Genomic DNA, 256,193 nt, shown 5'->3' with positions numbered 1-256,193 from the left:
TCCTAGGTCAGACTTCTTCCCCCTAAGCCTAAGCAACTTAAATACAGCTGTTTGCTCTACACAGTAGTGGGTCTCCTTTGAATGCTTTAAATCAAAATGTCTAAAAGGAAATTCACACTGTCATTGTTCCCCATCTTCAAATTTCACCTTGTTTCAAATTTCATCTTCTTACATAAATCCCATGTTCGGTAAGCGGTACCTTCAACCACCAAGCAACCCCATGTTTAGTCAAATTCTAGGTCCTGCCCATTCTACCTTAAAGTATTTCTAGAATCTGGATCTTCTTTCCACTCACACTAACAACCACAGACTTAGAACAGGCTCCCATTTGAACTGTATAAAAACTTCCTACCTTGCTTCTCTTTCACTCTTTTCTTTAGTGTTCCCCTTAAGTCCATTCTCCATGCTGAAAGCAAATAATCTATCTAAATGCAAATCTGACCTACTTAAAATCTGCAGTGACTCTACATTTGCCTCTTGCAGTGAGGGGAGCACGCCAAGGCCTGCCAGGTGCTGTGAATGCTTAAGTAAGCAAGGAGTAATACACTGGGTGCCTATATTACAAGGAACCTTAACACCTGCCCAGTTCTATGAATTGCCTTTTCAATATTACACATACAAACACAAAAATCACACAATAAACCACTACCTGGGCCAAACAAAATCAGAGGATCAAAGAATGTCAAGGGAGCATAGTGGAAGAAAATTGTAAAGGGGAAGTGTTGGGGGACAAATCATGAAGAGTTTTGTCTGCAGGTGTAAGGACTCTGGCTCTCATTCCAAAATAAGTGAAATGTGAGCCCTCGGAGTTCTGAAGGAAGAAGTAGCGGGTTTTTTTCATTTATTGGAAACGCAGCACTATAGGTGCTGTACAGACCATAGCTGGGCACAAATAGAAGCAGGCAAGGGTTGATGGTGGCTCAGACCTGCACGGCAGCAATAGCAGGTTTGAGAAGGACTCAGATTCTGCATATAGTTTAAAGGTAGAGCAGAGAAGATTTCCTCACATGTTGTGTGAATGAAAGTTGAGAATAGCATGAAAGGTTTTGGCATGAGCATCCAAAAGAATGGAGTTACGTCATTGACCATGGAGAAAGCTGTGAGTGAATTACATTGTAGGGAAGAGTTTAAGAAGTCTATTAGCCATCCAATGAAGGATTTGAGTTTGCAGTGTGCAGAAGAGACTGGAACTAAGGAGATGTAAATTTAAGAGTTGATATGTAAATCATATTGGGTATTTGCTCCAGTGGTTTTGACCATGGGGAAGCCCTCTTGCCTTTATCAGGCTAAATCATTCTTCAGTCCTCTACTTGAGTGCTGTCTTCTCTAGTACTCCATCTAATAAATTCCTTTCACTGACCTCTCCTCTTGTTCTATATATATTTGGTATTTTGGTAAAATTAAATCTTAAAACCATATTAATATTAAAATCATCTCTACAAAGAGGTTTAGCCTCTACCCTCAGTGCCATTCATCATATGAAACTTCTGGGGTGAAGAAGATATATCTTGATCATAGTGTCTCCCCTGCCAGACAAGTATGAAGGAGATATCTTTTTTTAATTTATCCCTGGCCCTACCCCTACACACACTCCTCAATGCCTCCCACTCAGTAAATATTTGTTGAAATACCTTTCTCCACTGCTCTGTTTCATGCTCACAGACAAAATTAGTTAATCCCTGACATTATTATTCTCAACAATTTAGGAAGGTGATTTACAGAGGTGAGGTAATTTTCTCAGTGACAAACTGCTTGAAAGTGTTGAGGCCACAAGGTGATCCAGCTCTGTCTTATCCAAAGCCTTTGCACTTTAACAACCATGCTATGCAGCCTTTCGCTCTAAAAACAATCTCATGAAATTTTAAAATAGCACAAGACCCCAACAACAGTATTAGTTTTTCTCCCGAATTGTTTTACATAGCATAAGCCTCTCCAGTCCCTTCCATGTTGTCACAAATAGCAACATTTCAACTCTTTTTATAACTAAGTACTATTCCATTATGTATATATACCACATGTTCTTTAATCCATCTGTCATTGGGCACTTATATTGTTTCCATAACTTGGCTATTGTAAGTAGTGCTGCAGTGAACACAGAAGTGCACATATCCCTTTGAGTTAGCAGTTTTGTGTACTCTGAAAAAATACCAAGGAATGGAATTGCTGGATCATATGGTAAATCTATTTTTAATATTTTGAGGAACTTCTATACTGTTTTCCCAAAGGAACTGGACCATTCTATGTTCCCACCAACAGTGCATAAATGTTCCTTTTTCTCTATATCCTCACCAACATTTGATTTTTTTGATATGGACTTGTTTCATAAGAGTGAGGTGGTATCTCATTGTGTTTTTGCTTTGCATTCCCTAACAATAAGTGAGGGTTCTTGATTCTATCCCATTGTGTAGTCAATGTTTTTGTATTTCTCTGAGGAATTCCACTGAAATTTTGGTAAGAATTGCTTTAACTCTGATGTTGCTTTGGGCAAGATGACTGTTTTAACAATGCGCTTCTTCTATTCCATGAGCATGGGATTGTTTTCTTGATTTATTTCTCTTCCAGCTCGTTAGTTGCAAAAAAAGGAATGCAACACACTTTTGTATGTGTTATTTTGTAGCCTGACACTTTATTGTACTGATTTTTTGTTTCTATAGATTTTCAGTAGAGTCTTTAGGGTTTTCAGTGAATATTATGTCATTTAAAAGTAGTGATAATTTTACTTCTTTTCCAATTTGGATTCATTTTGTATCTTTCTCTTATCTAATTGTTTTAGCTAGGTGTTCCAATACTATGTTGAATAGCAGTGATAAGAGTGGACATCATCATGCACCTAATCTTAGAGAAAAAGCTTTTCACCATTGAGTATGGTGTTAGCTGTGGGTTTGGCATATATGGCTTTATTATGTTGAGATATGTTCCTTCTATCCCAGTTTTACTGTTTTTTTATCATAAAGGGATTCTGGAAATTGTCAAATGTTGTCTCCTCTGCATTTATTAATATGGCCCATATGTTGCTTTTATGTGACTTTTTTTCTTAGCATGTTTTCTAATTGCATTCATGTTGAAGCATAAATACTTAATTTCCTTTATTGCTGAATAATATTCCAACAGTATAGATACACCATAATTTTTCCATTCACCATTTGATAGACATTTGGGTTGTTTCTACATGTTGGTTATTATGAATAATGCTGCTAAGAATATTTGTGTCCAGGTTTTTTTGTGGGGATTTGTTTTCATTTCTCTTGGATATGTAATTAGGACTGAAACTGCTAGGTCAAATGTAATCTTATGTTTTTCTGGCAACCCTATGTTTAACTTTTTGAGGCATTGCCAGACTGTTTTCCAAATTAACTGTACCAATATTACCACCAGCAGTGAGTGAGGGTTCCAATTCCACTGTTTTCTCATACACTTATCATCTGACTTTTTGATTACAGACATTCTACTGGGTGTGAGGTGATTCTCTGTAGTTTTAATTTGCACTGCCCTCATCATTAAATTTTATTTACTCTTAACACATTTTATTCTCTGTGTGCCAAACTAGCTCGTTTTTCCAAAAAGGTCTTTTTCTACAGCTACTCATTGTTGAAGACTGATAGTTCAAAGCCAAGAGTTTATAATGGCAAATATATCTACATAAATTTTCTGTTTATTATCTTTTGATTTGGGGCATGTTAGGAAATTTGAAGGTCCTGTTTGGCGTGGCCTTTCTTAAATATAAACTTTGTAGTACACTTGCATTTCAGATCTCAGATAGTCTCCCTGAGAAAAGCTAAAACTGTGAAATGAGAAGCCAAAATAACCACAGACCAGAAGTGCTATGCTAAGTTGCTCTGGGCAAAGAAAAATGATCAGCTTTTAAATATGAATCCCAAACCAAATGTCATAAGGGTTGACCTGAATTGCATGGGTTAATTTGCATTATGGCTACTCTGTAAGAAGCTGCAAGATTTTATTGAATGACTCTTCCAAGTACTACTATAGAGACTGACTAGCATGTCTGTGTATATTTGTATATATATCTCTTAAACAATCCAATGCAAAATTTCAGGCATCCTACATGTTTAAACATTTAAAATCACCAGTCCTTCATTGGGTTGGTGTGGTAGGGTTCAATTTAAATCCATCTATAAACCTTTCTGGGTGTGAACCCAAATCTTTCCAATGGTATAAATTCATATTCTCTTTGTAATTTTAATTTTTGATATTTCTTATGACTATGAATATAAAAATGAACAACAGTCACATCAGATATGACACTAGAACTCTTAACTCATAACCTCTGCAGCAACTGGTGTTGGAAGCCAAACCACAACTTCTGCAGGCCCAGAATGGTCAGGATTTGGTAACAGCCATTGCCCAAATTTTTGTCCCCACTTCCAATTCATGACAAAGCAGAGAAAGTCAAATATCCTTCCCAAATCAATCACATAGCATGCCTGCTAGATTCCAGTTAGCCTGCTTCCAGCTGCCTTGTGCCAACAACCTAAAATCAAAATATCAAATCAATGTCATCCCCCCTTTCTGTAACCATATGCTTTTCCACTGTCTTGTTTGTCGGTGAGTTTCCGCCTAATGCAAGTGATGGTGGCTGGCTCCCTTGTTATAACAAGTTCTGAATAAATAGCCTTTTCTAGTTCTCATTTGGGTTTTCATTTATTTCCACATAACTATATCTTTTATTTTTACACATAAATGAATCAGAATGATAGGACAGCACAATAATTGTCCCAAGAGGCTGGATGGTAACGCAACATCTAATAACATATGATACCATCTTCACTCTAATCCCTAAAGTAATTGCAATTGTGGCAGGAGAGAATGTTTATATTTCCACTCTTTTCTGATAATCACAATCTTTCCCTTTTGTGAAATTACATATCTATATTGGATAACAACTACACACATCCGTATCACATTTAACTGGAAAACAGCATTTTTTTCTATTTCCTAACTTAACAGTTCATAATTTTTTGAAGAAGGAACATAATTAGTTTAATACATTCATTAGGCAATTTCTTAACTTATCCAAGATAACTACCATCTGGACCTGCTGGTTTAGATTTATTCTAATTGTCAATATATTCCATTACAGTACTTTGTTTTTTGGACAAACTGATGAGATAATTCAGTTTTTAACCCTTCCCTAGTTAAAGTTTTAAAATTCTAATATTTCTCTAATATTACAAATAGAAAATACATTCTTATATTATGGTATTTTTTACAAATGGAAAACACATTTTCCCCTTCCTTCTCATTTTTCTTCTTCCCTTCCCCCTGCCCTTTTTAAAAAATGAATTTGAGCCTAAGGGATTTTTTGGCCTATGTTAAATCTCTCCTGTAGCCCCAACAACTAGAACAAACCTGGCAAGATACAGAAAATGCTCAATATAGCTATTAAATGCAAGAACATGGAGAAATCAATATACTATCAAAACATTAAATATTAGATACCATTATATATCTTTTCAAATGGCCAAAATCTGGAACATTGACAAGGATGTGAAGCAAGAAGAACTCATTATTTGTGGGGAGCAAAATGGTGCAACCACTTAAGTGGCTTCTTATAGAACTAAATATACTGTTAGCATATGATCCACTGGTCATGTTCCCAAAAGAACTGAAAACATACCCATCCAAAAACCTATCCACAGATGTTTATAGAAGCTTAATTCATAATTGCCCAAACTTAAAAGCAACTAAGAAATCCTTCAGTGGATGGATAAACTGTGGTACATCTAGACAATGGAATATTATCAGCACAAAAAACAAATTAGCTATGGATCCGTGAAGGCATGGAGGAACTTTAAAATGGAGATCTCCAATCTCCTTACCTGAAGCTGAACGGCCAGAAGAGATTCTCCAACAATGTAGCAAAACTAAAACTTCACCATCTTGGGAGCAGTACAACTCAGGTTAGTATGAGCAGGCAACAGCTAAGACTAAATATCTGGAATCAAACAGCCATCATTTTAATCCCAGGCCTAAATTCACTAGTGTGGGGCAAACACATTTTAAAGCTCTTCTAAGTCTTATCTGAAAACAAAGACCAAATACTAATGATACCGCCCTCACAGCATTGCTCTAAATAATGTCTATAGGACACAAAGCTCACTTCTTGGTCAAATTCAAAATTTGCCACCAATAGTAAAGATCTATACATAACTTATGATGAAGGATTAGTGGAATGTGTGTATATGGAAGAGCAAAAATGTAATCCCAAAATTAAAATAAAAATATATTTGGGGTCACCATCTCAGAATTCCACAGCCCATTTAGCCAATATTTACCATGTCTCTGTATGGTTATAGTAGTAGCAGACAATAGAGCACTAGAAAGATCAGTCCTTATCTTATGGACATTTATACTCCTCATGAAATAATTCAAGGGCACTTACAAAGTAACTTGAAAATGAGTGCAAATTATCTTGTTTCAGTAAACATAAAGTATACATTTCTCTGGAAGCAGAAAGGAAAAAAGAGGTCTTTCATGTCAGCAGCCACAACATCTCTCATTTTTAACAATGACACAGAAGAATAGTTTGACTTAGCGCTCCCTCTCTCTGCTCCCACAGTACCTTGTAGGAGCCTGACCCAGGCTGTGTGTAGGAGAGGCGGCTGGGGCAGTCTTCTGTCAAACAGGGAACTTTTGTTCAGTGCTTCAGCACTAGATTTAGTCCTGGGGACACAGATACAGGCCAGAGGAATTCACTGTCACATGAATTCTAAAAACTACAAAGAAGCTCTGCAGAATGACATAACCAGGCCGGAGGTGGAGGGAGGTGGTCAGCCCCAGTGTCTACTAACCAGGGGCTTACAAAGAAAGTAGGAGTGAAGCAGTGTGGGAGGGAGAAAGCAGCATAGCAAACTCAAGTAGTTGAAGGGCTGGAGCAAAGGGAGTATATGAAGTCGGTGGTGTCTCAATTATAGCTCTCTAAAGTAAATCTCTATATTTGAAGTTTCCTATGATTGCAGTTGAAAGAGTAGAGAGATTTGATTCAAATTTGTTATATGATAACCAATTATTATTAATTCATCAATTCAATTAAGATTTTAAAATGAAACTCTTAGATTTGTACTTTAATAAGCTCACCCAAATCATACATTATTTTTATTCTTTTCCACTTCACTCCTACATTATTTATTCTTAACCTGATTTTATTATTATGAAAATATTTTTTAAAGATTTATTTTTATTTATTTATTAATATAAGAACTGCAGTATTGGCCAGAGGTGTGGGGGTGAAAGGTTTCACCAGAGACAGAGTGGGAAGCAGAACATGTGGCTCTACTGAAATACACTGCTGAGGGGAGCAGCAAGAGAGACAGGAGAGGTCTGCTGCACCAAAAGGGTTAGCTCCCTGGCCAGGGATTGAACTCATGGGCGGAGGATTGAATTCCTGCCGCAATGGCTGGTGATGGCTTGAGAGCACTGATACTTTAACCCCTGCACCATCAGGAAAGCCCTATTATGAAAATATTTTAAGTGTATGACTATTCAGCTTTTTTCAGTGACACTAAAGATGCTTCAAGTCCTTAACATTTACTAGAAGGTATGAAAACATTCAAGAAGTGACAATACATTCAGTTATAAAATTAACAAATTCTGGGACTCTAATGTACAGCTTGGTGATTAGAGCTAATAAAACTGTATTATCTGGGCCTCCCCGGTGGCGCAGCGGTTGAGCGCTGGGTTGCGAAACTGCGCGCGGCCTCTGCGGCGCCGGTTCGATCCCCGGCTGCTCCCCGGCCACCAGAGGAGGGTCCCACATGGCGTGCAGACCTCTCCTGCCGCCCGCTGCTCCCCTCAGCAGTGTACTTCGGTCCTTCTGCTTGCTCTGCTCCCCGCTCTGGCTCTGGTGAATTCTCTCACCCTCCCGCGCTTCTGACTGTACCCAGTGCATGTATAAACAAAACAAACAAACAAACCAGCAAACAAATAAATAAAGCATGCCTCTATTAAAAAAAAAACAAAAACTGTATTATCTACTTGAAAGTTGCTCAGAGTAGATCTTAAATGTTCTCACTCCTCTCCCACCCCACCCCCCAAAAAAGAAAAGAAACAGTAATTGTATGATGGGATGGAGGTGGTAGTTAATACTATGTGATTATTTTACAATATATAAAAATAAATATGTTGTATATCTTAAACTTACACAATGTTATCTATCAATTATTTCTCAATAAAACTGGAGGAAAATAAAATTTTCTCCTTTTAACTTCTAAGTTCTGTCTTGAGAACACATTTCCCTCATTTAAATATCATGTTGTTTATTTTCTGGCTGGTAGCTATTTGCCACTTAATCATAAAGGGATACATATTTCATCTCTAAAGGTCAAAATCTTTTGCCCTTAAATACCTAATGTGTGTAAATACATAAACATACACATTTTAATTTTTATTCATATCATTATCAAGGCACTCATCATATCATTATCATGATTCAATATCATAGCATGTGCCAATCATTAATTTAATAATTCATCATCTATCATACACAAGATACTGTGTATGACAGGAGGTAGAGAGAATTGAGCAAATTGGTTCTGGTCTTACGGAAATTGCTAATGCTGGAAGACAAATAAAGAATTTAATACAAATAAGACATGCCAGAAATACCACTAGAACAGTATAAATAAACATGATATTCAAAGATGGTAACAATTTCATCTTGTTGGAGAGGTCGGAAAGTGATTCATGGAAAGAAACTAAGGATTAGCTGGATTTGATGGGGTTTAGCATGGCAAGAGAGAAAAGTTGGAGAAAGCATAGGGGAAGTTTAGAAAACAGTTAGGTTTGCCTGTGCACAAAATGGAGTGGTGGGAAAGATTGCTAGAAAGTTAGGACCATTAGGAGATCCTAGTTCTACTACATTTTAAAGGAAATAACATAATAAGGGGCACATTTTAGTACAACTAATGGATATTAGTTGTTAATGGATATTTAGGACAGATTCAGTTGAGGGAGAAGGTATAAGAAAAAGACATGTTGGAAGTCATTTATAAAATACAGCAAAGATGTGATTAGACTAAACACCACCTAACAGCCTTTTAACAGAAATGAGAATTGGGAGAGAAATAACTGGTAGGACACTGCCACCAAACATAACCAGCACTCACCTCCATGATTTTGCTTATACTTCCACTCCTCTGACTCCACAGTTAGTGATCAGGGAGCCAGGAGGGCAAAGCCCTTGGGCAAGTAAACACAGATGGCGGAGACATAAACCCAGCTGCCAACAAGTTGTCTGTTAAACAGTACACTCTTGCAAGCCAGCTAAAATATTTTAATTACCAACTCTAATAACTATTACAAGGATTTATTCTATACACATTAAAAAATTAATTCAAGGAACATTTCCCCTATGTGGCAATGTCATAGCACATCCACATCAAACATATAAAAGCTAAATTTACTTTTTTGGAGAGGCACCAAAATCACCATAAATGAGTCTTTGGTGCCCTCTTGTGGAATATTTAGTGTATTATTTCCCTTCCACGCAGAAACAACAACTAGTTATTTCTATCATTTGAAACATCTAAAGGACTTTTCTGTATATGTTACACTATTTTTAAGAGACACAATTTAAAATAAATACATAAATAACTTATTGCAAACCAGCAATCAAATGATGAATATTTTCAGTGAATTTATGTGTCATAAATTTATGTTGATTTTGCTTTGTGTCATAAATTAAAGCAAGAGTAATGGAATAACTAAACTTACACAGTGCTAAGCACCAAACATATTTTCTCAACAGTACTTTTAAATTATTTACAAATTAACAACACCTTAAATTTTGCAAAGAAAGCCATATTATGACTTTAAGTCTTTACATAGGTGTAAGAAATTTAAACAACATATTTGTGCCAATAGAAATGCTAGTATAAAATGATAGCTCTTACAGCGTTGTTTTTCTTTAACTTATCACAACTGACTTTTTTTCCCAAAATAGGGGTTTAGAAATAGGAAATACCTGTCCTTTCTGGAAAGGAGTAGAAGTCAAATAAAATATTCTTGCCCATTAACTGGCAAGACCGGCAAGGGAGATGGAGAGATTGTTAACCTAAATCAGTAGAAGATAAAGTATTTATTGATTTCCCCAAAAAATCCATACTCAATTCATTTCCTTAAGTCCTTATTAAGAAATAACACAAAATAGAGAAATAAATGTCTATTAGAACCATCCTTTTATTTTGGAATTTACTTGGAAACACAGAGTAGGCCCATCAATAAATAACTCATTAAATATATATATTTGGTGAACTTTTTCTTCTTACTTTCTCATTCAATGATCAAAGTCTCTAAGAATGTAGTAATTACTAGAATGTGGTAAAACTTATTCTTGCTTTCATGCCTTCTGTCTTCAGATTACAAAGACCATGGGACTGGAACAGTGGGTTTTCACTTGAACTGAACTCTCAGATAATGGTATATTCATGCAATTCATTTAACTCTTCAAATTATAAAGTTGTTTAAGTAACAATGAACTAAGGAACTACTCTATTTGGGCAGAGTTGTTCTAAATTAGATTTTTTTCCTGGTACACCAATAGATTTTTTTTTTTTTAATTTTTTTTTTTTTTAATTTTCTAGAGGCATGTCTTATTTATTTATTATTTGTTTGTTTGTTTGGTTTATACATGCACTGGGTACAGTCAGAAGCGCGGAGGGTGAGAGAATTCACCAGAGCCAGAGCAGGGAGCAGAGCAGGCAGAAGGACCGAAGTACACTGCTGAGGGGAGCAGCGGGCGGCAGGAGAGGTCTGCACACCATGTGGGACCCTCCTCCGGTGGCCGGGGAGCAGCCGGGGATCGAACCGGCGCCGCAGAGGCCGCAGGTAGCTTCGCAACCCAGCGCTCAACCGCTGCGCCACCGGGGAGGCCCCACCAATAGATTTTTCTTCTTAAATATCAAAACAATCTTCCATTTAAAACATGGTAATTATTTGCATATTGAATTTATTAAGAGGTGTTCTGTAAAGAGTTTTGTCATGTACAGTGGCAGATTAGCCCTTGTAGAATCCTGGCTCCTCACACTTGCTGTATTTTGATATTAGATTATTTAATATGATTTTTGGTTTCCTGATATATCAAAGGAATAAGACAGAAACTGCTCTACAGAGTGGCTGTTAGGAATCAATGAGTTAGCACATGTAAAAGATTTAGAATAATATATGTATACAAAGTAAATAATTCATGGTTTGTTGAAGCTTTTCAATTAGAATTTTTTTTTGCAAGAAAGTTAGAGTTTTACTTTGTAGTGTCATGTGTTTCATTCCCACAAAAGCTACTTTGTTTTTTCCATTCATTTTCAGTCAAATGTGTAATACCCCAGATTAGTGTAACACTAAAGGTTTTAAGAGTAATTTTATACTACATCGTCTCAGTTTCCTTTACTCTAGATAAAGGAAATAAGCTCAGAATAAATAAGTGGTTGCATAAGGACACAGCTAGTAAGTGGTTCAGGAGCTTCTTCTATTTCACTCTACCTAGTTATAAGCTAGTTAAAAGGACGAGTACACCAAATTCACCAATTACATCTTTAAAAGCTATTTAAGAAATCTTTAGATCCCACTTTTTTTGGTATGGAATAAAGCATTAATTAATGAAATTAAACATTAAGAGATTAGCAAATTATTAAGTTAGAATTGTAATAGCTTACCTGGATAAAAATTACTAGTAGAATTGGTAGGAGTGTAGACTGGTCTAGCTTCTATGGAAAACAAAATAGGTTTCTTAAAATAGTAAAAACAGACCTACTATATAATCCAGCAACTCCACTCCTCAAAGAATGCAAAAACACGAATTCAAACAGATATGTGTTCATTGCAACACTACTTACAATAGCCAACTTATGGGAAAAAACAATTGTCCAACAACAGATAAATGGATAACGATGTGGTATATATGTACAATGGAATATTACTCAGCTATTTTTTAAAAAGATAAAAATGTGCTATTAGTGACAACATGGATAACATGAATGGAAATAGAAGGGACTGTGCTATATGCATTAAGTCAGAAGGAAGGAGACAAAGATTAGATGATTTTACATATGTGGAATATAAAGAAAGCAAAGGAACAGACTTAACTACACCAAAACAAATCCAAGAAATCTGACTGCAGAATTGAGGCCACCAGAAGGGGAGGTGAGGATAGAGAACAAAGATGGAAGAGACCCAATGGACTATGATGGAGGATCATTGGTATTGTGGTGGTTTAGGTGTAGTGTAACAGACATCTGAAGAGATGGAAATTTATATCCTTAAATCATATACAGTGTTATAAAATAATGTTTATATTAAATAATATTAAAAATAATTTAATATCTAAAAAATTACTAGTATCCCCCTCCCAAATCTATTCATTCAATACATACTTATTGAGTACCTTCTACTTACCTGCCACTAGGCTAGGTGCTAGAGATACAATTGTGTTTAAATCAAATATGATACAGTACAGGTCTTCAAAGAGCTTATGGTCTTATGGGGAAATAAAAGTAAACAAGCAATTTCAATAACATGAACTAAGTGGCCCAAACTAAGGAAGTATAGGATGCTATGAGAGCATACAACTAGGGTAGCTGTTCCAATATATTATAAGAATATATAATAATTTATAATAATTAGAATAATATTGACTATTTTCTGGATAGCTGGAGTCTTCATTTAATAAAGTTCTTCATGAATTCCATTTGATTTACTTCTAGTAAACTTACCTACTTCTTGGCCTCATTATACATATAAAACTTACCAATGAGAAACTTACTTTGTGAATTTCTACTCTGATCTTTTTTCAGAAAGCTTTATGATAAAATCACTAAAATATGTGGAATTAAGTCCTTATACTATGTCATTCATACCATTAGTTCATAATATTCAAATCCTAATTAAAACCAGAAATATAAAAAATCTGAACTTCCATTGTTAACAGTACCTGCAATAGAGAAGAACACATATATATTGTTGATTTCTAAAACTAAGCATGGTAAAATCTAGTTCTTCAACACCAGAGTGAAAGACATATACACATTTGAGTCACCTAAACATAAGCAGAGAAAATATAGAATTATCTTCAAATTTCCCCCTGGTTTTGCTAACCTGTTCAACAACAGAAATTCCACCTTTCTTGCTGCTATTTTACAAATGGAACGTGCAACGGCAAGTCATTATTTGAAAGAGAGACATTATAAACAATTTATTTTTCTTATTACAAAAACACATCTTTCCAACCATCCCAAATTTGTCACAGTGTTGGTGCCCAGGAAATATTAAACAAATGAAACCAGCAATTGTAGCCCTGGAAATTTAAAAGTACTTATATGAAATGTGTAATTTAAAAGGGGGGTTTATTAACTGACTTAGACTTCCATTGTGAATAACCACAGACATTTAATAACTTACTTTTATGTCTTCTTAATTATCAAAATTAGGTAAGTTCTATTTAACCATAAGTCTGTCCAAATATTACACTTATAAATTAAGAGAAAGTGTTAAATAGGAGAGTAAATTTTGAAAGAATTTTATTTATATTTCATTTCAGTCAAATGTTCTTTTCCAAATCTATAAGACCATCTGTCTCAGTTTCAAAGTTTTAAATATTATTTGGAAAACTGTTATTAAAAAGAGACTGAAAAACATTTCAACATAGTGATAAAGTGGACAATTTTAAAATGTTACATAAAACAGTTAAATACATATATATAACAACAAAAATTCTTTATTTAAAAATACAAGGTTATTAAAAAGGGTAAAAATGACAGTAAAATCTTTTCAAAACTCACTTTAAAGAAAACATACAATGACATGAATTATCATATGCACAAAGTAGGAAATAATCATCATCTGTCATTAATGGGAATATTTGCATGCTCTCACAATATTCATAATTTTAAGTTAGACAAAGTAAATATTGGAGGGGAATGCTTCTTTTATATTTAAAGTCTCTTTAGAGGCGTTTTAAATTCTGCTTACTCTGGGCACTTCCTGGAAGAGCATCTTTTCTATTTCTTGGCTTTGCTGCTCCTCTACTACATTCTTCAGACCCATGGTAAGCACACAAACATAACACACAAAAGTCAAAACCACAGGCTGTCCGGCTACACAGTCCCCTTTTCTTATATGGCTGGTATTTAGCAGGGGATTGGCACCGTGGGCAAGGTTTTAATGCTTCATCAATAAAAAGTGTTTTGGCAACCTGCAGTGAAAGCATACACATATCTTGCAGTTTCATATAGAGAATCACTTTATTTCAAACTCTGCAAATATTTACTTCTAATAACTTATGATAAATACTCACCTTAACATATTCTTCCTGTTTACTATTTAAGTGGGTCACAGAAGAGCTTGCTATAGGTGTCAAGACTTCCCCCCAAGGAGAAAATGTTGAAACTTGTTCTTTCTGAGAACCCGGAGTCCTAGCCTGAGCTTGCACAGATCTTAAAGCTGATCGATTTAAAAGATGGAGCCGAGTAGCAGCATCCGCAACATTTAATATAGTTCCCTGTGATGAAAGATAAGAAGGTCACCAGTACATATCGTTCTAGGACAGTTTTCTGATGCTCAGGTATTTAAATGTGTGGAAATGTGTGTACACTCCTAGAATTTTTTTCCTAAAACATTCTGCGTTAGAAATGTTTTCCTCATCTCACATTTAAAAATCAAATATAAAAAAAATTAAAAAAACACATGCCAGCTTTTAAAAAAAAGTTTGTATGATTAGTTATTTTTCCTTATATAGGATGGGTCAGTAAACAGTTCCTGAAAAGAGTCAAACAATAACTATTTTATACTTTGTGGGCCAGATAGTTAGAGCTATTCAAATGCCATTTTAGCAAAAGCAGCTGTAGAGAACATGTGAATGAAAAAGCAGGTCTATGTTCCACTAAAACCTATTTTAAAAGCATAGGTAACAGACTGGGATTGGAATAGCCTGGAGCAGCCAACACATTTTAATTGAAGGTCTATGAAGAGGTGTATTTTTTTTTTAAGTGTTATACGATACCATAGAATTCTCTGAAGGTTTCTACCTTAGCCACATGTCAGAAGAAGAATAGGCCTGAGCAGGCCATAAAACACAATTAATTTGGCTGGTTTTTGCAAACAACAAATACATGCCATATTTGGAAATACTTGGATTATTTTGACACCTAAGCTTTAAACAACTTGACATTTTAAAAGGAGGAAAAAAAATCTCTCATCTGAACTGGATTTCTACACTATTTAAATATCTAGCCAAGAAGTATGAATAATCCATATAGTCCTCTATTTTGTTCAGTTTAGTAGTAGGGAAAAACAGTAAGTTGTCTGTTTTTGTTTTTTTTTTTACAAATTGGTATTCTTATCACTCATCAAAATGAAATATACTGTGGGTGAATTTCCTTATGTGTACAACTGTAATTATGTTTCCTCTCCCTAGGTAGTCCCCCTTTGCCACAACTGGCCCCTAATAATGGGGAGAATTAAAACATGAGAAATTATAATAGGGCAAGTATAGGAAATGAAATAGGCAAATTGGTCATGAAAAATTATGTCATTAACATTTTAAGAACATGCAAAAGTGTAATGGATGAATACTGATTTTCAGAAATAGAATGAATAAAGTTGAAATTACTCAAGGACTCTTTTTATATTACATTTCTATAAATGATTTGCATCCTAGACCATAAGCTCATGACTCAAAAGCACAATGAGAGAAAATACCCACTGGATTTGGATGCAGTTGGTAAACACAATGATTGTTCATGCACCAAAAAAAGATTTTGTTGAAGCAAATTCCAGCGACAGAAGAAACATTCATCATTTAACAGATACTAATAGAATACCTGAAAGTGCCAAGTGAATAAAGCAGTCTAATTTCTGTATTCCTAAAGCTACTCTCTCTGAATAATACAAGGCAAAGATTCAACAAAGGTACATGTCCACAAGTGTGAATATCTTTCACAACACAGTCATCATCACTAGAAAATATTTCAAGGTGAGATTGGGGTCATTTCATGGTTGTTCATTTCTATGGTGAACAGTGAAGAATACAGTATATTAAGAAATTCAATGTAAAGGTTGTGGTATTGCAGTTAAATGTTCATCTCACTGCTGCAAAGAAAAACAGAAAAAATTGAAATCCTACTATACATAGTTGGTCTGTCCCATCTAAGTTTTACACACATAGAGCTTTCATTGTAAGCCTATACACGTGTGAAGAAACTATCAAACAAGTTTGTTTTATAATTTTTCTGTTTGCTTGATGATACATTAGAATAGTTTGGGTAGAGATCAATTCACATTGGAATAGGAGGGCAAAGGGTACCAGGAAGGATGTCTCTGAGGGAAAAAAAGGAGCAGATAGAATACCTGATTTGTTTGGACTTACACGGGGGAGGTTTTCAATTCTGGTGGACAATAGGAGATGAATCAGGGATCTATATAGAGGAACACTAAGCCAAAAATAAATAAATAAATACATAAATAATAAACAAACAAATAAAAGAAAAAAGCTGGGCAATTATTACCTATGAGGGGTGGGGAGGGGATTATACCTTATATTAAACAAGGTATAATCATAGTGTACTGCAATACAGCTATCAAAAAGTCAAAATAATAAAGTTATCAAACTAATAATATCAATACACTCTGAATATGTCAGCACCTATTTCTTCTGATTCACTCCCATATGATGATATATAGTTTAAAGGCATTCAGAGGGAAATGGGTAGATTGGTAGTGGTCGCAGTGGTAAGAGGTTAGAGAACTAACCTAGCCGTTCTGTAGAAAAACACGAAATAATAAATTCATGGTATTTAGAAATATGGAGTAAAGACTAGAAGAGACCACGGCAGAGCTGAAAGTGATAGTCTGATGGCAAGAATCAAGAGTAGGAAGAGGTAGAGCAGGAGAATGTTTATTTTATTATAATCCTCATAGTCCAATTAAATTTTTTAAATCATATACTTTCGTTGCTTTGAAAAAACTTTAAAAGCATGTCAAAATAAGAAAAAAGTTAAAGTACGTTCCTTAAGAAACAAGGTTTTTGGAAAGCGGTGCTTAGGAAATGGGCACAGATTATTTTATCTGGAATTACCTGAAAGATTGCTAGCACAGCCATATTTCTGCCTTACAGGATATATGTAGTAAAGTACATAAAGCTAGAAAGTTTAATTAATTGGTGCTTGCTAAGAACAATTGTTTTTAAGTTTGTCTTTTGTATGTAGGGTAACATTCTTAAAAGATAAGAAGGCAATTGAATCTTTGCTATTATAAGCTCCCAGAATCAGCAGCTGCAGCATTAAGTAGTGACTGGGAACTGTGAAGTTTTGTAAAAAAGTAAAACTTTTTTTCTAAGTAAACTAGAAAGTCAACATTTCATTGACAGCAGTCCTTAATATTTAATTTTAATGAGAAACCCATCAATCTTTTCATCTGGGTACTCATATTTGTTTATGCCAGGCTTCATCTCAATTACTACATTTAGTCAAGTGAGCAATTTACTTATAATGTTATAAAATAATTTCTACTAGACAAGAATAAGGGAAGAATCAGGGTTGGTAATGGCAACTAAGGAAGGTCTAAAAGTTGAATATACAATCAAATACGGGTGCCAGTGTCATCAGATGTTAAAGCAGTGTCGCTGGGAAGAATAATCAGCTTCTGTAGGACTTTTCTTGTAATTTCAAAGCTAGATCTCAAATATTCAAGAAAGTACAAGTTTAAAAAGTTTTACCAGTGTTAACCTGAGATATTCTCTCACCTCTAGACCTTCACATATACTGTGGCCTCTGCTGAAACACTTCCCTGGCTAACTACTAATTCCATGCAGGTCTCAAGTTGAGAAGCTTTTTTCTGAGAAGCCTCCTATTGATTCTCACGTATCACACATTCCTTTAAATGTTCCAAGGGAACTTACTCTGGGTTTCACCTAACATACCTGTATTGCAATTAATTGATTGTCTGTTATTACCCACAAAGTATGAGCTCCAAGAGAGCAGGGACCAATTTTAACATGTTCACCATTGTAATGAGTTGCATGCAATATCCACTCAAAAGACTGGCTAGAAAATGCTATAAGAATATCTTGTTATGAATAAGATCCAGCATATCATTGGTATTCAAATGCTTCTAACATAACAAAATACTTAAAAACAACAAGATCCAACAAGATGTTCTTGATGTTAGTTTATTCTATTTATGGACTAGGTAGAAAAGGAGTTTGGGAAAAATGAAGAATGAATATTATTAAATGGAAATAGTTAAAATTAGCAGGAAAACCAAATTAGCTTGGCCAGAAATACGAAATTGTTTGGTATTTATGCAAGTCCATCTTAGAAAAGTATTGTATACATTACCTCAGAATCTGTTTTCAGCTGTGTCATATATAATTTCCTCTTCTTATTTGCTTTTTTATCTTGAACAATAATTTCACGCCAATTTCTACTCACTTTCCAAACACTACAACAAAAAGATCAGTTCTTGTGTTGTACATATTCCACAAGATTAATATTTTTGCATATGGTAATTAATAAGAAAAACTTGTTTTGAAAGATCTTGGACAATAAAGTTAATCTAAAAGTTTACATTAAAATATGACTTGATCTATCCATTTCATGTTGTTTTACTATATGAAAGAATTCCTATTAAAATAGTAAATATATGCCAGTATTTAATGATTGACTAATACCTTATAAATGGTTAAGGAAAACAATTTCATGTAAAGAAAATGAATCCACTAGGAAATTAAGAGAATTTATCTTCAATTGTGACACTAAGATAAAAATTTGGAACACTATATTCATTCAGTAAATGATTATCAGCTATAGTGCAAGAGATTTTTTTTATTAATTTCTCCTATTTCTGTATTTAACAAATCTCAGTCATTTCAATTAGATAAACATAAGAACAGTCAATCCTTCATTGGAACTACTAAGTGATAAATAATAAACATAATTGGGTAGCAACAAAGCTCCTATTTTACACACCAAAGTTAATGAGAATGCAGCGGCTAAAGAAAAAGCACAATTTGTTTTCAGGGATTACTTATCAGTAAATTTTGACTACATTAGTTATTAAAGAAAAGGTAGTTGTTTGTTAATCTAGCTATTTTTAATTACTCTAAGTTTAACAAATCATACATGGGGAAAAAAGTCAAAGGTTGAAAACAAAAAGTTATTTGTTATGAGGGCCCCAGGTAATAATTGACTTGTCAACACTACCATTCTTACAGCTTCCATGGCCACTTCACTTGCCACTGCCTATGCAAAAACTGATATATTCCTTATATCAGGAAGATGGAGAGTAATAAAGTCACCCAGTAAAGGGGATGAATAATATAATGTAGTACTTGTCACAGCTATTGCAACTGACCATAATCTCTCACATTATCAGGAATAAGCACTACTGACATTATACATAGATTCTGCAACACAAATACCATAAATCTTTAGGGGTAGGTAGGAAAGGTAATTACTGAAATATAATTGAATATCAACTGTGCCACTAATGAGCACCCAAAAGTATCATCGAAGTTTTAACTGATCCATATCCAAATGCTCCAGCATATAAAAATAAAGTTCCTATATCTGTTAGGTCCTTAATTTTTTATACAAATATTTTATCTTATGTAAACATTTTTTTAAAGGCAAATACAGGTAGCTGTACTAATATTTTATTATCATACTTGGATTACCCTAAATATAGTCCCAATTAAGTCTATTCTGAAAGACTTAAAACTTAATAAAAGTCTGTGGGGAGACATTGGATAGTCAGAGATCTGAACTGCAGACCTGTCCCTAGAATGTCTTCCTATTTCCTAGAGCAACTTTTGGCAGGTCATTTACTAACTCTGTAGCTCAGTTTCCTCATCTGCAAAATACATGAAGGGATTAGATATCTCAGAAAGCTTTCAGTTATGAAATTCTAGAATTCTGTGCAATTAATTTGTGGGGGAGAGGTGAAAAAAGACTTTAGCTGAAGTAGTGGCCATACAAACAGCAAGGACTTTTGAGTCAAACTCTTGACACATATTTATCAAAAACAACAACAAAGAAGAAGTTCTCTAACTCTCTGGCAAGTCCTCTCCTAATATCCCCTTGCAAAAATCCTGTTCCATGTGGTTTCCCTCCATCCTGCTCATGGCATCCCCAGGAGTCTTATCTTCTGATAGTTCTGAAACTACCCCAAATTGCCAAAATGAACAGTTTCAATTTAGTCTTTGTAACCCCTGTTCCCACCTCAATCTCAATGTCTTAACTTCTCTTTAATTATGTAGCAATTCTCAATATTCTGAAATTTCTATGACCATAAATTCTTCAGTTTTTAATTCCTTGAAATATCCCAAAGTAATTAATTCCACTGTTGTGTTATCAATGAAAATAAAACAAGCTACAGCCTTTTGATCTCTGGAAGGACAAACTATAAAATTAAAGCTAACAATTGTTCTTGGATTCTAGAATTTAAATAACGAAATGGTATCCTTTGTATTGTCATTTCTTAGCACCGTAATGATTTACATTATTTCTGGCCAGGTAGTAAATTAATAAAATTTGAAGTCTGACAGCACGATATAAACTATTTATTACATCATTAAATCATAAAAAAAAATTTCCATGGAACATGAACTTCAGTCTTGAAAATTTTTTAAGTTCAACTTTTAGAAACTCTCTTCCCAAATGATGGTGACATGAACTTTATCTAAAAGATGACTATATTGTTGCTTCTACAACAGGTTTTTAAGTAGAAGGTACTATACTAGTAGTCCCTATTTGGAAGCTCACAAAGCCACTTTTGATAAAGTCTAAGATAATCAAAGATATAGGTAATATAACAAAAAAGGATGACTATTCAACTCATAGAAAAGCTTTACAACTTAAAAAAAAGTGACAAAAGGTGCTTTTATTTCAGTTAAAAAATTATTTCTTACCTGCATAAGCTTTCTGCAGTCAAGGAATCTAAAACCATAGCAAGAACATGCTTTAAGTTTCTATATTTTAATTCTGTTAAGATGTCCAGTTTTTCTATACCCATTTTCTTGCCAATCAGTCCTGCAAGTACACACTGCAATATGGCTATTTCCCCCCCATCCCTTTCTTCTAGGAATTCATGTGCACCATTTTGCTGTAATCTTTTCCTTTTGCTTTTCATAAAGAGCTCATGCACTAATTGCAAGGCTGGAGTTTTTGATAAATTCTTAAAGCTTAAAATCAAATCCCCACTCTTATCACTGCTCAGTTGACTCTCTGAGATGTCTGAAGAAGCTGCTGGTGTTGCTTCAAGGTCAGAGTGGATGGCCTGCTTTTCCTCCTCTGTCTCGGATTGTGAGCCTTGCTCCCGAAGAGTGGACAGTCTTCTCCACCTTCCAAGACGCCTTGACTTTTTTATGGTGTTCCCCACTTTGAGAGTGCCCTTCTGTTTCTGAAATAGTTCTTGAAAAGAACCCTCATGGTCAGAGAGGAAATCTGATTTATCCAAGAAAAGTGAGTTAAAACCACTGTCTTCAGGTGTTGAAATACCAGTTCTCACTTCACTTGAAGAAGACAAACCTTCACTAGCATTAAATTTAATGTTTGCTACAAGATTATTTATTGGAGTCACAAATATGTCCTCATCTGTTCCACAAGTAGTTTCACTAACAGAGGAGTCCAGGAGTTCAGGATATGTATTCTCATTGTTAACACACAGACTGCTATCACTAAATTCATGTGTGATAGAGTCTTTAAAACTATTGCCCTGAATAGGAGAAATACATTCAACTTCAAAAAGGCTACAGTCATCTTTGGGATCATCAACTGTGGAAGTCTTCTGCTGAGAAAAATTAAGTCTCAATTTTCGACTGCTGGAAGTTGCTGCTTCTGTTTTCAAAGTGCCAGTAACTAAAGGACTAAAATTACTTTGCCTTGGAGAACCTGAAGTATGGCTTGGAGTAATTTTTTCTAAGTGGAGTACATGACTCACACTACTTGCTGGAGAACTATTTCGTGATTCAAAGTCCCCAGTTAGAAGAGGGAAAGATATGTCCAATCTTCTGCGCAATAAACATTTTTTCCTACTGACTTTAGGAGTTTCACAAAGTTCTGGGGATTTGCCTCTTTCCTTCCTCAGGAAGACAAATCTGTTTTTTTGAGTGGATAACTCTAAAGGATGTGTTAAGTCCAGACTGGAAGTTTCAGAATGTTCATAAATTAATGTTGGGTCTCTTTCCTTCTTTCCCAAAATTTCTGTATTTGTATTATCAAAACTGTAAGATTTCAACAACTCACTGTAGTCATTCTCTTGAAATGAAGATGTGGAACAAAAATCTCTGGAGTACTTGAAATTGACAGCAGAAAAGTCCAAGTCATTTCCTTCTCCAGTGCAAGCTTGACCTGAACACCTTTCTGACATCTTCAAAAGCTGTTTTTACAAAGCAAAAACAAACTTTATTCTTTCTTTGAAATGAGTAGCCTGGAAACTTAACAAAATACATCATCTTCTATGAGTATAGATAATAATGGAAAATTTTATGGCAATAAAAAAGTTACTTAAAACAAATCTCTACAATATATTCAATGGGTACCTTGCTTCAAACAACTTTGACATCATAAAAATAAATTTCAGATTATAAAAATTCACAGATAACTAGGCATAGTTCTAAGCAGCATACACAAACATTTTCTTAAACTAGATTGAGGAAAAAATCTGGCAGCATTATTTTTAGATGATTTTATTACCTTTTGATTTTAACAGCATAAGGTACAAAATTGCAGTTTTAACATTCAAGCTTATTTGTACTGGCCTATATCTAGTCAAATGGGTGCTTCCTTTCAAAGTTCTGGGATGTAAATAAAGTTGCTTACAAAAAAATCCTATATGCTTATTTTTGAACAGGCTTTTAGGAAATGTGCCAAATGAATGCTGTCACTTACTTTAAACAAAATTTGACTAAGCAACTCCAAGATAATGTTATTTATATTTATAACACAGGCCTGTCTCAGAAATTAAGTTCCCAAGACTACTCACAAGATTTAAAGTCCTGGGCTTATACCCTTGCAAAGACTCTTTAGCTTATTGATAAATTACTAATACATTCTTCTTGAGCTATCCAAAATGAACACTATTCAGTAAATACAGGGCTATTTCAAACCTAGTAAATTATACTCATCCATGCCTCATTTTGTAAATATTTTGAGACAAAAGGTCCAGTTGGAGGATTGAACTGACAAATAACAGGCAATTATTTGTAGGATACCCACATTTTGTAATAGTCTTACAACTGCAAATTCATATCAGTTACTTAAACATGTTACTCAATAATTACATTTGCCAGGAATGACACCAGGAAAGTAGTTTACTTCTTAACTTTTCAACAGTATCATCATATTACTTCTATTTAGAAACTTGAATTAAACACGAACACAAAGGAAACTAAAGTTATAGTTTCTGATTTTTCTTCAAAAGCCACAATTATTCAAAAGCCACTAAGAAAACTGCCCTTCTTTCAAACTTACTAAATATGTGATTTTTACTCTAGTTATAAAGATCTGGGGAAGACAAATTTTTGTGGCTATAAAGGGAAAGTAATTTAGTTATGCTTGATTACATCAGTTAAATATATGAGTGAATGACCTTTTTTAAAATAACAAACAGCTGCTACTCCAACCACAAAACAATATAAATTCTTTCTGGTATAATAAATGGTCATTAGAAAATTATTACTCCTGGACGAAGTAAGAGCTTTTCAACTCTTTAAATCTATATACATTTTTGGTGAATTTCACAGTTCCGTTCAGATGTGGAGCCTATCAAATGTGGGAATTATTGCTCTATTCTGTACGTGCTCACCAAAATAATCAAAATCAAAGTTTGGTAATTTGTATATTTTAAAACAATTTTAATTTCAAAATATTAGGTTATTTAGAATGCATTTTCAAATTATACTGTCACTCAGGAATGTCATCGTCCCCTTCTCCCTCCACATTTGTATTAAGTAACAATTTTCACTCGTCATTTGGTAAAAATTTGTCAAGGGAGTCCTTTAAAAAGTTTAAAAAAATAAAACTATTCTGCTACTTCGCCATTAGGTGTCCCACTCTCCTAGAACACGGGAAACTGAGAGGCAAAATATTGGAAACAAAACGAGGAATGCATTCATTCTCTCCCCCTAAAAACTATAGACCACTTGTTATTAACAGAAATACCCCCCAAAAAAAAACAAACAAAAAACCTTTCTAATTCCTTTTGGTAAATGTACACATTTGAAACCGCCTCCAACATGCCTTCTCGGCTGTCATCACTTTCATCTTTCTACTATCCCAAGATGTTGGTCTCGAATAACATTTGTTACTTCAAAACTTAATTTTAAAATGATTTCTGCAAAACATGAAATGCTTACTGAATTATTAATTTAGTGACTCTACAGCTTACTGATGACTCAAACAAAAGCCTCCATATTCACTTTTGAAAACCAGTCGCCTAACAAAGGCATGCAAACACTTATCTCTACAGTGCTCTTAAAAAAGAACACGCACACGTCTCAAGTCAGAGAATGAAATACTAACTACATTAAAGTCAAATTCCCATCACTGGTTAAAGAGGGAAATCTTAGCATCAGTAAATCTTGAGCTTTTAGATGTCAAAGTTGCCTAAGCTTCTAACCGAGAATCTCACGCTGTGTTTCAAATTCATGCCAAAGGAATACCACTTACAGAGAAAACTTGAGTTGGAACAGTTAGCTGCAACGTGCAGTAGCAAGATGACTGCTAACATTTGAAGGGGACCAAAGTACAAGTGTCAGGGCTTTTAACACGTGAAAGCTTCAGACCTAAAACATTTTGGAGTTCCCTCAGCTTTCAAGACAACAGTAATTTTAATGTCTTTTTTTTTTTTTTTGCCCCCAGCTACTCTTGGGCTTGAGAAAACTTGCCAAATTTGGATTTTTGAAAATGCAGCGTAAACTGCAGCGCTGTCATTGACGCCCGCGAGGCTTTCCCAGCCGAAGGGGGTTTAACGGTCCCACCTGGGCGTCCACAGCCCGCCCGCCCCAGCCCCGACGGCCCCAAGGCCAGGCCGGGGGTGGGGGGGTCGGGGGGGTGGGGAGGCTCGACTGGGCCTCCAGGACCCAGAGCCACGACCCAGGTGGGTGAGTGTCACCTGGAGCGGAGCGAGAGAAGTGAATGGCTTCGGGGTACCTCTCCAGGCCCAGCACCTGAAAAAAAAAAAAAGTGGGACGCCGGCTGGGGGATGCCCGGAGGCCCGCTATCGCGCACACACTTGGGGGGCCCGCTCCCGCCCACCTGGAGACCCAGGCGACGCCGCACCGACGTCGAGGTGAAGCCGGGCGGGTCTCCCAGGTCGCGGTTCGGGAGGAGAGACAGACAGCAGCCGCCGGGCGAGCCGGCGAGGAGCCACGCCTCGCCCCCTGGGAGGCCCGGCTATGGCAACTCCCACGCCAGGTTCGCGTGGGGCCGCGGCGTTTGGCTCCTTCGGTTTGAACCGCCCGCCCTCAGTAACCGCTAGGCCCCGCCCCCCGGCCCGGCCCGCCCCTCCCGCCGGCTGCGCAGCGCCCCCACCGGTCACCTCACGACCTGCAGCCCCCAGCCGGAGAGATCGCGCTCTTTCCCGCCCTTGCACACGAAATGATTGTGATAGTCTCCCTGGTGGCGCAGGGGTTAAGAAGCAACCTATGAAGCTTACCTCAGCCACTTCAATATGAGTTCGATCCCCGGTGAGGGAGAAACCCACATGGCTCAGCAGACCTCTCTTGACTTGCCCGCTGCTCCCCTCAGCAGTGTATTTCAGTCAGTCTGCCTGTTCTGTTCCCCGCTCTGTCTCTGGTGGAGGCCTGTACTCCCATTCTTGTATGCATAAGTAAATCTTTAAAAAAAAAAAATCAAAATGATAGGCTTTTGCTCGCCTCAGTCTCACCTTGTATAGAAAGACGAGTATGCCCTACAGCGGGATGCCACGAAAAATAATAGAGAGGAATATTCACTTTAAAATGTTTCCCGAGCTTTGTGTAAAAAGCAAGTTACAAATCGAATGATGCATTCTAGGTTAGCAGTACAGATATATATACACAGAATAAAGTCTGAAAGGTATGAATAACTTGATTACACTTGATTCTTCAGTGTTTTTTTAATCTGTATTTTCATTTTTCTACAAGAATATATAGGGATTTTGTAATAAGGAAAAATTACTAACAACAAAAAGTGAAATGTGGCAATTGTTTACAAAGGTCCCTTTCTAGAAATCTAAAATAGAGGTTACTGGGCACCTATTATCTGCCAGGCACCTCTGCTACTTGCATCTTCTTCCTAATCTCTTTTTTTCTGGCTTCTTTTCCTCTCTCAATTCCCTCAATGAAGTGTCCTACCTCAGCATTTTTCTCACTTTACCATCTGTGCATTAGAAGCTTCAACCATTACTTTTATTTTTTTTATTTTTTTTTTATTTTTTAAATTTTTTTAATTGTTTTGTTTTTTTTTATTTTAATATTTTTTTTTATAAATTTTATTGTTATATTCCCCATACAATTGCAGCCCCCCATTCTGACCCCAATCCCTCCCCTCCCGCCCCCGCCCCCCTAAAAGTGTCTCTGGTTCATAGTTTTTTGTTGATTTTGATTTTCACTTTCTTATAGTTATTCATTTTCCTGGTCCCTTATTTAAGTTTTCTAGATTCCTGCTATGAGTGAGACCATCCGGTATTTTTCTTTTTCTTTTTGGCTTATTTCGCTGAGCATGATCCCTTCCAGCGCCATCCATGTTGCTGCAAATTGCATGTGTTTATCTTTTTTGAATGCTGAGTAATATTCCATGGTATATATGTACCACATCTTCTTGATCCAGTCATCTATTTTTGGGCATTTGGGCTGTTTCCAAAGCTTAGCTATTGTAAACAGTGCTGCTATAAACATAGGGGTGCAGGTGTTCTTTGGAATTGATGTTTCTGTGTCCTTTGGGTAAATACCTAGGAGTGGAATTGCTGGATCATATGGAAGCTCTATGTTTAGTAGGTCCAGAAATCTCCACACAGCTTTCCACAGTGGTTGGACCAGTTTGCACTCCCACCAACAGTGCAGAAGAGTTCCTTTTTCTCCACACCCTCGCCAACATTTGTTGTTGCTAGTTTTTTTAATATGTGCCATTCTCACTGGTGTAAGATGGTATCTCATGGTAGTTTTGATTTGCATTTCCCTGATGACAAGTGATGTTGAACATTTTTTCATATGCCTGTTGGCCATTTGCATTTCCTCTTCAGAGAAGTTTCTTTTTAGCTCTTCTGCCCATTTTTTGACTGGATTATTTTCTTTGTTGTTGTTGAGTCTCATCAGCTCTTTGCAGATTTTTGTGATCAGTCCTTTATCATTAGTGTTGGGTGCAAAAATGTTCTCCCAGTTGGTGGGGTTTCTCTTTGTTTTTGTTATTGTCTCTTTTGCTGTGCAAAAGCTCTTTAATTTGATGTAGTCCCAGCTGTTTATCTTTGCCTTCACTCTCATTGCTTTGGGTGATGTGTCTGTAAAGATGTCTTTGATGTGCAAATCACGTAGTGTTTCGCCTATATTTCCTTCTATATATTTTATGGTTTCAGGTCTTATGTCTAGTTCTTTAATCCATTTTGAGTTGATTTTTGTGTATGGTGTGAGGTGGTGGTCAAGCTTCATTCTTTTGCATGTAGCGACCCAGTTTTCCCAGCACCATTTATTGAACAAACTTTCTTTGCTCCAATGCATATTCTTTGCTCCTTTGTCAAAGATTAGTTGACCATAAATCTGTGGGTTTATTTCTGGATTTTCTATTCGATTCCATTGGTCTGTATGTCTGTTCTTGTTCCAATACCATGCAGTTTTGATGATTATGGCTTTGTAGTATAGTTTGAAGTCTGGGAGTCTGATGCCTCCATTCCCTTCTTTTTTTTTCAGGAGAGCTTTGGCTATTCGGGGTTTTTTGTGATTCCATATGAATTTCATCAATAATTGTTCTATTTCTTTGAAGAATGACATTGAAATTTTGATTGGAATAGCATTGAATCTGTATATTGCTTTTGGAAGGATGGCCATTTTAATAATGTTTATTCTTCCAATCCATGAGCAGGGGATGTCTCTCCATTTCTTTGTGTCTTCTTCTATTTCTTTTAACAGTGTTTTATAGTTTTCTTTGTATAGGTCCTTTACCTCTTTTGTTAGATTTATTCCCAAATATTTGATTTTTTTTGTTTCAATAACAAAAGGGATGGTCTTTTTGATTTCCTCTTCTTCAGATTTATTGTTTGTGTATAGGAAGGCTACTGACTTTTGCGTGTTGATTTTGTATCCTGCCACTTTACTGAACTGATTGATGAGTTGAATTAGCTTTTCTGTGGAGTTTTTGGGGTTCTCTATGTTTAATATCATATCGTCTGCAAATAGTGATAGTTTGACTTCTTCTTTTCCTATTTGGATTCCTTGGATGTCTTTCTCTTGTCTTATTGCCCTGGCTAGGACTTCCAGCATTATATTGAAAAGCAATGGTGAGAGTGGACATCCTTGTCTTGTTCCAGATCTTAATGGAATTGCTTTCAGCTTTTCACCATTGAGAATGATACTGGCTGTTGGCTTGTCATAGATGGCCTTTATGATGTTGAGGTATGTTCCTTGTATCCCAAGAATTTCAAGGGCTTTTATCATGAATGGGTGTTGCACTTTGTCGAAAGCTTTCTCAGCATCTATTGATATTATCATATGGTTTTTATATTTCTTTTTGTTGATGTTCAACCATTACTTTTAAACCACTAACAGTTGCTACCACAACTCTCTTCTGACTAAACATTTCTCCACTGGATGCCCCTCAATCAAAATGTGATATACACAAAGTCAAAGTCACCAAGAATTAAGCCCTGACTATGTTCCAATTACCAGCTAGGTCCTGGGAATACGAAGGTGAGTAAGGCAGTTTCTGCCCTTAAGGGACTCACTGATAAGTGATCCATAAGTGCTGTAATAACATTAGTAACACAAAGGAAAGAGGGATCAATTTACCTTAATGAAGAAGAGGGAGCTGAGCTAACTTTTTATAAAGACCATGATGTGAGGGGGAATTTGAAGGGAAACTGGACATTTCAAAGACAAAGAGCAACTGATTTCAATCTCAGAACAAAATGTGCAAGAGCAGGAAAGAATGAAATGGCACATTGGAGACTAAATAATTTGCTGGGAACTAAGACTTGCTTGAGGAAAGGGCAAAGAAAAGTCTTGAAAAGGTGAAGAAGTCAATTCATGGAGAGTTCTGCATACATGTTATGAAGCTGACATCTCTAGCCAATGCAAGTAGAATGGAGGACAGAACAAAGAGAGGTGAGAAAGTTACTGCATTACTCTGGGAGACAGTGAAGGTGGAGAAGAATCTACTGGCCATATTCCATTACCAGAATAAACACAAGGAAGAGGGGTTGCGAGAGCAAAGAGTACAGGTTTGGGAGAAAATAAGATGAATTTAGTGTGATTGTTACATTTGAGGTACACCTCTAGGACTTTAGGTAAAGACTTGGTGAATAACAATGTTCAAGACAACATCTCTCTGCAGCTTCCCCTATATTTCCAGGTAGAGTTAGCAGTAGCCCTTCAAACTCTAGGAATCTGTTTGCCACCATTTGCCTTTCCCTGCCACACATTTGCAATTCTCTTTTACTGGCTTTTCTCTATGTAATTTATCACCTTCTAAAATATATTATTTACTTATTTTGTTTAATGCCCACTCATCCTAATGGAACAGGGCAGTGAAATTTGCCTTGTTAAATAGAAGCCACACAACCTGAATCCCATTTAAACATTGCCCCTTTCTCTTTCTCTGATTTTTTTTTTTTTTTTTTTTATGTTACCGCAACTCAAGAGTGAAAGAGCATACCCTTCTTCTAGCATTCAGGGACGAATAACTTTCATTGCCCCCCACCCACCCAAGGACAAAAAGACACGTAGTCATATGTAGCTTGCTTTGAGCTTTACTATATGGTCCAACTTTAAATGATCAAGCTATATTTTCCTATTCTTTACCCATCAGTTTTCGATCTTTTAGTCTCTTTCTGGATTGGGTCTCATCCCACCGTTGATCTTAGAATTCTAAAACCCAGCTATTTCCCACGGAGGGATACACGGGATGGAAAGAAGGTCAGTGGCTGACTGCAGCTATCAAAATCCCGTAGCCTTAAAGTGGGAGTAACAGTTAGTTAACCCCAGGCCCACTTTTGCTGGATCGGGTGAGGGAAAATTACAGGAAATAAAGGGCAGAAAAGCAAAAACGAAATGATGCAAAGGATAGGAAGAAGCTGCACCACTGCCCCAGCACAGATATTTAACTATTTAAAAAAATATAAGCTGCAAAGTCTTTTCTACGTGAAAATCGTTAGTGGATTCGAGTCTTCTATGTTCCTCCGAGTAATGTCTAACCTAGGATTCCCAGGGCACTCGTCATTTCGGTTTCTCTTCTAACCCTCTGCCTTCCTGGAAGCAGAGCTTTCTAGGGACTTCCTCAATTAAACAAACAGACGCCTTTCCACATCCAATAGCTGTTAGAACGCTTTACATTCCAGAAAAATGAAAATAGCTGCGGGGCAAACAAGCACCAGCAACTACAACTTCTGGGGTGTACGCCTGCGCACAACCCGGTTTCCACGGAAATGCCCGGCGCGGAAGAGGCGGCGGCCCAGGTACGTCATATGCCGGCGCCGGAACTTGCTTGAGACCCTGTGAGGAGTCACTTGGTCTGGATTAGCGGACCGCGAGGTTTCCCGGTGCTGCGTAGGAGGGGAATTGGTAGGTTGGTAGGTTGCGATTTGAGCGTAAGTATTTGGGACAAACTGGAAAGACTCTCCAGCTTAAAAAGCTCCGTTGTGGGGTTCGGATTGGGAGAGACTGGGAATAGAGTCTGTGTTGTTAGTCTTTCGCCTAGTTTCTTGGAGTTTAGTTGTTGGGAGCTTTTGTATTATTCGTCCCCTATCTTGGGTTAGCACGTCTCCCTGTTCAGGGATATAATGTTTTGGTTATCTCCTAGAGTTCTGCAGTCAGATCGAAATCCCTTTGCCTTTCAATATCTGAATAATCCTGCGCAGATTTTCTTTAAAGCTTGTAAAATAAGGGTGATACCTTTTAGGATTGTCGTTAAGATTATAATGAAATCGCATGTATAGAGTACTTATTATGTCCAGTTTAGGGCTAAGTGGCAATATGTTATTTGTTTCCCCATTAGAACTACCAATAGCTTTTGGAAAAGTAGAAATTAGAAATTAGGACCTTTTTTAGCTTTCCCTGAGGAAAAACAGGAGGGCCTGGTTGGATTTGTGAGGAGCCCCGTAGAAATATTGAATTTGAGTCTGTGATTTCAGGAACAATGGACACACAAAAGGAAGTTCAGCCTCCAAAGCAGCAGCCAATGATATATATCTGTGGAGGTAAGTGAAGCACTTATATCAAGAATGTAAACCCTTTTTAAATTATTACATTTATCTTTGACCTAACTTTATTATTTGTCTTACAAAGTTGAACATTTTAACAACTGTAAAAAGGAATCCTTTCATTGAGATTTTCTGTCCTGGAAAAATGAGCATTGCTGACAATCCTTTTTTCCTGTCTCCCCCCCCCCCCATATGTATGGTAATAGCAACATACCCTTGAGATTGAATATGTTTTAGTGCTTTGGAGGAAAAATACAGTTAATTTGCTTGTCTGAAATACTTTCCTTCTAGACACTGAATGAATGTGTTTTCTTTTCTAGAATGTCACACAGAGAATGAAATAAAATCCAGGGATCCAATCAGATGCAGAGAATGTGGATACAGAATAATGTACAAGAAAAGGACTAAAAGATGTATCCTTTTAACTATGGTTTCTAAGTATGAGGTTGGAGGAAATGAAGAATGCTGGGATTGAAAAATCAAAGACTAATTTCTGGTAAACATAGTACTTACTTGGATTACTTTTAAAAAAAAAGCATGATTAATATTTTCATGGACCAATATGAGCTTATAGGCTGTAAATATTAGTTGATTTTTATTTTCATTAATTTATTTTTCAGGGATTCTGTATTTCAGTCCTCGTTCTTAGCGTGAGTTTATGGGCAAACTAAGTTACACAAGGAGAAATAATAAATATTGTGTATGTTAGCTAATAAAAAAAGCGAGACCTACCAGTGAACCCAAATGCTGAGTGTAAATTGTTATGTACGATAGCAACCAACATTTATTAACAAATTGTCACCTTTAACATCACCTCATTGTTTTTGGTGTATTGATCTTTTATGTCATGGAAAGGGAATTATTAAAAATTGAAATTGGTTTTAGTTCATTTCCAATTGTTATTATAAATAGTGAATTTCATTCTCTTGTGCATTTTAAATAACTAACATTACGAAGAGAAGGTAACTTGAAAGTGTTAAATCTTTCATAGAGCTTTCAAATAGATTTTTTTTCCTTAACTCACCTTAATACAGTGGTAGTTTTTGATGCTCGATGAAATGTGGAATTCAGAGGAATATCTTCTTTTGGATTTGGATTTGCTGTTTCTCATTGTGTATAGCTTTTCTTAGCATATTTTAGGAATATAACTTTATACAATTTATTTTACTTTAAAAACTTGTATTTAGATGTCAATAGTTTGTATAAAGAAATTATTTTTTGTTCAGTTACATGAGTCATAATTTAATTTTAAAGCATATGTAATCTACCCCAGTATGAAGATTGAAATTGCTTCCCCAAATACACTTCTTAGAAAAACCTAGCATCATTTGGAGCCCTTATGAAAAATGGAGTTTTCTCCAGCCCTCTAAAGATCTGAGTAACACTTGGAAGACCCTGTTTTACATCATCAACTGTTGTAAACTCTAGCATTATTTTGTATGGAGTACACTAGTGTATTTACTGTCTGTGCATACATGTCTTTGGGTTATATATTTCATTTGTTACTTGGCATAGGTATTTCTGTGTGTATTTTGTTTCACTAATTTTGGCAAAAACAAATTTTAATGGTTGCTTTCTGTAAGACAAAATAAAACCAATGATGGGGCAGACAATTACGGCAGGTATTCTCAGGTTTTAGCATTTGTTAAGGTAAAATATTCTTTCAGAATATAAAAATAAAGATTGGTTAACGTTGAATTACTGGATAAAGTTTAAAACTTTTGCCTTGATTTTAGAAATAAAGAATTTATGGCCCTGCCTGTATTCTTGTTGCTGGATTCCATCACTGTGGAATTTCATGTTTACTTACTAATAACCATTTTGAAGACTGAATCTATTCCAACTTTGTTAATATCTACATGTGTCTCTGACATTTGAGAAATTTGCCATTTTATTCATTTTTTTCTACAAGTACACCACCTTTATTTGCATGATCTATGGGATACTCTGAATCTCTGTTACTGAGATACAAACAAATTCAAATCAGATTTACACATGCTGACTGATTTTGGTAGCTGTTTCAGTCAGGATCATCAGGGAAATGCCTGTACCAGATAGGCAGTGTAGTTGCACCACTCTAGAAAATTTGACTTTATGCTTCTTCTGTTCCCCATAGAAGCTGCAAATCCTTCCTTTTGGCCAGAGCAACCAGAGATTTAAAAGTCATTGGTAGTTGGCAAGGTCTGCAAGCACTCTTCTGTTGAGCTCTACTTTGTACTTAGATTGCCAGTGAGTGCTGGGTACTTCAGGCCATGTACCTGGAAGTCAGGTTAGACAGTTAACCAGAGGGTACTCACGTTCATTTTATTCAGTGAATCCTCTTACACCCCTACCTCTGGGGTACCCCTATACCCCAGTTCTTCTATGTATAAATAAGTAAAAAATAAATTTTAAAGTTAAAAAATGTAATGTTAAGAATCATTGACGGGCCTCCGTGGGGGCGCAGCAGTTGAGAGCTGGGTTGTGAAGCTGCCCGCAGCCTCTGCAGCGCCGGTTCGATCCCCGGCTGCTCCCAGCCACCGGAGGAGGGTCCCACATGGCGCGCAGACCTCTCCTGCCGCCTGCTGCTTCCCTCAGCAGTGTACTTCGGTCCTTCTGCCTGCTCTGCACCCCACTCTGGCTCTGGTGAATTCTCTCACCCTCCCTTGCTTCTGACTGTACCCAGTGCGTGTATAAATAAACAAACAAATAAATAAATCTTTAAAAAAAAAAAGTATCATTGGCAAAGCTTTCCTGCTTACCATCTTTATTTTTTCCTCTTTCTCTGCTCTATAAAAGATTTCTCCAACTATACTTCCTAACCTATTTTGGGAGTTTTTATTTTCTGGTATAATTTTAATTTTTAAAAATTTCTTTGTTTCTTGAACTCAATGTCTTTATGAAGATGATCATTTTCATTTGCTTAGTATGCTTCCTTCAAATTGCCTTTTACCATGCTTGTTTATACATAAGTATATATGTATAGGATGAAAGAGAAAGTGCACGTGAAGAGAAAATTGAAGAGCAGGTGGAATTACAACCATTCCCCCAAATTTTTAAAGGATTCCTTCCTATGCTGGAAATAAAATGATGTCCTTACAGTGAGCAGAGTGTTTTAGTCTTGGAGGACATGGTTTTGTTTTGTTTTTAGAGGTGTAAGTAAATTTTTATTAGAAGTTGTCAAACAATAGCAAATGAAGAGTGAATAAGGAAACGCCCTATTGTCACAGATACACAAGACGTCTCCATCATACATAACACAAGAGACATCTCAAATTGTGACCCACAACTCAGAAGTGCAGATGCTTTTTCATCCAATCTATTACTTCCTGCATGACTTTAGATGAAACTTGCTGAAGGAGAGGAGAAATGAAGTGACTTTATATACCCTGGGACATGTGATCCTGCTTCCCATGATAAATTAGTAAAGCAGCCTACAGATTATGCTAAAGTTTGAATCTGTCCTTAAACATGCTAATTTAACATTCTCCAACAATGGCAGTGAAAATACATAACATTAGAATTTTTACCACGATGATAGTGTCAGCTAATAGACTGTAAACCTGCAATTTAAGTGCAAAACTTAAATTGGGAAGGTGCTGGATGTTTAGTATCTATTTTAACTCATCTGAAGTTATAAAGCTGAAATACGACTATCTCACAAATGATCTCTACTGTTTTATTTATCCGAATTGTGTTGTCTTGCTGCCTTTTTATCCCAGCGCCCAGTATTGCAGTATCTGATTAATAACTAGTCCTCACAAAATGTTAGATGCATGAAAAAGACAAGGCAATAAAAGGAAGGAGGCAAATGATTTTGGTTGCAATGTAGAAATCCTGAAAGTTTAATTATGTTTCTATAGTTAGGCAAACATAGATACAAACTTATCTTGCAGGTAGTATAACTGTCCAGAGTAATAACAGCTTTTATCTAAAACGAACTGAGATAGTAAAGGGGACGCTCTCACCGAGACTCACTTCTCCGATTGGGTGGCTTGTTTGGGTGCCATCCGGGCCTGCAAAGCCAATCAGTAAGATCACAGGTCCAGAACCAGCCAATCATCCCTCAGAGAGCTTAATCCCCGCCCAGGGCCGGCAGCCTCTCGCGGGGGGGTCCTTAGGCGACACACCCCTCGCCCCGCAGCTGCTGGTCCAGTCGTCTACTCCGCCTGGCTCGGGGCGTGAGACCCGGTGAGTACCTGCGACCCCGGCTGAATTAGACCTTTTGGTTACAGTCCCTCCTACAGAGAACCGGCCTGAAAGCGTAACTGCAGGAGCTAATGCATCCTCGAAATAGAATGAGGGAGTGCGTTGTGAGAGGGTCATACTTCGCGGTCGAGGGTCACAAACTTGGGGCCTTTTGTTTCTCGGGCTGACTATGGCGGACCTTGAGGCTCGGTGGCATCACGGGGATCCTTGGGGTCCACCAGCGGCGACCAGTCCTTACGATCAAGTGGGGAGCGAATTTAAAGGGTTCTAAGGTGCCCCCCCCCCCGACCGTTTTTGGGTTGCTGTAATGCTCCCATGGATCTTCGCCAGTACCTGACCGCTCTGTACTCTCAGGCTGTGGTGTACATAGAAACCGTTGCTAGGCTGGAGGATGCCATTTACTATGGGTCTCGCTGCAGGGGGCGCTCGACTCTAGGTGCTAGAAGGCTGCCTGCTTGGAAGGTGCCCAGATTTTCTCTGAGCATAAACTTAATCAGCTGACTAATTAGAAAACAGGGGGGACTGAATGTGGATGAGGATGATGGAGAAAAAAAGAAATCCAACTAGTAGCAAAGGTTTTCCTAATCAAAGACATTGAAACCAAATTTGTGAAAAAGTTGTAAAGTGAGCTAATAGAGTATTGTATAACTTGTATTTTGGAACTTGAGAATTAATATTTAGTGGTCTTGAGAATGTGTATTTCACAAACAACAACAAAAAAACATGGTAATTTTCAAGAAAGATTCTCAGAGGAATGTTGAAAGTGTTCAGAATAAAATTCCTCATATTAGGTAAGAGATGGCTTTATCATTAAAATGTTTTTCAGTATTTTAATTCAAATCATAAAACCTCAGCAACTGCAAGATACCTTCAATTCGAGGTGATTTATTTTATCCCACTCGATGCTTAAATCTCTCCCATCAGAGATCTTCCAGCTCTTTGGGTTACCTTCGGAGAATTTTCCCAGTCTATTCTGGGCAGCATCAATATTTTAAAAGTTCTTCATCTTGCTGTCTGTCCTGTTATTTCCACCCTTAAGGATATGGTTGTGATTGGAGACCTTCATCGTGCTGAGCTCTGCTGGTGTGCTGTGAAAACCACAATCTCATTTCTCAGCTGGATTGCATTCAAAAGTTGACCAACTGTCATTTATAGTCTGTATCCAAATTAAAGGCAGCAGGAATATGGAGGAGAAAGTTGGCAGTGTTCTCATCTCTATTTCTGCAGCGGTCTCATATCTGACCAGGCAGGAGGCAGGCATGGTGAAGGAAATACATGAAATAGACCCACTGCTGCTGCTTGTTTTAAAATTGATCACCCAATGTGTTTTAGTGCTGTGGCTTTTAAAAAGCATTGACATTGAGAAATATATTTTTACTTTGCAACATGTATATTTATACACACAGTATAATTTCTGTTTATATGGATATGAAATAAAACTGTTTATGAGACAATGTTAGTGTGGGAGGTGTCAGGTAATCTAATTTGTCTTTAATCTCATTATAAAGCATTGCTAATTACAATTCACTAAATCAATATCATGCAGTGCAGTCCTGTAATTTAAAAAGCATAGTTATGATGGTTAAGTGTGTGGATTTTATAGGTACCTACCGAGATTCAAATCTTCAGTTCACTTCTTGGTATTTACATGACCTGGAGCAGTTTACTTACTTGAAATGCCAACTTCCTCATCTGCAAAGTGGGAATAAATATTAGTATCTTTTCTGAGAGTGTTTTGAAGATTAAGTGAGATAATCCATGTCACAGTAATTTAACTCCATCAATGTTAACTATTATTATTGCTCTCTACTTAAAGCCTACCTGATACAGTAGTTGATGGATTGAATGAGGTAACATGTATATAAAGGTAACATATATATGAAGGGTGCACAGCACACATTAAGAACATATAAGTATTTGTGGCTGTTACTATCATCATCACTAGCAGCAGTATCATTGACGTTAGACTGCCCCAAACCTCCTTATTTCCAATTGAGTTTAGCAAGTGTTATAGGGTTTAAGGCACCTTTTTTTAAAAAAAAGATTTATTTATTTATGCATATAAGAACAGGGGTGTAAGTTAGAGGTGCATGGCGGGTGAGAGGACTCACCAGAGAGAGTGGGGAGCAGAACAGGCAGATATACTGAAATACACTGCTGAGAGGAGCAGCCAGCAAGACAGGAGAGGTCTGCTGCACCATGTGGGTTAGCTTCCTGGCCAGCCAGAGATAGAACTCATGCTGTAGTATCTGGCAGTACTGTCTTTAACCCCTGCACCACCAGGGAGGCCCCTATGAGGCACTTTTTATGTTTGTCCTGAAACTATGAAGATGAATAAAATAAGATATCTCACAATCTAGATGGGAAGACAAAGAAATATACTTAGAAGATGTGCTGTGTGTTATGAGAGAGGTATGTTCAGAGTGCCACTAGAACACAGACCTGGGAGTGGTTCATTGATGGGAGTCGGGAGTCGGCGGCAAAAAATGGGGAAGAAGGTGATGTTAAGGAAAGCTACAGAAAGATGTTATTTATGTTTGTGCTGAATCACAAAGGAAATCTGAGTGTTAACAAAGTGCTAAAATAGAAAGTTAGTCAAATCAATGTTAAAAGATGTCTTAAAAGGGGGATAAGAACGGTACCCCCAAATAGGCCACTTTGACCTAAGATTACAGTGAGATTACAGTGAGCTGAAGACAAACAGCAGACACAGGGTGAATTCTCTGCCCTCTCCCTTTCTGCACTTAAAGTAGTACATAGATTTCCCTTTGTGAAGGTGTCCTCACCACCCCTCTCCCACACCAGGAAAAGAACAACCCTTATCACAGTAGCTGGAGAGTCAGCACCAAGATGAGTCTGTATAAACCAACCTCATTAAAATAATCCTTATCTGCTATTAGTTTTTCCCTTCTCCTAGAAGCCCAAACTCCCTTTGTCTCATCACCCTTTGTTACAATGGCTTGTGGGCTCCCAGGTCAAAAGGTTCCTTTAGATTTTCACTTCTTTTCTATGAAGCCCCCATGTGCTTATATTAATAAAATAAAACTTTTCTCCTGTTAGTCTGGGGCTTTTTTTTTTCCAGTTTAATTTTTAAATCCCAGGTACTGGACATAAATGAGGACCAGAATCTGTTTTGTCATTGTACTTGAACCTAATTGAAGGTTAAGTAAGGTAATCCGTGCATGGGACATAGTGATTTAGCTCCATGAACAGTATATATCATCAGGGAGAGAATTAAAAAAAAAAATAACCTTTTCCTTGGAAAAAAACTTTACGTCCTCTTCTATATGTGAAAAATAAATATTTCAGGAGTATTTAAGTGATTACCATTATCCAAATGGAATATTACTATATATATATTATTAGACTCACAAACGTTTTCTTCTTACATTTCAGCCATGGCTTCCAAAGATTATCCATCATTGTGGGGTTTTGGGACAACAAAAACATTTAAAATCCCTGTTGAACATTTGGATTTCAAGTATATTGAAAAATGTTCAGATGTTAAACACTTGGAAAAAATTCTTTGTGTGCTCAGGTAACATTTAAAAATCATTTCATAAGCCAATTTTAATTGTTTGGTTGTTGTCTTTTTTAAAAGATTTATTTATTTATGCATACAAGAACTGGGGTTCAGGCCATGGGTGTAGGGGGGGGTGAGAGGATTCACCAGAGACAGAGCCGGGAACAGAACAGGCTGACATACACTGCTGAGGGGAGGAGTGGGGAGACAAAAGACATGTGGGTTAAATCCCTGGCCAGGGATCTAACTTGTGCTTCAGTGGCAATGGCTGCAGCTTTTTCGATAGTGCTGAGACTTAACCCCTTGTGGCATCAGGGAGGCCCCCTTGCTGTTGTCTTCTAGATGTTGAAGCTCCACTAGAATTAGTGGAGCAGATTTTCAAATATTGAGTTTGTTTATTATTTTTGCCCATATTAGTTTCCAATATAGTGGTTTTGATCCTGTGGTTAGTTTGGAAGGTTGTAGTTAAATCTACTTGAGTATGAAACTTAGACTAATTCATACCCAAGAGGCATTTTTCTTGCTTCCTCCACATTTTTTTTTGAAAAGATAAAGTAGTTGTGAATGTGTGTATTAAAAAGAGAAAATATAATTTATTCAACTTTTAAAATGTGTGATACAAAGATCTACAAAGAGTGATGAAACTCAACAAAAACAAAGTAAACAACCCAGTCAAAAAATGGGCAGAGGAGCTAAAAAGACACTTCTCTAAAGAGAAAATGTAAATGGCCAATAGGCATATGAAAAAATGTTCAATATAACTCATAATCAGGGAAATGCAAATCAAAACCACAATGAGATATCATCTCACACCAGTGAGAATGGCACATATTAAAAAAAACTGGCAACAATAATTGTTGGCCAGGATGTGGAGAATAAAGAACTTTCCTACACTGCTGGTGGGAATGCAAACTGGTCCAACCACTATGAAAAGCTGTTTGGAGTTTCCTCAAATTGCTAAAAATGGAGCTTCTATATGATCCAGCAGTTCTACTCCTCGGTATCTACCCAAAGGACACAAAAACATTAATTCAGAAGGACACCTGTGCCCCTATGTTTATTGCAGCGCTATTTACAATTGGCAAGCTATGGAAACAACCCAGATGCCCAAAAATAGATGACTGAATCAAGAAGATGTGGTACATATACACAGTGGAATATTACTCAGAAATCAAAAAGATAAACTCATGCCATTCGCAGCAACGTGGATGGAGCTGGAAGGGATCATGCTCAGTGAAATAAGCCAGAAATACCAGATGGTTTCACTTTTAGGAGGAACGTAGAGGATCCAAATAAGGGATCAGGGAAAGAAAATAATTATAATAAAGTAAATATCAAATCAACAGGCAACTATAAACCAAAGACATTCCTGGGGGGTAGGGGAGTAGGATCAAAGCAGGGGTGTGAAGAGCACAAGGGACTATGGTGATGGTACATGGGTGAATTGGTGGGAATTTCATTTAACTGAGATGAGAAAGCATACATTGTACAAAGATGAAGAATGATGTAAAAAAATTAAATTAAAAAAATAAAATGTGTGATAGGAATTGATATTTTGAAACACTTTTCCTTCATTGCATTGATTCATATATAGGTTAGCAGATAAAAATAGACGTTGTGCTTCTTGAGGAAGATGAGTGGGCAGCAGCAGCCCACCCTTCATCCTTGTGCATAGGTAGTCCTTGAGATTTCTGCAGAACCCTTGGACTCTGTATAATCCAATTTTCAAACCACTGGTCTTAGTGATCTCTCAATAAAGTGAAATTCTGAATTTTTTTAAAGGTCTGGAGAGGAAGGATATTATCCTGAACTTACAGAATTTTGTGAAAATCGTCTTAAAGGATTGGCTCCTCAAAGTCGAGCTTTAAGGAAAGATAAACCTGCAGCAACAGCATCCAGTTTTACAGCAGAAGAATGGGAAAAAATCGACGGTGATATAAAGGTATGGAGTAACACCAGTTTTTGTGACATTGTCCTTTTGTGGGACCCTCGCCGGTGGCCGGGGATCGAACTGGTGCTGCAGAGGCTGCGGGCAGCCTCGCAACCCAGCGCTCAACCGCTGTGCCACCAGGGAGGCCCGTGACATTGTCCTTTTGTATATGTTTCTGCTTTACTTACCTGAAATCCTAGCCTCCTTAGTTGCCAGCAAAGGGCTCTTGGTGACATTGAATTTAAGTGATATTGCGCATATGTCTACTTCATTTATTCGAAACCCTAGTCTTTTTTGTCTGTAAAATGTTATTAGTGATAGTTACAAGGTAGTGTTAGTTGTTTCTTAACATCTAGAATATAGTGTGTGTCATATACCTGTTTATATTTTAAATGACTGAATAATACTCCATCCTATAAAAGAACCTTAATTCCATCAGCTTCTATAAGTAGTGCTATACAAACTTATTTGTTAATTTTTGGTACTGCTAGTGTTATTTTCCTTGGAATAAATAGAATACAACTTGCTTTATCAAAAGATTTGAATAATTTTAAGACTTTTGAAACATATGTTCTCAGAAGAATTGAGCTAAAAACCTTCCTACTAGCTGTGTAAAAGAATGCCTATTTTCAGGTAATCTTCCCTGTAATAATTCTTAACATTTTTAGTCAAGTAAGTAGTTGAAAAATGCAAGTAGTGGGTTTTTTGATTATTAGCAATGTTAAATTTTTTCATTTATCTGTCATTTGAATTTCTTATTTTGTTAATGATTTGTATCTTTACACTTTTCTTACTCAGCTTTATTGAGCTATAATTTATATCCAATAAAATTTAGCAATCTTATTGTACATATTTCACTTTATTTTGATAAATACATGCCACAGAAAATTTCTGCTGTGCCCCTAAAATTTCCTTGTTTCCCTTTGCAGTTCCCTGGCCAACCACTGAACTGCTTTCAATCACTGTAGATTTGTTTTCCTTCTTTCAAGGGTCATTGTTCTGTGCTAGCTATTGTTCAATGTCTAGAAACCATTGTATCATATATTTTATCTAATTCTGTAGATTTTAGTAAGGAAGGTAAATCCAGTCTCTGTTCCACCAGTAGCGCCTGGAGAAAAAGTCCCTTTGTGGATTTTTCTATTGACATGTTTTTTTATTTGTAAAAGTCCTGTCTTATAAGTTGTAAGTTTTCCATCAATACTATATATGCCTCTTTAATTTTGTCTATGGTGTTTTTCATGTATATTCATTTAAAATTTTTAAAATGTAATCACACCTCTTGCTTTTATTTTTTATGATCTTTTCATTTGCTTTTATACTTGGGAAATTATTTTCTCCACCAGATGCATATATCCCTATATATTTCTCAGAGTTCCTTTGTGGTTTCATTTTGCGTAAGAACTAATTTTTAAATGGATTTTGGAAAAGCAGAGTTTTTTGGTTTTGCTCCTTTTTATTCAGTATATTTTTCCTGGGTGAATAATAAATTTGAAAACAATATGAGGAAAAGGTATTTTCTTACTTAGGATGCTAAGTTCTTAATACAGTTCAGCTTTTTCATTTTTAGACTTGGTTTAAAAATGTGGTAGCTAATCTACATGTCAAAATAGCAATTTATAGCCATATTCATTTGGCATTATTTTCAGCATGTAAAACAGCTTAGTTTTAGTTGCAGAGTCACTTTCCTCCCAGTTGTTTTGTTTTCTTCTTGTCACTTTTTGAATTAGTCCCTCTCTCACCTCCTTTTCTGTCATACATTCCCCGCCACTTCTCCCTCATTCCCCATTATCTCTTACTCCCTGTCCTCTATAATTCCTCTTCTCCCTCTTACCTTCCTTGTCTGCCTGCTTTTCTTTTTTCCTCTCTTTGCCCCTTTCATCCTTCCTGTGTTCTATGCAGATAAACAGATAACATAGTTTACTGCTGTATCCCAGTGCTTACCTTAAGTGTATCTAACCAATATTAGACCCTTACTATCGATGTATTTGCCAAATACTAAGTGGTAGAATTTCACAGATGAGAAAGGAATTTCTTACTCAGTTTTTTCCTGGCACCTGTGACAATTCAATTTTTATAAACATTATTGTGAATCTATTATATGCCATAAACTGTTTGATTCTTGAATCACAAAGACGAGACTAAGATAGAGACTCAGCCCTCAAGAAACTTACAGTATGATGTACAGAAAAGGAGCTGATACACAGAAGAGGAACACTTGTAGCCAACCAGGGAGCTCAGGAAAAGCTTGCTGGAAGGGTGATGAATAAAATATTGCAAGATAAATACAAGTTAAAAAGGCAATAGTAATATGAATATACTTACCTTATAATTAAAAAAGTTATGATGAAAAGATTTATATTGTCTGTATTATCTGACAATTGGGGGAAAAAAAAAAGAGTAGGAAGGGCATTCCAGGTAGAGAGAAAAACTAAAAACTAAAGCTATAATGACATCTAGTCCTTTCAAATGCCTGGTTAGTAATTTTAAACTGTCTTTCTTTTTCTACCTTCTTTTCAGAGTTGGGTATCAGAAATTACGAAAGAAGAAAATAAAATACATGCTTCTGAAACCAAGACTTTCCCAGCTGAAGATAACTTGCCTCCAGTACGTAGTTCCAACAGCCGACTTCACACTAGCAAGGTAGGTTGATTTGGTGTGGGGTGCGGGATGTGGGCTGTAGGAAACATTTGCAGTGGTTGCTGCTTTATTAAGAGTGTTGTTGTGCTTAGTCAAAGTTGCCGAAGTATCATGTTCTGAGTTGAGCTGGGACGGTCTTCAGCGGGCTGTGTGCTATAACCTTCTGGAGTAGGCTGTTTTTATTCCTGGGTGATCAAAATGTATCAGCTTTTTCCTTGAAGACTTGTGTCTTGGGTTTACTGTCTTCCCTTATTTTGTTGTTGTGCTCTCTCTTCTACTCTGGCCAGTTTTGATGAGCATGTACAATTGAATTGAGTGTGTGTGAATTTCAGGGAATAATTCACTGTATCTAGTAGAGGTAGAGAGGAACTATTTTATTACATCTAGCAGTTTCAAGTGTTAGTCGTCTGTTTAGCTCATGTCTTTCTTTATCCCTAGCCCCTTATGAGTACTTTTGATGGTTGGTCCCTATTTTATCCTGTAGAGCTTTCCTTTTTAACCCAGGTTCCACAGAGAAGGGCCTGTTGGGGTTTCCAGATTCATTCTATTTTACTTCAAGTTGAAACTGAGTTTCTGACCCAGCTCATGCTCTGGGCCCTGGGAGTCTTTGGGCTTTCATTTGGATTACACATTCCTTTCCCCCTGCCCTACGTTTTTTTTCTTTCATTCTCATAATTTTTAACAGGATGTAAATTTGTAAATTTGTAACAAGTCTTTTCATTCTAGATTAACGCATCCTTGTTGTTCTCAACTCTTCTTTGAATCTTCCATTTTATTTAAAAGACATCCATAGGGCCTCCCTGGTGGCACAGCGGTTGAGCGCTGGTTTGCGAAGCTGCCTGCAGCCTCTGCAGTGCTGGTTCGATCCCTGGCCACTGGGCGAGGGTCCCACATGGCGCGCAGACCTCTCCTGCCGCCCGCTGCTCCCCTCAGCAGTGTACTTCGGTCCTTCTGCCTGCTCTGCTCCCCGCTCTGGCTCTGGTGGATTCTCTCACCTTCCCGCGCTTCTGACTGTACCCAGTGCTTGTATAAATAAATAAATAAATCTTTAAAAAAAAAATTGGTAAACCAATGTTAATGTTACCTTAAAAATAAATAAATAAAAAAAATAAAAGACATCCATAGCTCTGTGACTGTGCTCCCAGATAATTTACTTTGCTAGATCTTTTTACTCCCCATAAGGAATTATTCAGGTAATGAGGTGAGGTGCACTGTAGTGTGTCACACTATCTGTAAGCAATGAACTTGTATTTCTTAGATATCGATTATGTGCTAAGTCCTAAAACATAACAATGAATAAAAGTTGATCTCTGCCCCCAAGGAATTTATAGTTCAGTGTGAGTGGGAGAGTGGGGGTGGGGATGGGTATACAGGCTGGTAACAGTGGTTCTCAAAGTATGGTCCATGGACCCTTAGAGTACCAGAGATCCTCCCAAAAGATCCAGAAAGTTAATTCTATTTTAAAAAATGATGGCTTTTTGTTTCACTGGGTGATGTTGCACTGAGGGTAAAGCTGCCGTTGCGTTAGTACACACGAAGGCTCTTTGCTAGTGTTTCCTCCACTGGTAGGCACTGGCAGCAAAAAAATTCTAACAACCTAAAAATGTCCTTGATGAAACAATAAAACTTATTGTGTAAAATCTTGAATTTTGAGGTCACATTTTTAAATATTTTATGGGACTAACACTTCACTGTGAAGTGAAATATGATCATTATTATCTGCAGAAAAGCACTTGTGTGAGTTGCCAACTGAAGTGGCCACTTTTTCCTGAAACAGTTTTTATTCCAAAGAGTGATTGACAGACAAACTATGGTTATTCAGACTTGGGTTTAGTCAAACATTGTATTGAAAATGAGTGAAGTGAACCTGTCATTTCTAGGAAACCAACTGACAGTGTTTTTTTGCCACTGAGAAAATATGAGCTTTCAAATGCAATTTAGACTAGTTCGTGTTTTTATATGGTTCTTGGTTAAAGACATTTCTGATGTGCTCCATGAAGGTATTAACAGATAAGATTTTTTTGGCTATATCGTGAAATGTATAAATATCTGAAATATCTGCATAACTCCGAAAGACCAATGTACAAAGTTACAAAACTGTCTGGGTAAAGAAACCCATTCAAATTATTTCAAATTATGACTTTTAAGAAACTATTTGTGGGCCTCCCTGGTGGCGCAGCGGTTGAGCGCTGGGTTGCGAAGCTGCCCGCAGCCTCTGCAGCGCCGGTTCGATCCCCGGCTGCTCCCTGGCCACCGGAGGAGGGTCCCACTTGGCGCGCAGACCTCTCCTGCCGCCCGCTGCTCCCCTCAGCAGTGTCCTTCGGTCCCTCTGCCTGCTCTGCTCCCCGCTCTGGCTCTGGTGAATTCTCTCACCCTCCCGCGCTTCTGACTGTACCCAGTGCTTGTATAAACAAAAAACAAACAAACAAATAAAAATAATAAATAAAACATGCCTCTATAAAAAAAAAAAAAGAAACTATTTGTAAGCTTAATCACTTATTGTTTGCCCTCCTTCCTTCTGGAGCTGGCAGGGGGCATATGACTTAGGTTGGGTCACTTAATAGCACCAAGTTAGTGCTTGGTCAGGGATAGGCACATGACCCAGGCTAGCCAGAGTCACTTTCCTTTTTCATTCTGATCAGAGACCTGTGAGGTAATAATTCCAGACTGCCTGTGGCCACATTTCCTATCACATGAAGAAAGCAAGTAGCCAGCAAGGATAACAAAATCAGTAGGCAGGTACTAGGGACAGGGGGAGTGAGGTCATATGAATTCTTTTATCTAGCAACAAATCTACTCTTTCATAAGTTTGGTTGCATAAGTTTGCATAAGCCAATAACTTATTTTTTGTTAATAGAATTAACCCAAATTGGATATCTGTAATTATAAATAAAATATTTTTAATAAAGCAAAGCAGTTATTATTTCCCTAGTGCCTAGGTTTTGAAAGAAAAAATGATAGTCTAGTGCTTTTTGGATAATCAAAAATCAGTAACAGTCACATTTCAAACATGTGTTTTTAAACTTGGCATCTGTACTTCAAGTACTGTAGATTGTTCTCAAAGTAGCTACAAATTTTCAATACTTTTTAAACATGCTAAATATTATTATGTCAGTAATTATTTTATAGTTGTGATAGCTTTCTAATTCACCAAATTTAAGTATTTAATAATTCACATTTTATTCATTTATAGTAAAATTTGATCTTGTATTAAATATGTATCATAAAATATGATTTATTCTTTCAGGAAAAAAATTCTAAAAATAGACCAGCTAAAAAGAAAATTCCAAGGGATTATGCAGAGTGGGATAAGTATGTTTTATATATCTTTATATAAAATTTGTCACTGAAAATTTTTCTATGATAAAATATAATTTCTTATTATAAATATGTTAAACATATCAAAAATACCAGATTACATCAACAGAATACTAAGAGTATCTGGTTAAAGCACTTTTAATCCTTTTATCAGTTAATAAAGAATTACTGCCTCCTTTGGTTTATAAAAGTGACCATAAAGAACTAATGTAACCCATCTACCTACCCATAGAAAAGTGTGAAAGTTTTAAATTGATAGAAATTGGTCAGAGTTTTAATTACAAGGTTCTTAATAGTTTATGTCTGATTAATATTTAAGTTGTCACTAATTTGCTTGCTTTCAAAGAGAGAATACAGATGACTTGTAATATTTTTTGGAACATGTATTTAAAGGCACAGTGATACAAATGCAAGAATATCAATAAAAATTTTTATTTCTTTGCTCATATTATATTTTTTTCAATTTTTATTGTTCTTTCATTTAAGATTTGATGTCGAAAAGGAATGTTCAAAAATTGATGATGATTACAAAGAAAAGACTGTGGTAAACAACAAGTCACATTTGTCTAAAATTGAGACAAGAATAGATATAGCAGGTAACTAGAGAAAAATAAGCGTATTTAGTAGTATTTAAATTTCTTGATTAAAATTATGTAAAACATACGAGTTATAATAAAAGCTGTCAGTATGAAGACATTCGCTTATAAATGCTCCAGATTTTCATTAAAAGTTTAGATTACCCCCTAGAAACTTGCACATTTCTAATAAATTTAGTTATATTATTTAACTTATTATTTATTAACTTTAATTTTACATGAGTAATGCTTATAATTAAACTTAATAACATGTAAAGATATAAATCTAATTTTTATCATGGTTAATTTGTTTAGTGTTTGTTTCTCTGAATCCTCCAACTTTTTTTCCTCCTTAATTGTTTTCCCTTTTGTCTCAAAACAAAAAAATGGAGCAGGTTTTTTTTTTTTTAAGTCCGTGGGTGCATAGAACCATTTAAATGAAACAAAACCAATCATAAAAAATCTAAACCCTCAAAAATTGCAAATAATTAAGGAGAAGAAATATCCTAAGCTTAGGGCACTTTTCATTTTATTTTACAATTTCCTGTTTCTGTTAAAATGAGCATTTTTGTATTCAAAGTTTTTAGAAATATTTACAAGTATATTTTTACTTATAGCAGATGACATTTATTTCTAGGTTTAACTGAGAAGGAAATCGCTTCTCTTGCTGTTCGTGAAAAAGAAAAAGGAAATGAAGCTTTTAATTCAGGAGATTTTGAAGAGGCTGTGATGTATTATACAAGGTGATTATAGTTTTGTTGTGGTTTTAATTTCCTATTTAAAAATGGATATTGTTCAAATGTGATTGTTGAAATTGTTATGGAGCAGCCCTGATATAAAACGGGTTGCCTGGCTGTGGGTCCTCACCCGCGCGTTTAAAAAGGGACTTATTAATACTCCATTATAGGCACACACAAAAGGTTAATAAAAGGTTTATTTACAAGGGAAAGGGAAATGAGGAAAATGTACAACTCAGGGAGAAAATAGGGAAATAAAGTCTTTAATGCATCCTACCCAATCCGCCGACCTGGAAACCCAATGGCACTCTGAGAGGTGGCTGAGGCTGCGAGCTGGCGGAGAGTCAGAAAGGGCAACCCCCCCCCCCCACCTCCCCGCCAAAGCCCACGTGTCTGGTTTTATACCAAACCTGGCTGCTTAACCCCACCCTCAGTTTCCAGCCACCTTCCCTTTGGTGGTGATGGGATTTGTCTTTCCCAATGTCCTGATGGCTTTGGTCTGGAGTGGGGGTGGAGTCCACAAAGCCTGTATGGAATTAGCTTTAGGACATCCTTTTCCCCCTAACAAAATGATATAATAAACCCAAATAGCATGTGTTACTCAAGACACACTCAAAACACACAGAATCACTCAAGACATTGTACTTATTGTTTATCATGCATTCATTGTATTTACCTTGTTTTTTCCAATACTTTTCTCAAACTTCCAACCTCCCATCTGATCCCCATGTCCTAATTTCCCTAATCTTACAGAGAAAATAAAAACCTTCTGAATGGACAGAAAATTCATATGGTATTGAGATTAGGAACTGGAACTGGATTCCACAGTCAGACTGCCTGGGTCTCATCCTTGCACTTATGTTGCTTCCTCCATCACAGGGTCGTTTCATATTCTAGGTCTCTGTAATACTCTTTTTCTCATTATCGCGTTAATTCTAACTTATCTTTCGGATGTCAGCCCACATCTCATTTTTTTCTCCTTAGAGTTAAATCTACATGTAAACAAACTATTTTGTGTATTAAAACAGTAACACTGTGAAAAATAATACTAATTATGATTAATTGCTGCATTTTTTTTGTACTAGGAAATTATCTCCAAAGTCTCAAAAAATGTGTTTGATATTTGCTATTAACTAAACTGTTTTTATAAGTTCCGTGGGTATTTAAATCCCCATCTCACCTCTAAAGCCTGAGTCAACTTTAAACCTCTTAACTGGATATTAAAACATCTGTCTAAATAATGTTTTAGTGTGTTTATAGAATTGTATTTTGATGATGCAGATTAACTGAAATATCAGATTTTGATCAGCTTATAGCAACTGATTATTGCCTGAGTGTTAGAGCTTGAATGTCACAGCAGAAGTGTTATAGCTCTTATAGCAAAGGTTCAGGGGCTTCAGGACTACATTTGGTGCAGGGGGAGGAGAATCTAGGTATACAGAACACTTAAGCTGAATGCCCAAGGTGCTCTGTGGGAAGCATACTTATATAGGCAAGGGGTGAGAGTAGGTCTACTTTAGCCAAATAAGGGTTTCAGCTATTTCAGTTTTGATTGGCGAAAAGTGTGTCGTGCTGTGATTGGTTGACTTTCCATGCTGGACAAAGCTTGCCTGAGGAGTTTCATTTTCTTCTCTGCTGTGGACTTCTCTGCACATACGCCAACATGGTAAAGCCTGGACATGCCTGGAACCAGACTCTCAACAGCCTTCTTATTCCGGTTGTTATCCAGTCTTGGCAGGGTTCCATATTTGTTTTTCAAGACTATATTAGTTTGCTAGGGCTACCCTGACTAAATATCACAGACTGTGTGGCTTAAACAACAGAACTTTATTTTCTGGAGATCAAAATTGGCTTCTTTTGAGGTCTTTCTCCTTGGCTTATAGATGGCTGTCTTCTCCCCAGGTCTTCATGTGTGTGTCTGTGTTCCAGTGTCCTCTTCCTGTAAGGACACCAGTGATATTTGATTATTTGATGACCTCATTTTAATTTAATCACATCTTGAAAAATTCTATCTCTAAATATAGTTATATTCTGGAGATTAGGACATCCACATATGGATATTGGGATGGGACATAATTCTTCTCATAACATAGCCTGTAATTGTTTTATTTACAACTTTAGCTGAGCCTCTGTATCTTCTTATGTTTACCTCTCATCTGCTTGTTGCCAGTAAGTGTCTCTTTTATAGAAGCATCTCAGTGCTTCCCACCGTAGTGGCTTACAACAATCGTGCTCAAGCAGAACTCAAACTACAGAACTGGAACAGTGCTTTTCAAGATTGTGAAAAGGTCTTGGAACTGGAACCTGGAAACTTAAAGGGTAAAAAATATTCACAGTATGCTTGAAAATTTACAGCAGGATCTATAAAGATCATTTGTAGATACATAATAAAACTATTTCAGATGAGCTTGAATTTCTATGTGAATAATGCATTACCTCCATATAAATTACTTTAAATTTCAAGTTTAACTTGCACTATAAGTCCTTGATTTTTTTCATTAAAATAGCTAGTTTTCAAAAAATTGACTAAAACATATATGCATTTTCAAAGAAATACCTCAAAATGGCTTTTAAACTATAGATGTTTTTTCTTTCAATTTTTTAAACTTTTGGTAAGATACTTGTAACATAAAATTTACCATTGTAGTTATTTCAGTGGCACTAGTACATTTATTCTGAGCTAAATTTGAATAAAAGGTTTCTAAGTTTTCACAAAGCAATGAAATAATACTAGATTATAAGGAGGAAAGCATCATTGTTTAGTAAGAACTCTCCATTATTGGGCCTCCCCGGTGCCGCAGTGGGTTGAGCGCAGCCTCTGCAGTGCGGGTGCAATTCCTGGCTGGCCAGGGAGATTCCCACATGGTGTGGCAGACCTCTCCGGTCTCGCCCGCTGCACCTCTCAGCAGTGCTTTGGGTCCATCTTCCTGTTCTGCTCTCTGCTCTGTCTCTGGTGAATCCTCTCACCCTCCCGTGCCTCTGGCCTATACCCCAACTCTTATGTAAATAAAATAAATCTTAAAAAAAAAAAAAGAACTCTCCAATATTGTGGCACAGCATGGTACATCTGAAGGATTGAGGTGTGTTGTCTCTGAGGCCTTGGTAGCTATTGGGGCATGGGGCTGCCAGAGAGCCTGGTTGTTGGAGAGGACAGTTGCGTGATGCAACCTCTTCTCTCTGCCTTGGTGTTATTTTCTATATGTGTAGTACCAGCAAATGGGTGTAGTTAAGCTTTGTACCTTTTTTTTTTTTTTTTTTTTTTTTGCATCCTAAACAATCCTGTGCTACTTATGTTCTTCCACTGAAAAATATGTTATAAATATAACGGTCTATGTCTACAAATAACACTTTTATTTTGGTAAATTCTCAGCTCTTCTGCGCCGTGCCACTACGTACAAACATCAGAACAAACTCCAGGAAGCTTTAGAAGATTTGCATAAAGTACTGGATTTTGAACCTGATAATGAGTTGGCCAAAGTAAGTGTAGAAAGTGATTTTTTTTAACATCAAACTATAGTTTGCTATTTCTGTATTTATGTTACAATGACATTAATCTGGCTAAAAATGAGGAAGATGATAAGATCACTTTAAAATGTCTCAGACATTTAGAATGTCTCAGACATTCTGAAGTGTTAACATCTATTTGAATGCAGTGTTATAGGCAATACTTTCCTCAAATTAATCTCAATTTATTATGCAGAGTGGCATAGAAGTTTTCCAGGTAGGATTAGGCAGGAGCTTGAAGGCCCTACAAGAGTGTTTCACCTGTAACTCTCATGATAAGCACAGCAGTGTAGACAGCATGCACCACCCTTTGCAGACTGGCTCAGGTATTTACTGAAAGGAATCTGTATTAAGGCCCAAAGAGCAGAGAGAAGTGTCAGGGCCTGTGAAGTATCTGAGACTCCTAGGTCATATACCAAGTACTTTGTTACCAAAACAAGCCAATGAGTTTTAAGTTCATGTCAGTCCCTGGGCCTCCATGTCCCATGGGGGTGACAAGATTGACCCAGATTGATGCCACACACTCACTGAGTTTGTGTCACATCTGAAGAATGCCAAGTTAAGGAAACTCCCATCCTTTATAATGAGATACAAGCAAAACTGCCAAGCATCTGTTCCAGAGGGAAATATTTAACTGGAAAACAAATAAACTTGTTTCTCCTCTGAAGGGAAATACTGTATTTCACAAGACTGTTTTCAGTAAAAATAATCTTAAAAGACAGTCTAGACCGCAGGCGGTTTAAGTGCCTCTGCTTTTTAGCATGCAGGCGAGGGGTACCCAGAGACCCCCGAGCCTGTGCACTCCAAAATGGAGTCAACAATTTACCATGTAAAGACAAAGCAAATTCATAGTATATTGATCTTTATAGAATTGGTGTGCATAGAGAGAAAAGAAGAAAGGATATTCCAAATAAAACGCTCAAAATACTTAGCCAAACAGGGCAGATGTGAAGCAGGACCCCTGAGGCCTGAAAGCTTGCCCCACATCTAAGGAACTTTCTGACAGGGAAGCATACAAGAGGGGTTCTGAAGCAGGTCCCAGAAAACAGGAACAAAAGGCAATGCCACATCAAAAAATGACTGCCATTGTTAGCCTCTCCACGTTATCTCTCTCACCAACATCTCTTCCAAGTGTCTCTACATTTCTCTCCTCCCATGTCTCCTTCCCAGCAGTACCAGGGTACAGGTTAAGCCACAGGAACAAAGTGCTCTTCCTTAGCCCACCTGACTTCGTTGTTACGTAGCTTCACTTGGCTGCTCAGCCCCCCTGCCACTAGCTCCCAGTAGCACACTAGGACCTGTAGCACAAAGCAACTGCATGTAGGTGGTGGTGGTGGGGGCGGGGGCATGGCACATCCCCTAACATGCTCACAGTATATTTAGAAATGTGAGGAACCCAACATCTTATAACAATAAATTGTCACTAAATTTCTACATACACCTACTAAATTATTTATCTCATGCTGAATGGCAGCTAATATGTCTAGTATTTCAGCAGCATTTGTCAAGTTAGTATTTCAGTAGATTAGGTTTAGGTCTCATTTTGGAATACATCTTTTCCCTGTAGTATTTCCTTTTTATGATGGCATATTAAAAAGTTAACACAGTTCTAAAAGTAAAAATTTGAAACAAGGAAAATCACCTTTGATTTCACTACCTAGTAAAATCTCATGTTTATATATTAACTATTAGAACTTGTTCAAATGCATTTTTATCTTAACCTTATACAAACATTAACTCTAAATGGATCCATATACCTTAATGTAATGCCTACGATATAAAATTTCCAGAAGGAAATATAGGAGAAAACTCTTAAAACTCAATAGTAAGAAAACCAAATGAACAGGCACTTCACCAAAATAGAAATGTAGTTGGAAAATAATCACATGAAAAGGTACCCAATATAATTAATAACTGAGAAAATATAAATTAAAACAAGAGATAGCACTACAAACCTGTTAGAATATTAAAATTAAGTCATTGACCATACCAAATGTTGGCAAGGACATGGAAAAACTGAAACTCTTGGTAATATAAAATGATACCACCACTTTGGAAAACAGGCTAATCATTTCTTGAAAAGTTAAACATAAAATCATATACTACTGTAGGATCCACCATTCCACTCTTAAGTATTTCCACAAGTAAAATACAAGCAAATGTCCATACAAACATTTATGCTCAAATGTTCATAAGGGCTTTATTTGCAATTGTCCCAAACTATTGTCCTTCAGCAGGTGAATGGATGAACAAATTATATTCATACAAGAGAATATTGTTCAGCAATATAAAGTGATGAACTATAGTATAGATAGATAGATAGATAGATAGATAGATAGATAGATAGATAGATATAAAACATGGTTGAATTTCAAAATAATTATGCTGAGTGAAAAACAATAGAGATTACAGATAGTATGATTCTATTTATATGAAGTCTTAGAAAATGCAAGCTGTCATGACAGAAAGAACAGTGGTTGCAGGGAGAAGCAAAAGTAGGTGATATTACAAAGAGATAGCAAGAAACTTTTGAGAATGATGGATATATTTACTATTATGTCCAAAAAATCTATCTTCATTTTTAATTTCCTGTGATTTATATCAACTAAACCTTAGTACGACTGTTAAAAATGAGGAAGGAAAATGGTTTATTATATATAATATATATTATAAAAAATAAATACTTTTTAATCTAGCTGGCATGAAATATAAAGCTATATCAACATTGCTCTAAAAACAGCATGTGTAGTATGATTTAACTAGCATAAAACTACACCTTTGTGCATATTATGCATACGAATATATCTAGGGGGCCTCCCCAGTGGCACAGCAGTTGAGCGCTGGGTTGCGAAGCTGCCCACAGCCTCTGCAGCGCCGGTTCGATCCCTGGCCACCGGGTGAGGGTCCCACATGCACGCAGACCTCTCCTGCCGCCCACTGCTCCCTACAGCAGTACTTCATCAGTCTGCCTGCTCTGCTCTCCCCTCTGGCTCTGGTGAATTCTCTCACCCTCCCGTGCTTCTGACTGTACCCAGTGCTTGTATAAATAAATAAATATATCTTTAAAAAAATAAAGAAAGAAAGTATATATCTAGGGTCATAAGAATGCCAATAGTGTTATGTGGATGGCAGAATTTCAGATATTTTCTTTTTATATACTTATTAACATTTTAAACTTTTTAGTGGACTATGATTATAAACAATGCTGTGAAGTTGTTTGAAAAAGTAAAACAAAACAAAGACCACCATACAAAGGCTTATCTTAGTTATCTTTACTTTTTAATATTTTTATCTTCTTACCTGAATGTTTGTTTTCATTAAAGAAAAGTGTTTGATATGGTGATTATGTTGCAGAAAACCTTGTCAGAAGTTGAAAGAGATCTAAAAAATTCTAAACCTGCATCTCAGACTAAAACCAAAGGGAAAAGGATGGTTATTCAGGAAGTAGAAAACTCTGAAGATGAAGCTGGAAAGGACAGTGAAAGAAAACATGACGATGGCAGTGGAGACAAAAGTAAAACATCTTTTTTCTTTTGGTTATGCACAACACTGCCTGTTCATATGATGAACTGGCTCAAATTTTCCCTTCTGTTGGTACAAAATTCTTAGAATGCCAAATGTTTTATAGCTTTATCTTATAAATTCACCTCACATGGGTTAGAAAGGCTATTATCAAAAGACAAGCAATAACAAGTACTGGCCAGTTTGTGGAAAGAGGGCACCCTTGTGTACTGTTGGTGAGAATGTAAATTGTTGAAACCACTATGGAAAACAGTGTGGAGGTGCTTCAGAAAATTAAAAATAGAACTACCTTATGATCCAGCAACTCCATCTTTGACCAAGTATATACTCAAAAGAAATGAAACCACTATCTTAAAGAGTTATCTGCACCCCAGTAGTTCATTACAGCAATATTCACAGTCACCAAGATTTGAAAGTAACCTCAGTGTCCATCTATCAATGACTGGATAAAGAAGTTGTGGTATACATATACAATAAGATACTATTCAGCCATAGAAAAGGAAATCCTTCTTTGCCTTGAGGACATTGTGCTAAGTGAAATAAGTCTGACAGAATGATAAGCCCCTTATTGTATTGTAGCATACAAGGCTGCTTTCAAGTTAGACAAGAGTAGGCCGCTTGCTTGCCTTGGGGCAATACTGATGGGCTTTGTGCCCCAGGGACTGATCACTGGAACACCTTGTTAATAAGACTGGAGCCATGGGTGGGAGTTAGGTGTGTACTCACCTTCCCTAAAGCCCAAAATCCAGTGTTCAGTTTGACCCACCTTTTTCTATCAATAAAAAGGCCAGGATCCTGCATCGAGCAGCATCCTGCATCCTATAGCTTGCAGGGAAAAAAAAAAAAATTGGGGCTTTAGGAAGGGTGAGGAGATAAACAAACAGGAAAGGGCTAATCATGTAAAAATCAGAAGTAGTACTATTACTCTTGTGATTAGAAATCTGTAATATTTAAAAGATTGATAAAATATTTCTTTCTGCAGATTATTCCTAACATCAGCCCCATAGAGAAGCAAATATTCACATTCATTTTTCCAGACAACCATAAATTTTAGGGAACTATTTCTGATCCAGTCAGTCAGGGCTCCTTCTCTAATAATTTTGTAGATTAGGAATATATAAAAATAGGTAAGATTCTGGTAACAAAAATATCTTGTTAGGAAGAATATAAATTTTAAGACTAGTATGTTCCCTTTTATGAGTAAAGCAAATCAGAATGAGGTGGAGTAAATAAAGTTGATGGGACTTTCTTATGCTCACCTCTTCTGCATTCCATTATAAGTGACATGTACAAAACAGGTCCTGGCGCCTTGCACGAAAGAGGAGACATCCAAATCACTTTTAGGAAAATACTGTTAAAGCCCACATGGAGGTTATAAAGTTGGAATCTTTGCATGTGGTTTCCTATCCCATCACATTCCAAGAAAGAATTCTTAGTCATTATGGGGTATGATGCAGGAAAATACATGAATTAGTGTTTTGTAACCTAGGCCGACAATGCTGCTCACCTGCGCACTCCATTGGGCTGGCCAGGCCCAGTTCATCAAGACTGAGGTATAGCATAACCAGTGGGCTTAACAGCTGATTCTGTGTCAAGTACTAAGATAAGACAATTGTTAGATTCTTTTTATCTGTCCTTTTAAGGACTACAATGGAGACATAGCTCCCTATTTCCCTGCCTGATTAGACTTGGGGATTTGAGTTTGTGTGCTTTCTTGGAAACTCCCCAATCTATTTGTTTTCCCTTTCGGGGAGAATGCATAAAGAAATAGCCATCAGCATACAACCATATCTGTTAGAAACTTTGGTATTTGTTCTTTCTCCTTACAGAGTCCATGAGAAGCAATCAGAGGAAAGTAAGTGCCTGGCCTCTCTGTAATGCTTTTGTTTTTTCCCCACTTAAAAATTAAGTATAGGAAAATTAAATTGTCACCCACAAGCAGTAGAGATAATTCTCTTTTCCTGGAATTGGCAGAATCAGGAATACAGAAATATATGGGGATTCAAAGAGAGAAGATAATAATAAATAAAATATAAAAATCATAAAGGGGAATGATTCTGATCATGTGAAAATGAAAAATCCATATAGGTCAGTACCACTAAAAAAATGAAAAAGCCAATGACAAACTAGGAAAATGGCAAGAGGTTGATAACTATATGAAGAGTTTTTACAAAAGAGTAAGAAAAATTTTAAAAGCCCAGTGCCAAAATGAACAAAGCATATGAACAGCTACATCCAGGAAATGTATATGATCAATAAATTTTGTATTGCTAGTAAAAAATGAAAATATAGAATCTTTTTCCCCCCATTGAATTGGCCAAAATGGGGGGAAAAATCCACCTCAAAGTATCCTTTGTTGTCAAGGATAAGGTAAAATAAGCACTTTAAAAAAACTTGATTTATAATTTATATATCATAAAATTCATTCTTTTCAAATTCAGCAGATTTTAGTATTTTCACAAGGTTGTGCAACCATTGCTGCTGTGAAATTCATGAACGTTTTTATCATCACAAAAATAAATCTCATACTCACTAGCATTCACCAGTCTTCCCTTCCCCTGGCAGCCCCTGACCTTTTTTCTTTCTCCTTTCCTGATGTAAATGGAATCATACGATATGTGGCCTTTGGTCCTGGATTGTCTCACTTAGCATAATATTTTCAAGGTTCATTCATGCTACAGCATCTATCACCATTCATTTTTATTCCATTCCATTGCCTGCATAATACCACATTTTCTTTACTCATTCATTAGTTGCTGGACATTTGGGTTGGTTTGACTTTTTGTCTTTTAGGAATAATGTAGAAAGCCTCTTTGGTGTGTGTGTGAACATATGTTTAAAGTTTCTGGGGTATATTTAAGAGTGGATTGCTGGGTTATATGGTAGTTATATGTTTAACTTCTTGAGGAAATGCCAGACTGTTTTACAAAGTGCTACATCATTTTTTTTCTTTTTAAGTAACATTTTATTGATTTACATTTAGTTTACAATGCTATGTAAATTTTGGAAATACAACTTCACACCTCTTTATGTGTGAACCTCACTGCACCCGTCACCAAATTGGTAGTGCTATTCCCATTAGGAGAGAGTCTCCTTCTACCCTTGTATCTACCTCCTTTCCTCTCTGTTAACCATCATAGTTTTCATAGTCTAGAGTTATTTTTGTGGCTACATCAATTTGTATTCCCACCAACAATATATGAGGATTTCAATTTCTTCACATTCTTGCAAACAGTTGTTATGGTTTTACTTTTTGCTTATAACTATCCCATGGGGTATGAAGTACTATTTCCTTATGGTTTTGAATTTCCCTAGTGACTTATGATATTAACCATCTTTTACGACCATTTGTGTATCATCTTTGGAAAGTGTTTATTCAAGTCCTTTGCCCATTTTAAATTAGGTTGTCTTTTTACTGTCACATTGTAACTCATCTTTATATATTCTGGATACAAGAACTTTATTAGATATGTGATTCGCACACAATTTATTCATTCTGTGGATTATCTTTTTATTTTCTTAATAATATTTTGTTGCACAAAAGATTTTAATTTTGATGACATGCAATTTATTGGTTTCTTCTTTTGTTGCTTGTACTCTGATGTTATAGATAAAAATCATTTGTGAAATCTAAGGTCATGTTGAATTACCCCTATGTTTTCTTGTAAGATTTTTATGGTTTTAAGATTTTAAAAGGTTTTAACCTTTTCTCTAGGTTACTGATTTATTTTGAATAATTGAGGTAGGAGGGAGTCTATTCTAGTTCTTTTTTTTCCAGCATGTAAAAATCCAGTTGTCCCAACATCATTTATTAAAGAGACTATTCTTCTTCATTGAATGGAATAGTCTTGCCATCTTTTTCAAAAATCAGTTTCCCATGATGTTTTAAGTCTATTCTGTCGGTCTTTCTGTCTTTATGCTGACATCACACTTTTTTTATTACAAAATCTTGAAATCAGAAGTGTGGATGTCTTTGATTTTGTTCTTAATTTTCAAGTTTGTTTTTGCTATTCTGGGGACCCTTGCAATCTCACGTGCATTTAAGAATCAGTTTTTTCATTTCCATGAAAATAGTGTAAATTTTGATAGGGATCATGTTGAGTCTTTAAATTGCTTTGGGTAGTATTGATATCTAAACAATAGTAAGTCTATCCATGGTCACATGCTATCTTTCCATTTTATATATGTCATGTTCAATTTCTTTCAGCAATATTTTGTAGTTTTCATAGTACAAGTCTTTTACCCTCTTGGTTAAATTATTCCTATATTTTATTCCTGTGAATGCTATTGTAAATGGAATTGTTTTTGTAATTTTCTTTCCAGATTGTCTTGCTAGTGTATAAAACAACTGATTTTTTTTTAAAGATTTATTTATTTATTTATACAAGCACTGGGTACAGTCAGAAGTGGGGGAGGGTAAGAGAATTCACCGAGCCAGAGCAGGGAGCAGAGCAGGCAGAAGGACCGAAGTACACTGCTGAGGGGAGCAGCGGGCGGCAGGAGAGGTCTGCGCGCCATGTGGGACCCTCCTCCGGTGGCCTGGGAGTAGCCGGGGATCGAACCGGCGCTGCAGAGGATGCAGGCAGCTTTGCAACCCAGCGCTCAACCACTGCGCCACCGGGGAGGCCCAAACAACTGATTTTTTTATATGCTGATCTTGTACCCTGAAACTGTTGAATTTGCCTGTTCTAGCAGTGGTTTGATTTGTTTGTGGATCTGTTGGGATTATATTTCCCAAATAATCTCTATATAATCATGTTGTCTGTGAGTAGAGGTAGTTTTACTTCTGCCTTTCCAATATGGACACCTTGTATTTTACTTGTTTCATTGAGCAGGCTACAACTTCTAGTACAATGTTGAGTCACTAACAAGAAACACTGCATCTTTATCTTGTTCCTGATCTTAAGGGGGAAGTTTTCATGATTTTAGCATTGAATTGTTTGTTTTTCATAAATGTACTTTATTATGGTAAGAAATTTCGCATCTGATCTATTTTTCTGAGTGTTTCTTTTTTTTTCTTTATGAAAGGGTATTGGATTTTGTCAGATACCTTTTCAGCATCAGCTATGATCAGGCATCTTCCCCTCTCAGTCAGTGTGGTGTGTTGCATAGATTTATTTTTTATTGTTGAGCAATATATTCTTATGTTCCTGAGATAAATCCCATTTGGTCATGGTATATAACCCTTCTATTATTGTTTTGAGGATTTTGCATCTATCAATTGCCCAGAAAACCCCATCCAAGACTTCTGAAGTCTGTGATTTTTAACCCCATTGTGCTAATGACTCTTTCGCCCTTATGCAGGTGACATTATTAGTCATTCCTTCCATTTGTTATTGTTGATATTTGATATTGTTATTGTTGACTACTTGTTTGTCTCTCATTTCCTTCCCCTCCATCCCCCATGTCCACTGGAGATTCTTCCTCTGATCATCCTATACATTAAGTATTTCTCGGGGATCTTTGGAAGATCTGAATGACACACTGCACTCGAACTTCAGTGTTTCTTTATATACCACGAATTCCAAAGTCAAGGTTTTTAGATAAGGCCACTCCTCTGTTCTGCCTTTGGAATCACCTTCTGAAGTGCTCCTCTGGTATGTCCCTTGAGTAGTATAATACCAAACAGGACTCACAGGTTTGTCATGTTTGGGCCTCTGTTTTCCTTTGCAGAGACTGGCACAGTTGTTCAGTCTTAATGAAAGAGGTATGACTTTGCATTTAATTCATTTCATTCAAATCCTGGTTGTGCCGGTTTCCTGCTCTCTGTGCTTGAGAGAATTCCTAAGCTTCTTAAGTGTCTCCATTGTCTCATTTGTAAAGTGGGGATGATAATACTTGATATGAGGATTAATGATAATGGGAAATGGTAATGTATGTAAAGGTTTTGACCTATATTAAGTTCTTCATAAACTGCAGCTAGTTAGTAATAGTGTTAGTCAAACATAAGGGGATAATATACATGGAAATGGAAAATATTAATACCAAGTTGTCCATTGTTTCTGCTTACACCGACTCATGTTTCCATCCATTTTTATGCTGGGTGGGAACCTGAGTAACAGATACCAGATGATGAAGGGTGGAGCTTGTTCTAATAGTCCTTCTGGGTCCAATCTGGGGCTGTATCACTAGAACATGATCTTTTTATTGTTTTAATAATTAAGTCTGTTGTTAGTGACCCAAAACTGGATGTTACTCTGTTGTATACAAATTTGTATTTATCAGCTATATTGTAGACACTATTTTTATACTCAGTGATTGCCTTAAGGTGGCCATCGACTGATTTTTATTTAAATACTTGTGTTTCCTGTGTCCTCTTCGTGTTACAAATCCTATCATTAACATTCATAAAACAAAAGGGAAAATAGAGCCATTAAAGTCAGATTAAAATTTTTAAAAAGAGGAGGCTTGGGAGTCTGTTTTGAAATGATGAATAGCTGCTTTAATGTTATGACACCCATCAATGAAATATTTATACATCGTTTTCATATTTAAAAATAGTAGATTCAATTATTAAAGCTATGATTAGTAAATCAAGATCAGAGGAAGGTATTATAATGAAAATTTGGTCTTTTTAAGGCTCTCTTTAAACTGAAGAACCAGATGCCTATGTTATGTTGGCTAATTTCACCTTCAAATGTCTTAAAAATCACGCGGACCTTTTCTTTCAAATAATGTTTTTCTCCCAGACCTTTAGCATAAGGGTATACTCTAACCCTGGCGCAATTATTATATGGAACGTTTTTTTTGTAATTTCATTCACTCATAATTGCAAATGAGAGAAAAGTACGTATTTTGTAAGACCCATGGCTTGACGAAGGACATCATTTTGCAATGTCACTAGCTCCTTAGCCTTTAAAGAGTTAAAATAAGGGGTTAGCTAGAGCGGGTAGCCCGGCACGCCCCGGGGACCCTGGCGCTCGCGGCCGGCGCGGTAAACCCTCCCGCGGGGGTGCCCGGGGAGGTGCCGGGGGCCACCCGGCCCCACCCGAGGGGGAGGTGCCCGCCGGGCGACCCCGCCCGAGTCCGCCGGGCGAGCCGCGGCCGCGCACCCCCGCGCCGCGCACCCCCGCGGCCTCCGCGGTAGTTCGTCCTGATGATGCAAACACTTCCCGCACCCACTTCCCCACAGAGGCCGCGGAGCCGGCGGGAGCCGGGCGCGCCCCCGAGCCGCGCGCCATGGGCAACATCCAGAAGAAGCTGGCGGGCCGGAGCGAGGCGGGCCGGCGGCCCGAGCGGGGCGCGCCGCGGCGGGGCCGGGCTCCGGGCGCCGGCGCGGACCAGCAGCGCCGGCCGCGGGCTGCGGCGCCGGCGCGCGGGTCCGAGGGGCTCCCGGACGGCGGACGGGGCCCCGAGGACCCCCCCGGGGCCGACGCGTCGCCCTCCAGCCCCGCTGCCCTGAAGAGCCTGGGCAACGCGCTCTTTAAAAGCGGGCAGTTCTCCGAGGCGGCGCTCAAGTACTCGGCGGCGATCGCGCAGCTGGAGCTGGCAGGTAGGTGCGCGGGACCCCCGGGGCTGCGGCCGAGGGGGGCGGGGGTGGGGGGGCCCTCGGGAGAGGCGCGGGCGTCGTCGCCGCATTCCTGCCTGGTGACTGGGCCTCGGGGCGCGCTGGACCTCGGAATGCGTGACACGTGCCGGGGGCGAGGCGCGGTTAGTCGTGGCCCTTGCAGGCTGCGCCTCTGACCGCCGCTGGCACCGACGGCGCCCGCCGCCGCTCTGCCTTGTCGGCATCTGCAGGGCCGCAGGGCCATCAGGGGCCACCCCCGCCCTCGCCCCGTGATTGTGGTGAACTCTGTTTTTTTGCCAACAGATTTTAACTGTTTGATTAAATCCGATTTTAGGAAATGCAAGTGCGGAGGAGTTGAGTATCTTGTATTCCAACAGAGCAGCATGTTGCCTGAAAGAAGGAAACTGCAGCGACTGTATTAAGGATTGTAACAGGTAAACGGCCCTTATTCAGGTTTGTCAGGAGATTGTTGTCATCACAAGGTGATGATTGTGTGCAAAACTTTTCTGCACGAGTCTTCTTAAAACAGTTTTAAGGCATATTTGTTAATACTTGAAAATCTCAAATTCTTCAGCGTATCTGAAGACAGAAAAGAGGGTACGAATGGGTTTTCACTTCCAGGGCCGCCACCGTATTTCGTGTTCTTTTTTTCCTTGTCACTCCCAGAGATCCGGAGAAACCCTCCAGTCTCTGTCTCCTCCAGTCTCTTGTTGCATCAGCCTAACCTTACCAGGAGCAGTGTTTTTTTTTTCAGACTTTCAAACCAGGTGTCCATTGGCTCAAAATTGTCTTCCAGATAATTATTAAACCCTTCTGTTACCACACTGCCCCCCAAACCAGCCTTCTCTTCCAGGTGGTCCACTTTGGTAATGCTGCCTGAATACCTCTGCGTCTGAAATCCCTGCTCACCTGGGCCTTCCACTCTGCCTTCCTGGTGGCCTCAGGCTCTCTGGTCACTTGCATGGGTGCCATTCCCTGCACTGTCACTCACACTTGTGACTTCCACGGCACTGGGTTTTAAGCTCTGTGAGGTCAGGAACTATGTTTTATACAGCGTTGTGCCCATCCAGCACAGTAGTTGCCCGCCATGCTCTCTTAAGTTAGGTGCTGGGATACATGAATATACTTACACGAATAAAAAGGACTCTTTTCTTTTACCATTTAAGTAATAACCTTGCTTCAGGACCTCTTTAGAAAGAAACTATTAATGCATCTAAAAAATAAGTTGTATGTCTTGGTTTGACTACCCAGTCTTGGTTTACTCTGTTGTCTGATATAATTATTAATGTTACCCCTTTTGTTCTCAGAATCCCTAGTTTAGACAGTATCTTATGTAGACATCCTAATTATAAAGTAAACAATATTATTATTTTTTTCATTGTGTTAGTTTATTGATATGGGTAAAACTTGCTAGTAGCTGTGCCTACAGTTTAAAAGGAAGGCCTTTCAAAGTGCTTGGGCTTTTTTGGTTTTTTGCCTATTTTACATAATCAGATTTAAAGTGAGTATTATATGTTTTCGCTTGACTTTAGACCCCATCCACTGTATTGTTGGCTCATACTAACCACAATAATTGGTAGCTTGAAATCTGCCATGGTCGGAGTACTAATTAGACCATGAAAATAGGCAAATGGAACAAATCTGGGCTCTTTGTTCATCAGGAGAGCAGGTTGCTAATCCTTTACTGCTGCCCATGAGTAGCCAACAAGACCAGGTGAATGTGCAGGGTGCCAGGCATGTGGTGATTTGCAGCCAAGACCCTCTTAGCTGTAATGTCTGTTGTTAAGGTATTACCCTTCAAACTTGTGTTAGATCTAGTGAGCCAGTTCAGGACTCCTTTGTTAAAAATTTGAACCCTGTAGCCAGGACAGCTGCAAAACAATGCACTCTCTTTGTACTTAAACGAAATGGTGTAAGGTGGCAGATCCTTCTGCCTAAAATTCATCGTGTTTCAGTGTAGGCCCAGGAGGAAGTCAAAGATGGCACTCCACCCACACTGTCCTGGGAGGCTAGAAAGGGGATTTGTCCTGGGGGAGAGCAGGAGAGCGTCTTCAAGGAGGGAGGTAGACTGCACTTTAGGTAAGAGCTGTGTTCTAGGCCAAGGAATCCAGCTCAGCTGGTCAGTACTGACTTCCATAGAGACCGACCTACTTAGATGTTTTCTTTGATATCTGACATAATGAGTTCTAGCATAAAGGGCATGGGTTACTTTATTCCAAAGCAGTGAAGTTTCAGCTCATTTTAGTGCTAGGGAAACCATGACTTGCTTTTCCAAACATGTTGAAATATGGATGTACTTGAATTTGTATGAACTGGAAATAATTTATTAGCAGAAATATGATTGGGGAGGTTACTCACCTCAAGAAGATGTTATACGTTTTAAAGGAAGCCTGTTTTTTAGTTTTTCAGTTAGTTATCTTTGCTTTTTTTGGCAAGTTTTATATTCCATGGCCCTGATTACATGACAAATGGTAGTAGGAGCCAGACACTGAGGAGTTATACTGAGTACCATCCTGTACTGATGTAGGCATTGGCATATAGTGGTAGGGCAGGTAATGCCTTTGTTTCCTAAAACTAAAATTCAAAACAGCTGACGTGAACAGATGACTCCATGTGTCTCTCAGTTTCTTCATCTGCAAAATGAACCTACTCATATTTACCTTGCAGGGTTGTAAGCTTAAATGAGAAAGTTTTAGTGACCTCTGCCTATAGCAGATCCTCTGTCTACTTTTCTTTCGCCAGATCATTTTACACAGGAATGGGCAACAGATCTCGAGGACTATTGGAACAAACAAGTAGCGTGACCCTGAGTCTTGCAAATTAAGTGTCTGCTCTAGGAACTGCTGGTAGCACACGAGTTACCAAAGAGAACACATCCCAGTGTGCAGTCTGGGGCAGTTCATGGGTTTTATAGAAAGTACATTCTTCATAAGATATCTGCATGGAGTACTGTTTATGGTTTCAGTTAATTTTGTTAAAACTAAGAGTACAATAGTTTTCATTCGTAAACCCAGTCTTTTATTGTGTGCTTTACCTCAGAATATAATGGCGTGCATTTATTTGTGAAGTAACTTTAAATAGTCACGTCAAACAAAAACCAGGGAACATAATTTGAAATACATCTCTAAGTTTGGAAATACTGAAGTGCAAGATGAAAATTCACGACTTATTAAAAATGATAGTCTGCTTAGTTTCTTGATTCCCTTGTCTGTTTGGAAGCCCTTTGGTATCAAGTAAATCACAACAAACTGTTCCATTTCAGAGAGCTGGTTTTCCACATGTAATTCAAATTTTGTGGTTCTTTGCTTAAGTACCTTATTAAATACATTGGTGCAAAAAAGAATTTTCCTTTTAATCCATCATTAATAAGAACCAATTGAAAGCTTACTCTGTGTGTGGTGCTGGGCTGTTGGGACATCTGAAAGGAGAAGAAAGGAGAAGGGCACTAGGGAGGGGAGGGGTTTTGGGGAAGTAGGAGGGACCTTGGGGGAGGGGGAGGGTTGAAGAGTCTTCAGAGGGGAAGGTGTGTGGGGAGAGGGTGTGTGAGGCCCTCTTCCTGCAGCCTTGGAGCTTAATCTGGGGGGAGGAGGAGGAGTAAATGCCAGTGTGGTTCGGTATTGGTTTTGAAGAAAGGAAGTAACCACAGATTTGATTGCCTTGCTACTCTGGGTTTGCCTTTCTGGTATGTCACCAGGTCCCTAAGATGAAATATCAGGTATGTATGTCAGTATGGTAGTATACATTCAGTTAGTGTAAGTTAAAGAGAGCATTTCAAAATAAATGATTTGTAATAATTTTTGTCTTTTTTTAGTGCTCTGGATCTTCATCCATTTTCACTCAAACCTCTCCTGCGACGAGCAATGGCCTATGAAACATTAGAGCAATATCGGAAGGCTTATGTGGATTATAAGATAGTGTTGCAAATAGACTATGGAATCCAGATAGCAAATGACAGTATTAACAGGTAACCTAATCTGAAGCAGTGACCTCAGGTCTAGTTGTTTTATAATGGAATTGGATTACTTTTATTCCCCTCCTTCAAGAGTGTTGACATCTTCTCAGCTATTTACTTTATGTGAATGCTTGCCTTCTTTCATGCCATTAAAATCAAATAATTCTTTCCAACTTAATTTCTGACTATCCCTTGATACACTTTAAGTTGTCCTCTAGTACCTTTTCATTTGTTTCCTCATCCATTTATTACTGTTCAGTAAATATTCTTTTTTTAAAATCACACAGGGTATAAATCTCTAGTGCTGCTGAAAAGCATGGAATTTCAGTATTTATAATACTGCCAGTCACCTGCAGCCCTATTCTGTGGGCCCCAGGCCCTTTCCCCCTGGGTGGCAATTTCCTGTGGTCTCTTAGGAGCAGACTTGCTTCCTCTAAGAAACTACTTTCCTGATCCACCCATCTCCCCCACCTCACATGCACTGAGGTTCCTCCCTCTGTGTCCCCAGAACACTGTCTGTCATTACCCAGTTTCCATAGAGTTTGTAAATTCTCTGTCCCTCTCATTTTATAAAATTCTCTCGCTCTACTGGGAGTTTCTTGAGATCAGGACTGTGCTTTGCTCATCCTTGTAGCTGCTCTACCTAGTTTAGGAGAGACCCTCCATAAAACATGTTGAGAGAATGCGTTCTGCAGCTGGGAGAGGACCAAAGTTCACTTTTGTGCTTCGGGACTTTGCTTTTAATTTGACTATCCTCTGTGTGATGGTGTCTGAGATAGTTGGGGAAATAGGATCTTCTCATGGCATTAGGCATTAGGGGATCTTGTAAGACAAAGTGGAAAGATGCCTGAAATTCTCTGACAGAGGAGGGGCCTATTGAAAAGATATTTGAGAAAACCTTTTGTATTGAGAGACTGAATGGTTTGAAAGAAGGAATATGCAAAAAAGACTTTGATTCCTCACATTTCTGAACTGTCTATGTTACGCTTTTTAAAGAAATAATTGAAGTAAAAATCCACAAAACATAAAATTACTCATTTTAAAGTGTGCAGTGTAGTGGCCTTCTGGTACACTCACAGTGTCATGCCACCACCACCTCTCTCCAGGTGACCCCTGAACTACATGGGTTTGAAGTGTGCAGGTCCACTTAGATGCAGGTTTTTAAAAATATACTGGAAATTTTTTTTGAGAATTGTAACAATTTGAAAAAACAGACAAAACACATAGCTAAGAAATACTGAAAAATGTTAAGACAATATTAGGTATGTCATAAATAAGATATATATGTAGAGATAGATAAATAGGTAGAAGAGGTCTATTTTGTTATGACCATTAAATTAATACATTTGTTATAAAAGTTAAAATTTATGAAAATTTAGGCACACAGAGACCTTACATGGCCATTTGCAATTGAAAGAAATGCAAATAAATGTAAAGATGTGGCATTAAACCACAAACTATGAAATTAACTGTAGTGTTTACTATGCTTCTGTAATAATTCTCTGGCCACTTCCTGTTGCTCTTGTGGTGACCTCAAGTGCTGTGTATCTTCACTTACATCTTTGTGTTATGCTAATCATCTCCATGTGAGCCTTTCATCTCTCCAGTATAGCACATTGTAGTAAAAGGTGATCTCTCAGATTCTCATGTTAAGTGTAATGCTGTGAACCCCGAAGAAAGCCATTGGTCCCACAAAGTGCACAACTAGTGATGCTGGAAGTGCTTCCAAGAAACAGAAAAATCATGACATTGAAGAAAAAGTTGATTTACTTGATAGGTCATTTTTAGTTATATCGGTCGTAGATACTGATAGATGATTCATCTTGTAAACACGAAGTAAACTTATGTTATCAATATAGATACCGTACCATAAATATATCTTCTCTTCGTTATGGTTTTCTTAGTAACCTTTTCTCTTCTGTAACTTGCTTTACTATAAGAATACAGTATATAATATACAAAATATGTGTTAATTGTTCATGTTACTGGTAAGGCTTCCATCATAAGAGGCTATTATTAGTAGTTAAGTTTTGTGGGGAGTCAAAAGTTACCCAGTCCATGAATTGTTTAGGAGTCAACTGTTGTTCTAAAACATTTCATCGCTCTAAGCAGAAACTGCAACACCATTATACAGTCACTCCTCATTTTGCCTTTCCCAACCCCTGGCAAGTTCTAATTTGTTCCTGTTTCTGGATTTAACTGTTGTCGATAGTTCATGTAAGTGGAATCGCACACTATGTACCTTTTGTATTTGGCTTCTTTTACTTAGCATAACGTTTTCAGAGCTCATCCATGGTGTACGATAGCGTGAGTACTTTATATCTTTTTATGGCTGACTAATACTCCCTTGTACAGCTACATCACATTTTGTTTAGCTGTTAGTCAGCTGATGGACATTTGAGTTATTAACACTTTCTGGCTATTGTGAATAGTGCTGCTGTGAACATACGCCTGCAGGTTTTTGTATGTAAACCTGGTGTCAGTTCCTTTTGTTGTATACCTTGGCGTGCAATTGCTGGATCTTATGTTAATTCTATGTTTAGCTTTTGTATTTTTTTTACATATACTCCAAAACATACTTTTATACAAATTTTTAAGACTTTTCACTTTTGAAATTAAATGCCTCTTACTGATATTTTGTAAAATGAGACTTTGCTTTTGCCGTATCTATTTTCTACAAAATACTCATTTAAAAATTTCACTATTCCTTTGTATGAATCCCATATTTATGCTTGCTTTCCCTTCTAAGCAACAGCTGCTTGTTGTTGTTGTTTTATTTTTTTTTAATTTAAACATCTGTTTATTTTTTGTCTTCCATTAACCATATTCCTCTCTTCCTCTCCAGGAATCTTATATATTACATTTCCCTGCATATACTTATTTACTCCCTGGCAACACATCATCTCTTTTCAGCTGCTTCTTCCTTCCTCTCTGCTGGTAATACAAGTTTTGCTTGAAAATTCTATTCTCTAAAACTTCTTTTTCTTCTGCAGTAATGGGTTGTAGCATACCAATTTTCAAATTTTTCTGTATCAAATATGTAAGACTTGGTTATCGAAACCAAAGATTGCTATTGAAATTTCAGTTTCAGAAACTGTAGGGAAAGTATGTTATTATATATTCGTCTATAGAAATATAATTTTTTTCACTTACAAATTACAATTTAACTAACTTGGATGCATTTTACTAATAATTAATAGATCTTCTCAGTCTTGGGTACACCTTTTAAAAATAAGATTCATCTCAAAGACATAGTTCAGTTTTGTTTTTAAATCTACGTTTGTCATTTTGTGTGTTTAAAATGATGAGAATGGTAATTGAGGATGTTAATCTGAGTTTTCTGATGGTCACGAGCAAATGTCATTAATAGAGGGGCTCTCAGAGCAGAATCCAATCTCCTATTCTTTCATCTTTATTAAGATGAAAACAAAATAAGTGGGGAATGTTAGAAATGAAAAAAATAGTATCTTAGCTGCATATAAACATTTAAGAAAAAGCAGTAGTCCACATGACAGCTAACGCTCGTCAGTTTTAGCATCCTGTGCTATATACCTGTTTTAGCATAGAATTTAGGCATAGGAGTCTTTTTTTTTTTTTGAAGGACAATTATTTCTGTGTACTGAAGATGCAACAATGTACATTTCTGGGCATTAAAAATTCTAAAGTACTTCTGATTATTCTCAAGGGTAATATATTATCATTGCAGTAATTACAGAAATGTTATGGGGGACATTTCTTCTAGGCCTCCTAAATTTTAGTGTTACATTTCACTTTTTCAAAAATTAATCTAAACACTTGAAAAGTTCTTAAAATAGAAATGCCTAAGCCTGTTCTTTTGACACAAAAAGAATCTAAAGTTACATTGTTTATGGCAACTTTTAAAAGTCCTTTTGAAGACAGTTTATGTGACAAAAAATGGCTCAAGATTATGTTTTCTACAGGGATGTACACAGATGCAGAGTATCTTACCCTTGAGAAGAACTTCGGTAATAAAAAAGCAAATTTTATGAGTAAGAGAGAAAACTTATGTTCTTTTTAGAATAACAAGAATTTTAATGGACTTGGATGGACCAACCTGGCGGGAGAAACTGTCAGCCATTCCTACTGTGCCCAGTTCTGTGCAAGTGCGATGTTGGCAGCCTGCAGCAGAGATGTCCCCAGACCAGGTGGGAGATTCCTGCAGTCATCACCAACCCAGTCTTGCAGGTGAGGGAAGCCTGCGCTCATTTCTTCTGAGGGTTATCTTGAACTCTGTGTATATTTTCATGGTAAAGCAGGATGAGGGCATGAATTCTGGCATCACACCTGGGTTTAAGTTGCGTCCCTATTCTAATTACGGACTCTTAAGAAGTTGCTTCACACCTTCAGTGTCCTAGTATATGTGAAAGGGGGAAAAATGAAAAACCATCTTAGGCAGTTGTTGGGAATAAATGGATATCTGCATATAAAATAGTGCATGCTGACTGAGAGAACTTACTGTAACATGACAAATGTTGATGGTGGCGTAACAAAAAGAATTAAATAGCATACAGCGCTCTACTACACTGTATATGTGGTGAAGCTAAAATAATAAGACAGATATGCTTAAGATAGTCAGACAAAATAAACTCTGTAGCAGATAAATCTACCAGGTATTTCCTCCGGCCTATTATATCCTAGTTAAGACACTGCATTCCCATAGTGCCTACCTCATAACTTCACACATTTATTAAGTTTTCCTTCAGTCTTGCTTTCTGCTTTAAAGCCAGCTAAGGCCCTATTTCCTCTGCCTGCTTGTAAACTTCATGTGTGTCCCCAGGTTGAGCTTGGTCTTACAGATTCCCTGAGGGTCCTGAGCTGTGATGTCCCATCCTCTTCCTCACCTAAAAAGAACAGGCAGGAACAGACGTCTGCCAAGGCTTTTAGATGATTTAGCAGTCCTAGAAAAATCATGAAGATCTCCATTTTTCTAGATTCTATTTTTAATGAAGCCTAGCATCAAGCATTTGCTCAATAAAGGATATCTTCATTAACAAAATGCATGTACTAATTCATTTTAGGTATGTGATGGCAAATCATAACATACATATAATGAGCTCATTCTGTTGTATTGGTTTGCTAATTATTAGTGAGACTGGATACCAAAGGCTTAAAGACATTGGGGAAAATTTTTCAGCAAACTTAGGAAAAAAATCCTCTGTAATAATCTATTTTAGGTTTTATATACCATGAGTCATGGGGAGTGTCATTTGGCCCCATGTGCAAGATTTTTGAAACATGAAACATTGGGCAAAAATTTACTGTGAAGTAAAATAGGAAAAATTAACTATTTCATGCTATTGGTCCAGAGGAATGAATAAGATGATTGTTTACCTTCTATGCTTATACGATAAATTGAGTATATCTATCAGAAGATTTATAGATTGTAAGAATTTAAGGATATATTTTTAAATTTTAAGTTATGGACTTTTATTTCTTACTAAAGTTTCTCCATAGGGTAAAGCTAATACATATGTTTAAAACTTTAAATTTTGATATTTTATGTGTGTTAGAAGATGTAACACTGTTATATCTTTCCTGTTACAAGTAATAGAAAATCTGTTGATTTAAACCATAAAGAAAGCTTTTAGCTTGTGTCACTGAAAGGGCCCATTTTGGGCTCTAAAATCAGGAACTGCTCATCAGGTGCACACTCTGGCTAGAAACAATGGCACTAGCAGTTTAGCCTCCATATCTGTGCTTATCAGTGTCCAGAGGGAGAAAAACACTGTTTCTTTTGGTGGCATTAATTTAAGGTTGAGGAAATATGTTGCCCTAAAGCCCTAACTTTTTTATCTTGTTAATCTCTCAGCTCAAGTGGAGTCAGGGACCCATTTCTGAGTGAGTCCCTAGGATGAAGAAATGCCATGCCCCCGATTGGCTTAGGCCTGGGTTTCAGATCAGAGGGGACAGCTTTCCCTGAATAAACTGAACAGGAGATGGGCAATAGATGAATGAATACTGAGGTACCCTTAGGAAGAGAGAAGTGGATCCTGAGCCGGGAGTAAACCATAATCACTTTAAGATAATAGGTAACGGTAATGGTCATGTTTGATTACATATAATAGAAAACCCAGCCTTTTATGACTTAAGCAAAGAGGTACTTTTTTTTGTACCTATTTTGGGAAAGTTCATGCTAAGAGTAGCTGCAGGGACATGTGGATCAGGCCTCAGGGGTTCTTGATTCTTTCTCAGATCTCCATCTCGGTGCCTCTTTCTTGCTCTGTTGCCTCCATTCTCAGACAGGCTCTCTCTTTCTATCACAGGATGGCAAAAATCTTTCATCCTCAAATCATGTGGGAAAGAGCAAGAATTATTTTTCCACGTGCGGCTACAGAAATCTTATTGTAGTTATTGACTCCTATAGACCCATTCTCCACCAATCGTAGACTATTGGGGTCAAGGGAATTTAATGTACTGACTAAGAAAAGAAGCATTATCTTCAAAATGGGACAACTGTGGGGTTCAATTTGTCTTAAACCACTGGAACAGAGAGTGAAGGAGGTGTGGTTTTTCCTAGGAAGTTTGGGGTGCTGGGCCAATGTCTTTTCTGAGCTTGAAAGAGGCTGTTTGTTAATTAAATAGTTATTGAACCAAACACTTGTAGATATTTGTGTCTCTAGCAGAGAAAAAAACACATGCCAGTATGGATCACTATCATTCCTGTTATTTTACTTTCTAATTTGAAAACAATTGCATCATAATTGTATAGCCTTTTTTTATTGATAGCCAATTTATCTTTTTAATTTGTGTACAGTGTTCTAGGGCTAGATTTTTAGCTCTGCATGCTGTGTGTTCAAGTTAATTTGTAATTTTCCAGATGTACTTAAAATTTTATAGAGATGTTTATTTATATGACTACTTCTACCTTTTTTTTTTTCTTCTTCTGGGGTCCCATAGATGAAAAACGGTTTAAAACCCTTAAGGAAGAAGGAAATCAATGTGTAAAGGACAGAAACTATAAAGGTGCCCTTAGTAAATACAGTGAATGCTTAAAGATTAACAATAAGGAATGTGCCATTTACACAAACAGGCAAGTTCTTTGTAACTTTCTTATGTTAATATTTTTGATAAAAGCTATAGATGCATTAATTGTCAGAGTTTTTTCCCATGGCTTACATAGCAAATTGTCCTAACTGAATGTTTTCCAAAGAGGTGAAGCCATAGAAGTTCTTGGAGAGATTTAAAACAAGGTGGGGAGAAAAGGGGTGAGAGGGCTGATGTCATCTCTGGTCTTCGGGGTTCCTGTAGGCCGCTGCTGTCACCACCTTGACTGGGATGCTCGTGTTTTTCACTTCAAGATTCCATTTATATGAAGTGCCTAGAATAGCCACATTCATTGACACAGAAAGTAGAAGGGTGGTTGCCAGGGGCTGGGAAAAGGGAAATAGGCAATTGCTATTTAGTGGATATAGAATTTTAATTTTCCACATTTTTCTTTTTTTTTTAACTGAGGTAACATTCGTTTACATCATTGTTTGTGATCTGGCACTTTTTGGTTGTGTGGCCTGAGCTTTACCCAGCGTGGTGGCTGCAGGAATCTATTGTCTTTCAAACTGATGGCTTAAGAAGCAATGTCTTTTTTTTTCTCTTGAAGTGTTCAGCGTGTCAGCATCTTTTAGTATCCAGTAGGAATGGGCAAATTGTTCTAGAATGCTGCCTAGGTGTCTTTTTTTTTTTTTTTTTGGCCACATTATGATAAAGATACTTATATTTGACAATTTGGAGATTTTTAGAGACTAGTGTCTGGGGTGATAAGGGAGAATAAAGGATTATTCCTAAAGAGTCAGGACTCAGCACAAATTTCTCCTAGCTATTTCACATGAATCCTTTTAAATTTAACCTCTTACTCCCTTATTTTTGTATGTGTTTTTTCTATACTATACTAGTTTGCAAAAATTTTGTCTTTATATTCAATAAATATTTGTATGCTCTGTTCAACTTTTGCCATATTGGTCATTAATAGCCACTCGGTTTTCCCTGGAAGTGACTTCTCCCTTTGGTATTCTTAGGGTTCTGAAAGTGTAGATCCTTTTTTTGCATTATGCAGTTTCTGGACCGTTTCATCCTATCCCTAACTCCATTTACCATGCCCCAAACCTCTATCTCTGAGCTCTGGACCTGAGCACTCTCCTCCCTCTGCACTCCTGATGGGCTGTCATCTCCTGCCAGCAAATCAGATGTCCTACCTCCTAAATTCCTCTTCCCCCTCAACAACACTCCCTGCTCTGAGCTACCACCTTCTCTTCCTCATGTCTGCAACACCTTGCATAGTGCCCTGCATGTCTTGTTCCCTCTGTTTCCATTCCCAGGTGGCAGCAAGAATGATCTTTCTAAAACATGGTTAAAAGGTCAGCCTCTATTTAAAAACCCTTCAGTGGACTTTTCTTCAGCTCAGGATATAACTCAACCTCCTTGATTCATGACACAAAACCCTTTATGATATGACCTGCCTCTTCTTCTAACCTAACCATGAGGCATTTTTTTCTCAGTTCCTTGAGTTCACCATGTTTTCTCTCACCTTAATACCTTTGCATGTGCTGTGCCCTCACCCTCTACTCTCCCCTCCCTACCTCTTAACTCTCAGCCCAGTACCGTTGCATTCAATAATCATTTGTACTCTAAGCATCAATTTAAATGCCACTTCTAGAAAGTCTTACCTGATTATTCCTCCCCTCCCTTTAGCCCTCCCAGATCTGATGAGATCCTCAGCGGGTGTGCTCCCAGAGCATCTGATACAGACTTTATTATGTTTGCTTGTTTTAATTGTCTTCCTCCAGACCACATCTTCCTTGAGGGCTGGAACTGTGTTTTGTCTTGTTTTGTTTTGTTCCCAGTGCCATGATTATATATATTGCAAGAAAATGTCATAATTGGAGTAAAATGTTATAATACTGAGTTCCATTATGTTACAACAGAGCTCTCTGTTACTTGAAGCTGTGCCAGTTTGAAGAGGCAAAGCAGGACTGTGATCAGGCCCTTCAGATAGATGACGGGAATGTGAAAGCTTGCTATAGGCGAGCTCTGGCTCACAAAGGACTCAAGGTGAGGGAATCTTCATTTTTATTTATCAGTTTTGGCTCTGAAACCCACATCATGTGGGTTTTATGAACGTAAGTCTTGGGATCATGGAACAGGAGTGAGATTATTCTGGGATTTAACCCCAGTCCTGAAACCTTGGAAAAGGCCTCAAATTTCCCTTAACTATAGCGTGGAGCTTGATAATTTCTAACATTCCTCCCAGCTCAAAAATTAGAGTTTATTTCTTAATTATCTGAGGAATGTTGTTATACTAGGTCCACTTTCAGGGACAGGAAGGTTTGTTACTGAATTATGTAATAGTCACGAGCTATGCCACTGGATTCCTCCGGCAAAGGGCTGGGGTTATCTGTGGAGTAGGAGGACGACATCAGAATGGCAGGTGGGTCACCCAGTAGAAGTTGGTAGAGACATTTCAGAAGTTGCAAACCTCACAGTGATCTGGGCCTTTGACTGGCTGGTGGTCAGTGTGAGACTGTAGAATGGTGTTCTTCTCTAAGAAACCATGTCACTTTTCATGACAGGAGTGTATAATTGTATAATTACACTTTGTTTTGATTCTTCTGCATGGAAAACTTGAATGTTCATGTTTGTAGAAAATAACATCACAAGGGAAAATCAGGACATACTGGGAAATGGCATTTCCTGAAATGGTAATTTCTAAAAATCAATTTCACCAAGGGCTAATACAATGAAATTCACACTTCATAAGCATGCAGGGCTTTCTCCTATTCTCAGACTTTTAAAAATTGATATAATTGACATGGTAGTTTCAGGTATATGACATGATTCCATGTTTATATTGCAAAATGATCACCACAATGTCTAGTTAACATCCATCACCAGTATTTTTTTTCTTGTAATGAGGAATTATAAGCCTATATACTCTTAGCAACTTTCAAATACATAGTTACTACTGGACCTTACGCCCTCATGACTTACTTATTTTAAAACTGGAAGTTACTTCTTTTGACCACCTTTACCAGTTTTGCCCATCCAACCCTTCACCTGTGGCAGCCACCAATCTGTTCACTGTATCTGAGCTTTGTTTTTTAAAAATTCTAAATATATGCAAAATATTTGATTTTTCTGTCTGACATACTTACAAAATGCCTTCAAAATCCATCCATATTGTCACAAATGACAGGATTTCCTTCTTTATGGGTGAATAACAGTGTGTGGATTTCTTTTAATCCATTCATTACTGGACACCTATGTCTTATCAATATGTTGGCTATTTGTAAATAATGATGTGATAAACATGCAGGTATCTTTTCAAGTTAGTGTTTAGGTACCAAATTCAAGACTTATATCAAGTAATTTACTGCCTAATGTCTTCTAGGAATTTTATGGTTTTAGGTCCTAGATTCACAATTTTGAATTAATTTTTATGTATGGTGTAAGACAGTGGTCAAGTGTCATTCTTTTGCAAGCTCCCTTGTCACAAATTTATTGACCATTTATGTGCATGTGTTTTCTGGACTCTGTTCTGTTCCATTGATCTCTGTCTGTTTTTATGCCAAAATCTTACTGTTTCTATTACTATAGCTTTGTAATACTGTTCGATGTCAGAAAATCTAATGCCTATACCTTTGTATACCAAAATATACAAAGAAATATAATGCCTATACCTTTATATGTCAAAATCTTTATAAAGATCGATTGCTTTGGGGTTTTTTTGTGGTTCCATACAGATTTTAGGATTGTTCTATTTTTATGAACAATGTCATTGTAATTTTGATAGAGATCGAAGTGAAATCTGTAAATTGCCTTGGGTAATGTGGGCATTTTAACAGCATTTAACCATGAGCATGGAATATTTTTCTATTTTCTTGGGTGTCTTTAGTTTTTTTCATCATCGTCATACTGTTTTCAGTATACAGATCTTTCACTTCGTTAGTTAAATTTAATTCTTTTACTCTTTTTTTTTTTTTTTTTAAAGATTTGTTTATATATACAAGCACTGGGTACAGTCAGAAGCACAGGAGGGTGAGAGAATTCACCAGAGCCAGAGTGGGGAACAGAACAGGCAGACTGACGAAATACACTGCTGAGGGGAGCAGCGGGCGCGGCAGGAGAGGTCTGCGCACCATTGGGACTCTCGCGGGTGGCCAGGGATCAAACCAGCGCTACAGAGGCTGTGGGCAGCTTTGCAGCCCAGCACTCAACTGCCATGCCACCGGGGAGGCCCTCTTTTACTTTTTTTGATGAAATTGTAAATGGGATTGTTTCCTTAATTTTGTCATTGACTTTTGAATAATATAATCTCCATGTGGTTACTACTCCAGTTAAGATAAACATTTCTAATTCTCCACAATGTTGTATGTAATCTTTATCTTTATACTCTGCTCCCAGGCAGCCACTCATCTAAATTCTCTCACTATTGATTAGTTTTGCTTTTTTCATATTAACATATATACAATCATATGGAATATATGGACAGTTCCCAGTTTACAATGGCTTTACTTAAAATTTTTCTCCTTTACTAAAATATAAAAGTCAGTAGAGACTACCAAATGATTGTTCATTATGAGATCAGGCTCCTCTAGATCTTGGTTTTCTTATAATTGCATTGATGACAATCCATACTTGTTTGCCTAATATTTGTCTCCCCTCATAAGACGTAAGCTACTATAAGGAATTTGGGGTCATGGTGGTTCTTTCTCCTCAGCTGTTTTCAGCTCCTAGGACCTGAATGTATACAGTGGCCACACATCAAGTAAATTAACTTGCCTGAGTGCTCTGGGAACAGGCAGACTGGCCCTCTCCTCTTCTCTTCCCTCCCCGCTTGATGCTGTTCCCGCCCTTCTTGCAGTCCTCCTGCCTTCTCATCACAATTACGTCTCTTTTAACACACACTGAAATATATTTCCTGTTTTCTTACATCTCCTCCAACCAGACAGATTGATTTTAGGCATCCTTTATTAAATGAATGAAAAAAGTTATGCTGAATCCTTCCATGTGGTATTGGTCTCCATTTCCAAGACTAACTCACAAATCTGTTTTTCATACCTTTCACTTAAGTTCCACAACTGTATTAGCATCCACCTTATGTTCACTGCTGCCCTTATCATCCCCCAAATAATCTCTGTGCCTCGGTTTCCTCATCTTTAAATAGGAACAATAAAAGTATGTATAGGGCTATTGTGAGAGTAAGATAATACTTGCAAAATGCTGGGTAGTTATTACCCACCAAAATGGTGGGAGTTATTAGTACTCCCTCCACTTGCCCTGTTGCCCCAACTCCTTTCCTTCTCACAGGTGGTTCCCTGCCTAGCACATACAATGTCATTTGTGTGTGTGTGTGTTTTTTAAAAGATTTATTTATTTTTATACAAGAACCGGCATACAGGCCAGATGCGCAGGATGGTGAGAGGATTCACCGGAGATAAGAGTGGGGAACAGAACAGGTAGACTGAAGTAATACATTGCTGAGGGGAGCAGCGGGAGAGACAGGAGAGGTCTGCTGTGCCATGTGGGATTTTCGCTGGCCGGCCAGGATTGAACCCACGCTGTAGAGGCTGCGGACAGCTTCACAGTGCAGTGCTCAACCGCCTGCGCCACCTGGGAGGCCTGTCATTTGTGTTTTTTTGGTAGATGGTTCCAGCTGTGCTTTTGTGATATAGTAGTATGTGGAGATTTTTACTAATAGTACATAATTTACCTTTTTAAAAATAAATATTAGAGCATATTTAAAGTTATCCCCGAAGACACATCACTTGTGTTCAGTGTGTTGCAGGGGGTGGGGGAAGGGTTGTGGCATTACAACTCTCCCCGGAATGTGACATAACCAGTAGCTCCTCATCTGTGCCTCTGCCTCTAGTGCATGCTGTTATTGATATGTCAAACATACTTAGAGAGGTTAAACATCACTGGAATTCTTTGTCACCTCATAAAATTCATTTTGGTTTAATCAAAATATAGGTCTAGTCCTGTGGATCTATAATATAACCTGTCACAGTAGACTGTGATTTTGTGGCATCTCTCTGCAACCATTCCCCTGTGTCTTAGATTCCTTTTTTTTCCCCTAAGTTTCTTTAATGTATTGTCTGAATCTTCACAGAAGAGTAAATGTTGACTCTAGTTTACTTGAAAAATATACAAAATCTGAAGGGTTTTACAAAGCAAGAATATTATGGTAACAACCAGCTTTTTATAGCCCTTTATAGACTTTTTAAATCACTCATATTAATTTATTTCTTGATATAACCTAAAAACTAGAGCAACTTTGGCTATTCTTGTTTTAAAGATGAAAAAACTGAAGCTCAGAAAGGTTAAGTAGGATCATATTCCAGTTTCACTGCTAATGATAGTACTGATTCTCTAATCCGAGAATGTTATTCTTTAATTTATTCGTAAGTCAGCAGACAACAAATGTTTCCACAAGTGTTAGGGATTGTGAAGGTTGTGGTGATAGAGAATTGAACTTCTAATACCAGATTCTGTGCCATCTCTTTAGTAGTATTGTTAGACGGGGAAAGGATGTCCTAAAGCTAATTCCATACAGGCTTTGTGGGCTCCACCCCCACCCCAGGCCAAAGCCAAAGACACTGGGAACTCCAAATCCCATCACCACCAATGGGAAGGTGGCTGGGACCTGAGGGTGGGGTTAAGCAGCCAGGTTGGTATAAAGCCAGACACGTGGGCTTTGGAGGGGACCCCCATTTTGAGACTCTGCCAGCTCGCAGCGTCCGGCCAGCTCGGAGAGTGCTTTCTGGGTTTCCAAGTCGGCGGATCGAGTAGGACGCATTAAAGACTTTATTTCCCTATTTTCTCCCTGAGTTGTACATTTTCCTTATTTCCTTTTCCCTGGTAAATAAACCTTTTATTAACCTTTTGTGTATGCCTGTAGTGGAGTATTAATAAGTCCTTTTAAGTGCGCAGGTGAGGCAACCAGGCAACCCGTTCAATATCGGGGCTGCCCTATAACAGTAGTACTTATAGAAGGTTCCAACTGTGTTTTGTAACATACTACTACCACTACTACTACTAGTATTGGGTTGTTGGAAAAGTCATGATGCATTTTTTCTGGTTTTCAAAGAGAAAATATGTCATGACCTTTCTGACAACCCAATAGTTTGTATTATCAGTTATAACATTTTAAGCCCAGACTTACCTTATTTGGCCAAATTTTATGACAATGATACTAATGGTAACCTACTGGCACAACTCACTTCATCTCTCTCAGGTAAGTCATGCCCCTTCTTCAATTTATGAAAATTATTTTCTCTTTCTAATTTCAGAATTACCAGAAAAGTTTAAACGATCTCAATAAAGTTCTCCTGCTAGACTCAAATATTGCTGAGGCAAAGATGGAACTGAAAGAGGTAACCAGATTCCTTAATATTGATAACACATCATGCGGCAAAGAAAAGGAGAGAAGGAAAATTGAGATTCAAGAGGTATTTGTATTTGACTATCTTTGAAAGTGCTTTTTCTTTTTGGATTTTATGCTCATATTTTATTCTAAAGTTGTATTCTTACTGTTTTATAAATTTTCAAAAAATTTTTCCTTAAAATTTTCAAAAAACTTTTCCTATAAAAATAATACGGTCATTGAAAAGAAATTTAACTAGTAATAAAAATTTTCTTTTCGTCTGCAATGAGAATTAGTCATTGTATTTCCTATCTTGGGTCCATGGGCTGTACTGGGATCTGCATTACTTAAGTTCTTTGTCCCTCCCCAATCTGACAGGTGGTTTGTACTGCTTCCACTCCAGGCGGCTCTGCCAGCTTATGTACACTGAGATTTGCTTTGAGGTAGACCTGGAGAAACCTGACAGAACTGATTGTTTCAGTGATCTTGCAAGCCATAATTTATACAAGTTTTACAGAATGACTCAGACTTTTTTTTAGCACTCTGACAAACAAGCCAAGCTTTATCAGAGATTTGAGACTACCTCAGTCAAACCAACCTTTGATTTCAGATAACCATTGTCTTGTGTAGAAGCTTTCTGCTTTGCCTTTAGTGACGAATGTCAGCTCATAAATTCCTGTGATTCATAAATGCTATTATCCCATACAAGGTTCTTACAGAATCTGAGAGTATGATGTGAAAGAAGCTAGGTAGTACCCCTCCCCTTTCCCAAAAAGGGAAGATGAAAACTATTTTAAGAGAATTGAAAGGTCACTTCTCTGTTAAATGTGAGGGAAAATAAGTAAATATAAAATTTATCATGAAAAACATGAGACGTTGCCATAGGTATTTTTTATACAACAGCTTTTTCATGGAAAAGTGTAAAAATGGCTTTCCCAATGTTTAAATTAAAAAAAATACTTTTATGCCTTAAGACCTTCCTTCTTAAAAAAAGATTATATAATACAATTGTACACTTTTCATTTAGAATTTGACTAAAATAGTCTTTTTCAGTTCCTTCCCATTTTGAAGTATAACTTGGGATGTATGTGGTGACTGCTATTTATGTCATTGTGTAATTTTTTCCTCATGAAGGTGAATGAAGACCACAAAGAGGAATCTCATAGAACCTTACAGGAGGTCTCCAATGACTCTTTTGCTTGTGAGAAGGGGAACCCAAGCAATGGGCCAAATAAATACTATGAAAAACTACTGATTGCTAAGCCTAACAATGCTTATGAATTTGGTCAGGTTATAAATGCTATCAGTAGTAGGAAAGATAAAGAAGCCTGTGCACACCTTTTAACCGTCATTGAACCAAAAGATTTACCAGTGCTGTTGAGTAACAAGCTTGAAGGGGATACATTGCTCCTCCTCATTCAGGCTCTGAAAAGTAATCTTATGGATAATGATCCCTCATTGGTGTATGAGCATCTTTTACATCTAAGTAAAGCAGAGAGGTTTAAGGTATGTAGCAAAATATCTTAATAGTGATTGGTTTTTCAGGGTTTCTGTTAAATTTTATACTAATAAAAATGTTATCCTTTTTCAGATGATGTTGACACTACTGAGTAAGAGCCAAAAGGAGCAAATTGAACAGCTATTTGATGACCTCTCAGAATCACCAAACCAACATTTTACTTTAGAAGATGTACAGGCCTTAAGAAGCCAGTATTATTGCTAGATTTCTTCCATGCATGTATGTTCCAGTAATGGTAATAAGATGGTATTGTGATAATGTTGCATGGGTAAAATCTCACTAAGAAAAGATACCTTGGTTTAGACTATAAAATATTTTACTTATTTTTATACATAGAACATGTATATTCTATAATCTGCCTTTTATTAGTTGTAAATATTTTCTTATGTACCAGAACCTACATCCATTTATATTTAATAATAAGCATATTTGAAACTTGTTAAAATGCATTTTAATTTATAGTATACATTTTCTTTTAATCACTCACTTGTTAAATATTTGAGTTAAGTAAATTTCTTTGGGTTATGAAAGTGTGCTCTTATGTTTAATAGGAATATATTTCTTTAAAATTCATTTTTAAAAGTGAAAATCATTAAGTGTTATTATATCACTTTTATTTCCTGCTAAGACATATCTAAATCTCATTTTATACTACTGTGGATTACAGTTTAAGTGAAATGTAACCCTTAAGTTTATAATATGAAGTGATATGAAAGCATTATTAAATAAATGTAATTATGAATTGAGAGCTTTATGAGAAACTTTTTTTAAAAAGATGGAAACATTTCCTAATCATAAGAACAAACATTGCCAAAAAATTTCTACCACCTTTTAATAAATCTTAAAAACTACTTTTCCTTATATATTGCTTAAATATATAAAAGCAACCTAAACCTGCATTAGAATTGTCAGTCCTCCCTGCTGGCGCAGGCGGTTGAGCACAGGGCTATGAAGCTGTCCGCAGCCTCTGCAGTGCTGGTTTGATCCCCACCAGCTGTGGAGATATCCACATGGCGTGACAGACCTCTCCTGTCTTGCCCACTGCTCCCCTCAGCAGTGTATTTCATCAGTCTGCTTGTTCTGTTCTCCGCTGTCTCCTCTCACCCTCCTGCACATCTGGCCTGTGCCCCGGTTCTTGTATAAATCTTTAAAAAAAAAATCGTCACAACCTCCCCCCGCCCCATTTTCCCCAGGCCCTTTCCCTTTTCTATTTCTTCCTTTAAGCGTGGCCATATACACTCCCTTAATGTAAAAGGGAAAGTGAAGAACCTTACATTGAAATCTGCTTTAACTGGGCTAAAGGCATTTCTTAGAATAAAACTTTCATGTTTCTATTCAATTTACTGCCATTTATTCCTCTAGCTTTAAGTCTTTTCTCTCTTTCTGGAGCATTTTCTTATTCTTCAGAAGTGAAAAGATGACTATCACTTTCATTTCCATATTTTACCTATTTTTTTATAATTATAGAATATTAAAAATTATTGTGGGCAAATGTTGCCTTTTTATTGTGGGTAAAACTGCCATTTTTCTTTAAAAAGTATTTCAACTGTAATCTTAAAGGAAACTGTTCTTAATGTTATTAAATTTTTTGTAAAGGCAAATAATGGAGTATATTTCAATTGCATCCTGTATATGGAATTTATAGAAATAGACACAGTTTTCACCACACACACACAGCAATGTGAAATTTAGAGTAACTTGATATTAGAGATATAAAAAGGACCGTGTCTGTGGACAAGGAAGAAATCACAAACTGAAGCTTCAGCACCACCTTTTGGAAAACCAGACTCCCAGCAGCCAGCATGGTGAGTTGTAAGAACAAGAAAAGATGTAAAAGGTTAAGAATTCTGCCACAAGAGGAAGCGAGAAGTGTGGAACAAGTCTACCTACATTCAAAAGCTGAAAGAAAACCTGATACAGCAACATCAACTATCCATACCCAATGTGAAGACAAGTAAAGGCTTAAGGAGGCAATGCAGAAATATAAAGAACATAAAAAAAATTGAGACTAGGCTGTTCCTAATGCTGTTGGATAGGTAACTGTCCAACAGCAGAGCTCAAAGCAATGAAATCCAGTGATAGAGTTGATAAAGAATCCAGAATAGCTGTTTTATGCGCAATGAGCTACAAGAAAATTCAATTCAATGATAATAGGAATGAAAACACATGAACAAAATGAACTTTTACCAAAAAGAAATTATTAGGAAACCCAAATTCTGGAGCTAAAAAATTTAATGAGATGAATAGAGCATTTGTAATAGAGTAGCTAGAAGACAAAATAAGTGACTTAGGAGACAGGAATTTTGAAATACAGGTAGAGAACAAAGATGAATTTTGAAAAAGTGAATAAAGCCTGCATAAGCTATGGGATTCAAACAAAAGAGCATATATTTGAATAATTAGGATCCACAAGAAGAGGGAGAAACAGTATTTAAAGAAATAGCTGAAAACTTCCCAAATGTGGTGAAAGACTTAGACATCAGATTCATGAAGCTAATAGATAACCCCCATTGTTTCAGTGCAAAAATACCTTCAAAACCCTTTAATAATGAAACTATTGAAAATCAGAGAGAAATACATATGGATCAATTGATTTGTAATGATGTACACCTGAAACCTGTTATAAAATCCATGTCATTTCAGTATTTGTTTAATCAAAGAATCACAAAAGCAGCTGGGGCAGGGAGAAAAATCTACAAAGAGCCACTCTCCCCCCCCCCCACCCCCCATAAGGTTATCAGTAGATTTCCCAGTAAAATCCTTAGAAGGCCATTAGAGAGTGGAAAGACATATCCAAAGTATTGACAAATAGAAAATGCCAGGCAACACACTCTGTCTGGCAAGTTTATCTTTCTGATACGAAGGAGAAATACTTTTCCAGACAAATAAAATCTGAGGGAGTTTACCACCCCTAGTCCTGTCTTGCAAGAAATGCTAAAAGGAGTTCTTCAATCTGAAATGAAAATATGCTAATCAGCAACATGAGAACACTTTTACATGGATAAAGATGAAAAATAATATACTCAAACTTAGAAAACTAATTCTATAGCAGGATAGTGTAATGACCAGTCAATTGTACAAAAGTTAAATAGAGTTAAAAGGTAAATTATGTCGGCAAAATATAAAAGGGGATGGTAAAAGTGTGCACCTGTATAAGCAAAAGGAGGTAACTTGCTATCAACATAAAGTGGACTTTTTATCTATCAGATGCTTTATGTAGTCTCATGGTCAACACAATGGAAATCAGTACTGAAAAAGGTACTAAAGTGCTTATTACAAAGGTCTGGAATAAATATTTTTAAAGATCTTCAGGGTAATGGAATAAAAAACAAAAACAACTGGGATTACCTCAAAGAGATTTTACACAGCGAAAGAAAAATAAAAATTGATTAAAAAGATATTGTATTGAACAGGCTATTCATACATTGCACAACCGACAAAGGGTTGATAGCCAAAAATACACCAAAAACTCAATTTAAAAATAAAAAACCCCAAATAATCCAATTAATACATGGATAACAGATCTAAACAGAATTCACCAAACATATCCAGAGGCTAATGCATGGAAAAATGTTCATCATTGCTTTTAAAAAGAGAGTTGCAGGTCAAATCCACAATGAGATCATCTCACACCTGTGAGAATGGCACACACTATATAAAGACCCAACAACAGGAGCTGAAGATGGAGAGAAAGAGGAGCCCTATTAACACTGTTGGTGGGAAGGTAAGCTGATGTGTTGTGGATTATATGAATTTACCTTACGAAAACGAAAAGTGGAAATAATTAAGACCCAGTAATCCCATTCTTGGACATCCATCCAAAGACATGAGACAATCAACTCAAAAACTATGTTCCACAATTTTTTTTGGTAGCATTTGCAATAGCTAGGGTGTTCAAGGGAATTATGTACAATAAAGCAAGTCAGAAAGACTAAGCCAAATATTGGCTATTTACATAGTGGACAAGGTGACAAAGCAAAATACTTATTAAACACTAGGAGAAATTAATGAAGCAAGGCCTCTGAAATCAAGGGGATGGGAGGTGGGAAGGATGAAACAGGTTTAAGGGATGGTGAGTGGGAGAGGGACTAAAAAAAGCCCCCAAAACATTCAAACAGTAATTTCTACTAAATACTGAAGACTTAATTCTCATCTTGTACACTTTGATATTGAGGCTTATCCCAGCAGGTTAGTTTCACACTTGAAAGATCAAATTCACCATATTAACACATTAAAAGGATAAATCACAATTATACTTACAAATAGCTGCCTTTCCTCCACCCCCCCCCCAAAAAAAAAACCCCAACCATTTCCTAAAGTTAAATTTTGGCACACTAAGAATATGAAAAGAACCTAACAAATTTGATAGAGGGGTAACATCATAAATGGTTGAAGTATTGAAAACTTTTCCTTTGAGATTAACAATAATCTATATTAACAATATTGTAGTAACAAGCCCCCTGTAACAACTGCTATTCAGCACTATATACTTGTCAGAGCCAGAGCAAATGGGCCAGAAAAAGAAATATACAATGTAAAGACTGAAGAAACAAAAGTTTGAATTCCAGTCCTGCAACTTACCTGCTATTGCAGTTCTGGGGAAAGTACCTGATAAACTGGGGAAGTGCCTTCTTCACAGGATTGTGCTGAAGATTACTATTTTAAGTTTGTAGAAAGCACTTGACACTTCAAAGCACTGTAATTTGTTAAAATATTTACAAATGGTTACATACACAGAAACCTCAATCTACAAAATATTAGAGTAATGAGAATTCTATAATTAAGAGTAATTTTCCCATATTCATCACACAAAAATCAGTTGTATATCTAGATGATACTAACAAGTAGAAAATGACATCCAAAAAAAATACCGAGAAATAAAATTTAACATTGGTAGTAGATGTCAAATACCTCTATAAGGGTAACTACATTTAAAGCAATTCCATCAAAACTGGTGGAACTCAAGAAGGTTATTCTGAAGTGTTTACGGAAATGTAAAGCTCAAGAAAAATTAATACTTTCCAAGAGAAACAAGAGGGATCAAATTTGGAATATCAAACAATTTTGATTGATGTCTAAATTGTCCGTTAACTTTCCTAGGAAAAGATGTCTTTCTGTATTGCTCATCCACTAGGTATGTCTACAGTATTTCCTCCTTCACAGATCCTTGCACAGATCTCTAAGCAGAGATCTTTCTGGTTTTTCATGTTTATTAAACAGTACTAGCCAATAATGCCAATTACTTTATCTTCCACCCTGTCTTTTTCATAGCATCCATCATCTGGTATTATTTTATGCGGTGTTAGCTTTCCATCTAATTTTTAATAATTTACAAAATATCAAGATGGCAGGCAACATGTTCATACAGATTTTCATGAGGCATTAACTATGTGACAGAAAAACAATGCATGTTTATTATAAAGCTCTAAGAACAGAAAACATTTGATTACAACTATTAACTTGAATAAAAATGGCTCTATTTCATAAACTAATGTTTTGGTGTAGAATCTCTTAATCTTTTAAGAACTTTTTTTCTCTTAAGAGAATTTATAATACTTATTTCTACATAATATAAGGATAATCTCTTTACTTTCCAGCCAATTTATGTTGATGAATAAGAGTTTCCTTCTGGAGGAGAGGCAGGAATTAAACATATAGAAAGGATAATTTGTCATATTAGTGAGAAGTTCAGCAAATGCTTTCATTTAGACTGAATGAAGAATCATCCTAAAGGTTAAATATTTATGAATAACTACCACATGGAAAATGAATATATATGATCTTTCAAAAATCTATGCACAAACCATAAGGCAGCAATATGTTAGTATTTACATTTATTTTATGTATGCTTTTTACACACTCACTGTTGAACAAAACTGGAATGCAAACAAATATACAAATAACACAATAAGCATTATCAAATAAAATAACTGGCACTAGTGTTATAAGCATATTACTGGACCTGGTGAAGAAAAGTGATGGAAGAAGACTGCAGCCCATGGCATTTTTCTTTTTAACAAAAGAAAATGCTCAGTAGCACCAAAATGGTAATACTTGAAATAAAACCACATAAGATAGAACATTTTAACTGCTATCACTGAGGTTAACCTGTTATATTTAAGTGAATTATATGGAATTTAACAGTAAAGGCAGTATTTTGGCCAACTTCTGCTTATGTCAGCTGAACACATCCCATAAACAAAAGCAAAAGCAAATCAAGTCAGCCATACGTGGAACCCTCCTTTTAGTACTTGGTACAAACTCTGCACCATGTTCTGATTTCATGAATGGAGAAGATACCCATATGTTAAAAACTGAGGTTATGTAAATTTATTCACAAAAGCCTGAGTGTGTCTTTGGTAGGCTAATACTTTTTCAGCATTATTATATTTATGTTTTTCTATCTCGTATTTTTCTAAACAATTCAAGGTGGCTAGAGAGGATATTATGGAAAAACACCACAGCAAAATTCTTGAACAACTAGGCCCTTAAAATCCAGTCTATTCCAAAGGCACCAAGAATCAAGGGGATGCAAATTTCCCCTTAGTGAAAGGTGACTTTTTGTAATACTTACAAACTAATGGAACTTTATTTTGCAGTTTTATACATCTTATTTGGTGCTGTCAGTATACTTATCTACCTTTACACTGCTAAGACGGTATCAACAATATACAAGATATATAGAGTACTAGGTATTTTTCTATTTCAAAGTTGAGCAAAAACTGCCACACTCTTGCTCCAAGTGTCTAAGTATCCAAATGGTAGCAAATGGGCTGCATTAAGCTTTATATATACACATTGCATATGAAGAAGAGAATGAAATTTATGCCCAGTTATGAAAAAAAATGTTACAAAGAGTATCATATACTGAGAATAACCTGCAAGGTTCTTTAAACAGTATCCCTTAGCGGTTTCAATAAAATGTCACTAACCACTAAGCCCTAAGTCTCAAGTTTTCTTCATAAGAATGCTGTAGAATTGCATTAGTATTTTATAGAGATTATAAATTAAGCCAAATTTCTATCTAAATATACAAGTATGTGCTTCAAGCAATGTTTTGTGGCAAATGCACAAAACAATTTTCTAACGATTTATTGTCATTACAATAATGCATTTTTAAAGCCTTCATTTCGTAGTTTGGTAATTAAAATCCACATGAAACACAATGCTTTGCTGAACTTAGAAAAAGTATCTGCATTATGATTATGTAACCCGGCATTTGCTGGTAACTTGAAACTTAAAAGTAGTCACATGTAGGTCACTCAGCTCCAACACGGTTGTTCAGTGGTAATTATTTTGCAGCATTTATAGGCCTAAATTTCAGTCTGAATTGCAACTTTTAATTCCATTGTCTGATGTGAGTGGTTATTATTTGTTTCTTTTAGTGCATCACCAAAATATGAATCAACATTAGGTTTTATTCCACTGTTACCAGGTTCTTCAGCAATATGATTCGACTGTGGAACTTCTGAACATGAAGCAGTTTTGGTAAGAAGAGAAATACTACACTGATGTGGGGAGTTTTCCAGACGGTCGTTTTCTACCTCAGGAAGAATGTTAACAGTAGCAAAGCGGGCATGATAATCACTGGAACCATGACTACAAGAAGTTTTCATGCTTTCTAGGTCAGAACAACTAAATTCAGAAAAATGACTAGAGTGAGAATCTGCCACGGACGGCATACTGTCACTGAGGGATGGAGCCTCAAATTCACTGGAATTCGTGCTTTGTTGTTCTAACAACTGTGCATCCATGTCCTCTCTGGTCTCATTTATCTTCATGTTACTCTTTTTCCTCAATTTACCACTTTTTGATTTCTTTCCTGCTGTTGCTTCTTTGGACCACTTGGTGGCACTGGATTTACCTTCAGGCAAGCCACTGGATGAACCAATAGGATGATTTCTGGAGGCACTACCATCCTCCACACTACTGCTTCCACTGTTGTGCCTGAATTTGGATGGCTTTGATTCAATATCCACTTGCACCTCCATACTGTTGCCATCTCTAGAACATAAGAGTAACAAAAATAAATTTCTGACTTCCTATTTATTTTGATTCAGCCAACATCAAGGGGAAGGGGATTCTATGTGAAAAATTCAAAGATTTGCATAAAAGGTACCAGAACAATTAACAGAGGATTCATTCTACTTTAAAAACTACTTAAAATAAAAGAATGGTATTTATAATAATGCTTCAATTAAAAGTAGAAGCAGCTACATTTATGGCTTATGATGTTCCAGGTACTACGTTACGGCCTCCATTTTTTCCCCCGAACTGCTTTATTAAGATATAATTCATATACCATAAAATTCAGCTGCACAACTCAGTTGTTTTTAGTATATTCAGAGTTGTGTAACCGTTGCCACTAACTTCAGAACATTTCCATCATCCTTCAAAGACACCCTGTGCATAGCAGTCAGTTCCCATTTTTCCCTCCCGACAACCTCTAGCAAATACTAAGCTACTTTCTATCTCTATGGACTGCCTATTCTGGGCATCTCATCATTTACTTTTTCCAGAGAACCTAAGAGTTGGTAACTATTGTTCATGATAATTCTGCCTAATGACAGGGATTATTCTTTTAAAAATACTTCTGATTTTATAACAATTCTTTCCTTACTTGTCCAAAGGGATGTACGAATTCAGAATGGATCCTGCCATTGCTTTGGTACTGGCATTATCACTAACTGTTCCCAAACTGACTGTGCCAGATTCTCCGCTCAGACTGTACCGTTCTTTCTGTACATCGGCTTGTACTTCCAACCTTAAAGAAGGAGGTATCACATGAAAACCAAAATTATATTTATCAGCATTACTGTAATAAGTATATATAAATAACTCAATTAAGAACCCTAGAAACAAGAATTATTTTACAACTATTACCATTTTTAAAATTTCCTCTTAAATTTGATTATTTAAATTTTGCTGTGACACACTGAATAGTACCAGCTATCCAAGTAAAATAAAAAAATAAGATCTCTGCCAAATAAGGTAGTTAAGAGAGTAACACAAAATGACCATAGATAATTTTAACTTAAATATGCTCTCGGGCCTCCCCGGTGGCCCAGCGGTTGAGCGCTGGGTTGCAAAGCTGCCCGCAGCCTCTGCAGCACTGGTTCAATCCCCAGCAGCCAGGCGAGGGTCCCATATGGCGCGCAGACCTCTCCTCCCGCCCTCTGCTCCCCTCAGCAGTGTACTTCATCAGTCTGCCTGTTCTGCTCCCTGCTCTAGCTCTGGTGAATTCTCTCACCCTCCCGTGCTTCTGACTGTACCCAGTGCTTGTATAAATAAATAAATAAATCTTTAAAATAAATAAATAAATAAATATGCTATTATTCTCACTCAGGATGTGGCAATTTGCTTACCATCTTTCAGTGCAAAACCAAAATCTGAATAAATTATCACAACCATTCTACATGACAAATTAGTGAGCCAAAAATCTTGGTCATTAAAAATGGTTCTATAAATTAATACTCGACTCTTAAAAAAACATAATATATGCCACTATAACTTAAGAGAAACAAAAATTAAAACAAGTAAAACCCCCCTATTTATCACTAGATTTCATTTTTTAATTTTACTGTTTATAATCCTGACATAGTAGGGTTATATGAAATCAAACTTTTGTTAATTAAATTCTCATCTACTTAACCATTTATAGCTAAAAGGCAAAAACAAAACAACACAAGGCACATTTTTCTTACCTATTGAAACAGTTTACCATGGTACTTCCTGACAGACTTCCCGTTATACTGGCCCCAGCTAGTGCCATGGTGCTCGCTGTTTCACTCAGGTTGTCTCGAATGGCTCCTATTCGATCCATGTGGCTTCCACTTGCACTCAAACTGCCGGTCAGACCACCAACACTTCCCTCTCCTATGCTAGGGTTGTGTCTAGCTTCTGCTACTGAAGTTGTGTCTAAATGCAAATATTTCAAAGAAATTAGTTTAAATTAAACGATTATTAACTTCTGTCTTCTTGTATTCCTCCATGATTTCAGATAAGACATTTTATTTTGTAGAAGTACAAGATACACAGGTGAAGATGTCTGTAGTGAGGCATACATAACTATAGGGTAAAAGTAAAGAAAAATAATTCAAAGAGTAAAGCTGGATGGGGAGTGTCCCTCAAGTTGAAATGAACACTACTTTTTAAAACATCCACAAGATTTAGGAATTCTATAAAGAACCTGATTGTTGAACAATTTAGCTAACTTTGGAGGAAAATTACATGATAGTTCCAACACTGTTCTAAGCACTTGAGCTTTGTGAATCAGAGATATATTTTTTCCCCCTGTGATTATCTTATTTTATTTTATATATTTTTTACATCATTCTTCATTTTTGTACAATATTTGCTTTCTCCTCTGAGGTGTAGTCCCTGTGAAATTCCCACCACCAATTCACCCATGCACCATCACCATAGTCCTTTGTGCTCTTCCCATCCCTGTTTTTATCCTACTCCTTCCTCCTCCCTTGCAGAATGGAGAGACACATCTTATCCTCAAGAAACTTACATTCTAGTTGGGAGAACAATAAATCATATGGTAATAAATGCTATGAGAAAAATAAAGCACAGGAAAGAGGAGTAAAAGCCAGTGAGTGTGCTGAAGAGTGTATATATGCCTAATATATCAGGTGTGCTTGGGGAAGGTCTCTGATAGTCAAAGGAAGCAAAGGCATGAAACATGAAATTATCTGTGGGGAAAGCATTCCAGACAGAGGGAACTGCAAATTTAAAAGCCTAGAAATGGGAATGTGCTTGGCATCTTGGAAACATTGAGGGGTGGTATAAAATAAAAGACTGATGAGATGATTTCTGGGACACAGCTGGGGATAGATCATATGAAGGGAGGGCTTTATAGGTCATGATAAGGACTGTGGATTTTTCCTCCAATACTGTTAGAAGCCCGAGTCAGAAAGACATGGTCTGATTTATGTTTTAGAAGTCTCTCTATGGCTACATTATAGCTGAGAAATTAATGGATCAATTAAAAGGCTTTTACAATACTGGAAGAGGCTAGTAACCTGAAGGATGGAATAGCAATGAAGAAGGGTTAAGAAATGATTTGCATTATGGTGATATATTGAAAGAAGCAGAATTTGCGGATGGGATTAGATGGAATAAGGAGAAACTGGGTTATCACTGTAAGTGAAAGTTTGGGGCTCAAACAAGAGCAAGGATGGATGTTACCAAGGTGAAGATGACTGAGAGAATAACAGCATCTGGAGTGAAGAATTTAGTTACAGACATATTAGGCTTGCAGTACTTGCAAGACATTCAAGTACAAATTAAAGAGGTGAGTTAGATGTACATGTGTGGAGTCTTGAGAAGAGTTCAAGACTAGACATGAAAGGAGTGATCACTATATATTATTTAACAGATGAGGTTACCTAGAGAGTGAGTATAAATAAATTAATAAATAAATTAAGTGTAAGAACTGAGCTCTGGGAAACTCTAAAATTTATGGCTAGGAGAGGAAACCAAACCAATCAAGATGACTGAGAAGTAGTGGCCAGTAGATGAGGTGAGATTTGTCTAGAAGACAAGTCAAGATGCCACTTTAAGGAGGGCACAGTCTACCATGTCAGGTGTACCTATATATTAGGTGAAGACCGAGAACTGAGCACTGTATATTTGGTGACACAGCACTGGTGACTCTGCTCTAGTGAATCGTAAGAAATGAAATTTGGGAATGGTATGGATTAAAATCTGACTGAAGTGAGTTCAAGGGAAAATGGGAGATTAGAATATAGATACTGTTTTTGCACATTTGCATGATTTATATCCCTAAGATAAATTCTGATAACAAGCATTGCTGGAATACAACACTTGCACATTTTTTAAAAGTCAGTAACTTATATTCCCACTGGAAGTCCATGTAGGTGTTTTCATTCTCCAATTATTATGCTAATTTATATTTCTTTGAATAACAGTAGGCTGAAAATATCTTCTATCCATTGGCCATATATTTCTTCTTTTAAAGTGAACTGCATTTCTTTTTATATCCTTTTCCTACCAATTTGTAATGTTTTATGCAAAATTTAGGATTAAAAGTTTAAAATTTCTAAGAAATATTTCTAGTGGAGGTTAGAAACCCAGAACTTCTCAAGCCTCTTTCACCCACATACCTTTCCTTGGCAATTCATTTCACTGACTGAAGTCAATGGAAACTCTGACTTAAATGTTATCTGCAGCCTTCCCCCACTTAAACTATTAGTATATACTAATACTATTAAGTATATTTTTTTCCTTCACTCAAAGGACTTACCTACAGCTGTGTTAGTTCCACCAACATTTATGTCATTTTCATCATCAAATTCAATCCTGACTCCTTTTCCGTTACCTGCTGAGACTCCACAACCTCCACTTCGACAGAGAGAAATTGGAACAACACCATAGACATAAGCTAACATAATAGGGACACCAATACCTAAAAAAGAATCATTAGAAATAAAAATTAAATCACAGAAGTATGAGTTATAGCCAGTCTTCGCAAAGGAAGGTATGTAAGACCAGGGTTTTGCAACCCTTGCCAAAAGTGGATTTGTCCAGTTGTTAAGGGACACAAGCAAATTCACAGCCACAGCTTTTCAAAAAGGTAACATACATAAGGGGAGAAAAAGGTGTTGACTTTTTTCTTTTTAAGTGTTAGGACTTTAAACTGTATTTGGGGAAATAAGAGGAATAAGCCACTAACAATTTACTATCCTGCAGTTAGGTTCTTGAGTCTTCAATACTTTCCATAGGATCAGGTTAAGTTGTTCTTAAATAAAAATATAATTCAATTATCAACAATGTAATGCTCTTTGTTTTTTAAAATTGTTCCATAAAGGACCTCCCTGGTGGCACAAGGGGTTAAGATGCAATCTATGAAGCTATCCACAGCCACTGCAGCACGAGTTCGATCCCCAGCCAGTCAGGGAGCAACCCACATGGCGCAGCAGACCTCTCCTGACTCGCCTGCTGCTCCCCTCAGCAGTGTACTTTGGTTGATCTGCCTATTCTCTTCCCCTCTGTCTCTGGTGAATTGTCTCACCCCCCACACCTCTGGCCTTTACCCCAGCTCTTGTATGCATAAATAAATAAATCTTAAAAAAAATTACTTAAAAAAATCATTCCATAAAACTCTAGTTCTATAAAAAATTGAGGTTATAAGTATTTTTATGCATATTCTTACCTACAGTTACTGCTGCTACAACTGGAGAGACAATTACAGACAATGTTACACCACCAGCTATTGCCAAATTCCTTTTGTGCTTGGAAACATCCTTGCCTTCATATCGATTATGAATCTATAATTAAAAATAAAAATGGGGGTGGTGATTAAAGAGAAAATACATATTTAACTTAAAAGAAATAGAACTACATTGCTAGAAATTATAACTTATAAGTTCATAGTTGTGTCCTAATTCAACATAAACATATCTTTTTACTGTGATGATTTGTCTACTAAAATAACATTGGTTTACACACTGAGATCCCACCTTACACCAGTAAGAATGGCACATATCAAAAAAACAAGCAACAACAAATGTTGGTGAAGATGCAGTGAAAAGGAACTCTCCCACATTGCTGGTGGGAGTGCAAACTGGTCCAGCCACTGTGGAAAGTTGTCTGGAGGTTCCTCAGTCTACTAAAAATAGAGCTTCCACACTATCTGGCAATTCCACTACTAGGGATCTATCCAAAGGACACAAAAACACTGATTCAAAAGAGCACCTGTACACCTATGGTTATTGCAGCACTATTTCTAATAGGTAAAACCTGGAAACAACCCAAATGCCCAAAAATAGATGACTGGATCAAGAAAATGTGGTATATATACACAATGGAGTAGTATTCAGCAATCAAAAAAGATAAACTCATGCCATTCGCAGCAACATGGATGGAGCTAGAAGGAATTATGCTCAGTGAAATAAGCCAGAAGGAAAAAGAAAAATATCAGATGTTTCCACTTATAGCAGGAATATAGGGGAACCAAATAAGACATCAGTAATATAAAAAAAATAGCAACAGTATAAAACACAACAAAGCAAAAACAGACAATTATAAATCAGAGACATACTGCAGGGAAGGAAGAGGGAGAGGGATGGGAGGGAGGGAGGAGCACAGGGGACTGTGGTGATGGTGCATGGGTGCCTTGCGAAAGGAAATTCTATGGGGACTCAATCTGAGGGGGTGGGGGGAAGCAAATATTGTTAAAAATTTTAAAAAATCATAAATATTAAAAAAAGAAAAATAAGCTACTGCAATGAAAAAAAAATAACACTGGTTTATAACATTATATAGGTTTCAGGTGTACAGCCTGTACATATATATATATATCATGCATGTTACCAGAAATCTAGTTTCCATTCATCACTATACAACTCTGCTTTAACCCAGTTTGTTCACACCACATCTCCCTTTCTTTCTGGTAAACAAAATTTTGTTCATGCAGTCTAAGAATCTGTTTTTGTTTTATTTGTTCATTTTGTTCATCATCTACTACATATGAATGAAATTACATGGGTATATATATCTCTTCAAATAAGTATTTTGACATTCTTTGGATAAATACCAACCAGAGGAAAAGCTGGATTATATGGTATTTCTATTCTTAATTATTGGGGGAAGATAAATGAATTATTGTTCTTAAACCATAGTCTTGCAAATAATTTGTTCTTTATTAGTAATTTTCTTATAAGATATGATATAGTAAGATTTTACTTTGTATTTGAAAATACACTCTTTTCAAAGTCTTAAGTAATAGCAGTCTTTATAATTTTATTCAAGAATAGTATGTTTTGAACAAAGGAGGAAATATTTTCAACATAGTTATAAGCTAGAAGACTGACTAATAGTACTTCTAAGAAATTAAGCATTCCACAGTTTCCTTCTATACAAGTATCTCTAAATGGTAAAAACTGGCTCCTAGGGGAGGTTTTCAAAAACTTAAAAAATCAACCTTAAAAAGCAGTACTAATAAGCAAAGATAACTAACAATCATTTTTTTTCCCTCAGGTTTCCTTTTGTGAAGAAAAATAGTTTCAAATGACTCAGGATCTTGGTTCATTTACAGGTCAAAGTAAGGAAGAGAGAGAAAGGACCAACAAGACATCTTTTTTCATAGTACAGATTTTTTTAATTGATTAAACTTTTTTATTTACTTACACTGTTGTTCATTTTTGTACAGCATTTGATTTCTCCCCTCAGGTGCAAGCCCCATAAATCTCTCACCCACATCATCCAGGAACAGTCATCACAGTCCCTTGCACTCTTCTCTCCCCTGTTTTGACCCTCCCCTATGTTTGCCCTCCCTTGCTGTAGGCCTCAGATCATAGTATTGGTATTAACAAAAAGAACTTAATTTCACTATGAATGTGGCTTGTGAGGTATTACATGAACTTTGGGTAATAGCTCAGTATCTTTATTCTCATGGTTTCAAAGAGCTGAAGGTACTAAAGCACATCTTCCTCTCTAAGACAGATTCAAAACAGAGTCAAAAGTGTATGGGTAAAATTCAGTAACTTGACTTCAAGCAATATTACAGATGAGCTATAATAAACTAACTTATTATTATGTGGTTATTTTTAAGGCTGTAAAGTACAATGAATCTTGTGGGACAGATTAACAGTGAAAAGGTTTAGGTACAGACTGAATGAAGCAAATCCTCCAGAATATTGTGCAGTGTCAAGCACCAATGTTCATTGTGATCGTATTACTTCACTTTGCTAGTTCAACTTAATTTTTTTATTACATTCACCACATTTTCTATTCATTAGTATAAATGAAGACTCAGTTTTTAGGTTCTATATGAATTTAACAGGTGTTCCTGGGCTAGTATGGACCCCTAATCAATGGTACATGGCACATGTTTGAAAAAAGGAGTCTTGTAGAGCCTCCCTGGTTGTGCAAGGGGTTAAGATGCAACCTATGAAGCTATCTACAGCCACTGCAGCACAGCCACTGCAGCATGAGTTTGATCCCCAGCCAGGGAGGTACCCACATGGCGCACCAGACCTCTTCTGACTCGCTCGGTGCTCCCCTCAGCAGTGTATCTCAGTCAATTTGCCTGTTCTGTTCCCTGTTCTGTCTCTGGTGAATCCTCTCACCCCCCACACCTCTGGCCTATACCCCAGTTGTTTTTTTTTTTAAAGATTTTTATTTATTTATTTACACAAGAACCAGGGTACAGGCCAGATTCACGGGAAGGTGAGAGGATTCACCAGAGACAGAGCGGGGAACAGAACAGGCAGACTGACTGAAATACACTGCTGAGGGGAGCAGCGGGCGAGACAGGAGAGGTCTGCCATGCCATACGGGACCCTCACTGGCCGGCCGGGATAGAACAGCAGAGGCTGCGGACAGCTTCACAGCGCTACACTCAACCGTCTGTGCCACCAGGGGAGGCCCTATACCCCAGTTATTGTATGCATAAATAAATATTTAAAAAAAGGAGACATGTAACAGCACCTAAGACTTGAACAAAGAGGTAAACAGTCTCTCCTCTGAATTATTTGTAGGTATGTGCTGAATAAGTCTCTTTTTTCCTTTTGTAAGTATCAAAATAAGCCATTTTGCTTTCAGCAAAATCTTGTTTGGTAACTACATGAGAAATTATAATCAGCTACTCTGGGACTTTAAGCTAGTTCAGTTTCGTTTTTAAAATCTTCTGAAATATTTGGCTTACAATATTTATGTTTGTCCTTGGTCTCAAAGCTAGTTTTCAAAAAAAGTATTATGTTGTTATTTATCTGATTATAAAAAATATTGTCTGTTATATAGGAGAGGATTGGCCTTGTTTTGCTGGAAATAATTCAGGAGCTGACTAGTCTTTGCTTGATGGTATGTGTTATTAAGCTATTAACTTTTTATAGAACCAATTTTACAAGGATATACCCATAAGAAAAATATCCTTCAGGGCCTCCCCGGTGGCGCAGCGGTTGAGCGCTGGGTTGCGAAGCTGCCTGCAGCCTCTGCAGCCAGTTCGATCCCCGGCTGCTCCTCGGCCACCGGAGTAGGGTCCCACATGGCGAGCAGACCTCTCCTGCCGCCCGCTGCTCCCCTCAGCAGTGTACTTCGGTCCTTCTGCCTGCTCTGCTCCCCACTCTGGCTCTGGTAAATTCTCTCACCCTCCCGCGCTTCTGACTGTACCCAGTGCATGTATAAACCAAACAAACAAATAATAAATAAATAAATAAGACATGCCTCTAGAAAATTAAAAAAAAAAAAAGAAAAATATCCTTCAATACTCTATACTTAGTTGGTTTGTAATGCAAATGTAGTGAGTTTTCTAATTCAGATATTTTAAAGCAAGTCTTTTTATGCATACAAAATTTTGCCAGACACTAACAATATTTATTATGTTATGAAAAAAATTATTGATTTATACTGAAGATACTAAAACTGACCTTTGTCTTTCAAAACAAATAAAAACAAAGCACAAATCTTTGATCCTTGACCTAAAGACTTTTAAATAAGATAAAGTTGCATTTTACCTTACGTCCCACATATACAGGAATGCCAATAATCATTGCAGGGATAGCAATGCCGGCTATTAAAGCAATTCCTACAGGAGCACCAACAAGAGTTCCCAGCTGCCACAATATTTTCTTCTTTCGGCTCCAGGGTTTCTTCCCCCAAAAAGTACATCCTGATGGACTAATGGAAAAAATTATAATGTAAAGTAACTGCTATAAAACACCCTAACAACAAATTACTAAACTACATTAAAACAATAAAAGATTTCTCACACTTGAATGAGGCTTTTTTCTTTTGAGTTCTGATTTCATTAAAAACAGAAAGATCAAGGTAAGAACTACCACAAATTACTTTTAAAGGAGATTAATAACTGTGATTCAGGTTAAATGTTTATCGCTAGTTTTTGATTAGCCTCACAATACCGCATTAGTTTGTGAGCAGTAAATGAATCCAAAACATGCTTATTTTTATCTATTTTAGCCACATAATTATTATGTCATAAACTAACAGTGGCCTAAAGTAATGAAGTGGAAACATTAAAATTAAGTGGAAATATTTACGACCCAGTATAATTACACAGGGTACTAGATAATAGCTTCTAGTTTAACAAAAACAAATCTTCATTTTCTGTTTTGAATATTTAATTGAATAAATAATTAGCACAATAATTTAGTTGCTTTTAAATTTATGTAACTAAAATAGAAGAAAACAGATTCCTTTAAGTAAGTATCTCATTAATCTCAAATTTTTAAATGTTTAGGATAATACTTTTTTCACAAAAAATTCTTGTCTTATAAAATTACATTTAAGTATAAATGGCTTCTTCTATAAGCTTACCTTAGATAATGTAAATCTGAGATTTCTTTCATACATAACCAACAAAATTCACAACCACAGACTGCACATGTCATGTGATTACAGCTCCCATCATTCATCTTTATTATATAAGCAGCACATCGTGGACATGGCTTTATATCATCAGCTATTAGGAAAATAGAGACCTGTTTAATATATAAAACTAATCTAAAAACAACTATTTCAATTATTATTATCAATTGTAGCACTGCCAAAAAAAATCATATAGTCTGATAGCTGTAGCCTGCTACTTTCAGTATATATAAATGCATTTTCTCTACCCTTCTAGAAAGGGGACATATTTTACATTAAAACTCCAAATCATAAACAATTCTTAAAAACAGTAGCAAAAGAATGGAAACAAAGAGAAAAGGGAACCAAGGACAAGATAAATTGTGAACTATGCAAAATCTGTCTCTAATCCCAAAGCTGTCTTCTCTGAGTGGCACATCATTTTCTAGAATTTGTTTAACCATCTACTTAAAATGTAGATATTCTGCATACTATTCCTCTAGTGAATACACACGAACACGAAGTGACAATTTGATATTGATCTAAAGCACTATATACAAAGGACTATGAGTTTGCTTTTTTCTAACTAACATTGACTATATGCACTAAAAATAACAATTACAGACATTTTTAGAAACGCAGCCCTTTCCCTTGTATTTTAGCTCATAAAACAAACAGATGGGTCTTGCAATGAATCAGCACCCGGTATAAAAGGGACGAGGTAAGTGGCCAAGGAAGGGTTATATGGTTATAAACACTTAATAAATGATGGAAAGTAGTTTCAGAATTAAAGCAACCATATTTGGTTATGCTCATGACTTTTTAAATTAGTTATCTTGGTTCTGTTTATTTATTCAAATGTTTATTACACAGTAATATGGTTACAACATACAAAGGTATCAAGTTAAAATAAGTGATTCAGAACTTTAGGAATCACTTGCACAGACTGTTATCTCAAATTATAAAACTATTTTGAACTTTGGCATCGGTTTAAATACCAACCCATGATAATTTTAATGTTATTATTAGCCATCTATATACACAGAGATTAGGAAGATATTTATAGCGCAAGTCACTGAATTCAAGTATTTGTTCCAATTTCTTACATTATAAACATTAAGTTATATTCTATTTTCCTTTCTAAAAGTTTTATGGTCAAATTTTACCTGTGTTTGAGCAATGAATTCAGGATTCCTTAGCGCTTCTTCTAAGCACTAACTTAACAAATGGTCAATGCTCACTTTTAGTGTCTTAATGCATCAAACAATTTTGAGCAAACTGATAACTCTATTCAGGCAGACCAAGACAAACGATAATTACTAGAATATAAAAATTAAAAATATCAGTAAGTGATGATTTAAAAATGATCCAAAGAACATAAAGTCTGCATTAAAGATTTTTTTAACACGGGGCCATAAATGAGGAAAGCAGGCTTTTATAGTTGATATAACATCTACCACATCGAATTAAAGAATGCTAATACTACTATCTGCAAAAGTGGCATGCTAATTGATAAACCTCCTCATTGCAGAGTATATGCAAGAAATAAACCATTTTGTGGATGGAGTAAAGAAACTCAGGCTTTGGCTCTGGTGCATGCAACTTTCAGATCAAACTGAAGGTGACATCCCCATATATTCTCAGTCTTTCAATATGCTAAGATTAGATGTTAGAGAATTAACACCAAAGGCAATGTATTTTTTGATGTCTTTATATATACCCGTAACTGTTTCATTTTCACTTCCTGTCTATTTATCTACAAAAGGCTGTTGTCTGCTTTGTCCCTTTTCCTTAAACCACTAAATTAGAAAAAAAAAATATTGTGCTTTTATAATGATGTCATCTCTCAAAATACACCATAATGTGGAAACAGTGTTTCCAAATCTGTTTTATCCACACCCTTCCACACATAGGCTACCTGTAAGGACTTACAACATAATGTTAACTGTGATTGTCTATTAGGATATAATAGTTTGAAGTAAGGATGGGGAGCCAATTAAGTATATTTTTCATAAGGGGAGAAATAGAGTAACAGAAATGAAAAAATATGTCACTCATTTAAGATGCAATTTCAAGTGGATAAACTCCCTAGTAGCTATGAGTCTTATGTAGATACAATGCTGTCATACAGACAAAAATAAACATGGTAATATAAGTTATTAAATGTACCATATAACTGAGCACATTTATTTATCTCCAGGCAACTAATTAGGCAAAGCCAACTAATTACTATTATACTAAGTAATATAATGAAAAATGAGATAAATTTTTCAATGTGTTAAAAGACAAAAAATATCAAGATATTTGGAATAGCAGGTATTATGAAAGGAAATTATCCCATATTTCTCCTGAAAGTTTTGATTTTTTTGGAGCATTGTCGGTAAAAGTGTATGTACTTTAAATTTTCAGAACTGTAAGGTTTTTAAATGCACATGGAAAAATTGCAAAAGAAGTTTAATTTTTAAAATAATCATCATGGGAGGTAACATTTATTCCAACAATGCCAATATTTGGCTTGAATTGAGAAATTTTCCATTCATAATTACTTTGAAAGCTTTATATGTGTGTGTGTTTGTATATATTATACACACATATATATACACACATATACATAAAAATCATTCTCATGATCAGTCACATCTTAACTTTGGATTCATCCCAAACCAGTGATTCAACTTGGTATGATACTATAATTGTTAGGCTCAGCTACACAGGAACTTTCTGAAATTTCCAGAAATCAAATCGACATTAAAGGGATAATTTAAGTGACGGTATCAGGATGTAAGGGTTGTGACCAATAAGGCACTCCAGGGTAGCACTACTGAAATAAACATACATACCCCATGGTGACTACATTCATTTGGATGACTATACTATGATATTTATTTAAAAATATTAACAAAACAAACTCAGTCATTTTTAAAAAAGTGATGGTCCAGATATATGCAAATTTCTACCAGGTGTCGCCCTTCCTCCTATAGCCATAGCACTTATGAACCAGCATATGTTTAAACCATATCGACATAAGTATTATTAGTTATCTTCATTTTCAGATGAAGTAACTTGAACAGGGCTACATGAGATTAAGTGAAGGAATTTGGATTTGAATCCAGACAGTCTGATTCCAAAGTCCACTACAGACACTATATTTCTATTCTGTACCCAATAACTATATCTCCACTTAGAGGAGTATCATTTCCAAGTGGACTACTCAATGGCTATAGCTCACTCCTTGGGGAATAAGGGAATATTCAGGTCTTTTCTGGTTTGTTTTTGGACCCACACCTACAAATTATCAATACCACTGAGTTTCACCCCAAATCTTCAGTAAATAGAAACTTCAAAATCCATGTATATGTAAAATATTTAATGCTGAATTTAAAGTGTATTTAATTATAAATGTCTAATTTTAAATTCAACTTTAAAAGTCGAATAAGAGCTTTTTCTGGTAGCATAAAATATATGACTATCTCAATACAGTCAGTGCTTGTAAGAAAATAAATTACTTTCTTAATAAGTTTTTATTTTTCCAAGTTTTTCCCTTTCATAATCAGTGAGAAATTATTTTCCTTAAAACGACTAAAGTGTGATATACAATGAAAATTCTATGCATGTGAAATATTTATTGAATTTTTTTTTTAAGATTTATTTTTATACAAGAACTGGGGTACAGGCTACAGGCACAGGAGGGTGAGAGGATTTACCAGAGACAGAGCAGGGAGCAGAACAGGCAGACTGATGAAATACACTGCTGAGGGGAGCAGCTGGTGAAGCAGGAGAGGTCTGCCACTCCATGTGGGAATATCCCTGGCCGACCGGGAATCGAACCAGAGCTGCAGAGGCTGTGGACAGCTTCACAGTGCTGCACTCAACCCACTGCGCCACAGGAGAGGCCCCTTTATTGAATTTTTATTCAAAGAATGGGAGGAGGTTCAGAAATTTGCTTTTAATTCTTAAAATTTTTGAGATGCATACTCTGCTTATGTACCAATCCCCAGGAAAAATTTAAATTCCTAATGAAAATACTTCAGGGGCCTCCCTGGAGGCACAGAGGTTAAAGACAGTGCTGTCAAGCTATCTCCAGCCACCGCAGCATGAGTTCAATCCCCGGCTGACCAGGGAGCAACCCACATGGTGTAGTAGACCTCTCCTGCCACACTCGCTGCTCCCCTCAACAGTGTATTTAAGTAGATCTGGCTGTTCTGCTCCCCACTCCCTCTGGTGAATCTTCTCACCCCTTGCACCTCTTGTCTACACACCAGTTCTTGTATGCATAAATAAATCTTTAAAAAAAAAATACTTCAAAGTTCTTAGTGTCCTCCCAGCTAATGTACAATTTTGAATCCTTGACTCCGGAATTGGTGAGAAATCTTAAATAAAAACTTATTTCATAATACATGTACATGAAGAGTATTTCAAGAATAAGTACCATTTGAAATCTGCAATTCTGTGATATTTACAGAATTATACATAATCTCAAAATGATATATTAAAAATTAGTCATTTATTAAAGATATTGGTAGGCTTTGCATTAAAGCCTTTGTAAAAAACTTTCTGGACCATGTTTGGTCATAAGTTGTATTAATCACCATGATACTTCCCTTTTTGTTCTTTGACAATAAAATCTTTTCAATCTCAATACTGTTTTTCTCCATAGGAAAGAATGAGTGCTTTTGGGACAGAAATGCTAACATAAAATACTTCTGAAAATTAAAGAAAGTACAGAGGATAAAATCAACTGAATATTGCATATTTGTTAAATTAAAATAATTGTGTGTGTGTCAAATATTTTACTAGAAAATGTCAGATATAAATACCTGCTGCTCCAGACTCTTGACTATAACTAATAGATGAAGAACGAATAGTTCTCAGACGTAAACTCTGGGCTCTTTCTTGCCGAGCAGCATCACAGGTCTGGTTGGGGTGCCAAATCTGTTTACAGTGGTAGCAAAATTCTGTTCCGCAGCCTTCTCGTCCACAAGTTAATTTTGGACAGCTAGCACATCCAAATGCTATGACAGCATATCTTGAGAAAACAAGAAAAACAATTTAAAATGTCCATTAAACAGCAATATTAAATTTTAAAATTTTCCAATTAAAATACTACTCCTGAGAAATTTTTATATGTATGCATTGACAATCAAAATCCCTAACACTATTTCATCAATATAAAAATAAGGGGAAAAAACGGGCCTCCCCGGTGGCGCAGCGGTTGAGCACTGGGTTGCGAAGCTGCCCACAGCCTCTGCAGCGCTGGTTCGATCCCCGGCTGCTCCCCGGCCACTGGAGGAGGGTCCCACATGGCGTGCAGACCTCTCCTGCTGCCCGCTGCTCCCCTCAGCAGTGTACTTCGATCCTTCTGCCTGCTCTGCTCCCCGCTCTGGCTCTGGTGAATTCTCTCACCTTCCCACACTTCTGGCTATACCCAGTGCTTGTATAAATAAATAAATAAATCTTAAAAAAAAATTAAAAAAAAAATAAATAAAAATAAGGGGAAAAAAACAAAGGTTCACAAATAAGGATATATAAATGTTAAGAAATTTTAAAATTTAATTAGGATACTAAACTATACATATAGCCTAATACCAATTTTATTAAATGAGTATTGTATGCATATAGAAGGAAATACACCAAAAATCTTAACGATACACATTTCTTGTTATTAGGCTTGTAACCTTATTCTTCAAATAATTATGCATTTTAGGTTTTCAAAATGACTTATCATTGTTGCAATCAGAAAGACAAACCAACCTAAAAATATGAAGACTATGGATCAGCTGCATCTGTCAGTTAATAGCAGACTGTGCCCATTAATAAATTTTGCAATTATCTTTTTATTTATTTCTTATTTATACGTAAGTTCTTGTATTTTTGTTTTTACAGTGCATAGTAAATTGTCTTTGGTGGCAAACTCCTACCAAAAAGCACACAAACATGAATTTCTCAGTCAGGAAGTCTGGTTTCTTTTTTTTGGCTTCAGAGGAAAGGCTGAAAACAGAAGATTTCACAACTAGCCTCAATATCTATTCTGAGTTAATAATTTTGGTCTTCAAAATTTTTCTTAAAAAATAAATTCTGGATGCTCTTGGCATTTATCTCCTGGAAAAAAAAATGTTCACACAAAAACCTTAAATGTTTACTGCATCTACATTTGTAACAGCTAAAACCTGGAAATAGTTCAGATGTCCTTCTTCAACATATGAGTGGTTAAACTATGGTGCATCCATACCAAGGAATACCACTCAACAACAAAAAGGAATAACCACTGATATATCTGACAACTTGGATGAAATCTGGGGGATTATGTTGAGTGAAAAAAGTCCACCTTAAAAAGCTACAACAGTATAATTCCATTTATGTAACACTCTTAAAATGACAAAATTTTAGAAATGGAAAACAAATTTGTGGTTGCCAGGTGTTAAGGATGAAGTAGGGATGGGGGCAAGGAGAGGGTAAGAGATAGGGGGGTGTATTTAAAAAAGAGCAACATGAGGGATGTGTACTGTGATGCCACTGTTTGATGCCATGAACATGATGATAGACAAACCTACAGATGATATGATGGTATATAACTAAACATACACAAATTAATACCAGTAAAACTGGGGGAATCTGGGCCTCCCCGGTGGCACAGGTGGTTGAGCACAGCGCTGTGAAGCTGTCCGCATCCTCCGCAGTGCCAGGATTCCCAGCCAGCCAGGAAGCAACCCACATGGAGGGGCAGACCTCTCCTATCTTGCCTGCTGCTCCCCTCAGCAGTGTATTTCAGTCTGCCTGTTCTGCTCCCCACTTTGCCTCTGGTGAATCCTCTCACCCTCCCGCACATCTGGCCTATACCTCGTTTCTTATATGCATAAATAATGAAATCTAAAAAAAAAAAAAAACCTGGGGGAATCTGAATAATATTGGTATATTGTTATCAATACCAATATACTGGTTGTTATATTGTTTCACAGCTTTGTGAAATGATGCCACTGGGGCAAACCATGTGAAGGATTCACAAGATTGCTCTGAATTACTCTACAGCTATTTCAATAAAACTTGCAATTAAAAAAATGCTATGGGTTTCTTATTCTCTTTGAAATGAAACAAACTTATCTATGTATATGAGGCTTTTGTAAATATCAAACATTTCCTTTGGCTTGGACATTCAGGGGAGTTTTTAGGTTTCCTCATTACTGGCAATAAAATTTAAATAACTATAACTGGGCTTCCAGAAATACATAAATTATGCAAAGTTTTAAGAGTAAAGAAGTTCAATTTTTGGCCCTATTGCTTGCTCCCTCAGTATCTTACTCTTTAAACTCTACATCTTAAATTCCCTTTCATTTCTGAAAGACTAACTCTCCAATTACCATGTCTATTATGTCAAATATGACTGAATTAAATAAAGGCAGTTTAAATCAACATGGGATAATGTGGCGAAGCTTCATTTATCTGAGCTTTAACATTTCCTGCAGTCAATAAAAAGAAAAAATCTCCAAGGTACTCTATTTTCTACTGTTATAACCTAATGCAGTAATTAGGGAAAATACTAATTTTAGTGAAAAGGAAAAGGTACTCTCTTCTAAATCTCTCTCTCACCTTTTCTTTTTTTAAAGATTTATTTATTTATTTATACAAGAACTGGGGTGCAGGCCAGAATCACAGGAGGGTGAGAAGATTCACCAGAGACAAAGCGGGGAACAGAACAGGCAAACTGACCAAATACACTGCTGAGGGGAGCAGCGGATGTGACAGGAGAGGTCTGCAGCATTGTGTGGGACCCTCACCAGCTGGGATCAAACCTGCGCTGCAGAGGCTGTGGACAGCTTCACTGTGCGGCACTCAACCGCCTGCGCCACCAGGGGAGGCCCTATCCCACCTTTTCTTAAAAGGAATAGAGAAAGAACAGGGGCAGAAGTGGGAAATCTGTATGTGTGCAGGCAACAATAGAAACATACTGTTTTTCTTTTTATAGGCTACTAGGGCCAAATTTCACTTTCACCACTTATTACCTATATAGTTTTATGTAAGTTATGTAATTTCCCTACAAATAAATTTTCTCATACATAAAATAGGGAGTCACTGGGTTTTGGTTTAGCCTCAACATTCAACCAAAATCAGTTTAGCTTTGGCTTTGACAATTAGGACAAAAAAGATAATGCTTCAATTACTACCAATATCTCTGCACTTGTGCTTGATTAATAACCATGTGATCAGGGAAGTTACAATCATATGTCATTGATACTGATATTAATAGCTGAATATTCATTTAAAAATAAACATTGGTAGGCATTCTGAGCATAACAGAACTATTGCTTTACATGGTAAAATTTTACTGGGAAACTGATGTGTAAGTGTACATTGTGTTTAATAAAATGCCATAATAGTGATGATTGTGAAAGTCAAATTTAGACACAAACTTAAGAGCTTTCAAATATTTAAAGAGCTAAACAGATATATAATTAATATGAATGTTCAAAATGCTTTTAACTAGATAAATTAAGAAAAATTTTTTAGCAAATATTTTAATTATATGAAATAGGTTAATAAAAATTAAGTTGTGTCATAATTCTAATCTTTATAGAAGGCTATTCAATATAATGGTTTATCACTAAACAAAAGCTTTAAGAACTGATTTAATTCTTAATGATCAAGCTAGGACTCTGTCAGGAAAAAACTCTTATCAATGAATTTTTACATCCTGACAAAAAGAATTAAAAGCAAAATGCCAACTTTGCCTTTCAAAATTTCATGCAAAAAGAAATTCCAAAATCTGGTACAACAGTCATAAAACTGTGAAGGGGTATGGCAAGAAATCAGAATTCAAAACATTTTTTCCTCAATAATTAAACTTCAAAATCACTTCAAAAACTATTTTATTATTAAAATTCCTTAAAGTCTAGAGACTTAAACTTGTTAAAAATGACAGCTTATGGATAGTAGTATCTATAGTAGTATCTATTCTGATTTTTTAAACTACACACTACTATTATCAGGAGCAAACTAACAGCAGACAGTGTAATTATCCTACCTGCATTAGGATATTGAACATTTACTATCTGACTTCTAAATTTAAATTTTTGGTTTTTAATAAAATGTTACATTTATTCTTATATTCCAGAAGTTCATCACATCATGACTGGTGGTATCTAACTTTAGTCTTGGAAGAATATTAATTTAACATCTAGCCACTAGGCATTTGGTATAAATGTAGAGTTTTTGTTTTGTTTTGTTTTTAGGATTTTATTTATTTATACAGGAGCTGGGGTACAGGCCAGAGGCGCGGGAGGGTGAGAGGATTCACCAGAGACAGAGCAGGGAACAGAACAGACAGGAGAGCTCTGCTGCACCATGTGGGTATCTCCTTGGCCAGCCGGGAATTAAACCCACGCTGCAGAGGCTGTGGACACTTCACAGCACTGTGCTCAACCCACTGCACCACCAGGGAGGCCCAAATGTAGGTTTTTATGCATCTCAAAAAATAGGATATAATAAAGAGAACTGTGATATTTAAATAAGAATATGTGTGGGGGGAGAGGGTATGGAAGAGGGAGAAAGGGAAAGAGAATTAATTTATGGTATGTACTCAGAGATAAAGTATATCAAGCTTGTTTTTATGCTACCTCTAAAAAGTATTTTCTAAAAAGGATGTTCTTTTTAATGGAAAAGCTAGGATGTTCCCCCCCAAAACTAAACATTCAATTTCCAGTCAATCTGTGTAAATTCCAAAGAAAAATAGGATTATCTTAAATAGTACTAAATATTTTTGTGAGTACGTATTTTGTTTTTTATTAGAAAATTTTTTAAACTTTTTTTTTTCATAGAAAAATTGGGGTGTAGGCCAGAGGTGTGGGGGTTGAGAGGATCCACCAGTGAAGAACAGGCAGATTTACCTAAATACACCGCTAGGGGGAGCAAGCAGGCGAGACAAGAAAGGTCTGCTGCACCATATGCGTGTTAACAACCTGTATGGGAACTGAACTCAGGCCATAGTAGTGACAGCGCTGAGACTTATTAACCCCTAGGCCACCAGGGAGGTCCCGAGTACATATTCTGATGGCTGTAAAAGTGAAAGAAGTTTGTCAAGTATTTTAATGCCAAAAATTATTGAGAATTGTACAAATGTTTCATGTTTATAAACACTCAATCCTAATAACTGTGTTGGGCACAAGGAATTAAATGTACCTAGCATTCATATATTTTGAAAAATAATGTTAGGGTAGGTCTCTTAAAAATTATTTTCATTATATGGGTACCAAATTTAGTTTCCACTAGAAAAGGGAACTCAAATTATAGTAGGAGCAAGTGGTAAAACTAAAAAAATAAAAAAAAAAAATGCTTCAAAGAAAAATTTCAGGAGTTTCTCTGTTCTGGTGCATCGTGTTTTATTTGAGAGAGGAAAGGCTCAGAAGGTCACAGAGATAACTGAATAATACTGGTTAACTACCTAAACTTCTCTGGTTTATACAGTACCTAACTCTTGGTTTAGAAGACATCAATAGTTCCTTCCGTTTTGTTTTTTTTTAAAAGATTTATTTATTTATGCATACAAGAGGCGGGGTACAGGCCAGAGATGCGGGCGGTAAGAGAATTCACCAGAGACAGAGTGGGGAACAAAACAGGCAGATGAGAGCAGCAGGTGAGACAGGAGAGGTCTGCTGCGCCTTGTGGGTTGCTCCCTGGCCGGCCGGGAATCGAACTCGTGCTGCAGAGGCTGTGGATTGCTTCATATAGTGCAGTGCTTAACCTCGTGCACCACCAGGGTGGCCTCCTCCTTCTGCTTTTTTGATCAATTATTTAACTGGTCTTCTATCTCTACTCTTTTGCTAAAGGTTTTCAACTACTTGAAATGCTTAATTTAAATGCAGGAGTAGAAGGATAAGAAGAAACTGGGGAAGATAAGAAGGAGCTGAAATATTTCCAGAAATATTTTCTGTTCACTGGCTTGCCAACAGGTGATCCACATTAAGAACATGTTCTATGGCAAAGTTAGGGAAATGGTAAGCAAAATACATATGCTTTTTTGTTTGTTTGACTGTTCTTTACTACAGGATTTGATAAAAGAATTTTTAACATACCATTGTTCAATATATAGTATCCACTATTTCCCAAATTTATTTGACCATATCTATTTCATGGGAGAGTTCCACAGCACTAGGGCTTCACAAATTATACTACTGATAACATTTAGGGTACAGTGATACTAGCTAAGGTAAATTCTATATGGAGACACCAGTAAGAAAAAACTATAGCTAGTATGAAATGCAATCTTACATGATAAGATTATGATTTCACAGTTACTAGGACTGCTCAAACTAAAAGAAAATTAGGAAATAAATGTGGTCCTAAGGAAGATGTGACAGTCCCAATATATTTTTAATTAAAAATGAATTTTTAATTGATAATTGCTAAAAATTAAAAAAAAAATAAAGGATCCAAGATAGCTTTTTGTCAGAAACACAAAGTTTTAGCATAATCTTTAAAGGACAAAATATATATATACACACATATATATAATCAGAAATACCTGAATTATTTGACCCAGTTAAAGGGAAGTGTCAAATTTTATATTAAAATCAATAGGGGCATATTTCGATTTGCAAGTAATTAGTATTCCTATTCCAGTAGAAAAGGAATGACTTACTTAATACATTTTGGAAGAGGTGTAGACAAAGTGAGACTAATCTCCTGGTTCCCTCTTTCATAATGTGCTTTCCGACAGAGGATGCATTGTGTGCTGCTTTCACGACACTGCAGGGGAGGCCTACAGGTGTAGTGAAATGGGCAGACTATTTGGAGAAGTCTAAGTTGCGGTAGAGTGTTAGCAAGTCATTCTGACTGCATATCTAAGGCCACATTCTTTAGTCAATTAGTATGAGAAAGCTGACATGTCTTATGTAGCAACGTGGTTCTGAAAGAAAGTGTGATGGGGAGAACGTTATTCTTATTGATGCCCTAAAATGAATTCTGTCAAAAATCCTATTATCAATGAACTATGTTTGGTGCAGCAGTAGAAATTTTGAATTCCTTGTTGTTAAAATACACCTAGATTAAGTTCATGGTTAAGAAGAATATATTGAAGGGCCTTCCCTGGTGGCGCAGCGGTTGAGCGCTGGGCTGTGAAGCTGCCCGCAGCCTCTGCAACACCAGTTCAATCCCCCGCCACCGGCGAGGGTCCCACATGGCACGCAGACCTCTCCTGCCACCCGCTGCTCCCCTCAGCAGTGTATTTCATTGGTCTGCCTGTTCTGTTCCCTGTTCTGGCTCTGGTGAATTCTCTTACCTTCCCATGCTTCTGACTGTACCCAGTGCTTGTATAAATAAATAAATAAATCTTAAAAAAAAAAAAGACTTAAAAAGGAACAAACTGAACTCTCAACTCAAGCTATTTTTTTGTTTTAATATTTATTTATTTATTATTTATACAAGCACTGGGTACAGTCAGAAGCACAGGAGGGTGAGAGAATTCACCAGAGCCAGAGCGGGGAGCACAGCAGGCAGAAGGACCGAAGTACACTGCTGAGGGGAGCAGCAGGCGGCAGGAGAGGTCTGCACGCCATGTGAGACCCTCCTCCGGTGGCCAGGGAGCAGCGGGGGATCGAACCGGCGCTGCAAAGGCTGCGGGCAGCTTTACAACCCAGCGCTCAACCGCTACGCCACCAGGGAGGCCCTCAAGCTATTAATTCTTAAGAATACTTTTATTCTAAGAATGCAAGTATTGGGTTGTCAGTAAAGTCATGATGCACTTTTGCCTGAAAAATACATGACTTTTCCGACAACACAATATATTCAAATACATACAATTTAACACTAGCTATATTATTACAACTTTCTTGAAACAGTTTACTCAATAAAGTTCCCTACACATAAAATCTGCTAATTTTCTAAGTCACAAGTACTTATTTTCTCTGGAGGAGAAAAAAGTTGGATTGGTTATATAAAACTTCTAAAAGTCAGCCTACAAAAGCATTTCCAGACTGTTAAAAGATGGTCAAGATATGAGTAAAACCTTTCTTTGTAGTACGGGAATGAGAGTCATATGAATATTGCCCAGAACAGTGAAAAATACACATTCTTTAGTCCCTAAGTCTATGGCCCAATTTAAAATTAAAATAATACTAATTTGTGTAGCTCAAAAGGGGCACGGAGAAATTTTAAATAGGGGAGGGAGGATCCACCAGAATAAGTAAAATACAGTGAGCATGGGAGCAGAGTAGCCAGAGCATGCAGGAGGCCTGGCCTCTCCAGCTCTAGAATAGGCGCAGGATGGAGGCACAAGGGAAAACAATGGCCTCTCTCAGCTAGGAGGCCAATGAAAGAGCTTTGGTGGACAGAGGTTGGTCTATGACCCCACTGAAAAATAAAAAAATTTTATTAGAATAAGCTATTATTTAGAGGCCTTTAAATCCCTCATTCCAATTCTTCTCCCCAGATATGGCCAGATTTTTCTCTAAACCTGTGGAGACTGGCATATTCTAGAAGCTGTCTAGCTAACTTTTCCCTGACTAAATCAGCACACTGATTTGGCCTCCTAGGTCCCTTCTCAAGATGGATTTTTAGAAATACTATCCTTTAGCTAGCTTAATCTACCATGGCCCTTTGAAGAGAAGACAGGGTGTTAGGTCAGAAATCTTGGGAGCTCACACAGAAGCCACATAAGGTTTTCATTTCTACTTTGAGGTAAGGGCAATATTTCTTAAAGAGTGTTAAATTACATATTTTACATAAAAACTTATTATCTGAAACAGAAAATGATTATATTAATAAATATCAAAATGCAAAGGTAGGGCCTCCCTGGTGGCACAAGGGGTTCAGCACAGCACTGTGAAGCTAACCACAGCCTCTGCTGCACGAGTTCGATCCCTGGCCTGCCGGGGAGCTACCCACATGGCACAGGAGACCTCTCCTGCTCACCCGCTGCTCCCCTCAGCAGTGTATTTCAGTCAGTCTGTTTGTTATGTTCCCCACTCTGTCTCTGGTGAATCCTCTCATCCTCCGCACCTCTGGCCTGTACCCCAGCTCTTGTATGCATAAATAACCTTAAAGAAAATGCAAAGGTAAAATTTATAATTTCATACATAGATTTCGGATAAAAAAAAAGCCTTTCAAGTATGGTGTACAACGAAAGGGGTAAAATACTGTGAATATGCCTATGGTCCTAGTATTATTAGCTAAGCATTTTTGTTAAGTACCTGTCTAAAAGTCAGGTATTTATCAGTATTCCTCATGCAAGATTTAATTAAAAATGGAGTTTAAATAAGAAATGTCTCTCTGTGGGTCTATTTTAGTAAGTTTCATGAGGGAAGGGACTTACATATTTTGTTCATTATTAAATCTCCAGAATCTGGCACATAGGTGCATGAAATATTTAAATGTCTGCTAGGTTACAAAAAAGAAGATAACTTCAGAATGATGATTACAACAGCTAAATAAGAGCTATGACAACCTTATTATGTGCTAGGAATTATGTCAGTATTCATTAAAGATTTATGTCAATCCTAAAGAACTCATCAAAAAGATCTACTAAAAGCTCATGACTCAACAAAAAGAAAGTAAACAATCCAGTCAAAAAATGGGCAGAAGAACTAAAAGACACTTCTCCAAAGAAGAAATGTAAATGGCGAACAGGTATATGAAAAATGTTTAACATCATTTACGGTCAGGAAAATGCAAATCAAAATCATAATGAGATACCACCTTACACCAGTGAGAATGGCACATATTAAAAAAAAAAAAAAAAGGCAACAACAAATGTTGATGAGAATGTGGAGAAAAAGGAGCTCTCCTACACTGTTGGTGCGAGTGCAAACTGGTCCAACCACAAAGGAAAGCTGTGTGGAAGTTCCTCAAACTACTAAAAATGGAGCTACCATATAACCCAGCAATTCCACTCCTAGGAATCTACTCAAAGGACACAAAAACATTAATTCAAAAGGATACCTGCACCCCTATGTTTACTGCAGCATTATTTACAACAAGCAAGATAGGGAAACAACCCAAATGCCCAAAAATAGATGACTGGATCAAGAACATGTGGCATATATACACAACAGAATACTAGTCAGCAATCAAAAAAGACAAACTGATGCTGTTCACAGAAACATGGATGCAGCTGGAAAGGATTATGCTCAGTGAGATAAGCCAGAAGGAAAAAGAAAAATATTGGATGGTTTCACTTATAGGAGGAATATAGGGGAACCAAATAAGGGATCAGGAAAAATAAATAAATAAAAAACGAAAATTAACAGGCAACTATAAATCAGAGACATTCTGCATGGGAGGGGGAGGGAGAGGGATCAAAACAGGGGAGAGAAGAGCACAATGGACTATGGTGATGGTGCAGGGTGAATTGGCTGTGGGAATTTTATCAGGACTACACCTGAGAGGAGAAAGCACACATTCTACAAAAATGAACAATGATGTCAAATATAAACAAATTAGTTAAAAAAAAACTCAATTCTCATCACAATATGATAGGATAAAATTCAAAATCACGCCTGTACATGCTTTCTTTAAGAAAACTGTAACTTTAATGAGGGTTTATGTAGTATTCTATATTTTCAATGCATAAATTTTACATTACTAAATGACATTTTCTACATAATATAACCATAGAACCTATAATATCAAGTATATAAAATGTTTAATCTACAGCCAACATAAATCAAATATAAATGAAAATATACAAATAAAAGCAATAATCTTTGTGCTACGTTTTCTTTGCCCTTTGTGAGTAAAAATAATGACAACCACCCAAATCAAAATTATTGTAAAAACATTTTAAAAGGACAGGTTCATTTGGAAAAGGAGAAAGAAAAAAGAGGCATATGCATAGCCACAGGTGGGCAGAGCTGCCTCTGCTGTTTCGCAAAGGGAAAAGGTTTGTGAAAAAAAATACCTGCTGCGTAGTCACAGGCAGACAAGGAGAGCTGTCCCCCAAATCAGTTTATAGCCAAATAATGAAGGGCAATTTTTTGTTAAACATATGAAACAACTGAGTGGCTGTTTTCATAAAAGAATCTATTAAAGTAGTTATCTCTGCTATTTTATAACTTAAACTTGAGCTAACATTTAAGTTATCCTCTCCAAAATATTTAGAATACTAAGTACTTTTACTTTTTAACAATGAAATATTAATGAAACCAAAATGTGCAAAAATATCCCAAAGTATGAGCTTATGAAAAATTTTAAAATCTTATTGAGAAATGGTATACATACAAAATTATTTATAAAGAATAATAAACTGATAGCCTTGTAACTATTACATGAATCAACAACATTATCAGTAAGGGGAATCAAGTGATCAAGTTCTTAGACAAAACTAGAATCTGTGTCAGTTCTATCTATTGTGTTCTATTAGGCTCTATTAGAATAGTGTTGATATTATCATTATGATGACATGACCAATTAACCCACAAAAAAATATATTTAGAGATGAGAAAGTACTGCTTTAGCTTCTCCTAGAAACAAGTTCTGGTGCTTTAGTCTCTTTTGCCTTTGTTCCAACATTTATTTTTTCCCCCTCTTAAAGCTATTAAACTTTTAGTGGAATCTTTCATGAAAATCTGGTTTCATGAAAATCTGGTTTCATGAAAAATAGAGCACATTCTAGATAAAACACAATATATATATAGGCACGTTACTCGTTATTTGAACTCTCACTACAGGAGTGTCTGCTACGGCGACTTTCAGAAGGCTTTTTGTTAACTTAAAATTTGCTATCCAACTTGAAATCTAGTCTAATGAATGTATATACTTGCACCAGTTGAAAATACATCTCATGTGTCCATGGAATCAAGAGAGATAACAATCATTTCTAAGTTGTCCTCCAGAGAGGATAATGTCTCCTGCTCAAGTTATTTAAAGGTATTGTTCATTATTCCTATTTTCTTCCCATCTTTTTCTGGAGAATTTAGTACCTCATGATTCCCAGAGTTTGCTTTTGCCATAAACATGAAGTACAGTCAACCTTGGCCCAGTTTATATAATATATTTAACACATAGTTTTGTTACTTATGTTATAGTACAAGTTCTCCACAATACAGGAGAACATAACTCAATTTTATACTAAATAGTATCTCTGACTCTTTCACACAACTAATGAATTCATAAACTGTTATACAATTAGGTAATATTTTTAATGGTTTACATCTCTGGTGGACAGTTATACACCAGTGATACCTGGGAAAACTGGCTTGCACAGGCTGGAAACATTTTATTTCTCATTTAAAATTATGGCAAAAAGGCTAGAGCAATGTGAAAATTTGCTACTTAACAAGTTTTTAATAATGGATTTGCTTCAGACTATCAGTCATGACACTGTCATTTGATAAACTCACTTTCCAGTCTCATCTCTGTGATTATACCCATGTAATCTCAGAAGTTCTGGGTTTTCCCAAACTCTTAATTATATATAATTTCTGGTTTACTAGCGGTATGTTAAATTATATCCATTGGTTATGGATTTTATTACTCTTGAAGAGCATATAACTGTTTCTTCCTAAGTCTGATAACTGTACATAGTAAATGCACTATAAACAGGGGCTTCTATTCACATAGTAATCAAGCATATAAGCAAAATTATTTTAAATGTTGGGAAAAAGTATTTATAACTTAAAAACTTGAGGCAATGAAGTATTATGAAATCTATCTTGAGACTAGCAAATACTTATGTAACAACATGAACACATCACACTATGGTAAACATTAAAGTGCCTTTCAAAGGGGTCAGTTAAGTTTATGATGATATACTCTCCCCCATAAAAACAGATAAACAAAACCTCTGAACATTTCCTGTTCTACCAAAATAAAAAATTCTCCAAATTGATGGGGAAAATCAATTTTGCCCACAACTAAAACCGATGTGCTACAATCTTATTCTTTTCTTCTGAAAATGCTCGTATGTGATGCAGAGACAATACAAAATGAATAAAATTCCTAACCTTTAACATCTAACATTGTGCCTGACACATGGTATACACTTAACAGGTTTGTCTACTGAAAGAATAACCAGGCATGTTAGCATTTTTTCTTTTGAGTAATAATCAGTAAATTCTTATTTTATCTTCAGGCAAAGAAAGTTAGGAAGAATCAAAATCTTCTTACCCACAGTCTGGAGCTGGACACCACCTACAATCAGGATCTGCAACAAGCCACCGTCTAAGCATAAATTCTTCATATTTTTCCATCAAGACATCATCACTTAATATTAAGCGAATGTCATGGGGATTAAACCGTTCAGTACATTCTGGGCAACTGATATTAACTCTGCTTTCAGAGATTTCTATCCTTAGATATTGTCGCAAGCAATCCACACAAGATCTATGATGACAAGTCATTATCTCAGGAAATCTGTCTTTAGAATGCCGCAAAAGGCACAAAGGGCACTCTATAAAGTCTCCAATTTGTTTGCTGATGGAAGTTAATCCATTATCAGAGGTATTTGTAGAGAAAATGGAGTTCTTATCAGTACACATTTCAGAATGTATACTTTCAATGCTTGCAATTCCATCCACCCCGCCATTTAGTTCCCTTGATTTACGTTTGTTATCCTTTTTCCTCCGAAACAGAGAGCCTATTGAAATTCTTCTTTTTTTGGGTGCCTTTTTTACTGACGGCAAGCTCACAGATGAAGCAGAAGACTGAAGATCTCGATCTGAACCCATTTGCCGATGTAAACTCATGTCTAAAATGTTCGTAGAATTGAGTCAGGGTCTGTGTTTACACACAGTCCTTCATTATATTTAGAAATTAACACCTATTTCTTGTTCTTGCATTCAAGTGGGTCATGATGTAAGAAAATCTTAACTTGGTTCCTCAGAAATTCTTGAAATAGTTCAACTTGCAGGAATCAGTTGTCATAGATATTCTGAAGAATAAAAAAAACAAGATAATTGCATTTTCTGTTTTCATTTATTAAAAATAAACTTACATTTTCACTAAGAAATTTCAAATAGTATGTTCTTTAACCATAAGGTGTTTTTATGTTTAAGGCAAATTTATTGAGTAGTTTATCAGAGAAAATAAAACCAATGCTAAGATAAAAATAGGATATTCTTGAATCTTAAGACTCTGAATCTGAGCTGATTTTTATTAAAATCTTGCACAAAACTTTTGATGATTATCACTCAGACCTCAATGGTTCCCCACTGACTTTAGTGTTTCTGACAATAAAATTACATGCAAACACAAAGAGTTAAGTTTAGCTTACACAATCTTGAAGAAGAACAAAGTGAGTAAAAGTGTAGGTATTCTTATACTGGCAGATATAATGGCTGATTATTAAAGTTATGATAATTAAGAAGACAGTGTGCCATATCACAAGGACAGATACAAAGACCACTGCAACAGAAGAGTCCAGTAAAACAGTCCCAAACTATATGTGAATACTTGATTTATTTCACAGGTAACATTGCTGAGCACTAAGAATAGCCTTCAAAGAAAATTCAAAAAACAACATGGTACATGTTTACTGGTTACCATCCGAGAAAACAAACTTGATCTATAGTTTGCCCCATACATAAAAATCAATTCCAGATGGCTAATAGAGCTAAATGTGGAAAGTAAAACCATAGTTTCCAGGAGTCAGCACAAGAGAATATTTCAATAAAAAGATTTCTTCAACACAACGTTCAAAAACACTAACCATAAAAGACTTATAAACTGGACCACAGTAAAATCAAGAGACAGTGTTAAACAAGTGGGAGAAGACATTTGCCACATAAACTAATAAAGGACCAGTACCCAGAATATGAAAGAACACTTAAAAATCAGTAAGACAAAATAGACAAGCAACAGGAAAAGGGGTAAGGGATTTAATAGGCACTTCACAAAAGGAAATGAAAAGTGCTCAACAACATTTGTCATCAGGGAATATACACAATAAAATCACACTGAGATGTTACTACCCACCCAGCAAGATGGTTAAAATTCAGACTATGCTTCTAAGTGTCAGCAAAAATTTGGCGTGCTAGGTTAAGAGTGTAAAATAACACAACTACTTTGGAAAACTGTTTAATATTATCTACCAAAGTTGAATATACAGGTATTCTATTATCTCCTTATACTCCTAGAAATTAGTGCACAAGAGAAATGAGTGCACACATCCATCAAAACAGATGTATAACAATATACATAGCATTTGCTATAATAAGCGAAAATATTGGAAACATTCCACATCTTCATTAATAGAATGGATAAATGGCAGTCTAGTCACATGTTAGTGAACTAGAAAGCAGTGAAAATGAACACACAAAACAAGAATAAATCGCACACAAAGGAGTACATACTATGTACTTTCATTTAAATAAACTTCAAAAATAGGTAAAATTAATCTATGATAATACAAGTCAGAAATGTAGCTGCCTTTTGTGGGGAGGCACAAAGGGAACCCTGCCATGTGTACTGGTTACAAATGCATTTTCATTCTGTGGTAAATCATTAGCCCACACTCTCATGATAGTTATACCACAATTAAAGGACAGAGAAGAAAACTGCTTTCTGAGTTCATATCCAGACATATATTTCAGAAAGTCATACTGATTTTCCAAGACTAAATTTAGAAAAACCTTTCATTCAGGCAGACTTTATTCATATCCATCAGTTTATATTTTCCCATTATTTACCCTTAATTTTGAGAGAACTATATATAGTGTAGTGGTAGGTTTTGTTAAAATCCTATGTATTTTATTTTCCTTATGTTTTATTTTCTCCATTTAAAAATGCTTTCTGTATGTGGCGTTCAAATACTCATATCATAGAACAGAACTGCAATCTTAAGGAGCTTGTCCTAAGAATTTATCACTTAAAAATGTTTAGTCAATGTGCTTATCTGGTATCACCCAGAGTATTTTTCAAAATATGCATGTATAAGAAATTTGATAACCATATAATTTATTATCCAAATGAGTACTTTGTAAGAGTAAAAGGCAGTGCTATTAACATTTTAAACTAGGATAAAGGGGCAAAACTATAACATATGGTCATTATACTTAGAAACTTCTAAAACATACCTCAAAGAAAGATAAACAAATTTGAATTCTAAAAATTTAGTATTTCTCTATATGAAGCTATATAATACATTGATACCGTGAAGAGAAAAAGATAAGTTAGGTTGGCCTCCATGATGTTATAGTTATTGGCTTATTGGGAATATATTCCACCCCCCAAAAAAAAGATGCTAAAAGAATTTAGTTACGGAAACAGAATAGTAAAATACAAGTAGACCCCTAACTGTATACTTCCAACTGAGTATCCATAAATCATAAAGAAGACACTTTCTCTAACACCCACGTCACAAGAATTCCACTCATCAGCTAATGACATCACGAGAACTGTTTCTCTTTCCTTTTTTCCCAGTCTAGTACAACTCCAACAAGTAGCTAAGACATGCTGCCAACTACTGCTAGACACTTTTATCCTCCTGAAGGAAATGGTTGGATAATTGGTTTTATTGCTGGCACAGAAGCCCCATTCATGACCTTTTTAGGTAATTCTATTGAAAAACAGCACTTAAAGTTGGTACTGAGAAGGACAATGACCTTAACCTACTTACCTAACTTCCTTAGTGCTTATATTGCTCAAAAGTCTTCTTTCCTTTCTACCTCTTGAGGAATGTGTTAGGAATTAAGAAATAGGGATAGCGAAAAACAAAGGTATTTCCACAATGTCACAAAGCTTTGTGGACCAAGATTTAGTAAAAGTGCAGGTAACTTTGCATTGATGCTATTTTTAAAACTTTGTAAAAATCACAGTGGTTGAGCATTCCAGTTGAAACATATAACCTTGTATTTGCAATACTGCTTTAAATGAAAATGTGTTATAAATTTTAAATACTCATATACATAGGTTAGATAAGGACAGTCAGAAAGCTCAAATTCATGTAAATATTAGCATGTTTTAAGAAAAGCTTTGTCAGTGTACTACAAAAAACCAAAGTGTTCTCAAAGAGGAAATGAAGGGCAAGGTCAAAGAACCAACAAAAGTGGCAAAGTACTCAGGAGCCATTGCCACCGTTTGGACTGAAGGAGTAGATAGGGAGCAATTACTAGAAGGAGTTGCCCAATAGCAGCCTGAGGAATAAATATCTTCTCTGTCCTTTGGCTTTCCATTGTCTCACACTGGCTAAACCCAATGAGAAGCTAACAAGGGAGCCCTTAAAGGTCAACCATCTGGGGGTACAGAAAGGCAGAAAAGTGACAAATAAAAAATATCCAACACTGGCTGTATACAAAGAGAATTTGGGAGCCAAGAGCTGGTTGAACTAATTTTAGCTATAAAATACTAGCTAAGATACATTTGAGTCTGTTATCTCCACTACAAAATATGGATGATACTATTCATGTCAAACAGATGTCATGAAAATAAAATGATATTGACATGTGCTAAAAGTACCTAATAAAACCTGGCATAGAGTGTTAACTGAAATGAAATGTATGTCAAATTTTGCATCCTATTACCTCACACAATAAATAACTTATAGCAGGTGCCTAATAAACACTGGTTAAATAAATTTTGATACCAAAAACATGTAAGTGGAAGTGAGGAACTGAGGATTCTGTTTATATCTTACTTTTGGTATATGCTATTGCTGTGTGATCCTTATTAAATGATACAATGTTGTTATATCTAGTTTTTTAAACTGTGGGGAAAAAAAAACCCTTTATCCCACAGAGCTAATTGATAAATAAAACATCTTAAATATCTTGACACTACACAACTTCAAGAACTGAAGATTTAAAATATCCCACCAATAAACCTCTCCTACCCAAAAAAATTTTAGTAGCATCTAACAGACATCCACCTGCCTAAATGATTTAAGACTCATAACAGGGTATACTGAAAATGTAGAAAGCAGGCAAAAAAGGTAGCAAACAATAAATAAATTACTTTCCAAGAGAAAATTCCACTACACTTGAATTTTTTTTGCCTCTGTTCAGATGAAACTAGGTTGCTTCTGTTACTTCTCAAAAAAGCTAAGGAGAAAATCCAATAATTTTGTGCTTTATATTAAATATAAGAGCACAGAGTATCTATATTCTAATTTTAATGTATTTACCTGATCTATGACATCTAGATGTATGGCACCTCCAAAGCATGCCATGTGATAAAAGTATATGACAATATTTACCATCACTGTTGGAAGTTTTTTGTTTTTTTTTTTTTGAGTGAGGAAGGAATGAATTCATAGAATTCCCAGCAGTTTCTACAGAGCACTAATTTTGGCCACTAATGAGACACTTCTCAGAATTTGTTCCCATCATTCAGCAACACATGACTGTACTTCCTTATTTTTTTTTTCTTTTTTTACCATACTGTATCTGATCTCTCTTTCTGTCATCTATGTTAGACAGTTTAATACTGTCCCCTTAGCCATTGAGGCCCGGTTCATTCTTATAATCATTTTCCTCATTTTTTACATAGGCAATTTGATCTACAAGTTCACCAACTTTTTTCCTCTGTCATCTCTAATCTGTTAAATGCATTTAGTGAACTTTTCAGATACTGTACTTTCCATTTCTAGAACTCATAATTATTTCTCAGTTTCTATTTCTCCTCTGAGATTACCCATTTGTTCAGTTATGATCATGCTTCTCCCTTTCAGTCCTTGAAAATATTATAGTTGCTTTAAAAGTCTGTTCATTTGAGGGGAGGAGGTCTGCTAACATGGGGGAGATGGGTCTTGACATTCAGTTACATTTTCCTGATTTTTCACATGCCTACAAATTGTTTATTATAAATTGGACATTATGGATGTTATATTGTAGAGTTTTTAAGAGAAATAAAACTGGCTGTTAAACCACTGGCTAATAAAGTTCCACTTGTACAGGTTTAGCATTATTTATTTATTTATTCATTTTCAGGAGGAGGTTATAGAAAGTACAATTTGGTGAAAATCAAACACAATTCTGTACTTTGTAGCTGAAATTTCTAGCCAGTATTTTCAGCTTTTAACTGCTGTTTTTTTCCATTGAGCTTCTGGGGATTTCCCATATACAGCTCAGGGGTCATCTAGGTATCTGAGGGTAGTTTATTCATAAACTTTAGGGTAATGCTACCATAACTCCCTCCTTTCTGGGATTTATCTACTCAATTTCCTCCAACTCTGGCAGTCCCAAACTCCATGCCCTCACTCCCTGAACCAGTAAGATTCTGGCTTCCAGTTTGATTTCCGGCTTCCCTGTGATGCATGGATTTTTCCTCAGGAGGAAAATTTGGGGGAAAACATTTGGCAATTTTCCAAAGGCTGTCTTCATGTAGGCTCTGAGATACCATATATATTCTGGAATTTGTATATGATGCTGTCACAGGAAATTTTAGCCTAAGTTTAAGTATGCATTTGCTAGCTCTAAAATATAACCAATTACTGTACTGTATTAAAAAAAATCATTAAAAGATATTCTTGAGTTATCCAATACTGCACCTGTAACAACTAGGAATAGCTAAATTTGTTAAGCTCCTTGCCTTTTCATGACAAGTAACATGCATAAAAATTAATTCATTTATTCTTTCCTCAAATATGATCAGTGCCTATCATATAACTAGATACTCTTCTACGTGGTAGACAATAGTGAACAAAAGAGACAAGGTCTCTGTCTTGTCGAACTTCCATTCCAGTGGATCAAAACCAAACACTGAACAATCAAGTCATTTCAGACAATGTCCCCAAACAATACTATGAGTGACTTTGCTAGGATCTAGATTATAATAAAGTCACTCCCTCTTTCCATTGCAAAATTTTAAAAGGAAAAATACCTTGATTTTATATTCAGGCATATATAATACCATAATCTATACAAATATTTATCAAAATCCATATTAAAGCTTTCTAACAGGCTATATATACTTTGACAACACTACTTTTCATAGTGACAATGGTTTTCCAACACCATAAAGAGCAGGCAATGTAAGTAGTACAAAAAGGAATCACTAGTTATCTAATTAGTTCTCTAATGTAGAGAACATTCATTTAGCTCACTGTGTATAACTTCAGAACCAATACTGGTAAATAAGAGCTAGAGAAAATGCCTAAAACGACACTTTTTTGAGCTTTGCTTTTCCTCTTGTGTTAAAGGTTTCTAAGGCAGTGAGAAATGGAAATATCTTGTAATCTCTCCTATAAGAGAGTTGCAAATGACAGCCTCTCAAATTTAAATATGGCTAGATACAACTTAATGATCTATTTATTAAATTTAATGATCTATTTATTAAACATATCAACAAAACATAGTTTCACCTACTTGAGTTTTCCTATGCCTTTGTCTCTGCCTGGAATACTCTTCTCCATCTTCTCTGTTTATCTAAAGTTCTACTCTGTTTCAAGGCCCAACTCCTATCTTATAGCCACAAATCATTCTGCATCAATACAAATACACTACTAAAAATTACCTTGTGCTTTTATATATTAGTTTACAAGATTCTAAATACTTCATCTAAATGCTATGATTCTTTGCTAGAATGTGGAAAAAAGGTTAAAGAGAGTTACGAAGATCAAGACTGCGTATATATGATGTGCTGATTATTTTTTAAAAGGATGATCAGAGCTCACTGAACAGATGATATTTAACCAAAGACCTGAATGAAGTAAGGGAGTGTGAGTCATGTGGAGATCTGGGGGAAAAAGCATGCAAAGCAGAGGGAACATTCATTGCAAAGACCCTAAAGTAGGCATGCGCCTGAACAGCCAAGAGGGCAGAATGTGGCCAAAAAGGGAAAGAATAGAAGACAGGGCAGAAAGTAATGTGACCAGGTTGTGTAAGTCTTTATAGAGGCCACAGTTAAGAATTCTGGCTTTTATTCTCAAGAAAATAAAAAAAAATAAAAATAAAAAAAAAGAATTCTGGCTTTTATTCTAAGTGAGATGGGGACATTTTGGGGACCTCTAAAAAAAGACAGCCTAGAAACTGGTATTTTAAAAGGGTAATTCTGGTGTTAAGAATAGAATGGGGGGGGGAACCTCCCTGGTGGCGCAAGGGGTTGAACACCACACTATGAAGCAATCCGCAGCCTCTGCAGCACAAGTTTGATCCCCGGCCAGCCAGGGAGCAACCCACATGGCATGGCAGACCTCTCTGGTCTTGCCTGCTGTTCGCCTCTGCAGTGTATTTAAATCAGTCTGCCTGTTCTGCTCCCTGCTCTGTCTCTGGTGAATTCTCTCACCACCACTACCCTCCCCTGGCCCCAATCTCTGGCCTGTACCCCAGCTCTTGTATGCATAAATAAATAAATCTTAAAAAAAAAAAAAGGACAGAATGGGAAGGAGAGTAAGACTAGTAGCATGGAAAACAGCTTAAAGGCTGTTTTCAATAATCTAGGTGAGAGATGACAATCAGTGGTGGTAATAAGGATATGTTTTGACACATGTTTTGAAGGTAGAACTTGTAGGATTTCCTAATGGATTCCAAGAGGATTTTGGTCTGATTAACCAGAAGGCTGAAGGTGTTGACTGCCATGGAGAAGCAATGTGAAAAGAACAAGTTTTAGGAAGGAGCTAAGAACAAGAGTTAATTTTCAAATAGTGAAGTTTGAGATATCTTTTTTTTTTTTTTTTTTAATCTCAGGTGGGGATATATATCCACATATCTATTTGGCGTTAAGGGAAAAAGTCTGACCTAGAGAAATAAATTTAGAAATTGTTATTTGCATGGTGTGTAAAATCATAAGCACAAATGTAGTCACTAAGGTATTAACTACAGAAGGATAAGGACTGAGCACTGTGGCATTTCAACAGTTAGAGGAAAGAAGAGGAAACAGTGAAGGAGCTAGAAAAGGTGGAAGGGGAACCTTTCAAGAATTATAAAACCTGTTGGTCTATCTCCATCAATATAAACTATACCTTAAAAAGTACAAAGGGGGTAAATTGGGAGGAGCAAAGGAGTAACAGAGAGAAAGTAACAATCTTAGAAGATACAATCTAGGCCTGCTGAGACTTGAGAGTACTAAGACACTTCCTCTGATATTTCCACTAAAGGATTAAAGTTCTAAAGGAAAGGCTGTCTAGTCTGATAGTTTCAATCCAGGATATAAAACAAAGATAAGCATAGATATTTGGCTTACTGGAGACTTTTCACTGTATATTAGTTTCCTGTGGCTGCTGTAACAAATTACCACAAAGTGGGTAGCTTAAGACAACAGAAATTTAATTTCTCATAGTTCTGCAGGCTGAAAGTCCAAAATCCAAGAAAAAAACAGTTCCTTTTGGGGTTGCAAGGGAGAGTTGGTTAACTCTTCCAGCTTCTGGTGACTACATGGATTGCTTGGCTTATGGCTACATCACTGTGATCTCTGGCTCTGTGGTCACATTTCCTCCTCTTTCTGTGTGTCTGCAACCTTCCTCAGCTTTTCCCTTATAAGGACAACTTGTCATTGGATTTTGTACTCACTCAGAAAATTGAGGATAATCTCATCTCAAGATCATTAATTCAATTACATTTGCAAAGACCCTTTTTCCATAATAAAAGATTAGGATATGACTATATCTAAGGACATCAATAAAGTATGCTACATTTATGCAAAAAGTCAAGGCATATTTAATATTCATCCATAATAAAAAGCAGGGTTTTTTTTAATTAAAGGAATAACTATAAGGAGACATCTATTTGATTTGACTATGTATTTGATTTGTCTGTAACTGCTTAACAAGTAACTACTGCCACTCCTTGGTTTGGATAAAAGAATTAGTCATTGTACTATGTATCACACATCCTGTGGGGATAGGTTTTCTAAATAATTATTTTACTTTTTCTACTAACACACACTTACCAGTCCCCATGCCCTCACCTCTTTCCAAAAAACCTTATTTCATGATTTTGACTCAAGAATATCTATAAAAGAAGTTCTGTTACTTATACAAACAAAACTGAAGCATAATTTAGCTCAGGCAATACTTAAAATAGATTAGAGGTTTAAATCTGGTGCTGGAAGTAACCTACTCACCCTCTTGATGTTACAAACATTTTTATTGATTTACTCCTTGTAACTGATGCCAGTGTGGGAGGTAATAGGACCCTCTATGTGCAGTAGTCTCTTTCTTTTTTTATATTGAGACTTCTATGACAAGTTACTAATAGTGAAAAATCTCTTTTATTAACAGTCCTTCCAAGCAGTTCAGTGTTTCAAAAAACATAATTTATATTAGTTTAATGAAAAAGATGATAGCATATTTTGCCTCACTTTATACACAGGGAGAGAGTGGGCGCACTTTCACTTGAAGGAGAGCTGATGTCAGGTATCCTCACTTTTACTTCAACTTAGTTCAATTCCATATGTGGTTCTGCATGTCATCTCAAAAAACATTAATCAAAGAAAAATTATCAAAAAGGTAAGAATTTCTGTGGAAAAGAACAAATGTCATACAAAGTGCCCCAAGAGTAACATTGTCCAGTATAAACACATACTGGATCAAAACTTACTATGAAGAATGTAAAGTCACTCATTCAAACATATTGACATAATACTTTGGATAAGCTGGGTTACATAAACTATATAATGAAAATTAATTTCACTTGTTTCTATTTACCTTTTTAACATGACTAACAGAAAATCTTAAATTACATTTGCAATTCACACTATATTACTACTAGATAACCTGGGTGTAGAAAAAGTTATAAAATAGAGGCCTTATGTTATACATACTGTATTCAATTAGCAGATGCTTATTCACCACCCATTATTGTTAGGCTTTATGCTAAGTGCTGAGATCTTGGGAGTAAACAAAGAGAACAGTTCTTGCCATACAGAGTTTAAATTATCTGCTATACTTTGCACATTTCACCTATATCACCTCATCTGTGATAAGAACAATTTAATTTAGAATATTTTTACCATTTGGGGGAGCAAATGCCTATACCTGACTTTGAGATCATGGAATATATATTATAAGAGTCATACACTGTCTATTTTTGTGATAATTATTTAAATTATTATGCCATATAATATGTACTCAGAAGTCTAACACTATCACATTCCTAACAGCTTCTTCTGGTTTCTTCTTTTCTCTAACTACTTAGTTCCTTCCTTATGGCTTACCTCTACCAGAGTGTCTCCTCAACTGGCAACCTGCCTGCTCTTCACATTACAGAAGAGCTATTTATACTTTCAGGGGTCTTCAGATGAGGACAGAGGTTGAAAAAACTGTTAAGTGTACACAATTTTAAGGGGCCAACATCAGTTCTGGGGGCTCAAGACTGTGTTTTGAACTTTCTTGTGGACTGAAATGAAGTTGTCAGCTCAAACAAACAAAAAAGGTTATTGCTGAGCAGAATTTTGTCTCCTAATTCAATGCACAAACTTACTTGAGGATTAAACATTAGCTTAGTTCTGAGGCTTTCACATTAAAAAAAAAAACAAACAAACAAACAAACAAAAAAACTCCCAAATAAGATTTCTAAAACAAAGTAAAATCTGCAAAATGATTTTAAAAACAAAATAAATAGTATCAACAGGACAAGAATATATAATGTTTTAAAGGCTAAAGGTATATATAGCTTTCAAGAAAATATCAATAAACAAAATAACTGTTTAGGCCTTACTGACAGCCTAAAGAGAAAAAAACAAGCAAAAACTACTTTATCAACAAGTGTTAATTTTTCCCTTTTCAGTACACGAAGTATTACTGTACTATTGAGAAACAAATGAAACACCCAAGTTTTAAACACCAAAATGATTTCATTGTCTTTTTTTTGGCTGAAGTCTACCACCATCTGAAATACAGATGTATTTAAGTAAAGGAATATTATTCCTCAGTCTTTAGTTGTTGATGTAGCTATATACATGGTTATTTGTCTCTGTCAAAGAACGATCTTTTCATTTAAAAAAAAAAAAAAAGGCTTGATTGGAGGGGGGAAAATTCACCTAAATTTTCCTTTATCTAAGGTAAAGTACTTCATATTTGATCCTTTTGGACTTTCATTAAATTGCTGAAGTCACGATGTCCTAGTTTGCCAAATACAATGCATATACAATCAAATACACAAATTCAGAAATTCAACTTTTCTTTGGTCTTCATCCACAAATGGCCTAATTGCATGGGCCTGAAATGATAAAGAGTATGACTTATGACAAAACTAGCTTGTATTTGACAATCAACTGTCTTTTGAGAGAAACAATAACAATTTTCTAGGATTTCTTCAAAAACTTGTGTTGAGAAAAACCATAAGGAGGTAATTTAGTGTAAATGCAACAAATTTATCTTCATCTTACTGTGTGCTTACACTTAACTAGGGATTTTTATGTGTTACCACAAATATTTGTCTTCTCTCTCCCTCCTTGGAAAGCTCACTTCTCAATGCCCTTCAGATTAAAAATAAAAATGTAAAAGGGGTATGATCAAAAATAATTTCTGTGATTAAATGTATTTAAGGTAAAAATCAGAATCTATCCTATACACAAGATTCTTACAAATGTTAAAAGTTTGCTTCAAATTACCTATATTTAATTTCATTTAACAACCCCATAAGAACAAACAACAACTTTCAATCTAATCCCACATTAAGATGAGGTAACCCAATGTCTTACACTGACAACTGCAAAAATATTACTTTATGACTTCACCTATGTTTAGATTTGGTTAGTGCATTTATCTTTCACTAAGATGCTACATATCCTTATAAACAGATACTAAACTTAGTATTTGTCATATGTAGGTAGAAAAAAAATAGTTTTATTTAGTCAAGTAATAGCTACCCAAATTCTACAAATTACCACCAAAATTAAAAAAGAAATTCCAACACCGGTTAAATGGCAGTAATGTGGACAGTCTTTACATATAAAAACTCTAATGATCTACTGAGGCATTCCCCAAATCAAACAGTAATATTTCCAAGTAGTACTATTTGAAGACTAGAATCGGGTTGTGTTTCAACTCTTAAAATAATGTTGCAGTTTGAAAAGGATCACTGGAATCCTTCTGGAAGTCAGAGGTATTGAAAAAATACACTAAAATTAGTTGCCAAATATATTTTTTCCTGAAAAGGACACCTTTCCATAACATTAAAATCGTTTCCTTGTACACATGAAATTTAAGCATCAGTTATACAAAAACCTCAGATATAAGCTTCCATTATTAAAAAAGAAATTAAACAAATAAAAAGGGGTGGGGTTTTTTGGGCTGCTGTTGTTGCACATTTTTTTTTTTAAGTCCTGAGAATTAATTCTAAACCTTTACCATCCCATGGAATTGCATGTAACAAGGAAAGAACATTTGAAAATAAGAGTTAAGAATACATCATCGCCATTTTCCAATAGACGTATTTACATTTTAACGCAATTCAGACAGCTGGGTGTGAAGGAAGCACAAACAGACAAATATGGTAATTACTTGAATTATAAACAGAAGTGGGAAGATGCGCTTTAAGAAAGGTAATGGCAAAACCGAAAATGAAATTTAGGAGCGGTCAGACTTCATAGAACCAAACGGTCAAAAAATCTAGGTTAAAAGAAGTAAGAAAAAAAACCTACAACAATAGAAAGTCACGTTCTGTCTTTAAAAAAACAAAACAAAACAAAAAAGGAGTAAAAAGGGAAGGCCATAAATATCTTAAGGTAACGGCCAGGGGAAAGGACTGCATTATGCCTCCACTGTTTACTAACATTTAAAACTGGCATTTACAGCCGACACCTGGGTTTGAAAACGGCAGCGGTTAGTACTTGCACATTCTCCTTTCCAACCTCAACCCTTCTGCTCACAGAACATTCCGCAACATTTTGAATAGTAAATAGTAACCAGGACAAAGTATCATTCGTGTGTGTCTACCTTCAGAGGCCAATGGGAAAAAAAAAAAAATTAAGACCTTTCTTTCTCCCATATATAGCCTTAAACACACTCTCTCCTCTTTCATTTACTGCTCTTGCTGTGGGGTTAACGAACCCTAAACTTCTTTTTTCTTTTTCCCATTAGTGGAAATGGGGAGGGAAAGACCAGGGCAGAGATGAACCCAGAATTAAGAAAAACCGGAAATTAAAACAGGGGCATCACTTACTGCGCGAAGGCGAGATGAAGCGTGAGAAAGACAATGCTGGAAGACCCCCCAATAACGCTTACTGTCACCCCCAAGCCTACTCCATTTTTCGTGCGCGTTTCTGATTTGGAACGGCCGTTCTGGCGACGACCCTTCCCCAGTGCGCGCCGCCCTTGTCCCCGGCCGCCGGGCGGGGGAACACTGGTCCCGGTTCCGAATGTGCAGCGAGGTCCGGAAATCGGTCCCGTTACAGCGGGTTTCCCCGTCAGGAACGCGCTCCGCCCCCGCCGCCCGCGATGTCACCCGCTCCGGGGGCCGGGGAAGCCGAGCCCGAGCGCAGCGCCGCCTCGGCCGGTCCCAGCCCCGCCGGTCGGCCCCCGGCTCCGCAGACGGCCCGGGCCCGGCGCACGGGACTCGGGGCGGATCCCGCGCTCCGCTGGGCTCGCGCGCCCAGGGGGCGCCAGCGGCCGGGCCGGGCCGGGCCGGGCCGGGCGGGCGGCGCGGAACCAGCCCGAGGCCTGACCCTCCGCGCCGGCCACGGCCCCAGCCGCCGCCGCCGCCGAGCACGAGAGGGGGCGCCTTTCCGTGGACTCAGCCCGTTTCAGCCCCGCGGAGCGGCGCGGGGTCCAGGCCGCGCCAGGGAGCCGGGCTCGGGCACGGGAGCCGCCCCCGCCCTCCCGCCGCCCGGCGCCCGCGCGTACCTTCAGCTCCGCGGGGCGGCGGCGGGCGAGTAGGCCCATGTCCCCGCGGCGGCGGCGGGAGCCGAAGGAAGTCCGAGGGAGGGTCCTTCAGACCCGCCGGGGCGCTCCTCAGCTGGGGCGGGGAGAACGGAGAGGAGGGGTCCAGACGGCGGCTCGCGCGAACTCCTCCTCCGCAGTTCTGTCTTGACGGCTGTTCCCGGGAACCGGCGCCGCAACTGCCATTCTCCCCTCGCTCAGCCCCCGCTGTCCCCGCCCCCCTCCCACTCCTTCCTCCGGCCCCCGCCCCGCCCCGCCCCGCCCCGCCCCGCCCCGCCCCGCCCCGCCTCGCCCTGGCCCGGCCCTCCCGGCCGCCCCGCCCGCGCGCCGTGCGTCATGGCGTCACGCCGACCCGGTCCGCCGCGGGAGGCTCTGGGACGCGGGCGTTCGCTCGGCGCCAGCTCTACTGGGCGCAGGCTGCTCCCCGTGTTCCCCGGAGCGTGGCCCGGCTTCGGTCCCCTGGGGGTGAGGGGGTTAGTCGGCCGTGATCCGACCCGCCTACCCGCAGGACTTCCCCGGCGCGGGCCGCGCTGTAGGGCAGGTGTCTTCCGACACGGGTGGCCATGGCTGGTGGTGCTCCTGAGGTGAAGGGAGATTCCGGGCTTGGGGATCCTGGCTTTGGGCGGTGCCCCTGCCATGCATTCCTTTGTGCGCTCTCGGGTCACCTGCCCCATTGGCAGCCCCAGGGGGAGCAGGGCCGGGGCGTTTCAGTTTCTGACGTTCCCCACCTTCCCCCCGCCCCCAAGCGTCCCCCTAGCCTTCCTCCTTTAGAGTTAATAGACCTCAGTCTGCTGCCCTGGCTGCTAGGAACGACGCTACCACAATTTAACGCCTTTATATGAGGGTTCAGAGAAGATTTTCACGCACATCTCCCCCTCTTATCCCACAAGACAATCAGAATTCTTATTTCAGGCCTTATTGATGCATTCTGAATTACTTTCTCCAGCGTTGTCTGTCCCATCCCTTCATGATCTCTAAGCCACTCATAACTACCTTTGAATTTTTAACCCGAACATAACTTGTTATCGGTTTTTCTCAGTTGAATAAACATAATTGGGTCCAGACCAGGTCCAATCCCTTCTAGTGCATTTCAAGATTCAGTGCATTTCACTCTTTCATGGAATACTGAGACACGGGATGTGATGCATACTGGACAGAATGTCCATTCACCATTTGTTGCTTAAACTAAATATATCACTCTTTCAATTCTTGTTTTGGTGTGTCTGTCTAAATTAGAAACAAACCAAAGAGCCGTGGTCTTTCTGACTGTACTTAGTGTCTTCAGCAACCCAGCAAATGTTTACCAATTAGAAAATTAAGCCTAGGCAGTTTAGATCTAAGTATCTTTAACCAGAAATGAAAGGATGTAATGATGACTAGTTTATTTTCAGTTCTTGCAAGTTCTGTATTTCATTAAATGCTATCTGAAGGCTGTCAACAATTTGATCGATAGGATACTTCAAACCTAGTTTGTGCAAAAATAGTAAATTAGTGTCTGTGTATAACAGGACCCATAGATAATCCTTCTTAAAAATATCTCAGCATATTAAACAACATTTCAAAACAAACAGGGCGGGGTTGGAAGAGATTTTTCAGTCAAGGTTGAGCAGAGTAAGAATTGTCTCGCATTCGGTACAATTGTCATATTTTCCAGAGATGCCTTTCTCTTGTCTTGTTGGAAACTAGAGTGACCTCCTACCTTTCATTAAGGCAACATAAGTCATATTGAGAAAAATCTATTGAACATCTACATGCACTCCCACGAGCACCTCAAACTCAGTGGGTCCAAGACAGAATTTATCTTTTCCTCAAAATTTGTCTTTCTCGTTCACCCAGGCCCAAGCCAGAAACTGAAGGTTCATCACTAGTTCTCTTACCATCCTTTCATTCACTCTGACTCATAACTAATCACCAAGTCCTGCTTATTATATTGTACATCTTAAATATTCCTGTACTCACTCTTCTATATCTCCCTTATACTTTTAGGGCAGTGGTTTCAACTTTGGCTGTGTTCTAGAAGCCCTTACAGAGCTTTTAAAAATCCTGGTGCCTAGGCTATACCCGTTAATAAGATAAGAATCTCTGAGAGTGGTGCTCCGACATAAATACAAAAAAAACTATTCAGGCGATTCCAATACACAGATAAGGTTAAAAACCACTGCCAGGGTCACATCATTTCTCTGGATTACAGCAAAAACATATTAATTGGCCCCTGGTATTTTAATTTTTGTAGCATTACCCCTATTTCCCTACTCTCTACTAATTCATTCAATATCAATTCAATAAATAATTGATTATGTTAGGAGAAGAGGTTTGCTATTAAAGTCCCTGAGACTATAGCCAAGAAAAAGATTTACAGGAGGTCTGGGAATAGAAATACAAAACAGTAGAAACAAAGAAACAAAGGCCATCAATTTACAAGCAAGCAGGATGGTTGTTACTTTAGTTGGGTCTCTCAAATTTCTTGAGCTAGGTTCTCGAAGATGAGAAGGAAGCAAATAGGTTAAGAAGTGGGGAAGTGGAGGAAACAGCAGGTGCAAAGCTCCTAGCAAACATGTCATAAGTTCACGGCAGCTAAAGGGTGAACATAGTGGGGCATGTGATTAGAGAGTAGGAAGGAACCAGTTTATTTAAAATCTTTTAGGGTCATGATAAGGAGGATTATAAATGATTGGTGTGATGCGTGATGAAGCACCAAGATTTTTTAAGTGGAGGGACACTTGATTTACCAGTTGATAAAACTGGGGTAGAGTAAAAGCGGAAGCAGGGAGACCAGTTAGGAGACCACTGCAACAATCCAGGAAAGAAATAGTTTTTGATCCAAGGTGGAGACTCTGCAGGCAGAGATTGTACAACGGAAGATGCTTTAAGTATTTGTTTTAGAGGCACAATCAGTAAGACTTGTTTGGAATGGAGTGAAAGGGGGGAATGAAAGAGAACAATGGGGTCACAACAGCTACTCTTTATTGAGTATATACTATATGACAGGCACTGTTCTGAGCTTTATAAATATTAAATTATCTATCATAAAAGTCCCAAAAGGTAGGGGTTATTATTATCCCATTAGCAAACTAGGATCAGAGGCTCAAGTGTTTATATAATTTTCTCACTTACATAGCTGGTAAATGACAGAGCTGGGATTTGGACCAAGCAGGCAGTCTGACTCCAGCACTCATACTCCTCCCTTACTCCTACCCATTGGTGTCATAGTCAAAGTGAAAATTTCTTTAGACACGCTAATCTATTACAGTACCACACATCCTCTCTCCTCTCTCCCTTCTCCGCCTCCTCTCTCTTACACATGCAGCTACTTTCGTAGTGTTACCTACTTTGCCTGGAATGCCCCCTCCCTGCTCCTTCTTGGCCTGGCTCAATTTATCAGCCTTTACTGAGCCTTACATTCTCAGCCTCCCCTGCAACCCTACACTCACCTCTATACTTTTCTGTGTAAAGCACTTTGTTATCAGTATCTGCAGGTTTTTTTCCACTAAATTTTGAAGATGGGTAGCTTAATGCCTGACACATAATGGGGAAAGGAAGAAAATAAGCAAAGAGGCCTGGCCACATGACATGTCTTGCCTGAATGCTGGGAGACACAAATATGGTAAAACATTGTCCCTGCACTCAAGAAACTTGTAAACTTGGCAGGGAAACAGACATATAGAAAATCACTCATATATAAGGGCCAAATTGCAATAGAAACAACGTGTTAAGGGATACTGGACAGGATATTGGAGGAAAATGCTAACTTTAGGGGTATTGCATTGGGGAAAAAAACACAAGGAATGGAGTTTGGGGGGCTTTAGTCTCCACCAACATTTAATGACTTGGGGATACAGAACTTGAAGTCTCATCCAGGAAGACTTAAGGGATTCTCACTTGATACAGTTGATTCACTGAATTTCTTTTTTTTTTTTTTTTTAAATAGAGGCATGCTTTATTTATTTGTTTGCTGGTTTGTTTGTTTTGTTTATACATGCACTGGGTACAGTCAGAAGCGCGGGAGGGCGAGAGAATCCACCAGAGCCAGAGCGGGGAGCAGAGCAGGCAGAAGGACCGAAGTATACTGCTGAGGGGAGCAGCGGGCGGCAGGAGAGGTCTGCGCGCCATGTGGGACCCTCCTCCGGTGGCCGGGGAGCAGCCGGGGATCGAACCGGCGCCGCAGGGGCCGCGGGCAGCTTCGCAACCCAGCGCTCAACCGCTGCGCCACCGGGGAGGCCCAAGATTCACTGAATTTCTAACCTTAATATCTATCCTTATGTAAATTAATTTACTGCTTTCCAAATTGGTTTAATTACCTTTCTGGCAGTCATAGAAATTTCTTTGATAGAGTTCCTTCCTTTTTGAGATTCCATCTATGAGATTAGGTTCTAGCTGTAGGGTCTTGGCAAAATTACCGAACTCTGATCTCCCACATTGTGGAGTCTAGTGTATAAGGCTGTGAACATTATGCCCTGTAGTTCTCCAGGGAATGCCACAGACAGTCCACACTGCACATGCCATCCTTCACAGAGACTTGCTCCACATGCCCTGCCATAAAATGGTAGTAAAAACAATACCTACCCCATTGAGTTGGTCTCAGGACTAAATGAGTAAATGTAGGTATAGCCCTTAGACTTGGCAAATAATAACTGGTAACAAGCCTCGGTAACATTAACTACTATTACAAGGGAAAACTTGCTAGAGTGGGAATTATTTCAGCTAAGACATTAAAAATGGGGTCATCTGCATCTCTGCTTGGGTGGTTCCCTTCATTGTTAGGATCACATAGGGAATCCTGAGAGAAGAGGACTTTTCTTTTGAGAGGGACTTGAGAACCAAAGTCCCTCAAGGATAAATCCTTCAAGAGGCATAAGTCCAGGCTTCTCTGATATCCACCTATCCTACCTAGCCACCTCTCACCAACCCCCTTTCAAAGGGGAGAACAACCACCGTTTTCCCCAAAGCCTACCCAAGCTATGCTGTCTTGTGGAAAGGTTAGCCACCCCAAAGAGCTCTTTACGTAATCTTTATAGTAGTATTTCTCAAAGTGTAGGCTAGGAGCATCATTACCAGGATCATCTGATTTACTGAGTTCCATCTCAGACTAACAGTATCATCATCTGTGGGGTCAGGGTCTTGAAATCTAGTTTTAACAAGCTCTCCATACTTTGAGTGGTAACTCGTATCACCTGTTTGAAAATGACAGCTTAAGTGCTGTCATTATGGGGTATCCCAAATTCAAGTCATTTTCTTCAGCTAGATTTGTCATTGAGTACTTTAGGAAAGGTGTCTCTTTCCATTTCATGGGACCCATCCAATTATCTACAACCAGATTCATTCTCTGGCCTTCCCCTCCCCTACCCCTCCCCAATTTTCCAGAAGTGACATCTCCTCTAACCTTTTTTGGTGAAGATTTAACCCTCAGATCACAAATACCTGTTGATTATTCTGGTCTTCCTTGATTATCTACCCTGTTTGACTGACTCATCAGTAAACCTAACCCTGTGTGGGTGACCTGGGCGAGGAACCCCCTAAGATCCCTGTAACTAGAGCTGGTTAGACACATTCCACATTGGATAGAATGGGTTTCGCTGACTAGGTCCACAGAGTTGGGCTGCACTGGGAGCAGGATGTCTGAGTGATGAGTCAGACTCTGAATGGTCATATGTACTAGTTTTGTCAGGATAGTCTTGGCTTAAAGTTGTTGTAGGGGCTTAATAATTAATAGTACCCCTTTCACTATCAAAGCGTCCAGGGTTAGATAATAAATTATATGGTCAGCCTGGTAACAAGCCTCATATCAAGACCAACAGTTGCAATGCTTTAGCCCTGGGATTATGCTTAGACCACCCTTTCTACACCCTCCCAGCCCCCAATCTCCTCCCATGGCTCCTTCTCCCCTCAGATGTCCTTAATGAATTCACTTTGGAATAATGTTGTGGATTCATATTAAGGGATTTATAAGAAAATAGCATGGAATTTGTTGCTCTATTTACTCTGAAAATATCTGGAAATTATTTTTCTTTGGTTTTAGTACCTGGTATAGTTATGTTTCCTTTGTTTATTATTACCATTTGTTTCTGTCTTCTGAATTCCTAATTGTGGAACTGACCATATTTCCTTTGGCTGTGAGAAAGTTTAGAGTCATATATGTCACCTCCTTCCGGCCTGTGTAGAGGATTGAACAGGATGCGTTTTATATACTTAACTTTCTCTTCACTTAAATCCTATTTCCATGTCTTCACTAACTTCATATTTAATTATTATGGTGCTTTGTTATATATGTTTGTAACCATCTTTCAAATCAAAAAATGTGTATGAGCACATGCCCCCAAACTGGTACTGACTGCTAGTTATGTAACTGAAAGGAATTATTTTTAAATGTACACAAAGGATAATTTCCTCACTTAGAAAATATTTCAAATGCAATTGAAGGAATGCTGGATTTAGCATTCTTCAACTACATTATGATCTAGAAGGTAAAAAGAGTCTAAGCCAAAGCAAACAAAAAAAGAGTCTAAGCTAAAGCAAACAAACAAGAGATTAATTTTCCAACTGAAATATTTTTAGATAGAAACCAGAACCTTATACCAAATAATCTAATGAAGAATGCTCACTACCAAAATCACATAGCCTAATTTGACAGCTTTCCAGGGTGTTTACCTTCACAGTGAGAGCCTGTGCTGTTGGAGATGAAAAGGGAGGATGACGGGGTGTGTCCCAGACAATGATGATGATCCATGAGGAGTCGTCTTTGGCTAGAAGCCTGTGGCTTGCAACAGTCTCTAGCTAACTGTTCTTCCTGCTGCCCTTGATAATGTTGTGGTGGGGCACTGGATCCTAGGAGGGCTGGTGTCCTGTGGTTTGCAGCTCACATAAAACCACATAAATTCAACTAAATGAAATTACTGATGAATGCATTTTACAACTAGTTTATTTTGGATGCCACACTGAATGTACAAGACTCAAAGCTAGATATTCTATGGATAGTATAGAGTTATGTTATACATAAATTGGGCAACTAGTTAAATCTGACTCTAAAAAATTTCACCTAAATTATGGTGCTCATGCTCTATATCATGATTCCTGCCCTTTCCGCATGACTGTACCTATTTATCTTTCTCAAGATGGAAGTTTTTTTAATATAAAAACTTTCGGACAATATGCTACTAAACCCATGTAACTGCTGAAGGAATAAATGTTAATATTTTCTCGTATTTGTATTATTATTTAAGGCAGAAGAAATAAGGTGTTATAAATGGAGATGAAGCCCATTTTGCACCTACCCCTGGTCTCATTCTTTCCTCCTCAAGGTAACAGCTACCCTAAAAGTTTGACATTTCTGGTTCATTTTTTCATTCTTTTATTGTGTTAAGTATGTGTTCACAAATAGAATATTCTGTTGTTTTGTGTTCTAATTTTGTTTACTGAAAAAATTTCACACAAATAGTATTGTACCAAATGTATCATTCCACAGTCTTCTTTTCTTTAAAACTCTACATAGTTCTCAAGATCTAACTATTTACACATGAAAATCCAGTTCATTCATTTTAACAGCTCTATAGATGAGCATTCTTGTGCATGTCTTTTTGTACATATGGGAGAGTTTCTCTAGGATTTATGCCTAGAAGCAGAATTGCTGAAGAAACTCTTTAAAACTGAAAAATACTACAACCCCATTTGTGATGACCCCCTCCACTCTGATTATACTGGGATTAATAGTCAATAGGTGAAAATACATGTGTATATTTATATTCTCAGTGTCCTTCCAGTAAAAAGTTTAAAATTATTCTTACAAGTAGATGAATGCTCATAGGGCCTCAGATGGTTATGCCTGTTTCCTCATCTTTTTATTTTTATTTATTTTTATTTTTTTAATATTTTATTTTATGTAATTCTTACCTCATTTTTAATTTTTGCACAATGTATGCATTTTCATTTTGGCTATATTCCCCATACAATTGCACCCCCCCCCCTTATTTTGACCCTAATACTTCCTCTTCCTGCCCCTTCCCCCTCCAGTGTGTCTCTGGTTTATAGTTGCTTGTTGATTTTGATTGTTTCCTCATCTTTACAAGGAGGTATAATAGTACCTTTAAAAAAAAAAAAGTTTCTCTGAGAATTAGATAAAATTAAAAAGTGGAAAGCATTTAGCAGAGTGCCTGGCCTTCATTGTTGCTTGGTAAATATTAGTTATTTTCAATACTATTATTTTAAGATGAATGGATATTTTTGGATTCAGTGGCTTTTACTTGAAGACAGTGTTCATAGAAAGAGAATTTTGGAGAATTCTTTATTCCTCCCCATAATGTCATTTTTGGAAGTTTAATCTTTATGTTTTATTTTTCCTTTCAACTTGTACTTAATATTTTTTGCAGGATCTCAGCACTGGAATGGTAAGAAGATACCAGACACTTGAGCAGGGAGAAAGCAGTAGGGAGCAGCAAATATGTATGAACTCACTCTGGTTGGAAGTGGATACCCTTGTTTTTGCAGTGTGGCTTCTCACCCCTCTACTCTGCTGTCATCTGTTCAGTGGAGTTGTCACTTTGTCTCCATATATGCTAGCCAGGAAACTTGTCAGTAACTACCAAAACCAATTCTGTTTCTAATAGGATTCCAATTTTTAAAATCCCATCTACCTTTGCCAGGGGAATCCCATCAAATGTGTTAGGGGAAGACATATTTGAACAGTTATTTCCTAACAAATGTGGTCAGAATCCAAAAGAGCTAATTGAAAATCTGTGTAATATAAGAAGATGGACAAGAGATAACATGTAATAAATACATTGAATGCATTAACTAATATCTAGGGTTAGAGGGTAGAATTTAGGACTCTTGGTTAACTTGTTGAAATTCATACTCGGGAGTTTTCAAAAACATCACAAGTTTGGAGCTAAAATGATTGTACCAAGCCAACATTCCTATCAATGATCAAAGAGAATAAGATGTTAAATAGTTGGATAACCAAACAAAGGAGAAAAATATCTAAAAATTACAGGGCCAGAGAGCTGTATTTAATTTCAAATTGTTTCTAGGGGCTTTGTGTCCCATAATAAAAACTTTCAGATATGAGGACCTGTGGGGGAACTGAACAATAACTATAGTGTGATTTTGTTAAAAAAATTAAAACTAAATAAAATAAAAACTCCCACACACTATAGTTGTACTGCAATTTATTTTTTACCAAGAATGGGGATTATCCAATACAGATTTTGTACAGTGTTGGTTCTATATATCACATGAGTAATTTTTAAAATTATCTTCTCTGAATAAGAGATATCTATCTTTGAATAGAAAGAGGAATAATCTAGTAGTAAGCATTTGGGGATTTGGAAACAATACTTGAAACATTCTATTTTCAGAAGTACGAAGCCACAACACAATCAAATTTAAAGACTTGAATGATAATAAAGTAAAAGATCAATGGCGAAGGGATGTTTCTTTTGTTTCCACCTCTATTTTATTGGCTGATATACCCAACAGGAAAATCAGTGAAGGATTTTTGTTTTTATTTAAAATGAACAATGGATTCCTTTGAAATGTTACGTTTTGAAGATTTAGGAAATCCGGAGGAGAGTGGCAGTTCCTTCCATTCTCTTCTCTCAATCTCCACTCCCACTTCATCCTCATCTAACAATGAGTCATTGTTTCCTCTTAATCAGGCTTCCAATGTACCTTCGCATTGATTTTTCACAAATGAAGAATCTCCAACTTGAAAAACTTAAATGTATGATTATTTATGTTAGTAAAATAAATGGAATTTAAAAAATTAAAACAAAATTAAAAGAACCATAATAAAAAGTTTCAGCAAGAAATGATAAGAAAACTAATTCAAAAGATTCAGTTTTTAAATTAAAAAAAATCCTGAAAGGGAAAATATATTTGCCATTGAAGCAGAATACCTAATCTTATAGAGGGTTTGACTTTTGTGTCTTCCAATGAGGCAAACACACAGTAATTGTGGATTTTGATTTATATGATACCTGCAAATTTGTGCCTCCATTTGACATGGCCACTTTCAATGTCTTTGATTCTAATCAAACTGTGTCCTCTCTACAACCTTTGCTTTCAAGTAACTGACTTTTGGGTAAGAAGCCTATCCCTAGAGATTTGGTTCTGTGCCCTCAGCACCTTTACATTGCCAGCTTTGCCCCAGGTCCTCAAAGCCAGTCTGTATTTACCAGACCTTGGTAGATTTTCCAAACATGGTCATCAGCCCCAGTGTTGCAGAAAATATTTGGTAATATTTCTGATGGGGTATGTATCATCATGTGAGTACGAATTATACACACACATCCAAATATGCCCATACATTATATGGGCATAAAAATCTGAAGAGCTAATAATTTTAGTAGCTATAACATGCCTGTCATAGCCTCAACTAATTTCCTTCCTTTCTTCCCCTCTCTTATTTATTCATTTAACCAACAAGCTGGATTGAAAGAGAAAACAAATCAGAAACAGTTTATGTCAGAACACTCAGAATTCAGAGTAAAAATTTGAGTTGGATGCTTATCCTGCTACAAAGCTATATGCTATACTGGTGTTTTACTTTATTGGTGAAAATTAATTTTTATTCTTCAACTTTGAGAACTCTAAGAGTGAGAAATAATATCTGAAAAGGCATTAACACACTCTGTCACTCCTCTTTACCAAAAATAGGATTTCTCCTAATTCCTTCATTTTTAGGAGAAGTATAAGCTGAAAAGTCTTTACATGTTTGTGTGTGTGTGTGTTTATTGCCTAAACCAGAAGTTGTTTCAAAAAATATATCCATCCTCTCACTCTCTAGAAGCATACACCAGAGACACTTTGGTATATTTCCTTTCAATCATAAATGTCTGTGTGGCTATTTACCTATCTTTTCTCATCCTTACAAAATTGTATCTTACTGCTATACTGGGAACATCCAAATCTTTTCTCCACATAATCTCTGCTACTTCTTCAAGTCTTATTGCCTTTCTTCCTATCTCAGAGGAGAAGCTTATCTTATTTCCTTCACTTGAGCTCTTGAATTCCCTTCTTCCCTTTTCTAAGACCTTACTCTTTATGTTTGTCAATCTTTTTTATTCTAAAATAAGAGAGATTTATCTTAAATTCCTTAAATAGTCCTTTTTAAGTACAATACTGCATTTTTAATTTCTTTGATGAAAGAAATACTAAGAATATTTGCATATGTGTTCAAATTCAGAATTGGCAGTTTCTTTGAGTTCTGTCCTATGTGTTTTCCCTTTGAAATGTGTGTCCTGTCCCAAAATAATCAGCATAGGAGCCAATGGATTGACATTCTTGGATCAAGTGTAAACCTTCTGATGAACAGTCCCTCAGCAAATATGTCAACATCACTTCTTTTTAAGTAATTTTACTTGGATTGCCTTCCAGGTACTTTCTATTTTGTGATGAAAAAGTCCCAACCATCTAGGCTGATTTTTTTCAATTTGTAACCTTAGACTGGTTAACAGAGAACATTTATTTTTATTTTCTGACTTATTAATTTGGGATTGGTTAAGAAGACTTTAAGTATCAAGGAATTCTTATGAAATTTGCTTTTAGATTTAGCAATTAATTCTTAAACAACACTTCCTGCATTGGTACATAAAAAGTTTTTTCCCATAGGAGATATCATTTGTTAACTTTATTGTGGTCATAACCTGGAAAATCCTGAGTAGATGATCCCTCAATTCCAATGTCTTATTTTTCAGAAAAAGGGTGTTAGAAATTTCCCCTTAGGAAACCATCTGGTTCCTCTTTGCAAATAGTGCAAAAAAGGCTTCACACAAAACAAGTCTGGAAAGGTGATGAGACATCCCTGGAGGTTTTGCTTCCCCATTACTCTTTGAACCAGCGTTACTTCTTCAGGGTTGCGGAATATGTGAGCAAGAAGCACAAATATATCATCTTTTTATTCTTTTGCCACAATCTAACAATGATCTATTAAAGAGGTGTGTGAAAAATCTGAGAAATAAATTCTGGCAAACTGCTAGGCCCCTCAACTGTTTGAGGAATGAATTCTCATCCCTACTGAGAGACTGATACCTCAGCCTTTCTCTAAGGGTGGCTGCCTTTGGTCTTGAATGCATTCATTACAGGGGATGGGGTGAAAGGGTATTTGCTATCCATCCTAGGCACAATGTGCCCCCTTTCCTTGGGTCAAGGAAGAGGCTCCATTTTGACTCCACCTTCTGTTGCACTCTCAGTGTCCCAGTTGTACATTTTCTTTAATTATCGTAATTGGTACTTTCTCAGAGTTTTGAGTTCCTAGGACCTTGGTAGGGAAGCAGATTCAAACTGAAGGGAGAGTATTGTTGGGGCTGAGAGAACAGTGGAGAAGAATTGGAGCCAAGGGCTAGCCCCTCATAGAGAGTCCTCAGCAGTCAAAATTGTCAAGTTTAAGGGACAAGGTGAAGTGTAGCTCACTTTGAAGTGTGCCTATTGAAAAGACTCTAATCCAAGAGGCCTAGGGTGAGGTGTAGGAGGTTTCTAGGTATTCTCATTTTAGGATATCAAGTGATTATGCAAGTCTTGGATTAAGGAGGTCCTTCCAAATTCTGGAAGTAGGTGTATAGCCCCATGAAAAGGGTTTTCTGTGAACCAGACAAAGGGAGAATTAGGATTCCCAGATGGCAGAGCTAAAGTACAAAGGTCTTCAATTCCAGTAACGTGTATGGGGATAGGGGATGGTGAGAGTTATCTGGGAAGCTGGGATTGGGTCAACGTCTCATCAGACAGTTTGGCTACATGGTGATAGTTAGTTAGAGTCTGAGGATTATATACTTTCAAGCATAGGCCAGATATTACTAATTCTTAATCCCTCTGCAGCTGTTCTGGCTGCTCCCCTTTCAGTGGCCATGGATGAGGGATGGAATAGTTTACTGGCACCAAAATACCCGTTCATTCGAAACAGCCAACAAAGATAAAGTGAGAGCAAAGGTTGGCAGTAACTGATCTGAACCATAGGTCAAAGCTCAACATCTGACACAACATAACACACACACATATACACACACACATACACAAACCCCACAAGCAATGGGGTACAAAGGCTCTCCACTTATTTAAACCTATAACCCCCAAAGCAGATACAACAATGTAAACCAACTTTACTTCAATAAGCATAATTTGAAAAAAATATTTGTTAATCCAGAAGGTAAACTGAGAACTAGATTTTGATTCAATGAATAGCAGACATTTTAAAGAATCAGACCTGGGGCCTCCCCGGTGGCGCAACAGGTTGAGCGCAGCACTGTGAAGCTGTCAGCAGCCTCTGCAGCGTGGGTTCAATTCCCGGTGCCCAAGGGAGATTCCCACATGACGTGGCACACCTCTCCTTTCGTGCCCACTGCTCCCCTCAGCAGTGTATTTCGGTCTGTCTGCCTGTTCTGCTCCCTACTCTTTCTCTGGTGAATCCTCTCACCCACCCCGCACCTCTGGCTTGTACCCCAGCTCTTGTATAACAACAAATAAATCTTAAAAAAAAAATAAACTCAAACCTGTCTGACAATAAAATTGGATATTTTCTAAAATCATGAACTATCTATTATTGAATATGTTCCAGAAGAGTTTGAATGATCTTGTAAAAGAATCTAACTTGTGTACATGGAGGGAGAAGGCCCACATAGGAGAGGTGAGGCAATTGATTGATGACCCCTAAGGTGCTTCCCACCCCGAGTCCATGATTATTCTCTGCCACTGATGTTTCCGTTGGGACACCATCCCTTCATATTTCTCCCAAAGTTTGCTCCCATGTATCTCTTCCACCTTCTTTAGCATTTAAACATTTTCCCCCTCCAGAGATTCTCTCCAATTTTTATTCTTGAGAAAGGGAATAATCTTCATTTTGATCTTTTTGTTTTTTGCTTGTAGTGGAATGCTGTGATTGTTTTCACCCATTTAGCATCTTTGGGTTTGGAAAGAGTCACCTGCTTTCTTTGCAGTAAAATGGGTGGAACATCCTCATTTTTTTCCTTTTAAATATCTTCTTGTTTCTTTCAGACTCCACCCTGTTACTTCCCTGACAAAATGTGACCCTCTAAAACAGGTGGCATCCATTACTTTTGGTTCATAAAATTTGAGAGGTGTTAACTCTCTCCCCCCTTAAGAAGCATATGATCTTTCCTGGCCTACTAGCACTTTGTTTAGTGATTATTTCAGGGATGGGCATGTGAACCAACTTGTTCAATAAGACTTAGTTTTAAAATTTTTACTGGGTCTGTTAGGAACTTCTTTGTTCACTGTAAAGCTGGAGTTACCAGAGCCAGCATGTGGAAAGAGTGCAAGAGAATGAAGCCAACCCTGAAAAGTGGGTGTGGGGAGTGGAGAAAGAGAAAGAATATCCTGATGATATTGTTGACTCTCTGGACTTTCCAGTTACGCAAGCTAATAAATTCCCTCTTTGGTTTAGATCTCTCTGTTGAAGCCAAAGTAGCCTGGACAATATATTTGTGCTTTCACTTTCTCCTTAACTTCTCTCATTTTTCTCAGCAGGTCCCATTGCCACTTGGCACTACCTACCTCTCCAGTTTCAAATCTTCACAGTCTTCTTGACCTTGCTGTGGATACACAATGTGTTGAAGGGGCCAACTGACTCTGAGCCAGTCCATCGGAAGTCTGATTCCCTTGCTACATTTTTGCAAAGGACCTTCCTTTTGCTCCTAAGTGATTTTGCGTCTCACTCTTCCTTTTATATTGATCTGCCATTTCTATGTGTGGCTCCTTCGTTTTTCTATTCTTTAGAATTAAGTCCCTTCATATAGGCTAAATACTGACGATTCAATAGGGAAGATGATATTTACTGTCCCTATCATCTTGGACCTATAGTGCAGGGCAGAACTCTATCTGATACAGAATTATCCAAGTCATAATCCTCAGAGAATCTGAGCAGCTAGCTCATCCCTCCTTTTTCAATTAATTTGTCAGTCTTTTACAGGTTTATGTAATGTTGGCCTTACATTTTTACTTCTCCATATGCGCACATGCTTCACTCACGCTCTACCAAAACTCCAGTGCCAATGTCCTACCCTCTTTCTCCTGCTATGTCCTTCTCTCTCCCCTGTTCCTTCTGGTAACCAGTAGATTTTCACTGGATCTAGGAATTGTTGTGCTCTACCGTTTCGAATCTTGATTTCGCACAATGTAGAGAAGGCATCACACTCTTAGCAGTCACATTTTCCACTGTGATGCCTTTAAAATAAGACATCTTATTTAGGAGAGGGGAATGAAAAACAGAGATATGTCCACAAGTCAAAAGGAACAGAAGGATAGTGAGAAAGCTCTCTTTTTTTTTAATCTCTGTCCCTCAGTCCTCTTCTCCAAGCAACTGTTATTATCAGTGTCTTATGTATCAATTCAAAACAAGTTTGTGCACATACAAGCAAAAGTTCATGTATCTTCCCTATTGCCACCCTTTTTAGATAGTGGCAACCTTTGCACCTTGCTTTTTTACACAACAGTATGTCTTGGTGAAATGTAGATCGGTACCTACATAAGCACCCTGCCCTGTTCTTTTTAAAGACTGCATGATATTGAGGTGTACAGATACATTTTGTGTTACTTAAATAATCTCTTACTGATATACCTTAGATTGTTTCCAATATTAGGCTCCTACAGAAAATTTGCAATGATTGTCTGAGCTGTATGTTATTTCACACGTATGTGAATTATCAGTAGGGTAAATTACTAAAAGTGGAATTGCTGGGTCATGTGATATCTTCACTTTCCATGTTGATATCTGGGATTATGCTAAGTGACGTAAGCCAAAAGGACAAACATAAATACCAGAAGGTGTCACATATATGTGGAATATAGAGAAAACAGACAAAGGGTCAAAGATAAACTTTAAAACTAACCCTTGAAAATTGACCATAGATCTGAGTTATCCAGAGGGGGAGGGGCGCCACAATGAACTATATAGAGGATGATGCTTTGGTGGTGGCAGAGCAATGATGACCACGCCTAGGTGAGAAATCCTATACTGTCAGTCAGAATATTAAAAAGGATGTAAGACATTAATAAACAAATAAATAGATGAATTTTCTAATTCCACAAGGGGATAAAGAGTTTAAAGTCAAGTCTGGCCCTCTTCCCATCCCTTTCCTTCGTTGTTTGTTTAGTATATCAGCTTCCTGATATTTTCTGTGTATTTACATGATTATATATGTACATGGAGAGAATTTATAGTATTTAAATACATGATACAATGATGTATGGACCTTTCTACAATTAAAAAATGATCACAGGTCCTCCCTGGTGGCGCAGCGGTTGAGCGCTGGGTTGCGAAGCTACCACCGGGTGAGGGTCCCACATGGCGCGCAGATCTCTCCTGCCGCCTGCTGCTCCCCTCAGCAGTGTACTTCGGTCCTTCTGCCTGCTCTGCTCCCTGCTCTGGCTCTGGTGAATTCTCTCACCCTCCTGCGCTTCTGACTGTACCCAGTGCTTGTATAAATAAATAAATAAATCTTTTTAAAAAATCACATAAGTTAATAGTTTTATTAACACTGGATACGTGCTTATTTATAAATATCTTGTTTGACAAAGTCTATTATTAAACATTTTGTTCTTTGCAAATTTGTTAAAACAATCTCATTTTTATCTTAACTTATATTTTATTGTGAGTGAAGTTGAATATTTTTTGTATTTAAACTCCATTTATGTTTCCTTTTCTAGAACTATTTGTTCATGTTCTTTGCCCATTTTTCTATTAGGTTGTTGACTTTCAATTGATTGGTAGAAGTAGTTTGTATTTAATGGAAATTAGTCTCTTTCATGCCATATGTTTTAGAGGTTTTTTTACATTGCCATTTAATCTTTATTTTTTAATAGTTTTGGGTTTTTTTTTTTTTTGCTTTATCTAGTTTATTTTTGCCAGGATGACTTTGAATCTTCTTTCTTTTTCATCCTTTGTCTATTGCTAAATCTTCAAATTTAGCAATACAAGTGGATCTTATGCACACAAAATGTTTTATCTCACAAATAATTAAAAAATATAAATTATACCTCATTTTTTATTTAGCCAATTAATGAAAAGAAGTAGGATGAAACCAACATTACTATACTCTGTTAGCAAGAGTTTAAGTTAGCTCAAAACTTTTGGAAAGCAAATTATCAGTAAGTAGCAAGCACTTTAAATTAAAGAAATTTTTTATTCAATCTGGCATGTGTAGGAATATAGCTTATGGATATAGCCATGAAGGTGGACAAAGATTAATGAACATAACAATGTCTTAACAAATAAATAATTGAAAACAATTTGAGAATTGCTGTCCTACAAGTAATCATAGTCAATCCATACCAAGGATGGTTACACAGCCACAAAAATAATAATGACATGGGAAAATGCTCACACTATTACATATTAAAGATGCTTAGATAGTGAGATTACAACTACATGAAGATACATTAAAAACTAGGAATAAATATGTCAAATCAGTGGTTACCTGTGCTGAGAGAGATGATGAATGATATTTTTCTCCTTGCTTTTCTGTTATCTTAATTTGTATATAGTTCATTATGTGTATTATATAGCCTAATAAAAATAAACATATAGAAGAAATATAAACCTATTTCCAGGATTTACTCTTTTTATCTATTTCTCTTGAGATCATGTAGACTTTCTCCCTGTCACTCCCCAAACTGGAAATATTGCAACACTCCATATTACTTCATCTTGCCTCCTCTGGCCTCCCCCAACATTCTATTAGGTTGCTAAATCACACTGTCTATTATGACTTAAGACCCCACGGTGATTTTGCTATACTCCGAAGAATGTTGAAATAATTCGTTCTAGTACACTTGCACACTACAACTTATCCCTGCTTTACTTATATGCTCCAAGTGTAATTTTTATCACTGTACTCCTCGGGAATGTCGTGCACCTTAATTAATATAACCTTGTCACAGTTAGTGCTACACGATGGCCTTTTTTTTTTTTTTTTTTTAAAGATTTATTTATTTATTTATATAAGCACTGGGTACAGTCAGAAGCGCGGGAGGGTGAGAGAATTCACCAGAGTCAGAGGGGAGAGCAGAGCAGGCAGACTGACAAAATACACCGCTGAGGGGAGCAGCGGGCAGCAGGAGAGGTCTGCGCACCATGTGGGACCTCGCCCGGAGGCCAGGGATCGAACCGGCGCTGCAGAGGCTGCGGGCAGCTTTGCAACCCAGCGCTCAACCACTGCGCAACTGGGGAGGCCCACGATGGCCTTTCTTGACCTTAGTCCTTCTGTTCTTTGTTCTTTTAGCTGTCTTCCTCATGCTCCCTTCCTGTCAAAATCCTACTCATCCTCAAGAGGCTCCATCCCCCTCCACATTGGCCTTAGCCTCCCCATAGCTGAGCTGTCCCAGAATGTGCTTTAATCATAGTAATTCTGTAATGCTTCACAGGCCTGCTACCATTTCTTGTGTGCTAACACTGATTCCTGCGCTTTGGATGAGTGGGTTCTCCTGAGCTCTGTTCTTGCCAGGAAGCCTCTCTTCCAAGGCAGCAGACTCAGTGACAGAAGTAAATTAGAGGTAGCCCTAGGGTGGTGGGGCTTTCAACCTTGCCTGCATTTTATAAACATTTGGGGAACTTTAAAAAAAAATGGCTGTTTGCCTTCTTCCTGCCCCTCCTCCACCTCTGGGGTTTAGAATTTAATGGCTCTTAGGTGGGACCAGCCTTGATGTGTTTTCTAAAGCTCCTGAGCTGATTTTAATGGTTTCATGGAGTTGTATGCCTTTTAGGTCCCAGCCCTTTTGGCATGTACCCATTCCAGCACTTTCCTGTCTTGTTTCCAGGCAGGAAGTCATCTAAAACTGGCCAGAGACTCCAAAGAGACAGTCTTTAGATAAATTCTTTGGCATGAGCTCTAGCCTTTGTTGTTTTTCAAAGGTGTTTACTTTCAAATTGACAAGTGTCTGTGTAGGAGCCTGCGCTGAAGATTGCTTCTCATAGGTTGCCTGTCAGCCTAGACTCCAAGATAAGCTTGTGGGTATTCAGACCAGCTCCAGGGTTAAAATAAGCTCAGATCATCCCCAACAAAACACCATTGTTATCTAGTACAGCTAGTTGACTGAAATGGTTTGTTTCATAAGGAAATGTAATACATATTTGTGTGACAGAGCTGGAATAAAATGTCAAAAAAAATATATGAACACATAGGAAAATCTCAAAACCACTATAAAAATTCTGCTGTTTCAGCACATAGCTCCCTTATGGATATAATAACAAATACAACGGCAGCAATTGCAATAATGAACAGTTTTTAGCACAAACTGTGTAGCAGCTACCCATCCTAAAGATTTTATTTGGGATGTTTCATTTAATTGGACAAACCTGTGAGACAGGTACTATTAGTACCTTTATTTTATAGAAGAGGAATTTGAGGCACTGGATTACTAAATAATTTGTTAGCTGTTAAGTAGCAGAGCCAGGATTAAAAAGTTTTCAGAGCTGTGTTCTTCATACCTCTCTTAGATAAATTCCTATTTCAAAGGAAAATGTGATTTTAAAAAATATATCCTGAATTTGTCAAATGTCTGAGTACACATCAATATCTTCATTTATATTAATTATAAAATTTTCAGTTCAGTAGAAATTATTCCAAAGCATACGAAAACATACCACTGCTTCTTTAGAGGATAGTGACCACAATTTAACTTTTTCTTAAACTGTTAGGCTAGTGGATCCGGATATGAGCTTTTTTAGGTTTGTTGAAGTAGGTAATCCTACCCCACTGCACTGGCTAATTATGATGGCTACCTTTTTCTTGACCCTCTCTAAAGGTAACCACTTGTCCCAAGAACCCTGCTGAAGTGTCGGTCCTAGTCATCTGTGCTCCATTCCATTCTGACCTTGCCGCTCCTGAGCCACAGCCGATGACACAGAGTGGAAAGGTGACCTAAAGCAGGCATGTGCTAGGCTGGCCGGCAATGTACATTATGGGAAAAATTTAGCTAAACATGGGTGATATGGTCCAGATTCTCCCATGGGAAATTTGAACAGGAATTACTAATTAGCAGTGGGAGCTCAAAGGACTTACAGAGAATCAATGGGGGCAGAATAAGCTAAAGTTATGAGGAAGCAGCTATGATAAGAAGAAACTGTGAGGTAGATAAGAGACAGCAGAAATTATAGACTCCGAAGACCTTGGGCAGCCCTGCAGCCAATGTTAATAAGAGAGAGAAGAAGGCGTGGAGAAGGATGGGGCCAGGCGACAGCCAAGTTCATGCCTCACCCAAAGACTTTGGAATTCTAAACAATGTGAAGGCTCCATGACAGCCAAACAAAATGAGTGTGCACGTTGAAATAGGTCAAGGGCTGATGGTTTACAAATTCCAAGGAGAGGATGAAAAAGCCAGTTAAGGGCAGGCAGAGAAGCTGAAAGACACTGCCAGGCACAGTCGGAGGGGAGAGCTGAGTCACATAAATAACTGATCATCGAAGTCCCTATACCCTCAGTCCTGCTGCTGAGGGCCCAGGATGACTTGGCTTGTTGACGGCATCCTGGTTCCAGCCTCCTGAGGTCTAACTCTGCCGGAGTGCCTGTCCTTCCAAAGGCGTGGTGATTTGGCCTTTCGTGTTTCCCACGAGGTCCTGTGGGGCTGAGATCCTTGTTTTCTTCATTCCTTGTAACTCCTTCCCCTAATATTAGATGTAACTTGAGCTGTTCCTCAGAACCAAAAGAGCTTAAGGAAAATGCTCTACGTGGCCCCAGACTGCTCTTTTTTTCCCCTTTGGAATTATTGTTCTCCTATTTATAGTTTTTGTGTTTCCTCCTTTGCTACTAAGCTGTCAATTGTCACTTTTTAAATTGCTGCTCGTGTTTGCTTCTATTAGCCATTCTCATTTTTATTTTAAGGCTACTTCTAAGTTTGGACATTAGATCTAGAAGCTTGGTAGAAATATAAAAGAATTTAAAAAACAGACAATTAAAGAAGGGTGGGTCTTTATAGTATGTGAATTTATACCTCAATAATGCTGCCAGAAAAAATTAAATAAGGAGTGAACAAGTGTTAGTGTAACATGAGCTTTAAGGGTATGATATTTTGGAAATGCAATTTGACTGTTCAGATGCCTTTCTTGTTTACATTTTTACTTTTGACTCCAGTCCAATAAGTGAGTGTCTTACTCAAGTAGCCCTTGGTTCTGAGGAATCAAAGTACACTGAAGTTATTGCAAGTAAGGAGATTTATTTCCAGATATTACACAGAACCAATTGGAGAAACCCTGAGAGGCCAGGCAGCTTCATATTTTCCTCATTCTGTTTCTTTTTTTCTCCCTCTCCTTCTAACTGCTTGGTTTCCTAATCTCCTTGTCCTTGTTTCACATCTGTTCCATTTTCTTCTCTGCAGATTAGTAATTCTGTTTCTCTGTAAGATTTGTAGTTTCTTTTCCCTTATAACACTGGCCTGCACATGGCTGTGGGCTGCCATGCTGCCAATTTTGGCAACAACTCTTGATGACATTACATTTTCAATGCTAATACAATCCACTTCAGCCTCTGTGTCTCTGAAAGAATGATTGACCCAGTTTGAGCTAAAAGTCGGCCCCTGGTTGAATTAACTGGTCAAAGAGCAGGGCAAAGCCCCGGCTCTCTAAGGAATGCCCTTCCAGTCTGCGGGCAGTAGGTTTTCTGGGAGGAAATAACTGGCATGTCAACCAGAGTTTGATAGGTGGTGCATTTTTATATACTAACTTTTTTCTCTTCTTTAGTCTCCACTCAGTACTTAGAGTCCTGCTAACAAGAAATAGTTTGTTGGTGATATTACCTCTCACTACCTGGAGTTAGACGATCCAGTCTAATCCGTATTCACTATCTGGGTTTTCATTCATGTGAAAATATAAAAATAAAAGGCTTTTCTTCTGTTCAATTCTTTCCTGTCATTTCTCTGGATACTTTTCCTCAATTTGTAGTAATTTGGTTTGTGTTAAAGAAGAGATAATGCAGATTTAGTATTTCACCACATTAGTTAAATGCCATATTTCAGTGAAAACCACATTAAGGGATATGTTTCTGGCAAAAAATAATGAAGTTGGAGTGAGTTGACAGTTTGTTAAAAATCACTACCTCCTTCCCTTCACAAAAGTAAAATAATTAAGAGTTAACTACAGATGGAATTAATGGTTTTCCAAAAGAGATCAGGTATTAGAGGAAATTTTTCTTATAGGCCAAGACAGAAACAGTTCTTCTTAAAAACAACAAAATGCAAATTAAATGTTTTTCCATTTTTAGCCTAGTGTTTGAATAATACTAAACCGTTTTCAAAAGGTTGCCTTATGCATGAATGAGCTTAATATTCAAAATAATGTTCTGAGATTAGTCGTATCATTAAGTAGTTGGAAAACCAGCCCATAAGAGTTACATGACTCGTCTAAAGCCACAGTGCTCTGTGTGTCACAGAAAAACTAAAGATATTTTACTCTGAAGCTTGTGGGGTTTGCATGCCAGTTTATTCTCCCCTTATCCTTCAGATTTTGGGGGTGAGCAGTGGTATAGGGGAGGCATCAGTTAATGCTCTAAGTGTTTCAAAATCTACAAATTCTCTGTACAAATGCCTCTGTATGATCCTGATTGGTCTTTCTAAAGCAAGGCTTATATACTTTATTATATTACAAAAACTATCGCCACATTATTTAGGATAAATTAAGAAATAGATTTAGGGTTACCATGTGTAAGCCAGTGTTTGACCCTTTCACTATGAAAATCTCTCATAGTGACAATCACATTTACTATTATAATTCAGTGTATGCCTTTATAAACCATTCTCATTTTCTCAAGGTTGTAACCCTAAATATCATGATTACAATAAAATGCAAATCTCTAAGTAAACCATACTTGGAAAGTATAACTCCAATGCTGTCTAAAAAGAGCAAAATTAATCCCTTAAGTGATATGTGACCGTGTGGCTGTGGTAGTTAGGATGTTGGCCTGCTTACAAGAAGATGAGCATTAACTGATACCTTAGAGCATTAACTGATGCCTCCCCTATATCACTGCTCACCCCCAAAATCTTAAGGACAAAGGGAGAACAAACTGTCACGCAAACCCCACAAGTTTCAGACTAAAAGACTTAGAAGGAGATGAGTGCATTTGATATTTTTATGTAAATAGACCCTACTTACTACCCAAAGTGTTCTTTGATCTTTAAAGAAGGCAAACAAGCCTTCTACTATAGAGATTCCTCCTAACAGTTCAAGTTACTCTAGCTAATGACAATAACACAAAAATTTAACCTCTGGAATTTAGATTTTTCTCTCTATTAAGTCTAAAAAGAGCAGAAATTTGCTGTGTTTATTAAATTAGATTGGAATTTAGTTCCTCTGTGTGCACTATTCCTAAATTTTATTTATTAATATTTGGTGCTATAACAGGAACCAGGACAGTACTAAGCAGAAGAATTCTAATAGATCTGTTTTGCAAAAAAAGGAATCTTTGGTAGTTACATTTTCAAGACTCTTTCCCTACATCACTCTCTGAAATGGTTCTTGAAATCCTCTTTCCCTTCTTACTTTAATTGCCCATAATTATGCTCACACTCTTTAGCCATAACAATGGTAAAAATCTGATGACTCCTCTTTCTCTAATTGCTCCCCTCCATACATGATCTCTCTCTCTCTCTTTTTTTAAGATTTATTTATTTATGCATACAAGAGCTGGGTTATAGGCCAGGGATGCACAGATGTGTGTGTGCATGTGCGTATGTGTGTGTGAGAGAGGATTCACCAGAGACAGAGTGGGGAACAGAACAGGCAGATTGACTGAAATACACTGCTGAGGAGAGCAGCAGGTGAGTCAGGAGAGGTCTGCTGCGTGATGTGGGTCACCTAGGTGCTGCAGTGGCTGTGGATATCTTCATAATGCTGCATCTTAACCCCTTGCACCACCAGGGAGGCTCCTACACATGATCTCTTGACAGAACTTTGAAAACTGACTTATGTTAGTTATTTGCCTCTTAAGAACTTGTGATAACTCCCCATTGCCTATAGAAGAAAGTTCATCTCCTTGCTATTTCAATCAGTCTTCCACAGTGAGACCCCAGCACCACTGCCTCATGCCCTTGCTTCTAGCACCACATTAAAAATGAGATGTTGAAGGGCCTCCCCGGTGGCACAGATGGTTGAGCACCACACCATGAAGACTCTGCAGTGTGGGTTCAATCCCGGCTGGCAGGCGAGGGTCCCACATGGCATGGCAGACCTCTTCTCTCCCCTGAGCAGTGCATTTCGTCAGTTTGCCTGTTCGTCAGTTTGTCAGTGTCCCCGCTCTGACTCTGGTGAATCCTTTCAACCTCCTGCGCATCTGGCCTGTACCCCAGTTCTTGAATAAATAAATAAATCTTATTAAAAAATGAGATGTTTTTATGAAAAATTGTTCAACATCACTTGTAATCAGGGAAATGCAAATCAAAACTACCATGAGATACCATCTTACACCAGTGAGAATGGCACACATTAAAAAAACTAGCAACAACAAATGTTGGCGAGGGTGTGGAGAAAAAGGAACTCTCCTGCACTGTTGGTGGGAGTGCAAACTGGTCCAACCACTATGGAGAGCTGTGTGGAGATTTCTGGACCTACTAAACATAGAGCTTCCATAGGATCCAGCAATTCCACTCCTAGGGATTTACCCAAAGGACACAGAAACATCAATTCCAAAGAGCACCTGCACCCCTATGTTTATAGCAGCACTGTTTACAATAGCTAAGCTTTGGAAACAGCCCAAATGCCCAAAAATAGATGACTGGATCAAGAAGATGTGGTACATATATACCATGGAATATTACTCAGCATTCAAAAAAGATAAACACATGCCATTTGCAGCAACATGGATGGCTCTGGAAGAGATCATGCTCAGCGAAATAAGCCAGAAAGAAAAAGAAAAATACCGGATGGTCTCACTCATAGCAGGAATCTAGAAAACTTAAATAAGGGACCAGGAAAATGAATAACTATAAGAAAGTGAAAATCAAAATCAACAAAAAACTATGAACCAGAGACACTCTATGGGGGGTAGGGAGCGGGAGGGGAGGGATGGGGGTCAAAATAAGGGGGTTGCAATTGTATGGGGAATATAAAAATAAAATTTATTATATATATATAAAAAATGAGATGTTTTACCAATAAATCCTGTATTTTATAACTTTTGAACCACAGCTTGTTCTGTTTTCTTCTCTGCATGGACCCTTGTTGTAGTGGGCATGTGGGCCCTTTCCTTCCTGCACTCACATCTTGAGGGGATCCTGTTTGACTGGTGCCTCCTTTTCAGTAGTCAAGATGTAACACTCAGGATGACACAACAAGGACAAGGACGGCCTAGAATAAGTCAGCAAGATAAGAAGTTATTTTAAAGTTTTTACCTAGTTTGAAATATAGGCTGAACTATCATGTGAAATGACTCCATTAAAATTTTTTGTAAAATGGTAAAAATCTGATGACTCCTCTTTCTCTAATTTCTCCCCTCTATACATGATCTCTCTCTCTCTCTTTTTTTAAAGATTTATTTATTTATGCATACAAGAGCTGGGTTATAGGCCAGGGATGCGCAGATGTGTGTGTGCATCTGTGTATGCGTGTGTGAGAGAGGATTCACCAGAGACAGAGTGGGGAACAGAACAGGCAGATTGACTGAAATACACTGCTGAGGAGAGCAGCAGGTGAGTTAGGAGAGGTCTGCTGCGTGATGTGGGTCACCTAGGTGCTGCAGTGGCTGCGGATAGCTTTATAATGCTGCATCTTAACCCCTTGCACCACCAGGGAGGCTACAGGGAATAAATTTTTCAGAGAAATATAGAAGTATCTACTGTTTGTGCCAACTCAAAGGAAAGGGCAAATGAAGATGGGCTTGTTGGCTGACTTCCATCTAAAAATTTCCTGCAAGGCTATTAGATGCAGCCAGCCAAGGATCTTGTTATTTTAGTCAGAATTATTCTATCAACAGTCCCTTTTCTCTGTCACAGCTGGTGCCATGAGCCATATATCATAAAACTACCTGTATTCTCAAAGTTTAGAACCCTAGCTGAATGGAAAATAGAGCCTGTTATTGAATCAAGTGACCCTTAAGATTCCCAAGAGAATTTTCCTTTATATATTATATTTATGTGGCAAAAACTCATGATTTTCCTTACCTATGTGGTTTTTCTCCCATTTCCCATCTGCTTACTCCCTATAATTTTTCCAAAATGTTATTCCAGCAATCTGTTCAATAAACAAAGAGTGCTTACCTCATTTGCTCTCAAGAATAAGAAAATTTCACAGGAATTGCATTTAGTAATAAATTGATACAATTCCTTTCTTCTGGACTTACAAAATAAGATGACTGACAAATAAAAACGTGTCTAGAATTCAAGACAGAAGATCCATCAATTATATATTAACATATATTCCTTAGGTCCATATGTATACCCAAACTCATTTTTAAGGTATCAGCTTTAACTGTTGTCAAACATTCCCTTTAAAGTCAAGGCTATATTATATATATATATAATGAACAGTGAGAGGATTGGGAATATAATTGTGAATTTTCTGAGTGAAGAATCTTCATTCAGCACAAGTATTCTGTCAAGTCAAGTGGAATTCTAATATATGAGCAAATTGCATACTAATTTCCCTATAGGAAAGGCAGTCTGTAGAGCTCTTAATAGCTTTGTATTTCTTTTTTTTTTTTTTTTTTTTAAAGATTTTTTTTTTTAATAGAGGCATGTTTTTCTTTATTTATTTGTTTGCTTGTTTGTTTGTTTTGTTTATACATGTACTGGGTACAGTCAGAAGTGCGGGAGGGTGAGAGAATTCACCGGAGCCAGAGCGGGGAGAAGAGCAGGCAGAAGGACCGAAGTACACTGCTGAGGGGAGCAGCGGGCGGCAGGAGGGGTCTGCGCGCCATGTGGGACCCTCCTCCGGTGGCCGGGGAGCAGCCGGGGATCGAACCGGCGCCGCAGAGGCCGCGGGCAGCTTCGCAACCCAGCGCTCTACCGCTGCACCACCGGGGAGGCCCAATAGCTTTGTATTTCTGAGGGATGCTGCTCTGTTATCTTATACCTAATCTGAGTACTTGGTATGTCACTGTTTCTACTTTGCTCTGTGAATTACTTAAGTCACTTATCTTACATTCTTTTTAAAAAATATATTTAAAAAATATTTATTTATGCATACAAGGATTGGGGTCTAGGTCAGAGGTGCGGGTGGTGAGAGGATTCACTGGAGACATAGTCAGGAGCAGAACAGGCAGATCTACTAAAATACACTGCTAAGGGGAGTAGCAGGTGAGACAGGAGAGGTCTGCTGTACAATGTGGGTTACCTCCCTGGCCAGGGATTGATCTCATGCTGCAGTGGCTGGTGATAGCTTGGTAGCTCTGAGAATTTAACCCATGTACCACCAGGCCCATTTACCTTATATTCTTGAAGTAAGTAAAGTAATATTTTATTTGTTATAATAGTTTCTGAGCTATAGATTCACTTAATGTAAGTCATTATATTTAGACTCTAAAATCACTCAAGATTTATATTACAATACATTCCAGGAAATTGATGAAGAAAATCTGAACTATCCTCTTACCTTCCCAGTAAGTTTCAAAGAATTGCCAAAAAATCTTATGTGTGAGATGCTCCCAAATACAATAAATTAGTGATTACTATGTTAATGTGATAGTACCTGCTCTATTTCACATGCTTATGACAATCTTAAGAAATCATTTACAGGAAAATGCATGAAGTATTATTCTAATGTTAAGTACTATTATTAAAATGAGAGTTTCTTAAGTTTGCCTATATGATCAGAGAGCCAAAAATCTTGAAAAAGCATTTAATGTTATTTTATAATGTATATTCTGTTCACAAAATGGGAAGAGCTAATTCCAAACCCAATCTCATTCTTAATTGCTAAAGTCATATCAATCAAACTTGGAAACCTGTCTTGATGTGAGCTTTCTAGGGTCTAAACCTGAACTAACTGAATTGCTATCTCGCTTTTTCGTTATTTAAATTGGATAAGGGACATTTTTTATTAATACATTAATTTACCCATCCTAAAAACAAAAACAAAACAAAACAACCAAATGGTCAACAAACAGTCAATGACTACAACAAAATTAGCTCTGGAGGGAGGACATGGAGGAGGGATGCTCTGTCCAGTGCAGGGGTGCTGGTTGTTTAAGGTTAACACCCATTCTGATTGATCAGGACCTTAGAGATCTTAAGAGATGGATATCATTCTTCTTCTTCCTTTTCTTATCATCATCATCATACTTATTTTAAAATTAGAAAATTGAGTGGTTAAATAACATTTCCAACATCACACACCTAGTAACTGCTAAGAGCCAGTATATGAATTCAGACAATCTATCTCCAGCTCTGTGCTCTTAACCTTGACACTATTGACAAGTAGCAGAATGCAAGGGCCTATGATAAAGTCCTATCTGGGATGTGTAGGGGAATGAGATGAGTGGAAAGGTACAAAGGGGAGACGACAGAACACTGAACCCGTGTGCTCTATCCCAGGAAAAGGCCTTGGATGGGATATCTGTAACTGAACATTATGTATTAAAGGAGAATTTAAACTGGATTGGACCTTGAGAACATAGACTGATGCTCTCCTTAATAGATGAGGAGAAAGGTCAATTGATGGCTGCCAGTTACTTCCTCCTTCCCCACCATGCTCTAGGAATCCCTGTACTTTGGTTGTACATCAAATGGTTCCTATAACTCTGACAACAAAGAACCAATTGAAGACATGAACTTGCATGGTTATTGACTAATAATAAAATAAGGACAAATCTAAGGAATAGCATCATTCCACCATTAGCTTGAACACTTTTGCCTTGCAATATCTCTCCCACTTATAATCCCTTTACTCTTTCTTCCTTCCATTTCTTAGACAGCCTTTAGTTTGGCAAGCAATTTGTCCCTTGAATACTACAAGTGGCTGGAGGGCATATGGAAGAAATGGAAATAATTCTTAGAAGAAATGGAAATACATGACCTTACTCTTGGTTGGAGTGTAATGTAAGATCTGGACTTCAGATTGTTCAGTGACCTTAAAACCTCCTCATTGCCCATGATCTAGTTGCTCTTTTCCCTTTTTGGAAAACATGCCCTGTGCAAAGTGAAAAAGAGATAAATTAGCTAATTTTTATCAAAATGGGTGGTGGGAATTATATGGGGACTATAACCAAGATGAAAATGTGTACATTGTGCAAAAATGAATTGATGTAAAATATATATATATATATATATAAAAGAAAGTTGTCATTGAAGTACAAGGTGTGTGAGTCCATTAGGTAGGTGGGAGTGGAGATCCAGAAAGTAAAATAGAGATCAGAGCACTGGGGACTACCCCAATAAGAGGTGGAAGGAGGAAGACATATAGACAAAGTATTGAGAATGCATGTCTGAGAAATAAAAGAAAAAACCACACTACTATGTCTCAGAAGTGGAGAAAGAAAAAAATGATTGGCAGCATCAAACGAAAAACAAAAAGGAAAGGAAAAAAAAAGACCCTTAGATTTGGCGAATTGAGTTCATAGATGACCTTTAATGGCACAGCTTCATTAGATTTCTGAGAACAGAAGCCGTATTGCAGGGGATTGAGGCATGACTGATTGCAAAGAAAGCCCGTGATGATGTATCTTTTGTGAAGTTTGATTTAAAAATCTAGTGTCAAAAGGCAGATGAAAGATTTGAGTCATCAACATTAGGTGTAGGGAGATGCTCTGGGGCTTTTGAAAAGGCAGTAAGTGAACCAGGGAAAGGCAGAAGAGTTTTTTCAATATATTTTGTAAGGCTTTGCAGTTCTCAAAGCACTTTCATACATATTCCCCCATTTCATTATCCCAAGAAGCTTGTGAGGGCAGATACCAGCACTTCCCTGCCACAGATGAGGACATTAACCTCTGAGAAGTTGTGGCTTGACAGGGTGTCACAGCTGATTTGTGGCAGCACCAGGACTCAAATCCTGTCTCCTTGTCCTCTGCATTCTGAGATGTATTTCAATTCACAGTTAATGAGCAGTCTTTCAGGCAAGCACCAGGATTCTGAACCTCAGAGCTCCTGTTTATGGCCAAATTTGAATGGAATATGTGGTTATTTCTTGGATAAATATTCCATGTTTGTTTTGGTGAGGGGGATGGGGAAGGGAAGAGAGTAAGTCAAAAGTCAGTGGGTTTAGTGTGGCTCATAAATGTGAAACAAAGTGCATTCATTTTCCTTTACTGTGGAGTAGCTAGAATAGCTGCTCTTGGCAGTCTCTCAGGTTAACTAGAATTTACTGAGTACCAATTACATGCCAGAATCCAGAGAGCTTAAGGCTACAAAGATCAGACAAGTCTCCATCAAGCTCCATTATGTGGTATTAACGGTTGTCCATTTTCCTCTAGTTACTGACCCTGGCACCACTGTGTGGCTCAGGGTGGGCAATAGTCCAGTTCTTTCCTGGAACTTCTAGTCCTGAGAGCAATTGTTCTAATCTCTCTGGTGGTGAAGTAGTGAAATACCAGATACAGGAGAAGCTAATGGTGCTAGAGAATGAAGCTGAAGAGAGAAGCAAGGAAAAGTGAGAGAACAAAATTGAACAAGAGAGAGAACCTCAGGGAGCTTGGGTTGTTAGTACCACTTACATTTGAGGTGCACCTGAATTGCATACCTCAAAGTTTATCTATAGGAACAATAAGTTCCTTTTTTTTTAAAAAAAAAAAAAAACAACCTAGTTTGAGTGGGTGGGATCGCTATAAGAATCCTGATTAGTATACTAGGAAGAGGGCTGATGGGGTCTACAAAACTCAAGTTGGATTGATCTTAATTTCTAACCATGGTTAGGGGGTTCCTACCTGCTAAAAATGCCACTAAACAATATGTCACTGTTGTGCATTCCTTGGAAATTCTTCAAATCCTTCACAAGTCAATCTTACCTTGTGTCTTGTGTTCCGTTACTTCCAAAGATTATTTTACAGAAACATTTATTCAAAATGGTCTATTAAAAAATGAGGTTGCAAGGCTGAAAAAAAAAAAGGCTGGGAATGCTGGATGCTCTATTGGAGAGTCATACATTAACATATTGAAGGCTCTGAGAAGTCCTACATTAAGTAAAACTGATCTGGTAGTTTATAAAAGTAATTAATGGATTTTAAGTGTATGAGAAAAGTCCACCTTCACTTATAATTAAGTAAACACAAATTGAGGTATTATTTTAACCAATTAGATTGGGAAATATAAAAATTATGTTACTACATTATTTTGGGTAGGGATGAGGAAACAGGAATTTGCGTGCATTGCTGAAGGCAATGTGAGTTGCTATCATCTGCCAACATTCATTATTCCATCCTTTCCATTATAGAATGTCATCTTACAGTAATGCTTCTGAATTTGACAAGAAAATTCATTTCAGCTCCCCTCCCTCTTAGGTCATTTAACCAAAATGACCACCAATTTTACACGTGTTATGTAAATTATGATTCATGTATATGGTGGAGTAATATATGACCATTAAAAAAAAGAGATAGGGGGCCTCCCTGGTGGCGCAGGTGGTTGAGCGCAGCACTGTGAAGCTGTCTGCAGCCTCTGCAGTGCTGGTTTGATCCCCACCGGCCATGGAGCAACCCACATGGCACGGCACACCTCTCCTGTCTTGCCTACTGCTCCCCTCAGCAGTGTATTTCAGTCTGTCTGCCTGTTCTGTTCCCTGCTCTGTCTCTGGTGAATCCTCTCACCCTCCTGCACATCTGGCCTATACCCTGGTTCTTGTATAAATAAATAAATCTTTTAGAAAAAAAGAAAAAGAGCTCTAAATCAGGGCTTCTCCACAGCAGCACCGTTGCTGTTGTGGGCTAAACAATTTTAGGGAGACTGTCTTGTGCATTGCAGGATATTTGGCAACATCCTCAAATTCTTCCCACTAGGAATTCTTCCCACTAACTGCCAGTAATAACTCCCAGCAAGTTCTGACAATCAAAAATATCTGCAAATATCATCCCTGGTCAGAACCATTGATGTAAATGATCAAGATAAATTTACTGGATGAACGAAGACTTTATTATGCTTATTATGTTTATTATGCTACAACTTGTATAAGCTATTCACATATATCTACCTATATTTTGATCATATGAGATGCTTATAAATGTATGCAAAGGCTCTGGAAGGACACACAAGAAACTGGGGAAAATGTGTTGGTTCTATGAAGAACTAGGGGACAGCAGGTGAAGTGAGAACACATTTTACGCATATACATAAGAAGCTAGAAACTCATTTAATTTTGTTTAATCCAACAGCTCCCAGGTTATCTAATTCCATAATTTCCCACCCTGAAGAACATCCAGAATGTACTTTGGGAAACATTATTTTGGTTCTCTTTCATTGCATCATTTTTGAAGACCAAGTAATTTTGTTTGCATCTGGAGAGGTGCTAGTTTCAGAAGTCCTTGATCTCAGGAGTACGGGGAAGCCCATTTTACAAGGCAAGTTAAGCCGAACCACAGCAATTGAGTACAGTTAAGCCAGAAGCTAAAAGTTTATTAGTCTTTCCTGTCTTCCAAAAAACTCAGCTGATGCAAATAAAGTTGTTCTTTCCACAGAGCATTCACTTTAAGCTGGCCTAAAATTTTTTTCTTTCTGTTTTCCAAAAACCTGGCTTCCAGTTGTTTTGTGTCTATATTCCAGTATTTTTTTTGTATCTTATGTTATATGTATTGATACTGTAATGATCTGAGTGATCAAGATATTATATGTGATGAGCTTGACTGATTGGGGGGCATTGAATAGAGTGACTTAAATTAGCAATTAAGAAGCAGCCTCTTGTGCACAAAGAGACTGATAGACAGGAGAGGGCAAGGAAAAATAAAAAACATACCTGTGTTGAGTGGAGTTAAAATTATCAGGTAACCTGATAACACGTCTCTGAAATTATTGTCAACATAGGAGCTGAATTAAGCCAATCTGAGATGATTTGGACTCCATGCTGGAGAGGTATAAGGTCTCTAAAACCTTCTAAATATGGCATCAGAAGCCAGAGATTTGCTCCAGGGGAGCAGTACACCCCTTCCTGACAAACTGATGCTGAAAGGGGAGTTCCAGACCCCAAACACACTGCTGGCCCATGCTCATTGGTTTCCAGCACCTTCTTGGTGGTTTTTATGCCTCATCGCACTTTACTGTGAATTGAGTTGTATGCTTATATTATTGTAATGTGTGGATTTGCTGCAAAAAAATCATTGTGGTTTTATGTGATTGGCTTGAGATATAAGTGAAACCTCTCTACTCTGATGGAAAGCATCACTTGAAATCTGAATTTCATATTACACCTTGCTATTTAACATTGGTGATGTTACTTTCTTATTAGAATAACCATTTGTGGAGATTGTGGTAAGTTTCTGATGCAGTAAAGGGCACTTTGCAAACACCATCTCTGTCACTTCCAGCAATCTTGCAAAGGAGATGCTATTGTTCCCATTCTACCGATAAGGAAGGGGAGGTGAGAGTTTCCAAAAGTGTCTTGCCCACAGTTACTCAGCTTGGAAAGAATGAATCTAGGATTCAAACCCACATTTGTTATGCTCCAAAAAACCTCTATTTGTTCTAACTTCTAAATCCTTCTCTATTCTGCTGCCTCAGGTCTTCTGTTTCTTCAACAATTATTTTTCTGCCATTTTTTAAAATTTTCAAAAAAAATTTTATTTATTTATTTATTTATTTATTTATTTACTAAAGACAGCCTTCTTTAATGTTATGAGGCTGCATACCTGAAGTTCTGTCAGTGCTCAGTATTTTATCAAAGGAAGATACAGATGAAACTCTCCAGTCCAGTAAATTGGATGGGCCCAAACTGCCATTGGGAGGTGAAGGAAGCTATTGAAAATATTCAGAAGTTTTAGCTCTTTGGATGAATACCTAGGAATGGAATTACTGGGTCATATAATAAATTCACTTTTAGCCTTTTGAGAAATCTCCATACTTCTTTCCATAAGGGCTGGACCAGTCTATATTCCCACCAACAGTGTACCAGGGTTACTTTTTCTTCATACCCCTGGCCGTACTTGCTGTTTGTTGAAAGACAAATACTGGGTGGTTTCACTCATATGTGGAATATTGCTCAGAGAGTACATGAGCAATATTTCTGCCATTTTAAATGCTTCTCAAACAAGATTTTTTCAATTCTTCAAGGATTGTGCTAAAAGAGTTAGAGGTTGATAAAAATGCTACTAATGTATCCCATATCAAAGCTGTGTTGTCAAGATTCAAGTCTTAGCCCTTATATTTTGAAACAAATTTATAAAAAAAATAAACCCAAAACCTTCAGGGTTTATTTTAATTTAAGCTGAAGAGATACAACTGTTTAAACTGATTAAATTAAAATGCAATTTAGATCTGAAAAAGTTGCATGTCTAAAGAATAAAATGGACCAATTTTTTCATATACGAGTCCGAAATATTTCAGCTATTCCAGGTACACTTAGGCATCTGCAGTTATTTGCTAGCTGAATTGTCTTTGTTTCCTGGAGTAGGGAGGATTTATTCATCTTGAATTAACTAATCTCAACCAAATATTCTTTGTCCACCCCAATTTGTGTAACTTTTCAAAAGGCTGAGGTACAGATGCCTTTTGTTTAGCAATAGAAGACATCAATTGAATCTAATGTTGATAGTATCCTCATTCGGTTATAGTTAAGAGGATATACAGTCCATTAGGCTCTTATTCATAGACCTTGGTTATAAAATAAGAATTTTTCAATAATTAGTTTGATAGGATTTCTTGCTTTTGAGATCCCTGAAGCAACCTGTTGAAAATCAGTAATTGGCAAATTAGATGGTTTTTCTGCTGTGTTTCTTTTAATTTTACTGTATCAGGCTTTTCCTTTAGCAGTTCGGAGTTTTTAGTCTTATAGATTGCATAAATTAGTGTTTTCCAAAGTACCTTCCAGTGGAAGCTAGTCCCTAGAGGTGGTCTACAATAAAAATATTTCAAAATCAAATAAGTTTGGAAAATGCTGCATCCTCTGCCTCCTTTTAGGTTATTTGAATGTGCATACTAAGCATAATCAAGGCTCTGAGAGGTCCTGTAGTAAAAAGACCTAGTTAATTTGTCTCAATCTAGTTTTGCTGAAATTTGTTTATCCAAAGACTGATTCTTTCTCTTAGAACAAGACCTATTAAACCTCACAGTAAGGTTTGGAAAACACTGATTTAGCCCATTGCAGGGTCAGGGGACACTTGATTGCATCCTTTTCCCAGAGAGACTAGCAGGATGTTGGAGGGGGTAGCACAACTCACCAAAACTCCAGGTTTCAAGTGAAACTTGTGCCACCAATGCCTGATATAGGGCACCCATGAAATGGTCAATGAATGATTCCTTCTTTTGAAAATAAGCTTAATTTTATACATCAGTTTTAAGTTTATGAAAACTTGTACTGTGAAGCCAGGACAGAGAGTCCCCACATGCCCTGAACACTTTCCCCTGGATTAGCATCTCAGATCACTGCAGTTCATCTGTCACAATTGATAACTTAATACTGATACATCACAATTGTTCAGATTCCTTCAGTTTTCACCTAGTATCCTTTTCAGTTCCAGGATTCCACATTGCATTTAATTGTCATGCCCCCTTAGATGCCTCCTGGCTGTGATAGTTTCTCATGACCTTGGTAGTTTCGAGAGGTACTAATTAGAATGATTCTTCTAAAATCCCCCCCTTACCCATTTTTGCGATCTAATTTTTGGCCATGAACTCCTGGGTGCCCTTTCTGGTTTTTGTATAACCTTGTGAACAAACTCCCCCAAATGGGAAATATGGAATCCCTGAACTGAGAGAGCAGAGCATAAGGAAGTGCTAAAAAGGAATCAGAGTATAACAGCAGTTGCAAGTGGTTCACTATCCTTTTTTGGTTGTAATGCTCTGCTTTTTGCTTTCTGCATCTTTTTTATCTTCTTTTGTTACTAGCAAGTAACTTGGAGGTGAGGAAATGAGATGTCTCAGATTTTCACACTGCTCTGGGAGTCCTGTTCAGATGAAATCTCTTCTTTGTGTCAAGTACACACTGGGGAGGTGGGGAGCCCAGTGGGGCTTGAATTTGACAAACATTGCACTTTTGTTTTGTCTCTGGTCTTTCTCTTGAAATGGAGAAATGCTTTGCTAGGCTGATTCTGGTATCTTAATAATCCCTATGCCTACACCCAGAAATCGCTAGTATTGTCACTAAGGCTTTTGTTTATATCAATAAAACAAGATTTATTGCTAATCAAGTGAATGTGCAGGCCTGCATTTTTAAAACAATGTCTTTCCCCCTCCCCACCCCAGGGCTTTCCTTGTTGATTATTATAGTCTTCCAACATTAAGGTTTTAATGCCAAAATTGTTGTTTCTTTCTTTTTAAGGGATTTGTTGATGTTTTTTAGAATTCAAACTTATTGGCTCATTTGCTAAGACAATTTTAATTTTATCTCTGTCAACTGGTCATTTCCTAAGTTGAGTAAACACTAACTTTTGTCAACAATAGTTTTGTCAACAATAGGTGCTTCTTCACCTTCTTTAGCTGGTGTTATGGCCTCTTGTTGCCATCTTGCCAAAACTTAGAATTTCTTGAAGAGATACTATTTTGTCAATTGCAGAGAAAGAAGGAGAAACTTTTCCCTCTCCTGGCTTTTTATGGATTTGCTTATTTGGAACAAATTTATTTATGACTTTGCTTACCCCTTCACTCCCTCACTCTGTCTCATTCTTTGCTCTTTCCTTCTTCCCATCTTGTTTCATCTTCCCTTTTCTCCCTCCTTCGTGCTGAGCTAAGATGTGATGAAGTCAAGTAAAATGGAAGTGTGAAAGAAGGTGCACACTCTTAAAATTCTCAGGGAGTATTTGCAGTTTGTGAATCCAAAAGAATTTCTAACTTCAGGGTACTTTTGGCAGTAGGGTGAGGAGGGAGAAGGAGAAGAGTTTTGAATTTTGCATACTTCTGAGTGAGGAATTGCTGTTGTTACTGGCTTATACCAGGGATTAGGTAACTTTCTGTAAAGGATCAGGTAGGATATGCTTTAGTCTTTGTTGCAACCATCCAGCCCTGCCACTGTAACAACAAAGTAGCTGCAGGCAATATGCAAGCAAATGGACATGGCTATGTTCTAATAAAACTTTATGAACACTGAAGCCTAAATTTTATATGATTTTCATGTGCCATGAAATAATATTCTTCATAAAAATCTTTTTCATTCCATGGGCTATATGAAAACAGGGGAGGGATGAATGTGTCCTGCAGATTCTGGTTTGTTGACTCCTGATTATACCAAGATTGTCCTTCTACCAGCCAACCGACCAATCAGCCAGCTAACTAACAGCCAAATAAAGAGCAAACCAACCATGTCAGAGGTGAAAGGCAATAAAGAGAAGGTGTCCTGTGGATGATCATGTCATCCAGGTAGATAAAGGGGTGCTCCAGGCAGAGGAACAGAGCTGGCCCTGATGCCTTATGTCTTCTCAAGCTGGAGAACAGGGGTGTCTGGGCTGCTGGTTGCAGTAGAAGGGGCACTTCAGGGGCATCTTACATTAGAAGAAACTACCCTTTGTAAAGCACTCATTGTGTTCTGGTCACTCTGCTTAATCTTTCTGATTTAATCCTCAGTCTCCTATACATTAGGTGTGAGTGTACCTGAGTAAGTGATACAGAGCTTACTGCCAGCGTAAGTATTGTTGAACTCCTTGCCAGAGTCAAACAGCTGGCAAGTGACAGAACCAGTATTTGATCCTATCCTGACTGACCCACAGCTTCCTTCCTTCCTCCAATCCATTCCTCAACTAGGAAAGAACACAGAAAACAAAGGCAATTATTTCCCCATAATCTCATCCTGCTGGTGCTGCCTAAAAGCAAGCCTTCCCATGCTAAGCAGGAGATAACTTTTTAAAATTGGCTGGTACCTATAAGAATTAGCAAATCCTTCCAGCTGCTGATGTCCTCCCTCTGCCTCACTAAGGGAGGAGGCCAACAAGCATAATGGGAAATCATACCTGAACCAGACTCCTGGCACAGTTGTTTACCACTAGTGTGACTCACTTAACTCCCGAGCCCCTGTTTCCTTGTCTAAAAAACGGGAATGAGTAACAGCCTAGCTAGGTTGTAAGAGTTTAATGATATGGTGCCACAAACCACTGACAATGTCGTTTTCACAAAGCAGGTACTCAGGGGATGTTGATATCCTTCAAGCAACTGTTGTTTGCCCATTCATTCTATGTACATCTATTAAGTGACTTCTGTGTGCTTGACACCATGAAAGACTGGGTTAAACAGATAAATCAGATAGTCTGGGAGCTGGTAGGTAGGTCTAGTAGAGTAACTGGCATATATGCAAATAAACTTGACAAGGGGCCACAGGAATATGTGGGCCAGCATGAAAGCACAGAGGAAGGAGTGGCTGTTTCTAAGTGAAGAGAAAAGTGTCGCAGAATAGGTTTCACAGAGGAAGTAGCAGTATTTATGTCCAGACAACTCAAGCTGATCCTGTGTCCCTCCTGTGGCTGATCACTCACCAACATAAATCTTGTCTCATGGACAAGATTTTTAAAAACCACTTTTCCTGAAGCCTTTAAAAAATATCTATGCAAATTTTGGAAAGCAAAACAGGAAACCAAATTACAGACAAGGGCAAACACTCCTTCCTTCTCAAATCTCTTGTGCTTGAAAATTTCCTGCCAGGATGTTGACCAGAGAGAGAGGAACAGCTTGACCACAAGTCATTTATTCCTTATGAGTTTCTTTAAAAAGAAGCTGATTTCATTTTTGCACATTCTCTGTGGCTTTAGGAAACACCTCCTTCAAAAATAGAAAGATCCAAAGGAGCTTCAGGAAGAAACAATTCCTTCTGGGTCTAAACTGTCCATGTGTGACACCGGCATACAACCTTGGAGACTTTCAGACTCACACAGTTCTTTTACAAAGCACATTACAGCATGAAGGTGCTGGGGCAGTCCTGGACTTGAGGTCTGGCTCCATCACTGAACAGCTATGTGCTCTTATGGCTATTGGGAGAGAGCTATACATGATACCTGTAAAGTGATGACCATGGCAAAAGGTCCAAGAAATGCTAACTTTATTATTCACTTTTTAAATAAAAGATATTACTTTATCTCTTTAAATTCATCTATTACTTCCCATGAGGCTGAGCACATTCTGATCTACCTCCCCCAGTGGTTTTGCACTCCTGGTCGGTCATTCTGCCTTCTCTTGGTTCAACATGCCAATGTTCTCTCCATGTCAGTTTTTTCACTGTTTTTCTTTCAGCTCTCCCCTTCCCTGTCCATGTGTCTTCAAAGCCCTAAGCAAGTACAATTTACTTAACAGTATTTCTTCTATTTTGATATAAATTAGTCCAGTAATAAAAAAAATTTAACCCACGCTCAATAGAAGCAGCAACAAAATACTTCTTAACACAAGCTACTTCCACTCATTCTTTGCATCTTAGCTCAAACTTTCTTGATCAAGAAAGCCTCCCCTGACCTCCATGTCTAGGTTAAGTGCCCTGGTAAATGCTTTCATAAGTCCAGGTGCTTTTCCATTGTGGTAGCAACACACTTGTAGTTACTTGTTCACAGCCAATTTTCAAACTACAATGCAAGCCACAGGAGAGCAAGGACTATATGTGTTTCATTCACTGCTGGTTCCTTGCATCTAGCTCAACACCTAGAGTGTAATGGTGCTCTATACATATTTGCTGGTTGAGAGGTAGGCAGGCAGATAATATTAACCCTATCACAGATGAAGAAACCAACGGTCCCAGAGACTCTAAGAGACAGATTCATGATCACACATCAGAGGTCTTAGGAGTCAGCACCTGAGTCTTGAGGCTTCTGACTTGGCACACACTGTGCTTCCAGGAAGTCTTGGCTTAAAGTGCCTGGATTCCCATTCATCTAATCTTCATATAGAAATGTTGAAGACAAGCTGCCATATTGCAGAAGTATAGGGAATCTGGGCCCAAACCTCCACTTCTTGGTCCCCAGCAAGGTCCTACTTAGCCTTCCCCTTCTTACTGATAACACAAGTGCCCAACATACATTCCCTTCTCAGACACCCAGTGACTTTTCACCTTGAGCCCTTCTCCCTGCCTAGACTACCTTTCAGAGCAACAGGGGCTCTGCTTTCCACCCCTCAGTGTCCCTCCCTGCTGTTTCTGAGACAAGCACATAGTCTCCTTTTTGTTGTTAAGGGGTTTTAATGCTTGATAGAGATTGAATCCCATAAAAATGATAATAATAATAGTACAAACACTAGGGAGGTAACAAAACTTTGAACAATTTCAGAAATCTCCAATTGCATTTCTTCCTTTCCTATCACTTATTGGAAGGGACTGTCTGGCTCCTCCTATGCCCTCCCACATGTCTATGCAAAAGGCTAGGACGGGATCAGGCATCAGGGCTAAGGTCATAGAAGAAAACTTTGTAATGTAAATCAAAATGAGAAAGAAGAGAGACATTGTTAAAGTATAATAAAATCCAAACATTAGGTTAATAGAGGTGAGGGGGAGGCATCTGGACCTGGTGAGCGCTCATGGCAGAAGATTAACCAGAATGATGACACCCTTAGTGGGAGCCACAAGTGGAGAGAGATGACTTACTTAGAGAAATAGTAACACCCACTCCCTTGGTGGACCTCCCCTCCCCCAGAGAAGAGTTACAGACATTTCCTGTGGATCAAAGATAAGGTGGAAATCCCCAGGAGCAGGGAATCAAAGAAAAGCAAATGCAATCTTTGACAGATTTGTATTTTCATAGCTTTCTTCTCAGATTTCTTAGGGACAGCTGTTATACCTTATTCCATCACTCTTATTCCTAATGATGGACCTTCTTTTGCTTATCAGATTTTCATGCAAGATACCTGGGTAATTATGCTAGGGTAAAACAATAGGAACTAAGCAGTAAGTGGCTCAAGTGCTCTAGACTCAAGTTTCATTTGTTTCAAAGTAAGAGAGATGCTTCTCTCCCCAATGTCTCCCTTATGGAAAAGGTCAGATTAGGCCATTTCTAAGTATGTTGGGGTAAGGAAAGAGGAAAGGGAGAGAAGTGTTCTTTTCCCTGATAGGCGTCTATTTGAATTTCTTTGCCTGCTTGAATTAAAATGGCGGGGTCATGGGTCCTGACAGCAAGATGGAGGAAGTGCTGGAGAATGGAGAAGGCAAGGAACAGACAGGGAGTATCTTTTGAAAAAAATTTCCAGAAGTCTCTATATGATACTTTGGCCTCCCTCTCATTAGTCAGAAGTTAGTGATTGGGCCATATCTAGCAAGGGATGATAGGAAATGAAGTGTATAGTCTGGGTGTCCACGTTCTTAGCCAAAAAACCAGGGATTCTGTAGCTGAGAGAGATAAGGAGAATGGATATAGGGGATTTTCTGGTATTCACTGACATTATGTCATAAAAATTTTTAAGAAGCAAGCCTAAGAAGTTGCGACTTGATAATTGCTAAAACTTACCCTCCAGATCTCAATGAAAATAATTTTTAAAAAGATTCCATTCTAGAATCTTATCTTAAAGCTGATCACCCTTTGAGACAAAATAATCCCCTCACCTTCAGATCACACTGACTTGACTCAATGGCTAAGGCTATCTCAAGTGTGGAAAGTATTCATCTATTTGTCCAGGTTTTTATGACCCTGCCTTAGGAACCCTCTCTTATAGTTGTTTTTAAAAGGAAAATAAATCCATTATCATCATTATGTTGTTAAATTCTGTGAGTTATAAACCAACAAGGTGAGCCTCATGAAAACTGTGTCCATTCTCAACAGTAATACAACTCTAGTAATTCCCTCCATTCCTTGCCCTCTGAGCTCCAGCAGCCAATTCTCCTGGTTCCCTTTGCATTGTAGCCTTTCCTAGCACATCTCTCTCCTCTCAAGTCTGCCCCATCCACCACTGCCTGAGGCATCTTCTGAGGGCTTTGCCGACAACATGGAAATCAGGGTTCTCCAAGGATCACTATTTTAAAAGAACTCCTTGGCCTGATCTCCCAATTCAACCAGATTTTCTTCTTAGATATTGGTCTTGTGTCCTGGTATTGTTTGGGAAAGATCAAAAGTGTTTTGTGTTCTGTGATTTCACAGGTGATTAGCCTTCTTCAGTAACATAATGGGCCTCTGGCTTACACCAGAGAGGCTTTTCAGAGAGAATGTTATGAACTCTAGAAAAGTAACACACCGGTGTCTAAATGTATTAAAAATATATTTCTAGTGATAAACATATTCATTATTAACAGGAGGAAACAAACCATATACTGCCTAGAAAAATGACTTTTAAAATTTAAGAATACACAAATGATTTTTTTTCTTTTTCTTGGGGTAAGAGCACTTAATAAGAGCTCCCCGTCACCCATAATGAAATTTGAAGTGTACCAATCAGTGCTGTTAACTAGGGTCATGTAGAGAGCAGAAATGATACAGTGCAGGTTTCCTGATCCAGCAGACCGGGTAAAGGAGGAGTCAGAATCCTTAGTGGCTTTTTGCGGATCTTTTATTGGGATTTAGCGGGTACATGGCAGGCAGGAGTGCTGGGGGGGCCGGGAGGCTGGCAGTGCTCCCAGCCCCCAGCGAATCTTCACTCTATCTGGGCTCTCTGGCGTTCTCTCTGCTTCTGCTTCTCTTGCTTCTTTCTCGGCTTCTCTTTTGGCTTCTCTTTCGGCTTCTGCTGGCATCCCCGTGATACCGCCCTTAAAAGCCCAGTCTTAGCCCAGGTGAATCCCATCTACCTATGCCCACACCCTACTCCAGGTGCCCGCCATCAGGCATGCATTCAGGACGGCAAGGATCCGTCATCTATCCTGATGGTGGGAGGGCAGAAAAGCCTGATACCTTTTACCTTACCCTACAGGTCAGGATACTACATAGTACATCTCTAGATAGATCTTGTATCACTTATAGCTTGAACAGTAAATCCCTTTCTCCCTCCCCCAAGCCCTGGAAGCCACAATCTTACTCCCTGCTTCCATGAGTTTGACTATTTTAGGTATCTAGTGTAAGTGAAACTATGCAATCTTTGCATTCTCTGCCATGAGTATCGGACGACTGGATAGTTAAGCTAGCCTAATGTCCTCAAGGTACATTCATGTCATTGCACATGGCAGGATTTCTTTCATTCTTGAGACTGGAAAAACAGTTCATTGATGCATAACCATTAATTCTTTTTTCACTGGAATAAGTATATCTTGGCCCTCTCATATAGCAATCAATTTTCGCCAATTAATCCTGGAAATTTTCAGAATTTTATTGTCATATTATCACTACTATTCCACAGTTATGTTACTTTCTATAAGCTATTGGTTGATTCATTGATTTAACAAGCACTTAACCAGTGCTGCTTACAGATGCAGGAGATAAAGAATGACAAGTTACATCTGAGAGCGGTGTTTCCCAAGCATGGATAATTTTGTTTCCTGGGGGGCATATGGCAATGTCTGAAGACACTTTTGTTTGTCATGACTTCAGGGGTGTTTCTGTCATTAAAAAGGTAGCAGTCTGTTACTGCAGCCTCAATTCTTGCCTTTTCCTTCACCACACCGTCACCAAGTACGCGCAGTTCTGCCAGAGCTGTGCTCTCACCTCACACTCAGAACTGCGCCTGTGATGCCCCCTCCCTTCTTCACCTGGGTACAGCTCTGATGATCAACTATCACCGCAAATGTTAAGGCATCAGGACACCTACTGTCTATTCCATCTGTTCTTAAAGAGTTCCTCCCTCCCCCCACCCCCGCCCCACAGTCTCTCCTGTCTTTTCTCCTGCTCCTTCCCTGGTAGGGATGCTGGTTACACTTAGTCTCTGGCTCTAGCCTCAGGACTAAGTGCCAGACTTTTCCATTAAGGCGGTAGCCACTTCCCAAAGGACTCTCTTATCTTTCTATGTGCTTTCAGAGTTGCTCTGTTGACAGAGCCTGGTGCTCATCTTGAATCCTGGTCAGACATATTTCTCGAGGCAGAAACACACAAAGAATTCTGTGGACAGAATTACCGAATGGCCTGAATTGTGCTGCTCAACTCCCCTTGGCTCTCCCCTTAAGCTTCAACACCTCACTTCCTTGTAAGGACTCCCAAGGCAAGGTCTTTCCTCTGGGGCCTACAGCTCAGTCTTCAGTTCCTTTGCTCTCTTCACTTCCTCCCCACTCTTGCACTTCTGGCCTCTTTAGAGATCCCAGCCCAGGCTCTGCTGAAGCAACTTCCCTTCTGTGGTTAAAAAGCAGCATGGAGTAGCCTCAGGTCAGCCAGTCATTTGACTTCTTAAAGTGTAAAGCCCATCCAGGAGACCTTAGGATACTGTGACAAAATTAACTTTTTTTTTTCATTGCCATGGGCGTGTAGCTGACTTTGTGACAATAAATGTATGTAATGTAGCAACGCTCCTAGATCTTTTTTGATTTCCAGATTATGGTACTGTGATGCCTAAAGAGTTTTGTTTTATCCTGAAGACATCATGGGCCAATTTCTAGCCTCAGACCACACTTTGAAAGAAAATAACTTAAGTGCTGTTGGTCCCACTTTTTATTAACTACTACCACTCTCTCTTTACCCTTCCTTACTCCTATCAATTAAGTATTGAACTTTGAGAGATTTGTGAGTAAACTACATATATACGCTCTATTTAATTAACATTCAGGTTGTTGATGTTGAACATTTGATCTTAGTTTTTGAAGGTTTTAAACTTAATCTATAACTTAATGTTATTTTTATAGAAAATGAAAACAATTGCTTTTGTTGTTTGAGTAACTCATACCTTTAAGAAGATCAAATTTCATCAAAAAATTGAACATCTTTACACATGTAAGATTCCTAAAATATTTAAATTTATTTAAATATTTGATTTCCTCAAATTTAGTGTATTTGATTTTCTAAAGCATTTCAAATGCCTGATTAGCAATGCTTACAAACCTAGCAAGGAAAATCTTTCTATAGCTCAATTATCTCTTATAAATACAATAGAACTAATTTATGCATGTAGTAAGTTAGGTTCTCAAACATGATTTATGAACGTATTCAATCATTTTACAACTTTCAAATAAAAAGTGCAAATCACGTATCAATGTATCATTTAAAAATGAAGTGACAAGTTTAATTTGTTAGAGTCTCTTAAATAGTTCAAATTTCTTAAATAACACACACAAATTGATCATCACAATGGTTGCAAATGTGCTTGGAAAACTTAACACAAAACTAATACTATTATGAGTTTGATAGCTTTCACCATCTGCATACTTTTTTCTTAATCTTCTTGGTAGAAGTAAAGTCACTTTAGTCAGCCAAGAGGGTGAGGGGGAGGAAGGCATTTCAGGCAGGCTGAAACTGCAATACAGATTATCAGGAAGAGTGATAAAACTGGGAATTTTTCCAGGATGATTCTATCTGGGCAACAGGTTAACACATTAGGCTGTTCTTTACAGATAGATTGGTTGTGTCTACTGTCACCAGAGGACGAGTGTACCATGGGTCCTCAGAGTATCTTTCAAATTTTGCCCTTATCCTATTTTTATCATAGCTTCTTTCACTTCTTAACACATGATTTGGATAGATAGAATTCTAGAGTCCCCTTTGGGGTGTAGCCTATCTTTTCACCAAGTGATTAGAGTTAATTGAATTTCCCACCCCATCCCTCTTAGATTTTAAAATGCTCTGTGTCATTTACTTCATTATCAATTTCACTGTGGCAGAGACAGGCTAGGTCTTTATTTAACCTGTTTCCACATTTTCCAGGGCACAAAGCTAGACTTCACTTTGAAGCTTCCCTTGTAGGTAGGTGTGGCCACGTGGCTGACTCTTGGTCAATGGAATACAGCTAGCCTGGCATACAAAACCTCCCTAGGTTCCCTACTCCATGTCTTTCCTAGTCTATAGGCTTGATGCAGGCCAGCAGGGCAATCTTAGATGCTACGAAAGGAAGCTGGAGGAGCCATGAGTTGGAAGAAGTCTGGGTTGGAGGAGAGCATTTAAAAAAAAATAGATATAACTGACATATAACATCATATAGTTTCATGTGTACAATGTAATGATTCAATATTTGTGTCTACATATATTGTGAAATGGTCATCACAGTAAGTCTAGTTAATCTTCATCATCATATATACTATATTTTTTGTGATAAAAACTTGTAAAGTCTATTCTCTTAGCAACTTTCAAACCTAAAATACTATTATTAACTATAGTTATTAATTGTATCATTAACTACAGTCCCCATGCTGTACATTATACCCCTGTGAGTTATTTATGTAATAGGTGGGAGTTTATAGATTTTAAGCCCCTTCAACTTATTTTTCCCACCTGTTCTGCCTCTGTTTCTGGCAAGCTCCAATCTGCGGAGGACTATTCATTGATCAGAACATTTAATTTGAACTTGACCTGAGCAAAAAATAAAGTTCAATCATGAGGTTAAAGCAATTACATATTTTTGAAGTTGTTCGTTATCTTAATTAAAATGCCCATTAACTTGTATTCATTGTCATTATAATGAAAACCCTTTAAGTTGGTGACAGCAATAAGAAAAATTTTGAAAATTCATGTAATGTTAGTTAACAATGCATATTCTGAGCCAATGTTATGACAAAGTGGGAGCATTTGGGACTATTATTGGTCAGAGTCATTTTTGTCATACATGAAAATCTGACCTAATTAACTTATCCTTTTTTATGAGAAGCTAATGCTGTAAGACCTGTGCCTATTTAGATAATTTTTTAAAACATTCACTAAAACAAATGTCAACATCCATTAACAATTAAATTAGTGACAATATTCATTCTACAATATTCATGGATAAAACTTACTGCACAGCTATAAATATTCTCAGCTCTGGACTCAGAAAAAATTTCCCTAGGGTCCTAATAAACAGGAAACTACATGATACAATGGACAATATCCTCAACAGACAAAACAATATGCAGCCTACCAGAATCCCAAACAGATCACAGGCACATATTCAAGGGATTAATTAGAAAATGATTAAAAATAGATAGTTCTTCTTTCTTCTAAAAGCATGAATTTCTTAACATTTTAAAGGTGTATTACTGTAAGGAAGCTCAATAATAAGGCCCACATTTTTTCCTACCCTGGTTATTTCACACTCTGTTTTTGGCATTTGAGGTTGCTAAAGGTTATGGGTTTCTAAAAGTATTGTCTTCATGCACAAACAGATCTGTCACCAGACAGCTTTGTACTTAGCAGATGCAGGCAATTTCCCTTTCTTGTTCTCCCACACCAACGAGTTCTGCCTTGTGTGGGTTGCAACTGCCCCAGGAAACATTTTAATCTAAATGAAACTACACACATTAGATTTGAAAAGTGAAACTAATCATGAATATGTATTTTCAAAATGGACTTTGTAAATCTTACTGCCTTCCTTACCCTCTGCCTCTGCAATTTAAAACTGAAACCTCTGTTAAGTTTTCACAAAAAGACCCGGTAGTAGAAACAATAAAAAAAAGACTTTAAACAATACTGAAATACACAGGAGAGAGAAAAAGAGTGACATGGTGGATTTTTAGATAGAAGTACTAGAGTAAACATTAGTAAAGCAGCAGGTGAAAACATAATAAATTTCTTTCCATAAATTTTACCAGTCAGCAGTGCAGTCAAAGTAGCAAAAATCTGGTTAAAAGTAAATTAAACAAATAGTGGCTTATATTTCCTAAACAGTATGAAGGCTGGTTAATAGTATTGATTCATCAGCTCAGGGATGTGGTGTCAGGCCCAACATCTCTGCAATTCTTCTGGTCTTTCCTTATTATAGCAAGATAGCTGCCTCAATAAGGCTGCTTGACTCCAGCATCACATCACTTTCAACGAAGGAAAAAAAGGAAAAGCAGGTATAAGGTCAACATTTTGCCCTTTTTTTCAGAAAAGCAAAAGCTTTCTATGTGTAACTGTTACATAGCTTTTGCTAGCTGTGAACAGGGCTGAGACAGTGAGCATTTTGCAAGCAAAAAGGTAAGAAATAATGGGAAGGGCACACTGGTGTGTGAGCCACATAACATGAGCCATATAACATAACATGGTGTGTGAGCTTACAGCACTGTGCCTTGTTATTCTTCTCACAATGATTTCTTAAAGCCAAATAATGTTACATGATATTCTTTTCTCAGTTCAAATTAGAATCATGAGCAGAAATTCATCTTTTAGAGAAAAAATAACGAATGCTGAGCTTTTCCATTAGCTGTGTCCTGTCATCAAGTAGTGATCATCCTTTAGCTCACCTCCTTCCTGCCTATATTAATTCAAATACTCACAGTTAAGCTCTAAGGAAACACATCAAATTATCCATGACTTTGGATAAGAAAAATCTTCCAGGTTTCTGAACATTTAATCTATTCCAAAGAACTCTGAAAAACACCTGGCACAGGAATTTCTAGAAAGCAACAAATATAAAGAAGAAAACCGCAAAATCCAAAAGTTCTGAAGATCTATATAACCTGTTGGAGTTTTAAAAAATAAAGCTCTCCTCCCCTCTTACACTGTTAATGATAATAAACACATCTAGAATGGATCCAACAGGCCACTGTTTTCCCAGTGATAGAATCTTCACATTTGGGAGAAAGTTATAACATGAGAAAGCACAGTAACTTCTTGCTGGGATGAAAAAAAGCCATAGCTGTCCACCCTTCCACACCCTCTACCCCCACCCCTCCCCCAAACTCTGAAACAGAAGTGAATTATATTTAGCGGTAGCTTAAATGGGTCTGGTTTACCTCTGATTCTAAGCTGCGAGTGTAGCAGGGTATTCTGCAAGTGAACTGTGCTTGAGAAGAGTTGGCTTGGTAATTCTGGGCTACTTTCAATTACAGTTAGCAGAATGTCTTAGCAGAATTTCTCCTCTGTGATGGCATTTTATATTGAAGCAGAGCAGTTAATTACAGGGACAGTCACTTGCCTGTTTGCACTTAAGAGTTCCATTTAAGATTGAACAAGGTGGTCATAATATCCTGCTGAGTTTGAAAGCTTGCCCCTGTGAAGAGGACTTCTCAGGCTGAACAAAGGGAAAAGTGTGTATAGGTCCACATGATTAGTTGTGTGCAACGAAATTGTCTCCTTAAAATGGGTTGCTTGTGCCCCAACTCAGTTTCACCAATTCTACCTCCAAGAAAAAGTCTTGAGAGAGAAAGACTCTTCCTTATCTCTCAGCATGTAAGCCAATGTTAATGCAATAAAAAATATTAATATGAAAAAGAAATAAAAAGCCCACATAAGTAGTCATAAAATGAGATGAAGTTCTGACACAGGCTACAATACAGATGAGCCTGGAAAACACTATGCTAAGTGAAAGAAGTCAGAGACAAAAGGCCACCTATCATGTGATTCTATTTATAATGAATAAAATGAATAGGCAAATCCATAGAGACCAAAAGTGGATTTGTTGTTGCCAGGGACTGGGAAAGGGAGAAATAGGGAGTAATTAATTACAGGGTTCCTTTTTTGGGGTGATAGAAATGTTATGGAATTAGAAAGTGGTGGTAACTGTTCAACATACTGAAATATACTAAAACCACAGAAGTATATACTTTCAGGTGCTGAATTGAACATTGCACGTTATATGACACATGTCTTGATTTTTTAAAAATGCTAAAAAAAAAATCCCATCCCCACATATGGGAGGATGATAATAGAAAAAATAATTACTATACTAATGCCTAAACAAGATTGTTATTTAGTAAGTATTTAGTGATGCTGAATAGTGTGGTAGAAAAAGCAGCAGATAAGAAATCAGGAAACTAATAAAAATTGTAGAAAAGCCAGTAGCCTCTCTGGGCCTCAATTTTCTGAAAATAAGACTTGTGTGGAGTAGAGAAATGCTGTTTCTTTCTACTTCTTGTATTTGATGATTCCAATGTTTCCTTTTTATGCACCCCCAGACCTGCCCCCTCAAGCCCTGCCAACTGGACTTGGCCTGGGGACTTTCCCTCACCAGGGTTGAAATCTGTGAAAAAGTGGGGAGGCAGCAGACTAGTAGGTGAGCAGAGCATTTATCTCCAGGAAAATGTCCTATGTTATGTTAAAATTTGCATTCCTTTTAGCCTGCTGCTGTCTGAGGGCTACATCTTTTGACCACTCAGATCTTTGATTTAACAGACACAAATGAAAACATGCCAGAGCTTGCAAGGGGGAAAGTAGGTGGATATTTTTGGTCACGACCTTGAATTTATTTGGATAAACTATTTGCCTACAATTTATAGTTTTATGTTATTAGAAGGTCGAAAGGTTTTCAGTTATAAATGGAAAGGAGAGTGAAAAAAGGGAAAAACATGTTTTACTCTTAGACAATGTGTGTGTGTTTCTTTTTTTTTGTACTTTCGTGTAACCACACCATCAGATATCATACTAGCGAACCTAATAGGGGTGCAATAGAATGAATAATAGGCAAGTCAGAATTCTAGGCTGAGGAGTGAGTCATTTGCACCTGACATGGGCTCTTAAAACATACTTCTGTTATGTGATTCATTCACTCACATGTTAGAAAAAGTCACTTTTAGAGACCTTTGTAAATACCAAGAAATTACCTGAAACAAAGTGAGCATTAATGAAAGTGATGCTTAATAAAGTATGCTTAATATCCAGCTTCTATTATTCTCCTTATTTTTAAGATCCTTCAAAATTTCCCCCAAATCTACCTTCAATAGCTTCCCATTGTGTAGAGAGCAAAGGCCAGACTCCTTGAGGACAATCAAAACTACCCATAGAGTGTCTCTGTGCAAATTAGAAAAAATGGCTCTAGAAAAAAATTTATTTTATTTATTTATTTATTTAATTTTATTTTTAAAGATTTATTTATACAAGCATTGGGTGCAGTCAGAAGCGCAGGAGGGTGAGAGAATTCACCAGAGCCAGAGCGGGGAGCAGAGCAGGCAGAAGGACCGAAGTACACCGCTGAGGGGAGCAGCGGGCAGCAGGAGAGGTCTACGCGCCATGCGGGACCCTCGCCCTGTGGCCAGGGATCGAACCGGCGCTGCAGAGGCTGCAGGCAGCCTCGCAACCCAGCGCTCAACCACTGTGCCACCGGGGAGGCCCAATTTATTTTTTTTTTTAAAGATTTATTTATACAAGCACTGGGTAGAGTCAGAAGCGTGGGAGGGTGAGAGAATTCACCAGAGCCAGAGCAGGGAACAGAACAGGCAGAATGATGAAATACACTGCTGAGGGGAGCAGTGGGTGGCAGGAGAGGTCTGTGTGCCATCTGGGACCCTCCTCCAGTGGCCGGGGAGCAGCTGGGGATCGAACCGCCGCTGCAGAGGCTGCGGGCAGCTTCGCAGCCCAGCGCTCAACTGCTGCTCCACCAGGGGAGGCCCTCTAGAAAAAAATTTAAAGACTCTTGATGCCTATTATTATATTGGCCTCCAGAAAAAAATGCTCTTTGACATAATCTAATTCAGCTCAAGAATGCCAAAGGGTTTTTGTAGGCTTTAACCAAGCCCTTTGTTTTACCGATTTGTATGATAAAATACATTATATTCTCTATTAAAAATATAATAAGAATAAATAACAACAACAAAAGGATCACCTTTCCTTGGGGTGGTTGTAGTGCAGCTGGTGAGCTGATAGAGTGCTGGATTTCACTCCCTACCAAGCCATGTGGCAGGGTACCTTCATGTCTAGTACAACTGCACAGCTAGTAACCCACATTCCTGTGGGCTTTATCTAAAAACAGCAGAGGCCTGTTAATTGGCAAAATGGATGTTGGAAAGGATTGCATTTTGGAGAAATGAATGGTGAACAAGATGTGTGGACCAGCTACATATCTTGTAGAGACACACGTGCTTTTGCACCAACAAGATCTGAGAATCAAATGTGCCCAGTAGTCTGTTTCCAATGCCCTTCAATATGGCATTAGGATTTTGCTCTGATCCTGTAATGCCTGCCGGAGAATGCTTAAGATTCAGTCCCAGATCCTCTTTGCTCTTCTACTCATCTTCCTGTATGTGTAAAGGGCTTTCCTCATACATGGAACCCCCTCCTCATTCTCTCCCAAATTCCTTCTCATTCTTAGGACTCACCTCACTCACCCTTTTCTCTGACACTAATCCTTCCTTTGGTGAAAGCTCCCCCAGCTTGATATTTATCCTCTATTTTCAAATTGTCACATTCTGGTTTGTATTATAGACTGATGTTTTTCCACACCAGATTATAAAGTCAGTAGTTGCAGGAATTACATCTAATTTATATCTCTAATCCTTACATTTGTGTGGGCTTCATGTCTGTCATTTGAAGAGAAAAATGAAGGGAAAATCAAGGCAAAATATGAAAAACAGAAGAAGATTTGAGACACTTCCTTCCCATCCTTTTTAGGCAGGAACACTCAGCCTTTTTCTTTTTTTTCTTTTTTTGTTAAAATTGCAGACACACCATTCCAGCAAGGTGTGGCTTTCACATGCCAGGAATGACAATTACAAACCAGTCTTTTTTTTCTAACAGCTATTGTAAAAAAGAATCTTCAACTGTTGGCATTGGCAGCATTGATGGAATAAGTTTGTAATAGTTATGCGTTTGTTCCCTGGCACTGTAGAAGGAAATGTCACGTTCTTTTAATTTTCAAAATAAAATGAAATCTGACTCATTCTCCATGTATCGGGGCTGGCAGACATGGTAACTGACCTAAGCCAAACTGAGTATTCACAATTATGGGTTCTTATTGGTAACTATCATAGTCTCCAATGGTCAAGGTGGGTGATAACCACAACTACACCCTCTTCTTAAAGTGAATGTTTCTTACTGGATTCTGCGACACACGCAGATATTCCTTACCAAGTAGGTACAAAAACAGTCACAAACTTGTTCTGTAGGCTTGCTTAAGTCCCAGATTTTTGAACTTTAACACCTTTGGAAGTATTTTGAAAGTTTCATCAGAGGTGATATGACAGTATTTTGTGGCAGGAGTCAGTTACCTTTCTGCTTGGAGTCTCCGGCGGGCATTACAGGATCAGAGCAAAATCCTAAATCAGATGCCATATTGAAGGGCATTGGAAACAGACTACTGGGCACACTGGATTCTCAGATCTTGTTGGTGCAAAAGCAGGTGTGTCTCTACAAGATATGTAGCTGGTCCACACATCTTGTTCACCATTCATTTTCCAAAACGCAATCCTTTCCAACATCCATTTTGCCAATTAACCGGCCTCGGGTGCTTTTAGATAAAGCCCACAGGAATGTGGGTTACTATTAAGAGTTTTTCAAATGCTAATGACTAACTTAGAGCACAAACTCTGAGGGTACAATGGTGAATGATTAAGATAGATATGGTTCTTGCCCTCTAGAAACATCAATCTAGATGGATATATGGACCTGTCTAAAAAAGTCATATTTAGCAAATAAATTCATAAAATAAACTCAGTCCATTTAAATGCTGTAAAGGAAATAAACCACAGATAGGGAAGCAAGTCAATGAAATGATAAAGAATAGAGGTGGTAGATATAAAGTGTTTCATTGTATTTTGTACCCTTCCATATGTTTCAAGTATTTCATGATTAAATAAATTTTTAAAAAATGAAATAAAATTAAGAGGAAATCTATAGCCTCATTTATTTTTTAAAAAAGATTTATTTATGCATACAAGAGCTGGGGTACAGGCCAGACATGAGGGGGGTGGAGTGAGAGGATCCCCCAGAGACAGAGCAGGGAACAGAACATGCAGACTGACTGAAACACAGTGCTGAGGGGAGCAGTGGGCAAGACCGGAGAGGTCTGCCGCGTCATGTGGGTTTCTCCCTGGCCAGCGGGAGAGCGAACTCGCGCTGCAGAGGCTGTGGATTGCTTCATAGTATGGTGCTTAACCCCTTGTGTCACCAGGGAGGCCCTAGCCTCATTTATTTTTAATCCCAAACTCAGATTATGCAACATTTTAGAAATCTGTTGTGTAAGTGGAAGTTTCCTAACTCCACCTGCACATCAGAATCATGTGGAACACTTGATAAAAACATAGGTTTCATAGTCCCATTTCTGGAAATTCTGATTCAACAGGATTGGGAAAGGACTCAGAAATCCATTTTAAACAAACACCCAGATGATTTGATGTGGTTATGGAGGATTCTTATTTGGGAAAAAGGAAAGAGCACTGGTTATTATGTACCTAGAAAGATGCACATATTTTAAAAAGAACTTGCTATTTAAGATAGGATGATAATTCTTGTGCACAGAAGAACCTTTTGTGACATGAATAACTAGCCAATCAATTCTATGCACACAAATGTGTACATACTACATTTGCCTCAAACTCCGCACATGTGTAAAGAAATTGTCTAGACTATTTCTCCAACAGTATAAATTGGCCCTTTCTATCTATCCACTGTTTCCATCCCAAATACCAGTCTAAGTGTAATGCTTTAGTTAGTATACTTGGTTAATTCACAGAAGTTATGAAGTCAACATCACAAACTCAATCTGCATGTACCAATGAGCTAGATTATTTCTCTGATCATGCCCAACCTAAGGGTCTCACAGAGACCACGCCCTTGCAAACTTCTTTCTGATGGTGTGTTACAGTGTCCTATTGCTGCATCTTCCAGATATTACCTCTTTGGATGTGCTCTTCTCCAGCTTCTGTTGCTCCCCTGCCCCCATTCCCTCCCCCTCACAACAGCTAGAAGAAGCCTAGATAAGTTCCTAAAGGAACTTTGTCAACATTTGGCAGATGAAAAGAGTGAATGTCTGCCAGAACATTCATCAGTTTCTTATAAAATTAAATTTTAAAATACTGAGTTATTTCCACAGGGTCACTTTTTTTTTCCTTATTAGTATTTTATTATGGTTACTTTTTCTTCCTTCTCCCTCTTGTGTTACCAGGAACTGAGCTGGGCAGCCTGTCAGGAAGGCCTGTTTCCTGCCTTGAGAGTTCTTGGTGAGGAAAGCCCAGTTTCCAAATTCCTGAGTGCTTTGGGGGCCCTGAAGGATAGTCTGTATGAGAATGAGCGCCCGGCAATGGAACTAGCAGACACTCCTCAGCTCAGGAAAGAAGGCTTCCTTGGGCCTTGTCACTTCTCTGAGAGGCAGCTGTACATTGGCTGGCCCTTCCTGTCTGGTACGGGAGGGAAGGAAGGAAGTAGCAACTGTTCTCTTTCCCTCCACAGCACCCAAACTCATGACATGTGTGGGCTTTCTCTCGGGGTTCAGAGTGACTCAATTTCAGATGCCCAGCACATTCATCTAATGCTGTCTACTAAATTTAATGAGTTAGACAGTAATGATAGAGAGGAATAACTTTCTAATCAAATAACTTGATTAGAAATGTAATACTCTAGACTATACTGCATGTATTTATCAAGTAGTAGCTAAAGTCAGCTGGAGGCAGCAAAGGTGTTTGGAGTAGACACACCCAGATTTGATGACTTCTGGTAAAGTCACTCTCTTGAGTATACATGAGCAATTTTCTCAACCTTTCTGAGTCTCAATATCTTTATCTATAAAATGGAAATAATATTACCTGCCTTTTAAGTTTGTCATAAAGGTTAAATAAAACATTATGCAAAAACACCTAATATGGGTCTGGCACCTATTGAGTTCCAATAAATAATGTTACCTATGGACTTAGTGCCTTGCACATATCACTTTATTTAACAAGATTTCTGTGAAGTAGGTAGTGTTATGATCTGTGTTTTTTACAGATGAAGAAATTAAGGCACAGGGCCTCCCCTGGTGGCACAGGTGGTTGAGTGCCACGCTGTGAAGCTGTCCGTAGCCTCTGCAGTGTGGGTTCGATCCCAGCTGGCCCAGGGAGATACCCACATGACGTGGCAGATCTCTCCTATCTTGCCCGCTACTCCCCTCAGCAGTGTATTTCGTCAGTCTGCCTGTTCTGTTCCCCACTCTGTCTCTGGTGAGTCCTCTCACCCTCCCTGCATCTGGCCTGTAACCCGATTCTTGTATAAAATAAATAAATCTTTAAAAAAAGAAAAGAAATCAAGGCACAAAGGGGTTCAAGAGCTTGCCCAAGGTGAGACAACCCCGAGTGGAGTCAGGATTTGAGCCTTGTGCTCTCTGGTCCAAAACTGTGCTTCGCCCGCTACATGAATGCTCTTCTCATACACATGTTCTTTCTAACTTTCATCCCTGCTGAGGTGCCTACAAAGTGCAAAATTTCAGGCCCTTTCAGGGCACTAAAAACAGATGCTTGCTCAAGAAGCGTGGCTTTTTTCTCTTAGCAGCTATAAACCCAGTAATAAGTCACAAAGGCTAGTAGCCCAGGAGAGGCACCAAGGACTAGTGATTATTCTGACCAATATGTGTCTCATGAAGTCAATGTCAAGGTCAAGAAGATGAGTAGCTCTTTTCTGGGACTTCAGACTCTGCTCCTTTGCCTTCCTCTTCTATCCCTGTTTCAGGCCACCAGCTTGCAAAAACATATCCAGAGTGTGTAGAAGGATCCATTCAGACTTGTCACTGCCAAAGACATCTTCATGGACAAAGAAAACCATTGTTATGGTAAAAAAATTACCTTCTCTATCCTGACCCCCACTTCTGTTTACAGAGAAGAATTAAGAAAAATCTGTTCTGCTCACATTATCTTCTGGCTTGTTTGTTTGCTCACATTTTGCCTGTGTTATCCTCCTATCGTCATTTTTAAGGATTTGGCATTTGTGCCTATGATTTATGAAATGCTGAAGGAAACTCTGGCACTCATTCCACAGTTACTTAATAAAGTTAAAACAGGAAAGACAGCACAACATCTGGGGATCCCTGCCTCTTTCCAAAATCATGACCCATGAAATCCCCTCCCTTACAAAAAGTCATTAGAGCAAATTATCTTAATAAAGATCTATTCTGGGGAGGAGGCTGAAACAAGGCTGGCCACTATTTGGCAAGGCTGAAACTTTATCAGAGATCTATAAACTTTTAAAGTTTTATTGTGAAACTAATCCTACAGCTTGAAATTTAATGGTATAAAATAATAATAAACACACAGTCCTCGTCACAACTGGTTAATGTCTAAGCACTGTGTGTTGCATAGAAAGGGTACTCCAATGGAAAATTCTGATTAATGCCAATTTTGAATCTAATAAATATCCTTTACTAAATTATTAGCTAAATTAATAAAATACCTAAATTATTAAATTATTAACTGCCTAAATTATTAAAATGTCTATGAGCCTTTGACTTTGAAAAAATTTCTTTCTTTTTCCTTTTTATGCTCATATAAAAAGGAAAAAGACATTGACAATCATTACTTTCAAAATCTTTTACCATCCCAAGTCTTGGTTTTCCATACTGCTGTGGTGACCTTCCTAGCTCACTATTGCTCTGGAGGCTTTGTTGTGATATGCTTTACTCTTTACTGCTAGGATGGAGCTGGGTTTCCCAAACCCATCATCTCTGAGATGCCCTAATGGATATTATTGGGAATGACTCCATTGCTTCAAAATGTTTTAAAAGTATTTCCCTTGCAGAATCTAGCAGAACATTTAGTGATCATGTCTTATAGTTGGTCAATAAGTATGAGGTGAGTAAAAGCAACACAGAGCTCTGTGGAAATAGAGAAGATAAAGTCAATATTAGATTTCAAAATTTTAAAAATCCTTTATGTGTCATAGATCTCATACCCAAAATGAATTGATATATATATATAAATGAAAAATCATACATTTTTACTCTTAAATCACATATGTGAATTTATAAAACAAACTTCTTCCCCGTACATTAAATAGACTTCACTCATGAAGGGATTCTCCATTCAAGTATAAATTTGAGCTAAGTCTGATCACCCTAACACTTGAATTCACAAACCTATTTCTTCAGTTTTAGAATTGGGAATCAAGACAAATCTTTTCCCTTGTGTCCTTTAGAGGTAGAGCTAAAACAATATCCCTTCCCCATATAAAATCACAACTGATGACATGGTAGGGTGGACAGTAGGGAAGACCAAGACCAAATAGGTTTTTTTTAAAAAAAGAAAATTTATTTATTTATGTATACAAGAGCCGGATTATAGGCCAGAGGTGTGTGTGGGGGGTGGGGAGTGAGAGGATTCACCAGAGACAGAGTGGGGAGCAGAACAGGCAGATTGACTGAAATACACTGCTGAGGGAAGCAGGGGGCGAGTCAGGAGAGGTCTGCTGCGCCATGTGCGTCACCTCCCTGGCCAGCCGGGGAATTGAAATTGTTGGCGATAGCTTGATAGCACTGTCCTTAACCTCTGTGCCAGCAGGGAGGTCCCCAAATAGGTTTTAGTGGTCCAACAGGCATGTCTAGACTGAACTGTTCATGTTGGGAAGCATCATTTGAAATCAATGAAATTTACTTATATCTCAGAAGAAACTCAATTTCTCCTGATACATGCAGGGGGAAAAATCCCCTGAGTAAGGCCCTGGGAGATTGCCTATGAATAAAATATACTTGCTTTAGTACAGAGAGGTAATGCTGTGTACTTTCGTTGCCTTTTAGAGGACTTCCTAGTTCTGGGCACTACTCTAGATCATTCAAACTATTGTCTAAGTGTTGAGAAATCAGTCTTTGGTGCTGGTTAGATAAGGGTTCAACCCCAGACATTGCTAACTGTGTGGGCTGGGGCAAGTTTCTTCATATCAGCAACCCTAGTGTCCTCTTCTGTAGGGCTGAGGTGATAATACTGGACTCCAAACCTCACAAGACAGTGATAATGACTCCATGGGACACTGTGGGCCAGTGTCTCACACAGGCCCTGGGAGTCAGTGTGTGTCGTTGTTTGCCTCACACTGGCTGGAAGGCTCCTCTGACTTAATTGCAAGTCATTCTCTTATGAAATATGTGAGAATCTGTGTACAGTGTATAAAAGAAGCACTATATATATATATATATATATGTATATATATATCTCAATCCTTTCCACACTCTCCCATCTGAACAAATGAGGCATGAATGTACGTGGGATTCAGATAGAATGAAGCCAGTTAACATAGGGTTAAATGTGCATTATTAATAGCCAGGCCAGTGGTTTTTGTATCATTCAACCAGTTATATGACCTGCCCTTGCCAACTTTGTAACAAACTGTAAAAGCCAGGCCAGGGCGGAGGATCTCTCCTTGAACCACAGTAGGAGAGGCATGTACAAGACTGTATTTCCTTTTGGTCCAGATCCATCATACTTGAGAGTGGCCTTGCTTGAGATTGTTGTTCTGTGAAACTTTTATGTTCAACGGGAGGATACCAAGTCCTAGCTGATGATGCCAGATGGGCTGGTTGCTATTGGGATTGCTTTTGTCTTTCTCAGGCTTCCTAGGAAGGGCTCCCCAGGAGAAGTTAAACAAAAAAGGAGGGAGGTCAGTCTGACATCTCCTAAACATCTTAAAAACTAAAACAGAAACTGTTTCCCATCTGCCTCCGCCTCTCTCTCCCACCCAGGCTGAGTGCAGTCAGAAAGCAGATTTCAGTTCTGTGACGCGTTCACTTTATTCCTCAGCTAACCTGCTTGGGTGACCGTGTTGAGTCATCAGACCCTCTCTCTTCCAAGTTCTCATCCTTGGTGACTGAAAATGTCATCCATTTGGGATCTGTGTGGAGCAAGCTGGTGGGACAGACCTGTAGGAAGAGAGCCTGGTCGTTGTGCCACAGGCTCTAGGAGTCAGTGTGTGTCGTTGTTTGTCTCACACTGGCTGGAAGGCTTCTCTGACCTAATTGCAAGTCATTCTCTTATGAAATCTGTGAGGAAAGGGATCAGTCCCTGTAACTCAGAAAACTTCAGCAATTTTCTCCCTGTCACATAGCACATGAATGGCAGAACTGGGTTCAAATCTGCACTGGCTGATTCTAAGAGTCAGCACTCATAAGACCCCAACAACTAGAGAAATCCAGAAGGGCCCTGTGAAACCGATCCCTGAGTTTTTCCTCTGCTGCACACTTGGGAGCGGGTTCAGCTATCAAAGTCCTCTGCATGTTATATTATTTGTTTATATTTTATCTCAAAACCATCCTATTGATCTTTGTAACAACCAGAATCTAGGCACACTATCAGAGTTATTTGGACAGTTTTAGATAAATAATTTTTAATTTGAGTTCAAGAGAACAAAGCTGGAAAAAAAAAATCATGCAGCCCCATTCCTGTCCCTCTGATGTGCTGAGCAAAGTGATATTCCATTGCAGATAATTGGAAATGAAATCTCCCGGGCCCTGCATTCTACAGTCAAAGTCCTGGGCAACTTTCAGTACCAGCTTGGTGGAAAAAGGGAAATACACCCAGTGTCAGCAATGGTGATATAATAAGCATGTTTTACAATCAATTAAATTGTAATTGTTTCCTAAGTTGTCTGCACTATTGGAGGAAAGTGGAGGTCGATCAACTTTTCTGAGTTATTGAGGGGTAGCAATTCAGAACATTCTTCTAGAAAATTCAATAAACACTCTTATTATGAGAGCCTGAGCTCTCTGGAGAGTAAGTGCTTGTTATGGCCTTGTAACCACGTCACTCAATACTCACACACACACATACACACAAACACACACTTCTCCTTACTGTAAGAGTAATATCTGTTCATTGTAGGAATTTTAGAAAATATGAAAGTTGAAGGAAGAACAATCACCAGATTTTTATCATCCCAAGAAACACTGTTATTGACTGGGGGATTTCCTTCTAGTCTTAGTATATATGTTATAACCAAATAAGAATCATAGAGAAGATATGTCTTGTAGCCAGACTACACAATAAAGCATGCTGCTCTGGTGACCAAAACTTATCTTTAGTAGACATAATACAAACATGGTGTGGTACTAGCTGGGTGCTCTGGCCTTGGGAGTTTGGACAAAAAGAAGGCAAAGCTTAAGTATTCAGTCAAGGGCTATAATTCCAGTCTAAACAAGAGCTTTCCTGGGTGACTTCACAGTGCAGCAGTGGTGTAACTCAAGCTTCCTAACAATGATTTCAGGCTATTGCCAAAAAGGACAAAAGCTGACCCAACAAGGCATAGAGAACTCCAGGGAATATATAATGACAAACATTTTAGCTAATACTGATACATCAGAAAATCAGATTCCTTCCTGTCAGACACTCTAATGAAGGTTACAAATCTTCTTCAGTGAGCTACATTTAGTCTTTCAGCACAGGGGGCTGTGTGGAGAAAAATTAAATGTGATGTGGTTTGGAACTTGTTTATAAAATGCACACTGTTGACAATGGTTTCTCCCCACCATTTGCAAAATTAAATTTGTATGAAGAAGGGACTTGGGTAGGTTATTAAGCACAAGATTGGAAGCCTCACATAGTGATTTCTCATTTCTTTACCAGGGCTGACAAAATGATCAATTGTGGGTGGCTTGGTTTGGGGAGGGTAAAGTTTGGGGGTTTGGTCTCTTATTGCATAAGATCCTCAAGGTTATTTCCAGACGGCATGTGGTTTTGCACTAACACAAGATGAAGTTGATGGCTGAGCAGTATGGAGGTGGTTTTGGCCAAGGTGTAAGTCATAAGACTCTTATGGCTCAGTTCAACAATGCTGTTTTCTGGAGCTTTTCTCTGAGAAATGTGTATTTAGTGTTATCTCAGGAATGGTTTATATAAACAAAAGGCCTTGTTGCACCAGCCTCAAAGCAGTTCCTATAAGCAAGGGAGAGGAATTCTCTGCAGACCTACCATCTCCTCCAGACACTTCCCAGTGAAGACCTCAGATTCCCCTTTCTCAAGGAGAGCTCAGAGAAATGTCCACAAATGAGCAAAGAAAGCAACTGTTCTGAGCCAGCGTTTCAGTCTGTTACAGATGATGGAAATGTGCTTGAGGTTTGAAGTTGGGGAAATGTGTTTTTGTTCACTCAGCTCCCATTATAACCACATCTGTTATCAGTAGGGCCAGTTGTATTAGTATTAATAGACATGACTTTCTTAAGCCTGATGTTCTTCTTTGTGATATTTTGGCTGAGAGCATTAAGCAGAGAGGCTAAGAAAAGCCAACTCTTTGTGCTGGTAATAGTGCCCCTTGGATTTTTCTGGAAGGCCTGACTCTGAGTCTAAGCTAACTTATAATCTTTTCATTTAAGAACTTAATCTAAGAATGAATCAGAATAAAAAGCTGCTCTGTCTTTTTTTCCTGGCTTCTTAGGAATGCTACCAAGTTTGATCTATCAAAATGTTCTACTTTTTCTACTTTCTTTCTCCACAGGTAGGTTTAAATTTTCTTTGGCATTTCCTCAACTAGTTTGCAGTAACACGATCCTCTAGTGTTAGAGCAGGAGAAGACTTCAGGAATCCTCTGGATTAGTTACCCTCAGACTGTGCTTTCAGAGGTGATGCTGGGATCACGAGGGGATGGGAAGAAGAGATGGAACCAAAAATTCACTGCCCTTGCACCCCTCTACTTAATACATCTTCCCAGTTATATTTCCACATAGATACATCATTTGAACAAAGGGTAATGCAGCTCAATAAAGTCTGAAACCTCTTATTTTTACTGGTTAAGAAATAAATTCCCAGGAAGGTTAATGGACCTACATAAATCATATGATTGCTTTGTGGGAAAATCAAGAAACAGACCACACCTAAGTTCTCAGTCATTCATTTATTTACAAATTCTTCTTGACCCAATGACTGCAATAATTGCTATATCCCAAAAGGCTTAATCTAAGTTAATTACAACTATCTAAAAACATATTTTAACTTTATGTTACAAAACATATTTTTCACTGTCTTAATGTCCATTCCTCAATAAATAACACATTTTTTCCTGATTGCACTAAGGAATTTGTGGCAAAATCTTATTACAATTTAAAATATGTAGAATATATTAACATTTACAAATTCCATCCATTCATTTTAAAAACATCTTTGTAGCTTTTTTAGTGGAGTCATAGTTGACATATATTCAACTCTTTAATGTCGTTCCTTATTAAGTTTCTTTCAATGAAAGTAAAATTTTCAAAATAAACCATTTTTCATGAGAAAGCTTTGTATGGTCATAATATGCTGTGTGTGGTTGCCATACACCGACCACATTATTTTGTAAATATGTATTTATGTGTCTGTTTCTCCCACAGAATATGAGCTATTTGAGGACAGGAATGGTGCCTTATTCATATTGACCCAGAAGAGCCCATAATAGGTTGTCAGGAAATTTTGGAGTTGGGATATAAATAATGTACCACACTGTTCTCTGCAAATTTTTTTTTTTCTGACAAGGAAAACTTTATGAAAGACTATAGTGTTCTGTTGAACCAATCTTCATAAATATAACATCACTGGTCTCAAATGAAAGAGTTTGTAGTTATTTTATCTAACTTGAGAATTCTCTTCTAAATGAAATCTCTTTTGCTTAGAGGAGAGATGGGTGTCACAATAAGGTTCTCCATCATTTTCTTTCCAACCTTCAAGTATTTCGAATAATTTAGCAATTTATGCTCTTTACAAACATTTATCTTCTCTAAGGAAACTATAATATATATGTTAAAAAAAATTGTGGCTATGGGCCTCCCCGGTGGCGCAGAGGTTGAGCACCGTGTTGCAAAGCTGCCCACAGCCTCTGCAGCGCCGGTTTGATCCCTGGCTGCTCCCCGGCCACCGGAGGAGGGTCCCACATGGCGCGCAGACCTCTCCTGCCGCCCGCTGCTCCCCTCAGCAGTGTACTTCGGTCCTTCTGCCTGCTCTGCTCCCCGCTCTGGCTCTGGTGAATTCTCTCACCCTCCTGTGCTTCTGACTGTACCCAGTGCTTGTATAAATAAATAAATAAATAAATAAATAAATAAATCTTTTTTTTTTTAAAGATTTTTTTTTTTTTAAATAGAGGCATGTTTTATTTATTTATTTGTTTGTTTATACATGCACTGGGTACAGTCAGAAGCGCGGGAGGGTGAGAGAATTCACCAGAGGCAGAGCGGGGAGCAGAGCAGGCAGAAGGACCGAAGTACACTGCTGAGGGGAGCAGCGGGCGGCAGGAGAGGTCTGCGCGCCATGTGGGACCCTCCTCTGGTGGCCGGGGAGCAGCCGGGGATCGAACCTGCGTCGCAGAGGCCACGGGCAGCTTCGCAACCCAGCGCTCAACCGCTGCGCCACCGGGGAGGCCCAAAATAAATAAATCTTTAAAAAAAAAATTGTGGCTAATTTTGAACATGCATAGAAGTAAATATTAGAAGAATGAATACCTTGTACCACCAAACAAGTTCAACAATTATCACTCTCAGTTCACCTACTCACCCTCTTTGTTTTAAAACTATTCAAATCAATTTGATAGAATATTAAATAAATACTACAAACTACACATTTGTTAATTGTGATCAAATATGGCAATGCTTATATGAATAACATTTAAATGTTGAAGTAAACATTGAAGTAACATGTAGGTATTGATTATAACTATATAACATATATTTAACAAAATATATTTCTTACCAAAAGAACACTTGGAATATTATAAATTGTTCACAGTTTTATGTTTAGTTTATACTTGGTATTTTTTTTTTTGTCAAAGTCTTATCTTTTTTTTTAAGATTTATTTATTTATGCATACAAGAGCTGGGGTACAGGCCAGAGGTGCGGGGATGAGAGGATTCACCAGAGATAGAGTGGGGAACAGAACAGGCAGACCGAACAAAATACACTGCTTAGAGAAGCAGCGGACAAGACAGGAGAGGTCCGCCTAGCCATGTGGGTTGTTCCCCGGCTGGCCGGGGATCGAATTCGTGCTGCAGAGGCTGTGGATTGTTTCATAGTGCGTTGTTTAACCCCTTGCACCACCAGGGAGACCCCCAAAGTCTTATCTTTTAAACTGTCTTGTAAAAGCACCCCAATGTTTCACTCTCATTGTAATCTGGTAAGTTTTCCAATTGCTGTGGCTCCAATATTTCCATTTGTCCCTAAAATCCTTTCTCTTTCTTTCTTACTGAAACAACATCCAGTTTTCAACTGGGTAAAAGGCCAGCTAGAATAGAAACTGTGTTTCCTACTTCTTTGCAGATAGATGTAGGCATGTGGTTAAGTTCTGGCCAATGGGATGTAAGTGAAGGTGTAGTATACATTCAAGGGCAGGAACATGTTCCTTGCCCCTTTCTCCTTCTGTTGGTTATAATGTTGGCACTTAAGCAGCCATCTTGGGTCATGAGGTAGACTATGCCTATGATGGAAGAGCAGTAAGAAGGCTATGTCGCCACGTTTTTGTGAAGACACTTCTTCAGTTCTTGACTACATCAGCTCCTGACTACCTCCCTCCAGACTTCTTTCACAAGAAGAGAAATAAACAGATATCTTATTTCCTAGGTCTTTAGTCTTTAAACTTTTTTAAAAAAGATTTATTTTATTTATGCACACAAGAACTGGGGTTCAGGCCAGAGGTGTGGTGGGTGAGAGGGTTCACCAGAGACAGAGTGGGGAACAGAACAGGCAGACTGACTGAAATACACTGCTGAGGGGAATAGCAGGTGAGAGAGGAGAGGTCTGCTGCACCATGTGGGTAGCTTCCTGGTGGGTGGAGCTCAAACTCATGCTGCTGGCTGCGGATAGCTTTACGGTGCTGTGCTTAACCCTTTGCGCCACCAAGGAGGCCCTAGTCTTTAAACTTTTAAAATTTAAGGTAAGTTGCTAATAAAAACACTTATTGTGTCCTTTGGAGTGGAATTGCTGGGTCATGTGGAAGCTCCATCTTTAGCAGATTGAGGAATCTCCACACACACACTTCTCCATAGTAGTTAGATCAGTTTGCACTCCCACCAGCATTGCAGGAGAGACATGGGTGGAGCTGGAAGGGATCATGCTCAGTGAAATAAGCCAGAAAGAAAAAGAAGAATACCGGATGGCCTCACTCACAGCAGGAATTTAGAAAACCTAAATAAGGGACCAGGAAAAAGACTAATTATAATAAAGTAAAAATCAAAAACAACAAGCAACTATAAACCAGAGACACACTATAGGGGGGATGGTGGGGAGAAGAGAGTAGGATCAAAACAATGGTGGTGAGAATTGTATGGGGACCATAACCAAGATGAAAATACATACATTGTGCAAAAATGAAAAATGATGTAAAAAACATAAAATTTAAAAATTAAAAAAATATATTTTAGCCATTAAAAAAAACTTATTGGAGGCTCGTCTCATCATTTAGTTCTGTGCATATAAACTTTGTTGTAGCAATTCCTAACCTTCCATATTTTATTTTTAAAATAAAAAAAGCTTTAAGTGGTGTCATTAAAAAATTCTTCACCATTCTGAGGCAATCTCTTAAAATGTGGATAGGACTCAGGTTAAGCAAATCAGCCTTCTGTGGTATTTGCTCTTACAAACAAATACACAGAAAACCATTTGGTAGATGGTGTCTCTCCAGGTCATTAGACATCCGGAAAACCTCTTCTACCAGTGGCATTATGTGATAATGAAGCTGTTCTGAGATTCAACCACACTCTTTGTATTAGTCTTCTCAGGTGGCCATAACAAAATACCACAAGTTGGGTGACTTAAATAACAGACATTTATTTTTCTCACAGTTCTGGAGGCTAGAAGTCCATGATCAAGGTGTCAAAATTTTTTTTTTCTGTTGAGGGCTCTTTTCCTGGCTTGAAAATTGTTCCCTCTTGCTGTGTTCTGGGCACATAGGTGGTGACTCTCTGGTGTTTTTTCTTTCTTTCTTTTTTTTTTTTTCTAAAGTAGCTTTTATTTATTTGTTTTTTAAAGATTTATTTATTTATACAAGCACTGGGTACAGTCAAATGCGCAGGAGGGTGAGAGAATTCACCAGAGCCAGAGTGGGGAGCAGAGCAGGCAGAAGGACCGAAGTACACTGCTGAGGGGAGCAGCGGGCGGCAGGAGAGGTCTGCGCACCATGCGGGACTCTCCTCCAGTGGCCGGGGAGCAGCCGGGGATCAAACCGGCGCTGCAGAGGCTGCAGGCAGCTTTGCAACCCAGTGCTCAACCACTGCGCCACCGGGGAGGCCCACTGGTGTTTTTTCTTATAAAGCCACTAAGCCTGTCAGATTAGGGCCCCACTTTCCATCATTTAACTTTCATTACTTTCCACAAGGCCTGTTTCCAATTTCCAAATATAGTCACATGGAGGTGAGGGCTTCAACATTTATTTTGGGGAAACCCAAACATTCAGTCCATAACACTCTTAAATTGTCTCATATGTCTCCTCAAACAAGGCAAATTAGGAAACAACTGGGAAATCGGAAGAGGGACTAGAAAGAGTAAAGTCATACAATTCTAGGAAATATTGAGGGCAAGTCAGAAACTCCTATCTTAATACCCATTCACCAAAGCAGCAGGCGTGTGAGATACACATCTGTGTTACAGATGTGTAACTCACAAGGTAATGTGAATTTCAGATAATGCAAGGTGAAGCTCTTTCAAGGCTCTGGACTGGCAGTGCTGTGCCCACCATGCTCCCTTCCTTGTCACGCCCTATGTCACACCTCCACAGGAGTTATTTGGAGTCTGGGGTCCCTCCCCTTGGCTTGACTGCTCTTGTTCTCCATAACTGTCTTGCCGCCTCAAGGTCAAAATTTTATCTTAAAATGTGGCCACTGCAGAAGAGGGGGACCTAGACAGTGGAGAAGAGTAAATCTGTGTTCTTGGTGGCATTACCAAACTCCAGCATCAGGCCTCAAACTTCTCCGTGAGAGAAGACAGTAGGTTCCAGTTTATCTTTGCTGTATTATTTGTAACTAGAGCTGCAGGTAAAATATAAGACATTCACTGAAACCTGAAATTCAAATAAACAAAATAATTTTTAGATTATAAGCATGTTCCGAATATTGCATGGGATATACTTAGACTAAAAAATTATCTGAAGCTCACATTTAACCAGACATTATATATTGTTATTTGCTAAATAAGGCAACCTTATTTGTAACCAAAATGTATCAGTGATGGATGAGAAGACTGTTCATGACAGGATCTCACACATCTGTTGTTTTGGTGAAGGGGTATTGCCATAGGAGTCTCTGGCTGGGCCTAGATGTTACAGGGTGACAAAGCCTGAGGATGTTGCTATCAGCCTTCTTTCCAAAACAGGGTCACACATTAGTGTTAACAGTGCTGACGTGGGTGGGTGAACCACAAGAACACAGGGGTCTGAGCTGACCCAAGGATTAAAAACCATGTGGAAAACCTAGAGATACACAGGAACAAAGATTAAGGTAAAATGCAGTTACCACACATCAAAAATCACATTTAATTCACTTTGTATTCAAAGGAGAAGAGAGGGGGCATCACTGATCTGGTTCCTCAGCCTGCCTCCCACAGGGTGAGCATCTACCTGGATTGAGTGTGATCCTAGGTTACTGCTCTGACAGGGATTATTACAAGGCAACCCCGATATAAAATGGGTTGCCTGACTGTGGGTCCTCACCCACGTGCTTAAGGGACTTACACTGCAGGCAAACACAAAAGATTAACAAAGGTTTATTTACAAGGGAAAGGGAAATGAGGAAATGTACAACTCAGGGAGAAAAGAGGGAGATAAATTCTTAAATTTCCGTCGACCTGGAATCCCAAAGCTGCCTGGCCAAGAGCATAGCCAAGAGACCCCACTAATATGGCTGGTTTTTATTTACAAACAGAGAAAATGGCTGTTTAACCTGCCCTTAGGTCCTCGCAACTTCCCTTTGGGGATCATGGGATTTGTAGTTCCCAGTGTCTTGATGGAGTGGGGGTGGCATCCCCAAAGCCTATATGAAGTTTGCTCAGGAAATCCTTTCCCCTAACAAGATGATGCTCAACATGTTTAAGAACTGGCGTCTCAGCCAGATGTTCACCTGCTGAAAATCAGTGAGGGCTCAGCTTGAGCAATTTCCCCACATACTATAGATAGATATACTATAGATTAGCCCATAACTTGTGCATAAGCGATCACACACTTTACAAGATGAGAAATGAGGCAAGTAACAGAAACAAGGCACGAACACACACCAGAGGGCAAAGGGCACAGAGGCACAACGGAGCCAGGGGTTGAGCTTTCCGAGTGCAAGGTGCAGCTCATTCAAGGGTCTGGCAGTGCTGTGTCCACCTGAGTTCCCTTCCTGGCCATACCCTCTGCCACCCTCTCCCACTCCTTCCCAACCCCTTCTTCCATTGTCACGCTTTAGAAATTCTAAGACTAACCAGTTGTGCTGTAGTTCAGGTGCAAATACCTCTTGGGCTAAGGATTAAGTCTACAGGATATTCTTCATATCTTTCTCATTGGGCTTCTTCATACCTTAGTTGAGTACAGAGGAGAGATGGGAAATGGCAGAACTGGAGGAAGAGGAGAAGGAGGAGGAAGGCAGAAGGAGGGGAAGGGAAGGGGGCAGGAGAGGCGGGAAAGGAGAGAGGAAGGGTAGGGGAGGAGGAAGGACAAGCAGGCCCAGGAGGGGAGGATGACATGGAGGGTTAGGGGGAAGGGGGGAGGGGTGTAAGAGGGGAAGGAGGAAGAGACATGGAAGCAGGGAGAGGAGGGAGGGTGGGAGATAGAGCAGACGAAAGGGTGGATGGAGGAACCTAGGAGGTGGAAGAGGGCAAAAGGGAAAGAGCAATAGATGGAAGGGTGGCAGGGGAAGAGTAAGGTGAGGAAGAGGAAGAAAGAGGAGAGGCCTGGGGAGAGTCTTGGGAGAGGCAAGTGGAGAGGCAGGGAAGAGGCCTGGGGAGAGGCCTGGGGAGAGGCCTGGGGAGAGGCCTGGGGTGAGGCCTGGGGAGAGGCCTGGGGAGAGGACTGGGGCGAGGCAATGGGAGAAGTCTGGGGAGAGGCCTAGAGAGAGACCTGGGGAGAGGCAAGGGGAGAGGCCTGGGGAGAGGCCTGAGGAGAGGCCTGAGGAGAAGCAAGGGGAGAGGCATTGGGAGAGGCCTAGGGAGAGGCCTGGGGAGAGGCCTGGGAAGAGGCAAGGGGAGAGGCCTGGGGAAAGGCCTGGGGAGAGGCAAGGGGGGAGACCTGGGGTGAGGCCTGGGGAGAGGCAAGGGGAGAAGTCTGGGGAGAGGCAAAGGGAGAGGCAAGGGAAGAGGCCTGGGGAGAGGCCTGGCAGAGGCCTGGGGAGAGGCCTGGGTGAGGCCTGGGGAGAGGCAAGGGGAGAGGTCTGGGGAGAAGCAAGGGGAGAGGCATTGGGATAGCCTGGGGAGAGGCCTGGGGTGAGGCCTGAGGAGAGGCCTGGGTGAGGCCTGGGGAGAGGCAAGGGAATAGGCCTGGGGTGAGGCCTCAGGAGAAGCAAGGGGAGAGGCAAGGGGAGAGGCAAGGGGAGAGGCAAGGGGAGAGGCAAGGGGAAAGGCCTGGGGAGATGCAAGGGGATAGGCCTGGGGTGAGGCCTTGGGAGAAGCAAGGAGAGAGGCCTAAGGAAAGGCCTGGGAAGAGGCCTGGGGAGAAGCATTGGGAGAGGCCTGGGAAGAGGCAAGGGGAGAGGCCTGGGGAGAGGTCTTGGGAGAGACCTGGGGTGAGGCCTGGGGAGAGGCCTCATTGGCAAGGGGAGAGGCCTTGGGAGAGGTCTGGGGGAGCTCTGGGTAGAGGCCTGAGTAGATGCAAGGGGAGAGGTCTTGGGAGAGGCCTGGGGAGAGGCCTGGGGAGAGGCCTGGGGAAAGGCTTGGGGAGAGGACTGGGTGAGGCCTGGGGAGAGGCATATGGAGAGGCCTGGGGAGAGGCAAGGGGAAAGGCCTTGAGAGAGGCCTGGGGGAGCTCTGGGTAGCGGCCTCGGGGAAAGGAAGGGCAGTGGTCTTGGGAGAGGCCTTGGGAGAGCCCTGGGGAGAGGCAAGGGGAGAGGCCTTGGGAGTAACCTGGGGAGAGGCCTGGGATGAGGCCTCTGGAGAGGCAAGGGGAGAGGCCTTGGGAGAGGCCTGGGGAGCTCTGGGTAGAGGCCTGGGTACATGCAAGGGGAGAGGCCTTGGGAGAGGCAAGGGGAGAGGCTTTGGGATGGCCTGGGGAGAAGCCTGGGGTGAGGCCTGGGGTGAGGCTTGGGGAAAGGCCTGGGTGAGGCCTGGGGAGAGGCATAGGGAGAGGCCTGGGTGAGGCCTGGGGAGAGGCCTGGGGTGAGGCCTGGGGAGAGGCCTGGGTAGAGGCCTGGGTGAGGCCTAGGTGAGGCCTGGGGAGAGGCCTGGGAAGAGACCTTGGGAGTGGCCTGGGGAGAGACAAGGGGAGAGGCATTGGGATGACCTGGGGAGAGGCCTGGGTAGAGGCCTGGGTGAGGCCTGGGGAGAGGCAAGGGGAGTAGCCTGGGTGAAGCCTGGGGAGAGGCATAGTGAGAGGCCTTGGGAGTGGCCTGGGGAGAGGCCTGGGTGAGGCCTGGGAGAGGCAAGGGGAGAGGCCTTGGGAGTGGCCTGGGGAGAGGCCTGGGATGAGGCCTGGGATGAGGCCTGGGGAGAGGCCTGGGGTGAGGCCTGGGGAGAGGCAAGGGGAGAGGCCTTGGGAGTGGCCTGGCGAGAGGCCTGGGATGAGGCCTGGGGAGAGGCCTGGGGAGAGGCCTGAGTAGGCCTGGGGAGAGGCAAGGGGAGAGGCCTTGGGAGAGGCCTGGGGGAGCTCTGGGTAGAGGCCTGGGTACATGCAAGATGAGAGGCCTTGGGAGAGGGTTTGGGAGAGTTCTGAGGTGAGGCCTGGGATGAGGACTGGGGAGAGGCCTGGGGAGAGACAAGGGGAGAGGCCTTGGGAGTAGCCTGGGGAGAGGCCTGGGATGAGGCCTGAGGAGAGGCAAAGGAAGAGGCCTTGGGAGAGGCCTGGGGGAGCTCTGGGTAGAGGCCTGGGTAGATGCAAGGGGAGAGGCCTTGGGAGAGGCAAGGGGAGAGGCTTTGGGATGGCCTGGGGAAAAGCCTGGGGTGAGGCCTGGCGAGAGGCCTGGGGTAAGGCCTTGGGAGAGGCCTTGGGAAAGGCCTGGGGGAGGCATGGGGAGAGGGAAGGCGAGAGGTCTTGGGAGAGGCCTGGGGAGAGGCCTGGGGAGAGGCCTGGGGAGAGGCCTGGATGAAGCCTGGGGAGAGGCATAGGGAAAGGCCTGGGGAGAGGCAAGGGGAGGGGCCTTGGGAGTAGCCTGGCGAGAGGCCTGGAGTGAGGCCTTGGGGAGAGGAAAGGGGAGAGGCCTGGGGAGAGGCCTGGGTGAGGCCTGGGAGAGGCAAGGGGAGAGGCCTTGTGAGTGGCCTGGGGAGAGGCCTGGGATGAGGCCTGGGGAGAGGCCTGGGGAGAGGCCTGGGGTGAGGCCTGGGGAGAGGCAAGGGGAGAGGCCTTGGAGAGGCCTGGGGGAGCTCTGGGTAGAGGCCTGGGTAGATGCAAGATGAGAGGCCTTCGGATAGGCTTGGGGTGAGACCTGGGGAGAGGCCTGGGGAGAGGCAAGGGTAGAGACCTAGGAAGAGGCCTGGTGAGAGGCCTGGGGAGATGCCTGGGGAGAGGAGCAGGAAGGGGAGAGGAGCTGGAGCAGGAAAGATTATGAGGGTTGGGGAGGATCTCTGCACTTTCCACCTTCAGCCTCTGTCCCTTTAGGAAGAATTCTGGAAAAATCCTTCAGGGCCTCTACCTCATGTCCAACAATATGAAAATAATGTTCTTTGCTCTTGGGTTTGAGGTTTGGTTTGAGCTTTTAGCACTGGCTCTGGCTTCAGTTTCTGGTCTGCAGTCATCTCGCCCCCAGCCCCATCTCTCAGGCTTTGCTCAAGCGGCTCCCAGCAGAGTGGCCCGGGTTGCCAAGGCAACATGAGTCCTTCTGAAGCATTCCAGCCGCAGCCCAGAAGGTCCGGCATCTAGACAGGCCCTCCCAGTCTGTATGTATGTATATATATATATATATACACACACACACACATCATTTTTCATTTTTACACAATGTATGCATTTTCATCTTGGTTATAGTCCCCATACAATTCCCACCACCATTGTTTTGATCCTACTCCCTCCTCCTCCTGTCCCATAGTATGTCTCTGGTTTATAGTTGCTTGTTGATTTTGATTTTTACTTTATTATAATTAGTCTTTTTCCTGGTCCCTTATTTAGGTTTTCTAAATTCCTGCTATGAGTGAGACCATCCGGTATTTTCCTTTTTCTTTCTGGCTTATTTTGCTGAGCATGATCCCTTCCAGCTCCATCCATGTTGCTGCAAATGGCATGAGTTTATCTTTTTTGATTGCTAAGTAGTATTCAATTGTGTATATGTCCCCATCTTAGGCTCTTTGCTGCAGAGGTTCCCTTCTTGGTGAGGCCTCCTCAATGTGAAACAATGGTCAGGAGTAATATTGTGCCCTTTAACAGAGCACCAGCCCCTATAAGAGCAGATGTTAGCTCTCCCTCTTTCCCTTCTGGCTCCTCCCAAGAAGAGAGTCCAGTTGACAAACACAATAATGAGCATGGTCAGCTTTCTGTCTCAAGAGGAGGAGAAAATTTTTTTTTAAAGATTTATTTATTTATGCATACAAGAACTGGGGTACAGGCCAGAGGTGTGGGGGGTGAGAAGATTCATCAGAGACAGAGCGGGGAACAGAACAGGCAGATTGACTGAAGTGCACTGCTGAGGGGAGCAGCGGGGTGAGTCAGGAGAGGTCTGCTGCGCCATGTGTGTTGCTTCCTGGTGGGCCAGGGATCGATCTCATGCAGCAGAAGCTGTGGATAGTTCCATAGGTTGCATCTTAAACTCTTGTGCCACCAGGGAGGCCAGGAGGAGAGAATTTAGGTCCTGCAATGCCAGAGTGAGCAGCTTGAAATCTATGCTGGATATTTTTGTTCTCCCATACCCTTTTTCCATGCCTCCTCCTCCTCTCTCCTCATTGCCCCCCACCAAACTGGCCAAGAAGTTCAGTCATTTTTAAATGGTTCATCAATGCTCTGGGCAACCAGCCTGCTAGCTCTCAGGTGCATCTGAGAGAAGTGGCTAGTTAAAAGCATAGATCTGGACCCAGATGACCTGATGATGTTCTAGCTCTGATATTTCGTAGATGGGTGAATTTAGGCAACTTACATAACTTCTGTTTCCTCATTTATAAAATGGGGATGATAGTATTTACCTCAGAACATAGATATGAGGTTCAAATGAGTTAAAATAGAAAACTTAACACAGATGTTGGCACACTGTGTCATACGTGGTCATAGCTCTGACATTAAGGGTTTACTGTTGGGAGGTAGTTTAACAACCACTGCTGTTTCTCTGGAGTCAAGCTTCTACCCAAGCACGTTCCATTTAAGGTTGACAATGCTCTCAACCAGAGTGAATGAAATTTTCTTTATCACAGTACTTTTAAGCTAGCCATCATTCATTCACTCACTCACTCACTCACTCACTCACCCACTCAGTTTTAGAGAAATTTCTCCTCACAACATATTTTTTAGTTACTAACCTGATCAGTTATTGTACTCCTTTTGGGCTACCTGAAGGTCTTTCACCACGCAGTCAGTCACACCAGTTCATTTGACAGCTTTTCCATACAACTTCCCCATGTCTTTTCAATTAAACCCCAAATCAGTTCAAGCAAGAGCCTTGGTTCCTGGCTCACATTACATTCCCTCCTGTCAAAAAATTATGACATCAGCATATCACAATGGCACATTACAATTTTAAAAGAATCTGCAGGAACACAGGGAAAATACAAGCTACAATAAGTTGTGAAGATGAATTTTTCCAAAGATAGCTATCACCGATGCCTCCAAGCCCAGCTACAACGGTAGGATTTCATCAGGCTTTTTTGTTCCCATGGTAACTGATGTATGTGCAAAGCTCATAAACATATATTAAGAGAGAGAGTGAATGGAAAACATGCTGCACTGAGATTGAGACGAGCCAGGTCTAACCCCAGTGCTGTGGCTCATCAGCTGGGTGGTCTGGGAAGCTATTTATAGCTGTCTGAGCCAGTGTTTCAGACTCAAAGAATGTGCTCAGCTCACCTACTTCAAAATCAGAGACTAGATTTTCAAAGTGCATATTCTGTGTCTCTTCCTGAATGACTGAATCAGAATCTCTGGGCTTGGAGACCAAGACTCATCTTGTGAAATAAGCTGCTGGGTGGTTTTCAACACACTGAAATCTGAGAATTACTGGGCTCTATGATCCCCATCCACTTTTTACACTTCACGGCTTATTCATGCAGGTCAGAATTTGATGTCTTTGGACTCAAAGAATCACTTGGGCGAAAGTTCCTGGGTGGCACCAGGCAGACTATCTTCTTTTAGAACATGCTTTCACTAACACATATTTACCCAGCATTTCTGCATGCCAACCGTGAATCTTGGGCTATATCAGTCAGATAACAATGTGTGTCCTCATGGAGCTTATATTCTAGCACATGGGAGCAGAGTTGATCATTGAACTTTGAACATATATAGAGCCTGTTAGGAGATGATAGGTGTGGTGGGGCAAAGTAGGGCAAGATGGTGGGGTCAGATGTCTGGGGTGTTAAATTTTCTGCTAAATTTCAGGTCGCCACAAAAATCAACGTATATATTTATTACAAAGTCCTAACGGGTGGACTTAACCATACCTGGAAGTGGACCTGGGGAACTTAGAAAATCCTCTTGCTGCCTTGTCCAGGTATTCCTCACCTCCTCGAACTTCCAGGCCCCGTCTCCCCCTTCACCATTAATGACCACTGATGGCACCTTTCCTCAAGCTCTGGTGAACTTGGTGGTGTAATTTGTGTTCCCTGAACTCTCTCCAGAAGGCTCCTTCCTGGCTAGTTTCCCCCATTAACAATAGACTTAAAAAAATGCAATGTTGACATATCTCTGCTCAAATAAATGAACATCCCATTCTTGGCTGCCTCTTTGAAGCAAACAGAGGAGGAGAGCTGGGCAGAAGTTGCGAGCATGTGCACTCACAGGTTTTTATACTAAAGCAGAATCCTACCTCTCCTTCATAGACTCTGCCTTTTCACATTCACTATTTCAGAGACTGATTTTTTAAAAAATGCTGTGATGGGGCCTCCCCGGTGGCGCAGCGGTTGAGCGCTGGGTTGCGAAGCTGCCTGCAGCCTCTGCAGTGCCGGTTCGATCCCTGGCTGCTCCCCGGCCACTGGAGGAGGGTCCCACATGGCGCGCAGACCTCTCCTGCCGCCCGCTGCTCCCCTCAGCAGTGTACTTCGGTCCTTCTGCCTGCTCTGCTCCCTGCTTTGGCTCTGGTGAATTCGCTTCTGACTGTGCCCAGTGCTTGAGTAAATAAATAAATAAATCTTTAAAAAAAAAATGCTGTGATGGACACTGAAGTGGACATTCTTCGTAGTCTTGACAGCAGACATGCTTGAAATATATGCAAGAATCAAAAAAATACCTGGGAGTTTTTTCTTTAAAATAAATTTTATTTCTTTGCTTCTGGAAGTTGTTAGGGATAGGGGCAACATGGGAATAATGCAAAGAGGTCCAACTATGGAAGTTTGCCGGGGATCCCCGTGGTGAAGGTCCCTGCCTGCTGGCCTCTGATGGCTGGGGAGAAGGCCTGCACCCAGAAAGAGGGTGGAGAGAGGGTGTGGACCTGGCAGAGCTCCTCCAGAGGGGAGGGTTGAGCCCCCTCTTTGATGCAGTCCCACGTTCCACAAGTGCTTTATGAACATGGTTTGCCAGAGGCAAAAGAGAACATAGTGTTGTGTCAACAACGGGTGTAGGTCATCATTCCCAGTATTTTACAGAGCTGGAGAGAGGAGCGACCCTAGGATATAGAAAGAAGAGAGTGACAGTGACTCACTGTTGACACATCCTGCTCTCAACAAGTTCCTCGCAGGCAGGAAGGGTTCCTGGTTTACTCACAGGCCACTTTCTCCCTGCATCTACTCCTCTAAGGCCCACAGAAGAAAGTGTCTGGGCCTTCCCAGATCATCTCTTTCAACCTCCTCCTGCCTCTGTCCTCAGAGCGAAGAGGGAGGTCTAGAGACCATTGTTCAACCAGTGCACACAGGAGAATCACCGGGAGTTCTCATTACATACAAATTTTGATCCAGTAGCTCTGGGTGGAACCCAATGGTCTGCATTTCTCAGAAGCTACAGGTGGTTCTGACGCACCATGATCTCTGAAGCACACGGGACAGCAGTGACCTAGCTGGTTCAGAGCCTCTCCATGAAGCAGGCAGGGCAGGGAAGTTGTCTCATGTGGCCATTATATTGAAAAGTTGTTTTGTATTTTATTTTCTGGTGACGGCCAGTCTTCAATCTTTTCCCTGGAAATGAGCGCCGTGATTGAGTCCAGCTATCAAAGTCTCTCATTGTTCCTTGTCACCCAGCGCATAGGCAGGCAATAACTAATCTGCCAGCCAGCATTCCTTCCTGCCTCCTGCAACTAGGCCCAGAGTAGGCCCCCTGGAAGACACAAAAGCGTAAAATGAAATCTTGCATTCACCAGGCGATTTTCTGCTCCTGCACTCTGCCTCCAGCTGCTTTATGAGCAGACGCTCAGCAAGGCAGCCTTTTCTCTGCTGCATCGAGGTGTTCACTTCTAACTGCAAGCCGCTCCTCCCACCCTGGTAAGTGTGCCTTGCATTAAACAGCCACTCCAGATGAAAGGGCCATTTGCTGCTAAATTGCATAAATTGCCATTTCTTTATTGCTCTCATAACAGGGGCTGCCCTCAAATTGGCATGAAGGGCTCCTGGTTTGCAGTTTCTCCTGTGTTCCAAGCCTTGCTCATTTTTCACAGCTTTTGAACTCCCCCTCTCAATTCCAGCCTGCCTGAGTGGGCGAGATAGCAGAGGATGGGGTGTGGGTGGAGGGTGTTAATTAGCCCAAGCTAAGAGCAGCCTTGGCAAGAAGCCACAGAGGGAGGCGAGGCCTGGTTGGATGGAGCAGGTGCCCAGGCTTGGTGTGGATATTGACTCAGGGGCCATGAGAGAACCTATAGGAGGAGCAGGTTGGGTAGCACCCATCTGTCTTGAGTCACTGATGGGTGTCTAGTGTACTATTGAGGGAAGGATGCAGCCGTGATGATTCCTCAAATGGGAAAGACAGGTTGATGCAGACATGAAAGCCGTCAAGTCAGAATAAGGCGTGCCTGTCAGCTTTGTCGCCAGGATTTTTTTGTTCTTTGCTGGAAGCACACAGAGCACAGAGGCCAGCACAGTATGCAGATGGTTGTTCAGAAGCTGCCTAGAATTAATCAAAAAGTGCCCTTCTAGCTGGGAGAATGGGAGTGGGCAAACTGCTTCAGGGAGGGGTAATGACATTCTCTCCCCCTTGAAGGCCACCTCAGCTCACCAAGAGGTCCTGAGACTGTTCACGCTGTAATTCTGGACTTCTACAAAGCAGGCTGGGATGACAGATCCTATGAGAAATTGGATAAACACAATTTTCTTGCCTGAACCCTCCTGGTGGTCATTCTCAAGGGCATAGGCTTCAACTGGGGCCCATGCTGGGGAAAAGATCCTTTACATAGATGGAGGAGTAAATACATTTAAAGAGCTGAGATCAGTGTCCAGCTTGTCATAAACATTTAAAACGTAGCTATTTTTACTAGACAATCTAGTTTGTTCTGGAGATGCCCCAATTGATGCTAGAACTGAACAGTGTACATGGTTCCAAGTAACCATCCTTCCTGGGCTTCCTTATGTCAGCGTCCGCCAATCTAATTAATGGGATGTATGTTTCAATGAGTTCTTCACTAGAAAAAGAGTGAAGACCTCAATTATTTATTGCTTTTAAAAACTAGTTAAATGGATTTAGTGTTGTCCTCTGTATAGTAAGATTAAGTGCTGTCCCCTCTGGGAATTACACGTAGTCATTGGTGTGTCCCATCTATACTGTAGTGCAGTTTGTGCTAGGGTTTGTCAGCACACACTGAAGTCTCACTGCCTGACTTTTTTTACTCCTGGCTTCCTGTAGTGTGACTTTGGGCAACTGATTTTACTGTCTTTCCCTGAGTTTCCTCATCTGTGGGATGGGGGTTTCTTAAAAGTATCTCTAGCTCAGAGGGTTGTGTGTTTGTGTGTGTGTGGAGTATATAGCACAGTGTGTGGCATATAATTAATGCTACTATGTCATCACCCTTTGAAGGTGTTTGGTGCTATTGTCTTGTTTCTACAAGAAGAAGGTGGGAAACACTATCTTGTCTATTGGTTGTTCTATCACAAATTGGCAGTATTTATCCAGGACTTTATTGTCTGAAAACTGTGCTTCGCTTATGGAAAGCCACTGCTATGCATCCAGAATTTTAAAGCTGATAATTTGGAGATTAAATTAGTAGCAAAGGCTTATCTGCTTATTTTACAAAGATTCAATATAGATGTCCTGTCAAAAATCCAGCTCTTCTAGTGCTTTCTAACTGTAACTCAATCAAAACGTTGATTTCAGGGCATGTTTCAGAATATCTGCAGACTTTGTCCCTGCCTTTTCAGTACAAACCATATTTCAGAGTAATCAAACCGCCCTAGTGGATGAAGCAAAGCTCGCCTATCTTGAAATTACAGAGGAATTGAATTAAGGAGGAACTGACAGAAATATAAAATTGCCATTTTGCAGCCCCTAATAAAACTGAACAGGTGGTGACCATCAAAAGAGAACAAAATAGAGATTAATGAAGGAACTTTACAACAGAGGGAATGCAGGCTGTCACAGGCTGAAATCACTTCTCGATGTTAGCACCATTGAAAATGCAACCAGACATTAATATGCCTCCAGGCAGGGTGTAGAAATAAACAGCATCACTGATGAAGTATACTTGGGGGGAAAAAAAGAACTCAAATGAAATCGAGCCATTGATTCTAAAGTTTAGGCTACAGAAAATACAGGGGGCAGAGGACAATGTTGAGTGCCATCATGAAAAAGAAATCAGAGAAAGCTTGGTTAGGAGACATTCTAGAGAAGCTAACTTGGTTTCTTCAAGTCAGTTGCTTCAAGTCAATCAAAAGTGATTTAAAGAACATTTAAGAGCTCTAACCAAAATGATGAATGTGCTGTTTGGGTCCTGATTTGAGCATACAACTATAATCACACCTCAGGGATATTGCAAGTTTGTTTCCAGACCACTGCTGTGAAGTGAATACGTCAATAAAGTAACAAACATTTTTTTTTTGTTTCCCAATGCACATGTAGTATAGTTATATACTATACTATACACTATATTAAGTGTGCAAAACATAATTTCTAAAAGACAATGTACATACCTTAATTTAAAAATACTTTCTTTGCTAAAAATGCTAATGACCATCTGAGCCTTAAGTGATTGGCCATTTTTGGGGGGTGGAGGTGCTTAACTTGATGCATGTGATTGCAGCAATTCAGTCACATCTTCAGATCCACTTCCAAGTCTACTCTCCTACTGTTTCTACCACATAAGCAGTTATCCTTCCACTGAAGTCTTAGGCCCTCAAAGTCACCCCATTTCTTCTAAACTCCTGTTAATGTTGATATTTTGACCTTCCATGAATCACAAAATTTTTAATGACATCTAGAATGGAGAATTCTTTCCAGAAGCATTTATGACATCTATAGCTTTATGAAATGTATTGCTTACATTTTTAAAAAAGATTTATTTATTTATACATACAAGAACAGGGATAGAGGCCAGAGTTGTGGGGGGTGAGAGGATTCACCAGAGACAGAGTGGGGGAGCAGTACAGGCAGATCAACTGAAATACACTGCTGAAGGGAGCAGTGGGCATGTCAGGAGAGGTCTGCTGTGCCATGTGGGTAGTTCCCTGGCTGAGGATTGAACTCGTGCTGCAGTGGCTGCCGCGAGCTTCATAGGTTGCATCTTAACCCCTTGCACCACCAGGGTGACCCTATTGCTTACATATTAAAGACTAGGAAGTCAAAATGACTCCTTGATCTAGGTCTGTAGAAATGACACTATTTTCACAGACATGAAAACATTTAATCTCTTTGTTCATCTCCATCAGAGCTCTTGGGTGTCCAGGTGCACTGTCAGTGAGCAATAATATTTGAAAGTTATCTTTTCTGGGCAAGTCTTTACAGTGGGTTTAAAGTATCCAGTAAACCATGCTGTAAACAAATATGCTGTCATCCAGGCCATATTGTTCCATTTTAGAGCACAGGCAAAGTAGATCTGGCATCATTTCTTAAGGGCTCTAGGATTTTCAGTAAGGTAAATGAGCATTGGCTTCAACTTATAAATACCAGCTGCATTACCTCCTAACAGAGGAGTCAGCATGTCTCTGAAGCTGAGCACTGAGGTCTCCTGTCTAGTTATGAAAGTCCTAGGTGGCATCTTCCCAAATGTGTTGCATCTACATTGAAAAATCTGTTGTTTAGGGCCTCCCCAGTGGCGCAGCGGTTGAGCGCTGGGTTGCGAAGCTGCCTGCCACCTCTGCGGTGCCGGTTCGATTCCCGGCTGCTCCCCGGCCACCAGAGGAGGGTCCCGCATGGCGCGCAGACCTCTCCTGCCGCCCGCTGCTCCCCTCAGCAGTGTACTTCGGTCCTTCTGCCTGCTCTGCTCCCCACTCTGGCTCTGGTGAATTCTCTCACCCTCCCGCGCTTCTGACTGTACCCAGTGCATGTATAAACCAAAAACAAACAAACAAATAAGTAAAGAAATAAGACATGCCTCTAGAAAATTTAAAAAAAAAAAAATCTGTTGTTTAGCGTAGCCACCTTCATTAATGATCTTAGTTAGATTGTCTGGATAACTTGCTGCAGCTTCTATATTAGCAGTTGCTGCTTCACTTTTTACTCTGCTAGTTTCAGACTTGAACCAGTCTCTGTTAGCTTCAGACTTGTGTTACTTTCTCACCTCTCTCAGCCTTCATAAAATTGAAGAGAATTAGGGCCTTGCTCTGGATTCGGTTTTGGCTTAAGGGAATGTTGTGGCTGGTTTGATCTCCTATTCAGACCACTAAAACGTCTCCATCTCAGCAGTAAGGCTTTCCCCCTTTCTTATCACACATTGTGCTCACTGGAGTAAGACTTTTAATTTCCTTTGCATTCATACTTGGCTAACTGTTTGGCTCAAGAGGGCTCGCTTTCAGCCTGTCTTGGCTTTCGACAGGCCTTCCTCCCTAAACTTAATCATTTCTAGTTTTTTATTTAAAGCGAGAGATCTGCCACTCTCCTTTGCACTGAGCACGTTAGAGGCCATTACTGGGTTATTAATTAACCTAATTTTAACATTTTTGTACCTTAGAGAATAGGGAGGCCCAAGAGCAGGAAAGAGATGCAGGAAGAATTGGTCAGTGGAACAGTTAAGCCACATACAACATTTATTAAATTTTGAGGTGCACAGTTCGTGGCACCCCAAAACAGTTACAAGCAACATCAAAATTATTATCACAGATCACTATAATACCAAAGTGTGACAGATACGAAGTGAACTAACACTTTTTAAAAAAATGGCACCAATAGACTTGCTTGTTACTGTTGCCACAAACCTTCATTTTGTAAAACACACCATTGAATTCAGGAAGCCAGGAAAGCGAAGTGGATGAAGGCCAAAATGCAGTGAATAAAAGCACAATAAAAAGATGTGCCTGTATAAAAATAACTTTGAGAGTTGAGAAAAGTTAAATGTCACTATGTGACACTTTTTCTTACTTTCCTCAGATCCCTTTTCAGAGATCCTCCTTGATGATGCCATCAAAAATAACATATGCCTTTGGTCACTCTACCCTTACCCAGCCTTATTTTTCTTTCTATCACTTTCCCCACTACACACTGAAAATGTTTCATTTCTGCCTCTCCCTATTAGTATGTAAACTCTAGATATGAAGCCATATGGCTTCATATCTAGAGTTTACAGAGACCTGAGTACCCAGAGAAGAATTTGAGCAGATGCTCAATAAACAATGTTGCTGAATAGCCAAATGGCTCCCCCCACTCTTTCACCACAAAGATTGCTTTATTACTAATTTTCCTTAGGAATAATAGAAATTCTTCTGTTCCTGAAAACCTGTCTGAGCTTCAAAGAAGCAGAAATCACCAACTTTCACGAAGTTGTTCTAATTCTAGCCACGGGGGTCTTCAGTAGACCTTGTGAGCTTTGCCCCAGGTAAATGTAAAAATTTACATTAGATTTTCCAAATTCCACCAGTGGTGTGATCCAGATGGGAATTACTGCTTCCCACCTGCAGTAATAGCACTTCTTCCCACTGAAGGAAACTTGTTGATCAAACATATGACTGTTCAATATATGACTGTACAACCACCAACGCATTTTTCCATAATTATTTCATCTACCCTTCCCATTCCTATTTTTTGGGAGTGGTTGTTGTTTTATTTGTGGCTGGAATATTTTGAGAAGAGTTCAGACATCCTGTCACTTCACTCTTCAACACTTCAACTTGAATTGCCCAAAAAGGGTCTGCCTTACCTCACGACAATGCTGTCATCTCATCTACAAAGTGAACAATATTACCCAATACAATATTACCTAACACCAGGCCACATTTAACTTTGAAGGTGAGAAGGCTCTAGAGGCAATAGAGAAAATATTTTGCTCTGAAATATCCTGAATGACTATTGCAAAGCATGTCAGTGAGTGGCTTGTGAATCTTAGTAGGTAAAGTAACAGATTTGAGAAGAAAAGAAAAGGTCCAGGAATAAAAATAAAATTGCCCTGGAGAAAGAATTTCAGAACAAAAAGCATGTGAAGTGTGAAGTGATAAGACAAGATGGTAGAGCATCTCCCAGCCCATTTCCCCCAAAAATGTTCCCTTGAGCCTCTTGCAGATGCCTGCTTTTATTGTTGCCTTAGAGTTTCCCATGCATTTTCCTGATATTAAGGGAAAAAGACAGGATGGCTGTTGCTGAGCAGAGTCTAATAGACACAGCAGGGACCCGTGTTCCACCCCTGGGATGATCCCGGCTAAGGAATGTGTCAGATTTGAAAGTAGCTTTGTGCAGGCAGCCCCAGCGTGCACACCCGCCGTGCGGTCGGACATCTGATTAAATACAAGGGGAATTATGCTGTTTTTCACTCAGCCTGTATTTGTTGACACAAACTACTCTTTGATACAGAATTGAAGCTATCAGAATGAGCATGGAAAGGACCATTCTGTCTGATAAATATTCTCAGTATCCCAAGCTTCCTGGCTTCTATAAGCTCATTTTCTTTTACTGCCCAGATTTAATAGCTTGAATCCTTGCTCAGTGTTAGTGCAGGGCACCAGTTCCCTTGGGGTGTTGTTTCTCCTCTGCTTGCAGGGATTGAGTGTAGCTTGTCACAACCCCCCACACCTGCCATCATGGCACCTTCTGCTTTTCTGTCTAGAGCCAACTCCTTACTTTCATACTCTTCTCTTTCTCTGTTCTGCTTCAACCCAAGTGTGGGCACAGCCCCTTGCCTTTAGGCCCCATTCAGCTCCCAAACTGAGGCGGTATGTTTAGAGGTTGGGGTGAGAATGTCCTGACTTACCCCTTTAGTGTCTGTATCACCAGGGAAGTTAAGGGGTCAGGGGGCTAGGGCCAGGCAATGATTGTTAGAACTGGAAGAGAAGTCCTCAGAAGAGAGGCTATTGACCAATATGAAATATCTGAATATTTTTACCCCCTGCATAGTTATACAGTATGTACTCACTAAATCGTCTTGGGCAACAGATTTACTGAAGAACTGGGCATATTTCTGGGGAACGTAAATTTAGGTCTCAAACATTGCTTTGAGTCTGTGACACTAAGTCTTGCCCCACTGGAAGAAGAGCCTCATGGGTTGTCTCTCTCTCCATGGGCACCAACTAGCTACCATGATACTGGGGTCTCTTCTCTCGGAACTGAGTTTCTTCTCAAATCTGCTGTCACCCTCAAATCTGGAATTCTTTTCCAATCAGTTAAAACATTTGTAAGAGAAAACAGAAAATTCTTTCACAAAGACAATCAACACACTGCCCAAGGGCATCCCAGATGCGATTTCACTTCATTCATGAGGAACAGCCTCTGACCATCTCCCCCTCATTTTATATAACAGGAGTGCCATAAATGTTTTCTTCAACAGTGGAGCAATTTTATCCCCAGGATGGATTCTGCCCTTGTCCCCTAAAGCCAAGGGGAAACTTGCAGTAGACCTTTAAGATAGACTTTTGTATTTCCTACCTTAGACAAGGAGACCACATGGCCAGAGTCAGGTGGATAATAGGGGCTGAATAAGCAATGCTGTTGTCCATCATTCCTTAGTCACCCTTAGCAGCTGAAACCTCTCTAGACATTTCTTAATACCACTGTTGAAGACATGGATTCATTCTTTCATTTTTTTCAACAATATATATTGAGAGCCCACTCTGTGTTGGGCACTGAGCTCATTTGGAAAAACAGATGAAAAAATAAAAAAAAAGGAGACAAAGAACTCTGTTCTTGTGGAGTTTATGTTTTAGTGGGGAAAACAATCATAAAATAAATAACACAGAGTATATGAAATTATAATAAATGCTATGATGCTAAAAAAAATCAGGAAGGATGAAGAGGTAATGTTGAAAAGATTTTAGACAGAGATTTTTATTTTTGATAGAGAAATAGGAAAGACCTAGAAGATGACATTTGAATAAAGAGCTGAAGGAGGGGAGCTCTGCTGATATCTGGAGGTAGGAGAGAAGAGGAAACCTGTTTTACATATCAAGCAAAACCAATGACATTGACAATTCCACTTTGTAATAATGATCGCTAGAAATATGGACAAATACTCCAAGTGGTCCTTGGTTTTCTCCTTCACTGAATAAAATGAGAACTTTTTAAAAGGACTTTTTTCACTTTCAGGCCTCTGGCAGCCATCACACTGTCCCTTCCATCTGATTAAGCTGCAGGAGGATGAATATCTCCTGCACAGTCATGTCAGACTATTAGACTTATGGTTTGTTTATGGCAGGAAATAGAAACCAATGTGACGTTTACTCTCTAGGTGCCCTGCCCTTCCCCCGGTAATTCAGTCATGGATGGTAAATTAACTGTGGGCTGCTCTTATGTACCTGAACCAGTTACAGCTATTCCAAAGAAATTCATGTTGCAATAACCCAATAATGAATGTTTGCTGTCTCATTTCCAGAGAATATCTGCATCAGGAAGTTTTCTTAGTCCACAAACTCTCACTGTTGCCAGTAACAACATGTGTTTAGATCTAGGCTGATAGGTGCCTGTGAGAAGGGATTATTTTTACAGGATTTCAAGGTTGAAAAACAGTTCTGTCCTCTAGCAACTCATGTTCCTGTCACATCTTGTGCTCTTTCAGTATGGCGAGGACTTCTTTTTTTTTTTTTAATATTAAATTTTATTTTTATATTCCCCCATACAATTGCAAACGCCCCATTCTGACCCCAATCCTTCCCCTCCCGCCCCCCACCCCCCACCCCCCAAAAAGTGTCTCTGGTTCATAGTTTTTTGTTGATTTTGATTTTCACTTTCTTATATTCATTTTCCTGGTCCCTTATTTAAGTTTTCTAGATTCCTGCTATGAGTGAGACCATCCGGTATTTTTCTTTTTCTTTCTGGCTTATTTCGCTGAGCATGATCCCTTCCAGCGCCATCCATGTTGCTGCAAATTGCATGTGTTTATCTTTTTTGAATGCTGAGTAATATTCCATGGTATATACGTACCACATCTTCTTGATCCAGTCATCTATTTTTGGGCATTTGGGCTGTTTCCAAAGCTTAGCTATTGTAAACAGTGCTGCTATAAACATAGGGGTGCAGGTGCTCTTTGGAATTGATGTTTCTGTGTCCTTTGGGTAAATACCTAGGAGTGGAATTGCTGGATCATATGGAAGCTCTATGTTTAGTAGGTCCAGAAATCTCCTCTTAATGATAAGGTCCACCAGTGTGACTCTGACAGCAGCCCTGCCCATGTCTGCTTGGTGATCTGTGGTTCTGGGCAGTCACTTGTGGAGAATGTGGTGGCTGTGTGGAGCTCCACCTCTGTCTTGTGTGCCCTTCGAGGGTGTCCATCTTTGGCAGGTGGTCAACCCATTCTCAATAATCGTGCATCTGACCTGACTGGCCAGCCTGCCTCCCTTCTTTTCAGCCAAGCCCCTCAATAATTTGAGTAAGTTATCTGCTGGTGGAAAATATTGTCTTAAATGGCTTATCCTAGGAAAAAATCAATCTGGTGAAATTCAGAAAAACTGGGCTTTGATTCCAGATTCCTCATTTTCATCAGTGAGTCATTTCCCTTCTTTGGGCCACAGTTTCCCCATCAGTCAAGTGGGAAGAGTAATGATTCTTCCATCATAGAGTAACATGGTCAAATGCAATAACATATATGTAATAGCTCACATGATGCTCAGCTTGAAAATAACTACTGGGCCCTATCATTTGTGTTATTATGAAGATTAAATGAGATCACAGTTGTGAAAGTATTTTGTCTTTTGTAAAGAATCATCACGCTCATCACCACCACCACCATTGTTACCACCTTCATCAAAGATCCTCTTCAGCTCAACATAGTGTTGTGAATTCAAAGGACAACAGTCACATTATTTTCTATTGTCTGCATAAGAAAGATATGATCATAGGCTGTTCCAATCACAGCTCTCAACTAGTTATTTTTCATTTTTTTAATTTTTTTAAACATTTATTTATACAAGCACTGGGATACAGTCAGAAGCGCAGGAGGGTGAGAGAATTCTAGAGCCAGAGCGGGGAGCAGAACAGGCAGAATGATGAAGTACACTGCTGAGGGGAGCAGTGGGCGCAGCAGGAGAGGTCTGCGCACCATGTGGGACCCTCACCTGCAGCCAGGGATCGAAGGGTGCTGCAGAGGCTGAGGGCAGCTTCGCAGCCCAGCGCTCAATCGCTGCGCCACTGGGGAGGCCCATATTCAATACTTTATTTATTTATTTTTTTTATAAATTTTATTGTTATATTCCCCATACAATTGCAGCCCCCCCATTCTGACCCCAATCCCTCCCCTCCCGCCCCAGCCCCCCTAAAAGTGTCTCTGGTTCATAGTTTTTTGTTGATTTTGATTTTCACTTTCTTATAGTTATTCATTTTCCTGGTCCCTTATTTAAGTTTTCTAGATTCCTGCTATGAGTGAGACCATCCGGTATTTTTCTTTTTCTTTTTGGCTTATTTCACTGAGCATGATCCCTTCCAGCGCCATCCATGTTGCTGCAAATTGCATGTGTTTATCTTTTTTGAATGCTGAGTAATATTCCATGGTGTTTATGTACCACATCTTCTTGATCCAGTCATCTATTTTTGGGCATTTGGGTTGTTTCCAAAGCTTAGCTATTGTAAACAGTGCTGCTATAAACATAGGGGTGCAGGTGTTCTTTGGAATTGATGTTTCTGTGTCCTTTGGGTAAATACCTAGGAGTGGAATTGCTGGATCATATGGAAGCTCTATGTTTATCAACTAGTTATTTTTAAAAGGTTTTTTTTTTAAGATTTATTTATTTATGCATACAAGAACTGGGGTATAGGCCAGAAGTGTGGCGGGGTGAGAAGATTCACCAGAGACAGAGCAGAGAGCAGAACAGGCAGACAGACCAAAACACACTGCTGAGGGGAGCAGCGGGCAAGGCAGGAGAGGTCTGCCATGCCATGTGGGTTGCTCCCTCACCAGCCAAGAATGGAACCTGCACTGCAGAGGCTTCGGACAGCTTCCCAGCGCTGCGCCACCAGGGAAGCCCTCAACTGGATTTTTATGTGACATTTGAGAAATCACTTATGCCTCTGAGCCTCACTTGGCTATCTGTAAAATGCAAAGGTAGAACTGTGGGTACAGATGTCTGTGAAGTGGGAGCTAGGGAGGTTTCCACTTCAATCCAGGCTTCCATGTTCTCCTTCCCTCAGTCGGTGAACTGGACAGAAGATCTTTCTGAATGAAGACTTGATTATGTCACTCGACTGTCGGTGACTTCCTATTGCTGACAAAATGAAACCCTTTCCAAGGCATGGTGTGCAAAGGGCAGCATGTAACTGGAAAACAGTAGAAATGACCCAAGTCATTTTCACTCTAATGAAGAAACAAGCCAAACCGTAATATCTCAGTACCTGTATTATCCACAATTAAAAGTGATGTTGTCAAAACAAGCAATAACATGGAAAGTATGTATCATGAAACATATTTAAAAATGAAAAGCAAAAATAGTTTACCTTTAATGTGATTGTAACTATGCTAAATAAAGCAAAATTGCTTACTTAAGAAAAGACTGAAGTTTTAAAACCCGAAATATGAATAGTGACTGAGTTGAGTCATTTTCTTTCCTTTATAACTCTATTATATTTTGTGATTTTTCTTTGAGAGCATGTCATTTTTAAAAAATTATTTTCATAGTTTTTCTTATTCTACATAAAGCATGTTTATTTTAAAAACTTTGAAAATCCAGCTAAGAAAACTAAAAACTACCTGTATTCCCCACCTCTCAAAAATAACCACTGTTATATCCACTTGTATATTCTTATTGTATACATGTAAATAGGTATGTGTTTAATGTGTGTGTATATGTGTATGTATATAGGCACACATATACACAAGAATGCATATGTGCATATGTATATATGTATAGAGACATATGTACGTATTCTAGTATATACACAAATGCTTATATAAACTTACATAAACTCATGAATAAGAACATACCAGGAGATTTAACAGTAGAACAGTGATTTAGCAGTAGAATATATATATATACACCACATATACATATATATATACACATACATATAAATGGAAAAAATTAAATTATAAAAATTCTGGTACACAGATTGGGCAAAAACAGGTGAGCAGTTTTTATAGATTCTCTTAAGAAGGCTTTCTCCTTGCTGGGTTGCTTGAATTTTCTACCTGGGATTCTACTTGAATTCTACCTCCAGAATTCACATGGTGAAAAATGCCTCTAGGTCTCAGAAAAGGAAAACTGCTTTCTTTCTCATTCTCATTTACTCTTAATGTTCAGAATCTAACTTTAAAACTCTCATATAAAAACAGAGGTTTTAGGCAAGGACATTTAATCACCTATAACTCTGAGATTTTGACCATCTTCATAAGCCTGTTTCTTAGGGTTTCTGAAAAGGTGACACCCACTCTTCCTATGGCTGAAGGCAGTGAACAGTGAAGCCATCTTCTGTGGCTTGACCCCCAAGGTCTTCAGTAGCACTACTAGAAACATGAATCAAGAGTATAAGTACACTCATTTGGACCCACAAAGATAGTGCCACCAAAATTGAAACCTGGCAAGAAGACTTTTCCGGATAATCAGTTCTCTCACCAAGCCTGATCCTACCAGGAATCAAGCTATGGCACTTGTCCAACCAAGCCACGAAACAAGCTCATTTGTTTAACCAGCACATGAATGGTGATTACACAGATGTGCCAAGGCTCAAGGTACAGAAGTTACATTGACAGCAAGATCCCTCAGATGTTGGAAATGCCCCCTCCCCTCATAAAAAGAGGAAACCCATAAGGACTCAGCTATATGACAGGTAGAGCAGGAAGAATTTGCCAGGCCGAGGCTATGACAAGTGTGAAGGTGGGGAAGAGTCTGTATGTCCACGGAGCTGAAACAAGATGAGTGCAGCTTCAGGGCAGTGCACAGGGATTGACCAAGGAGCAGGTGGAATTTGCAGGAGATTGGAGGCCATGGCTGAGTGTGGAGAACTGTAGAAGGAGATTGAACAGAACAGTGGTGAGGCTGGGTGTCAGCAATTCTGGCTTTCCTTTCATTCCTCTCCAAGCTGTCCATTCCTCTGTACCCACCTTACCTCTACCTTATTCTCAGCTCCGCGCCTCAGATCCCTCAATTTCTTAGGTAACATTTAAGCATGAGCAGTAAATGTCCAAAGACATTTCTGGGAGTTTGCTCTATAATTTAGTCAAAGCCTTCAACACAAAGGCTGATCTCTGACTACAGAGTTGTAGGCATTGGCCAGGAGAAAAATTGGTGGGACGTTCTTTAAGCGTGGTATGTTTTTCCAACTCTGATCACACACTCCAAAGGGTCAGACTGGTTGCAGAGGAAGCCAAGGAAACACTTGATACCTGCTTTCCTGATGGAGGACCACAGTACTATCCCCATGTACAGGATAAGATTCAAATCCTAGGGTCTTAACAGAAGGCAGAAGGGACCCTGGAGTTCCCCTAGGCCACAGCCCATATCACCCTGGTGCCTGGCTCTTTCCTTTTTTTTTTAAATCAGATTGAATAACTGGCATCTTACCATGTTTTCCATCTGTTGATGACCTTCTGAAATGGGCTAATGAATGGATAGAGTCAGCAGGGTCTAGGTAATCCACAGCTTTACCTCTTGGTGGCATAAGAAGTAATCTGTTTTAGGGCCTCCCCGGTGACGCAGCGGTTGAGTGCTGGCTTGCGAAGCTGCCCGCAGCCTCTGTAGCGCCAGTTCGATCCCCGGCTGCTCCCCGGCAATTCCCCTCAGCAGTGTACTTTGGTCTTTCTGCCTGCTCTGCTCCCCGCTCTGGCTCTGATGAATTCTCTCACCCTCCCGCGCTTCTGACTGTACCCAGTGCTTGTATAAATAAATAAATAAATAAATAAATAAATAAATATAAATAAAAAAAAAGTAGTCTGTTTTAAAATAAACTTGAAATCTGACTGCAGAACTGGTGCTACTGAAAGAGGGGTTGGCAGCAAACGGTCAAGGGCTCAATGGACTATGATGGATTATTATTGATTCTTTGATGGTGGGTGTGGTGTGATAACATCCCAGGTTTGTAGATATGTGAACCTAACCCCTTGAACATATACGATGTTGTAAATCAATGTCACTTCATTAAACATAATTAAAAAAATAAATGGTCTGTTTTCCATTTTCCTGAGAAATAAAACTAAGCCTTGAATGACTAAGGTGAAATTCATGCTACTTTCTCCCTTAGTCTTATCATGCAGGGTTTTTTCCCCCCCTGACATATCTTCAAGTCTTTTCCAAACCTTTGAAATCTTATTATGCAACTGTTATGTCTTCTGAATTGCAAAAATTTTAATGAAATAAAGCAATCACCTATTACCTACAGATAGTATCAAATATGTGGTGGATCTCAGAGACTCCAGGTGTATATCTCCCTCCTCTCTCCTGCTCCCCTCAGACTCTCATCCCCTCTTCAAAACATCAGTGTGAACTTGGCACTCTGGGACCCAAGTCACCTGTAGCAACTGTTCAGCACTGGCTGACCCATTTCCTGCCCCAGCCTGTGCGGGGTTAGAAAGATGGTGTTCCATCTGCTCCGTGAGAACGTAAATGTCACCCTCTGATGTTGACTTGCTTTGAAGTTTCCTAGCCATGGTGTGTGGGGAAATTTTTAGTCTTCATCAGACTCCTCCTGGCTGTGTGCAAACAGGCCCTTCTTGTTGTGATTGCGCATTTCTGCTCTCACTTCCTTTTAGTTGTGGGGTTTCTTATTGTCTTACTAACAAAAATAGCAACAAAACTTACTCAAGACTTACTGTGAGTCAGACAGGCATCTAAGCACAAGTGAATACATTAACACCTTTAAACCTCACGATAAGCCCTTGAGGGAATTGCAACTCTGACCCGGGTTTTACAAAACAAGGAAACTGAGGTACTGGAGGCAAGAAACTCGTCCAAGGCCAACCACCCAGCAACTAAGGTAGACTCTGGGCTCTTAGCCTGGGATTTTACTCCTCCAGATCTCATTTCTTCTTTTCCATTTACCTCCCGTGCAACTACAGACAACCAACATGTCAGGCAGTTGGGACTTGGGGTGAACGCTTGGAAACCCTTACCTACAGGTACAGTCGGGGAGACAGGCAGCCCCAAGATAAATTACAGCGGGTGGGGTGGAGAGAGGAGGCCTGAACAAGGGGCCTCAGGACTTTGAAGGACAGGTTGGAGCCTGTGATAGTTTTATCTGTAACCCTGAAGTGGGCGTACATGACAATGCTGCAAACCAAGCCTGTCTTCTCTGTCTGCTACTGCTTTGTTGCCCTCGCTCCCTCTTCGGTCTGAAATTTCATTTTCCTTTGCTTGTTTCCCCAGGAGAGCAGTTTTTAACTCAGATGTGCCTTCACCCATTGTTGTAGTTGGCAACTTTTGCTCTTGGCTACCTGGTTGCCCCATTTTTCTCAGTGCCCTTGATACTCGAGGTGGAGTGTGCCTGAGTCTGGCCGATGAGGTGGGTGTGGAAGCAATTCCAACTACCTCTGAGCCTGGCCCCTAGAACCTCCTTCAAAATTCTGCTTCTTCTGCCATCTCCCGTGATCCAGTGAGGACTCTAGGGTGATTCCATCGTAGATTAGGGTTTGAGAATCACTAACCCGGAGCATTTGTTTTCGTTGCCACCTCATTATCCTTGCTCACACATGAGGTGCCCTTCTGGGGGGGCTTGCCAATGCAAACTGTTGCTTGCATTCCTGGACTTTTGTCATAGGAAACACTCCCTGCCCTTGTTTGGGCTACTAGATTTAGCCGTGAATAGGTTAAGGCCTGTGGGTATCTAAGAGTCTGACCTACTGGAGCCCTCAGAGATAAGAAGCATTTTCTTTTCCTTTAGGATGGGCATCCTGTTGCACAACAGGAGAGTAGAGCCACGAGCGACCCCATCTGTGACAATAAATCAATTTAAATAAAATAACATTTCTACAGAATTGAACAGACACATAGAGGTATATGTAAATACAGTAATATTTAAGCATCTAGTATATACCAAGTACTGTGCTGGGATACATGTAGTATCTCATTTAATCTTGACAGCAGCCCTAGCAAGCAGGATTATTATTCTCACATACAGATGAGACCAAGGCACAGAGGAGTGAAATGATCTGCCCAACATCATGTAAGGAACAGATGAGCCTGATACCCAAGTGCCAGGACTAACCCCTATGACAGGGACCTTATTTGGTTGCCTATGAAGCAATCATACTGCCGCCTTCCTGTCTCTGTGTCTCTCCCTTTGCAAACTAGACTAGACCATGCTTGCCTTTTTCACTTCTCACCACACTTTCTGTAATTCAAATTTAGTTAATTTGAACAAAGCTCCTGAACCTGACGGTTCTCTCTAGTTTTCCCACACAGTTTCAGATTGCCTGTTACCATGGTAACCAGATTCTTGGTGGAAACTGGATCCTTGAAGGGAAAGAAATGCAGGAACTAAGGCAGCACTGAGAAGAGTCTTCAAGCTGATAAGTTGTCCCTTCAGGTGGCATCTCAGCTGCCTGGATTCTCCCCCACCCCCTTCCTCTCTTATCAGGGCCATTTTAGCCATGAAGTGCCCTCAAGGGTGCACAGAAATGTTTAAGACTCCTCTGAAGAAATTGCAAGGAACTCCAACGTAGGAAAGGAAAACTGCAAATTGAAATTAACGAGGTTAGATTAAATACCTATAAAAATAACAAGCTAGTTTCATGAATAGCTCAACTTGGAATTCATAAAAAATTCATGATGCTTAAAAACAATAAGCCTTGCTTTTTCTACTTTGCAGAGCTTTGCTAGTTTGCATAATAACTATCAAGAAGTCACGGCCAAGTGTAAATTGGATGTCTTCCTTGTAGGTGAATCATTTCAAAAGGGGAATGATAAAAATCATTATGACATTTGTTCAGATTGGCCAAAGATTGAATGTAGGAGCTGTAAATGCTTTTTAATATGTTTGATATGACCTGGGGCCGAGCCTCCAAAAGAAAGAACCCCTTGGAATCACCCCCATGTCACAAACCTTGAGAGAGTTCAGTGTAGGCAACAAATAGCCAGGGAGCAGGAGGTAAAGGGTGGTCCTAATGGGGCGCCCCTCAGGGAGGCCTGAGAGGGAAACAGCATTCTTGAGTGAAATGCAGCTTATAACCAGCCAGCCCATCTCAGGACAGAGTGTTTGAATGTGTCCAATAGATTCCAGCTGCCCTGACTGGAAACAAGCCAAGAAGAGACTGCGCCCCATTTTCCCTTCGCTGTAGGAGACCGGGCAGCTTTTATTTTTAAAAGCGGGGGAGTGAGCAGCGCTGCAAAGCTCCAGTGTTATGCTTTCTCCTTTTAGCAGCTCGCCTTTCTTATCAGGCAGTGCTGGCCCAATAGCTCATTTTGATTCAGATGCATCAGAAACTCACATCTATTTTCTTATCAAAGTCCTGGATTGAAGGGAAAACAGAGCAGCTGTCTCCCCCACATCAGGACTGGTGCAGGGAATGCTCTGCGGTGCTGTGATAAAACTCTAATGCAGGAGTTAATCAGGGAGTCTTTTTTGTCTTTTGTCTCTGCTGCCAGCACCTCTAGATAATGAGGTGCAGACCCAGGAGCTCCTGGCTGCTAGGGTGCAAGCGCTTGATATAACAAAGCCTCAGGATCTCAGTTTTCTTACCCGAAAGTGAGCCTACTAATTTCTGCCCCTTTTTCCTAGGAGGGAACTCATGGGTAGAATGGGACAATGGATATGAAATTGCCTTAAGGGGTTTAAAGCTTTGCTACTCAAAGTGTAGCCATCAGACCAGCAACTTCCAAATCCCCAGAGTGGCTTGAAATGCAAGTTCTTGGGTCCTGCCCCACACCTACTGAGCAGAATCTGCATTTTTGACAAGATCCCAGGTGACTTGCATGCAAATTAAAGTTTGAGAAGCACCGATTTTAAAAATGCAAATTGTACATACCTTCTGGGGTGTTGCTGGGTAATGATTTGTTGAATGTCTTTTTCTCTGTTAGCTCCTTGAAGTCAGGCCCTGAGCTGACTCATTTCCCATTGCACTCCACTTTTTGGCTCAGTGCCTGGCATTAACATTTGTTGAATTGATTAATAAGCCTTTTTCATGTGTGACTGACCCCAGAGGGTGTTAGGAATAGACAGGATACTATGCTCAGTGCAAGTGGCTGGTGGGTCTCAAACCTTCGGATGCATCTCGATCAGCTGAAGGCCTTGTTAAAACACAGGTTGCTGTTCTTTCCCCCATAATTTGAGTCAGTAGGTTTGGGATGGGATGGAAAATTTGCATTTCTGACAAGTTCCACCTGATGCCAATGCTGCTAGTCAAGAGACTCTACCTTGAGAACTTAGCCTGTGTTGATGATGCCTGAGTAAGTGTCTTTGTATTTTAAAAGCAAAGTATGAGGCATCCACAGTGACAAAAGTAGCAAGGTGTCAGGAAAGCATTTTCAGACCAAAAAATGTGGTTGCTATTTCAAACCCTGGCTTTGGCTCTGATAACTGGGACAGCCAGAGATGGGATAAGGACATGGATACCAAGAAGTGCTGGTGGTCACAAGGTTGTAATTTGGGAGTCAAAGGCGTGGTTCTAGGTCTTGGCTGTATTTCAGAGTCACTTGGTGTAACTCTTACAGACTACAGTCTTACTCCTCATTACCAAACTCTTGAAGTACCAGGGGTGGGACTCAAGCGGTCTGTGCAATGTAATAAGCAGGCAGACACTAGGATTATTTACTACCAAACTGTAATCGCACTCACAGCCCTTCCTTGAGCTAAGTACATATATCATCTCATAAAGCTGTCCCAATTGCCCAAGAGGTAAGTGTGTAAGTTTTCTGTTTGCTGCTGTAACAAATTGTCACCACTTTCAAATAAACTTAAAATAACACAGATGTATATTCTTACAGTTCTGAAAGCTAGAGGCTGATAAGTCTCACTGGACTCAAATCAAAGTGTCAGCAGTTTCTGGAGACTCTAGCGAAGAATCCGTTTCTGTATCCCTGGCAACTTTTAGAGGTCGTCCATGATCCTTTCTCTGTAGGCCCTACTCCATTTTCCAAGCCAGCCACTCCATACCTCTTGCTGTTTTCTTCAGTATTTACACCTCTCTTCTGCCTCCCTCTTCTGCTTCTAAGTAGCCTGCTGACACTGGGGCTGCCTGCAGAACGCAGGCTAATCTTCCTATTTTCAGGTTAGCTGTTTCACTACCATCATCTCTGCAACTTTAACATCCCTCGCCACATCACCTCACACAGCCATAGGTTCCAAGGATTAAGACACAGACATCTAGGGAATCCTTAATCTGCCTATGACGGGCAGTTCTCCGATATCCCCAATTTTGGATGAGAGAGCATTTAAATCAAAGAAAATAAGGAATATTCCCAAGGTCTCACAACTAGAAGGGGCTGTCACAGCCTGGGTTGTCCCAAAGGACAGCCTCACACGAGGCCTTAAAGGCAAGTCCTTTATTGAGAAGCGGAGGGAGAGTTGCAGAGCTGCGTGGTCTGTGGTCAGCCCTCTGCTGAGGACAGACCATGAGGGGAGAAGAAGGCACTTGTGGGTGGGGTGCTGCCTCCAGGTGTGCTGGCTCAGCATGGCACAGGTTCTGCTGCTTTCCCCCCATTGCAGCCTCAGGAGCCCCAGATGTGGCGCTGTCTGAAGCTGGTTGTCCCTCTGCCCCACTTGGGATAGGACATGACAAGGCTAGAGTAAGAGCCCAGGAGGCTGAGAGACTCTGAAGAGCGGCATCAGGGTAGCATTTAAACCCGAATCTTTCTGACCCTGGACACCTGACTCCAGGGCGCATGGCATAACCTTGTCACCCCAAGCAGCAGGAAGGATCCAGTGCAGGTAATGTAAGTTCACTCAGCTGGTAGCCCTGAGCTCCCTAAGAGGGCGGCCTCCGATCCTGACATCGCTCTCAGCACTCAGGAATCACTGTTCTCAGGAATGTTCTGGGGCCTGAAAATGTCGTCTGCAGACATGTGCTTGGAACCTAGCTCTGAAATGACAACACCCTGACCATGGTTTACCCTTCCTAGTGGGCAGTGGTGGAGACAGGCCCTGTCTGGGTATTCCTCACGGTCAACCACACCCCTACCTCCAAGAATAGACCCAGCCATTTTGGAGGGCAATGTGGTCACATGGTCAAAAGCCATGGAAAACATCAACTTTTTTGACTTTCTAGGCATCTGTCCTGTAGGGATAATGAAAGGAGAGACACAGAAACTGCAGGGTCCCTCCTATCAGTGTCGTTTATAACAGGGGGTGTCGGGAGCCACGCCATCAGCCCAGTGTTGTTGCTCTCGCTCGGAGACTTGTTGAGGGGACTTTGTTCCCTGCAAATGTGCCCCTTTTTACCTCTTCACGTCAGTCTGAGCTCCCAACCTTTTTGCATTTTGCTTTTGTAAGTAGGGGGAAATGCTTGCTTTTTGTTAAAAAAGCAAACTCTCCACCCTCTCTCCTCTCTGCTATGTGGCTGACTTGAATGGATTTGTGCTTGTTAACTCTCCTACTATCAGCTCCCACATTTGTGTCTCCAGCCTGACTTCTGAGTCTGAGCTTAGACTCAGCCCTTCACGCCTACCTGGGATTTCCATGTGACCACCCAGGAGAGGTCTCAGAACGCACAGGTCCGCAAATGCAAGTTCCTCCAGGTTCCTCCATCTGCTGAGTAATTCTGATCCAGACCTCTGATACCCCTCCCCAACCTGTTATCATTCCACCATCAAGTTCTGTTTATTTTACCTCCAGATTTCTTACTGTGACCTGCCAGGCCTGGCTCCAGCTCCTGCTCCCTCTTCACCTCACTTATCACATCTCTGTGTCTAGCTCAGGGCTCCATCCAGAAGGCTGAGAGCACCCAGCCCTATCCTGTGAGCACCCAACTCTTTCTCCCCATGGGACCCACACGCAGCCTGTTTCCTCTGCTGGAAAAGTCCCCACTCCTGCCTCTCTACCTGTGAAATCCCTCCAACCTCAGTGTCCCATCTTGTCAGTCACCTCTTCAGAGAGCTCCTCAAGGGACCCTCAGTCAAAAAAAGCCCCCTCTGTTATTTCCTGCCGGTGTACCTGTTCCCACTTATCCCCTCTGTAATTACATAGACAGTGGTGTGTGTCCAAAATGGCCTCAGCTCAGATGGAAATTCCAGCTGGTTCTGTTCAGTCCCATCTATTGCCCCAACCCTATAGTGGTGTCCAAGTTCTCTGCCTTTGAATTAGAGGAGCTGACAAATGCCTGGGACTTTTAACTGGGAGGATTGTGTGTGTGTGTGTGTGTGTGTGTGTGTGTGTGTGTGTGGTCAATGTGTGGGTGGCGCCATACTCAAGGACAGCCTAGCCTCTCCCTTCCTTGGTTTCCTCCCCAGAAGGCCCCCTCTGAGGAGCATGCGTCCCCTGCCCTTGTTGCCACACTGTCCTCTCCTCTCCTTTCTCCAGGCCCAGTGTGTCTGGGCTCTGGGAGAGGACAAACATTTCCGTGAGCCGCATGCATCCTAAACCTCCTGTGGCATCAAGAGCACTGTTGCCAAAGAGAAAAAAGGCAAAAGTGGAAAGGAAGATGGAGATGGAAATAAACAGAAAACAAACAGGTTAATACTTGCCATAGAGTCCTGTGCCATATTTACGTATTTATGCACGTGTTGGTGTTCCATTTCACATCTTCTACCAGGTTGTGCCCCCCAAAATTCATTTCACCTTGAACCTCAAATGAGACCTTGTTGAGAAATACTATTGACACAGATATAATTAAGATGAGGTCAGACTGGATTAGGGTGGGACTAAATCCAATACGATTGATGTCCTTATAAGGAGAACATTGGACGCAGGGGAGAAGGCCACGTGAAGACAGAGGCACAGGTTGGACTGTGGCATATATAAGCCAAGGAATGCCAGGAAGCACCAGCAGCCAGGAAGAGGCAAGGGCGTGTTCTTCATTAGGAGAAGCTCCTTTGGAAGAAGCCAAACTTGATTTTGGGTTTCTGGCCTCTAGGACTGTCACACAGTACATTTCTGCTGTTTTAAGCTCCCCACGCTCACCCCATTTGTGGTACTTTGTTAAGGCAGCCACAGGAAACTAACAACAGCAACAAAAATCCCCTACAATTTTAAGGTCCATGAAGGCAGGACCTATGTCTATTGTGCTCATGGTTGAATCCCCAGTGTCTCGCACAGTGCCTGGTGCAAAGATGACCTCAAATCAATTTCAGTTGCATGAAGGTGACTAAGTCTGAGCAGATTTGACTGAATCAGGAGGAATAAACAAGGACAGGTGATTTTCTTGTCCCATGAAGAAAAACAGCAGCAAGAGAGTGAAAAATTGAACTTGGCTCTTCCTTCTTGATCTCACTCTCAGAGGCTGAAATGACTATTTTTGGTGAATGCAAATCATAACCATGGCTAGTGCCTTTGGTCCAAGGCCACAATACAAGCACTGAGCCAGGGTTTATAGTCACAGAGTTTATTTTTAAAGTAACCACGCCTGACCTTCAGGCCCAGAGGCCAGCAGACTCAGAATTTCCTGTGGGCCATCCAATGGGGCCAGCTCTCAGGGACTAGAAAAGCCTCAGTCCCTCAGCCTTCCCCCTCCACTGTAGCTAAGGGATACCTTTTCCTCACATCTGTCACCTACATGCTGACCACTTTCTGGCACTTTCTGGATGACCACAAATCACCAGCTGTTGCCCTTGGCTTGCTCCAGTTTGTCAAAATAAACGAAAGACATGGATGTGCTGTGCAGCCCCCGACCCCCAGCCCCCACTGCCACTGCACAGAATGCTCTCCAGGAAGGCCAAGACCTCCTTTCTCTCCTCTGTCTTCCCCCAACAGGGCAGGAAAGCGCTCTTCAGAATTGCTGGGGTTTTTGGTTTTCCTGTGAACTGAGCCACAAGCAAGCAGCAAGCAGCTCTCCATGGGTCCAATATGGGTTATCAAAGATGGGGACCCTTCTTTGTCTCAGAAGTCTCCGTGGCTCCTGGGTTAAGAATGACTTTCTCAAAGATTCCCCTGGGATTTGAAAAAAATAAGGAAGAGTACTATTAAACTGGTGGGATTCAGGGTAACTTTTTTTTCATTTTCACAAGTTTTATTTTTCTTATTTGGTCTTCACACCAATAAAGAATGACTCTGACACCTTCAAGGAAAAAAAAAATGAAAGAAAAAAAGAGAACAGGCTACCCGTTTATCCCCAAGATGGACTCCCTTGGGATCTGTGTGATCATTCCTCCCCGACCCTGAGAAGTGCATAACTATAGCCTTACTGAAAAAATAAAATTAAAAACTCCATGTGTCTGGTTCTAAAAACATCAAAGAGCAATGTGGATTTTTTTCTGAAGGTTTCTATGGGAGAAGAGGAGGTAATATAGTATGCCACACAACAGAAACTTCTCTAAAATTTCCTTTAAACATGTCTTGCTTTCCCCCACCCCTACCCTCTTACAGTGGCTGCTCCAACTTCTCTATCTTCCTTTTTTCTCTTCTATATCTTCTTACATAGGCTCTCCTAACTACTGCCTCTTTCCAGCCTCTTCAGCTATGGAAAATTCCTTTCACTTAGTTATCTTCCTCATCTTCTCTGTATGGAATAATTTGGCTTTCTCTTAGCCTCTCTGTCTTCCACACCCATCACTTCCCACAAAGCAATAGCTGAGCTTGCTGAACTGGTAAGATGGCCTTCCTTCCTAGAAAGTACATGGTTTCCCCCTCACAAACAGAAACCCTTGGTGGATATAAGTAACCACATATTTAGTTAACATGTGTGATACTGGAGCATTCTGGGCTGGTCCCATTTCCCACTCCCCATTTCCTGTGAGGTTAGAGAGCTAGAGAAGAGGTGTTAGAGACAGGGTGAGGGGTGCCTAGAACTTCAGTTCCAATTCCATAAAAAGAGGATTTATGAGAATCAGTAGTAGTTTTCTCTGGGGGATACACACCAGACTTGGTCACTGCCCTTGAAAGAGCTTGTGATGAGCAAGCAGAGACAGTGTTGTGTGTTAGGTGTCCTAAGAGTTTGGAAGGGGAGTGGGTACCATCTGCAGAAGTCTCAGGAAGCTTCAAAGATGGGCCTACAAGATGCGTAGAGTCCAGCCAAGTGAAGGTGAGGGGAGAAGGTATCCCATTCAGGAGAATCAGTGAAAACTGGAGTGGAGTGTGCAAGATGGTAGGAGACAGGAAGGAGGCCCCTGGAGATGAGTTGGTTTTCCCAAGCATGTGTATACACCAATCTCATTACTTTGGGTTGAACTGGACCTATAGCCTTCTTCTCACTTCTCCCATTCTAGCTCTAGGGTGGCCTGTGGTCTGGTGGGAAGACAAGCAGCTCTCTACCTACTGAGGACTAAGATTCTAAGGACAGTTATTGAGATGGGTTCATTGGATCTGGGCATACATTTAATAATACATAGAGATTAGCATAGGTGTAGTAAGACTAAACTATGTTGAGAAGGAAAGGTGTACTGTGGGGAAAGGTGGTGGTACCTGCATTACTTGAACCTGATTGTGGTAGGCAGACCCTAAGCAAGTAAGAACCTTCATAAAAAAATATATTTTCAAATGATTTATTTTTTAAAATCATGGAAACATCATGTTTTATTGATATTTCATTGGAAATTAGTGAGAGATGATCTCAGCATGTTATACTGAGAATTAAGCTCCTAGTCTATCCCAGAAATACTAATGGTAACCCGAGTCCTAGCTCTCCTAGAGTCTAGAGCCAGAAGCATGGGGCCTGCTGGGATTTCAGTCACCCAGCAGGGGAGGAGAGACCTGGGGCTTCACTGGCTAGGACCTTGAGCTGCATCTAATATCATCAGAGCACAGGAACTTAGATGAAGTTCAAGCAGCCATGAGCTTTGGGTGGCCAGCCAGGGGCTAGGGAACCCTGTGAGGATCCAGATGGGAGGAAATATGCAAAGATGGGAATATGATTACCAGGAGTTTAGCTCATTTTTGCAGGACCCTTGGTGCTGCCTTGTGGGTTTGGATGCAACATCTAATCTTCCAAGGAAGGCACTGGAAGATCTTGATATGGTGTTAGGTTCCACAAGACTGGCTGAAATCCAGAAACAGGCCTCAAGCTATACAGGCAGGTTGATATAGAAGCCCAGGCTTGTGAGCTGAGCCACTGTGGTTGGGATTTACAACATGATGGTTCATATGTACCCAAGAATCAATGTTCCTTCCTCCCTCCGTCCCTCTCTCTCTCCTTTCCTCTCTCATCCCCCTCTATCACACTCTGTCTTTCCTTCTCTTCTTCATTCACACTTTGTGCCAAGTTATTTCCTAGATGATGAAGATACATGTCCTATCCTCATGGAACTCCGAGTTTATGGGAGGAAGTAGAATAAACACATAGAATGATTAAATTCATAATGATATGATTAAAACTGTGGACAGTGCTCCAGAGAGGTACAGCACTTGTACCTCACTGGGGGAACCAAATCAGCTCTGTTGAGGGAAGTTTAGTTAGACTTTCTTGGGAAGTGACATCTAAGTTGAGTCCTAACAGATGAAAAGTTAGTTAGGCAAAAGGGAAGAAAGTGATAGAAAACAGAAGAGTGTTCTAGACAGAGGGAAGCATCAGTGACAAGTCACCAAGGCAGGAAGGAGGTGGCCTGTTCTGAGAACTTGTCTTAACATGTATGAGGGATGAGGTGTGGACAGCAGGAGCAGTCTGGGAAGACTCACCGTGGACTGAGCTACTAGTTCCTCTGAGTGGAGTTGAGTCTTTGGGTATTAAGGATAATAATAACTACTTCTTTGAAACTTTCTATGTACTGCATGCTTTATATGCCTCCTGATCTTTAATCCTCACAATCTACATGAAAGTTAATACTGCTATTTTCCCATTTTACATGAAGAAAACAAGGGTTAGAGAAAGAAATGACTGTATCTAAGGCCTACGACTATGTGAAGAAGCTCAAGCTTGATCCAAAACCCTTGTTCTGACAACTTCCCCTATGGCCTTTTGGCATCAGTAACCTGCTGAGAGGGTCTGGAAGGCTGTCTTCATTAATATAGCTCCCGGGAGCCCTGGGCAGGGTGGGGAAGAGGAAGAAGGATGAGGCATGGATTGGCAGAGGCTTTGACAGTAGTAGAATTTTAGGGGAGAATTCCGGTGGCAGGGCCTTCCTGGTGGCGCAGGCGGTTGAGCATAGTCGCACTGTGAAGCTGTCCGCAGCCTCTGCAGCGCTGATTCGATCCCGGCCAGCGGGTAAGGGTCCCACATGATGCGGCAGACCTCTCCTGTCATGCCTGCTGCTCCCCTCAACAGTGTATTTCGTCAGTCTGCCTGTTCTGTTCCCCACTCTGTCACTGATGAATCCTCTCACCCTCCCGTGCATCTGGCCTGTACCCCGGTTCTTGTATAAATAAATAAATAAATCTTTTAAAAAAAATAAAAAAGAATTCCGGTGGCAGGGATGCACTGAGCCTGTTCATACACATGAACCACTCCCAAGCGGGGTGTTAGTCAGAGACTGGCTGCAGTGTCACGGAAGGAGTGGGCTAGACATGTGCTCAACCTGAAGCTGCGCGGGCTGGGTGTTTCTCATGATGACATTATGAAGTAGGTATGACAAGTCAACTTTGGGGGTGACTTTTAAGTGGAAAAGCATCTTCTCTAATGCTTGCAGGTGAATCAGAGGATTGTGGAAGAAAGGTGCAAGGTACAGAACATTTGAAGTTCTTCATCAGATATGCTGCTAACCAGGATGTCTCACCAGCAGATGAGAACTAGCGCTCCACCTTGCAGGCTGTTCACGAAATTACTAAGCAGCACCTGGAGAAGATTTAAAATGAGTGGGGGAAGGAATTCACCACAAAGATATCTCGGGGACTTTCTGGCAAGCCTTTGTGCCTATGATTCAGAGAGACGTGCCAAGCCCCTGATGTATGCTAGAGTTGGTAAAAACCTAAGTGCTTTTGGTGAGGCAGGCATCAAGACAGAAAACCAAGAACCAGTAAAGAATTCAGGAAAAGCTAAATAATAATTCTATCTTAACTGTAGCCCTGGTGACATCTCCCTATAACCTTCAGCACTTTGGGCTATGTGTGTAGGATCTTCCCACTTCAGTTTGACCCTAATGTAGCAATCCAGTTATAATTGCTGCTCAAACACCAAAAACATAGGGCAGTGAAGGACTGTTTGTTGTGCAAGGGACATCTAACTGTTTGTGCAACCCAAGTTTCCGAGATTGTGTTAGTACAAGTATTTCTTTAGACATTACCTCCGGTGGTCCTTGCTCTCAACCTGCCCTCACAGTCAAGACTGGGAAGTCATTGTTAGCAAGACTCTCTTGTATACTTGCAAGTTACTAAGAGAATAAAGAAGTTAAATGTTCTCACCACAAAAACGAAATGTAGTTATGTGATGTTATGGGGGTATTAGCTAACATTAGAGCAGTTTGCAATTGAAAAAAAAAAAAAATTAGGAAATCCTCTTGCCCAAGGTCCACAGTTGTGAGCAGCCGTTTTTGTGGCTGGCAACAGTTGTGGATCTCCTTCCCTCCTAGCAGGTTCATGATTCAACAAGGACTGGGCATAGAATATTCTTAGAGAAGACTGAGCGTGGGGGAAGCTCTGCACTAGCTGATGTAGCTGGATCTCAGCTGGGGAGGCAGTGTAGCCCATGAGAAAGAGAGCTGGTTCTCCCCATTGCAAATCTGTTTCCTAGGTAGGACCTCAGGCAAGGTCCCTGACCTCTCTCTGAGACTAGGTTTCCATGCCTGCACAGTAGAAACAGATCTTCCCCACTGGATTGTTGTGAGAATTGAGTGAAATAATAAGCCACAAACCCGAGGACAAGTTTTAATTATCTTATGTGTAATTTTTGGTATCTGGCAAGTTTTCTAAAACATGTAGCTATCATAAACAGCAGATTATTATTATTATTATTATTATTATTATTATTATTATTTTAAAGTAAGAAGATTAGCATGCTGTGCCTGGCACACAGCAAGTCAACACTGAGCCTCAATCATGAATACTATCAGGATGCCCCCCGGGGTGCAGACATGTGCTTGCAAGTCTTAGGAACTGGAGGGGCCAGTCTCCAGTGGCTCTATTTACACAAGGGTCTGAGACTCCTCCTGGGAGGGGATTTCGGCTAAAAGAAGAAAATTGAAGTTCCCAAGTGGTCAAAGCTGGAGAGGCCAGTGTTTCCAAGCACAGCCCTGTGTCCATCACACAGACTGACTCTCTCCCTTCCACTCAGGACCCCCTGTCCTACCTTCCCCTGCCCATGGACTTGTACCTGAGCTCTGGGGAAGGGAGTGACAAGAGTAAAAAGTCATTTCCTAAAATCTTTGCTAGACTTGGAGAGCTTTAGGTAGTGAAACTTGTCATCATTTATCCTAATGTGCATGGGGAAAACAAAAGGGATTCCCCTTGCCTCCCTGGTCTCCCACCCTCCCCCAGCCCCCAAGCCCCAGAGGTGTCTGGAGAACTGGGCACCAGCATTGGAGAAGATGTCTTGGTGCAATTATCCACAGGGTGCTTTATTGTAGGGAGAGAAGGAGAGAAGGAAAACAGATTCTACCTGGTCCCTGAGGGCATTAATTACCAAGGCATAACTGGGACATTTCTCTAGGGATGTCAGTCCTATTTAGGAACGATTTGTTGGAGACCTCAGAGTGTTACTGAATGGTCACCTGAAGCATAAACTGGGGACTGGGCCATGTGGGGGTGGGGTTTCCAAAGGGCATGAGACCAGACCTGTTGGTTGTAGATAAGCAAGTGGACCTATCTTGTTTTCTCTGCTATGTTTTCCTTTTAGTCTCAACTATTGTTATGTCAACAAGTTACCTGTTTAAAAATGTTGACAAGGCATTGCTCTAGGGGAATGTGCTCGGGGGGGAAAAAAAGATCCTCTAGTATCTCAACTATACTTTAAAAATTTCGTTTAAAAAATTGTGGTTAAAAAAAATATATATATATATACATAAAGTGTGTGTATACATATGTATATACATACATATATAGCAAAATTTGCCACTTTAACCATTTTTCAGTGTACAATTCAGTGTTATTATAGTCACAGTGTTGTGCAAATATCATCACTCTCTATTTCCAAAACTTTTTCATCAACCCAGACAGACTCTGCACTCATTAAGAACTCACTCCTAGCACTCTTTCCCCAGCCCCCTAGTAACCTTGATACTTGAATTTGCCTATTTTAGGTATTTTATGTAAGGGGCATTATAGGATAAGATACAGAAAATGAGATTTCCTGGTTTCTTGGAGAATTGCTCAAAAATAATGTCATGGAACTCCAGCAATCTAACAATTTACTATCTCAATCAGTGCTACAAATAAAATCTACCTCTTAGGCTATTGGCAGAGAGACGAAGGCATGAAAGGAGTCTGATTACGCCCCCTTCATTTCTGTTTCCCACAGTAGGTTCTCTGATAGGGTTAGGATTTCAAGTCCTGGGGAAGACTTTAAGTTAAAAGCAGGCATTTTGGGCAGAGCATCCAAGTTATAAGTCAATGCAAACAGTTTTGTTTCACACAAACAACCCAATAGGCCAATGGCACTGGCAGAGTTGCAATGTGGGAGGCACATATGCAAATGTTCATTCAATATTTCTCACTTGGGCTTCTCAGAAAAACAACTACTCAAGCACAAAAGGTGATCCTGTGACCCAACATTTGGCCCTGAGTCATCTGGTCTGTGGCCTCCTAACTTTAAAGTATGTCTACTCTTATTTTAAGGAGCAGATTCCTCTTAGCAAGAGAGCACAGTGTAGCCTCCAAGGTTGGAAATGGTAGGTTTTCATAACCCAGTGAAAACACTATGTTGACAGTCCTTTGCCTGCTTAAAGTAGCAGAATTGTTTACTGGGCTGGAATACAGCTTTGTTGAGAGAGTTTCACGGTCCCTTCACCAGGGCTATTTGGCAACAGGTCTATGCCGTACCGCAGAGCTTCAGAATGGGCTAGACTAGAAGTAATTACTTGGAGGGGAGCATTTCCAGACAAGACAATATGAATTAGCAAGACATAGATGAATTGCTCAGTGTTCCCCAAAATTTTCTTGCTGGAAAAGTTAAAAAAAAATTGTTCCTTGAGTATTTTTTTTGGTACTACAATTAGTTACTCCAGATTATTAAAAATATCTAGTATCAGTTTGAGTATTATTATGACAAGCCCATTCAATATTCAATAGTGACTAACTTTGTACAGTGATCACTGATGAATGAAGTTAATGCATTTTAAAAAATATACTCTACCAGCAACAGATTGGAGGGATTATACATGATACCACCAAAATAAATAAATAAATAGAGAGAAAGAGAGAAAAGTTTATACTTTGTTCATTTAATAAACAGTTATGGAACGACTACTATACTAGACTCAGTAGCCAGAAAAGAGAAAAGTTAACAAAGCATTTGCCACCTATCTTCTTAGAGCTTACAGTATGGCAAGGAGGAGATAATAAGATAACCCCAACCCATGTTGAAAAAAATATGGGGGTTTGGGAATAATAGTGTGTAAAGGGAGAAGCTAAAGTAAGGGAGAAACGGTCTGGAGATGAGAATGTGCTTGGAGTGGGCGGTCTCCGTGTGGGAAGGTAAGGAGGGGACAGTGTACCTGGGTATCCCTGAAAACAGAGTTCAGTTGCAACACACCCCTACCTGGTGAAGCTGGCCATAGAACAGAATTTTGTTGTGTAAAATTGTGGACCTGTAACTCTGTAACTCTGTGGTAAAATTGCTATTGACAATGGTCCTGCTTTGCATTATTTATGATTTTAAAAAGTTGTATTGATTTTATGATAAAAAGGCTATTTTTCCCCTCAGAGGGTTTGTTGATTACTGTTTCTTGCTGTTAAAAGTCTCAGGGTAGCCACTACTGACTTTGGTCACAAGCCTTCTATCAGATGTTTTTATTAGCTACTGTGTAGTATGTATTCAGAACTCAATGTTAAGTGGATTTATGTTGGGAATGGAAAATGGATTTCTTGGTTTAGAAATTATGTTTTTTCCTGTATTTCAGTATTTAGATACTCTTTGTGGTTAAATTAAAGGTTACAGGTTAATATCAATTTCTGCCTATTGGGTCTCTGGCCAGAATACATACAAAGTAGATTATTGATCTTAAAATATTGCATCAATGCTTTTTTTACAGACACAAACAAAATCTTTCCATCTTGCTTTTTATAGTAACTTTCACAACCATGTATAGAAGATGTTGGCTATATCAGTATTTGGTAACAATAATGGTATGTTCATTGCTGCTAATTATAGAACTATGGCTAACATTAACTAGTTAATTCAAATACCATTCACATTTTCCGGGTATTTCTAACATTCTGGAGTAAGTCCAATTTAGATTTATTTGGAATATTTGATATATTCAGGTCAAGAATAATTGTTATGATTGGTCTTAATTCTGTTATATACTTCATTTTACATATCTTATGTTTAGAATAAAATATTCTAGTATTTATCACTTTGCTTTGTTATACATATTTCTGTATTCAGAAATGTTCATATTTTTGTACTGGGAATTACTCCATTATTGTTACTCACATATAACAATGATTTTTCTTCTTTTAAGGGAATCTATTAAATGTTAACAAATAAAAAAGCACCATTTCAGATAATAGTTGCTCATTTATTTCCTGCTAAGATTAGATTAGCTGGCTAATACCTTGCTAGGATGGATCAGACAGGTAAATAGATATTGTGTAAATGGATATCTAGGTAAATAGATATTGGGTTAAAAGTGAAACAGTTGCATTGTTGATAAACTGTTTTTGAATAAATTGCTATAAATAGGAATCTGGAGCCAGGTGAGGATAGTGAAGGAGTTAGATTAGATAATCTTGAGATTGGCCTAGCCTATCAATACAATTGTGTACTTATATTTAAAATAAAGGAAAAGCAAGTACAGATGATTCTTATCTACCCAGTGAAGCTCTTGTTTCCATCTTGATGTAAAAATCAAATTTCATAGTACAAAGTGTGTTCTTGAGATCTGGGTTTTCTCCAAAATGGATAATCATCATTTATATTTTAATGCAGTGCCAAGAACATCAACAAATAAAGTTTAATTATTCATTGCTTTTCTTTTTCTTCAGCTTTGTCTTAAAAATGCTTCTCAATCATGAAACTCATTGTCAACCCAAAATAGCTTATATGTATTCCTTTTTTTTACATTTTAAAAGGACAGGCTTATTAGGAAAAGAAGGAGATGCTTGCATAGACCCAAGTGGGCATAAAGACTATATTTTTCCTTCAAAGTTTGACATACCAAAGAATTACTTCTCTTCCAAGGACATTTCACCTTACAATATTTCATCTTCAGTGTATATGTGCTAAGGGTTAATAAATCTTTTTCATTCATTTTCTGGAGAGGGAAATAGTTGCAAGATCCTCTGAAACTTGGACCTCTTTGGAGTTGGAGAGACCTGGGTTCACATTATATTATACTTCTTTCTTCTGAGTCTATGCTCCATACATATTTGTCAGTTTTGTAATCTGGAGCAAGTCACTTAACTTCTTAATGCCTTCATCACTCATCTGCACTATGAAAAGAATGATGGTGCCTTCCATATAAGACTGTTTTTAAGGTTTAAATTCAACTTGAACATTTGATGCAACTCTAAAATCAGTAGCCTTTGGGAAATGTTAGTTATTATTGTCATTACCATCACTAATACTTGTCATGGGCTGAACTGTGTTCCCCTCCCAAATCCACATGTTGAAGTTCAACCCTTCCCCACCCCACCTCCAGTAAACTTGGAGATAGATTCTTTAAAGAAGTAATAAAGGTAAAATGAGGTCTTATGGCTGGGCCCTACTCCTATATGACTGGTGTTCTTAAAAGAAGAGGCAATTAGGACACCTTTTTACTGTGTAGATTGGGATGAAGACAGCTACCTACGAGCAAAGCCAGAGACCTCACTCAGAAGAAACCAGCCCTGCCTCCAGAGTTGTGAAAATTAAATTTCTATTGTTTAAACCATTTAGCCTGTGACACTTTGTTATAGCTGCCCCAGCAAACTAATGCAGGATTAGTGGGGAAAAAAAAAGTTTATTTCTGAATGACATGATAAGCAGTGCAAGATTAGGAACCTTTCTAAAAGTTACTATGTTTGGTCTGTTTCTATCATTTTCTTGCATGGAAAAAAAAAATCAAGTGTGTTCCGTTCTCTGGCCCTAAGCTGCTGTCTGTGGGATTTGGCTAGCCTAAGTGAGGCCTTCGTTGGAATACAGACACAAAGATCATGTGGCCATTGTGACCAAAATGCCCCAGAGCATAATATCAACAATTTAATGATTTGGCTTTTGTTATGTCAATACTGGTTAGAGCAGTAGGTCTGGGGTAAGGAAGACAGAGGTGAATCAGAGAGAGTTTCATATTTAAACATCTCTCCATTAGAATGATTTGTTTTTTTTCTCTCCAAGCAGAGCTAAAGATGTTGTTTGTTCATTTAGTGTTATTAAGGGAACAAAATCATTAAACACTTATAGATTTTGTTTTCCTTAAACCAGATGGAATTAGGGTTTCACTGAATTGGGGATAATAAACGCCCACACGAATTGCTGATTCCTTCTAAGCTGCAGGTGACTCTTTTTCCCTCTGTTTCTCTTTTCCTCAGCAATTTGTGCGCTTTCATTCCTTTCTCCAAACCCATCCTTGCCAGCTGTGCAGCTGTTCCTCACTCTACTTTCTGTCCCATATCAGGCCAGTACAGGCTGGGTGTGGGCTTGTGGAAAATACTGAAAGCAGTGGAATCCTTCACATCCTGATTTCATTAAGCCAAGGCCCACCTCCTTCAGAGACAGGAACTAAGACTCCCCCACTCCTACCACCCTTAGAAATTTCTGCAGCAACACTGAAGCCCACAACATTCCCTCACTGAATAAAAGCCACCTGTCTATTGTTCTTAGTGGGGGAAAAAAGAAATCTTACATCATTGGAGCAATACCTTGGAAAGTTCAGCAGGTCATCTTTCTATCAGTGAGATGTTTGTAAATTGCGGGTTGTAAAGAAATGGCATGCTGTCTGAATCTCTGTGGGCATTTCAGTAGGGCCATGGAGATGCAGGGTCCGCACTTGAGAGTAAGTGCATCCTTCCGTTTTGCACCCCAGAGGCCTTACTTGCCTCACTCTGGTATGCAACCACTCCCCACTCCCCACTGGCAGTGTACAGGGCGCAGCTGGCAAAGGAGAATCATGGTTTGTAGCCCCAGTCCCAGGATCATGGAGCAGAGGGAATTTAGAGCCAGGAAACCATAGCTAGTAGTTGGCCCAGTCATGTACACTCCATCACTTAGTTTGACAACCCTGAGGGGTAAAGCAGACAGTATTACCTCCACTTACTCAGTTCAGTGACTAGCTGACATCTTGGGGGTAAAACTAGAATGGGTTCTCAGTCTTCATATGTCATGAAGCTCCACCTCCCCTTGGATTGCACCTAAGAGGCAGCAGCCCTGCCTGATCTGCTCTCGTCAAAGCATTATGGAAGGTGCCACACTTCATCCAGCCTGCACAATCAGCTTAGTCAGTGTCTGGCTGCATATTTTTCTTACATTTCACACAACACTTATGGAGAACTTTTATTGCAGGACATCTGATGGCTGCCTGGAATATTCTGTATACTGCATTTTCCAAAAAAATAGATTAGCAGGAAGCCCCTTCTCTCTGCCAACGAGAGTCACTTGAACCATTCTGGCACAAAGACTGCTTTGACCTGTGTTTCCTGCATAGCTAGCATCCAGAAAAGAAGGTGCAAAGAGTACAGGTGGTAGGTACAAGACCGAAGCCCAAATTTTTCCCCACTGGGAAAGTTCAAGTCTGGGAGCTGTGCCCTATGCTGAGGACCCTGTCTGTCTCTCCTTTGTGGCAGTAGCTGGGCCAGATGAACACTACCAGGTAAAGCCATACATTGACCTTGGGCCTGTTAGGTGACATAATATCTTTTTTGTGCCAAAACCATTTGTCCTGCCTGTTTCCAGCTTACACAAGAATTCATTTCTGAGTACTGAGCCTTGGCCAGGGTGACTGTGCTGGGGAAAGAAACTGAGGCGTCTTGTGTTGAACCTCCCAAGCTGAGTGCCAGCATTCTTAGCAACAGTGAAAGAAGCCAAGTTCAGATTGCAGGGGATCTGCGGGGCTTGGAATTCCCCTCGAGGTTCCCATGGAGACTCCCCTGAGAGAGCTGCTCCCTTCAACCCTCAGGCTTCAAAGATGCAGGAAGAGCTTTTGTGAATGAGAAAGAGGGTCCAGAGTGGCCAGGTTGGTGCTGGGGTGGGTAATGCCAGAGCCTTCTTTGATGGGATGGGTCTTCACAAGAAAACCTGCCACCTTAAAATTCTGTAGAAAAAATGGGCTGAAGAACTAAACAGAGAGTTGGCCAAAGCAGACATGCAGATGGCCGACGGGCACATGAAAAAATGTTTATCATCGCTTATCATCAGGAAAATGCAAATCAAAACCACGATGACATACTACCTCACACCTGTGAGGATGGTCAGTATCAAAAAGGTCAGAAACAATAAGTATTGGTGAGGATGCAGAGAAAAATAACTCTTGTCCACTATTGGTGGGATGTAGACTGGTCCAGCCCCTATGGGACCAGCCCCTACGGGAAATAGTATAGAGGTTCCTCATAATACTAAAAATAGATCTGCCATATGATCTAGCAATCCCTGCTAGGTATCTACCCAAAGAATACAAAAACACTAATTTGAAGGGGTATGTTATCCATTTCTTTGTTCATTGCAGCACTATTTACAATAGCCAAGTAATGGAAACAACTTAAGAGCCCCAGGGACAGATGAGTGGATTAGGAAGATGTTGTATAGATACACATGGAATACTACTCGGTTATATTTTAAAAAATAAAGATGAAATCTTGCCATTTGCAGCAACTTGGATTTCACAAAGAGAAACAGAAGGAAAAAAACAAATATGGGATGATTTCTCTCATACGTGGCATATAAAGAAAGAAAGCAAAGGACCAGACAAAGCCAAATCCTTATAATCTGATTGCAGAATCGAGACTACCAGAAGAGGTGGGTGGAGGTGAAGAGCCAAGGGGAACAGACCCAATGAACTATAATGGAAGATTATGGGTGCTCTGGTGGTGGGTGTGGTGTGATAACATACATTTAAAGAGGTGTGAACCATTACCTCTAAAATATATACAGTGTTATAAACCAATATGACCTCAACAAAAATAATTTCATTTTTGCAAACTTCCCTAGGAAGGGCTTGAGACTCCTTAAGCTGAAGAACTTGCTTGAAAAGGATGACTTTCCGGTTGCTCTGAAGCACTGCAGTCTCAGGGACTTCTGGGTTTTGGCAGGAGATGGCAGATTAACCCAGAGGCGGAGGCAGGTCAGCTGGTGTGGCATCCTTCAGGTCCAGAGGTAGCTGAGATCTTTGTGGCTGTCCATTCCTGGCTGCTGGCCCAGCCGCATGCCCCACAGTCCTACCACCCCACCACATTCACACCTGGAGCAGGAATAAAGATGGGGTCAGTGTCATAGGGGGACTCACTGCTTTGAAACTAAATCCTTGGGCAAAAGGCAATATATCATTGGTCTGCTTTCCTATGTGCCTGTTCATTCATTCATCAATCTAGGAAGAAATACTGAGACCTGCTCGCTATTGGGTTGGCTGCCAGACCCTGGGGACACACAGGTGAGCAAGCCGAGCTATTGCTAAGCAAGTTTGAGTGACTACAGTGTAGCTGGCAGATTCTGCCCTGGAAAGCCTGGTCACCATGCTGGAGGATGCACAGGGGAGGGGTTGGGAAGAGCTATTCAGTCATGCAAGGTCAGCAAAGGCTTCCTAGTAAAAGTGACAGCTAAACTGAGACCTTGGACATAATTCAAATACTGCCTTTCTGTCCGTACAGCCACCTACTTCTCATCCTTCTACCCAGCCTGGCTTTCTACATGTGCCCCTCAGCCTCTTCCCTTTACCAGTCTTGTCTTGATCCCCATCCCTGCCCACCCATTGCAGCCAGTCTCTTTTATTGCTAAATCTTTTAATATTTTCTCTGTGATAGACACTGAGCTAGAAGCTTTAGAAACATTTCCCTCCAACAACCCTATGAGATAATGGGGTCAGTTTACCTGGATTCAAACACTAGCTCAGTCAGAGCAGCGACACGAGACCTTGGGGAAGCTGGTAAACTTCTCTGTGCTTCTATGTCTCTAACAACATACAAGGAACCTAATGATGGCACCTACTCCCGAGTGCTGGTGTGACAATTAAGTGAGTCATGTGTATGAAGTGCTGAGAACATCTGGGCTATGTTAAGGTTAAGTAAGCATTGGCTAATATTGTTCTAGTCTCCATTTTGTAGATGAGGAAATGGAGGTTCAGAGAAGTTAAGCTGTTGGTCCAAAGTCACACAGCTGGCAATTATCTGAGTCAGGATGGGAAGGCAGGATTTCTGACTAGTGCCAAGTGACCCTTCCTACGACAGCAGAGTTATGTCTGCTCCACAGCTGTCTCTATCACCAATTCTGGTTGGTTCCACTGCCCTGGGCCCAAGGCTGTGAGCTGTCTTGCCAGACTTGCCTGTCCAACTGACCAACTGGAGATGCCAAGCACTGTCTGGCTCCCTGGCCCTCATAGGACACTGGTGTGCACAAGAATTGGTGTCCCCAAGTACACTCTGCCTGAGCCCCATTCACTGCATCTGGCTATGTTTATAGAGAGAGGGGCATGGGTAGCCTGGGGAATGCTGTGTGGTGGGAGAGAGGTACCAGGAAGCCAACTGAGGATGCTGGGGCCCTGAAATGGGAGAGCAATGCAGGTTGTGCCAGAGTGGAGCAGGAGGTAGAGCACAGGAGAGCAAGCGGTGGGCTGAGGCTGAAAGGTAAAGAAGGGCTTCAAGTGAAATGAGAAATGCTGCTTTGTGGAGGCTTTTTGTGTGCCTGTGTGTATTTACAACAGTGACCAAGGCACTGAGCACTAATTTTAAGTGGCAAATCCTACAGTTGTTCTAAAAGTACTCATTGCACCCTCGCTAGGTCCGTGTGAGTTTACCCAGTGTCCTTTAGGCTGCTTGGTAGGAAAAGTGGGGGCAGGAGGTGGGGTTGAGAGAAACTGGTGAGCAGTTGGGACTCAGGCTCTCCAAGCAATGTGCTATCCCTGGGGAGGAATGTCTGTCTTTTCAGAGCCTGTTTCCTCATCTGGAAACTAAGGGAAATTTTTCAGCTTTCCTTTGAGGGGTATTTTGAAGAGTAGTTATAGACGACTTTCCAAGTACAAAGTGTCAGACAAGGTACAGAGAGAGTGCTGGTGTTGCAGGAAATCTGTTACTCAGAAGTTTTCAGATTCACTCTTATTTCCATCCAGGGGCATTTTCCGGAAAGAGGGCCCCAGCGGGCTCGATATTGTATTCATCCATTCCTGAGAAACAAATATCAAAGTTATTTATTTCTTCAAGTCTCATTTGAGACATTTTAGTGCATTATTCTTTAGCTGGGCCCTGAATCTACACTCAGCAATGAGAACCAGCTGACTAAATAAACAGTCCTGTATGGAAAAGAAGCAGGATGGCTTCCCAAAGCTAATAGTATTAACAAACTTCCAAGAGACACACAATCCATAATTAATGACAATTTTGGGGAAAAGGACATAAAAACTTGGAATTTGAAATATGATTCTGAGAACAGCCTGGTGGTGGGTTTTGCTCAGAAATCAGTCCACCCATTTTTCTGGCCCGCTTCCCTTCTCACAGCCGCATTTATTCAAATTCTTTCTGTAAATGTCTTTAGTCTGCGGATTTAGATCTTGGGATTCAACGGTTTTTTTTTCCTGGACTTCCAGAACAGCCCATCTACAGCAGCTTATTTAAAAACCTCAATAAGTCATGTGACCAGGGATAACCGAGTCTAGCTAAACCCACAGGAAGGATGGTCTTGCTCTCAGAAATCAGTTCTTTGGCAAGACAACCTGTGAGGTCAGATTCAGTGACATTGGACCTCATGCCAGGGTAAATCCCAATCTGAGTGTCTAGGCCAAGTATCAGCAGTTCACAGATACTTGGGGAATGGTCTCACCTCCTGGATCATTCCCTTGAGACAGACTCAGTCTAAGTCCCTGGAACATCCCACTTCCAATACAGCCTGTACAATGCAGGCACCATTCACCAGCATTTTCCAGGCTAGTATATCACTCTCCACTGTTTATCTCTGGTACGCTTGTGATATAAATGGCTGGTTGACACCTGAAGAGTCACAGTCTCCTTCTAGAGTTTCTGTCGAGAAGTAGTTGCCAGCCAGTGACTACATTTTGAGCCCTCCAACCCACCCTGAGTGATTAGTTCTGGCAATGAAATATGAGTTGAGGGATGTGACACTTTCTGGCCGGTTGGTTCCCTAGCCAGCCTGACTTCTTTTGCCCTCTTCTTACCTTGTATTTTGAAGAGGCAAGGCCCTGGTTTCCTGAGTCACTGTATGGAAGAGAAGTCCAGGAGCGCTGCCTGACTAAAACCATGACTGGCGTATTTAGGAGCAGGAAATAAACTTGAGCGTTCTGCTATGATTATACTGGGGTGGTTTATGGCAATAAACCATAGTGCCCGTGCAGCATTTCCTAAAGCAAAGTGTTTTATGATAAGCGGCATTTTCCCCAGCTTTTATCTTCCTCTGTACAGAAAGCACTGGTTCTGCCCATATGCCTGTGTGCTTGAGTCTGTGTGCGACTGTGTATGTGTGTCACTCCCCTCCCAAATGGAGTTCCTCTTTGTGAAGAGACAATAAGGGCGGGGTAGAAGATAAAGCATGGTCTCTGAGTCAGACTGCCCAAGTTCAATTCTCAACTCCACCGTTGACTAATATGTGAGGTCTTGAGCAAATAGTTTAACCTTTCTGAGCTTTAAAGTCTCTCTCTGAAACAGAAAGACACTGCCTGGCAGAGATGTCATGAGGAATACGTGGAACAGTCTCTGTGAAGTACCTGGCACTCAATCAACAAGTAAATATTAGCACTATCATGATAGTGAGCCTGCTTCAGAATAACAGATATGCACACTGACTGCAACCAATCAGCACCATTGCTGTTCTTTCCTCTCCTTTTGTCTCTTCACACTTCCTCTAATAACTCACAACAATTTCCTTTGATAAGTTTTGGTATTCCCTCCACCTCTGTCCCACCAATGTTGCCCCACCTTCCATTCTTTATGTGAGGTGCTATGACAATTTATTTCTACATTTTGCAGAATGAGAATGTAGATGAATCCAAAAGATGTAGGCCCAGTGAATACCTAATGGCATTGGTAGATTTGATCCTGTTCAGGAACTGCTGTCCATATGTAAAAACACCACCCAGGCCTCTGGCAAGGTTCACTTAGGAGCTTCTATAATGCAGAAAGTTGAGGGGGTGGGAGGATAAAAAGTACCCAAACTTGTACTGGAGACGGGTTGCCTAGGATTTCAATGAAAGAGACACTGGAGTATGAATGGGGTAACTAAGGAGAATTGAGGAGTTCCCTTTCTTAAACTGTAGTCCTCTACAAATTTCTTTCCTGCTCATAAGGCCCAGGTCTCCCATACGTTCCTCTTGGACCTGTACACTCACTCCAGTCAACAGCCAGGCCACAGGAAATGGACTGGTGACAAAGTGACCTGTAAACCCCATGTGATGACAAGAGCAGCCCTCAGCCTGGTTTTAAAGAGTCAGCTTATGATGAGGGTGTAAAATCTTGCTCCTGGAGAGAGAGGTCTAGTGCTCCTCCAGGATGGCAGCTCTCAGCCTAAACTGGGGGTTTCCACTCTGGTTCCAAATGGTTGACCGCCATCCATTCATAGAGTCTTTGAGATCTTGTGCTTAGATAATTCACCACTACTGCATGCTAGAATCCAGAGAAATGCCCAATCAGTTAGGTCATTTCTACTTGTCTCCAATGGAAGTATTTATAGAATGTAAACAGAATAGGTTCTGACAGTGTAATCCCAGTGACTAGAGCTGTTCCTAGTCACTATGAATAATTTATGAACAAATGACTAAATTTACATACACTGCAAATTTTCTGCTAGATAGTGTCCTAAGATATACTTTGGTAGGAATAAACAATATGACTTTGGTAATTTGGTGTGTCTTGAGAGTTTCACAAAAAGATGTATTTCTACCCATCTGTTCTAGAAGAAGCCTGTAGGCTTGGTGGGGGAGGCCTGATGTAAACAGTGGAGAGGATGGGTTACCTCTTTGTGATAATTTTGGTACTATTCATTAATTAAAATTTAACACTTGAAATACTTTTATTCTAGGCAGTCCCTTCCCCTAGTCTCCACTTGGACAACCAAGTACAGTGACATCTGTAGTCAGGTATCTGCTTGAAACTGGTCTTTCAAACCTCCATGAATTAAACACAAGCCCCCCAGTGAGTCACACTCTGTACATGGCCTTCAGGAGCCTGTGGAGACTCTTCAGTTCAATATATCTTCAGTCTGTGGCTGACACTGTGCTAAAGCATTTGCACATATCACCTCATATATCCTTGAGGGATCTAGAAGGATGTAAATCATATAATAATCTCCATTTGACAGAAAGAGAAAGTGAATGAAATTATTTGCTAGTGGTGGCTGGGATCGAGATTCCAACCAGTGGACCCCAGAGCTGGTAGCCCTAGCCACTGAGTGTGCTGCATCAGGTAGACTAGAGGTTTCTACATATGGGAGCAAGTACTCCAAGTTTACTGTCATCCTCAACTATCTAGTGTTCTGTCTCACTCCAATCTATTCAAAGTCCAATAGAAGGCTCTATGAGAACTTACACAACCCAGCTAACAGCCACTTTTTCTAGGATGTTATTCTCTAGTCTTTTACCCTAGCATGCACCATCAACACAAAAGTGGCCTTTTAGGACCAAGAGTCTCCAGAAATTTCTCTGTTCTTTCATTTGACAGAATGCAAAGACTCAATTTTCTATCTTTTGGATTAAATGTTCTGTTTTTTAATTTGACTCAAATATACTAGATGAACTTTTGGAATTTCTTTGATGGAAAAATTATTCTGGATTGGTCAGAATTACCAGTAACTCCAGGAGCTCCTGGGCCTCCCTGGTGGCGCAGGGGATTAAGATGCAACCTATGAAGCTATCTGCAGCCACTGTAGCTCAAGTTCAATCCCTGGCCAGGGAGCTACCCACATGGCAGAGTAGACCTCTCCTTTCTCACCCACTGCTCCTCTCAGCAGTGTATTTCCATCAATCTGCCTGTTCTGTTCCCCATTCTGTCTCTGGTGAATCCTCTCACCCTCCACACCTCTGGCCAATACTCCAGTTCTTGTATGCATAAATAAATAAATCTTTAAAAAAAAAACTCCAGGTCTTTCAGACTAACGTTCAGTTTGCTGAAGTAAGTTTGCCTGAATAGTCTAAACACTAGTCAGAAGTGGAGTGGACTTGCCAGCAGTGAGGGAATTCTCTCATCTATTTCCTAAACCCTTTACCCCTTGAGTAGAGATGAAAGTTATAGATATCTGTTTCAAAGATAACAGATAGCCTCTCAGTCACAGAGCTTTTTTATAGAAAGTTGTGAATAAATGACTTTTCAGATGCTTCAAATATTTTAGCATGTTCATGGAGGAACTTTTTGTCATTGTTCTCAGGCTCAGAAACCCATGTGTGAACTGGGCATTATTGAGATTAGGTTAGCTGATGGAGGCTCTTAGTGAACATCTGTTGCCTTAGCCTCCTTTTATCTTCCCCCACAAGAGTGACATTTGTGGACACCTCTCTTCTTAGGATCATGAACAGAGAACATGCCCCAGAAGTGAAGAGCAAGTTGGCCTGAGCTGATGCTCTTCTGGGGCTCTTCGCCTGGTCTAATCGTGACCTATCCTGCTACCCAAAGGCAAAGCTAAAAATACAAACTGAGGCTATTGCCAACAGCTGGGTGAACAAAATACATACATTAAAAGCATTTCCACGTATTTGCCAAAACAGAAAGTCATTGCCACACAGAGGATATAAATACTTACATCTGGTAGAAAGACCAAGAAAATGTAACCCAGCACAGTTGGGCCTTGGTTTCTCAAGGGGTGGAGCTCTCACTTCCCACCCTACCAGGGAGGCTGCTAAGCAGAGTATCTCATTAAATACCCGGCATTGGAAATGAGCCAAACGTTTCCAGGGAGGGGGCTTTCTCATGTCCTGGGCTCACCTAGGAAACCAGAGCTTAACAAAGCCCCTGATTACTTTGCCATGTCCACGACGTAGCATTTTCCTGGAATTGGAGAACAGCTGAGTAAGTCAGGCAAGTTCTTCATGCTCATGTGATTCCCTTCTTTTGGTTTTCTTGTCCACTTCTGTGAAAGCTGGGACTGGCTCCAGCCCTTCCTTGTAAGGGTGGGGCCTGCAATTTGGTTTCAGTTTGATTTATCCCAATACCTAACCCAGTATGGAGCTCATCTAAGAATTTTATAAACACTTTCTGATGCCAACATATGTGTCTCGCAATCTAGACATCTGGACGTAATGTTAAACAAACATCACCCACCACAAAACCAGCTGGATATGTTTGTGGTTAATTCAGCCCCATGTGGTTCTTTCTTTAAAGGCTCTGGCAAGATACCTGTGGGAAGTAGCTTTTGACCCCACCAGGTTGCTGGCTCAGTGAGTAAAAGTTATCCCTGAATGATTTCCTTTCTTCCTCAGATCTGTAATATGAAACTGGACGGCCCAGGCCCTCCTCAGTGGGTGGCTCAGCATTCTTCCCCTGATGTTAAATCTATTTGTGACAGTTTCTGTTGAAATACTTCTCTTTGGAGCAGATTTACAACAAAAACAATGCAGGATCAAGATAAGTTTCTCCTCATTTACTTAGAAATCCAGGAAGTATTTGGGTGTGGGTTTTCAGAATTCCACCCCAGTAGGACTTTCCCTCCCATGTGCTCTTAGAAAAGTTTTCCACCTGCCATAAGTACCTGGCATATACCCCCTGAATATTACAGATTATATAGTAGTTGTTTACCAGCGTTCTCCAACCAATGTTTCTACATTCACTGTTCTTACAGTATCTACACCCCTCCTTATAGCCAATAATAGCAATAGCTAATATTTGTGGGACACTTGCTACATCTGCACAAAGAATTGTTAAGGCTTACTTACACCATCTCTCCTACTGCTCTCATAACAGTCTTTTCAGTTGTGTATCACAGTTATCCCATTTTACAGGAGGGGAAACAAAGGAGTAGTGAGGTGGACTAGCTTGCTGAAGAGCTCACAGCTTATGAATGGCAGAAGCCACCACTAACTCAGGTGTGTCTGACCCCAAAATCCATGCTCTTAATCATGACCCTAAACTGCCTGTCAAATCAGGGTTGAGGATCAAGAGAAGAAATCCAAGTTTTATGAGTGACACTCGCTGTGACCTGCAGAATCAAATGTGTACTTTGTATTCTCTCCTTGACTAGGATGCTGGCAAGCACAGGACCCCAAATGGAGGAGGTAAAAGAGTGAAGGAACAGTTTAAAGATGCAAAAGTGGGAAGAGGAGGAAAGTGGAGGCTGGGTGAGAACTTCTTGAGGAAAATTGAAAAATTTCTGCGGAATGGTATAGAGTGGGTCAAGAAGACCACAAAAGGGACTGTCAGCAGAGGGATCATCCTAGAATGAAGCTTTTAGTGCTTTATTAATAGGATGGTAATAGGATACTAGGATATTAACAGGATAATAGGATATCAGTTCTAGAATGTTTTGCCCCCAGTACTCACACACCTAAGGATCGGGGTGGCAGAAGAGGACTCCATGGGGGTGAGGGGGTTAGTCCTATACTATCCTGGCATTGACAGTCTCAAAAAGAGGAATGCATTTTGAGGTTTGACCAGACTGCCCAACCCTGTCTCCACCCTTAACCAAAAGAAGCTCACAGAAGCATCTCTCACCCACTCTACCTCAACCACACAGCAATGGACTGCACCACTAAACAGCCCAGACATGCTGCCTGCAAGATTGAAGGTCAGAATGTCTGCTGTAGCAAGGTGTCAGGTTACTTTGCCTCTTTTGCTTTGCACTCATATTCTGCAGGACAATTTTAGTGACTTATAAGTTTGGGCATAAATAATTAAAATTAGGTTAGCCTTGTTAAAAAAAAAAAACAACAACAAAACAAAACTACAAGGTGCCTGTGATGCAATGTAGTCTTGGGGAGTATTTGTGTTTGTATTTCTCTTTGCTACCTAAACCCTGGTAATGCTCAAGAATATCATCCCCCCCCCCCCCACATTCCAGGGGTCACATTCCTGTATCTGGTGGCATAAATGGAAAGCAAGTTGCTGTCAGTTTTACTCCTTTCAACAGCAGCTACGTCAGCCTAGGAGCATGCAGGCACGGGCCAAGGACAGCTGAGGGTGGGTTGTAAACCGTGTG

At 39.2% G+C, this 256,193-nt stretch overlaps 4 protein-coding genes across 4 annotated transcripts; 2 read left to right on the top strand and 2 right to left on the bottom strand.

Annotated features, from left to right (window-relative positions):
- Positions 1–13,951: 13,951 nt before the first annotated feature.
- Positions 13,952–24,651, bottom strand: FBXO43 (F-box protein 43; the record flags this gene model as incomplete). Its single annotated transcript, XM_084230529.1, has 5 exons — positions 13,952–14,200; positions 14,303–14,506; positions 18,342–18,444; positions 20,912–22,380; positions 24,622–24,651. The coding sequence occupies 5 exons, from the start codon at positions 24,649–24,651 to the stop codon at positions 13,952–13,954; spliced, it is 2,055 nt and encodes a 684-aa protein (XP_084086655.1).
- Positions 24,652–31,325: 6,674 nt separating this feature from the next.
- POLR2K (RNA polymerase II, I and III subunit K) lies at positions 31,326–32,446 on the top strand (the record flags this gene model as incomplete). The annotated part of the gene is made up of 3 exons (XM_084230126.1): positions 31,326–31,386; positions 31,710–31,802; positions 32,424–32,446. The coding sequence occupies 3 exons, from the start codon at positions 31,326–31,328 to the stop codon at positions 32,444–32,446; spliced, it is 177 nt and encodes a 58-aa protein (XP_084086252.1).
- A 6,529-nt stretch (positions 32,447–38,975) lies between these two features.
- On the top strand, positions 38,976–82,879 carry SPAG1 (sperm associated antigen 1; the record flags this gene model as incomplete). The annotated part of the gene is made up of 18 exons (XM_084230528.1): positions 38,976–39,115; positions 40,883–41,042; positions 43,548–43,670; positions 46,915–46,979; positions 47,472–47,581; positions 48,198–48,303; positions 50,486–50,616; positions 51,668–51,774; positions 55,156–55,315; positions 62,456–62,815; positions 63,165–63,264; positions 66,642–66,794; positions 70,822–70,988; positions 73,701–73,833; positions 75,719–75,845; positions 81,083–81,241; positions 82,291–82,662; positions 82,748–82,879. The coding sequence occupies 18 exons, from the start codon at positions 38,976–38,978 to the stop codon at positions 82,877–82,879; spliced, it is 2,805 nt and encodes a 934-aa protein (XP_084086654.1).
- Positions 82,880–89,988: 7,109 nt separating this feature from the next.
- RNF19A (ring finger protein 19A, RBR E3 ubiquitin protein ligase) lies at positions 89,989–119,769 on the bottom strand (the record flags this gene model as incomplete). Its single annotated transcript, XM_084229142.1, is given in 11 exon segments — positions 89,989–90,679; positions 91,296–91,439; positions 92,380–92,593; positions 94,947–95,108; positions 95,856–95,970; positions 100,159–100,321; positions 100,979–101,123; positions 105,826–106,034; positions 119,099–119,693; positions 119,696–119,747; positions 119,749–119,769. Coding segments are annotated over 11 exon segments (2,511 nt in total).
- Positions 119,770–256,193: the final 136,424 nt, after the last annotated feature.

Source organism: Talpa europaea, assembly GCF_964194135.1.
Source record: "Talpa europaea genome assembly, chromosome: 3".
Lineage (NCBI taxonomy): Eukaryota > Metazoa > Chordata > Mammalia > Eulipotyphla > Talpidae > Talpa > Talpa europaea.
The sequence above is the reverse complement of the archived record's forward strand: the minus strand, read 5'-3'. Positions and strand labels throughout refer to the sequence as shown.